This window comes from Oryzias latipes, chromosome 6 (assembly GCF_053564925.1).
Source record: "Oryzias latipes strain Hd-rR chromosome 6, Olatipes_Hd-rR_3.1".
Lineage (NCBI taxonomy): Eukaryota > Metazoa > Chordata > Actinopteri > Beloniformes > Adrianichthyidae > Oryzias > Oryzias latipes.
In genome coordinates, this window is record NC_136242.1 from 2,655,138 (window position 1) to 2,943,495 (window position 288,358).

At 41.0% G+C, this 288,358-nt stretch overlaps 5 protein-coding genes and 1 long non-coding RNA gene across 16 annotated transcripts in view; 4 read left to right on the forward strand and 2 right to left on the reverse strand.

Moving 5' to 3' along the window:
• Window positions 1-22,989: 22,989 nt before the first annotated feature.
• LOC111947502 (uncharacterized) lies at window positions 22,990-23,654 on the forward strand. The gene is made up of 2 exons (XR_002873362.2): window positions 22,990-23,271; window positions 23,349-23,654. It is a non-coding gene; the product is annotated as an uncharacterized LOC111947502 (long non-coding RNA).
• A 13,855-nt stretch (window positions 23,655-37,509) lies between these two features.
• LOC101156719 (alpha-1,3-mannosyl-glycoprotein 4-beta-N-acetylglucosaminyltransferase C) lies at window positions 37,510-220,252 on the forward strand. Of its 9 annotated transcripts, XM_078948216.1 has the most exons (8): window positions 37,702-37,843; window positions 38,328-38,423; window positions 108,528-108,598; window positions 124,505-124,588; window positions 191,985-192,081; window positions 212,328-212,482; window positions 213,040-213,187; window positions 214,319-220,252. In XM_078948216.1, exons 4-8 carry the CDS (start codon window positions 124,541-124,543, stop codon window positions 215,473-215,475), a joined length of 1,605 nt encoding a protein of 534 aa, XP_078804342.1. In that variant the 5' UTR covers window positions 37,702-37,843; window positions 38,328-38,423; window positions 108,528-108,598; window positions 124,505-124,540; the 3' UTR covers window positions 215,476-220,252. The 9 variants fall into 9 exon arrangements, with proteins under 9 accessions (XP_020557240.1, XP_078804347.1, XP_020557241.1 ...); XM_020701581.3 differs by lacking the exon at window positions 38,328-38,423 and having other exon boundaries at window positions 37,510-37,843; XM_078948221.1 differs by lacking the exon at window positions 124,505-124,588 and having other exon boundaries at window positions 37,526-37,843.
• A 23,734-nt stretch (window positions 220,253-243,986) lies between these two features.
• Window positions 243,987-249,017, forward strand: LOC110014692 (uncharacterized). 2 transcript variants are annotated; one of them, XM_023955447.2, is made up of 12 exons: window positions 243,987-244,248; window positions 244,642-244,851; window positions 245,275-245,510; window positions 245,679-245,794; window positions 245,922-246,064; window positions 246,153-246,350; window positions 246,741-246,827; window positions 247,383-247,636; window positions 247,772-247,900; window positions 248,010-248,150; window positions 248,281-248,395; window positions 248,452-249,017. In XM_023955447.2, the coding sequence occupies exons 1-12, from the start codon at window positions 244,101-244,103 to the stop codon at window positions 248,670-248,672; spliced, it is 1,998 nt and encodes a 665-aa protein (XP_023811215.1). In that variant the 5' UTR covers window positions 243,987-244,100; the 3' UTR covers window positions 248,673-249,017. The 2 variants fall into 2 exon arrangements, with proteins under 2 accessions (XP_023811215.1, XP_023811216.1); XM_023955448.2 differs by having other exon boundaries at window positions 247,802-247,900.
• Window positions 248,975-251,838, reverse strand: LOC101162979 (uncharacterized). Of its 2 annotated transcripts, XM_023955449.2 has the most exons (6): window positions 251,390-251,838; window positions 250,915-251,048; window positions 250,513-250,660; window positions 250,181-250,429; window positions 249,610-249,871; window positions 248,975-249,367 (listed from the first exon to the last, which is right to left on the reverse strand). In XM_023955449.2, the coding sequence occupies exons 1-6, from the start codon at window positions 251,740-251,742 to the stop codon at window positions 249,143-249,145; spliced, it is 1,371 nt and encodes a 456-aa protein (XP_023811217.1). In that variant the 5' UTR covers window positions 251,743-251,838; the 3' UTR covers window positions 248,975-249,142. The 2 variants fall into 2 exon arrangements, with proteins under 2 accessions (XP_023811217.1, XP_023811218.1); XM_023955450.2 differs by lacking the exon at window positions 250,181-250,429 and having other exon boundaries at window positions 251,390-251,810.
• Window positions 251,839-272,947: 21,109 nt separating this feature from the next.
• Window positions 272,948-277,017, reverse strand: nts (neurotensin). Its single transcript, XM_023955451.2, has 4 exons — window positions 276,719-277,017; window positions 275,602-275,663; window positions 274,147-274,353; window positions 272,948-273,271 (listed from the first exon to the last, which is right to left on the reverse strand). The coding sequence occupies exons 1-4, from the start codon at window positions 276,780-276,782 to the stop codon at window positions 273,137-273,139; spliced, it is 468 nt and encodes a 155-aa protein (XP_023811219.1). The 5' UTR covers window positions 276,783-277,017; the 3' UTR covers window positions 272,948-273,136.
• A 3,131-nt stretch (window positions 277,018-280,148) lies between these two features.
• The window catches only part of rassf9 (Ras association domain family member 9), a 17,248-nt gene continuing 9,038 nt past the window's right edge, over window positions 280,149-288,358 (forward strand). The window contains exon 1 of the mRNA XM_004086284.5: window positions 280,149-280,451. Coding sequence (XP_004086332.1) covers window positions 280,405-280,451 — 47 coding nt within the window. The 5' untranslated portion in view covers window positions 280,149-280,404. The remainder of the gene's footprint in view (window positions 280,452-288,358) is intronic.

The following is a 288,358-nucleotide window of genomic DNA, read 5'->3' on the forward strand; positions in this document are numbered from 1 at the left end:
TGGTTTTTTTTATTATCAGAGGTTTTTTTTCTTTTTAAAAGCGGACCAAAATTAACCATCCCTGGCAACCCACCAACCCTTTCTGCCGGGCCGCGGTAAAATCCCCAGGGGTTCACTGGTAATGTAGGATGTGACAGTCTCTGTGTACTCCTGGAGATCAGTGATGTCATTGTAGGTAGCTGCTTGTTTGAATATACTCCAGTCAATGGTGGCAAAGCAGTCCTGTAGTGCCTCAGTAGATCCCTCAGGCCACACCCGAACCACCTTTTTAGCTGGTCTGATGCCTTTGACCTTTGCCCCGTATGCTGGCATTAGCACGACAGTGGTGTGGTCTGAGGCGCCCAGGTGGGGGAGGGAGAGGGCTTTGTTTGCTCCATTGTGTGGGGTGTAAACATTGCCCAAGATGTTTTTACCTCTTGTGGTGAAGTTGATGTGTCCATGGAGTTGTGGAAACACGCTCTTGGGGTTTGCATGGTTGAAGTCCCCAGCCAGGATGAGGAAGGCATCGGGGTGTGCTGTCTGCTGCTCACTGATGTGCCGGTGTAGTTCATACAGAGCCTCACTCCTGTTGGTGGTGGAGCTGGGAGGGATGTATGCTGCTACCAGCAGTATGGAGCTAAATTCTCTCGGCAGGTAGAATGGCCGCCATTTAATGATCATAAACTCAGCCAGTGGGGAGCAGTTTTGATTGACCACTCTGGCATTCCGGCAGTAGGCATCCCTGATGTAAACACACAGACCTCCACCGCGGGTCTTACCCCCCTCGACGAGCATCCTGTCGGCCCGGAAGCATGCTAACCCGGCTAGCTGGATGGCACAGTCCGGGACGTTGTCCGTTAGCCACGTTTCCACAAAGACAAAGACGCAGCACTCACTCGCAGTCTTGGACGATGTGCGGAGCAGGCGGATGTAGTCCAGTTTATTGTCCAGAGATCGTACGTTGGCCAGCGTGATTGTTGGGATAGCTGGTCGGTGAGGACTAGCCGCTAGCCTAGCGCGGATGCCTCCCCGCTTCCGCCTCTTTTGCTTCCTCAACCACTGCCTGTGGCGCCTCCTCTCTGTCCAGAGCAGACCGCATTCACGTAGCACTGGTACATTCCTCAGAAAATGGTCCGCAACAGTGGTTCTGGCGATGGCGAGCAGAACCTCGTGGGTGTATGTGCGCATTCGGTTAAAAACAATTAGATCCAGTTGAACCCAAAAACATAAAACCCAAAAACACGGGACAAACAGAAGATTAGGGGAGAGAAGAGCCGTTGCGTGTGCACGTTTTGACAGTCAGTCAAAGACTGACTAGAGTATCTGTAAAGTAAATATTTTAAAATGAAAAGAAACAGCTTTGAACAAGGTGTGGGGAGGGTTAGCCTTGTTTCATCGCAAAGGAAAAATTCTGGAAAGGAAGTTCAAAAAGCAGAGAGAAGAGAGAAGTTGGAAAAAGGATTTCTGTGGTTGAAAATATAATAAAAATAAAATATAACACTAACAAAGGGTTTAACCAAACGAAGCTCCCGATGGTAACTGTTACATTATGAAAAAAAGTTTGTGCAGAGTCTGTGACACCTTTTGTGGATTTTCTGCCTTGTTAATAGGCTTGATTTTAGCATCAAACACAGAGAGGAGGAGCAGAAGCTCCATGATTAGTACATAATGACACGCTTGAATTTTTGAAACTGCTTTGACGTTGGTAATTTAGAGCAGACACCATTAAGTCTGCCTCAAGTACAGACTGGTGAAACCCTTAGGTGAAAGTAATAGAGCAAATTATGACAGTACCTCAAAAGCCCTGGGGGAGTAAGGCATTCTTTCAGTTCCCTTGAAAAAACCACAAAGTCCTCCCTATATGGGCATGCCACTAAAATGCTGAGTAACATGCAGAGAAAACAGGTCAACAGTGCAGGGATAGATAATTGTTAAGAAAGACGGTAGTGAGACCTCCGTGAGAACTTCATTATGTCCAAATAGATGTTTGCTCCAAACACATTTTTCATTTTTTATTGTGTGTTTTGATATGTGTAAAGCTACCTCCACACCAATCTTGGCAACGTGCATTCGAGCGACCACTTTCAATGAAAAGTCTATGCAAACAGGCCTTTTCTGCTTTCCACATGCAAATCTCTCATGTTCATGCATTACTACTCAAGTTTTTAAGTCCATTTTCAGGCTTTACATACGAAACCAACTTTTCCAGGTATGGCTTTAAAACCGAGTTGGCATAGAAGTTCATCTGTTGTGCCGCTGTAATGGCTATTTCTGGACAGACTCTTATGATTCATTAGTGACTGTTTGGAGGTCTGACATGTCAAGATGTGTCAGTCCACAAATTGTCACACTGACTCATCCTAAGCCCTCTGTAGCCTCTAAGCTCTTCTCTGACCAGAGATTATTCACATCCATGCAGAGCGAGGGCTTCACACACCTCAGGAAAGGAGAAGCTGCTTTGGCTCATTGCATAAAGTTAAACTACAAAAGGACTATAAATAGTTCACAGTGTCTATCAACATTGTATTGACAGCGGCCTCTGCAGTCATTTCCAATAGTAAAGTCATTAACACGGTCAACACAGTCATGCAATCGATTCAGTGTTGTTTAAGGCAGTGTTTTTCACTAGTGTGCCGTGAGAGATGGTCAAGTGCGCCGTGGGAAATTGCCCTCATTAACTGATATAAAAACATTTCCCATCTCCAGAAAATCAGCTCTTTGTTCATCCAAATAGGCCCTGATAAAACACTGAGTAGTTAGGAATATAAAAGATTATACAATTAAATTTTCTTTGTGTTTATTTAATTCTATTAAATACATTTTGATAAGAATGACAATACCGCGATTTACCTGCACCTATATGTGTTTGCGGAAAAGTCCCGCCCCTTTAACTGTCTCCGCCAATCATTCTTTAAGGCTTAATCCCATGTCATCAGTCTGACCAATCAGAAGTGCTTAAAGTCTTCACTTCCTTGTTCCAATTTAGCTCAAAAAGTCGCTCAGTTCTAACAAAAATACCAGCTAAAGCTCGTCTTTAGCGGTGTAGCTTTCCACAGAGTCTGGTGTCAGACCGTGGGCCAAATGAACAAAACAATGAAGCTCAGAGACGCGAGTCTTTCTTCCCTCTTTCGGTAGTTTTCACACTACATCTCCCATGATGCACTGGCTTAAAGGGACAGTGTCTCAACGCACAATGAGTCCTCCTTGTTTAACGTCTTGAAACCACAACAAATAGTTTCTAAATTTTCTAACGTAACTTTTATTTCATCTTAGAAAAAAACTGCCGCAACTTCCTGCTTTTTCCACCACAACTATCACAAAAATGCACGTTAGATTGCGGGGGGCGCGGGGGGCGCTGGGGGGGGGGGGGGGGGTGGCTCGATCAATAAAGACCATGAATTTCTGCTTTTTTTTTTTCTTTGGATGCTGGTGTGCCGCGGGATTTTTGGCAAGGTCAAAGTGTGCCGTGGCTCAAAAAAGGTTGAAAAACACTGGTTTAAGGCACCCTAAAGACGAGCTAATAGAGGATGTCCGCCTTGTTCCTGTCATACAGAGATTTCTCCACTTTCTCTAAATTATCTAAGGATGTTTTCCTCTTTAGAGAAGGAGATTTGCAATTTTTTTAATCATTTTTTTTTCTTGATGACCATTTTTTAGATTATCAACATTTTTTTTTTATATGTTTTGACAGATTGGACACCCTCTCCATATTTTAACTCCTGAACGTTACTGCCTCCCTTCTAAGCTATTCATGGACACCAGTGAAGATCACAAATCATTGAGATCAAAAGATGATCCAAGTGGTTCTTTAACTGCAGGTCTTTTTTTTTCAGATTACATGTTGATCCTGCAATGCTATTGGAACCAGTGTCTTTAGTTTTGGAGTCTGTGCTCCAAACAAGGATTTTTTACCCTGTATTTTTATTTTAGCTTCTTGTGCTCAATATTACTGACGTCCCTCCAATCATGACCGTTATATCCTTCACTACTGCTGCTTTCCTCTTCCTGCAGTTCCCCATTGCTCTTCTTACAGAGCACATGTTGCTTTTGGAAGTTCTTTCCTGTGTAAACAACTCAATTTGAGATGCATGTATGACTACTTCACACTCGCCAGAGCTGAATACAACTAACGTTTTCATTTTTATTTGACCTTGAATCTCTGCTGTTCTGAGTTTGTTCTATTCGGCAGATTGTGTTCCTTGAAATTTGAGGGTAAATTGCTTTGTTTGAAGTACACAATAACAGAGCAGAAATGCAGATGGATCTTTCAGATCAATCCGTTAACACAGGCTTGATTGGCTGTGTCTTTGGATTTACAGGCCAAATTTCTACAGTCAAACTGCCAAAAAACCTTTAGAGCCTTTGCACGTGACTTGTCTTTATCCCAAGAAATCATTAAACTGAGACTCTTGAATATGGAGTTGCACACCAAAGTCACTGATTCTACCAGTCGGATGTATCAAAACAAACTGGGGTTGCACGATAATATTGTATGCCGATAATGGACAGTATGACGTCATGCCGATAATTCCGATAAGAAAAAAATTTGCTGATGAAATGGACCGATAGCTAAAAGCTTAAACTGTCTTCGCTTCCTCACTCACCGCTTTGTATTTACTTGTGCCAGCAAAGTGTCTGCTCACCCCCCCATCCTGCAAGCTTCTGTTGCATCTAAGTGACTAGGGGTGTGTATTGGCAAGAGTCTGGCGATACGATACATATCCCGATACGCGTCCCACGATACGATACGTATCCCAATATTGTACCGAAACACTTTTTCTTTCTATTTTTTTTAAATGACTTCGAAAAAACTGAATTTCAATACCTCTTCCATTGTAATAAAATTGTCAAATTCAGTTTATGTAATGATCACAACATTAAGCACTTCAACTGTATCTTATGTCTAAGCTGCTTTTACAAGGGCAAATTCATAGTGCTTTTATTTTAGTAACTTAAAATTAGCGACGTTGGTCACCTTTCAGGCAGATTACTCTAGCAGTGTTTTACTCTGTTACTCCCCTAGGGCGGTTCAGTTAATCAACTCAACTGTTCAGCATCCTATTTAAGTCCAGGTGTGCAGTTGTTCATCCTCTTCCTTTACCGCAAGTGCTACCTTCGTCGCCGGTTCTCCATGCTCGCTGTTCTTCTTCTCGCTTTTTTCAGCGTCATATGTCTTCTCCCCGTTCTATTTCCGACTTGTTGGTCCCCCTTCTGCCCCTCCCTTTTTTCGGCTGTTCAGCAGGCAGTGTGCGGCTCCTGGCGCGTCTTTCGGCGCCGCTGCAGTCACGTCTCCGGCGTGCATCTGCGGGGTTAGCATCCTGCAGTGTTCGGGTTGTCAACGGCGCTCGATCGGGAGATGTCTGGTCCTTCTTGAATGCCATGAACACCGGAATCCTATTGGTGAGCGTGCCATGTTGTCTTTCTCCTGTGTTTTTCTGTGTTTAGGCTTTTCCGAGGCTCCTCCTGGTTCTCTGCTTGACCCGGTCATCGGTGACGTCACACCCCTAAGGACCCTGGAAATTGCAGTTCTTTCTTAAAGTAATGATTATGTGCACCTGGTTTGGTTTCTCCCGTGTAGCTCTGCGTTGTCCGGTTATTGTTTCGGGGATTCTGGGGTCTTTTCCGTGGTTGTGGGGGCTGGCGGTCCTCGTCTGGACGGGTTTCTCACACTGGCTGAATTTGTTGTGGCTTTTGTTGTTTATCTCTGTTGCTGGGTCCATCAACAACTGGGAAGGAAAATCAGAAATCTGGATTTAAAAAAGGAAAACATCATAAATCTACAATATCAGCTCAGGACACAAACTTGCCAAGATGGCTGCTGCTGCCACTGTGTCTGTGTGTCCCTTGACAGCTTCAGAAAATACTGATATACAGATCACTTACCTCAAAAAGGATATCCAGAAACTCTCTGATGAGTTGAGGTCGAAAAATGATCTGTTGAACTCTTTGCTGGACATAGCGCATCAACAGTCCATGCATATTGCCTCACTGAAAGCGGCCCTGGAAGATACAGTTCACTGGGACCCTGACATCTCGCCGCGGCCTTCCTTGAGCTCCACACCTAAACCGCTTTGGACTGAGGTGGTGTGCCGCAGGAAGAAAGCCTTGGACCGCGATGACCTCGTTCTTTCCAACCGTTTCGACTTCCTGTCAGGTCCAACATCTGATGACGTCCTGAAAGCGGCTCCTCCACTCCGCGGGAAAAACCCTCGCCCTGTCGCTTCTCGGACTGAGAAAGAAGGCCACCCGGCATCTGGAGGCCCTTCTTCTGCTAAACGCCGACAGCTCCTGAGAGACGCAGTGAGTCGACGCCCTGACACCCGCCGCGGGCAGAACGAAATCCATGTCACCTCGGGATCCAATAATGCGGGCTCTTCATCTGCGGTTGCGATCGGAGCGTCGGGTCCAGGGTCGGCGGCGTCCCCCCCCTGCGACAGGTGTCGCGGCGCCCACCGTCACCTCTCCTCTTCCTGGTGTCTCACCTGCCTTAGCGGCCGCTACTCCTCGCCCACCAGGTGTACGGGCGACGGGCCCGCTTACTTCGGCGGCCAGATCTGGCGGCAGTGGGGATCGCTCTGCTCCTCCTTCCCAGGAGGTTCCTCGGACACCTGCACGGCGCGGAGCTTGCATGTTGTGGGTGTTTCTGCCGCTGATAGCTCTCCTTCTCCCAGTTTGGCATTGAGCCATCATCCATCCGCCCCGGCCCCAGCCCAGTGTGTTCCCCCATCTTTTGCCTCACCTGCACCTATCTCTCAGCAGCATCCATTTTCCTATCCACAACCTTTGTTTGCCCCAACAACACTCTTGGTAGGAGACACAATTATTAGGCGTTGTAGATTTTTTAATGCAACCACGCATTGCTTTCCTGGTGCTACAGTGCCCACCTTACTGGATAAACTTCCTAGACTCTTACAAACTGCACCCCCTACAATAACCAGAATTATCATCCATATAGGAACCAATGACACTTCACACAGTCAGTCAGAGCTGACAAAGTTGGATTTTTTGGATTTGTTTACATTTTTAGTCTCTTGTGGGAAATCAGTTTTTATTTCCAGCCCTCTCCCCACACCAGGCCATGGAGCAGAGAGGTTTAGCAGGATTTTAGCGCTCACCAAGTGGCTTAAACACTCTTCCCTCTGCTACAATTTTGGTTTTATTGACAATTTCAATCTTTTTTGGGATCGCTGTTACTTCTACCAACGTGATGGTCTCCATATAAACCATCTCGGAAATAAATTTTTAACAGCAAACCTAATTTATGCTGTTCAGTCCTACAAACTTTATGATTGACAATCAACTCCACCTTCCAAATGTGTCAGCAGCTCCCCCCCTTCTGAAAAGATCCCTGTCATCACCAGGCCTCGCTTTCAATACCAGCCTATTTCCAGAGGATCCTCTCCTCCCTGCCTCATCGGCCTCCCCCTGCAAACCATTACTGTGGATAGTACTCAGGATTCGCTATGTGGCACCACTGAACAGCACAAACCTTCAGTCCCTTGCAAAGAACAAACACGGTTTGCTCTTTTGAATGCACGCTCAATCTCGAACAAAGCTCATTACCTGGGTGACTTGTTCACATCTGAAAATCTTGACTTCATGGCCATCACAGAGACTTGGCAGCAGGAACAGGACTACTTCCATTTAAATGAACTATGTCCCCCTGACTGCTCTGTTTTTGGAACACCTCGGGTTAAACGGCGTGGAGGAGGCCTTGCGCTCATCCACCGTAATTCCTTCCATTGCAGGCAAATGAAGCAGGATCATTTCAACTCATTTGAGCTCCAAATGACTAAGGTTGGAAATTTAGACTTTTTTTATTGTATTTTAGTCTATCGTCCCCCTGGTTCTGCTAGAGAATTTTTAAATGAATTTTCTGAATTTTTATCTATTCTTATCAAATTTGAAAAAGTTTTAATTCTTGGTGATTTTAATTTGCATGTTGATGACCCATCTTGTAAAGTAGCTTCTGAATTTTTAACACTCACTGATTCTTTTAGCCTAAAGCAACATGTTTCTAGTCCCACACACAACAAAGGTCACACCTTAGATCTTGTTTTTTCCATTGGCCTAGATATACGGTCTCTGAATGTGGTGGATGTTCTGACCATTTCTGTGTTTATTTTAACATATCCAGTAAAGTGCCCAATAACTCTCATAAAGTGGTATCTCAAAAGCGTATTATAAATCAAACTGTTGTTGAACAGTTTTCAAAACAAAAACTTTTGGATATAGTGACACCCATGAAGCTTAAAACTAAAACATCTTCTAACTCTCCTCATCCCTGGTTAAATGAAGAGATTGCTGCTTTCAGAAGAACATGTCGCCAGGTAGAACGCTTGTGGAAGTCCACTAACCTGGAAGTACATAGATAGCATTTAAAGGAGATGACTGGGACATTAAATAATATGATTAAGCTCGCCAGATCTAAGTATTTTTCTGACCTAGTACATATGAACAAGAGAAATCCCAAAGTTGTCTTTGATACCATTCAAAACATTGTTTCACCCTCAGCTCCACCTGTACCTGTTTACACTACTGACGATTGCAACAGATTTTTACAATATTTTGTAAATAAGGTGAATGAGCTCAAATTAAACCTAAAATCATCCAATGAGAATACCACTATTGTAGCCTCTTTAAACTACTCCTGGACTAACTTTTCTGCCATCTCAATAGACAATATAATGGTTGTATCAAAAAAGATGAAGCCATCCTCATGTCCCCTAGACATATTGCCATCATCTATGTTTTTTAAAGTTATCGACCTTATTGCCCCATTTCTTGTTAAAATGATTAATCTGTCTCTCTCCACTGGGACTGTCCCAAACTTCCTTAAACAGGCAGCGATAAATCCCGTCTTAAAAAAGCCCAACCTGGATCCATCACAACCCTCTAATTATAGGCCAATTTCAAAATTACCTATACTCTCAAAAGTCTTGGAGAAGATAGTGGCAGAACAGTTAACATCTTTTTTAAGCAACTATGAACTCTTCGATAAATACCAATCTGGTTTTAGAAAGATGCATTCCACGGAGACCACTTTACTTAAAGTTTCAAATGGTATACAGATGGCTGCTGACTCTGGAAAGTATACAGTTTTGGTTCTTTTGGACTAATCCTCTGCATTTGACACTGTTGATCATAAAATACTGTTGGGCAGATTAGAAAATGAGTTTGGTATTGCTGGGTTTGTTTTAAAGTGGTTTACCTCCTACCTGACTAATAGAACATTCCTGTATACATAAATGGCATGCTTTCTGACACCGCTCCACTCCTACATGGTGTGCCCCAGGGATCTGTTTTAGGACCTCTTTTGTTTTTAATGTACATCTACCCTCTTGGAAAGCTTTTGAATAACTTTAAAAATGTGTCATACCATTTCTATGCCGATGATATTCAGCTGTACTGCTCTTTCAATGACACAGAACTCCACAAACTTACAGAACTACTAGATTGCCTTGCTTGTGTTAAATCTTGGCTCACAAGTAACAGTCTACAGCTAAATCCAGAAAAGACGGAAACACTAATAGTTGCCCCAGAAACAAAATCCCAATAATTTCCCGGCATCTTGGTTCTTTGAGCTCCTCTGTACAGCCGTGTATCAGAAATCTTGGTGTATGGTTTGACCAGTCAATGTCTTTGGACCATCATTCCAGCCTTTTAATTAGAAACTGTTTTTATCATTTACGTAACATAGCAAAATTGCGGGCGTTCTTATCCAACTCAGTCTTAGAGATGGTTATCCATGCTTTTATTTCTTCTCGTTTAGATTATTGTAATTCTCCTTTTACTTGTTTTAATAAATCTGTTCTTAACCGTCTTCAGTTAGTTCAAAACACTGCTGCAAGGCTTTTAACAGGATCAGACAAAAGGGCACACATTACCCCCATTTTATCCTCCTTGCACTGGCTCCCAATCAAGTGGCGTATTGATTTTAAAATTCTAGTTTCAACCTATAGAGCTTTAAATGGACAGACCCCAAAATACTTATCAGACTTGCTCTGTCCCTACGTTTCCAGCCGTGCCCTCCGATCCTCAGATCAAAATCTTTTAAAGATTTTTAAGACCAAGTATAAAACCAGAGGTGACCGGTCGTTCCAGGGAATAGCCCCCAGACTCTGGAATGCCCTCCCTCTGTCCCTCCGTGTGGCCGACACCGTCGATTCTTTTAAAAGTCAACTGAAGACGCTTTTATTCAAAAATGCTTTTAGCTGACTGGTTTTATTGTTAATTTTATACTACGTTTATTTTTCTTCAATTTAGTTTTGCTTTACATTATATTTAATTGATTGTTTTTCTGCTTTTACTGGGTCGTATATTGTTTATTGTTCAGCGCTTTGTGATTTTATCTGTGAAAGGCGCTATATAAATAAAACTTACTTACTTACTGTGTGTTATTAGGAGCCGGATGTGAATCTTAGCCATCATTCGATGCTGCCTCTGTTATGGTGGCTCTCTGTTTTGTTACTTTTCTGTTGAAGCCTCTGTGGACATTCAATAGTTTAACCAGCATTTTGATTGGTCCTTCGTTGGACCTGTCTCATCTATGGACATTTTACTTATCATTGGTCTCTTTATGCAGCATCTGTGACTCCTTTTCTAATTTTGATTCGCTAGTCCGGTAACAGCGATCCTCGTGTCGTCACCACTGCATGCTCAGCGTCTGGTTCTGCTCCACCCTTCCACCTTTGGGACCAGATGGTGTGTGGACAGCCACCCCGCTCTGTGTTCCCCAGAGAGTCCAGTCCTACCCTACGGGGAACTAACATCAGCACCATTGTGAATGAGTCAGTTTTGTACGCGGCCTCGTCTTCTCAACCTAACAGATATTTTGTTATTGTCTCTCTCTGGTTGGTTTAGGGGTTCTAGCTGTTTGTGGGGGCTATGTGATGGGCTCCTTCCAGGGCCCTATTTTTCCGTTTTTGAGTCAGCCCTAAGGTGTCCAGTAGGAAGTTTTCATGTTTGACGCGATTATGTGTGAACTGTCGGCGCCTCACGGTTCATCCATTTTGGGCATAAGCAGCCTAATTCCTCGTGATCCTTCCGGTTTTGTTTTTGCACTTTGGCTGACCATGCCATCTCCATGATTAATTCCACTGGACGCAATGCATGGCATTGCTGATCTCACTGTTCTGCCTCTCCATTCCTCCCAGTGGCGTCTTCTGGCTTAGGTGGGGGTCGAAGTGTTATGTATCAGTGTTATGTATCAGTCATGTCCTCTTGTTTTCGACTACATTTCTCAGAGGTCCTGTGCTGGACTTTGTGTAATCCTATGGGCTCCCTTTTGTTTTGCATCTTCTTGATGTTTTCTCTGTGTTCTAGTTTCCTCCTTGTCACCGATCTTTTGCAACTCTGTGGTCGCGGCTCGTTTTTCAATCTGGATTTCCGCTTTTTCTAAGTAAGATGTATGGTCCTCGGCCCATCTGGAATTATTTTCTGCCATAGATCTCTGGTTTATTGATGCATGCCTCTCTGCCACTATGTCATCCCTCGCGTTTGTGCAGCACATCGTTTATTCGATCTTTGGTGGTATAAATAAGAATTTGTCATTGTTTGGCCACCTGAATTTTGCTATGTGCATTATTCCCCACGGTCATCCGCTCATCTTATTTTCTAGTTCTGGGTAGTTCAGTCCTGGACCTCCGTGTTCCTGTTGTTCTGGATGATGTCTTGCTTTTCTGGTCTCTAATTCTCGATGCTTGGAGTTGTTTTGTTATGAAGATGTCTCTTTCAGGTCTTCGGTCTCCCTCCACTCGTTTTCTGAGGCTGCACCGTCCGTTGGTTTTGGGGGAAAAAATTTATGAAGACTGGTTTATGAATGTCCATGTGACATTTTGGTGTCAGAAGTGGGATTGAAGGCCTGTAGGAGGGAGCACAAAGATGACCACCAGGCAAAAGAAACCTCCAAATGAGAGCCGCCCAGAAGTTTCCCCGGATGTTGGTGACCAGCCGGGTGCAGCAGGTGGCCAATCTGAAGACGCCGGCAGTGTGGCTGAACCTAATAGTCTCCTTCGTGGCATGCTGCAACAGCAAGCAGTGCGAGATGCCCAGGCTGAGCAAGAGATCAGGCGTCAGGAGGACCGGTGGAGAAGAATCCAACACCAGTTTGTTCAACTCCAGCAGGAGGTTCAGAAGGACTGTCAGGAGCGGCCAGACGTTCTGGCTGGCTCCACATCCCCCCATTCTTCAAGCAGTGGAGAGTGGTTCACCGTCTCAAGACAGGTCAGCGGGACACCGGCACTCCAGTTTTGAGAGGTATCCAGGATGGAAAGGCCCCAAAATGCAGCCCTACAATGATGGTGAGGACATTTAACATAATTTAATCACCTTTAAAAGAATGGCTCAGGCCTGCCAGTGGCCTCAAGATGAGTGGGCCTTACACCTTGCTCCTTTATTGACTGGTAAAGCACGCTCAGTATATGTTGCAATGGATGCTGATGACACAATGGACTATGCTTGTGTCAAGTATGCTCTGTTACAGAAGTTTGAGATCAATTCAGAGACATATCAGATGAGATTTCGTTCCAGTGCCCTGGGTGTAGGAGAAACTCCGAGAGAGCTACAGGTTCGTCTCAAAGACCTGTATGTGAAATGGATGAGTCCTAGTGGAAAGACGAAGGAGCAAATTGGAGACACCATCATCATGGAGCAGTTTCTGAAGGTGGTGAGCCCAGAACTGTGTACGTGGATGAAGGAGCGGAACCCGAAGTCATCAAAGGAAGCAGCGGACCTAGCTGAATCCTTCCTGGCTGCTCGTCGTCAGTTGAAAGAGACTCGCCAAACTCCCCCTCACCCACACACTTCTTGGGGTAAGCCTGCGGGTCAGAAAGACTTCACAACCAGACTTATGAAACCTATGTCTGTTCCACTTAGGATGTATAAATGGGAAGCAAAAGACAAGGCTAAATTAGCATGTCATGTTTGTGGTCAGCTGGGTCACTTTAAAAATGAATGTCCAACTTTACATGCTAAAAACTATATGTGTTGTGCTTCAATATTACCTGTAAGTAAATTAGAGAAACATGTTACAAACACTGGGTTGGAAAAACTTACAGTTGGTGTGCAAATTGAAGACAAACAATATGAAGCCCTCCTTGATTCAGGAAGTAACCGCACCCTGGTTCGACAAGACAGTCTTCCAGGAGGTGTTATGTTTTCTGAGGGTACAATTTATATTTATTGTATTCATGGTGACAGATTTCAATACCCTATTGCTGAAATAGAACTTCAGGTGGAAGGGAAGCCATTTTCTTTAAGAGTTGGTGTGTTGGAAAAACTGCCTTACCCGGTGGTATTAGGTAGTAATCTCCCTATTCTTGCTGAACTGATAGCTAAGCAATCGCAGGAAGTTCTGAACTGTGGAAAAGGTTTTCTGGCTGTTACTAGATCTAGAAGTAAGAAAGAACAGGATATGTCATCAAATGCATGGAGGGAGGTGCCATTTGCTGATGGAGATGCATCCGGGTTTGAGACTTGTTCTAAGTCTAAGGAACGAAAAACTAGATCACAGCGAAGACAGGACAAGGTTAGGGGTACCAAACTCACTAATGCACTTCCTGGTCCAGTAGAAAATGACACTTTTACTCTCCCAAGTAATGTCTCAAAGATGCAGAAGGAAGACCCTTCACTTAAGCATTTATTTTCTGCGTGCATCCCTGACTCAACTCAAGTATCTGGCCCTCGACGGGAGGTATTTGTTGTTAAAGGGATCTGCTCTATCGCCGTAGTCGAATCAGAGACCAGTTAGTTGTTCTGCAGAGTTTAAGGCCTACAATCCTTAAACTAAGTCATTCCATTCCTTAGGCAGGACACTCGGGTCAAATGAAAACGTTCTCACGTATGGTTCCATGGTTTTACTGGCCAAATCAGTATGCAGATACAGTGAAGATGTGTCAGTCTTGTCCTGAATGTCAGTTGACGGTACCTGTTGGAAAGGGGGAAAGAGCTCCACTTGTTCCTATGCCCATCATAGATGTACCTTTTTCTCGCATTGCTATGGACATTGTAGGCCCAGTAGAACGAAGTAGTGCGGGTCATAAATACATCCTAGTAGTGTGCGACTATGCCACAAGGTACCCAGAAGCCTTCCCTTTGAAAATGATCAAAGCCCGCCGAATAGTCAACTGCCTCATCCAGCTGTTTTCCAGAGTTGGAATTCCACGTGAGATCATTACAGATCAGGGCACCAACTTCACCTCAAATCTGTTAAAGGATGTCTACAGGCTGCTCGGAATTCAAGGATTGAAGACCAGTCCTTACCATCCCCAGACGGACGGCCTTGTGGAGCGGTTCAATGAGACTTTGAAGTCTATGTTGAGAAAGTTTGTCAATGACACTGGCTCGGACTGGGATCAATGGCTTCCATTTTTTATGTTTGCCTACAGAGAGGTTCCTCAGGCATCCACAGGTTTTTCGCCCTTCCAACTGATGTATGGACACCCGGAGCGGGGCCCCTTGGATGTTCTGAAGGAAACCTGGGAGGGTCCTGCCTCACAGCAGAAGTGTGGTGAGCTGTCTTATGTTCTGAAAATGAGAGACAAACTTGAAAACTTATGAGCATTAGCAACTGCCCATATGACCCGACCCAAGTTCAACAGAAGCAGAAACATCACTATGACAAAGCTTCCAGGAGGAGAATTTTCCAGGAAGGCCAAAAGGTTCTGTTGCTGTTGCCGACATCTGAAAGCAGCCTTCTGGCAAAGTGGCAAGGTACCTACAAGGTAAAATGGAAAACGGGCCCTGTAACCTATGAACTCTTCCTTCCAGAACTTCGGAAACAACATCAAGTTTTTCACATAAACCTGCTGAAAAAGAGGGTTGAAGAGGAATATTCTACAGCTTTGTGGGCACGTGCTGTGCAAGATGAAGAAGAGGTTGAGGAGCAGTACCTCCCAACGTCAAATGACATTCTGTTTCCTGACTTTAATCATCTTCCAGCAGATCAACGCCAGCAGCTTGAAACGTGCATTCCAAGAGGGGTTTTCAGTTCAAAACCAGGCTGTACGCATCTTGAACATCGTATTCACCTTAAAACAACTGCTCAAAAGCCGGTGAGAGACACTTCCTGTCGTATCCCTGCTCGTCTGGTTCCCCAGCTAAAGGAAGATGTACAAGAGATGCTTGCAAATGGCATTATTGAACCCTCTCGCAGGGAATGGTGCAGTCCTGTGGTCCTGATACCCAAGAAGGATGATCCAAACCTCAGGTATTGTGTTAACTTCTCAAAGTTGAACGCTGTTTCTGCTTTTGACTCCTATCCTATGCCTAGGGTGGATGAACTGATTGAGCGCCTGCGAAATGCCACATTTCTCACAACTTTGGACCTTTGTAAAGGGTACTGGCAAGTCCCTCTATCAGAAGACTCAAAAGATCTGACCACATTCAGAGTTCCTACTGGTCTCTTCAGGTTCAGAGTAATGCCATTTGGTCTGCACGGAGCGCCTGCAACATTCCAGAGGTTGGTGGATGAAGGGTTGAGAGGAGCGGAGGACTATGCAGCGGCCTACATTGATGACATTGTTGTCTTCAGCCGGTGTTGGGATGAACACGTCCAGCACTTATCAGACATATTCCAACGGATTCAGAATGCAGGGCTGGTGATAAATGCAAGAAAATGTAAAATAGCAAAAACTCAGGTTGAGTACTTGGGCTACGTAATAGGAGGGGGTAAGATTCACCCTCAGGTGGGTAAAGTAGACGCGGTTTTAGCTGCGCCTCTACCTAACACAAAGAGAAGGCTTAGATCGTTTTTGGGATTAGTGGGTTGGTACCGCCGACTTATTCCAGACTTTTCATCCAGATCAGCCATTCTCACTGACATGACAAATCCAGCCCAGTGAAAGTCAGATGGAACCCCGAGTCTGAAAAAGCATTCAATGATCTGTCTCTGTCAAGAACCCGTTTGCAAGGTCCAGATTTCACTCTGCCATTTACAGTTCAGACGGATGCATCAGGAGTAGGATTGGGTGCGGTGTTACTGCAAGGGCGAGAGGGGCATCAATTTCCGGTGCAGTATATCAGCAGGAAGCTATTTCCGAGAGAGATGAGGTATTCAACCATTGAAAAAGAAGCATTAGCTATTAAATGGGCTCTTGATTGTTTAAGATATTACCTCATTGGTAAACAGTTTATTCTTGAGACTGACCATCGTGCTTCTCAGTGGATTCATAGGATGAAAGACACCAATGCTAGAATCACCAGATGGTATTTATCTCTCCAGCCATTTTGTTTTCACGTCAAGTACAAGTCGGGACACCAGAATAAAGTGGCAGACTTTTTGTCCCGTGACTCTGACGAGTAACGGCTTTTAAGGGGGGGTGTGTGTGACAAAGTAGTTTATCTACTTGTCACCGGTCTGTCATAACTCATCACCTTTAGACACATAATGCATAATCACCAAATGTTTAAGACTTCTTTGATTTTTGTAATGTTTCTCACCTTCTCTTCCTGTTGCCCAAGGAACAAAATGGTGGCCAAGGCCTTTACTTCCTGTTTAATAGTTGGGCACAGGAAGTGGAAAGAATTTGGATTTTTTTGTATATACATTTTTGTTGTATGGATTTCAGTTGTTTGTTTATGTATGTCTTTATCTGCAGGACTTTAACTGTATTATTTACAAGACATTTCTATCTTTTGTTGTAATTATTTGAAATGTTTTTTTTAAAATGTGGCTTCCTTCCTGGGCGTGGCCAGCCAATTAACTGGAGCCCATAAAATAGAAGGAGCTCAGTGTGAAGGAGGGCATATGTGAGCTGTGTGGCCAAGGTGTGAAACCAGCAAATAAAAACCTGGAGCTGACCTTAAAAGTCATCTGCCTCCTTTGTAAATCAGGCCACTCTTGTCACATCTCATTGCGACAGTCCGGCCGCCAAAAATCTAGGATGTTGAACCCAAATCCAAAGCTCTAATGGTCCATTCACGGATCATGCGGTTCTGAGAGAATTCAGCCGTGGAGATTATTACAAAGGTTGTTTTTAAGAAGTGCGATGATAAATAGTTAATGCGTCATCGGTTGACATGGTTTAGTGTTTAAATAACTTTACATTGCGAGCTAATTTGATCCTGGCTGTAGAAACGATTTCACTGATGCTCTCTAGCTTCAGTTTCAAGAGTAAAAAATTTGTGTCGCAAGCCAATCCTCAGTCATGGCCCTGCTTTTAAGCAGATGACACTCAACTACAAGTACCTCCATTTAAAGATTTGTTGTCATCCGCCTCTAAATGCATGAGGTTCAGCCATTTTAAATTTAGTCAGAACATATGATCCCTCATCAATCTCAATTGTTCTTCATTTGCAGTATCCAGCCACCCCTTTACTAATTATTGTATAAGTTATCTGTGCTCTTGTTGTCCACCTATTTGAAAACCACTGATATCAAATACAAAGCATCTAAACCAGCCGAGCTGCCGTCCATTGCTACGTGACATGTCGACCTTCCTCATCTACGTATTCTCCTTAGTCCTTGGATACTCTTGTATTCGCCTGCTCCTCGATGGCCTTCTAATGGTGCGTCCCTCCGGGAATGACAAAGGTTACTTCTCTCTTACCATTGGTGCATATAACATTTTTGGGGTTAATATTACATGCAGGTTCCATATTTCACTATCGATTCTCTGTGGGAAGCTGTGCTTCTTGAGGTTTTCTATGGTGTGATGAATATACAAATAGGACCTTCTCCTTAAACTCACTACTTGATTTCAATTTCTCAGATTTGTTCTTTAAAAGCACTTTTATTCGCTTTATCTCAAGCATTCAAAAAAACTGATCAGTTTCTAAGGTATTTATATAATCATTGCCAAGAATAATACTGCTTTTGTCTTTATCTATGCATCGACCCCCTACTCCCCGGTCAGGACTTCCATTTCTGGCGGATGATATCGTTGCCCCTGCACTCCTTGTTCTGGTGCCGCAACGACGACTGCACTCCAAGTACCGTATTTTCACGACTATAAGGCGCACTTAAAAGTCATAAATTTTCTTCCGCCAGCAGGGGGCGCCCTATGAGCCGGTGCGCCTATTGTGTAGTTGTGGGTCGTAGAAGAGGATGGAGTGAGGGAGGGAGAGAGACGTGAAGGCCAAGTGGAACCTGACTGCAGTGCAACTATCTACATTTTAAAGCCTTCTATGCTCCTTCTACCTCATAACCTTCAAATATTTCAGTACAGGAGGAGTGAGCAGAGAAGCAGCTGGCCCACTGCTTTAAACTGCTGCTTTCGCTAGCGCAAAGGAGAAATGCAGAGACAGATTGGCGCAGTTCTGTGTGTGTGTCTCTGTGTGTGTGCTGAAAGGAGCAGGTTTTCGCCAGCGCACATGAAGAAAGGAGACCCGCAAGTCTGTGTGTGTGTCTCTGTGTGTGTGCTGAAAGCAGCGCCGTTTTCTAGCGCATAGAAAGGAAGAAAGTAGACGGCACACAGCAGAGTCTGTGTGTGTGTGCTGTGTGTTTAGCGCTTGTAAGGAGGAAGGGAGACAAGAGCGCTGCAAGTGAGCGACCATTCAGTTTGTGATCAGTTAGGGAGAACAGTAACAAGATAATAATATAATATAATCAGAGAATAATATAATATAATCTATAATAATCAGAGACTGGATGTTTTATTAACCCACTGTAGAAGCGCTGAGGTTCTGAACGGGGCGTTAACGTGCCCGCGCCTTAACACCCGGTGCGCCTTTTGTGTGTGTCAAAGACGGAAAAATCCCCAGTGACTGAGACCGCGCCCTAACATCCGGTTCGCCCTATGGTCGTGAAAATACGGTACCTATTTCTGCACTGAAAGTGATGGGGAGGTGGGCCTCTTCTGCATTCCAATGAGACTTCTATATTGAATCAACCAATATGTCAGCAGCAGAATAAATGTAAATTCTTGGATTATAGATGTTTGAAAACTGCATTTGCCAGGTGGAAGCCTCAAATTTAGGACGTCTTAAGTTTGTATTATAGTATGCAATGGAGCTCGAATTTGGAGGTTTCTTAAACTCGTATTATTTGTATGCCAGATGGAGGCATCGAAATTATGGCCGTTAAGCTTGTTCTTAATACTTAGATGGAAGGTACGAATTAATAGATGTTACTTAAGCATGTCATAGTATGCCAGTGGAAGCATCGGATTGGATGTTAAGTTAGGCTACGTTCACACTGCAGGGCTTAATGCTCAATTCAGATTTTTTGAAAAAATCCGAATTGTTTGCTAGACCGTTCACATTTCCAAGTAAACCCGAACTTTTGTGATCTCCAGTGTGACCGTGACACGACCCAAACGAGACCCGCATGCGCAGAAGCCAGAAGAATACTCAACGGTGAACGACGTCACTTGTTGTTTGCGGAGCCAACGTTAACAATGGATGTCATGTCAACAACAGTGTTGTCAAAAGCGGAGCTCTTTTTGTAATATTAAATTTATTTTCACGAAGGAGCAGCATAATTACAATCTTCTCATTTTAAGAAGGCATTGGAGTCGGGATCGTCTGTACCCACTGTAGTGGAAGAGGAATGTGTATGTGTTGGGGCCGCGCCCCCGCGTGTGTGTGTGTGCAAGCGCGTGCCGCGATAGAGAATGGGGGGGGGGGGGGGGGGGGGCAGTGTGGGCGCGCATTCATGTTGTGTGTTACGGAGGACGTTCTGGAGAATCTAAGGATCAGAACAGGGAGGAGGAGGAGGATCGCCTCGGGTCCCCCGCGCTTCTGACCACGTTCGGGAAGGGGAGAAAGAAAAAAAAGTTGTCGCGGGAAAAGTTCAACACCACGCTCTGCCATTTATCTGGAATTTTTTTCAAAAACCGCCCAGTTGCGATAAGAGCCCTGGAATTTGGCCTGAATAGAGCGATCACCCCAAATATCAATCCAATCAGTGACCTCCCTTCTCTTCCACTGACTGGTCTCAGCAGCATCGTCCACCATGGTTGATGTTTACGTTCTCGTTCCCGCCTACTTTAACGCAAAATGATGACGTTTGTTGCGTGTCGATGACGTACAGTTCGGAATCAAGTCGCCTGGCCGGTCAGACGGCGGTCGCAATTGAAAAGAACGGCTACAATTCGGAATCAGGACGGCAAACCCACGGGGCCTGGGTCGCAATTGAAAAGATCGGATCTGTGTCATTCAGACTGTCATGAAAAGATCGGAATTGGGCCGCTTAGGGGCAAAAAATTCGGAATTGGGTCGTTTCAGCCTGCAGTGTGAACGTAGTCTAAGTGCCATCTTACAGTTTGGTTCCCAAATTATAGTTCCCTACAGCGTTTTGCGGACGTGGGCTCCACATTCAATTTTCTTGGCTCTTTTCTCTTCTATCTAGACAGTATGTTCCCTTTGTGGCGCTGTACTCGAACGGGAGCGGCCCAACGGTCAAAAGTGTCGGGTCACACATAGCAGTCATACTTGTAAGTCTGAATGTGGAATGCCTCTGAAACACACTTCATCTTATTACACACTGATTATACATTTAAATTTTCTTTATTCTTGATGATCTTTGGTGTTGGGGGTAGTTATTACCCAAAGGTTTTATGGAAATCTTGTCTCATGGAATTGTACGTAGCCTTATGCCAAACGAAAAGAATATGAATGCCAACTTAAATAATGTAAAAATAGATATTTTTTACTGCATGAGTTGTCTGACTGAAATAAATAAACATTGTCGGATTTCCACAACAAAATATATTTCAGTATAAAAAAAGGAATGAATGTGCCTTAACCAATAACTTTCTAAAGGTATGATTTAGGAAGTAAAGTGCTTTTTATTTTTTTAACATTGATTGATGTAGCTTCTCCAGTACTTTTAACCCTTGTGCTATCCTAGGCACTTTGACATTGGGAGTTGGGTCATCTAGACCCACTAGACAGTGCTCTGAACCTTTTTTCTTCAATGATTTGTGATCTTCACTGGTGTCCATGGATTACATGAAATCTTTCCACCTTTATCCACCTTTGTCATGGTAGGGAGAACACGTCAATGGAAGGGGGGGTCATCTAAGATAGCACAAGGGTTTGATTTGAAATGGTTTATTTCAAGCAATCAAATAAGAATACACAAAACAATACAATCATCAGTCATAAATTCATACAACGACAAATCAAACTTAGGATAATTAGACATATTAATAAATATTGCTTGAAAGGGAGTGGAAGAAAGCGAATTTATATAATCCCACCCCTGTTCTACCGTAACCATTTTATTACATGATTTATGTTTATCCGGTTTTCAATTTTTCTTGAAATTATTTGATTCTTTGATTTATTACTGCATGTTGGTTCAGACGTCCATGATCAAATACTTCTCCAAATCCTTCATGGTGTTAACAACAGGAACCTTGGACCGGTCCGGTGGACCGAGTGGTTTGACGTAAATCCTGCAGCCTTTAACCCAAGTGTTGTCAATCTGCTTCACTTCCTGAGAAGCCTGGCATGTTTGGTGATTTCAGCATTCCTCCTGGTCAGATGGTCGTTTAGATAAACAGTAGATCCTTCCAGATTCTTCCTTTGGTTCATCAGAGCTAGCTAATGTTTTTGATTCACAAACCTGATGAGGATCGCTGGTTTATCCGTCTCCTTTCTCCTGGGGAGCGGGTGGCAGGTCTCCATGGTGTTGAGATCCAGGGAAATCCCTTTTGCACTGGAGCTGCAGCCACACATTCTCACACACATGGAAGTAAACCAGTAACGGTCATCGCCACGATGTTGGCCTTTTTTCAGAGCTTTGTACACATCACTCCGATCCATCAGGTTGCTGAGCTAGAATCCATTGCTGTTAGGTTCTGCAGAACTTTGACCCGCTTTACCGATAGCATTTTAGCCGATGCTACGTACATTAGCCTCTGTAAAAACCACTTAACTCGTTCTTATCTGAGCCAGCTAAAAAGCACTGCAATCCGTGTTTTTATATTGTAACGATCCAGCCGGACCGTCACTTCAGCGGGGTAGCAAACACCAATCGGCTCATGAAGAGGCTTTATTGGAGAGCTGTCCGTGCCCCATACAGCGCACGACCCCGGACAGTCTCAGGTTGGAAGAAACAGTGAGTGAGGCAATATCTGCTTTTAAGCAACAAGCCCGTTTATTCCAGCACACCCAAACAGCCCAAACAGCATGGAGGTCACTTCAGTTCACAACACTCGCACTTCAGGTTTTACCCCAAAACTCCCCACTTCCCATGAGCCTTAGGGGCTGAAGGTGGAGCTAACCCCCAGGTCGCTACAATATGTTGCTGGCAGCAACATGGAATAGAGTTTCTGTTTGGTACCCATCCCAAGTAAAAACTAAGGGTAACGCTTTCTTTTACAGTACAGTACTTACAGTGTACTTAAGTGGTATTTACATGGTACTTATTGAGTAACTACTGGGTACGTTCAGGGTAATTACATGGTACTTTTTATGGAATTTACGGGGTACTTACAGTGTGTTTACATGGTACTTTCTATGGGACTTTACTGGGTACTTTCATGGTACTTTCTGTGTCTACTCTGTACTTACATGGTACTTACTGTGTATTTATATGGTACTATTTGGTTCATACCTATGTGGTACATACTGGGTATTTATAATATTCTTACTGGGTATTTACATGTTGTGCAAAGGTGTCTTTTATGGTACTTACCACATGTAAGAACAAGGTAAGTACAAATAAAGTACCTTGACCGTTAGGTCTGCACTCGCTGCATGTTTCATGGTATTTACCATGAATTTACCACAGAAACTACCCCTTAAGTACACTGAAACTGTACTGTAAAAGAAAGTCAGCCCTATTTCCACTCAACTACATGGTATTTTCATTACTAAATACTGGGTATGTTCACTTGAATATTACTTGGTACTTACCCCTTAAGTACAATGAAACTGTACTGTAAAAGAAAGTCAGTCCTATTTCCACTCTATTACATGGTTCTTTCAGTCGTAAATGCTGGGTATGTACACGTGTTACCTTCCTGTCCAGTGTACATACACACTTGGTCTTCTGACCTCACCAAATGAGACAATGCTAACTTGTTGGTAAAGGTCAAACAACTGCATTGTAAAAACATATTCCTACTTCTTGTAACATGAGGCAAATGTAAAGAGAAACAAGACAGCAGTGAAAACAACAATCTTTAATATGATTCATGTCTGCAGCATACAGTGTCACCACAATGAAACATGTTTTAAGTACAAAACTGTCACGGTGCCTGTCAGTTCACCTCCCCCCCTCCTACAGCTCTCACCACCTTGCTGATTGGAACCAGCTGATCCTCATCTTCTCATCATCCTGCCGGTCTTCATAAGGGAGCTCTCACCAGAATTCTACGCCAGTTTGTTATACTCACTCCGGTGCTTATGCCTGGCCTCTTAGTCTCAGCTAAGTTTATCTTGTCTCCATACTTACCACATCTTGTGCTCACCTTCAGGTTCCTACCTTGGTCACGCTGGTTCCTCCCCTCCACGCTGGTCCTGCCGTCCTCGGCATCCACGCCTCGTTCCAAGCTGGTTTCCGCCGTCCTCGGCGTCCACGCCTTACCTCAAGCCGGTCCCGCTGTCCTCAGCGCCCAAGCCTCGCTCCCTCTGGATCCACAGTTCGACGCGTCCTCGTGTCGCCCCCTCCCCTTCATCTGCATCAGCTCAAAGGAAACACCAAGTTCAATCCACGGAGGAAATACGTCCACATCCCCTCAGAAACTTATTTACCTCTGGTAAAATAAATCCATTTAAAGTCATCCTTGCTGTGAGTTTTCTTCCGGGTTCCAGCATCTGGGTCTGCTACGTCTACGACGCCATGACAGAACAAACTGGCCAATACCCAGACCCAGCTGACCCGGAAGATCTACGTCAGACCGTCATCCAGCACGGACTGTTTCTGGACCTCCTCTACAGTACCATCACCCGGGTCACCGCTATTCAGGAGGACCTTTCTCGTCGCCTGAGAATAATTTCTCAAGCCCAGATGAATTCAATCGGACAATATCCAGCTAATGCTAATATCAACATTGCAGCCCCTACAGCCGGGAGCTTGGACATATCCGCTGCCTCTGGGATTCCTGAAAATTTCCGGCTTCAACCGGAGTTTTTTCAGGGGGACGTTGAATCATGTGGGGGTTTCCTTCTTCAATGCAGACTTATTTTTCAGCAGGCTCCGCGATATTACCAAGCTGACCACAGCAAGATCACCCTCATAGTTAACTCCCTCAGAGGCAAAGCGCTCAAATGGGCTCAGGCCTTTCTAACTGCTAACCCCATTTCTCAGATTTCTTTCGAGCGTTTCTTAGGTGAATTTCAGCTGGTCTTTGATCAACCCCGCAAGACAGAGGAGGCGACGCGCCACCTTCTAGGATTAAGGCAACACAGCCGATCTGTAAGTGAACATTTAATTGACTTTCGAATACTAGCTGTGGAAGCTGGATGGCCGGACGTTGCCCTAAAAGGGGTTTTCTATCGATCACTTAACAACCAGATCAAAGACCATCTCTGTTCTCAGTCTGAAGCCAGAACGTTCGAGGAGCTCGTTACTGCAGCTCTTCGCTCTGACGTACGACTCCGCGAGCGTCAGGTAGAAAGAGCACATACTGAGAGGAAAACTGTAAATAACCCCGTGTCTAAAACCCCCATGCCAGAATCTCCTTCCGTCTCTCGTGAACACGTCACCTGCTCCTCTGAGGAACCCATGCAGATCGGACATTCTAAACTCACACCGGCGGAACGCCGCAGACGCCAGGTAGAAGGTACCTGTTTCTATTGTGGACATTCTGGGCACCATGTGCAGCAGTGCTCCTTACGTTTAAACTCCAAAGCCCCCCGCTAGAAGACAGGCCGCGGGAGGGTTCCTCCACTGTTATTCAGGAAAATAACTTTCTTTATTTACCTGTCAAGCTATGTCACCAGTCTCATGTTCATGTATGCCAAGCCCTCATAGACTCCGGAGCTGAACAAAGTTTTATTGACAGTCACTTAGTGTCCAAACTCAGTCTCCCCACAGAACCGCTGGATCATCCTGTCAAGGCAGCTGGACTAGGTGGTCAGCTGCTCACTCGAATCACTCACCGCACCAGACCCGTGCAACTTGTCACCTCTGGTAACCATCATGAAGTCATGCAATTCTATATTACTCAAACGCTTCAATCTCCTGTTATCTTAGGCTTCCCATGGCTCCGCAGTCACAATCCCCAGTTCGATTGGGTGAATCTTCACATAACTAACTGGAGCACCCATTGCCTTGCCAACTGCCTCCGCTCCGCAGTACCATCAGTTTCTCCCAATCTGGAGCCAGCACCTGATGATATTGACCTCTCCAAGGTACCCTCATGTTATCATGATCTCAGGACTGTTTTCAGTAAAAGCAAGGCAGGAGCTCTACCTCCGCACCGACCTTATGATTGCTCCATCGAGCTATTAAACGGGGCCACTCTCCCCAAGGGACGATTATTCAATCTGTCAGGTCCTGAAAAACTCTCCATGGAAAAGTACATCCATGAATCTCTTTCCTCGGGTCACATTCGTCCTTCTTCGTCCCCCGTTGGTGCAGGTTTTTTCTTTGTCCAGAAGAAAGATAAGACCCTTCGGCCATGCATCGACTACCGAGAATTAAACCAGATCACAGTTAAGAATAAATATTCTTTGCCTCTCATCAGCTCCGCCTTGGACACCGTTCAGGAAGCGCGTGTATTCACTAAATTGGATCTCCGTAATGCGTACCATCTAGTCCGTATGAAGGAGGGGGACGAATGGAAGACTGCTTTCAACACCCCCCTTGGTCATTTTGAATACCCGGTGATGCCCTTTGGGCTCACCAATGCCCCTGCAGTCTTCCAACACCTAGTTAATGACGTCCTCCGAGACTTCCTTAATAGGTTTGTCTTCGTCTATCTTGACGATATTCTCATTTATTCACCCAATCACGATCTCCACATCCACCATGTTCGTCAGGTCCTTGAGCGTCTTCTTGAAAATCGACTCTTTGTAAAGGCTGAAAAGTGCGACTTTCACGTATCTACCGTGTCTTTTCTTGGGTTCATTATTGAGGCTGGCAACATCCGCCCCGATCCAGCCAAGGTTTCCGCTGTCGCCAACTGGGAACCTCCCGATTCACGTAAACAGTTACAACGTTTTCTCGGATTTGCCAATTTTTACCGTAGATTCATACGCAACTACAGCAGTCTCGCCGCCCCACTCACTCAACTTACGTCTGTTAATACACCTTTTGTTTGGAACCCAGAGGCCCAGGCCGCCTTCGATAAACTCAAGGGGATGTTCATCTCAGCTCCCATCCTGATCCAACCTGACCCCCAACGTCAGTTTATCGTAGAGGTTGACGCCTCCGATACCGGAGTAGGAGCCGTTCTTTCCCAACGTGAGGTTTCCTCAGGGAAACTCAAACCCTGCGCTTTCTTTTCACGTAAACTGTCACCTGCGGAACGGAACTATGACGTTGGGAACCGCGAACTCCTTGCCATAAAGTTAGCTCTGGAGGAATGGCGTCATTGGCTCGAGGGGGCGGAGCACCCTTTCATAGTTTGGACGGATCATAAAAATCTCGCTTACCTCCGTTCTGCCAAACGCCTAAACTCCCGTCAGGCCCGCTGGTGCCTCTTTTTTGATCGGTTTTCATTCATCATTACTTATCGACCCGGAAGTAGGAACGTCAAACCCGATGCGTTATCTCGCATCCACAGTAATCATGACCTTGAGGAGGCCACTCCCATTATTCCACCCACCTGCGTGGTCGGTAATCTCACGTGGGATATCGAAACGCGGGTCCTGCAGGCTCAGGATGAGGAACCCGATCATCCTCCTCCCCCCGCTAACACTCTATACGTGCCTTCCTCTCTGCGTTCGGACGTTCTGGTTTGGGGTCACACTTCTCGTGTTTCTTGTCATGGGGGTGTCCAAAGAACGCTCAGTCTCATTAAGCGCAGGTTTTTCTGGCCCACCCTAGAACGGGATGTCAGGGAGTTTATCGCCGCTTGTGATATTTGCGCCAGATCCAAATCTTCCAATTTGCCTCCGGCTGGTTTACTTCACCCTTTGCCCATCGCTACTCGCCCTTGGTCCCATATTGCCCTAGATTTCGTCACAGGGTTGCCTCCGTCACAAGGCAACACTGTCATCCTTACAGTCGTTGATCGCTTCTCTAAAGCGGCTCAGTTCATTCCATTACCTAAACTCCCCACCGCCGCTGAAATGGCGGACATCCTGGTCCATCAGGTTTTCAGAAACCACGGGATCCCCAAGGACATAGTTTCAGACCGGGGACCTCAATTTGTGTCCCAGGTCTGGAGAACCTTTTGCTCCGCCCTGGGTGCTACCGTTAGCCTCTCCTCAGGTTATCACCCCCAGTCTAACGGCCAAGCGGAGCGTGCTAATCAGGAGCTGGAAGCTGCCCTCCGTTGCCTGGCTGCCCAGAATCCCTCCACCTGGTCCAAGTTCCTAGTATGGATTGAATACGCTCACAATAACCATCCCTCCTCTGCCACCGGTTTATCACCATTCGAAATATCCCTTGGTTATTCACCTCCGCTGTTCCCCTCACAGGAGTTAGATTTGGCCGTTCCCTCTGTGCAGCATCATCTGCAACGTATCCAGCGTATCTGGCGCCAAGCTAAAGCTGCCCTTCTGCGCACTCGGGAGAGCAACTGCCGTCTGGCTAACCGTCGTAGGAGAGCGGCCCCAAATTACCAACCTGGGCAAAAGGTTTGGCTTTCCTCCAGGAACATACCCCTTCAGGTCACCTCACGCAAGCTAGCACCCCGTTACATTGGTCCTTACATCATTGACGAAATCATCAATCCTTCCTGTGTTAAACTACGGCTCCCGGCTGCTTTAAAGATTCATCCCTCGTTCCATGTTTCCCAGATCAAGCCCTTTCAGGAAAGCTCCTTGTGCCCGCCGTCCGCTTCCCCACCACCCGCCCGGCTCATTGACGGCGCGCCTGCCTTTACGGTCTCTCGTATTCTGGACATTCGCCGCCGGGGCCGTGGTCACCAGTACTTGGTGGACTGGGAGGGTTACGGTCCGGAGGAGCGCTCCTGGATCTCCCGCTCCATGATCCTGGACCGTTCCCTCCTGGACGACTTTTTCAGGGCCCACCCTGACCGCCGTCCTGGACCGCCTGGAGGCGGTCGTTGAGGGGGGGGTACTGTCACGGTGCCTGTCAGTTCACCTCCCCCCCTCCTACAGCTCTCACCACCTTGCTGATTGGAACCAGCTGATCCTCATCTTCTCATCATCCTGCCGGTCTTCATAAGGGAGCTCTCACCAGAATTCTACGCCAGTTTGTTATACTCACTCCGGTGCTTATGCCTGGCCTCTTAGTCTCAGCTAAGTTTATCTTGTCTCCATACACACATCTTGTGCTCACCTTCAGGTTCCTACCTTGGTCACGCTGGTTCCTCCCCTCCACGCTGGTCCTGCCGTCCTCGGCATCCACGCCTCGTTCCAAGCTGGTTTCCGCCGTCCTCGGCGTCCACGCCTTACCTCAAGCCGGTCCCGCTGTCCTCAGCGCCCAAGCCTCGCTCCCTCTGGATCCACAGTTCGACGCGTCCTCGTGTCGCCCCCTCCCCTTCATCTGCATCAGCTCAAAGGAAACACCAAGTTCAATCCACGGAGGAAATACGTCCACATCCCCTCAGAAACTTATTTACCTCTGGTAAAATAAATCCATTTAAAGTCATCCTTGCTGTGAGTTTTCTTCCGGGTTTCAGCATCTGGGTCTGCTACGTCTACGACGCCATGACACAAAACAGTACAAAGGAGCATTCCAAAAAACAAATTATTGGCCTGAGGGTCGTGCTTTTTGTCCATCCAAATTCTTTCAGCAGAGTTTGGTAACAGTGCAGGACTTCTTCAGGGTTTGTAACTGCAAGAAAATTCACAATAAAAGCTCAAATGAACATAAAAAGCATAACGACTTTGATGAAATACAAAATAAATTGTACTTATTTAATCATTTCTATTATGAGTTTGATAAATCTCTGTGTATTCTTTATCGCTTTGAATGTAATGCTTGAAATTAATCAATTATCCTCATTTATAAACATGATAGATTATTCACAACTTTAAATTTTAGTTATATAAACAAGAACAAAAAAGAAATCAAAGAAAAAAAGTCAAAATTGCCATAAAAAAATCTAATTTGTTTAGACAAAGAATGACAAAAGTAATGTTTTAATTGCCAATTGCTGTATGTATTTCTTCTTTATAAATATTATTCGCACCTACAATTTGCATTAGCATGAATAACATGGCAGTGTAAAAGAAAAGGAAAAAGAAATAAATAGGCAATTTCAAATTCAAACGCAGTTATTCACAAAAATATGTTTTAATTTTCAAACAGTTACATTCACTTTTGGGTGGTATTGTTGTCTCTATCATATTTGAAAATAAATAAATAAATAAAAATAAAATAAAAACGGAGAAAGAAAAGAAAATGCAGTTAAACTCTTCATTAATGTAAATAATATGTCCACTTGGAGGAATTAACTTACTTTTGCTTACTCTCCTGTCGGATTCGCGGATTCGTCTGGGACGTCTTCTTCACCATAGCTGATCTAAAGCGGTAAAAAGACGGAAGTACGTCATCATTCTTTTAAATAAACGCCTTTCTTTGATTTTCCCAGAAAGACGTGCGCTCAGTCAAAAGAGCACAGAACAACAGACTTTATCATTTAGGCTACGTGCTTGTTTTACAGGTGCCTCTCTCCTGGTAAGTAACAACGTTTGTAGATTTTCATTACAAACTTTGAAAATTTAAACATTTTGAAATAACTGAAATTATTGCAGTAACGTAGACATGCTCTTACGACATGTTTCAAACACAGAGATAGCGGCTTGAAATCAAGTGGTGAGCTTCTTTATAAAGTTTGATCAGTTTAAATATTTACATATACGGTAATTTCTCCAATATTTAAAATAACAAAAACACTGGCTTACCTGTCAGATGAAGAGAAATTCAAACTGTTGCGCGCCCTCGAGGCTCTCCGGATTAATGCACGTTCACTTTGGGGGTAGTTGTGCTGCATTCAAGTGCGCTGGGAATTTGCAACTTTACTCGCCCCGACCTACTTAACAAAAACACACACTCGGGGTGTTTTTAGTATTAAAAGTAAATATTTAGCCTTGTTGTTTCACATATTTTCCTGACATTATATATTAAAACAAGTTCATTTTTAGAACAATATTTAAAAAAAGTTAAGTTTTGAATAATTTATTATCATGTTTATAAAAGAGGATAATTGATCAATTTCAAGCATTACAGTCAAAGCGATAAAGAATACACAGAGATTTATCAAACTCATTACAGAAATGATTAAATAAGTACAATTTATTTTGTATTTCACCAAAGTCGTCATGCTTGTTATTTTCATTTGAGCTTTTATTGTGAATTTTCTTGCAGTTACAAACCCTGAAGAAGTCCTGCACCGTTACCAAACTCTGCTGAAAGAATTTGGACGGACAAAAAACACGACCCTCAGGCCAATAATGTGTTTTTTGGAATGCTCCTTTGTACTGTTTTGTACTTAAAACATGTTTCATTGTGATGACACTTTGTATGCTGCAGACATGTATCATATTAAAGATTGTTGTTTTCACTGCTGTCTTGTTTCTCTTTACATTTGCCTCATGTTACAAGAAGTAATCAGGCCAGAATATGTTTTTACAATGCAGTTACTTTACCCTTACCAACAAGTTAGCATTGTCTCATGTGGTGAGGTCAGAAGACCAAGTGTGTATGTACACTGGACAGGAAGGTAATACGTGTACATACCCAGCATTTACGACTGAAAGTACCATATGTAATAGAGTGGAAATAGGGCTGACTTTCTTTTACAGTTACAGTTTCAGTGTACTTAAGGGGTAGTTTCTGTGGTAAATTCATGGTAAATACCATGAAACATGCAGCGAGTGCAGACCTAAAGGTCAAGGTACTTTATTTGTACTTACCTTGTTCTTACATGTGGTAAGTACCATAAAAGACACCTTTGCACAACATGTAAATACCCAGTAAGAATATTATAAATACCCAGTATGTACCACATAGGTATGAACCAAATAGTACCATATAAATACACAGTAAGTACCATGTAAGTACAGAGTATACACAAAAAGTACCATGTAAGTACCCAGTAAAGTCCCATAGATTTAAAAATATTCAGAGGAATGAGTTCCTTTAAAAGAAGATTTACCATGTACCTGTAACTCCCAACCTTGTTTGCAACACGTGAAAAAGGCTTTTGAGAAACCTTATACTGCTGAGAAAACGGTAAGTTGAATCAGGAAGATACTTGAACACTGCCACTAAGAGGTCAGATAGCTCGAAAGAAAAAAGCACAAAAATAAATTAAAAGGAAAAATGTTATTATTAATTTAGACAATGTTTTCCACAACTTTAGGGTTACACAGTTACATTTTTGTGCGTTTTGTTATCAGAAAAAGTTTGTCTACTGCTTCAGATTGTTAAACTCCATATATGCGATAATTCCTTCACACCAAAACAGGTAATCCCTAAACTTCCATTTATATATTTTTTTTACATTTTTTGTTTGTATTTTCATTGAATCAAATGTTTTCTTTGTCGATTTTATTTGTTTCATAGATTTTCAGCTTTTAAGAGCCACCATTGTCCCTAACCTGACGGTTAACGTAGGCCCTTCACAAATTATCTTCTTTCTTTTTTTGTAAATTAGAAGAACTGGCATTTGTTAAAGTAGAGGCAAATAAATGTATCCTGTGTTCCAGCAGAAGTCTGCAGGGGAAAAAAAAGAAATATGCAGAACCTAAATATTCAAACCTGTGCTGTTATCAGCCTGAAGCACCCCACACTCGCCTTCACCACTCATGACTCTCATGTGATTTATTTCAAGAAATTATTGGAATACAGTGAACAATGCCCAGGTGAGGTTGTATTTCATCCCCACCACAGATATGATTACATCAGCAGTGGCACACTGCTTATTGTAATGATGTGGCCATTTTTATGCATATTTACACCCCTATATTATTCAGGTGGCACAGCCTTTTCATTTGGGACATGAAAACAGTGTTCCATATGGGATAAGCTCCCATCATGATTATGTGCAGGGATATGCTAATTTTTCCCAGAATCCTGCTTAATGTTATTTTGCGGTCACATTAAGTTTCCTTTTTATAATAACACACTAAGTACTCCACTTAATTATGCATGCCAGGGTATTTGTGATTAAGATTTGAATATGCATTGAAAGAGCTTAGCCCAAATATGACCTCAGCTGGAGTGTAAGCTGCCATCAAAGGAGCCTCTTTAAGTGTCTGTGCCCACTATGGAAGTTTCCTTTCCAAAGATCTTTCAAAGAATACAAGACTTATGGGGGCCCAGTGATTTTGAGACAGTTGGTTATCACAGTACAGTTTTCCTTCGTCATATGACGGTTCACCTTTCGTGGTCTCGCTGTTTCGCGGATTTTTTTTCAATGCAATACAGTTTTTTTTTAAGCACATTGTGTTCTGAGTCCTGATTGGCTGTTGACCTTGTCAACCAATCTCCTTGCCACATTTTCATAAATCTTCTATCACTATCAGATCGTTGTTTTCATTCTTTAATACTGGACTTATCAGAGAGAGAGATACATGTAAAAATGTCTAGGTCTGTCTGAGAAAAGTATATAAAGTGTATAGTAAGGGTTTTTGCTGCCTTAAAACATCTGTATACTATACATCTGTACCTACTTTTTGGTTTTCACCTATCATAGGTTATTTTTAGAACAAATACTTGTAATGAACGAGAGACCACTGTACATCTTTAAGTCTTTACCATTGACTGTATCTGATCTGGAATCTGGATCTGAACTGGATGACTGTATAGCTTCAATACTACTCATGATTTTTAATGCACTAGTAATGTTATGTTGGGGATAGGAGGGGCAGTAAGCTAGTGGGAGTGCATGTAAACAGTTACCTCAGTTCTGGGTGACAGGTGGGGGGGCGTTGTTGCTCTGTGCCAACGGTGCTGACCACAACTCAAAGATGAGTTTCTAATGAACTCCTGCCGCTCTGCAGAAACTATGTCCTAGAAAGCGACGCAGGTTTTCAATTCGGGCAAAATTGAAAAAACCACTGGGAATGCTTTGATAATAGATCAAAAGACGATCAGAATGGGAGTTTAACATTTGTCAATTCTCAAATACGCTGATTCTACTCATTAACACCAAGATGTTCCATCTGTTTTCTGGAAATAGACCTAACAAACGTATTGTCGCTGTTGTAGTAAACTGTGAAATGACTCAGTTCAGATGTTATTTAATAAATTGTCTGGTGATGAGTTTTGGGATTAAGATTTCTGTTACTACTAATAATCTAAGCTTGAAACCTTTGAAGCACAGCTCAGCAAGAACCCTTTACTGACCGAACACAGTTGTAGTTTGTAGCATAAACTGACCTGGTTGATCTATCTGCAGCTAAACGTTTTAAACTCCAGCAAGCATGTCTCAGATATGCTTCTTGCCATTTTTGGGTGTTCATTTAGGTATTTACCCAAAGATAACTAACTGACTCTCTTTATCGCTCCTTCCTGCCTGCTTAGGTTGACAGTGGTGGTGCTGCTTTTGAGATGCCTTGAGATTCCACAAAGCCTGTTTGGTGAAACCCAGAAAATGTTCTGCCGCACAAAACACGACTGTTATTGCAGATCTGTATTGTTGAAGTATTTTAGACTGAAATCCCTTTTCGTTTACACAAAGATGCATTCTGCTAGTGTTTTTCAACTTTTTTTTAAGCCAAGGTACACTCTTTTCTTCACAGAAATCCTGTGGCACATCAGCAACCAAAAATGAAAAAAAGTGAAACTTTGTGGTCTGTATTGATCTACAGTCCTTCCACGATCTCACAAGCATTTTGTAATAATTGAGGCAAATAAAATTTGAAGTTGCAGCTGTTTTTCCTAAAAATTGCAATAGTTTTCAATAGAAGTTTCTAACTAAATTAGTTGAATATTTGAACAAGAATATTGTTTTTCCCGTCAGTTTATTAAAATGTAGTTTCACGTAAACCTCCCAAAAACCAAATATAATTCCTTTTAAATGTTAATTCATCTTTTAAACCAGTTTTGTCCCTTTCTGGGTCACGGGGCCCCTGGAGCAGGGCCACATTCACACACCCATGCACTCTAACATTCACACCTAGGGACAATTTAGAGAAACCACTTAACCTAAGAAGCATTTTTTTGGATGGTGGAGATGCTGTCACATTACTCCAATGCATCATGGGAGTTGTAGTGAATGCAGTGGTGCTGATGCCGGACAGACTCTCGTCTCTGAGCTTCATTATTTTATTCACCTTTTACACAGTCTGACACTGGATCCCGCCTAGAAGCTAGGGGTGCACGGATGATCCGTGATTCTTACGGATAACCAGCCCCGCTTCTGCACAGACGTGTGCCATGGATTGACCCCCCCCCCCCCCCCCTTCCTCTGCATGCTTCATTTAAACAATTGTCTGTTTACATTGAACGCGATTGACGCATCAGATTTTTGTCCTTTAACTCATCAAATTCGCTGCTCGACCCTTGTACCAAGTGTGTTTAGAAACATGACAATTCCGCTGCCGCGTGTGGGAGGAGCAACTGTCAAAAGTTTTCTCGCCCTCCTTGTGAAAGACAGAGAAGATGCTGAGAGACCCGGTGCATTTATATTGAAGAACTCAACAAAGCTGATGGCCAACTACTCAGTGTGAAACCTGAGTCTATTTTGATTAACACAGAGCTGATATTATGGTGATGATAAATGTTTTTAGATCAGTGGAAATTAGTAATTTTCCATGGCACACTGGTTGAAAAACACTGCACTATGTAATTTGAAGTTTACACCTATTATAAAAAGGCTTTTCACGTATGCAATCGATGCAAAATGTAACTTCTAAGCATTTTAGAAAAACCACAATATTATTAATGACATTGACGTAACATAGAAGTGCCTTCAAATCTCTGAATCAAATCAAATCAAATCAAACTTTATTTATAAAATAGCGCTTCTCATGCACTTTGTGCAGCTCGAAGCGCTTTAACACTAAAAACAGTAAACACACAACATTACAATAAAAACCCCAACCCACCCTTCACCCTTCCCACTCCCCTCCATTAAACCACATGACCCATGGCTCCCACGTACAATGAAATATGACTATGTAACTGTAAAAGAATAAATAAATAAATAAATAAATAAATAAACAAGTATGGCTTAGCTCTGCTGTGAGGAAACAGTATCTGGGAATCCTTTCATACCAGGAGCCAGCCCGGCCACCGGAACATCGCCACAGTGCCCACCCAGACCGGAACAACACCGGGAGATTCCTCAAAAGTACTACATCCACTTCTCTTGCCTTCAGATTTGAATTATATCGTCACGGGTCTCTCTGGGACTTTGTATGTTCACTTTTTTCTTTGTGTTTAAATCGGTTGAAGGTAAGCTTTTACAAAAAACAAACAAACATTAAAATACAGAAAAAGAGGATGTATACAATTGAAAAGAGTTAGCTATCAATAAAATGTTCATTTCTTTTATTTTCTTATTCTGAAAAATCCTTTTTTTGCTTCATTTTTCCGTGATGTGAAACAAAACATATATTACCTTTTACACTTCTTAAATGTAGCTGAATTAGGAGCCAAATCTGTTTTGGTAATTTCTGTCTTTCATCAGAAGTCTTTTTTAAAGCTTATATTTTGTGATCTGTCAGGACCTAGAGGTGTACGACCCAAAATGCAGGAGACCAGACTTGGTGGCAGAAACCTAAACATTTAATAAATGAATAAACTTAAACATGACTAAACCCATAAAGAAGCTAAAATAGGACAAAGGAAATAACAGAAAAACAGACTCATAAAAAAACTTTAACAGATATGAAAACATCTGTAAATATCAATAAAGTTTATTTTCAAAAAGTGTTTGTCATGGTTAACGCTAGCGCCTCCTTTGATAAACTTTTTTTTCTTTCGCGGTAGTACAAGAAACAATTTACAAAGGACTTGTCTGACGACTTTGGCAAAATTTGAAAAGCGCCAAGATCTAACGACACGACATGGGGAAACGACTTAGCTAACAACACTAGCAACAGTTGCTAAGGACTTTTCTGACGTTGTAATGAGACGACATGGGGAAACGACAATAACAAAGACAAATGCAAAGTTTTAAACATAACGCATGAACCAATGTTTAATGAACTCGTTCAGTAGACATAGACAGTGGACCAAAGACATAGACAGTGGACACAAAAACATATTTTTGGCACAAACAGAACCTCATAAAAGACCAGCATCTACTAAACACCTAAAGCTTGCCGCTGCGTGTGAGGATTGTGCACTCTAGTCTTGTGTTTTTGGTCATGTTCTGTTGTCTCTTGCAGTCACTTCAGGTCCATGTTAATCCTCCACAGCTGTTTTCATTTCTGTTCATTGTCCTTTGTCAGGTCATCTGCTTTGTCTCTCTTTTTTTAATTTTTTTTTTTACTTAAGAAAGTGACTACATGTAATTTTCTAAGTGCTGAACTTATTTCTTAGCCGTACTGACCCTGAGAAAGGGTTATGGTCAGGTTTGATATACACAAAATGGTTCCTGAGTGCAGCTGTGTCTGTACCCCACTGCAGAAAACAAATCTAAGGTGCATCACAGCTAATGGGACTTTAACTTTAAATACCAACAATCAAGATCAACATTTAGCTTCATAGGTGCACTCAAATATGTGCAGCCAATGAAGCAATGTGGATCTTGGCTGCACGTATTACGTGTGGGTAACGTGAATTTACGTCAGTTTTTGTGTTTGGTTACACGTAAATATCTGTGAATAACATCAGCCTAAACTAACTAAACTTCTGACATTTTTTGGATTCAACTGACAGCTTCTCTGTCTCAAATGAATGTGTTTCAGAGCTGGAATCAAAATGTTCCTCATGTGATGCAGAGCCTCTCAAAAACACTTCAACAAAGCCACTGTTAAAATGAAAGCTGGTTGAGTTTCACTCCCTGTTATCTCCCCGTCAACATACAAAAGGGCTTTGAACGACTTGGCAGGATAAAACCCTCCAACTTCTTATTGGTCTGTAATTTTGCACATACACGTTTGGACAGAATGAATTGGGAGACTAACACACTAAAAACTCCACAATAAAAATATTCCAAGTTTGGTTGTTTTTAATCCAACTACAAGCTCAAAATAGACAAACGTTTTTCTGGTTTATATAAACTGAATGAAAAAAACACAAATTTGGTTAAAATGAAACCAATTTAATCCCCCCAAAATTTATATTGCTCCAAAAAGTGACCCAATAATATATTCCAACATGAATGACCCAAGAATGGGGTTAGGAAATAACCCACGTGTTTTGAGAGTGTACTAACAGAAACAAAAATAAAGTGTTCATCCCGAATAAGTAGAGGTTTGTAGGCTGGAGCAGAGATAGGGTTCCTATATGAAAGTCTGTGGGGTTGGGGGTCACAGCCTTTAAACCCTCTCTAGTATCTGCCCTAACAGGGATGCGCCTTGACTTGTGATGACAGGTGAATCCGTGGCGCTCCGTGCCACGCATGCACCACTGGAGCGCACCAACCCGATCGCACCGCCCTCCTGCCCGTCTGCTGCCGGGAGGAGCAGAGCAGAGGAGAGACTGTGGCGCACAGCCGCGCTACCTTCGCGAGCGAGCAGATGCGACTCGTGCGGATGGAAATGCTCCGCGTCCTTCCAAAAGTTTGCCGTCAGTGAGAGCCCACAGGAACAAGGCGAGCCGGAGCGCGAGGCGGGAGGAGGAGGAGAAGGAGGTCTCCTGCGCGAAGACGCAGAGCGCCCGAGCCGATGCCTCCGTGAGCGGAGGAGACGGAGAACCAGACCAGAGCTGCACGAAAACGCGCCTCCCTGCGCAGCTTTCCCCCTGAGCGCGCACGCGGCTGACGCAGAGGTGAGTGCTGATGACATGCGTCGCGGGGGGGCTGGGGGGAGGGGGTGTGAAGTGATGCTCGGACTCAAAAAGTGAGACCACGTGGTTAGACTGATGAGCTGTCCCGGCCAGCGGCTCTAATCCAGCCGCGCACAGCCCGCCGGAGACACGGTGGAGTTCCAACTTTCTGCGCATCAGGCTCCAGCCTCCTGCCTGCACCGACCGAGCGCGGTGCTTCCCGTCTGATAAACATCGAAAACCAAGTGGGACTGAATCAGACTGACAGCATGCATATTAGTTTTGTCCCATTCTGCAACCTGGTAAAAGCAACAACAAGAGGGGGAAAAAAAACTTCATTTTTTTACTGTATTGTCTGAATAATCTGAAACTGCTTTGTAAATGTGGGATATTTGGTTTCAGCTCAACAAAAACAACGTTTATACTTTTATTTAGCAGAATATTTTTATTTTATTTGTATTTTTTGTGTTTATCTGCTGTTTTATAGTCAACTTCCCTGGCATATGCGCGATCAATGGAGTTTTGTTCTGAAGTGAAAGAATCACCAGATGGATTAGAATCTGCCTCTGAAACTCGTTTAAAGGTTGGAATATTTTCTGAACTTTTATCCTTTAGCTTGTCAGATTAAATTAAATTAAAAGAATTTCAATTCTACAGTTCTTTACTGTTGGTTGGATGCCAACAAAAAAGTAAACAAACCTCGCTGTCAGTAAAGAGCAGCTGCAGCACAATGACAGAGGCGTATCGGTGTTCAACTTCAATTATTTTCCTCCAAAAACTGCTTTTCTCACAGCACGAGAAACATGGGAAATAAACATGTCAAGTCATGCACGCTGGAGTCAAACTGTAACAGCGAGGCATCACCAACGGCAGGCATTGTCCTTAAAACCGCCACAGAATTGCATGGTGAGCTGGAGCCGCTCGTGTCCTGCGGTGCGAATGACAGCTCCATGGCTCATCTGAAGGGCCTGTAGCAAAACAGCAGCTCATTACAAGTGAGGCAGCTCGGCCTGCCTCTGGCAGCAGGCTGCTGGCTCATTAGGGGTCACTGAGGGGCGAGTCCCACACTGTGAGCCGCGGCTTGTTAATGCACGCTTTTCTGAAACCACTGTTCACTGAAATTAATTCATTTTGGGTGACAGTTCAACAAACAAGTCGGTACAAAACTAGTTCTGTGCACAATGTTGCTTCTAATTACATACTTAGATTTTCCCATCATTTCCATAAAAGCGGCACGGCCTCCAATTAGTGCAGTCACAGATGTGTGTTGGTTCTGGACAAAAGAAAAAGGGCAGCAGCTTGAGACGTTTCAGCAGAAGAAGCCAACCGCTTTGCTGCTTTGATCTTCCTCAGGATATAGGCTGGATTTACTTCCAATTGTGAAAATGTGTGTTTTCCTTTCAAGTTGATGCAAAATTATAATCGTTCATTGAAGGAGTTTGATGTGCACTCGCAAAAGACTGCGGAAAGATAAAATGAACATCTGTCCCTTCACAAACACACATCCATCCGAAATAGTTCCCAGAATGCTTTTGTCACATCCATGTCTTTTGGTCTGTTCGGCGGTTAAACACACTTTAGACACTTTGGTTAGCTTTGTGGAGCCAAGTCTCACCTCCAGCTTCTCGCACACTGCTGCTGTGTCAGGGTGTTTTGACATCAGACTGAAATGCACCGCCAACCCTTTTGGTATTTTTCTCTAGCTCGCAGTTCCTTTTTTTGCAACATTAACCATGTAGGTTTGCTTTTCTCAAAAATCCTTTTGAGTCCCTTCAACCATCTAAACATGATCAAATGCTTGTCCTGGTTCAGCCTCTCAGAACAGATGTCCACACGCTCTTCCATAGCCAGCGAAGATTTCCCATTTCTCCTACTTTCCTGCGATCTGCTTCCTCCCAGCTGCCTGTAAGACCTCACTAGGAGTGGCATTCTCAGCAGATGTCCAGACCACCTGAACTGGCTCCTCTCTGCGTGGAGGAGTAGCGGTTTTACTCTCCAGGTTGCTGCCAGATGGCTGAGCTCTGTATCGATCTCTAAAGGGAGACCCCAGCCCTCCTGTAAAGTAAGCTTGTTTCTGCCGCTTGTACTTTTGAACCCTTCCATTCAGTTTGTGGACATTGGTGAGCGCAGGATTGACTGGAGACTGAGAATAACTCAGCTCCCTTCACCGTAATGCAGCAATCCAAAATAAACATTGCTCAGATACCTCACCAATCTGCTGGTCATCCCCCCATCCTTCTATAACTTGTGAACAGAAGGCCCAGACAAAGTGGCTTAAATGTGTGTTACGACCTTTGACTTTAACCCTTAGTACTTTTGGGGCATTTGAAACTTTTACTTTTTTTCATTTACAGTATGCGCCATTAATTTATCTTTAAAACTGATTTTTGTAGTAATGCTTGACATCCATCTTTTTAGTACAACCCCTACTTTTATTTATACAGATGCATTTTTTATGAAATTACACAATGATTTGACAACAAACCTAAAACTCTTAAAAAAACTCAATTCTGAGTAGGCTGCACGATATAAGGAATAGAATAGAAAACAATAGAATAGAATGCCTTTATTGTCACTATACACATGTAAGATTCACATCTTACAGTGAAATGAGAGCTGATCACTGTTCAGTGCAGACATGCATAAGAAAAGTAATTTCACAAAGAAATGTACAATTTACAAAAGTACTAAAATGTACGATTTAAAATGTAGCTGAAAAGTTTTACTTCCACAGTGAGGTAGGTATTACACTGCTGTGGCCATGATAGCAGAGATATATAGCACATAATATATTGCACGTAATGAGAGAGAGGAGAAAGAGAGAGAGAGAGACGTGTGTGTGTGTGTGTGTGTGTGAGTTCAGGATGGTTATGGCTTTAGGGAAAAAACTTTTTTTAAGGCGGTTTGTCGTTGCTCTGATGCACCTATAGCGCCTTCCCGAGGGCAACAGGTCCAACAGTCTAGAGCCAGGTGGGAACTGTCTTCTGTGATCTTTCCAGCTCTGCTAAGACAGAAAACTTGCAATTTGCGATATTAGTGATCAATATTGTGATGAAGATATAACTTGCGATACATGAACAACCAAAAAAATTATTTTTCCTTTTCACTGCAACAGTTTAATTTAAATAAGAGTCAACATAACTTAAATTACACTCCAAATGACCGTCGTCTACATAGGAGACAAAAATCTAACATAAAAGGGCTCCATCTGATTGGTCAATGATGTAAAGGAGTCCATCCGATTGGTCAATGATGTAAAGGAGTCCATCTGATTGGTCAATGATGTAAAGGAGTCCATCTGATTGGTCAATGATGTAAAGGAGTCCATCTGATTGGTCAAATGCATAAATGGATTTATTTGGTTTGTATAATACTTCAAGCTGCCATAAGATTGTTTTAGCAGGTTTAAGGTAACCATTTATATCTTTTGCGTATTGCACAGGTTGATATCACGATAACGATAAATTTGCGATATGTTGTGGTCAAAGCTCGGATCAATCACAAGATCACATCTATTCCATTTGTAAGAAACGTTGCAAGAGACTGTAGGTTCTACTCTTGGCATTGAATGCTGTTGAATGTTTTAGATCGTAACGTCTTAAGATCCTGGATTTAAACGTTTCTGGAACATCAGATGAGAACTACTCACTGAGAGGAGCTGGCCATTTCTTTAGTGATGCATCAAGATTGCTTTCATGTGTGTGCTGATCTTTTTTTAGTGGTGACAGAAAACAACACAACTCTCACTGATATTCACACTTTCAAAGCCACTTTTGGTGTGAACACTTGCCAACTCATCATTTTTTAACGTCTTGGCCACCTGTTTACTTGCTCACACTTTAATTTCATACATTTTCCTCTCCGTGTTGCACATTAGACACGCTTATACTAATTAGCTTGGATTTTGGGGTTAGATGTCACATGCTTTTAAAAGTACGCATATTCCGTTGTTACATTTGTGCCCAACACAAAGCTCTGTAACAGCTATTTCCAAGTGGACTGTTTGCTCTTGCCGGACATAAAGGTTACGGTGCTCTGTGCAGCAGATCCCACATCTGAGTGTGTGAATGAGACAGAGTCTGGCTTCAATCGGCAAAGCCACACAGACAGTTCTCTTTATGACAAGTGACAAACTCTCTGGTGAAATGAGTCGTGCACTGAGATTTATTTCTACTGTTCAGGTTGTTTGAATAAAATAGTTTTTCTGTGAAGGATTGGGGGGATGTATGCTCAGGCAGAACGCAAAGCCAAAAGAGCTGTAATCCTCTGCTTTTTCTGAATGGAATTACATCCTGGCTTATTTCAGTCGCCCCGCAGCATTTAATACAGATGTTAAGTGTTGACAAGATGAAAATGCTTGTCTTAAGCAGACATTTATGTTCATCCTTCATCCTGCAATTTAATTTACCTTACGGGCTAGGTGATAGGGCTTCTGCCTATAAATCCATATTTTTTAACATTATCCTGATACAAATTATAATATTAGTATATATTATCAAGACAATGCCAAGAGTGTGCAAAGCAGTAACCAAATTAAAAGGTGGCTACTATGAAAAACCTAGAAAATGACACATTTTCAGTTGTATATAATTCCATATGTGTTAATTCACAGTTTTGATGCCTTCAGTGTGAATCTACAATTTTCATAGTCATGAAATCGATGGAGTCCTTTTATGTTAGATGCTCGCTTCCTATGTAGACGAGGGTCATTTGGAGTGTAAGTTAAGTTATGTTGACGCTTGTTTAAATTAAAATGTTGCAGTGACATGGAAATGATGTTTATGGTTGTTTTACTATATTTATGTTTCGCATGTTATATCGTCATCGCAATATTGATCATTAATATCGCAAATCGTAGGCTTATGCCTTTTTTTAAATCAAAAACCTGTGTTGTTTTCTAGGACATAGTATCTGCAGAGCGGCAGAAGTTCATTAGAAATTCACCTCTGAGCTGTGGGCGGGACTGTTGACTTGGAGCAACCCGCTCAGCGTTGTAAAAAATTAAAGGAAATGCAATTTTAAAGTCTGTACATGTTCTCCATTGTGAGAAACATGCCACAAAAACCTGTTAAAAACACCCAAAAGACAATTTTCATCGGAGTAGGTCTTTAAACTAAAAACAGCAGAGCCAGCCCACTTCATGTGACCTCTGTAAAAAAGAACCAGTCAACTTGGGTCTGCTAAAACACATTTCAAAACCATGCAAAGTACATGGAAGGCTTAAAAAGATAAAAAAGACGCAGACCTTAGAAGCATAACTAACCTAAAGATAGAGAAATTAAAAAGAAACTCTGAGAACGATGTTTCAAAACATGCAGGTCAAAGTTGACTTTTGTCTTTGATAGATTAAGGAAAAAGGAATCAAAAAACAAAACAAATGAAAAATACCTTAAACCTTAAATATGAATGCCAGGGGCGCTGGTTTCGCAGGCAAAGCTGTCAGTTTTGTGGTTGGCTTGGTTTTATTGTTTTCATCTGTCGGTGGAGATTTGGCTCCACAGTTTGAAACATTCCTTGTGTTGTAGAAGAGGAAATGTGTTTTTACCACAAACCTTGCAGATTTTGTTGAACGTCCTCTTTGCGAAACCCAAACCACCAGCACATAATGGATCCTGCAAAATGTTTCTTGAAAATCAAATGAGCCATCTCATCAATCGCTTCCATCTTGTAGGCTTTCACTCACTGAAAACGTATTCCCCTCAGCCTCTTGATGGAACTGCACCCATGTGCAGAGTTTTAAGGATGGGTGGAGAAGTGCTCGTCTGCTACAGGAGGAGAGCAAATGAAATGACACCGTTCACATGTCCATGGTTCAAGCCCTTCCATGACAGTTTTAGGAAATTGTGTTTGTAGTGTTTAAAAATGTTTTTGTGGCTTTTTTCTGAGGATGGATGACATTTATATAAAGTAAATTATGATTAAAATATCATTTCTTAGTATTTCCACAACTCAGAAGCAAAGGTCTGGGCAGCTGGGCAGACAGGTGAGAACTGAGGGCCTCTTGTGTTGGACATATTTTACTTTAACAAGAGGGGTTATTAATCTTCAGACAAACCAGAGGTATGTCTGAATAAACCCCTTTTGGAATTGAGGTCAAACTTTATTCATTTCAATCATGTCTGAAAATCTTTGGTGTTGGACCGGACGGAAAAGGAAATGAGGGAAGAAGAGAGAGGGATGGTAGAGAGGGGGGGATAGGAGGGTGATAATAGGAGGGGGGTAAAACCATGAAGCAGCATACAGCAACAAGTTGCTGGATGGTTATACTCAATCCAGTGAGGTTCAGATGTAATATCCGTCTATAAGGGCGGGGCCTGTCCACACACACACTCATATGCCACAAACATACCTGTTGGCTCCAAAAACGTTCACCTGTCAACATGAACACAATACAAATAGTGTTCACACACGCATACTTATGCCTTCAGACCAACTAGTGTGAGACATTTCATTCAATCACGCAAGGTATTTGTGCAAAGGTGAGCTAACACCTGTGCTCAGGTGAGTGTTTATGTTCTTCTAAAATGGGTGGTGGAATGTGAAAAGAAGGAGGGAGAGCGCCCAGCCACCCCCACACCCAGACCCCCGCCGCAGCAGCAGCAACAACCCCCAACACCCGCACGGCAGCAGATAGAGAACAAATGCCACCTGGGTGATCACATCCGCCACCCAGGCCAGGGCCAGCAGGACCACCACGGGGGCCCCCAAATCCAGACAGCAGGGAGGCATGGGAGTGCAAGCTCCAGCCCAACCAGGATAGCAGCCCCCCCACCGCACCGGGAGGGCCCAACGCAGGGCCCCGCCCCAGAAGAGCGCCCCACCACCACCCAGGAGTTCTGGGCATCCCCCCACACCAACCCTAGGGGGGTCCTGACTCGTACCTGTCAAGCAATTCTCAGCTAAAAGAAAATATCTAGTTTTCTTATTTTTTGTTTTGAAAACTGGTAAAGCATGTTCATATCAAACTAGGATTTCTTTTTAGATAAGGAGCATTTATTTTACTGACACTGATGCAAACAGCATCAGCTCAGGTTTTCATGGCAGCTTCTCACCTAATGTATCTGTGACGGTTAGACAAATGCCACAAAGCATTGTTGACCATTTCCTCCCTCTCTTGGTGTCTGTACCCAATGGTTTCCTAAGAAGGAGCAGGTCACCAGGGGCCACAAGCTGTTTTCCTTTGAGAGTGAAAATTGGATCTGAGCTTGTTTTCTTTTTCAGAGAAATGTTAGTTTGGTGGAACCACTGAGTTTCCAACTTCCTTCCTGCAAGGCTGAATGAGTCAATAAAAATGGACTATACAATAGTTGCAACAAGTTTAGCCTTCCGTGCCAAGTTTAGAGGAAGGAGCTGAGATGCTTGAGTCGTGAGAGCGTACATTTGTACACTCAGAGATGCATTGATGCCGCTGTCAAGTGCTTAATCGCTTCAGTGAGCACCACGATGGAAGGCCGGAATATCATGTTTATTAGGAGAGCAGGGAGAAAGGGTCTCAGACTGCTGGTGTGATACTCAGCCCCATATGTTCAACATGCGGTACTTCATGAAAGCAGAATCAGTTGTAGCCGACACTCAGTTTGCGCTTTAATTGAGTTCATCTTGAGTGCAGACAGCTGTTGTTTAAGTTTCTGTTGTTGCCTGCAAACGCATCAGGAACAGCGTGCCTTGCTTTATTACATAAAAAAGAAAAGTGCAGACTTTGAAAAGCTTTAACACAGATTTTGTGTGTATGTTACAATTAAAAGAAGCCAGCATTATTAGTGAAATCAAGTGTGAACATAACAGAGGGTATTTAACAGCCTGAAATCTTAAAAAGCTGAGAGTCACTTTGGTTGTTGTTGTCTTGGTTTAAATTGTCATCCAACTAGATTTTTAGAATTTAAGTCCCACTTGGATCAACCCCGCCGCCCTTTCCATCACCCATAAGTGGACGTTCTGTTTACACTTTTACAGCCCCTCACATTCCCAACTTAACATTAGTGGTGCAATTAAAAAGGGCAAGAAATATCTGAGCTGTTCACTTTTAGCCAGATGCCAGCTCAAACGACCTCTGAGACACTTCTGACTCATTGGAAGGTTATAAAGGAATTCTTTTCTGCTCAAGTTTGTGCATTTGACGAACTGTATTAGATTTACTCAGCTTTGATGATGAAGTACATTTATAAGGACAAGTGCAACAAAATACTCTCTTCAAATAACTACTGAAAAGACAGGCGTTAATGTAAAGGATTGAAAGAGTGACTCGTAAAAAGGCCAGGAAAGGCAGTTTTCTTTGTATAGGACCATTCAAACATGGATGTAATTCAAAGGGCTTTACAAAAGCTTTACAAAAGCTTTGCAGCATACAGGAAAATTAAATGAAAATTAAATGATATAAATATGTTTAGGGGGAGGAAGTCAAATAGCTGGTTCCATCTGTGTGTAGCATGGTAGTTGCAGTAGCTTCACACTGTTTGATTGTCTGTAAGTCCCCGTCTTACCCTGAAGTCTGAGATGATGTTTCAGATGAAGAGTCCTCTCTGTGGTGGGAGTTTTTCACTGATCATCATGTTTGCCACGGTTTTCAGGGGTTTGAGGAGTTTAATGAGTTCATCTGCCAGCTTTGGTTCATCGTTTGTCAACATTCTTGTCACCAGATTTTAAATCCTTATCAGGGGATGGAGTCCATGGCAGCTTGTTGCTCAACATATCGTCCAGCATGCCATGCATGGTGTTCCTCCTTGTTGTGACATCATGGATCAGTTTCTGTGAAAACATGGTGGGCTCTGATGCTTCTATGAAAACACAGCTCTCTTCACTGCAAGGCTAACAATGTAAGGGAAGCAGCCAACCTCCCAAACTGCTGAAACATCAGTGGTTGTTTTATCTGTGCTGATGTCTAGGTGTACCTAGAAGAGCATAACATAAAAGTCAAGTTTTATAAATACCAAACAACAATAACTTAAAAGTGAAGCCAAAAGGCTTCTGGGTGAACCAAGGCCAAAATAACAACCCCCCCCCCCCCCCTCCCCCAACTGAAATCTGAAATGTAAATTAAAGGAAAGGGAAAACATAACAAGACTAACAAGACTAACATAAAGACTAACATAAAGAGGAGAAAACATATGTGAAAGAAAAAAATGGCAGTTCAGCCCTACAGCTTCACTTTAACATAACTACAAACAAAAGACTACTAGTAGCCTGAACACAAAACTAAAAAAAACTACAAAGTGCAACACAAACTACAAAACAGGGGGAGAAGTGTGCTAATCTGCAGTGGAGACTGGCTGAAGCAAAACTCCCTTCTCCCATGCTGGAAGTCCACATGGTGATTATAACCCTTGTGCTATCTTAGATGACCCCCCCCCTTACATTGACGTGTTCTCCCTACCATGACAAAGGTGGATAAAGGTGGAAAGATTTCATATAATCCATGGACACCAGTGAAGATCACAAATCATTAAAGAAAAAAGGTTCAGAGCACTGTCTAGTGCACGTGTCAAACTCAAGGCCCGCGGGCCAAATGTGGCCCTCCATGTCATTTTATCCTCAGTACAGACAACAATGACCCCCGATTCCTACGTTATGGAGTTTCTGGTGGATTTACAACACAAAGGCCTCTGAGTGGACAACCCACGGAGGTAAGAAGGAAGTCTCCACACAGCCAAAGCAACAAAAGCGAGGAAGACACGGAGTACTTAAGGCTCTGGATAAGGGGACACAAACCACCGCTCTTCTCCATCATCCTCAGCAATGTGCAATCCCTACCCTGAGAAGTGGATGAGCTACGCTTAAACAAATGCCATTGTCATGAATACGGATGTATTGAATAAGGATGTACCTATCTTCAGAACCTGCTGACTCCCTTTTGGGGTAGTGGGGTTGCTGAGGCCAATGCTACCGGACAGCCTTTTCTGAATTGAAGGATTCTCATGCATGAGATCGGACTGGACACAGTCATTGGGGGTGGGATTTATATTCATATCAAAAAAGGATGGTGCAACCTAGCGACAGAATAGTCACATGACCAGAGTATGGAACTGTCAAGTTTTCCTATGTGACCTTCTACTTACCTTGAGAATTTGGGAATTTAATAATCTGCCCTTGCTATTGCCGCCGCCCCCCCCCCCCCCCCCAAATGGCAATGCCAGGACAGCAACAAATCAATTGGTTGCGTTTGTCTACCATAGACTTCAGTGTACGATGGGGGCTGCCGTTTTCATAATGAGGGATTTTAACCATTGTCATTCTGATCTGGATTCTATCAGCAAATCAAATGCAGCATGAGAAAGGAGAAGGTACTAGACAAGTGCTTTGGCAGCATTTTTGATTTGATTTGAATTTGATTTGAAATGGTTTATTTCAAGCAATCAAAATAGAAATAATACACAAAAACAATATAATCATCAGTTATACATTCATACAGTAACTAATCAAACTTAGGATAATTAGACATATTAATAAATATTGCTTGAAAGGGAGTGGAAGGAAGCAAACTTATATAATCCCACCCCGTTATACTATAACCATTTTATTACATGATTTATCAATATCCGGTTCCTAGGTTTTATCAGACAGAATTAACAATCATAAGGTATCAATAAAGTAGATGCCAAAGATGAATTACTTAAGTACTACGTCAAAAATAACTATTTTAGAAATCAACATGGCAAATGCAGCATCTGAAATATATGCAAATTATGTTAAAACATAATATTATATCAGTAAAATAGACACAACACTGTTTCAGGAATTTTCATAGCAAAATTTCATCAAGTATCAAAAGTTAAAAACATGTGCAAAGTTATGCTACATTAGGAAAGATTTTTGAATCAATTTATCAATTTTAGGAGCTAGTGAAGTACTATCATCAAAAGTCAATCAATTTAACAATTTTCAAAAGTGATTAATCATTTGTTTTACTGTTTTTATATTTTTTTGTATTTTTATTTTATTTTTTTTATAATAAAGTAATGCTGTAGGGGAAAAATAAAAAGGGTCCATAAACTGTCGAATTGTCCAAGGTTGGCATTTCTTCTTTTACTGATAACAGCCGATTTTTTTGGTTTAAACAGTTAATAGTTTTCTTCCATGTTATGTCTGCAGACATTAGATTCAGGTCCATATCCTTCTTCAGCTGATATCAGCTGCGGTGAAAGTTGAGGTCAAGTTGTCTGCAGGTCAGAACTCTGCTGTTATTCAGGTTACGTAAAGTGATGATTCCAGGTGTCATATTTCTTGAAATTATTTGGCTCTTTGATTTATTACTCCACGTTGTTTCAGACAACCGTAATCAAGCACTTCTCAAAGTCCTTCATGGTGTTCACGACCAGAACCTTGGACCGGTCCTCTGGACCGAGCGGTTTGACGTAAATCCTGCAGCCTTTAACCCAAGTGTTCTCAATCTGCTTACGCTTCCTGAGAAGCCGTGCATGTTTTGAGATTTCAGCATTCCTTCTGGTCAGATGGTCGTTCAGATAAACAGCAGATCCTCTGAGATTTTTGCGTTGATTCATCAAAGCTAGCTTGTGTTTGAGATTCACAAACCTGATGAGGATCGCTGGTTTATCCGTCTCCTTTCTCCTGGGGAGCAGGTGGCAGGTCTCCATGGTATTGAGATCCAGGGAAATCCCTTTAGATGTGAGAAATGAAAGTATTTGCTGTTCCAGAGACTCTCCACCGCTCTCCGTATTAGAACTGCTAGCTACGCTTGCGCTAGCATTAGCAGTGCTAGCTCCAGCTGCATTCAGCTTCGCTCGAGGCTTGATTGGTACTCCAGTGAGAATGACATTATTCATCCTTACTTGCTGTTCCACATCGTCCAGTCTTTTCTCCAGAATCTCGACCCGGTTTTCTCGCTGCTCGTTTTGAGCCCGAAATCTTCGGAACTCTTCCATCATCTCCCAGAGCGGTGTTAGCTTAGCCGACACTTGATCCATAAAACTTTTCAGCGTTTCTTGAATAATGTCAAGAGACTTTTTGAGATCTTCATATTCCTGGGGTTTCTTCGGGGGCATGGTCAGCTCTCTTTTTTGGAGAAAAACTAACTTTTTAAGTAATTTGAAGATAGTTGTATTCGCAGAGAGGCACGCCACGCGTCCTGCTGTATAACCCGGAACCGGAAAACGTTCAGAATGATGAAATATGGATACAGAGCATAGGCTCTCCCCCCATTTACAAACTCAGACCATCCCATTGTTCAACTCGTTTCCACATATAGAACTCTACTGAAACCATGGGGGCTGTGGATTTTTTGGTTGTCTGAGCCCATGGTGCAGGGTGGACTTACCACTAGGCAAGGATAGGCGATCGCCTTGGGCTCCCAACTCTGTAGGGGCCCTGAGTGTCTAAAATGAATTTTACACCCATCATTATTTAAACACCCCAAATCACTGAACTGGTATATAATTGATCGTGTAAAAGTGTTTCGTCCTCCTCGTCCTTGTGTAGCAATGGTATATCCCATTCAACGGAAAGGCCAAAGACTCGCAAGTTAGAGGCAGCATTGGCAGACTGGGCGGTTTCTAGCTCAGTAGGGCGGTTTTCATTCTGACTTTGAGGGCGAAGATTGCTTTAGTTGGATGGACATAATTTAGGCGGGTTTGGGATCAGTTCTGTAGTTTTTAGTTCCTGGTTAAAATACGTTTCAAGCTGGAATGTGTGGTCAGGCCAGACAGGTGCTTCCTCACCTGCAGTCGTGAGATGTATAGCCTACTAATAATTAATAAATATGTGTCCGTGTATCAACCTGTTCCATTAATGTCATGTATGTGTTTAATTCTAATTATTTTAATAATTTCTATCCTCAAAATCACATTATTTTGCGTAATTCCCGTTTGATTTCAGCGCGAGGCTGCAAGCTCTGCTGCACAAGAGATAACGCAATCCTGGGTGAAGTTGGGTTGATTGTCCCTTTAGCTTACTCAGCGTATACTAATAATGTAAAGCTTATTATTATTATTTTCATATTCCAGACATTTCCTGCTTTTCTATTTGATAGGTCAAGTATTTTGTTTATTTTATGTTCAGATTTTAGGTGAAGCTGCGCTGAATAGACAGAATGAGGCGGGAAAACAACAGAACTATTTGTTTCATCAATTTAAAAACAATAGATTGTTTGTTTTATGAATGCATACGTCCGTTTTTTGGAGGATTTTTACTGTTGGTGTTGGAAAAAATATGCTACTTTTTGGAGTCATCTCAGCATCAGATGTGGCTCTTAATGTTTTCCTAACATTTGTTTATCCACCAGAATAGGTTTTTGAAAATCTAATCCTTTTTTATTATGTTTCACAAGGATGTTTTTTTTTTTTTAATGTCACCTGAATTCATAAATAGTAAAAATACTACAACAATTTCCACTTTTGTTCATGATAAGTTAAACTAAAACTACCAGTGTTGAATCATTTGTGTTTTTTTCACTTTCCTTTTTTTGTTGTTGTAAATATTTAAGCATAACATCAGTGGTTGTCAGTAAAGTTCAATAGGAGTCCATATTTCGTGTTTTGCTCTGACTGCAGTAATGGTGGATGTAATTTCATTAATAATGTGTCAAAGTTGGACTTTTAATCAAATCAGGAAGTAATAAATAATGGATGATTAATTACGGCTAATAAATCAGTGATAATATTGTGGGTATTTTTTGTTGGGTCTCCTGTTTTTTTGATGGCTTTTGGGCTGGAAAAACAGGACTCAGCACCGGCGGAGATTAAATGATAATTCAAAGCGATTCTTAAAAATTTGTTAAGTAAAGCAGAGTGATCCAAGGGGCTGTAAAAAAAGAAAAGGGCAAAGAAGAAGCAACAAATGTGTTGCCAAAGTTACAAAAGTGCTAGTAGACGGATAACATAAGAAGGTAAATAAAGTAAAGGATGGGAAAATTGGAAGAAAATCAGAGGAAAGGTAAAGGCAGGGGAAGAAAATGGGAATCTTATAAATATTTCTTTATTTTTGTTATTGATGCCACAATGTACTTTTTATTCCATCATTTAAGTATTTTGTTTTTTCCTCTTAAGTAAAACCTGACAAGTTAAAGAAAGTACAGACAGTTGTCATTGGTTTCTACAAGGAAGAGAGGGATTAGCAAAATAATTAATAAATATTAATAAATTCCTCTTCCTCTTATATAAAAACAATGTTCAAAATTTAAAATATATTTCTTTAACATTTAAATTTGATTTCAGTTTTGAAATTCTTATCCAAAAATTTGAATTTTTGACATTGACAGAGGGCCCCATGTTGCCCTCTAAGCAGAGACTTGCTCATTGTTTAAGTCTTTGCTACAACCTGACAACCACAACAGGCCTGTAGAAAAAATGTGCATGAACCCTTTAGCCTTACAGGCTCACCAGGTTTTCTATGATCTTAAAGTTTTGTGTGTGCTCCGGACAGATTTGCCCGTCTTCTGCCCACAGACAGTATCCTGTATCCACCCATAAGGGAGATTGGAACGCAATAGGAAACCCTATCCTATTGCGTTTTTATTAGTTTTTTTTTTTTTTTACATTTCATAGTTTTTCCATAGTTAAGTGAATGAGAACAAGTGCACTGCTGCTAAATCTTAACCATGTTTCAGATAAACTCATAAATCCAGAAAATTTGCAGTGATTTAATAGATCAAAAATAGAGGCTATCGGTCTTTAGCAAGGCTAAGTAGTCATAGATTATGTTTTACACAATGTTAAAGATTACTTAGTAAATGATCTGGATCAGCTGAACAAAAAGAGCAGTCAGACTTTGTTGTCTTAGCTAAATAAGGAAAATAAGGTTCTGGTTTGTCCTGGAAGCATTTGACTGGTCACCCTTGTAACCCAAACCCAGCACACATCAGGGCAGCAAAACTGCTTTATGAGAGCCGTCTTTGGTGATGACAGGACGTTTTCTGATTAGAAGGGGGGGGGGGGGGGGGGGTCTTTTCTTGTTGAGGGATTTTTGCTGAACTTAACAGACTCTAGATCAACCTTGATCAACCTTGGAGGTGGAGAGCGGGGAGTTGAGGATGGAAGTGCAAAGTGAAAAGTGAGGTTGGGATCAGGGTGTCAGACTTGTGTCCTTGGCAAAACGGCAGTGCGTTTGCTGTTCAGGCTCACATATTAAATATTGTATAAAAGAGTACGTAAACAGTAGTGCTTTCCCAATAATTTATCAATCAGTTTAATAGGGAAATGCATCATCCTTTTGAAAAATCCATCATATTTAAGTTTACATCATTACTATTGTAGAAAAGGCTTGCAGAACAAAAATAGAACCTTAAAAATAAACTTTAAATTGAATTGAATGGGAATCAAGGTGCTTTAGCAGTGATGCCTACCTCCAGCTGTGAGTAGAAGTGTACATGTACATTTTTACATACACAGTTTTTTTTTTTACAGTTTTCCCTCTGATTTGGCTGAAAGGAAAGTACTTCTATGTGGCGAACAAAGCAGCAGTTTCCAGGTTGCATTGTCTTTTTTCAGCAACTCAAGCCTTTACAAATTCGTCCTGTTCTCCATGTATATCATAACCTTTTTTTCTAAGTTTTAAATAAATGAATCAATCAAAGCTGTTTTACGTCTCAGTTAGCCTTTTATCTCAATCATTTTAAATAACATTACTTCCTATTAATTGAACACATTTAAATGGCTTAGTTTGGAGTATTTTAGGGGGGATTAAAATAAAACAAACTTTCACAGGAGATTAAAATGTAGCTGTTAGATTTGAGTGCTATGTAATTTTTTGATTTCCTTTTACTCTTTGTGTTTGATTCGAATTCCCAGTTTGACTTTTTCCTGAGAGATTCAAAACAATATACCTTTTTATTTCTGTCCAATGAAACCTTTGAATCAAAATAAAAAAGGTAAACCTTCATGCTGTGCGTCCGTACATGTGGATCTTTGGAAGGTTTGAATTCCATCTGTGAGGGAGAGCAGGATGTAGACGGTTGGGACAAAGCTAGGTACTCAGCATGCTTATCACCTAAAAGAGACTGCTGTGAGGAGTTTAGCCAATTTTGATACTTTTTCATTATTAAGAACAGCTACATTTGGTTTTTGCTTGTTGAACTGCTGTGTCTCATTAATTAAATATGCCCAGATTAAAGATTAATGTGACACCATGACGGCATTCCAATACATGCACTTGTATTTCTTTTTGTTTTCGTCCTTTTAAGTAAATCAGTGCAGTCAAATAAAAATCTTCAGCCTTGTTGGCTTAAATAATGCATGCAAGTAAACAGACCATAATAAACACAGCGAACAAACTGAGCAGTTTCCTGCTGTGATAAAAAGCTTTAACGTGTTTGAAAATTACAAGAAGTTCCATGGAAACAGCAAGAGGAGATGTTACTGCTGCAGTCCATTCACAGTGTGGACTGTGCATGGAAAGCTTCTCACAAGGACAGGTTTTTACTTTGATAGAATTGTATGTTCAGAGTGGTTTTGTTGCTTGGTTCCGATGCGCTTTCTCAGTTGTTCATAGCTCAGGCTACTTTAGCTTTTCTTTCGTTTTTTATTTTATTTTTGTTGCACAGGTAATGTTAGGTTGGGGTTGTTAGGGGCTGTAAGCTAGCGGGAAAGCTGATAACCAACGGGATGATGGGATATCAGTGGAGGGTTACTTCCGCGCAGACAGTCCTGCCCTCAACTCGGAGGGAATTTCTGAGCTGCCATGCTGCACAATCTATGTCCAAGAAAATAGCCCGTTTATTTAGAAAACATTTTTGGCTAAAATCGGCATAAGCCTACAGAGAAGACCACTGGGGACACTTTTACAAGAGATCAAAAGCTGATCGGAGTGGGACTTTACTTTTATCATTTCCAGTTTTCACAGTTTAAAGTAAATCTAAAAGTTTATGTTCTTCTCTTATAAAACAAACGTTAAAATCAATTGTAAAAAGGCATGCATTAACACAACAGACTGCCTTTTTTGCAATTAGGCTCATAAGATTTTATGTTTATATTAAAGGATAACATTTTTTATCACGGGTATTAAGTGTCTCGAAAAAAGGCTAAGATGTTGCATATAGCATGAGAATAATAAGAGCCCCTTTGTTATATTTAGAGATGATAATGGAAGCTAATGCCATGCTACACAGCATTACCAGAGTGGCAAACATCAAAGGAAGACGGCGTATTCCCTTATGAAATATGCATCAATGACAATAAAATAGAGACCAAAGGCAATCTGTGTTTGAAGCAGGGCTGGAGGGACAGTAAAATAGGTTGCATAACTATGCCATATTGTCATTCTTTTTTTATCATCGCACCAGCTATTCACATGAAGGCTTAATGCTGCCTTGATCAATGGAAGTTGATGTTACAAATGGACCTAAAAGGGATGTAACTTTCCCGCCTGCTGGATTTGCTCATACATTTTTAAGACCCCCCCCCCATGAAATCTGATTTTAAATCAAGAAAAAAAGAAAGCTTAGCAGGAACTTTATCACCTCGACTTAAATGTGCAAACTCTTTCTGCTACAACTGCAGCTTGACTAAAACCTTCGTTTTCACGGTAGGTGGTAGTTGGCACACCCCTGCAGCCCGCTGAGATTGAATTCATCCTTCATAGATCCACCCCTGTGATATTTCACTGCAGGAATTACAGAGGGAGAGTGATCAGCTTGTGATTGGGGGATTCCAGGTTTGATTCCCACTTTGCTCGCCCGTGCGTCGGAGTGTCCTTGGGCCCCCCATGTTCAATTCAATTCAATTTTATTTATATCCCAATATTACAACAATAGTCGTCTCAATGGGCTTCGTAATTGTATAATAAACATGAAATCATAGAATTCAAAAGGTAATTGCTAAACTAAACTAAACAGACTAAGCTAAACTGGACATCCCCGCCCTTAGAACCTCCTTCTCGGTAAGGAAAAACTCCAAAAAACAGATTCTGAAAGAAAAAAAGAAGTACCTCAGGGGTGTCCACATGAAGGAGGGAATGTTGTTCTTGGTGGTTTAGGTAGGTGCCAGCAATGGGAAGCGGAGCTGCCATCAGTGTGTGAATGGGACTGGGAGGTAGAAAAGTGCTCTATACTGTAATAAATGCCATTTACCACTAACCTACAGGCATCTTCATGTGTCAGTGTAGCATTGTTGCCACACTCAGTGTTAAAGTCGAACATTTCCTTTCATTTCTCCTGATTGATTTGATTTCTCTTGTTAGAAATTATTCAGGTCTCACAACTCTGTGGGCTGTTAACCCTCCAACACTGGAGATGCCACCCATGATAACGCACAGACCGTTTACGCAATCACCGGGACTGAGCTGATTCTGACATGGAGAAAAGCATTTTTCCATGCCAGAGAGCTGATTTACATGGATTGTGTGAACACTTCAATACTGTGAAGTGTAGCACAGTAACATGAGGCTGCTTTATCTGATTCCAAATCGGCTGGAATTAGGTTCATTACGTTAATAAGTGAAGACGTACTGAAGTCGAATGCTGCGGTGTGAAAGGGTTAAACTTTAAAACAGTTTTCCAAAAAGTAAACTTCTGAAGTCAGCGTTTGCACCAGCGCCCTGGGAAGTAGAGAAAATGTTGGAGGTGATGCACCTGCATCTGAAGCTGTTTATGGCTGCAGCTCATTTATCAGGAAGCACAGGTGCTCCACAGATTGTTTCTGGACAAACTGGTTTTTGGAAAGTTTTGGCGCTCGTTCACAGAAAACAGCTGAGAATAGTTCTAGAAGAGAATAACTGTTTCTAATGAAACGGCTCGTATAACTACAGCGTGATCAATTTCTTAGTGAAATGGTCGTTGCCGGCTTGCAGAGGTGCGAGAGTTGAGCGTCTGTGATGGTGTTGATAAATCTGCATGGTGCAGATTTCAATTATGCATCACACCATGTTGGATGTTTATAGTTCAACACTTAAATCAAACTGTCAAGTGTTATTCTTCACAAACACAATGGAAACTGTAAAATACTCTTAATTACCTTTTTTTCTATGCACTAAAAGACATTTCTTCGACCCATTATTTGGTTAACCAGCATAAAAAAGTCCATCGTGTCCCCTTTTGTGTATTGATGCATATCAGGTGTGGATATGCAGCAGTGCAGAGTGAGAGTTTTGCTTCTGCATTACTACACTGGGATGCCTAATCGACTGCTGAGAGACAACAATAGCAAACAATCTTGCACGACTAATGTGCATTTTAAAGCCATATTGAATACTGCATTATCTGTGTGATATTGGACCAAGACAACCAATCATGGTGTCACCTATTTGAAGATCTGCATATGAGGAGGCTGCATGGCTTGCCTCAACTCATTGCTGCAGTATCAGGCAGGTTAAAGGGAGAGGGAAAAGCCCCGAGAAGTGATAACATTGAAAAATGACCTGTTTGTTTTTCATGGGATTGAAAGCACTGAAAGATTCACATTTGAGAGCAGATTTGTTTTAATATGCTATGGTTTATTATTCATAGCGTAAAGAATACTGTTAGGCTCAAGTGACTCTTGCTAGATAAGCAAACAGCAAGACAGACACTTAAGAAAGGAGAGCGTTTAATGTGATGCTCATAAAGACAAAATTGCCTTGAGTTAGAAAAATTATCCATCCTCATTAAAAACTCATAACAGCATATATTTTGTTTTGTTATATTTGTTGTTGTTGTTCATACTTTTTATGGGATCCTTACTATGAACTGAATTAAAAAAATCTTTTACCCGAAATTTACTTCTTATTTTCAAGTCACTTACTCACTAAAATTGGCCAAATTAAACTGACATAATCCTAATTCTATGTCCATTTGTGCCTGCATAATCACTGCATATAATCCAAAACATTTATTTTATGTTGGTTCATACTATTTTCTCATAGTTTATTGTGAGTTGACAAAATACGTTGTTCGTCCCGCTCTAAATCTAAAAACCTGCATCATTTTCTTAGACATAGTTTCTGCAGAGCAGCAGGAGTTCACTAGAAATTTGGATCTGAGTTGTGGGCGGAACAATCTCAATGCCCCTTCCTCTCTTTGCTGTCGAAGGTTCAGAGCTTGTGGCCCGCCCAGCGTATTCTCTACGTCTCAAATAAACTCTTTTTAAAATGAAATATTCGTCTGCTCCTGATTCACAATAGTTTAATAAAGAAATACTCAGAAAGCAATTTTAATCTTAATTTTCTTTATATATATGTCCTCCATCATTAGACAAATACCACAAGAACATGTTAAAAACAGCAAAAACACTTTTCATCGCAGGGGGGCTTGAAGCTTTGTGGCTAATACTCTAATGAATTTCCACAGCTATGGCATCGACATATCTCGGTTTCTCCAACAGTGGGCAGAGAAAGATAACATGATGGTCAGTCATAAATGTCCACTACAGTCACTTTAGATCTGAAGATTCAATGATAACCCTTTTGGAATTGGAACCTCAAATGTAAAGTAAGTAATGGAGTAAATAATTATTTGTACATTTGTCCCGGATATTAAATGCCCTCCACTCTAAAGCACTAAATGAATGTTAATTTTGGGTTGTAAAGTTGTCCTGTTTTGTAGGAGGTTTTGAGGGAAAACTTACAAGTGTAATATAAGGAAGGGATAGAGACAGATGAAGTGTGCATTATCAGAAATGAACGCGTGCGGTTATCACTTTTTAATCCACATCCAGCAGCCAATCAGAATCAAGTATTCACCCGTACCATGTCTGTGATTTGATTGTACTACAGCTGTGTCATTGTCAAAAGACAAACAGATCATCAAATCATATAGAAAATGTTGAGTATGTTCAAATCTGAAGACGGATTCCTCCTCTTCCTTGTTTTCTTTACAACTTTATTTTTCTAAAGAGATGAGTCTTTCTTTGGAAAAATCCAGGACCACTGACTCACTGGTCTTCAAATGTTTTGATCCAAACTTCAGCACGAACACAAACCATTACTTATGTCCCTATATAAGTGCTAATGCCAGACCTGTTCTCATTTGTCAGCATGTCAGGTTATGAAATTCTCCCTTTTTGTTGACTACTGTTCAGACATGGGACCTATTGTTGACTCGATAAAAAAAAGGTTTACTTGTCATTTTATCCAGGAAAAATAAACTGCATCCACTGCTGCCAGGAAAAAATGATCTTAAACAAGAAAACAACTGTAATACCTTTACAGCCACAAACACACTTTTCAGTATCTTTAAAAGTCCAAAAAACGACAGAGTCTTGGTCAGGGGAATGAGGAGAGGATCAGCTCTACTAAATTCCACCCCCCCTTCCTTTCCCCACATTCCTACGCTCTGATAATGGTTCAAGTGCACAGGCTGTGGGAGGTACTGAAAGTTCTCTAGGGAGAAATGTGCCAAATATAAACGAGATCAACTGCTGCAAAGTTGTTTTGAAAAATGTGTCAAACTCAGATTTTAACGTTGACATTGTTTGAAGACCATACACAACGTCATAGTAACCATTTTAATAAAATAAAAAAAAGAAAGATCTTTTAAGGCTTTACTTCTATGTGTTATTTATTTTATTTTCCAGAATGACTCTTTGGCCCTGCATGTCACATCTGTTGAATTAGTCTTTGCACTAATGGCTTTAACTTAGCAGTTCCATCAAAAGCATTTATTGCCCCTGTGTATATGTTCAAAAGTCTTGCATGCGTTCTTCCTGAAAGATAGCCTCTGACTGATGCCCTATTCTCAGCAGCACACTGTGCAGAGGCTGTATAATGTTATCCGTTTTATTTAAACTGAATTATTTATGAACTCATGACCACAAAAGTATCTCTGACCCAAATTTCCAAATACTTGTATGCAAACTTTCTCACCATAACAAATGCTCAGGACAGGCGAGAAATGAGGAAAGGTAGGTCGGGGCGAAGAGGGGATGAAGGTGTTGCTCCTTTGGGGAAAATGGTGAAAAGGATGGATAAAAGAAATACAGTAGGATTTGCCAAAGCTGCTGTTACTTTGGCAGGAATGATTATCCTCTGTGAATATTGTATAAGGTGGTGCTTGGAGAATGGACAGATGATGGAGAGTGAAGCTAGAGGTCAAGCAAAAACAAAGAGCATCCATAGCAAGAGGTTTAAGAACAGAAGGAGGTACTATCATACTGCTTGGCTACATGCTACTACAAGAAGGATTTTTTTACACATTTCTGAGAACTAATTATCTTTGTGATCTCTTGGAGATCATGTAGGCTGTAGGTGGAATAATAGGAGATCTCAAAAAGCATATACAAAAGGTAAACAGGACTGCAAGCGGGAATGTGCATTAGAAGAGCTGATGTTTGCAGCAGAATACTGAGCCGTTGGATTTGTGTACTACGCATCCTGCTGCTATTTGTAACCAGACTGAATGAAAAACATCTCAATGGTACTTCCTCCATCTTCCACTCCGGACAGTGTTGCCTTTTAATGTTCTGTGTCATAGCTAACACCGTGAAACAATTCATACGAAACTACGTTTTCATCACCCTCAGTAACTGACTACTTGTGAAGTGAAGTCTGTGTAAATGCAGGTGTCAGGCTTTTCCATTTCAAACTGTTGTGTTCACACGACTATACACAGGTTTCTACCACCGTTTTTGGCCTCTATGTAGAAAACGTGCTCCCACTGAAAGTGCGTTGAAACTTATACCAGGTCATACTTTGACCAATCAGGAACTCTGATTTGATATTGACATACCGATGTCGTCTATTTTAATTCAAAGAAGTGCCAATCGATTGAAAATTGATAATGAAGGACGTATTTGTAATATCAAAATAAAGCAAAAGAATTGATGAGATTTGTACCACTTGGACATTTTGCACCAAACTTCTTCCAACTGTAGGTGGCAGACATGTGCTAGTAAACAGTAGAAAAGCCCCTCCCCGGTTCTCCAATGTGAACACTATGGGAGAAAATCCCATTCAAGAATGTGCGTGTGACATGCCAGATGTGTCCCCACTCCAAACATCTTTAGATCTATTTTTAAAGCTTTCCCAGTGGTCTTTTAATTAGGAAATATTCCATATTAAGCCAGAGTTATAAAACAAACAAAAGACAGTTTTGTTTTCTAAGGCATAGATTCTGCACAGCGGCAGGAGCTCCTTGGAAATTATCCTCTGAGTGGGCGGGAGTGTTGGCGTGGAGTAAGCCTTCCCTCCCTGTTGCTGAGAGCTCTCTGTTTACACGCTCTCCTGCTAGCGATGAAGCCCCTCCCACACACACACATCCCTAGCAAGCACTAGACAGTACCACAAAATCCTCTTACAGAAAGTAATCCAATGTTTATTAACCCTTGTGCTATCCTAGGCACTTAAACATTGGGAGTTGGGTCATCTAGACCCACTAGGCAGTGCTCTGAACCTTTTTTCTTCAATGATTTGTGATCTTCACTGGTGTCCATGGATTACATGAAATCTTTCCACCTTTATCCACCTTTGTCATGGTAGGGAGAACACGTCAATGTAAGTAAGGGTGGGGTCATCTAAGATAGTACCAGGGTTACAGAAGTAAATGAAAAGGAAATTGTCAAGAAGTGCAAAAATACACTGATTGTTATGGAATTGATATGGAAATAGTTAAAAACTTTAATTCTTGTGATTAGCAAACCACTCACATAGATTTGCAATACATCACAACAGAGCAGCTTCACTTCTCAACAAATATGAAAACAGCTAAAGTCATATCAATATATTCATTCATCCATCTTCTATTCCGTTTTGTCCCTTTAAGGGTCACGGGGCTGCTGGAGCCTATCCCGGCCACTTGTGGGTGAAGGCAGGGGACACCCTGGACAGGTCACCAGTCTGTTGCAGGGCCACATATCACACATCCATTCACACTCACACCTATGGACAATTTAAAATTGCCAATTGACCTATGAAGCATGTTTTTGGATGGTGGGAGGAAGCCGGAGACCCCGGAGAAAACCCCCACATACACAGGGAGAACATGCAAACTCCACACAGAAAGGTCCCCCATTGGTGTTCTGGTTCAGGTCCCCCAGCCAGGACTTGAACTGGGGGCCTTGCTGTGAGGCAAGAGCGCTGACCACTGCACCACCATGCAGCCCATATGAATATACAAAAAAGAAAATGTTTATTTCAAAAGCCATACAAACAGTCAGGTAAAAATGGATTATTTTCCAGGAAAAAAAAATATTTTTATTTATATTTCATATCAATATACAAATCTGAAAATAAACATCAGTTCATGAACTACAGAGCAGTTTCACTTCTCCCTCAATTTTCCAAAATCATGGATAAAATCTATTTTAAACTAATGCAAGATTTTCTGGAAAAGAATAAATTTTTACGTGACTGTCAGTATGGCTTTAGAAAAAAACATTCAACCAGGTAAGCTTCAGCAGATCTCAAAGAGGAAATTACAAATATAAAAAAGACAACTGCAAACAGGATATTTGTGAAATGTGGACAAGCCTTTTGATACAATAAATTATTAGGTTGGGACTAAAATGCAGGAATTATATCCACGACTTATGTAAAATATCTCAATTTCTGAAATTCACACTTTCACACACCCACTTTCTCCACTGAGCTAGCAGTGTTTAGCAAAACCTCACTCCTTTTCTATGCATAATTTGCACATCCATCTTTGCAAAAGTTTGGATGTAGTTTGTTTTGGTGGAAGAAACACTGCAGAGGCTGACTCTAGGTTGCCATCTTGAAATGGACCGCCCCCTCAAGAAGCAAAAGGCGGAGCCTCAGAGATTGGGTCAACTTACTTCCGGGTCGGAAAATGAGCTGCAAAAATAACTATTTCATTAAAAAATCGTTCTTTAGAGTGCCAAACGTAATATATGATCATATATATATGAATATAGTTTCTCTGAAAGGCTTAAGAATAGCATGGCACAGGCCTGTTAACACAAATGTATAATCTCCTTTGTTTGCATTTTCAGTGAGTTTTCAACATTACTCTAAGCATAAATAGCCATGTATAAAATGGATAATAATGGATAATATGCTGTATAAATGAAATGAATGCAGACATATTTTGCGCAGGAACAACTCCATTTTGCTTTAGATTAAGGTAGCCGCCTGCTGTGCTCGGCGCAGAGGTTACTGAGCAGGTAAGTCTCTCCTGTCCCATTTGAGTGCTTAGATGATGGCGATGAATGGCTCTCCCGGCCTGCCCGGCTCTATTTCATACTATTGTCTGCTCGTGGTGATTAACTGCCAGCACTCACGGCTCCGGTGATTTCTGCTTCTGCGTTCAGAGATCAACTCTAGCCGGCAGACAGGACTGCATGAAAAGGGGGGGGGGGGGGTGGTGGAATTGGGGGGTCAGCTGATCGGCTCTGAGGTGCAGGAGATTTATGACCCCCCCAGAACAAAGCTGTGTCTGCGGAGGGACCTTAAGCCATAAATCAGGCAGAAGTGGGTCAGACCGGGTCAGTCCTCATCTGCTCTCTGCGGGCCTGCTCTCTCTTTTCCTGACAGTGCTCTCTTTTTCTTGGGTGACACACTAAATGACTTTTCTCATCCGTTGCTGATGGACACGCACACCCACCATAATGATTTCCCAAGTGAAATTTTGAAGCTGCCAATCACAGCTCCTAATGAATTTAGGATTTAAAAAAAACAAAACACCAGCCCCTCTAAGTGAATGGCTCCTAATCCGACCATTATCTCCAGCTATGTTAACACTGTTGGCCTTTAGATTCCGCTCATCTGTTTCATGCTAATTACGTGATATTTATCTTTTTCAGAGGCTGATGAGAAGAAGGCAGTAATATTCTTGTTCTGGCAGTGACTTGTTAGTGATTAAAACACAGCGCATTACACTCACCTCCGTGGGATTCCAGCCTGTTTGATTCTCGTTTGACAGCTTTTGTGATTTGTCTTCCTGAGGGCGGCTAAAGCTCATGTGAAAAATTGATTTTTCAGCTGAAGGATTAGCATTGGTGTGATAGCTATAGGCATGAGCTACATAGCAATGATTCATGCTGCATCTAAACATCAAAGTAGGCTAAGCAAATGCTTTATTAGTAGATGTATAAGGCTGATATTATACAACCGCATGCAGGGAGTTGCCGGCGGTCTTTATTGTCAAAGTAGTGGGCGCCCAGTATGGAAATGGCGCTGAATAACTTGAAGCCGTGTTGTCGAAGTTCAGACAGCTTGAGTAAGGAGATAAATAATCTCTGCTCGGAAGGACGGATCTTAATTTGTTTGCGTCTGTATTGTTACACATGGGGGCAATGCAGACGGCTGCTGGGAATCAAACAAATGCAAATTCAGCCCATGGAATGGAAATGACTGCGAAACATCAGAGGCCTCTCGGTGTGACTGCCTCGGTGGCGGGGATTTGTTCTTGTGTTTACCACAACGGTGATATTAAGCAGAAAAGTGATGAATGTGGTGCTGGTACTTTTTTCTATTACAAAAATACCTGTCAGGCTTACAGTGAATTAGCTTTGTGGGGAGACTGCAAAATTCAAGTATTTTTTTAGTAAGTGGAGAAAAATACACCAAGTTCTTAACTAAGGCTGAAGTACATTTACAACTTCAAGTTTTTGGAATGTTTTATGGCCCTTTGGCTGGAAATATGAAGCAGCAGCAGGCATAAAAATGTCTGGTAGTTAAAATGTTGGCTTGCAGATCTGCAAAAACAACCAGATGGATGGCATTTTTTTCCGATAATGTATAATTCCTATTATGTTGAAATTTGACATTCTGAAGACTATACCTGTCAGCTCTGTAAAGACTTACACAAACAGTGAAATCAAGACACTCAGGGAAGGCTAATGCCGTCTTAGTGGTTTAATATTCACAATTTTAAAAATCACACCAACATTGTCTAGGGACTGAAGAGGAAAATGTTGCCTTTTCTGCCATAGTGGGTTGGAAACAATATATAATAGTTCTGCTAGCATTTCTATACAAGAAAAGAAAATATATGAGAAATAAAGTAAAAAAAAATGAAGTAGAATAATTATGAGAAGAAAGTCTAAATTTCAGAAGAATGACATCATAAAATCAAGAGGAAAATGTAAAAGATTTACAAGAATGAAGTTGTAAAATTATTTGTAAAAAGTCTAAATTTCACGAGGATAAGTTTGTGATGTTAAAAAATGTCTAAATTGTATGACATTATAGTTGTAAAATTATGAAAAAATTGTCAAAATTGTATGTGAATAAAGTCATAAAAAATGAGAAAATGTCAAAATTACAGGATAATAAAGTTGTCAAATGATGAGGAAAAAAGTCCAAACTATTGAAATTAATCATTTTGGAGGTGAAATGTCTCAATTGCTCAGCAGAACTGTCAAACTTAAAAGCACCTCCTCAATGCTGGGGCATTTCAGAGCGAGACATGGGAATGAGGAAGGCACAACTACAATGACTAACAGTGGCGGTTTTTGATATGGGCGAGGTGGGCGCTCGCCCAGGGTGGCACATAACAGGGGGCGGCATTTTCCAAGGTGCACATTTCCAAAAGTACGTCCGCAGTGTAATACATAATGAAGTAGCTCAGCGATGGAGGAGACATTCGGCTTTTATTTTGACATGCCTACCACAGACGGAACTTTGTGCTTTTATTTTGACACATCTAACACTGAACATTGCACCCATGTCATCATCCTCTCCCCCCTCCACATTTATGGTGCAAAAAAAAAAAACAGAAGTAAACACGACAGGATGAAATAACTAAGAGTGAAAAAACGTCAAACAGCCACATGAAAAGGCACTTAGGCAAAAGAAAAACCCATGCTCAACCCAATTTTGACCAGAGCAGGCAATGGGGATTATTTCCCACAATTCCCCACTCCGACACAGCAGACCCGACGTGCACGTGACCACCACTACGTCTGAAGGTTTCATTTTGAATGTTACACGGCACCCTCTGCTGCAAGACACTCGTGCCCACACCTCTTTGCGGTAGTCTTTGGAACAGAAGTAAAAAATTCGAGAAGGGGGCGCAACTCACCGGTGGCTGGGTGAAGCACACAAACACAGATAATTGGGAATCTTTTTCAGTCTAACAATCATCTCTAGGCCGCAGCTGCGCGCTCCCGTCGTAGAGATGGAGCCGCTCATGTCAGAGGGGAGGGGTAGTGGGCACTGCTATTACGCAACTCCTGGATCATCACGTGCTGTTGGATCACTCAGCTCATGTTAATAATGTCATTATTTACTAACTATTGTAAATATTTTTATTACATGTTCTTTCTGTCGTTTAGTTGGTGTCAGTATTTGACATAAAGACAGCAGGTAATGCAGGAAAACAGCTGAAATTTATGATATCATAAATAAACTATAGATCATTTTTTATGAATGTATTTATGAATGTATTGGAGGATTTTTCCTGTTGGTGTTGCACAAAATGCCAAATATTTTTGGAGGAATCCCACTGAAGAGTTCTATGATTTAGTTTGTGATGTTTTATAAGACCTAAAAATGATATTCACAATACGTTTTTTTTTTGTTGGATCCAATCCCTCTGATCTGTTTCACAAAGACACAGACAGGACGTCACCAGGACGGCTGGTGGGGTTACTCGCCCAGTGAGTAATTTAGTGTAGAACCGCCACTGATGACAAATATTGTGTTTTCACTAGTTTATGGGGATGTCCGAATTCCCACCCTAGCCCGTATAGTGCACTTTGTAGTGCACTATGTAGTGCACTACATAGTGCACTATGTAGTGCACTATGTAGTGCACTACATAGTGCACTACATAGTGCACTATGTAGTGCACTATGTAGTGCACTACATAGTGCTACATTCGTTATTTTGTAGTGCTGTCCGAATCTATAATTCCAAAATCGAGTGCCCTGCATATTTCCCAAAAGTCTCTGCGACAAACCAGTGTGCATCGATGCTCAGTAGATCGGCAAATATAGACCACAATGCATTGCGTCTGCACATTTTTTGCCCAAAAAATGTATTTTTTTAATAAACCATCGTTTTTATCTTCAGAAGACAGTGGACTCATACATAATAGTCGCAAAATGCTCATATCAATTAGATTTTAACTTCGTGAAATCATTTACCTCATATCCACCGTTAAAGAAAAAAAAAGGAGTGAACATGGCGTTCGAATTTCTTTTAAAATTCACGGCCGCACTTTTTTAGTTGTTAGGTGTTAAGGTGGGAATTCGGAAACAACCTATCAGTGGAGTTGCCTGCAATGATGTTTTCGGTCCAGCAGGAGTCAGTATTGAGTGACAGTATCAACACAGTATCAATACAGTTTGGGCAATGTGTTGAAACGCTTCACGAGGCTTCATCTGCCCATAACTAGGTTTAGTATTGAAATCACATTGGAACTTTATAAATCTATAGCAAAGAAGACACATAAATGTCCTTTTTTTAAGACATTGGACTCTCTTCTGAATATGTATATGTTTGAACTGATTTAAAATCTGTTTGTTGTTTTTTAAAGGTGCAGAAAATTCCCATAGCCTGGATTAGTTTTGTCTCCACAGTGAGAGCTTTCCTTCAGTGTAAGCAGTTTCATTCTGCTTTTATTTCACCATGAGTCATTAATTCTCACTGATATCATCAAAATGATCTATTAAAACAGGTGTGAATGATTAGTAAAGTCATTTGTTCTGACCTAGTTCTAGTAAATAAATCAATGTGGTGTAAAGGATCTGATTTTTTAGCTTAATCTCTAAGATCACCCTGCGTTTTTTTTTTTAAATTATACTATAGGTTGCTGCTGAAAAAGATAAATAAAAAAACAGCCAAGTTAAAAAAAAGGGTCTGGCTTGAGATACTGATGAGCAGCCAATGGCTTGAAGTCATATTAATCACAATTTGCACGCAGCTGGGAGTGTCAGATCAACAAGTCAGATATTTTGCAGAGCAGTGGGCTTTAATAGCCCATGCAGGAGCAGAGAGATAAGAAAAATGACCATCAAAGCCTCATTTCTGTGCATCATTTGACAGTCAAGCTCAGTCCTAGTGGTGGGGGTTTATTACTTTAAGCATTTACTTTAAGCAGAAAAGAATGAGCCAAAAAAAATGGGAGCAAATATTAAAAATAAAGTCTTTCAACCTCATGCCAGTTGGTTAACTGATTTATGCTAAAACGTTTACAGTGAATATAAAGGAGCAGTCAGAGCTTAACCACAGACTTTTCTGTCTTCAGGCATGAGACTGCTATATGTTAAAGGCCTTTAACCATTTTATGTGGAGCTTACATTCTTTTGACTGCCATAACCCTTCAACCGTTTACGCAAATCAACATGATTCCAGCTGATTCTGAAGTGGAGAAAAGCAGCCCTGCGCCGATATGCAACACTTTACTTGTTCACACAATCCTTTTGGAGAAAAGTAGTGTCATGTATTCAGTTCAAAGCCAATATAAGAAGCTGCATTTTGCCTCAGAATCAGCGAATTCACGAAGCGCGTTTTGTTTAGGTGTCACATCTCCGGTGTTAAAGTGTTAAACAACTTTGTACACTGATAAATACAACTGATGCTTTTAAAACATACAACAACAACAAACACACTTACTTGTTCTCAATTTTTTCTCAATTCTAAGATTTTGAGAAAACCTCTTGGAGACGAGGTGCAATATCTTCTAAAATAGGAGGTAAAGACAGTCGAGTTTGACCAACTTTTTACCTACTACTGCAATGGAATCAACATGGATCAATGACAATCTACACAGAGATAACAAAGATGAGGTTGATTACATAAAGAAACAACTAAAAGATGTGAAGGATTTATGAAATATTAAAACAATTCCTAAACATAAGAATAAACTAAGAGAGATTTCTCAGTACCCTATTTTTTGTAGTACAAGTCGCAGTTTATAAGTCGCATATTTGGGCAGGGGGTTCGACTTATCTATAGTTTTTAAAACAGAAACAGAAACAAAAGCTCGAGGGCACTGTGTGCGTATTAGTATCTAAGAGCCACACAGAAGAAGAAGAAGAAGAAGCGCCGCTCAGTTTTAAGCCGGGATCGGTGGTATTGTTTCAAAGCAACAAAGAGGAAGAAGAATTCAAGGGATTTAGTGATTTGAAGTGATAGAAAGAGTTTAGTTGACTTGTGAGCATGTTGTTGATGGTTATCTGAGTAATTGTTCAATGTTGCATTAATATGTTAGATTCCTCTTATGAAGCTAAATATGGTACGGTAGTGAAGCATGCAGATATTCAGTCCATTTTTGCTCTCTATTCCGTTATGATTTGCCTTTCAAGATGAAACGTCTGTTCTTGCTTCCATATTTTGTTGAACACATTTCTCCTAAAAGTGCAACTTATACTCCAACGCAGCTTATATTTGATTCTTCGTCTTTCTTTTGGTTTTTTTTGGCTGCTGCCACGTATACTCTGGAGCGACTTATATATGTTTTTTTCTTCTTAATTATGCTTTTTTTTGGCTACTGTGACTCATATTCCAGAAAATTTGGTAATTGTAAGATGTGCAGAAAATGTCAGAATATCTAGATGTGAAAGAAAATGCAAAAGGTTTTGTTCAAATTCTTTTCAATTTAAAAAGGTCCTTTGTTGGTTAGACTACAGCTGTGTGTTCCTGAGTCCAAAGAGCTGAGATAGGAAAGCATCACGTCCAAATGTGCTGAGCTGACAGTGGGAAAAACAGGACACTTGATTAATAATCCATTATGGATGAGCCATCGTTTTTACAAGGATGCTTTAACTGATTCTGAAACTTTTGTTTTTGTTGTGTGGCCAGCATCTATCTGGGATTTCTTTTCGACACACTGGAGCTGGGTTAAACACATGTAATTCAAGTTTCTGTGGAGGTTTATTGAATACAGCCAGATGAATTAGCAAGGTGAGACTGATGGACCGCACACAAGAATCCCATTTTTTCTCTGTGAGCACAGGCCTGGCACTGGTCCAAAGCAAACGCCGCTTTATTCTGCTGCTTGCCAAATTAGATTTGCTCAGCCACACCACAAACCTCCATGTTTAATCACTGTGGAAAATCCACAGAGGCCAAGAGAGCTTAATGCTCGGAGACTTGGAAAAACAAATGTGAGCATAGAAAACTTGGGCAAATTGGAAAAACATCTTCATTAGATTGTCAGATTGGTGCAAACACACACATAACTTTCCACAAGGGCCACAATCAACTCAATTATGCCATTCTTTTGATTGGGTTTCCTTTACACAAATGCATAATGATTTGTGTTGCTTTTTTGTGAATTTTGCACAATATGAAAATATCACTTTTGCAGTTTGATTCATTTCCATGCACAACGCCTATTCTAAACTTCTAAATTCTATCATTTTGCATGTGAAGATGGAGTGAATTGACTTCCATATGCTGTCAACTGTTGCTTCAGCGAAATAAAGTTTTCATCTGTTCTTAAAACAAAAAGTTCCTCCTGGTTGTTCCTTTGAAGCACCAGATAATGTTAACAGGAATTCTGGCTATTTCCAAGGTTAATAGGATCCCAGTGGAGCTGATTAAAAAGATCCAATATTTCAGATACTTTATCTAAAGTATGGAAGAAGCTTTAAAGATGCTTTATGTTCTCAGGCTCATATTGGTCAGGGTCAGTAACTGTTTGATATCGTTTTTTTTTTTCTCAAGTGCACCAACATAACTACTTTATGTTCAGAAAGCATGTTTTTGGGCCATTTCCTGTCGGTTATTGGCTGTTGTCTTCCCTTCAAAGTTCCTCCAAGTATTGAAGTTAACATCTGATTCTAAGCAAAAAAGAGAAAAGTTTACAGTATTTTTTCTGCAAGGTGCACTTAAAATCCTTATTTATTTATTTCTTTTTCAAAAAATCAACCACGTCCTATAATCCGAAGTGTCAGATATGGATTCATTCTGATTGTACTTGTTGGTGTCAAAGGGATTTTGATCGGCGCTCTGTCAGAATGTCAGTGTTATGTTGAATACACCAACCCGGCTGATGTGTAGCGGTGTCAGATTTTTTTTTTTTTTTTACCTCTTACTTAAAGGAGTTGGAAGTTAGCGTAGTCACAACAAAGTTGGAAGTTACAGGTATTGTGATTGTAGAGTGTTAAAAACAAGGATTTGAATTATTGTTACTCTCTGACTCTTTTATTCCCTCTTAATATACCTTATAGTTTGGTGTGCCTTATTTATGACAAAGATTTGAAAATGTTAATTCCAACATTTAGCACCCAAACTGCCATGATCCCCCCACTGCTTGAAACACGACCAAGCGCTGGAATCTCTGTGACTGTTGTAATACAACAGCTCATCTAATACACCAGGAAAAAAGAACAATATTTTAGTATCCATGTAATGACTAATAATATTGGTAATTAATCAATCTTCAAAAACAGTGGCCTCTACATGAATGTGTAGACACACACACGGACACACACAAACAGGTACCGGTAGTTCTTCAAGGCATTGTCGACTCAAAAGTAGCTCACATGCCAAAAAAGTGTGAGTACCCCTGGATTATAAGAATGTCTTTAACACAGCTGGGCATACTGAACATCCATGTTCTGTGAGGGTTATAGTTTATGCTTTTGAGCTTCTATCAGTTGTTCTGGTTACACAAGGTGTCAATGTCCTTTGAAGATGTTAAGCAACACCTGCAAAGCATCTGCTATTCACCTCACTCTTTTCTTTTGCAAATATATGCATTAGGTTTACACATTTCTTCTATCTCATACCCTCCACTCATGCGTAAGAAAAGTAAAAAATCTAGGAGAGGTAATGATGGATTCTGGAACAAACCTGCATGTTTGGACATTTTGTGGAGCATTTAATGGATTGTCTTAATTTTAGCTACACACCCTGAACTTTCATGACTGAAAATTTGTCATGATACATAGATTTCATGTTTTCTGTCGTGTCTATAGGACTGATCTTGGTAATCGACTGCATGATGCTTTCCGTCCTGTTTTCCGCTCACCGCACAACAATGTGGTTGTCAGGTCCAGGTATCTGTGCTTTGGCGGTGTCTGCTCTGGAAGCAGAGCAATCACAGCAACCACACTGGAAAACATGTCCAAAATGTTTTTCCCTTGATATAAGTGAACTCGTGTCGTTTTCTAGGACATAGTTTCTGCCGAGCGGCAGGAGTTCATTAGAAATTCACCTCTGAATTGTTGGCGCAGAGTAAGCCCACGCCTGCTCTCCAACATATTCACAGCCCTCACCTAACATTGGTGCCATTCATTTATACAGTTTTGAGTCAAATACCAGCTCAGACGGGGAAAACAGAGACGTTCATAGATCTATTTGCAAGTGGATCCATCAGAACGGAGCATTTCTTCATCTGCTCCTAAATCACACAATTTGAATAAGAAAAATACTCAGAAATTCAATTTTAGGCTTGATTAGAAAACCCAAAAACATGATTTTCATTGAAGTGGGTCTTTAAAGTAGCCAGCCTTGTACTTATCCTTGAAACAACTCCTTTGCTTTCCCATGCAGGGTCACACCATGCCTTTGCAGAACACAGATGTATTTCCTGTCCCTGTGCTTCATGTTGCCTTTACATCCTAAGCTGGAAGGTGTGAGCAGCTAGATCAGCGGCAGAATGAATGGGCAGCATAGACAGCAGCGAGGTGGACCAGAGAGATTAACTGGGAAATTGACACTGACAAATTTCATACATTAAGACTTCCTGGGAGGCAGCTATCGGCAGAATAGGCAGCAGGTACCACATCCTATAAAGGGCATTGAGTTTCTTCAATACTCTGCCAGCAGCTCGTTGGAAAGTGAAACCACCCCGTCATTGAAAGCCCAGGCGATAAGAAAGCCAGGTGTTCTAAGAGACATTTGACTAATGTGTTTACAGCCAGAATAATGAATAGCGTGAAAAAGATGAGAGTAATTAGTTTGAGCTGTACTAGCTAAATAACAAAGCAAATACGGGCAAAACTGTTACTATTCCCTTGGAACCTGGGCTTTTTCCTCCTCTCTGCGTTAATGAGATAAAGCCATACTCCCTTGATAAGGAGACCTACTTACTGTTGTTAGTAGCCTTTTGATCTGTTTTCAGGGTGTTTGCTTGCATTCTTTCTTTTTGAAATGAGCCACACAAACAGCATTTACATAAAGATCCCAGCATCTACAGCCCTAAAATGTTGACTCTCTCCTGGTTATTTAAAAAAGCAAGTTTTTCTTCACTAACTAAAGAAATTAAAAATGCATTAAAAACATAATTTTATGTCTACCGAAAAGGATTTTGTCCATACGCTGTTCTTTTCCTGAAAGAAAGAAAAAATAAAATAAAACGAATCCTTCGACCAAACACAAGCTCCTCTTTTGCTCCTGCAACCGCTGAACTTGTTGACTCAGTGTTATTCCTTGCGATTTAACCCCACTCAAGAGGTTCATGTGTGTTCTCTATCTTTATTTGTTTTGGTCTGAGAAGTTGTTTTTCAGAAAAAGGACTGCTGCCCTTGCGGTTGCCTAGCAACCATGTGAATCCATGGAACTATTCACACTGCAGAAGATTCCCAACTAACTAGAAACTGTCCTGTACAGATGTGCAAGTGACATTTTAGAACACGTCGCTGGTAAACGGTAAATGACACATATATAGCGCACAAACATTCACACACTGACAGCGTCTCCACTGTCTAATGCTGTGTTTGCACATAATTTAGTTGCTGGACGCTTGTCCAAGAATGTGTTCATTAACTTGACGCTCCTGATGCGTGTGGGAGGAGCTACAGTGAGAGCTAAGTTTTCATTGTTACATGGAAGCATCAACTGTATATTTCACTCCCAATGCATGGATGATGTTGAGAGATCTGGTTGAGTGATGGGACGATCAACCCTGGTGTGTCAGCACATTGTTGAGCACACGATAGTGAAACCCCCGCTCATTGCGTGTTTCGCTTTAAGAAAAGGTCATGTAGCCGAAACAGGAGGTGTATCGTTTGGATGTGATGCACCAAATTGTGTTTGCAAGGAAACAAACTGAAATGTAGCCCAGTGTTGTGGATCTGTTAAATGGAGATGCAACTGTGTTCAACTTCTGACTTCATGGATCGTCCCAAAAAGAAGTTTTCCTCAGTCTGGAAGAGGGATGCGGTACCGAAACAGGTATCGTTTGGTACCGGTGCCACATCATGTTATTGTTAACTGTGCCGGCGTAGAGGCGTGGCAACAGCTCTGCCACGACTTGCACTTCTTTGTTTTGACGTGGCTAAAAAAGACCTCCATGTCTCTCCTCACTGCTTTTCCTTTGCCGCTGCTGTGCGAAGGGGAGGGTCTCCTCACGCTGACGCAGGCAGATGGCATAACAACCGAGAGCAAAAAGGTCCAGAGTGTGGCTGTGTTTTTCCAAAGTCGATGCAGGCAGCGTGCGCTGTCTCCGGAGAAGGTAAACATTTGTCTCTTTTTGGCATTGTTTCCCTTTAGTTTTTGAATGAAATCTGAATATTCTTTTCTGTAAAAAGTTTGACTTGTTTTCAGATGAATGAACTTTATTTGATGGTAGACTTAATGTATGTGAAGTGTCAATTCGTCAGAGCCATCTGACATCAATAAGGGCACTTCATCAACGGTGACGCATTAAAGAGCATGGCATAGCAGGAAGAAAGCTCGCATCTGTACATTGACTTAACATTGAAAAATGGATTCCACTGATGCGCCAATCACGTTTGGTGTGAACACAGCTTCAAACTGGCTCCAAACTAGAACTAGTAAGGACACTTTGAAACATAAGTTGGCAAGACGGGAAACAAACCTGTGATCCTCCAACCAGAGGTTATGCACTCTACCTCTGCACTACAGTCGCCATGGTAAAACGGATTAAACAGTTTCTTTTGTTTAAAATGAAAAAATAAACCAAAGAAATGATGTTGCATTAAATGTGAAGGTGAAAACATTAACTTTGACATTTATAGAATTTATATTTAATTATATTAAATATTTATATAGTCAATGTTTTAAGATCATTACTAAAGTAAAGAGTTAAATAAAAGTGTTTTTCTTGCAGTGGCTTCTGATTTTTCACTCGGGGTGAATTTTTTCGACTTCTTACTGTTAGCTGTTAAATATTCATGGAGGTGGTGTGTTGTTAAAATAAGCCTCATTAGCACTTCCAGCCTCTTTTCAAGTTTTCCTTTTCTCTTGTCACTCTCAAAAGAGCAACACAAACATGTTATTCATCTCTTCCAATCTCTGCACTGAAACTGGGTTACAACGTCCCATCAAACCACAAATTCCCTCTAAAATTCCAGTCAAATCAGATCTTGATATCTGTTTGATTGCTGACATACACTATAACTGGCTCATTTCTCTTAATGAAGGGAACCATTTTAACAGGAATTTGAGCATTTGAAAGCCAAAGCAGTAGAGCATTAGAGGGCAGTGTTAGAAATAGATTAAGTGTTGATTTGGGCCATTTCTCTTTTTTGGTGACAATACATTCAGGATTTTTCACCACATTTCTCTTAAGGATGCATTCATATATAACTCACAGACATTTGTGAAAGAGTGTAGTTTTGTCTGACTTAGATGGGTCAATATAATGTGGATAAGGCATCAAGGCATCTAACTGAAATACGTATCCACTTGGGTTAATTCCTGCATCCGTGGTGCAGTGATAGGGCGGTTGACCTCTGATCGGAAGATTGTGGATTTGATTCCCGCCTTGCCCACCCATGTGTCAAAGTGTCCTTGGGCAAGACACTGAACCCCACCTTGCCTCTGGTGGAAGGTTGGGGCCAGTGTTCGGCAGCCACCAGTGTGTGAATGTGTGTGTGAATGTAAAAGAGCTTTGGGCCTTCAAGGAGGGTAGAAAGGCGCTATACAGTATGAGCCATTTAACAATTAAAACAAGATAGAGGATTAATACCATAAACGTTTGTGCTTCAAAAATGTTTAATTGCATTCTAAATTATAACACCCACAGATGCAATATCTGCTTGGAGGATGCTTCTGGAGAAGAACGGAGTAGGTCAGAAGGATTTGGTCTTTGTAGATCTGCAGAAAGTCTATGATTGAGCGCAAAGAGAGGAGCTGTGGTTTGCATGAAGAAGGCTGGAGTGGCAGAGAAGTCCATGACAGCTGTAAGATAATGATGTTGTGACAGAGGAATTCAAGGGGGAGGGGGGACTTGATCAAGAATCAGCTTTGTTTGATGTGTTTATGGATAAAGTATCTGTATAAAGGAGAGGAACTCAAAAGGAACAGGGAGGTTACAGGGCGCAGAGGTGAAGAAGGTGGAGGACTTTAAGAATTTACGGACAGAGCGACAAGGATTCTAAAGATAATGATACATTTTCTTTCAATAGTGCCGTTTGAAACATTCAAGGTTTACAATAAGTAAAACAAAACACATTAAAAACAAACAGATAATTTATTAAGAACGAAAAGTTATTTTAAATAGGTGAGTGTTTGGATTTGATTAAAGGGATTGAATGTTACAGATGTCTGCTGGATGTGACTTCCAGAGTTGAAGGCGGGGGAAAAGAAAAGCTCTGCTCCTGATGGTGCTGAGTTGGACAGAAGGCACAGTGAGGTGGATGGAGGACAATGATCTGAGAGCGCGGGTGGAGATGAGGACAGAGGAGGTCAGAGGGAAGAGGTTCTGAATGACTTTGTGCAGAAAGTGCATAGGAGTCACTTTGGGTGTGAGGAGAATAAAATCAGGAAGGAAAACGTCTGACTGCTCATGTTAGACGTTTTAGAAATAAATTGAGGGAAAGCAGATTGAGATGGTTTGGATGTGTTGACAAAGCACTTTAACACCGGAGATGTCGCCGGCAGCATCTGAATAACCCACTCTTTGAGATAATGTACCTCCTCAACCAATAATGTGATCAACGTGAATCAGCTGATTCTGAGGGGAGAAAAGTGACTTTTCATATCAGCTTACATTGCTTCAAGCTGCTTTTCTCCTCGACAGAATCTGCTGATTTATGTTGATTGATTGCTTAAGAATTTTACTTCTGTGAAGTTTTAAACATTAGTGCAAGGTTGCTTTTCTCCGCTGGAAATTCTGTTTGTTGCGTAAACGTTTGAAGAGTTAGCCTAGTTGAAAGAATGTCAATACTGGAGCTAAAGCTCCGGTGTTAAAGGGTTAAAGCAGCCAAATTTGTCTCTGGTGGAGAGTCGTTTCTGCAATGGTTAAAACTACTCATGTCTGAGGAAATTATGCCCCACAGCCTTATGAAACCAAGGTATTCGACACTTTCACATGCACACACTCCAAATACCCTGGCGTGAATTAATGCATAGGCAAAGACTTTGGTAGTGGTGCAGAATGATTTCACAGAGCCAAAAAGCTGGAGAAGCCGACCAATGTGCCAGACTTCTGGGGTTTCTCTCTCTGTGGACTTGGCATTCAGGCTGCTGTGGAACACTATGGCATGTCTGGGGTAATGTGCTGCCCCCAGACTGCTGGAACCACACTAAAGCCTGTGAGATGCACGATTAGTGTGTGCTCACACCTGATATCCACCAGAAGGGCAAGCACCAAAGCTGAATATAGAGAGGCAAAAGACAAAAACAGGAGAAATTCCAGATTCTTTCATCTGCAGGAGGGGATGTTTGGTTGGAGAGGAAATGAGCTCAATTAGAGTGCTTTTTGCCTTTTGAAGTATTGCAACCATACATTCATCCACAACAAGTGGATAAACAGAATGTGTACATAAAGGTGTATGAATGAAGTGTGGAAAAACATGTACTTTGACACAAAGCTTTTATGGTTTTCTTTTTTTTTATTTTATTAAAATATGTCTATTTATATTTGCTGTTGCTTATTGACTTGTGGTGAGACCCACTCCAATGAAAAGTGTGTTTTTTAACATGTTCTTGTGGCATTTTTCTGATGATAGAGGACACATATAAAGAAAATTAAGATTAAAACTGTATTTCTGAGAATTTCTTGATACAAGTTGTTAAGACATCTGCTTGTAGACAACTTTGTTTTCCCCATCCACGTTCTAGATAACAATTTTGAGTTGGGCTAAAAACGGCATAATTGTAATTAAAAGACCACTTGGAACACTTTGACAATAGATCAAACAATGATTGAAATGGGACTTTAACGGGTTGATTGAAACATCACCTAGCTGGCATTAGTACATTTTATGCAGCATTTGTTAGCTTTGTAAGCAAATCGACAGATATTAGGCTGTCAGAAACAAAGAGATTTACCAACTGAGAAAAGAGACAGTTGAGCGATGGGGTCTCCTCCAGGACAACATAGTGATCAATCCCTGCAGACAGTCCAACCCAGTGGAATACACACATATTGCTTTATTGAGGGAATAAAAGGTGAAATTCATAGAAGTTCAAGAGCCAATTCAATGCCGTTCCCACAAAGCCACTGTCATCAGTTAATTATCAACATGAATTTATGAGACGGGTGGTTACTGCTTTAAATTGCTTTGAAGTCCCATTCCAACTATATTTGGATCAATTTTCAGTGTTCCTAGTGGTCTTTTAAATTCTGATTATGCTGTTTATAGCCAAAACACCAGTGTCGTTTTCTAGGACATAGTTTCTGCAGAGCGGCAGGAGTTCATCAGAAAATTCCCCTCTAAGTTGTGGGCGCGGGACTGTTGGTGTGGAAGTAACCCTCCGTTGATATCCCATCATCCCCTTGTTTACACTCTCTCCCACAAGTTTACAGACCCAACCTGGTGTAACCAAACCGTCGAGCAATATTGGAGCTATCCAGCCGTTCAGTTTGGATCCAGATACCAGCTCAGACGAGAAAAATGGAGAAATTAATAGATCTGTTTGTAGGTAAGTGCTTATCTGCTCCTGAACATTGCGATGTGAATAAAGAAATACTCAGAAATGCAGTTTTAATCTTAAATCATCTTGTAAACGTCCTCTATTGCGAGAGATGCTAAAAGCAAGTAAAAAACACCCAAAGCGCTGATGTGAATCTGCAGTCGTTATCACACAGAAATTATGAACTCACTGAAAAGTATGACAGTCATGACAATTGATAAAGTTTGTATTTGAGTCCATCTCACCACCAGTGGTACGGTTACTGTGTGTGTAGAGTGTAGTGAGTGTGATGGCTGCAGTTGCTCTTTTTTGTCTGTGTTAAATGGAAGCTCATACATGAACATGTAACATAATCTCCCATTGTGATGCATTTGTTTAGCAGGAATCCTCTTTGACGCTGTCTTTTTCCCTCCTCAGTCTCTGCATGTTTCCTCATGCCTCATTGCCCTCTGGTGGTCCATGACATGGTGACTGAGTAGCTTCTTCTCATCCCCGGATCCACCTGTGGGGTGATTGAAACAAGAGCAAGCTCTTGTCAGAGCTCCGGCCACCATGTAATTGAATTTTTTCCCAGTTTCTAAAAGTGCAACAACGCATAGTACTAAAGTCAAGGCAAATATACTCCGTGCTTTGAGATCAATCCCGGCCATGACTGTAAAACTAGAAGACACAACATGGAATATTATTTCTCATTTATGTGCACATTGCTACCAGTCAAAAGACTGCTGGAGCTTCTGTCTGGGTTCTAACTAGAGAGAGAGAGGGCTTTCAGTATCAAGTATAGTCATCACAAGTTCTTTTACATCTTAATATTTTATTGTGTTTTGTTGAACAAATAAGTTACAGACATTCTGGGCGTTTGACGCACTTTTAGCCAGCTGTGTTCACGTTGGACAAGCTGGGAGGAAGTTTGAAGGCTTAGCCTAGTGTGAAGTGTCAAAGTGATGCAAATCTGGTGAATCTTGCTTTAGCCTATTTGTTTCACAGTTTTATACTGATGTATATGTAGGACTTGGTGTCATGGAATTCTGGCTGGGTATAAACTGAAATGATTAATTTCTCCTCCATTATCAATCTTTAAAAAGTTGGCACTTCCAGGAACAACAGGAGACGCCATCCTAACGTTATTACATAATCGGAGTCCCTGACTGGTCAAAGTTCGAACTGGTTTAAATTTCGAGGGAAGTTCAGTGGCCAGGTGTTTTGTACGTATAGCCTGCCTGAAATGGTTGCAGAAACCTGTTTAGCTTCATCCGAAGGCAAGTTTTGAGCACGGAAGCCTGAAATGCATGTTTATATAGACTTTTTATTGGAAATAGCCACTTCAACGTGCGTTGCTGAGGGCGCTGAGAATGTAGCTTGACAGTGAAACATCATCAATAGCAGTCTTAGCTGACAAAACTTTACTGCTTCACTCAACTCAATAGCTTTGCATCCTCAGTTCTTCTTATACACCTTAACCCTTGTGCTATCTTAGATCAGTGTTTTTCAACCAGTGTGCCGCGGCACACTAGTGTGCCGTGGGAGATGGTCAAGTGTGCCGTGGAGAAATTGCCCTCATTAATCATTCACTGATCTAAAAACATTTCCCATCTCCAGGATATCAGCTCTTTGTTCATCCAAACAGGCCCTGATAAAACACTGAGTAGTTAGGAATATAAAAGATCTTAAAATTACTTTTTCTTTGTGTTTATTTAATTCTATTAAAGAAATTTTGATAAGAATGACGGTACTGCGAGTTAGCTGCAGCTATGACAGTTTGCGGAAAAGTCCCGTCCCTTTAACTGTCTCCACCAATCATTCTTGAAGGCTTAATCACATGTCATCAGTCTGACCAATCAGAAGTGCTTAAAGTCTTCACTTCCTTGTTCTTAATTCTGCTGATAAAGTCGCTCAGTTCTAACAAAAATACCAGCTAAAGCTCTTCTTTAGCGGTGTAGCTTTCCACAGAGTCCGGTGTCAGACCGTGAAACAAGTGGACAATACAATGAAGCTCAGAGACGCAAGTCTTTCTGCAAGTTTTCGGCAGTTTTCACACTACATCTCCCATGATGCATTGGCTTAAAGGGCCAGTGCACAATGAGTTGTCCTTGCGAAACGCCTTGAAACCCGAACAAACAAACAGTTTCTAAATTTTCTAATTTAACTTTCATTTCATCTCTTAGAAAAAAACAGCCGCAACTTCCTGCTTTTCCGGCCACAATTATCACAAAAATGCACGTGAGATTGCGGGCGGGGCTGTCGATCAATACAGACCATGAATTTCTGTTTTTTTTTTTTTTTTTGGATGCTGGTGTGCCGCGGATTTTTGTCAAGGTTAAAGTGTGCCGTGGCTCAAAAAAGGTTGAAAAACACTGTCTTAGATGACCCCCTCCCTTCCATTGACGTGTTCTCCTTACCATGACAAAGGTGGATAAAGGTGGAAAGATTTCATGTAATCCATGGACACCAGTGAAGATCACAAATCATTGAAGAAAAAAGGTTCAGAGCTCTGTCTAGTGGGTCTAGATGACCCCACTCCCAATGGTAAAGTGCCTAGGATAGCACAAGGGATACAGTGTCATCTTCTGATCTATTTTCAAAGTGTTCCCATTGGTCTTTTAATTATGATAATACCGTTTTCAACCCAAATCCATAAACCTGTGTTGTTTTATAGGGCATAGTTTACAGAGAGCGGCAGTAGTTCATTAGAATCTCACCTCTCAGTTGTGGGCGGGCCCATTGCCGCAGAACACCCCGCCCTCATTTCCCTCCCTGTTGTTCGGAGCAAAGAGTTTGTGGCCCACCCAGTGTATTTTCTACCTAACAAATAAGCTCTTTTTTATTTATTTATTTTTAAATCGTCATTGCTTGTTATTATACTTTGTTGTGTTTTAATGTAAAGCACTTTGTGTTATATTTTATATGAAAAGTGCTTTATAAATAAAGTTTGATTTGATTTGATTTTTCAAACAGCATTTGCTCGTCTTCTCCTGATTCACAACAATTTGACCAAAGAAACACAGAGAAATGTAATTTAAACTTAATTTTCTCTATATATGTAATTTATCAACAGAAAATTGCTGCAACAAAATGTTAAAAACACAGAAAACAATTTTCAGTGAAGTGGGTCTCTAAGAAATGCAGGTGGAGTGCTTTTCTAAAACTCTGCCGGGTTCCTGATGACAATTATTAACTGCTTCCTGCCATGTTGTAGTTTCATGTCACCTTTAAGGTGACAGGTGGCTCATCAGACCTGTGACAAAGCTCTTGCAGAGTCTGCTTGCCTGCTCTCATTTATCTAAGGGATTTCTTGTGGCGCATATATTTTGTTCTTTAAGCAATGAAGCATTAAATTGCTTTCCATTGGGAGTAACTGGTGTGCCGGGGTTGCTAAAGCTGTGGCTGGTTTCCAATGAGAAGGTTTAGCAGCGAGGCCAACATTGTAATTAGGGTCAGCCAGCTCTGGAGCGGTTGGAGGGCCGAGGGGTCGTCACGGTTGCACATTGTGTTTGAAACTCAGCACTTAGCTGGAGAAGGGTATTGCGTGGTGGGAACACATTTCAAAGGTCATTAATCAACCAAAATGGCATAAAACCAAGCTAATGATTTTTCTTTTTTTATACAATGTGTGTGTGTTTATTAGATTAAATCTTTAGTGTTTTTCAAGGAATAAAAAGTATATATCTGTAAAATTAACGTCAGCATGTCAAACTACTTTAAGTGGAAAAAATATTTGTGTCAACGCCAATCATTTGATCCTATAGAGCCATAGAACAAGCAAATCTTTAAGGCACATGAACAAGTATACAGCAATGTCGTTCAAAATAAACAAATAATAATAAACTGAGGGGCCTCAATAACTGCAAACTCAAAGAAATGAATGAACCTGTAAAGTAGGGTCTGCGTAACTTTTTCCAAGATAATATGAGAAATTGAGGCAGAGGTGAAGCGTTTGACCTGTGATTGCAGGGCAGGTTTGATTCCTGCTCTGCTTACCTGTGTGTGTCCTTGGGCAAGTCACTCAACCTGTCATTGCTCCCCGCGGTCTGGTTAGTGGCGGCGCATGGCAGCTTTGATGTCATCCATGTATAAATGGTTGAAGGCAGTCGTTGGGTCCAAGAAGTGATGCATAAGTACGTACTATATTTCATAAATATTTGGCAAAAGAGTTGCAAATACATGACAGTCCGCTGAAGGGCATTGAGCAGGGGTCTTATTTAGAAAGATTTCTTTGCTCAAAAGTTGTGAAAATAAAGCTTTAAAAGTCAATTCTCAAACTAATGTAAATACCTGGATTTAAAAGGAGAAATGTAATGAAAACGGTGCAGTCAGCACTATTTGTTGTCAGCAATAACCACCAAAGTGGTGAAGGATGACAAAAACAATCAGAATATCGAACGTTCAGTGTGTCATTCTTCCCAGCATTGGTGTTACCCAAAGTGACACAGTTTTCTCCAATGATGTAACAGTTCTCCCATCAGTCACTGATGTGTAAAAAAACATTCTAGTCTGAAAATAAGCACAATTTTAAACAAATGTGCATTATTTTTGGTCTATATTGCATTTTCAGATACTTCTACGTACAAACCATAATTTCATTACTATATGGTGCACCCAAAATAAAAGCCTTGATTTATGTCCCCAAAGCAACGGCGTGTCTTATATATGGATTCATTCTGGTTGTGCTCACTGATGTCGAAGCAATTTTGAGACGTAAACGGCACTCTGTCAAAATGTCAGCCTGGTTTTTTGGTGTTGGTAAGGATTGGGTGTTATTTATTGTAAACAGGCTAACGGGGCTAACATGTGGCGATGTCGGACTGTGGGTTTTTTTCACGTTAATAACAAGGTTGGGAATAAGTGTAGTCACATTTTTGTTTCTACACATATATAATTCATACTTGATTATCTTAAAGAAATCCAAGCAATATGGAAAACTTCACCTGATCTGTTCAGTACCAGGTATTTATGTCTGAGTCACACTGGTTGAAGTTTGGGCTAAAGATGTCCTGGATCCAATTAAGGTAAATGAATCGCAGCAACCACAAATGATGATATGAGTCGAATTGTTATTAAAATGAATAGTTACACCCCTAGAATGTAGAACAGAACATGCTGTCGGTTTGTTTGTTTTAAGCACGGTTAACCTTTTGCTGCTCATACAGACTGTGTGGTTTCATACCGGTTGCCATGATGAAGCAAAAATGAGCTTGAACTGAACATTTTCAAATGCTCTCTTTTCCTCTGAACTTTTTTTGAACTCCATTTGATCCCGGTCACCTTACAGCCAAAACCGTTGTTAACCTTAATGGTGCTTTTGTGTCAGGTCATTGGTGTGATTGGTGGTACACATTTTTAGGTTCAGCTGATGATAGGTTTCATGGCAGGAAATGGACAATGAACCCTTGTAATGTCTTTTCTTTGTGTGTGTGAGGGGGTATAAAGAAAGACGTTGCAGAGTGAGAGGAAAAACAAGTCAGGTATTTGACAAAAGGAGGTTGAAGCAATGGGTGGATTCAAACAGAGCTGTAGTCTACGATACATGAGTGACTGTGAGCTGCTCTGAACTAAATCCAGTCGTCACACCTGCTGTGTGACGACTGGATTTAAGAGGAGACAATTCAAATCATATAAGACATGTTTTCACTTCTTATGCTATTCATTTGCACAAGATAGTTAGGTTTGTACAAGGACATCCTTTGTGACTTCCTGTCTTAGTATTGATGAGCAATACCACAATAAGATTTGATACAATATCAATAGTTTTTGCTTAAAATATTCAACACCAATTACCGATACAGATTAATGGTAATTTGTTAGCCAAGTTCCAGTGGACCAGCTCAACACCCTCTTTAGTGTGCTGGAGGGTTCGTGGGAGTTCGCTCATTTAGTCCATACACTGTTTGTGTTTTGTGGATTTGGAGAAGGCATTCAACTACATTCCCTGTGGTATCCTTTGGAGAGTGCTCTGGGGGTTTTGGAACCGGAAGCCTTACTGATGGCTGTCCGGTCTCTGTATGACCGGAGCAAGAGCTTGGTTCGCATAGCCTGCAGAAAGCCAGACCTGTTTCTGGTGCACGTTGGACTCCGGCAGGGCTGCCCTTTATCACCAGTTCTCTTCATAGTTTTTATTGACAGAATATCTAGGCACAGCCACGGACCGGAGGGGGTTTGGGGACCACAGGATTTCTTCCCTGCTCTTTGCAGATGATGTTGTCCTGTTGGTTTCATCAAGCCAGGACCTCTGGCGTGCATTAGAGTGGTTTGTGTTCAATGTGATGCGCCTGGGAGGAGGGTCAGCACAGCTAAATCTGAGGCCATGGTTCTCGACCAGAGAAATGTAGTTTGCCCTCTCTTGGTGGGTGGAGTGTCCCTGCCCCAGGTGTAGGAGTTTTAATATCTTGGGGTCTTGTTAATGAGTGAGGAAAGATCGGAGCGTGAGATCGACAGGTGAATTCACAAAGCGTCAACTGTTATGAGGCTGCTGTACCTGTCTGTTGTTGTGAACAGAGCCCTGAGCCAGAAAGCAAAGCTCTCAATTTACTGGTCGATCTTCGTTCCAATACTCACCTATGGTCATGAACTCTGGGTCACAACCAAAACAACGTAGGGGAACGTAGAGAAAGCAGTTGAGGTGCCTCGGGCATCTGTCCGGTTGCCTCCTGGACACCTTCCTGGGGAGATGTTCCGGAAATGTCCCACTGGGCAGAGGCCCCAGGGAAGACCCAGGACACGCTGGAGAGACTATGTCTGTTGTCTGGCCTGGGAACGACTCATGGTCCCCCACCAGATTAACTGGAGGAAGTGGACAGGGAAAGGGAAGTCTGGGCATATTTGCTCAGGCTGCTTTCCCCACGACTCGGTTCTGGATGAATGGAAGAAGATGGATGGATAGATTAAAAAAAAAAAAAAATACCAAATACCATCACAAACTTGCCAGTTAACAACTATAATGTGCAAATACAAAACTGGTCTTTCTAAAATCACCCACTAGCAGCACGCAGAACTAGGGCTGTGACGATAACCGCATCACCGCACTTTTTTTACGCACTTTTTTTTTTTTTTTTTTTTTTTTTTACGTTTTGCATATGGTGCGTGTTTGGAACTAAAATAAACACATTCATCTTTGCTGATAATTTCCTTTTTCTGCTAGTCCTGTGTTCAGACTTTCTTTCTTTCTCTCAGACTGTTCTCTTACTTTTCTCCCACCGCGCGTGCTCTCAGTGTCTGCCTTCGCGCTGCACGTGGCACGCGGCTCCGTTTACACAAACAGGCGCGCGCTTTAAGAAGCACACATCCTTATTCTACAACAGAAGTTTCCGTCTCGTGAGGAAATACGACAAATTTACTGCTTTCTAATTATTAATTTCTATTGTTTTCATTCCATTACAAGCTGCGTGCGTTCCTAAGTGCGCGACACGGCCGCCCACCGGAGGATTTTGTGTTGGGGGGGGGGGGGGGGGGGTGTGTGTTACTGTCCTCCTTCAATCCATAACACCAAACATGAACGCGCGCTGTTAGATTTCCATGAAAATCACTACATGTTTTGTTTGGGAACTATTTTTTACAGCGTAACCTTACGTGTCTGTATAAACAAAAGCGGAGCCTCCTGCCCCGCCTTCTTCATGGGTGTCAGGCTTCATGGCAACCGGAGAGGTGACAAAGTGTCTGCAGTCTGTTTATTACTGGACAATAAATAATATTCTGAGAAGATGTCTGTACCAGAGAGCACTGGTGAAACTTGCGTGCAGCTGGAGAGTGGTCCGCTGCAGAAGAATCAACACCCCCCCAACACACGTGTGCCCACCTTCCTCCTATTCCTACACAAGACGCTCCGCGCTCACACACACAGTCAATCTACAACTCCTATAGTTAGTTCACAAGTTAGATATGTAGTTGTTAGTTGTTGTCATTTGTTGTCATTGTTAACAAAGAATAGTACGTTGTAACTGTATTTATTTATTTCCGATGCGGCCGCCGGGGGATTTTGTGTTGCTTTTTTTTTTTGGGGGGGGGGGGGGGGGGGGGGGATTGCGGTTAACCGCGACACCGCGCCCCCTGGTGGTTCATCACCGCGGTGATGAAAAATTCGACACCGTCACAGCTCTACGCAGAACGTGAGTTTACAGAAAGATTTTTGTATGTTTATTCTTTTTTAATGTTATAAAGTTCTTTTTACAAGCGTTATGCTTTGTTGTTGTTTGAGGTAAAAGCATTGCTCACTTTAGATGAGGTGCTGCAAAACATTTAATAAACTGTTAACAAAGTTAATTAATACTTTTGTTTAGCTTATAAGCAGTTTAGTAATATGGTTTTTGAGGACAATCGTCTGATTTTAGATGTTAATGAATCTTATTAACACTTTCAGGTATTTACAAGACATCTATAATGCTAATAAATATCTTACTAGCATCTTACACATTAATAAAGCCTATTAATTTGTTCAGTGAGTTCATAAAGCTTAAAAGCACAAAATCACTTAGGCTTGTGTGAGACATCTATAATGCTAATAAATGTCTTACTAGAACCCCAAACAATAATAATACTTCTTAATTTTTTAACAAAGGTTGTCAATAGATCTTATTAAGCTTATCAACACTGGCACATTTGTTAGGCATCTATAATACCAATAAATGTATCATTAGCATTTTGAAAACATCCTAATAATAATGCTTGTAAATGTGTTAACTAAGTCCTTTAATACACCTTATTATTGTTATTAATGTACTAATAAATGTCTTACTAACACCCTAATAATTATATTATAATGCTTGTTAATGCGTTAACAAAGCTTGTTAAGGAATCGTAATTACCAAATACACAAATAAAAACCAGTAAGCAATAGGTCAAACAATAAAATAAACTTATTAAACAAAACGCATAAAGATGAAACGAGAGGAAAGAGACTTTTCTTGGATATTTCTGCAAATTTCTATGCTGTCACTTTCACTTCATTTGTGCCTAGGATTTTTGAGTATTGCAACATTATTGCTAACACCAAACAGTAAAAGAGATTTTTTGGTCTGCGCAATGTCAATGTGACAGTCTGAGGGTTTACCTTGTTCCTCCAAGCTTTTATGTGACTGGAAGGATGTAAACCGTCATGGTAATGGTGTAACGTGTTCCCTGGGTGGGAAAACTAAGCAAGTTGCATCATTCTGTTTTTGCTGTGAAGCTGTTTGAGTCCTAAACAAATCAGGTAAGAATAAAAACACAATGATTAGGCTCTTGACTTGTAGATCAGCGCTTTCCAACCTTTTTCGAGCCGTGGACAGGTTTAATGTCCAGAGAATATTTTCATGGAGCGGTCTGTATGAGGCTATATTTTTTTTAACTTTCATTTTCAGTTAACTTTTGAGGGTAAGGTTTATCTTCATTCTCTGCAGCTGCTGTAAACTTTATTTGTTCTCTAGATTATATAGAAACATATTAAAATTTGAAACAGATTTTCCTTTAACCTATTAATGTCAAAATGGAAACTAAAAAATCAGACATTGACTTCAGCCTCATCCAACTTTTAAAGAAATTGGTCACTTAAATTGATATTTTCTAAATATAATGTTTGGACATGTTCAGAGGAGGGATAGTGGATATATTGGTAGAAGGATGTTGGAGATGGAGCTGCCTGGCAGGAGGGCAAGAGGACGGCCAAAGAGGAGATATATGGATGTCTTAACAGAGGACATGAAGTTGGCTAATGTTAGGGTAGAAGATGTCCATGATAGAGTGAGGTGGAAAAGGATGATTCGCTGTGGCGACCCCTGATGGGAAAAGCCGAAAGAGAAAGAAGAAGAATGATAAACGTGAATGTACCATTTGAACAACTTTGTTAGCAGCATGTTAATATTAGACAGCCGGTTGCTAAATATTCTGCAATATTATTCTGGTGTGTGGGAACAACTGTCACAATAAATCCATAATTAGAGTAAAGACTCCTGGCTTTACTCTGTTAAATGTCTTTTTTTTTATTTTGAAGTCAAAGGTTTTTCTGTTTCCTCTCTAGGTCTGTTTGCATAAACAAACTTTCCAAATACCTTTTTTTGTTAACTATGCTGGCTTGGTGCTTTCAATTTAGCGGTCGGTGTGTTCGCTTTAAGAAAGTAGCAAATGGATTTTTGACACCTGACTGAGCGACTCGGATGTGGTGGACAACAGTGGTTTTCCAAAATAAAACTTCCTTCAGAATCAGACTGTAAAGAAATCTGAAAAAAAATGTAGTTTTTTTTTCTCTGTGTCCCGGTACCAACTGTCCTATGGATTGGTAATGGTGCGTGGCCAAGGGGCTGGGGACCATTGCCCTAGAACCATAAGTGAAACAATCTTAATTGGATTTTGTTCTAATCAGTAGTCGTCCCTTTCTCTTGTCTAAGATCTGTTCTACAGCCACCGCTCATGTTCTTTGCGGCCCTCTAGCAACTGTCCCACAACTTGGTACCTGTCCACGTTGTGGGGGTTGGGAACCACGCTTATAGAGGATTCCCTTTAACTGCTGTCTTTTCCTGTAATATTTGAAAAGTGAAATGATGACAGAAGCGCTCGATCACTTTCAATACATTTCAATAGGTTTATTTTAGACAAGAACGGCAAACAGATGCTTACGAAAACCGCCTCATTCTGAATGACTGCCCTAAATGAAGCAGCTCAGAGGAAGTAGCTATTTATTTTGCTTTTATTCTCACACACCCACACACATATGTCCCTGTAATATGTGCTTACAATAATGGAGCGTTCGATGCTCTGGGGTTCACACATTGCCTTTGCATTATAGACACGTTTATGACGTGGTCATTTGCGTTTCCACAGGCCCCACAGGTCAGGACACTCTGTCAATTGTAATATGAGTCTTTCTATGATAAGACACCAGAAGGAAAGGGCTGTTGGCTATCTAGTTTTTTCACCTTAATGCTGTGCCGGAAAAAGCAGAGCTTGATATGTACAAGACAGGCTTGAAATGATTGAATCTTAGCTCAGAGCATGAAAGTGACAGGCACCCTGGGGTAACTTTAGATTAACATTTTTCCAGTGGAGCATCATCATTTTGAGGATTGTCACATGCTGGATGTGACAAAGGCTGCCTAGTAGCAGAGGAAGTGGTCCCATAAAGGGCTGAGCGCTGCAAATGAGAGACATGTTATTTATTTCCTACATTTTTAATGAAGAGTCACCTTGGTAAGTGACAGTACATCAGCTGCAATAAACCAGGGCTGACTTCAGTGGTTTTTGTGGGGGAATATGGAGCAGAGCTGCTACAGGGCTTCACTATTTCAAACCCACATTGTTAAGAAGGTAAAAGGTACCTCCTTTGTGTTTGCTCACTTCATACAAACAAATCCTTTTATAACTCTGGACAGGTTCTTATTGCCCCCCGTGAGGCGTCCTGTATCGATGTGGGGAGAACAAAAATGACTGGAAGCTCTGACCCTTTGGTTCGCAGAGCCAGCATTAAAGTTGCTGAGTGAGCCTTTCACATTCAGCTGGGTTTTATCGTTGCTCTCAGCAGAAGTAATTCAAGAGCGTGCTTACATGAAACCCACTGGCTGAACACCCAAACACAGACTTCCTTTGAGATTTCGGATTTGGAAGTCACGAGTGTTACAAGTAAGGAATAGTAAGGAAGAGTCGTTTATTTTCAACTGGCTTACAAATATGTGTTGTTAAACTGTGGCTCCGATGGGGGAGTCAGCTGCTGGCTGGATAAAGAAAGCCCAGCCAAGTCCTGGAAAGTGCGTCTGGGACCCCTGAGGTTGCCTCTGAACTCTTTAATTTTTCTGACTGCTTACTCCACAGCTGGAGGTTCATGGCTACCTGTGATGTTTCAGCACATTTAATGTCTATGAGTCCTCGTTTCAGAGAAAGACCTGAGACAAGTGGCAGGGAAGTGGGAGCCTCTGTGCTCCTTTTGCCTGTGGCCGATGCTTATAACAAGGGGGAGCTTATTAAATCGGGGCGCAGCGATGCTGCTTTCAGCCCTGCTGAGTCACGGGGCGCCTCAGAGGTAAACTCAAGTAGATAAACAAGGCAGAAGTCAAGAGCTTGAGGGTGGGTACGAGATTTCTTTGTCACTGGTATTTTGAAGACCCTCTCCAATGTTTTTAACAGGTTGTTGCTTTTGTTGGATGATGAAGGGAGGACAAATACAAAGAAAATTAAGCTCAAAATTGGATTGTTTAAGTAGTTAATCCACTCATTGTGAATCAGGAGCAGAAGAAAAACTGTTGTTTGATAAACATCGTATTTGTGACGTAGAAAATACACTGGGCGGGGCCACGGGCTTCCTGCTCCGCTCCATTCTTATCCATCCACTTGCAGACAAATAGATCCATGAACGTCTTTGTTTTCCTCGTCTGAGCTGGAATCTGGATCAAATCTGTACAGTTGGATAGCTCGGATATTGCTCGCCATCTTTGTAGCACCTCTAATGTTAGGTTAGGGTTGTGAGGGACTGTAAGCTAGCGGGGGAACGTGTAAACAAAGGCATGATGGGAAGTTTGGGCATGCTTACTCCATGTCAACAATCCTGCCCACAACTATGAGACAGTTCTTTTTAATGGACTCCTGCTGCTCTGCAGAAACTATGTCCTAGAAAACAACACAGGTTTTTAGATATGGATTCATAATTAAAGGTCCGCTGGGAACACTTGTACGATAGATTAAAATATGATCAAAGTCGTACTTAGAAAAAAAAAGGTGCTTGTGTGCATATTTGGGTAGATGTGGCAAAGACAAGTCACAGCACGGGATGAAATGTGTAAAGTTGTCTTTTTATAGAAAAAAAAAATGTTTGGGCTAACGAAAAAGGGGATTTTTGTTGGAAAAGTTGGAGCTTTTTGCTTGAGAGCGCAGGACGCAGTGTGTGGAGCTCTCAGTCTTATTCTCAGACAACATAGTCGAGGGAGGGGTATACGACAATCGAAGGGAATCTTTTCAGAGATGACAAAGAATGGTGGAAAACTCATTGAAAAAGTAGAATTATTGAAAAGGGACAAAATTCCAGGGGATCTTCAAGTCACTGATTTCCAGAGAGTAAAGTGATTTTGATTGTGTTCAGGGATCCAGGCTCCTTTTGTCTTTCCTTTTCTTTGTCACACAGCTTTCTGCTTCCAAAAGCATCTGTGACGCCTCCAGCAGGTGCGTTTGAAATTTAGCTGTGCCGGTGTAGCTGCTGGAACAATAAGCTCTTGTCTCGATGGACAGCGGAGACACACCTCAACCATCTGTTCTCCTCTGACAAATGCTGTGAAGCAACTCTGGTTTTTTTTTGAAGCAGTCAAAGAGTCATTTATCTGCATGGATGCTGGCTGAGAATCACAGTGAAGATGGCAATCTGTGTCCCTGTTTTGGGGGAAAACTAAATGGAGTCCGTTATTGCTTCTTGCTCCATTTTAAAGTTTATTTTAAAGGCAAATATGCATCCTGAGGTTAAACATTTATCAAACCCAAGTTTGCATATGAAACCTGTGATTGTGGCTTTGAGGCTATATTCTTTGCTACAGTGTTGCTTCTTTGACAATAAACTGAAGTAAAGACGGTTACCATTTCTTCATTTTAAGGCTGACACAGTAAAAAAAATCCAAGGTGAGGGAAGATTAAAAATCATATCAAAGCCAGCTAGCAGGTATAGTGAGTCAGGAAAGATGGCCAAGATAAAAGAGGAATGGTGATATGGAGTTCAGCCCTGTGGTAATCATATAGAGAACAGATTACAGCAATCAAGTAGACGGTGCTTCAGAGAACCGTCTGTGGAAACCAAAGCCAAAGTTTCTCCTACATACCATCAAACTCTACATGGAGAGAAATGAGTTTGAATCAAAATGTTGTGCGGATATTAGTATGGGGGACGTTTCTATCAGGACTTTGTGTCCAAATTACAAAGCAGCTCATTCTCATGACAAAAAAATCAAACACTAATGCTAATACATCTGTTTTATAAGTTCTGGTGTGTTTTGACGAAAGCATTATTCTGATTTAGGCTTTATTTTTTATTTTTTTCTTCTGTTAACTTTCTGTGTGTTTTATTTTGAAACGAAAGGATGCAGATCCTTGATGTCATGTTCGCTTCGTGGACAAACGTTACCCTTGTACTATCCTATGGGGTCAAGATGACCATTGACGTGTTCTCCCTACCATGCCAAAGGTGGATAAAGGTGGAAAGATTTCATGTAATCCATGGACACCAGTGAAGATCACAAATAATTGAAGAAGAAAGGTTCAGAGCACTGTCTAGTGGGTCGAGATGACCCACGTCCCAGTGTTAAAGTGCCTAGGATAGCACAAGGGCTACACCATGGCGGCTGATCGTGAGTGTGTACTTTAGCAACAACATTTTCTCGCCATGGTCCCAGACACGCTCATCATTCAGAGCTTTGCTGCGCTCATTTAAAGACCCGCTAGTTGACATGCAGACTCGCAATAACTACAATGTGTGGGGCCAGGTGAAAGATTTAAAGCAGGGGTTTTTGTAGCGGAGGGCCAAATTAGGAACTTGACATTAGGCTGGGGGCCAACTTTGGTGAAATAAAAGTAAATAATAAGTTTAATGACCAAGTGTCATTTATATAATTAACCAGGGCCTCCAGATGTTTTCCCAGTTGTGGTCGGAGGTTTCTGCCCAGATCTTCTAATCGTTTAGTATTTGTATCATTTGACAGACTTAATTCTTCAAACTTTTTCTTTTGCTCTAGTCTAATCAAACATTGTCAGCTACTTCCAGCATACATTCTTGTTACAAACTCCCCGTTGCTTAAGGACTTGCTACACCGGGCCATTTTGTCTCGCTTAATGCACCTTATAGTTCGGTGAGTCTTATATCTACATTGGTTCCAAAATAGATCATTCATTGACGGTGCACCCAATAACCTGGTCAGCCCTATAGTACGGAATAAACTTTATTTATTTTTGACAGAACGCAATTTTGAAAGACTTTTTTTTCATAACCACTAACAAAGATCTGTGTAGCTCTTTCACAAAACCCAAACCAACAGAAATATCATATTTTGCTTTTAAATGGCAGCCTGGCAGCTTGGCCACTGTTATTTTAACCCTAGTGCTATCCTAGGCACTTTACCATTGGGAGTTGGGTCATCTAGACCCACTAGACCAGGGGTGGGCAATTCCAGGCCTCGAGGGCCGGTGTGTCTGCATGATTTCAAGATAGCCTTTCCCTACTCATGGCTGATTACCTGGTTCAGGTGTGTCCAGCCAATTAGAACATGCCAGAGCAGGGTATGCTGGAAAACATGCAGGAATGCGGCCCTCAGTGCCCACCTCTGCACTAGACAGTGCTCTGAACCTTTTTTCTTCAATGATTTGTGATCTTCACTGGTGTCCATGGATTACATGAAATCTTTCCACCTTTATCCACCTTTGGCATGGTAGGGAGAACACGTCAATGGAAGGGGGGGGTCATCTAAGATAGCACAAGGGTTAACCATTTGTCACAAATAGTAAAAAGAAGTCAACATCTTGTTATCCACTCTGTGATGTAGAACAAGCATTTTCTAATTAAAGGCTGACATATGGATGATGCGCAGAAGTAACAAATCTGTACATCTTTATAGAAAATGTGACTATTTTGTTTTTGTTTCTAAAATGACCTCTCACTCTGCTGTTCTACATTTGTACTATTTCACCTCGCCCATTGCCTATTTATAGACAGTTTGTGTTTTACCATAAAACAGACAAAAGTTGTTCCTGTATCACACGACCATAGCAGAGCAGAGGACACTGGGCAACAATAAAACTTCCTTGTGTGAAACCGAAAATTCATGGGAGTGTTAAGCATGGAAAACTACCACTGGAAACTGTTGTTGTCTTTTTTACATTGCACTGTGTTCATAAAGATTCTTCCTTTTGGCAATTTGTGAGAGCGTCAGTGGAGTCACCTATTTTTCTTCATAACAATAATAAAAATAAGGAAACAGAAAATAAAACCTCTTGGAACCCTTAGAACAACAAAATGATAAAACATAAATCCTTCAGCCGTTTGGAAATCTGTATGAATCCTTTTTCTTCATCTTAGATTGGCAAGGTGGGAGCATTTTTCCCTTTAAACCCCTCTTCCTTTCATATCTAAGAATCGCTTTGCAAAGAGAAGATTAACTGCACGCATTAATCCAGGAGTCAGAGCAATCTTGTAATCCACTCAGTATGCTAATTGCCTGTTCTTTCTCCAGCAAAGGGGTTTACCGGCCATTAAATGGCAGTGAGCAGTTGACAAAGGATAGCCAGCATGCTCCCCACCCACTCTCCCCTCTTCATATTTCTTTCTTTGACAGGCTGCTCCACACCCACACACCACTCCTCTGAAGAAGTAAGCATAATTAAAAAAGTATGCCTCATAAAAGTTATTTATAAAGCAGCAAGAATGCAGGAGGAGTAAGAGCAGCGTAATAATATAGTGCTTACGAACGAATGACACGTATGAACGTGTGAAACAGATATGTTTATGAACACAGTGGGGTGTGTTTTTTTGACCCAGTCAGGGTTGTTTAATAAGGGTGTTGGAAAGGATTAATTCTGTGAAATACCTCGATATTCCATTTGGCAATAGTTATAGCGATTTCAAATTCGGCCAAAAAAAAAGTTATTCATTATTTATGTGGTCCATTTAAACCCAGACCATAGTTGGCATGAACAGCACACCAAGCCTCTTTCAGCAGCTCTGCACCAAAACAACGAGATTTCACGAGAACAATCTCGTGGTAGATGTTCGCTCACTAGTCTCGCCGTTGTTGTTGTTACAGAGCTCATTGAGACATAAATAACTCAGTAGGGATGGGTACCAAAGTTACCGTTGCATTTGGAATTCTTAGTAGCATATAAAAGCATGAACATTGGTGTTGGTTTCAGAAATGTCAATAACTCGTGTTCTATTAAATTTTCCTGTATCATTTCTAGTCATTCATATTAATCTTTCCAGCAATTGTGGGTGGCTCATATAAGAACAGGTGAAGCAGTGAAGAGCTTCATTTAAAATGCTGATTGCGAAGCTCAAGCTCATGTTTGACTGTTCTGCACAGCTACAGATTCTAATTCATCGACTTAATGGATCAGAGTGACGTCTTCAGTGCTCCAAAAAAGGACCATCGTCGTGGCGATGAGCGTTGGAATCCGTGTCTACTTCAACGTGTGTAAAAACAGAAATGCAGTTTTTTCAAAGACATACTCCTAAAGGAATGTAGTATATTGTTTTTGGTACAGATTTGGGATGTATCCCATCATGCATCGTGATACGCATTCTATTGCCAAACTCTTGCCAATACAGAGCTCTATTGTTTAAGATGTTCAGTACTGTTTTCTTGAAGTTGTTTTTCCCCATCTGATGGTGGTACAAGTATAAGTAATGAAAGATGGCCGAATGCTCGGGTCTGTGTCTCAATCGTACTTAAGCAAAACCCTCAGTTTTGTCCACACATTGGAGGCCTCCAGCAAGGTAAAGTGCAATTCTGCACACTTTCCCAAGTGGCCTTTGCGGCTCTAGCATGATGGATGTCGTTTCACATCCAGTCTCTCACTGCAGTGATAAAACAACCGTGCCAAAAGAAGGCACTGGCAATGCAAGCAGATAAAGGTAGTTGCTGATAATTAGAAGATTTGCGCTTTGCTTCATTTATGGTGCCAACTGCCAAGGAACAGGGCTTTGACGGATGACTCAGACAAGAGAATTCGGCATGAAGCCTGACTGCAAATGTTGCTGGTAATGGCCAGTGTGTTTTTTTAGATGCAGCTAATGAGCATGGCCATTAGGCATAAATGACATTTTAAAAACCAGGGGAGTAAGAAAATGAAGAAGTATCCCACATAGACTGCCTGTCAGCAGCAAATATGGCAAGAGCATCTGGAGGTTGCAGCCGCCCGTTCCCTGGTTGACCTCCCCTCAGACTGCGGAGGCTGTCAGTCTGCTGCTAACTGTGAGGATAAAGGAGAGGATCACAAAACTGTCTGAATCATTTAGCTCAACATCCCTTTGGCAACTCAATGCGTGTTTGACAGATAATCACTTTTTAGAGAATTAGTTTAGTTTTCTAAAGTCTGTTTACCAATATGGATGCAGAAAGACAGAGACAAATCATTTCATTCTTGAACTGGATGACGGTTGCGTTGCGGACTAGCTGCACTCTCAGGAGCGTCGGGAATCGAAATCCCACCATACGCCCATACAGACTTTTTTTTTTTGCAATAAAACATCTGATGTGTCAGGTTAACACAGACTTCTGGAGTGCAGCTACTGACTGTTTATGACAGGGGTCGGGAACCTTTTTGGCCGAGACAGCCATCAACACAACATATTTTTTAATGTAATTTCATGAGAGCCATACAATAATGTAGTGTCCCTTTCCCACACTGAAGCACTGAGACTTAACCTCTTTTAAGGTTCTTTATTCTGGTTACTGCAGACCGTAACCAACGCTAAACAACTAAATCAGGAACTCCTCAATCTCTCCCGCCGAGAGCCAGTGTTGCCAGATAGAGTCACAGTTTTCCAGCCCAAAAGTCATCTGAAAACCGCCAGACCCCGCAAAAACCCGCCCAACGGGGGGGGGGGGATAAGATCAAGTCAAATGAATTACACATTCACAAATCACAGATGTAGAAAGGGGATATTACTCGACTGGCTTTTTCACAGCTACCTGTCCAGTTTAAAAGCACAATCATATCTATCTATGATTGGGAGAAACAACAATATACAGCTTTTGTAGATTCTTTTCCCCTACTGGACTGATTAAGTACCCGATGCAGTGATTTTACAAAATAAAACATTTCTCAAAATCAAAGATAGTTCAGACTATTAATAAAAGGAGTACAGTATTGAATATTTCTTCAGCGGACCGGCCTTCTTCCATTCATTTTCTTAACCCGCTATAGCCTATGTATAACCTCTTCCATCCTTGTGCTGCGCTTGCGCCAAAGCGCCCCGACTACTACCGTGTCAACCTGCTGCTATGATGACCGTATTTAGCGCTCTCTGTGTTGGACACACTGGAGGAGCGCGGGGGAAAAAACTCTGAGCTAAAGAGGATATGAACAGGTAGAGAGGAAAAGCAGGTAGAGAGGCGAAGGAGGGGCGTTGGCTTCAAACTGTCAGAGAGATGGAAACACGGGCGTCAGATTCACATGCAGCTTTCCCTGCGGGAGTTGAAGCAGAGACTTTCTGGGACGATCTCATGAACTCAAACATGGAAACATGATTACCAAGTAGAACTCTCCAAAATATTAAACCTGATCTCTCCACATTCTCCGTGTCTACCATGCATTGATACACACAGACATGCAGCGATCAGACAATAACGTTAGCTCGTAGCTCCGCCCACACGCGACGGCGGTGTCAGCTTTAAACAACGCAACTTCTAAGAGGAGGGGCGGGTTTAGCAAACCCCCAACAACAGGTTAGATGACAGAACCCATTAAGCGTCTCTGCCTGGTGCGTTCACGGAGCTTCAGAACATAAGACTTCAACAGCCACCCAGCCTAAAGTAGTCCGTTATTATGTATTCATGAGTGGAAAAAACCCGCCGAACCGACACTAAAACCGCCCAAATTATGCAAACCCGCCCAAAGCCATTTTTACCTGCAAATTTAGAACCAAAACCGCCCAATCTGGCAACACTGCCGAGAGCGCTTCTCCCAACCTTTTATTCCACCACTCCTTCACCAGTCCTCCCATTTCCCTTATTCGGCCCATTGCTGAACCCCATTGGTCCAAACTCCCTAACAACAGGCTGAGCGACAGAACTGAGGACCAATCAGATCTCTGCTTGATGCGTTCAATGAACTCCGGAACTTTTAACGCGACCCAACAGCCACCCAGTCCGCTACAATATCTTTAAAACTAAAAATACAAGTGAATGTGCATTTTATGTAATTTCAACATTTAAAGTACAATAAATCTGTGGATTCTTTTTAATAACATTGTTATGCTGTTGCTAATAAATGAAGATTATTTCTTAGCATTAATGTGACTTCTGGTGCTGCGTGGTGGTTTTGCTGATGGTCTAGTCTGGTTGATCCATGGTGAGTTTAAGCTTCATGCAGCCGTTGAGACGTCCATCCGTTAAACGCAGAGCTCCAGACTAACTTTTTTCACTAGGAGCACTGTGGCCCCCCACCGAAAATTTTAGGGGCACAACCAGAAAATTTAGGGGCCCATACCGTAAATCAACATTCTAACCAAATCTACTCATTTCCACTGTATTGCTAATAAATACTTTAATAATAGATGCAGAAATTACAATGCGCTGTTTCAAATTCAGAGTCACATTTTGTTCTGCACTTTTGAAGATGCAACAACAAGGTAAACTGACAGCACCATCGGTGTCATGACAGTACAAATAATAAACAAAATACCATACATTCTGAATTAAAAAAAAGTGTTTAGTAACAAAGTGATTACCGTAGTAACCTTTCGGTCATTTGACAGTTACAAACAATACTTAAATGTATGTAAACATTAGGGGCACTGGCCAATAACATTCCACTAGAACATGTAGGTCTAAACAACTTGAGCCTTTACTCACTCCCCCTTAGAGCAAATCCTCCTGTGTTCCACTAGGAGGCTGTAATTTGGCTCCTAGACCTTTTACCCTGGCTGAATGTCTGCACAGCTTCCTTGGCATCAAACTCTTGTAAGCTAGGTCCCTCCATGCTAATTCCCCCAATGTGTCCCCATCGATCATAATTGATAAATACGAAGCATCCTTGATTTTCGTGTAAGTCTTTACCTTCAAAGTATCCGCAATTACTCCAACGAATTGTGCGCATGCTGTATCGTTGTTGTATGTTGGTTACGTTTTAAACCATTCTTCCTTTGAAGGTCGAGCTGGCTTTTGTATTTGGTGAAGGGTAGTTCCTCTTTAGCAACGAAGTAGGCCGTGTTAAATTTCAACATCACCTTTGCCTCATCTGCGCTCTGATTTACAGTCATTTGTCTTTTAAAAGCAACCGGCAGTGGCGTTGATTTCTGATTTATATACATGTCACGACATACTCAATGTTTCAGGCTGAGGTTGTGTTTAATCAGTGTATTGTGTTTAAACTGCAAAGTGCTTGAACTATTGGCAAACTTTGTGTTCCCGCAGTTCTGGGGTAGCAGCTGCAGTGTTCGCAATTCATATAGTTCGACTGCTTATAGTACCTCAGCCAGCTGAATTCTTTCAGCCAGTCTTCTCGAAAATGGTGGGTGTGGGCTTTTTTCACTACACCAACCTCTGACTCTGCATCATCATCCGATGGTGAGACTGTCGACTCTGGCACTGGTACATAGGGATGGGTATCATTAAGGTTTTAACGGTACTACAACTCTTATTGGTACTGCTTATCGATCCGGTATTTTAACGATACTCTTATCGATACTTTGAGGACGAAAAATAAATAATTTAATAACAAATTAGGAACATAAAGTGCTTTATTTGCTCATTATGGAACAGCATTGTTTTTTAACAAAACATTTTACTTTATACAAGATAATGTTACAATCCAAACCTGGAATGCATGTGGATGTGTCAGACCAGGGGTCAGCAACCTGAACCTCTCAAACAGCCATTTGGATCAGTTTCCCACTGAGATGAAAGCATGGGGAGCTGCAACAGTAAATGTGTTAGAAAAAATGTTTTGGCCAAGACATAGCAATAGTTCATTTAATTCCAAAAACTGACAGGATATTAATTTAATTTAATATTTTTTATTGTATGTGAGCGTTGTGTCTATGCCCCGCCCCCGCCTTGGATAGTAGGGGTGCCCTGATGCAAATTTGTTTAATTTTACGCGGACATTGGGGGTCTTGGTCTAGGGGGATAAAAAGGATTTTTTTTCTCTTTTTTGGGCTTACATGTCCCCTACGAGATCGCCACTGACTGTCTTTCCAGAAAAACTTTCCATCCCATGACAGACTCTGGTCGGCGTTCACAGCTGCAGACACGCCCCCTCTGCGTGCTCACGCTGCTCTCTTCCTCCTGTCTGCTCTGACGGTGTTAAAAGCACCACGACACTCTGAGAACATGATCATTATTTTACAAAAACACAGAGAGCCGCAGCATTTTGGACCGTTTAGCTCGTTACACCATCGTATATCTTTGGTAGCGTTCCTGTGTGCGCGCGCCACGTGCTGTCTGAACAACAGCCCCGCTCCCCGTGCACACAAATAGCCAGGCAGACCTTTCCTCTTCAGCGAGAAAAGCGAAATTAATATAATCATTAATGTATGGCACACATAAAATGCGACTTCTCCAGTACCGATAGCAGAACCGTTAAGGTCATATCTTAACAATACTGCGGTCTTGAAGAATGTTGCCCCGGGGCTCGTTCAATACCGGGGCTCAGTACCCATCCCTACTGACACACTAGCCGCAGGTCGGAAGAACGAATCAATAGTTCGCTTACTCATAGCTCAGACACACGCACATCTCAGGTTGTGATTATATTTGTCTCTGTTTCCTTCCCACAGATGTTTACGTGCGCTCGATTATCTCTAGCCCCCCCCCCCCCCACGCATTCCCTATTCTTCTCACACGTATTTGCCGCTTCACAGACAGGCAAAACTCAATGAAACTCGAGTGTGTGCTCACGTTTCATGAGTATGTGTGCGAGTGTGTGTCTGTCTGCGTGCGTGTGCGCTCGCGTCTCATTGATTATTTCATTGATCATTGATGTGCCCCTTCCACGTTTAATGTATAAAAAATACGGAGGGTGGGGGAGGCAAATTTACTGGTCGCACACTCTCAAATTTTGGTTGCAAAATGCGACCATTTGGTCGCAGTCTGGAGCCCTGAAACGTGATCGTAGGTTTGTCTGAATGTTCTTTAGATGTGAGAAAGACTGCTCACATGCAGACGTGGAGCCAAACATTGTCGGTAGCAATACTCACGGGCTGCAGTGTGTGGTATATGACCGGCAGCGTGTTCTAAGTTTTGATAATCAGTGCGCAGTTTCCCCTCGCTGCCTGCACCCACTACCCCTCCCCTTTTCCTTTTGGTAGGGAAAGCTATTCGCAGGATTCAGGCTGGCACAAGATAATAGTAAACTAAAAGTGGCGCAGATTTCTTTTCTCGGGGCACCGCTACTACTGCGCCCCCCCCGGCATCGCATCACGCCTGAGAAGGACTGGTCTAATGAAACTTTTTTTTTTTATAATTAAAGATTTGTCTGCGAGCCAGATGTGACCATCAAAAGAGCCAGATTTGTGAGAACTGGACCAAGTGAGACTGACATCACCCATAGAAAAGGACTTACTTCCTGCTCCAATGAAATGAAGTCAATTTGGTGGCCTGTTTTTGCGATACAGACGCCCCAATTTTTAAAGCAGAAATTGTCAGTAAGCAGAGATTGGTCCAAGTTGAGTCAACGTTTCAATGGCAACCATTCCCGCCAATCAAGAGTGAGCTTGTTGGAAGGCCACAAAATCTGTCAGTCAAATATTCTGAATGTTCGGTGTGAGACTGCATGCTTTTATGAAGAGCATCTGACTGCTCAGCTCAAAACTTGAATAACTTTTGCGACACAAAAAATGTGAAAAACAAAATTAGGATTATCAAGAACATGTTATAAAAAAAAAAAGGTAGCAGCGCAAGAATAGTTATTTTGACAAACTGAATGATTTAGTAATAGCTGTTTACAGTACAGTGTTTCCCTGTTCATCGTGCAGGATGTGTTCCAGAAATAACTGATGGGTGAAACAGGTGAAATCCGCAAAGTAGAATTACAAATGTATAAAGGCTGTACAACTCCTGAACACACTTTCTACACTTTACTCAAACATTTTCACATTTTTATTCTCTTGCTTAAAATCTCAATGTCCAAATAAGTCCAATTTGAAAGAATGACAAAGATCTGCTTTTGAAAAAAAGTTAATCTAACTAAAAACCACCAAAACTGAACCCAAATTATCCCCACTCGCACAAAGACATTTTTGCAGGTAAATTCAAAATCAAAACCGCCCAACTAAGCAGGAAACTGCCCAATCTGGCAACACATCAGCTGAGGAGGGGACTGACTGACAAGATGAACAGCCAATCAGGGAGCAGAGCACAGTCTGCTGAACAGAGAAAAAGAAAATAGGCACGCAAACCCGCCCTGCGAAACAGCGAGAACGCAAGAGGTCAACTGTGATATGGTGAGGAACTATTGCGAGGAAGACAATAGGATTTTGGATTTTTGGAGCCAGCAGGTACTTCCTGTTTGGAACGTTTGGGGGGAGGGGTCACTCAGTCCAGTTCTCATGAACAGTCAATGAGTGTGATGCAAACAAACAGCATGCTCAGAGACAGATGACTGTTTCTTATTTTGCCTAAACTGGCAAATCAAGATGCTGTTAAGTTTGGCTGGAGGCTATAATTATAAAGAAAGCGGTAAACAAAAATAAACTGTCCTTTTTGTTGCCTTTGGTAAATGACAGAACTTAAAAAGTACATTTTTCAGATTGAAATGCATAAAATGTGAGCAGCAACATGAACGTAGGAACATTTGGGCAGTCAGGCCCAAGTTTAATACCATCTTTTTAGTTTAATTATCTCCCTGCCAGCATTTGTCAGGATAAAATTTGGCGTTGCTTGCTTTACAAACATTAGGTAAATGATTGCATATGTAAATGTTGGTGAGCTCATTTTTGAATATCTAAGTGGGAGGTTTGCTGCATGGCTTCTGTGTGTTAGATTTGTTTGCTCAAGTGCTTGGAAATTAATCAGCAAAATAAATAAGCTGTGGACATGACAGGACTGAACACTCCAAGTGCTGTGTTTGAAGAAAGGTTTCTTATTCCTGATGTTTCATTTTGACACCTTGGTAAATGAATCCTTTCCAGGAAGGGATGACCTGCAGAGAACCTCAGAAAGAGTGATACCTGCCTGTTCTTCTGAATGTGTGGGAGGGAGTCCCTGATGAAGGCAGGCGAGATGTTCAGATGAGGATTTGAGTGGGTGGATGTTTTCCCGCTTTAGAGTTTTCCTGGGACTACTGAAGGTCGCAGCCCAACAGGCTCAGCGCCTCAGTGCTGGGAGTGAGGCAACACCTAATCCCACAGCAAAGCAAATTTAATGTTTCGGTGGCATTTAAATCTGTTAGTTAAACAAGAAAACAACAAATATGAATTCATAAATATTCATTAGTCATTGTAAAACACCAGAGCTTCATTGTGCGGGCACAACTGAAGTCACTTTGTTTTAGTCATCTTTCCAAAAACTTTCTCAAAAAGTTTAAAAAAGGTCAAATTTATGTTGAATATGAAATATCGTTTTATTCCCCGAGTGAACAGAGACTAATTTTCTGCAATTCAGATGATGAAGAAAATTTGTGGAGTAACATTTGGACAATGTGAAGCTTTTTTCAGATTTATAACTAAAAGGGTTATAAGAAAAGAGTAAATTGATGTATTTCTCAGACTTTGAATGAACTGCCTTTTGCAAACTCAACAGTAGATTCTATGCGTTTTTCTGACAAAGAAGTTTTGGCTTTTTGTCCTGATGTCTTTAAACTAAGCTTCTCATGTATTTCCTTGTTTTGAGAGTCAGGCCACACAAAAGGACTTTTTTGAGATGCATGGAATATCCAAGATTTGATTCCAAAATAAGACAGAGTGTCACAAGTGCTCACACATCACAGCAGAGTGTCCGCCCTGAAACTGGAAAGTCAAAATCCAGGCCGAGTCATTCCAAAGACTACAAGTGGGACCCAATGACTCCCTGCTTGACACTCAAGAGCCTATATCCTGCTTTCTAAAGCTTTGCAGACTAAACTATATCCATATTTATTATAATATATTACCTTTGGCACAATAAAGAACAAATTATTTATGAAATATGAATTATTTTCGTGAACTCTTTTCTTACTCTGAAGTAAAACAACTCGATCTCTGAGGCTCCGCCTTTCTCTCCTCGTGGGTGCCGTCGATTTCATGACATCAAGCTTGAGTCGCTTTCTTTGCACTAAAATATAGTTTGCTCCTTTTTCTGCAGCTGTCTTCTAATTATCATCCATCTGCTTCCGCCATTCTCTGAAATATTTAGGCTCCACCCCTAAATGTGTTGCAGATTCCTCACTAACATGTTTTTTTGACGCTTGGCACCACAGAAAGTACAAACGCTAAATTGAATGATGGTTTCTGGGACACGGCTACATTGGCTCACAACACAAATGCCACAGACAGTCTGTGGGTGTGTGTGTTAACCTGGGGGCAGCGCCTGAAAGGGGCTGTTCTCACTGGTCTACGTCACAATGTGAGAACCCACTTGGAGGGCCTGATGGGAAATCTTTTGGGGGAATACTAAGAAATGTGTGAATGAATTAAAATATCACTTTGGGGTTAGTACTTACATTTACATGTTTGGTACTAACAACTAACTGTTTTTGGAATTTAATACAACTCGTTAATAGTAAGTTACTTGCACTATGGCACTTAAAGCTGATGGTAATAATAATGAAAATAACAGAAAATCTAAATTTTGTTTTGTCTTGTGGGTGGGGGGATGCCCAGAACTCCTGGGTGGTGGTGGGGTGCTCGTCTGGGGCTGTGGGCGTCCCTCTCCGGTGGTGCCCTGCGTTGGGCTCTTCCGGCGCGGCGGGGGGGCTGCTTTCCTGGTCGGGCTGGGGCGGCGCTCTCTTTCCCTCCGCGCCTCCCTGCTCTCTGGCTCTGGGGGCCTCGCGGCGGTCCTGCTGGCCCTGGCCTGGGTGGCGGTCTTGGTTGCCCGGGGGGCGGTTGTTCCCTGCCTGTTCCCGTGTGGCGTTGGGGGAATTCCGGCTGCCGCTGCTGCTGCGGCTGGGGTCTGGGTGTGGGGGTGGCTGGGCGCTCCTCCTCCTTCTTTTCACATTCCACCATCCATTTTAGAAGAACATAAACACTCACCTGAGCACAGGTGTTAGCTCACCTTTGCACTAATAGTTTGCATGATTGAATGAATGAAAGATTTCACACTAGTTGGTTTAAAGGCATAGGTATGCGTTTGTGAACACTATCTGTTTTGTGTACATGTTGACATGTGGACATTTTTTGCAGCTAGCAGGTGTGTTGATAACATTTGAGTGTGTGTGAACAGGCCCCGCCCTTTTTGTACTACATTTGAACCTTACCGTAACGATAAACAACCAGTAAACCTGTCTGCTCTATGCTGCTTCATGGTCTTACCCCCCCCTCTCACTATCACCCCCCCCCCCCCCCCTCTCTAACATCCCTCTCTCTTCTTCCCTTCTTTCCTTTTCCGTCCGGTCCAACACCAAAGATTTTCAAACATGATTGAAATTAATAAAGTTTGGCCTCAATTACAAAAGGGGTTTATTCAGTCACACCTATGGTTTGTCTGAAGATTAATAACCCCTCTTGTTAAAGTAAAATATGTCCAACACAAGAGGCCCTCAGCTCTCATCTGCCTGCCCAGCTGTTGGACAGGACAAGTTAAAAAAAAAAAAAGAAAATCTAAATTTTTAGCTTATTAATATTGATACAATATGAAAGTGTTTGTTAACCTTTTTTGAGCCAAGGCACACTTTATCCTTGACAAAAATCTACACCAGCATCCAAAAATTAAAAAAGGAGAAACTCATAGTCTGTATTGATATACCTCCACAATCTCACATTATGTGATAATTGAGGCAGAAAAAGCTGGAAGTTGCAGCTGTTTTTTCTAAAAGTCGTAATAAAAGATAGTTAGTTTTCATTAATGATTTTCAACTAAATTTTTTGACATTTTACCCTGGTAGTTGTTTTTCCCTCTAGTTTATTAACAGGCAATTCTATGTAACCTCACAAAAAAACAAATATATTCTTTCTAAATTGTGATTTATTTTTTGAAATTTTTTCAAGTTTACTGCACAGGCAACTGTAACTTGTGAACAATATGACACAATATGTTTGATAAATTTTACACAAAAAGACTAACATTATATTGATGTTTTCTGCAGCTACACAAAAAGTGAACATGTTGAGGTTTTATTAGTTTTTCTTTTGTCTTAATCAAAAATGAAGTCTTTGAAAACTTTAACAAAAATGTTTTATTTCTTTTAAGATGAATAAATTGTTTAAATTTAGTTTAAATGTGTCTGTTGGCCACTTCACCTTAATCCTGTTTCTTAAATGTTGTTATTACTTCTTCTAAAGTTTAACATATAAAATAATCCAGACGTTATTAGTAAAGTGTTTCAGTTAGAAAGATGACTTGGACCAAACTCTGGGATGTTTGGCTGTTAATAAACACAAACCTTGAAGGAGAACTAAACTGTTGACCTCTGATTTCATCAAGAAGATTGAAAAACTGTTTGATGTGTGTTTGTTGTGGTTTCAAGACGTTTAACAGGGAAGACTCTTAGTAGCACAGATGCTGTCACTTTAACCCTATGGATCATGGGAGATGTAGTGCAAACTGCTGCCGATGTTCACTTGTTCCACGGTCTGAAAATCGGGTTCTGTGGAAAGCTACACCGCTAAAGACGAGCTTTAGCTGGCATTTCTGTTGGAACTGAGAGACTTTATGAGCAGAATCAGAACAAGGAAGTGAAGACTTTAACCACTTCTGATTGGTCAGACTGATGACGTGTGATTAAGCCTCCAAGACTGATTGGTGGAGACAGTTGGAGGGGTGGGACTTTTCCCTAAAACAGTTGAAGCTGCAGCTAAATCGCGGTACCGTCATTCTTATCAAAATGTCTTTAATTGAATCAAATAAACACAAAGAAAAAAGTATTTTATGATCTTTGATATTCCTAACTACTCAGTGTTTTATCAGGGCCTGGAGATGGTAAATGTTTTTAGATCAGTGAATGGGTCATTTCCCACGGCACACCTGACCATCTCTCACGGCACACTGGTTGAAAAAGGCTGCAATATGGTATTAATGTAAGCAGGGGCAATGGGCCGCTCTGTGTCGGTATTTAAAACCATGTTCTCCATGTTTAGATCAGCGTAGAAATACCTATAATGAATGTTTTACAAAAATAACATTTTTCCCCATAGATAATGTAGGGGAGCAGGAAATTAAATATTCTCTGACTACTAGCTAGCCTGGCAAAAAGCCTGTCCAAAGAGGAATGTTTTAAGCCTAACTTTGAAAGTAGAAACTGTGTCGGCCTCTTTCAAGCTCTATATGGTGGCCTCCTCCCGAGGTCAAAGGTCAACAAAACTTTGGTTGTCTGTGAAATTTCGTGAAGATTGGTAACTAGTTTTCTTTTCTCATCTTGTGGTGAAAGTCCCCAAATTTTAACGTTTTGGTACAAAATGTCCACCAAGCTGTAGTTTCTGTGGAAATTCAGTTTTGAACTCAAAATGACCTTTAGGTATCCTCAACACATTCTAAAATAAGCCCTAAATGAGATATCCAGAGAAACTTCCTTTTCACAGAGTACTAGGTGGGTTCAGATCTCGGTGAGTTTTTGAGTATGTTTCATTGAAAGGCACAGCAAGGCAGAGGAATTGTAAAAGCAATCTGGTCCTTGTAGTCCAGTGTATGCAGACTTGGTTGTCATGTTTGAACCGCAGCATTTATAGGAGTAAAATTTAGGTTACATTTGACAGGGTTTTTGCAGCAAAGAGCATTTTTTATTGTCATTCCAGAGGTTTTGAGTTAAGCCCACATTTGGCAGCTCTCTGTGTTGGCCTGGCTCCCAATTGCAGCAGGAGGTAATCTGTTGCAGAGTGAACTGCAGGTGGAATAGAATGATCAGCGCGTGGACTACCCTTCGTTCATCTCATTGTCTGTCTTCCTAAAAGGACCAAGTGTGAACCTGCAAATGTAAACATACAGAATTGATAAAAGTGTAATGAGGCTGGAGGACGGAAAGAAGGCTGGAACTTTGAGTGAATAGCAATCTGCTCCTGTAAAAGCTCTTATTGGAACTAGGGCCACAAAAACCAACCGAGTGCGAGGAGCCTTGTTCAATGAGTTCATCTCCTCACAGCTTTTGATCCTCCTTTCTTCATCTCTGAGGCAAGTGGCATATAAGAGGACCCATCTTTGAACAGTTTTGAGCCCCCCAAATTACAAACAAACTAAAGGCAGGGGATCGATCGAGTGCGTCTCACAGAATGATGAACTGGCACTTCAGAGAGGGAAAATCAATAGGGTCTTCTCTTCCCTTTCTCTGGCTCTCAGTGGCTCTGAACTCTCCTCACAGCCTTTCTACTGCCGTGTTAAAGTGTGCACATTGCTCGGAGCAGGGCTTCATTCTGTGATTTAACGCTCCTTTGTTTCTTTTTTCTTTTTAGCCCAGAAGACCCTTGCCAATATGATGTGTAAGCATACCCAACAATAATGGCCCACAAGACACACAGTGGACGTAAGTGCTTCTCGTCTGATTTACTGTCCTTGCGGTCCTCTGCCCCTTTGAGCTCGGCCTCTTGATCAGCACAACAGCATCCTTTAAATCACAGCAGTGAGCTTAAGTGTAGCTGCCAACATGAAAAAATCCTCTTCATCTATGGGCCATAATGTAGTGTGTGATGTTGCTGTTTTCTATTTCTGTTTATACTCTTTGTGTAAATCATCAAGGAGGCAAAATGAAACATTATATTTCATATTATAATAATAATTTTAACAAATGGAACAGGCAGGGGCAACTTCAGGCCTCGCAGGCCGGTGTATCTGCATCATTTCCAGATATATAAGCTCTAATCATGACTGGCATGTTCTAATTGGCTGGACACACCATCATCAGAGTAGGATATGTTAGAAAACATGCAGGAATGCGGCCCTTGAGGCCTGAAGTTGCCCATCCCCGAAAGGGGTTGACATCTGAACTCACTAGGACTCTCATCCAAACACGCTTGCCTTGGCATGTATGGGACTGATCGCCTCACTCTTGACAGACTTCCTCTTACTCTCATCTCTGTAGCTGAAGGATGTGGTTCAAACGGGAGCCACACCGGAAGCAAGGAGGGAGAAGGGTCTTGCCCCAAGACACAATAGCTGTTGGTTGAGGGGAGCAGGGATCGAACATCCAATCATTAGCCGACCCGCTCAACCACATGAGCCACTGCCGCCCAATCATATCCAGTCACTGCACGAAAGAAACTGAGGATGTGAGGAGATCAAACGTATTAGTTGTGAAGAGCTTTACAAAGGTGATGATGATCACATTGCCATGCCTGGGATTTGATATCATTCAGAGACGCCATCTACTGCAGGGGTGGGAAAACTACGGCCCGCGGGCTGGATCCGGCCCGCCTCCATGTTTGGTCCGGCCCACTGAACAATATCAGAGACCCATGTTTATTCATTTTTTTTATCTGGCCACATGATGAAGACGTGACATTTTCTTCCCCCCTTCTGCAGTCTGTGCTCCGACCTGAAACCCTCTAAAGTCTCTGTCAAACAGACCAGAAGACAGTCGTTCCTTTCTATAGAGCAGTTCATCTTTCCAGGTTTAGCTCGTTCTTTAAGGGCAATTATGCAGCTTTTTTAAACAGTGCATCCTGTTCTGTGTCCTGATTGGCTGGAGACCCTGTCAATCGATCTCAGTCCGTGCCGTGTCTCCTGTGCAGAAAAGCGGAGCTCTTCAAATCAGAAATCTGTGATCGATCAGATCTTTGTTTTCATTCTAAGATCCTGAAACTAATTTCTATGAAGGTTTGAGAATTTAAACAAGAAAAAAGTGTGAAAATGTTCATGTCTGTGTGAGAAAAGTATATTTAAGCAGTGAGGAGTTTTACTGCCATAAACATCTGTAACCATTCTCCTTGGATTTCATCGATCACGGTTATTTTTAGAATGTAACTCCTGCAATAAACGAGGGAACTCTGTGCTGGTGAAGAGGTAACACAGAAATATGATTAGCTGCAGCAGAAGACATAGAAATGAGGTTTTTTATGACGGGAGAGGATCCACCATTTCTTGTTTTTTTTTTAAATTTTCTTCAATTTTTTTATGCATCAGTACATTTTTCCTGAATTTTAGTCTTTGAAAATCATAAAGTGTTATTTGGTCATTGTTTTATTTCATAAATAATGTTATTTATTTTATTAAAAGGATCATGAATGAATGAAACTTTATTCAAATAGCACTTTACAACTCCTTGAAGGTACCAAAGGGCTTCACAATAAAAAATGATCTAAAATGGGAACAAAAGCTTTAAACCAAAAACTCTAGAATATTCTTTTTTAGAATATAATTTTACATCCAAATGTTTTCATCTACATTCCATGTTATATCATTCTCACTCCACACATCTGCTTGTGGTCCGGCCCTTCTATCCAATTTTAGAACCCAATGTGGCCCAATGTGAGTTAAAATAATCGCCCACCCCTGATCTACTGCATCATCAACATGTCATGGGTCAAAACTGAGTCCCTGATTGTGTCTCACGGTCTGTAACTTTATCAAATTCTTTGTCAAAGTTCCAATATTTGAACTCTGGAACCATCTATGCCTGAAATGGGCTGCCATGTTTCCCTTTAAAGTCTGCATTGGAGCTTCAATCCGAATTGTTTCTGTCTTTTGGCTTACAAAATACAAATAGTTCCCCATGAAATCATGACTTAAAAGCTTACTTTAGAAGACAGCCACTCACTGCCAGAGGCCATCAACTTCACAAAATTGTAAACAGGTAAGATTCACTTTACTTTAAAATTGTATTCCTCAAGAAATGGAAAAAAAGTTGTCATCCAAATTATGTCTTGAGTAACAGTAAAGGAGTAACAGGTGAAAAATACTACCCAATTACTAAGAAACTGTCTTGACTTATAGTCTAAACCTTTTAAAACCAGGAAAAAATATATATATCCTTGTGTAATGGTATTCCCAAATTATAGTTATTTAAAAACAGAAACATAACATCCTCTTATTTTAAATCTATTTTTTAACAAAAAAGATTTTATTGATGAACTATGAACACACAATATTTGAGTCCAAGTTGGGTAAAAACTGCTAACCAATATACCCATACAGAACTTTTACTTCCTTTACTAAATGAATGTATTACATCTGATTTATTCTGTTGTCAGTGATTCATTTTTTACATAAAAGAATCCTGCTAACACTAATGTGTTCATTCTAGTATTCAAAGCTAAAGTTTGGTGCTTAGATGTGGAATTCTTTCTGTTTGATCCTGACACATAACTTTTTATACAACTATTGCTCATCCCTGGGGAAAAGAGTAACTAAATGGACTCAGCTGAGTAAAAGTATTGGCTTGTCATCATCCATCTGTCGGCTAAAGTAAACAATTTGTTGCTCATGTAACCCTTGTGCTATCTTAGATGACCCCACCCTCACATTGAGGTGTTCTCCCTACCATGACAAAGGTGGATAAAGGTGGAAAGATTTCATGTAATCCATGGACACCAGAGAAGATCACAAATCATTGAAGAAAAAAGGTTCAGAGCACTGTCTAGTGGGTCTAGATGACCCAACTCCCAATGGTAAAGTGCCTAGGATAGAACAAGGGTTACATGTAACAAAGTAACTCATCTGCTGCAAAAGAGCAGAATCTATAGATTTTGTTTTTGTTGATTTTGTCTGTGACAACCAGTGCATTTGGGATTTCAAAAAACCTTAAGAGAAAGGTGTCAAATCAAAATCTGCTTGTTGTCATTTCTGCATGAAAAACATTCATTTGGAACTTGAGGAATGCACACATACTACAATAATTCTTTTCTTTTGTTTGCTGTCAAGATGAAGATTTATGCTCAGTTCATGGTCTGCCAGCCAAGCCTGTGCTTTTCTTTGCCAACTGTTTCTCGCGTGAAAGAGGATAAAATGAGAAAACGACAAATGTTTCAAGCAAAATTAAAATAACAAACATTAAAAAAGAAATTTGAAGAAAATTTGTCAACCATGAAAAAAAAACTACTGCACTCCTTAAAAGGTCCTTTTCTTTTTACGCTGTTGGCCTTTTTAGTGTTTTTAACGTGTTCTTGTGGCATTTTTCTGATGATGGAGGACGCATGTAAAGAAAATCACACCAAAAACTGCATTTCTGTGTATTTCTTTGTTCAAAAGTGACAAAGAGATGAAAAAAGCCAATTCAGAAAGAGCTTATTTGTGAAAAAAAAGATGCAGTTATGCATCCACTTGCAGGCAAATAGATCCACGCATGTCTCTGTTTTTCTTGTCTGAGGTGAAATCTGGATCAAAACAAAACGGCTGTTTCATGCAATATTGCTCAGTGTTTTGTTGCACTGGTAAAGATAGGATGGGGGGTGTTAGGGACTGTGAGGTAGCGGTAGAGAGCCTAAACGCTTAGTTAAGGGTGATGGGAAGTTGTGGGCGGGGTTGTCCTAAAGAAGGAAACAGGTTTTTTGAGTTTGGCTAAAAACTGCATAATCATAATTAGATGACTACTGGGAACACTTTGGGAAAAGATAAATAGATGATCGGACTTCAAATGTAGTTAGATCTGCAAGGAACATATGCAGCAGTCTTTAGACAACATTTGCTGAACCTTCCCTTCAATGCTAAACACCTGATGTTTTTTGGCTATCGATTCATTGATGTTACCTGTTTGCAGATAATGGTGTGAAAATGTCTAAATTGGTTACGGCTAAGTTCTTTTAGGGATCGTGACCCTGGTAAAATAATTTGCGGTCTATAAACAACACTTTCTTTCAGATCTTGCATTTAGGTTATTTGTAATTTGTGTGTCTTTTTATTCAGTTAAAATAAAAATTGCTGGTTCTGGCAAGGCAAGTTGAATTGCATCACACAACTCGATTGCAGGTTAATGTAAAGTGCCTGCAAATCTAGTTTTTCTAACTCTAATCCTACCTCCCACTTTTCTTTGCACCTTTTATCAGCCTGTCACTCCACTAATGAGGAAATGAAGCTGTGGATTTGCTCGGATATGAAAAAAACAAAACAAAAACTGTGCTATAGGAAAAAAAGGGGCTTAGCTTACTTCAGAAACTGTAAGACGCTCTGCAAACAGATGGCTGCAGACAAAAAGTTAGCGGACACGTTTTTTTGTTTCGTTTTTGGAAAACATCTCAGATCCTGAAACTGGACATGCATCTGAGCTTGAAAAAAAGTTTTGTTTTCTTAAACTTTGTGAAAATACATCACAGCTTTATCATCCCATAATGATAAAGCACATGTGAGAGTCCTGACCCAATTTAAGAACAACTCATTAGTTCATCTGCTGCCCCCCCTCACAGATTCAAAGGTTGAACTTAATGTAAACATGTATTTCTGCCTGACATTAGCAAAAGGTTAGACTTTTTAGTTTTCCACCATCATATCAACTACCCCCAGAGGGATTGCCACTGGGCATTATATGCCCTCCACGTGTTATATATAAACTTGTTCCCAAGGACATCTCCTGTGCTCGTACACTTGGCGTCACATTTCCTCCACATGCACAGGTTGCATGTAATCTGCACGCGTTTGTGTGTTTAAATGCCGCCTGTGTGCAAATCGGCCGGCCTGTCCTAAACGTTACCTGCTTGCATGATGTGGGGGGCCGCAGACAGCCCTGCTGGTGCCGGAAGGCAGCTCTGTCAGGTGTGGAGAACTCTCTCTGTCATGCCTGCCTCCTGAAATTTAGGGGTGGAAGATGACGCCTGCGGCAGCTATCCTGGTGGGGTGAAAGGGAAGAAAGGAAAAAAAAGCTCTACCCATAGAGTTTTCTACCTGCTGTATATCCATACGATCTATTTCTCTCCTTTTCTTTGTCTTTGTTTGTCTCTGGGGTACATTTCGGCTGCTGTGTGTCAGAAGTGAGATATTCACAGTGCGTGCCGGGAGTTTGACGAGCCTCTCTGACACCTCCATCCTCTCCACCCTCATTTTCATTTCCTCTCCAGCTCGGGCGCGCTTCCTCCCAGCTCCTGCAGTCTGCTTTTGAGCAATGTGCTGTGCGCTCGGCACAGTCATGATGAAATGAAACTCACCCCGCTCCGCCTTTACGTTTAAAACTGAAAATGTAAGTCAGAAATAGAGAAAAACGGCACATCCACAGCAGCACGCTGGCTGAAAGGCTTTTATTTGAGCTTTAATCACTCGTCTATGAAGGCTTTCATTCTAAAATTAGCACCTAAGACCATTCTGTTGGGTTTCTCCATCTACTGTTTAATAGAAACACTTTGAATCTAAATTTGAAATCAGCTGGAAATGAAATGCTGGACCTACTTTCAGCACGTCCCCGTGCGTCTCATCAATCCCTTAGCAGCAGCTACACTCAATTACCCACTTTAAATTTTAATTAGAGAATATTGAGATTAAAATGATAAAGACATTGAGCCCAATTGTTGAATTTATCTCATTCATTCCCTTATGTAACTAAATTTATGTCTGGTGCAACAAAAATTACATGAATTAGCATCCAGTATAGATTTTTAAAAATTTTTTCAATTCCTAATCTATAACAAGAGTCATAATTTCATCTTTATCTGAGAGCCGCTGCCTTACAGAAGTAAAGACGAGCGTTGAATGAACTCATTTATCACAGTATGGACACCACCAGTGTCAGTCTGTGAGTCTGCTGACACAGAACTTCAGAAAGACACGGACGCCGCTCCTCCTCCTGCTTTCAGCCAGGGTCTGCACACAAGTCGATCCTAGTGGATACATCACTGAAGTGTTTTTGAGGGAAAAACATTTCAGGGATACATTTTATTAACAGACATAGAAATTCATACAAAGGGAAATATGCTATAGAGCAGGGGTCGGGAACCTATGGCTCGCGAGCCATATATGGCTCTTTTGATGGTCACATGTGGCTCGCAGACAAATCTTTAATTATAGTAATTTTTTTTTCATTAGACCAGTCCTTCTCGGGCGCGATGCAATGCCAGAGGCGCGCAGTAGTAGCGGTGCTTGGAGAAAAAACTATCAGTTTACTGTTATCTATTATTTCACAGAGTTTGTACCAGCCGGAAACCTTTGAATTGCCTCCCTGAGGAAGAGCGCGCAGTTTTGGGGACGGGATGTGTGAGGAAGAAAGCAGAGGGGGTGGGGGGTGGGGGGGGACCGGCAGCAGGTGAATCGCGCAGAGATGGTAAAAACGTAAACCTGCTGCCCGTCACTCCTGCAGTGTGGTTGTGTGTGTTTGGTTCCATGTCTGTCTCACATCTAAAGAACATTCAGACCTACGATCACGTTTAAAGTCTCAACACCTGCTTGAAGCAGAAACTCACCACGGATCAACCAGACTAGACCATCAGCAAACCACCACGAGAAATCCTCATCATTTATTAGCAACAGTATAACAATGTTATTAAAAAGAATCCACAGACTTATTGGACTTTAAAAATGTTGAAATTACATCAAATGCACACATTCATTTGTATATTTAGTTTTAAACATATTGTCGCGGACTGAGTTTAACTTGGCTGTTGGGCCGCGTTAAAAGTTCTGGAGTTCATGGAACGCATCGTTCAAGCAGAGATCTGATTGGCCCTCAGTTCTGTCGCTCAGCCTGTTGTTAGGGAGTTTGGACCAATGGGGTTCAGCCATGGGCCGAATAAGGAAATGGGAGGGCTGGAGCAGGACGGGGGAATATAAAGTTGGGAGAAGTGCTCTCGTCTCGGCGGGAGAGATTCAGGAGTTGCTGAATTAATTGTACGGCGTTTGTTGCGGTCTACAGTAACCAGAATAAAGAACCCTAAAAGAGGTTAAGTCTCCGTGCCTTAGTGTGGGAAAGGGACACTACATTATTGTATGGCTCTTTCGAAATTACATTTAAAAATATGTGGCGTTTATGGCTCTCCTGGCCAAAAAGGTTCCCGACCCCTGCTATAGAGGCTACTTTCCATCCTCTGCAAAATAAAATTTCATTTACTAGTACAAAGAATAAAAACCAATACAACTTCTCTTCCCTTTTTAGGCCTTAGTGACAACTGTCCCAAAACTTGTGCGGGGTACGCAGGGGCCCCGCAGGAAACGTTAAAATCGTAGACAACTCAGTGATCCCGTAAGGCAAAAATCTTCATATGCATTTTTTTCTATGGGCATTCTGCAGGCAACAGGTTGTAGTTAACGCTTAAAACAACTCAGCGCACTCTCTTGTGGGGTCTAGATGACCCCACTCCCAATGTTAAAGTGCCTTGGACAGCACAAGTGTCACAATGCAGCTGCTTCCTTTACGACCCTCACAGGCCTGGAAAACCCGAAAACACCACTCGACACCCGTACAGGTCATCTCTTGTACAAGTGCATGTGTCTAATGCACACACAAATGTAATGAAGCTGGATGGGTTCATGTCCCATTGTAGTTTTAATTGTTCTCCAACTCTGTCTTTATGTAATAGGAGAATGATAGCTGTTAAATAGACATTGTAGGCTAAAGAAGCACAGAATGAGAAAACAAACACTATAGACTAAATTACCCAATCATCTCTTGAAATCGCACTTGTTGTTTGGCTCAAGATTGTTTTCCTTTTTATTCTTTTTACACTAATTCCTGCACTGGCATTAGGACTTGAAAGCACAAGGCTTTAAGTTATATTTGTCCAACTCCACCTTTTTCTTTTGCAACCTATGAAGCATGTTTTTGGACTGTGGGAGGGAACCAGAGAAAACCCACACATGCATGAGGAGAACATGCAATCACAGAAAGGAAGGACCCAGCTGGGATTTGAACCTGTGAGGCAAAAGTGCTAATCACCACAACACCATGCAGATCTAATGGTTTTTCATGTACGTTTAACTATATATACTTTGCTTACATTCCTTTATATCCAATTATAGAAACATCTGATTGCTCAACAAATATTTTCTAGTAATAAGTTAAGCTATATGTCCCATGCAAATACAGTTATGGCCCTATGAGTCCCTGCCTAAAGTTAAACTCTAATGTATGTGACATGTTTCTCGTATTTTTGTACTTGTTAGTTTTGTCGCGAACAAACAAACATGAAAAAAGGGGACAGTAAGAAAGCAGTCTTCTGCCAGCCTGTACTGAAAATACTGCAAACTTTGCCCCAGTTCTGTCATACTTCAAAAGTGCCTCTGTTATACATACATCACAAATCAAAATCTACAAAAGACAATTGAATAGAATATCACTGACAATCTTCATGCACACTGCTAGAATAATGAGTTCCTTCCAATCCTTTGACATAAAATAAAGCGTATGGGTTGTGTGATGACAATCTGACTCAAGCGGCAGAATAACATTCAGATGTGGCATCTCGGAAGAGCACGACATTATGCTCGAATGATCCATTGTCTTGAAAGATGAGGGACTTTTATGACTTTCCCTGAGACACTTGCCTTTGTCACGACGCTCCTCTAACTCCTATTACAAAGCTCACTTTACAGTAAACTTGGATGAAACATAAAATAGCTGCTTTCCTTGGCATCGTATTGTGCTTAATGTTTCCCCCTCTCAACCTCTCAGTGGGAGCTGAGTGTTGTTTGAGGCCAAAGAGCTGTGAGAGGTCTGACTGGATGGCAGGAAACCTCTGTGCGTTTTGAGGATAAGGAGCTCTGACCCAATTAGTTGGCTTTGTTGGGAAAAAAACAGATTAACTGGCCCTCCTTTTTACTACCCAGGCCCTCTTATCTACCTTCTTTTGCTGTGTTTTTACAGTACAAAATAATTACAGATTTAATTAGCTGTGGACTTTTCTTCAGGGAGATTCCGAAATCCATATTGATATTTCTGCAGAGTTCAGAGATGAAGGCCTTGGCTCTCCGATTATGACTTATGAGGGCTTGGTGTGAGTGCAAAACAAAAGAAAAGGATTTGTAGCTTTTACATGGAGCCCCTAACCTTTTCCTTGGAGCCAATAACTATTTTACAAAAGGATGCAAGATATCAAGCAGAGGTGAGATCAGTGTGGATTCACAAGTTTCCAACTGATCCTACGCCACAGGAGTTATTTGGTGTTTTTCAATAAGATAGGAATAACTGTTCAGGCAACTTGAATCTTTGTTTATCAAAAAACTGTGGAAGGTGGTAAAGACATCCTAAAATCAAATAAAGTGACCACGGTAACAGAACGTATTAAAAAATATGACCAGAAAGAAAATCTGTTATAAATTTGTTTTCCCGGAAGAGTCTGCAACAACAAAAAAAATCACTTCATTTTGATCAATTTATTTTTATAATGGTGAATAAAAATGATAAATGACAGTAATGCCTAAATCCTCACAACAGCTATCGAAGAACAGCAGTTTCCAAAGACAAAGAAAATGTCAAAAAATAATGCTTAAGATGGCCATGGTGCTGGTTTAAGAAAAAAAAAAGCCATTTTCTTCTTTTTGCAAAGTTGTGCACAAAGTTTTACATACCGTAACCGAACAGGGACTACACAGAATACAGAGATTTAGAGTATATGTAGATTTAAATTGATTAGAATCCTAGATTTAAATTGCACTTATACAACAGATTAGGGGACAAATATTTTTAACTGTTAGACTACATCTCATGATGGCAGGTGAGGATGATTAAAAGGTGAAGCACCAAAATACAGACACATCCACACATGCATACTAAAAACCTGTAAGCCTTGTGCTATCCTATGGGGTCAAGATGACCATTGACGTGTTCTCCCTACCATGACAAAGGTGGATAAAGGTGGAAAGATTTCATGTAATCCATGGACACCAGTGAAGATCACAAATCATTGAAGAAAAAAGGTTCAGAGCTCTGTCTAGTGGGTCTAGATGACCCAACTCCCCATGTTAAAGTGCCAAGGATAGCACAAGGGTTAAAGAAGTAAATGTAGAATGTTGTGCCAAAGATGCACGCACAGAGAGACATGGACCGCAGCCAATGACACACTGCTTATGTCAACATACTTTTTAAATCTTAGATTCTGGGGAAAATAGCAAGTCTTTCCAAGTCAGAGGGCTAAAGTCCGAGTCAACTCTGCTGTTGAAGTCTGAGCCAAGTCTAAAGTCGTCAAATTCATGAGTTAAGGCTGACTCGAGTTCAAGTCATGTGACTCAAGTCCACACCTCTGCTTTTTAATGAACCCACTGTGTTCAGAAAATGAAAACTTGCATTGTGGTCTTTATTTGCCAATCTATTGAGCATTGATGCTCACAGATTCTTTGCTGAGACTTCTAGGAAGATTCTAAGGTACTGGATTTTGGTATTGAAGATTCAGATACAACCATCGTGTTACCCCTCCCCCAAGGACCGGAGGGGAGGGGCTACTGCTTCTGCCAAATGCTAAAACAACAGAGAAAGCCCTGGAGAGCGGAGATAAAAACAATAGCTTTGTGGCCAAGAGGCAAATGTTCAAAGATGATCCACCGATATTCATATAGATCTCCAGTGTGGAGATATTTGGAGTTTGCTGTTAAATACAATGACCAGGAAAAAACCCAAACTAAAGAAAAAGTGTTCTGTCTGCAGCTTTGCTACATGTCCAACATGAACACCATCTCCAGCTGAGATTCTATGTAAAAGTGGGACAGTTGAGCAGAGAACATCAGCAGTCTAGAGGCCAACACTATAGAGACTTTATTGCTAGAGTTGAATTGTTTTCTTCATCATGTTTTATGAAGTCTGAAACACTTCTACATGAAAGTCACAAAGTCAGTGTTTACAGGACAAATATTCTGTTTAGATTCTTACACACATGATTTTTTATGTTATTTTTTTTTTTTGTTAAGGGGCAAACCCTTAGCAAAATGAAAAAAATGTAATTTGTGAAACAGACATGTTTTTTGTTCTTCTTCTTCGGTACAATACATATATTGAAGTACAACCCAAGTACAGAGGTAGGAATCCAACAGTGAGTTCATTGCACACTGCGCACCTAGTAAATAGCTAAAAAGTAAAGTGGCCGCTTCAGCTATTATAAATATTTCACTATATCTACACACTGTACAGGAAGAAAAGACGGGGATGTTTTTTTTATATACAGTGACTGTGATTTCGATATTGATACCATGCTTGTTAACATTGTGACAACACATTTTCCATCCATCCAGCCATCCATCAATTTTCCATCCAGCATTTTTATTGGATCCGTCTTGGACAGATTTGCTTGAATAACTGCCTCAGCAAAGATTCCTTCACACTACTTCTCACTAGGTGCCTGTTCTCCGACAAAAAAAGAAGCTTTTATTTGACTTGCTCCTAGTTTCGTCCCAAAGCTTTTATGTGGGACGTGTTCAAACCACCTCCACTAGGAGAGTTTTGGAAAGTATCTTGACCAAAATTCCATTAACAGAATCGGTCTAATATGACAGGATGCTCATTTGTTCTCAGCTATTAAAGAGTCCAGCCTTTTTTCTGGGAAAAAACTAGGCTTCTCTTCTTAGTTCATGAGTCACTAGTATACATCAGAGTTTCAATGTCAATGGATCGTTTCATTTTCTCTAAAGCTATGTTCACTCCACCCTCGGCAACGCACGTTTGTAAAGTCTTTGTAAACATTCTTACACATGCTCATCAGGATTTTGCGTCAAAACTCTTGCATTCAGCGGTCCTTACGCTCATTTTTGAGATTGTTTTTTTGCTCTACGTACAAAACATTGAACATGTGTTGAACAGTAAACCAGGTCAAACTTTGACCAAACAGGAACTCGGATTTAGCTGTGACGGTGTTCCCTTTAATTTAAGGAAGTGAACGACCCTGGAAGTATTTCGGGCAGGCAACTCGAGCAGTGCGTTTACCTGGTTACTCCTCCCTGTGGGCGGTTCAGTCTAATCGACTCACCTGTTCAGCGTCCTACTTAAGTTCCAGGTGCGGTCCAATCCTCTTCTTCCATTTCCACGAGCTCTGCGTTCGTCACCCCACCCTCCTCCCCAGCTTCCACCTGTGAGCTCCGTTAGGGGTAGTCCAAAGTTTTCTATGGAGATCTTTGTTTTATGTATCTGAACGGAGCCTTATGCCATGCTAAAAGAAATATGGAATAAATCTTCTTTACTGCATGAGTTGTCTGACTGAAATACCAACGGTTTGTAAATTTAGACACTAAAAACTGCGGTTTGTGACTGGACAGAATTCTATGACACTAAGTCTTTCTTACATGGAAATAGAGCTGTGAAAAAAAAAGCCTGGAGCAAGATTTGCGAGATCTGGAAACACCGCACCACGCTTCTTTTAACTGTAGGTATCTAAGAGGTAGCGATAGCCCCCAATTGAACTCCATATGCTGAACACACGGTCAAGAACGCGGTAAAAGAATGTTTTTGGACGCGAGTCACACATGCCTGTGTGAACGTAGCATTTGTGTGCAGCACAGTCCTACCTTCATTCAAATAAGACATTAATATGAAAGTTTCTTTTTCATATTTTATCAGTGAAAAAGCTGCACACTGTGTTCATTATGAGTCTCTCAGTAAATTAACAGGGCTTGAACAAATTAAATGAAGCACACAAGTTAAGGAGCAGTGTGTTTGATACGACCAGTAAGTAACAAACAAGTGTTTACCCTGAAAATGGAACAAATACAAGTGTAAAGGAGGCTTATTGACTCTCATTATTTAATTTTACATTTTTGAGACAGAAGTGTGTGTTTGTATGTGTGTTTGTATGCGACTCTGAAAGTTTTGCCTTTGAGTTAGCAACTCTGTTGCTTCCATTTTTAGTGATGCTCACATTTGCTTCTGTCCCCGGGGTTTCCCGATCTAAAGAGCTCGGACTGAAGAGGCAGGCGGGCCAAGCGCAGTATGGCGGCTCAGCCCTGCCCTGGAGAAATCTCCACTGTGACCTGATTTTTCTTTCACACATTCCCCAGATTGTGTGTTCATGCTCACCTGGTCTCCTGTCAGAGCCGTTTCGTGGGGAAAAAAACTACTTCAACAACTGAAACTAGAACAAAAATTGAAAGTTTAGGTGAGGCAGATGCACACCGGCCGTCAGCATTGACTGCTGACTTCTCTGACACATTTAGTTTTATGTCTCAAAAGAGGATCAATTATCACAAATTAAGAACTATGTTTGGGTGATCGCATCGCAATCAAGATCACAAAACTGTACATCTTGAATATAATGCAATCCATTAAGGAATATCTTTCATCGCAGCTTGTCATGCTCCTCTCGGTGGGTTCTGAATTAATCCCAGCGATTGGTCTCCCAGTCACGTTCAGCTTCGTCTTTTCATACCAGCATCTGGACTTAATTGGTGCTGCGTTGTAAAGCTACAGCTGCTCTGCCTGTTAGGACAATAAATTATCCCAATTAGGAGTTGAACAAAAGGGGCTGTCTGACACTGCAGCCTACTGCCATGCCCTGAGATTGAAATGCAGTGGAATGAGGCTGTGGGCTGACATTAAACCGTATGGAAACACCTGCCCCCATCATTTGTTCCATCATCAAAAGGCCACTTTACTGCAGCAGACATATCGAAGGAAAGGTTCTGCTATTGCTGGTGCGTGATTTGAACAAAAAACAAAGCTGGGGTTGAAATCAGAGCAAGGTATGCTGAGTGTTGGATGATTAATTGACGTTTGCATCATGAGTTGTGGATACATCGAGGTTTTTTGGCAGCCGACTGCCGTATTGATGGCACCGCTAATGAAGGCATTAATGAGGGCCTGTTTGGGAGGATGCAGTATGGGGAGGAACAATAGCAACATCTGTGCCGCTCTGTAGTTGGAGGGTAATTTAGTCCATATTTCATTTTGTACGGTGAAAGCTAACGCTACTGTACTCGCTGTCTGCCTCCTGAAAGATGAGGCTTTTATTTGCAGCTGTAACACTCTCAGCTGCTTACGCCACTCGGGGGGTCTTTCACGGAAAACAATGGAGTCTAGCTGCCACTATCATGATCAACTCTCATTTTACGTCTTAGCCTGGCCACGCCATCCATTTGTTTCACCCCTCGCTGCAAGTACGCCATTAAGCCAGCCTAAGTTTGACAAGAAAAACGAAGTGAGCCGTTTCCTGTGGCCTCTGGTGCCTTTCTGAGTAATGAGAGCACCTCCTGGATCCCCCCGTGTCTCTCAGCCTCCCTGCCATCACTTTTACTCTTCCCCTTGAAGTTTCTGTCTGCTGGGAGAGTGGACAGGATTGCATGCTACCAATTTTCTCAGAAATCCACATTAAAAAAAAAGAAACAGGATCAGATGACAGAAATGGATTCTATTGATGAAATCTCATCTTGGTACTAAAGCATCAGAGAGAAGGACATCCAATATTTTGTAATAATTAGTCTATATTATTCTCTGAGAGCAACTTGAGATGTTCCAAAACAGTTGCCAAAATGACTGGAAACGTACTTTAAAGTTAGAATGATCCCAAAGCTTGAATAGAAAAGACAAAAAAAGGGTCTTCATACGTAAAGCTAGGGAAAAGAGAAAGAATTCTCTGGTATCTGTGGGGTTTCTTTTTTTCTTTTTTTGGAAGAAACCGCCTGACCCGACTGCCCTCCTCTCAGAGAGCTGCGGTCATGACTGGAAGGATCTCTCGCCTATTATGACAGAAGTGGTATGGTAATGGAAGGGAAGTCTGCACCGCTGCGATAGCACCACAGGAGTGGATAGGCTAGAACCCACCACTCTGAGCCGGTAGTAATGGTGAGACAGAGGGCATCCAATCTGTTATGGTGATGATGCATTTCCAATGAGCAGAGCTATTATACATCACTGGACAATAATGGTTGAGGAGAGGCTTCGTCTGCTGGTCTCGATGCCACAAAAACAGTGAATAGGTCCTGGAAGGATTGTGTGTACGGTTTGCCAGTGTGCATTTGAGGTGATGAATTCAAAGGAGGGGCTGGGTTTATTCCTCTCTGTTGTCATAGTGGTGGGCCAGCCCTTGTGCTCAGAGAGCGTGAATATCCAAGGGAAAGGAAGACAATGAGAGTGTGTGCGTCTGTATGACAAACAAGCGGCGCGCGGCAGAGAGAGCCTTAGTTAGCTCTCCGCTCGGTGCTTCGCTGCCCCTCTGATGTATGTTTATGGCCCATCATCTCGAGCCAATTACCCTGCCTCTATGTAGGAGCGCGGCGCTCTCCCATCTCAGCCGTCAGTGTGTGAAAACGAAGAGAGGGGCGGCGACAGTTTGGACATCCTTGGAAAAATGCTGCTTTCCTCAGGGGGTTCTTCAGATTCATCCAGAAAAAGTAAGCCGTCTGCTGACTATACAGCTGTTTGGAAAACTGATTGTTTTTTGTTTTTTTTTGTGTGAAATGTGCCACGAGTGGAAGGTTGGTTTTGCAACTTGAAGCAATGTCTGCAGAAACTTTCTCCGATTCGTGATTCCCAAACTATCTAGTGTGAGCGACACAGATCTCTGCAGGGTTCACAAACCCAGGCGTGCTATCAGTTAGACGCTGTAACTGGCATTTGATTTAAAAGCTGCTGTGATATAACCTAGGTGTGTCGGGTTCTTATGTTTGCCAGGTACAGCTGAAGCAGACATGTCTGTGCATCTCATCCATGCCAACCTGCAGATTCTCTCCCACAAAAACATCTGTACTTTACAAGGTAATCTTTTTTTCTTCCTTGTTTGCTTTTGATGCGTCAAAGAGTGTTTCCTGTTGCTTCAGGAAAGATGCCTGGCTAGCCTTTTCCAAAGAAACTTGCAGACAAGTGCAATTTTGAAATGTAAAGTATGGTTCAACAAAAAAGAAGTAATTTGCTCTAAGCAAAAAACTGTACTCTACAGTGAATGGCATGGAGACTATGTGAGGTGATGCTGCATATGTTTGACATTTGAATTGTTTTCTGTGTTAAGTAAAAATGCAGCTTAGTCAAAACAACCCCCTATTGTCAGGGTGAACGAGGCTGGACCCAGAAGCAGGACAGAGACAGAAAGTGGATGAATTAATAGTGTTTTATTGAGTCCCAGTGGTGGTGGAGAGTTCTGGCGTGGATGGTTCGTGGCTTGGACAGCTGACTGAATGGAGAACCGCCGGTCTGGTGGGAGAATGGACGACTGAAGAGTAGCGCTTGGTGTTCAGATGAATGGCGATGGGTGACCAAGGGTGAAGGTGGAGCTGGTGGTTATCCCTAAAGAGGCAGAATAAAAGTGGATTAGCTTGCGAAAAGTATGAGGCACTTAGCATGGAGCTTGACTTAAGACTCGGCTTCAGGAGTCAGTACTCAACCGCATGAAGCAGCTGAAGGGCGATGGGTCCTTATACAGGCTGCAGGCTGATTAGTAGATATGTGGCAGGTGTGAGGATGAGACCAGGATTCTAGCACTATTGGTGGATACAGGCTGTCAGAAAATTTTAAGATCTTTAACCACTCAGTGAGCGTGTACAGCAAACATTTTTTATGCGCATTTTTGTCTAACCATTGCGGTCCAGATGACCCCTCCCTTCCATTGACGTGTTCTTCCTACCATGACAAAGGTGGATAAAGGTGGAAAGATTTCATGTAATCCATGGACACCAGTGAAGATCACAAATCATTGAAGAAAAAAGGTTCAGAGCACTGTCTAGTGGGTCTAGATGACCCAACTCCCAATGTTAACGTGCCTTGGAGGACCCCACAAGATAGCACAAGGGCTAAGGGCATGCTACAGGTGACAGGTCATAGTGAACACTTATACAACATGCAGGGGTAATTAAGGGGGAAGTAGGTGCCACACAGGCATGTTTCATTTTTTCATCTGCTTAAACCCTGTGCACTGCACAAGGGCTGTTTATGAGAAACAAATGTGCTCCGTTTGTGTAAACTGGCTGCTAGATATACGGTCTTACCAGAGTCTAGTTTGTATGGGTGTCCTACTGGCACACCCATGTTTACAGTATTTGCATACAGTCGGTAAGGAGCCAGCACTCGCACCTCACCAATGACTAGAGTGCAGCATGAGGGAATTGTACGACAGCATCATCCATACATCATAAGTGCATGTAACTTACATTATCATTTCAAATACTTCACCATTAACAATTTATTTCTGTAATGGTTCAGTTCATATCATAATTTGTGGTTGGCAATATTATTCTTAGTCAATAATGGTTCATTTTGAATGATCCGATGGGATCCCATCAGATTTATTTCATTTTAAGACAATTATATAATGCTATACCTCGATTTAATGAACAACTTGCCTCAGAAAGATTGATCTAGTCGGATTGTAGGAATATAAATCGATTCATTGATTAAGTCAATTCATCTTTGCACCCCTATTCATGACACATTTATCACACACAGCATGGGCCTTTCCATTTTCATGACATCCTTTAAGTCAGTGTTCCCAAACCTTTATGTGGCTGCGGACCGGTCAACCCCTGGGGATTTTACCGCCGCCCGGCGGAAAGGCTTGGTGGGTTGCCGGGGATGGTTAATTTTTGTCCGCTTTTAAACCTTGTGCTATCTTAGATGACCCCCCCCTTCCATTGACGTGTTCTCCCTACCATGACAAAGGTGGATAAAGGTGGAAAGATTTCATGTAATCCATGGACACCAGTGAAGATCACAAATAAGTGAAGAAAAAAGGTTCAGAGCACTGTCTAGTGGGTCTAGATGACCCAACTCCCAATGTTACAGGGCCTAGGATAGCACAAGGGTTACAAAGAAAGAAAAAATTCTGATCATCAAAAAAGAAACAACACACACAAGTGACTGAAATGGGATCAACAGATTCCTGAAGATTTTCAAAACCGTTTGTCAGAATAAAAGATCGTTCAAATGTAGTTATTTTTCCTACCCTGACCAATTTTACAGCTCAAGTGATGTAGCTGAGAGAATCCATCCATCCATCCATCCATCCATCCATCCATCCATCCATCCATCCATCCATCTTATTCCACTCATGTCAGGTTTTGAATAAGCTGGACCCAAATGCAGACAGGAAACAGATTTATTGAGAAGAGGAGTGAGTCTTTGAGAGAGTTAACTGGCAGAAGATCCAGAAGACGAGGCTGAAAAGTGGTGGGCTTGGCTCGTGTTTGAGCTGCTTGGTTTGGTTTGCTTTGGTTCGGCTTGGCTTGGTTTGACTTGGTGTTGTGCAGCTTAGCTTGGCTGGACCTTGCTTGGTTCGGGGCTGCTTGGCTCAGCTTGGTTGGGTCTTGAGCTGCTTGGCGTGGCGTGGCGTGGCGTGGCGTGGCTTAGTCTTGAGCTGCTCAACTTGGCTTTGCTTAGCTCTTGCTTCAACCAGCGGGGATCAGTGGTCTCTTCCATAGAGGAGAACAGACGAACCGACGATGGCCGGAGGAAGAGAAGGACTTATAAAGGCCGACTAATCAGATGTAGAACAGGTGCGGGAACCAGCGGCAGGTGTGCGGGGACGGCCTCGACACCTGACAGTACCCCCTCCACAAGGGACGCCACCCGGCGTCCGAAATCGGTCAGGGTGCAGACGGCGAAAGTCCCGCACCAAGGCATCATCCAAAATGAACGAACGGGGCACCCAACACCGCTCCTCAGGGCCATAGCCCTCCCAGTCAACCAAATACTGGAAACCACGGCCCCGGCGGCGAACATCCAGGAGGCGACGGACAGAAAAGGCAGGATGGTCATCCACAAGCCGGGCGGGCGGAGGGGGCTCGGCCGGAGGGCACAGCGGACTGGACGCCACAGGCTTAAGACGGGAGACGTGGAAGACAGGGTGGACTCTCATGGAACGGGGAAGACGAAGCTTGACGGAAGCAGGATTAATAACCGAGTCAATCACAAAAGGGCCAACGTAACGGGGCGACAGCTTCCTTGATTCAGTGAGCAGGGGCAAATCCTTAGTAGAAAGCCAAACCTTTTGGCCAACGGAATAGGCTGGGGCTGTGGTACGAGAACGGTCTGCAGCAGTCTTAGTGCGTTGAGAAGCACGGAGTAAAGACCGTCTGGTAGCAGTCCAGACCTTACGACACCGGCGGATATGGGCTGCAACAGATGGAACCGCCAAATCCTGCTCCTCAGATGGGAAGAGGGGAGGCTGATATCCCAAGGAGGCCTCAAATGGAGAACGGCCTGTGGCGGAAGAAACCAGAGAATTATGTGAATACTCCACCCAGACGAGAAAATCAGACCAAGTCGTGGGATTCTGAGAGCAAACACAACGAAGAGCGGACTCCAAGTCCTGGTTAGTGCGTTCTGTCTGACCATTGGTTTGTGGATGGAAGCCAGAAGATAAACTAGCTGTAGCCCCTAAAGCTTGACAGAAACATCTCCACACCTGGGAGGTGAATTGGGGCCCTCGGTCAGAGACGATGTCAGATGGGATGCCGTGGAGACGGAACACATGGTGAGAGAGAGCACTGGCCGTCTCAGCAGCGGTGGGGAGTTTAGACATGGCAACAAAGTGTGCTGCTTTGGAAAAGCGGTCGACGATGGTGAGTATGACCGTGTTTCCTTTAGAAGCGGGGAGACCAGTTACAAAGTCGACAGCGATGTGAGACCAAGGCCGAGAGGGAATAGGTAGGGGCTGGAGAAGACCAGCGGGTGCTCGATGCGTGGACTTGTTGGTGGCACAAACTGTACAGGCGGCCACAAAAGCCCTAGTGTCCGCAGCCATGGTGGGCCACCAGAAACGGCGTTGAATCTGGGAGAGGGTGCGGTGAAAGCCTGGGTGACAAGAGAAACGAGACGCATGAATCCAAGTCAACACCTGGGGCCGAACTGCTGCAGGGATGTATTGGCGGTTGGGCGGTCCGCCTCCCGGGTCGGGGTCAGAGACCAGAGCATCTCGAATGGCCGCTTCGATTTCCCAAGTGAGACTGGCCACCACACATGAGGAAGGAAGAATGGAATCTGCCGGGAAGTCAGGGTCGTTGGAGGTATGTAAACGAGAGAGGGCGTCAGGCTTCTGATTACGTGATCCAGGACGGAAAGAAACGGTAAAGTTAAATCGACTGAAAAACAAGGCCCAACGAGCCTGACGTGGATTGAGTCTCTTAGCAGCACTGAGATATTCTAAGTTTTTGTGGTCTGTCCACACCAGAAATGGATGTTCAGCCCCCTCCAACCAGTGCCGCCACTCCTCCAAGGCCAATTTAATGGCCAACAGCTCCCGATTTCCCACATCATAATTCCGTTCAGAGGCTGAAAGCTTACGGGAGAAAAAGGCACAAGGGTGGAGTTTTCCATCATCGGTCCGTTGAGAGAGAACAGCTCCCACCCCAGTATCGGAAGCGTCGACCTCGACCACAAACTGCCGGGTGGGATCAGCGTGAGCTAAAACAGGAGCAGTGGTAAACAAGTCCTTGAGATGGTTAAAGGCATCCTCTGCCTCCTGGTTCCACCGGAATGAGGTCTTACTTGATGTCAAACTGGTCAGAGGATTAGCGATGCCGCTATAGTTGCGCACGAAGCGCCGGTAAAAGTTGGCAAAACCAAGAAAGCGTTGCAGATCTTTGCGGGAAGTCGGTCGGGGCCAGTCTCTTATTGCAGCGACTTTGGTTGGGTCCATATTCATACTCCCCTTCTCGATGATGAAGCCCAGGAAGGACACTCTGGGGACGTGAAACTCACATTTCTCTGCTTTTACGAAAAGTTTGTTTTCGAGAAGTCTGTGAAGGACTAGGCGTACATGCTGACAGTGTGACTCAAGAGAAGGGGAATAAATGAGAATGTCGTCCAAGTAGACGAATACAAATCGGTTCAGGAAGTCTCTTAAGATGTCATTAACGAGAGCCTGGAACACCGCTGGAGCATTAGTCAAGCCAAAGGGCATGACCAGGTACTCAAAATGACCCAAGGGGGTGTTAAATGCCGTCTTCCACTCGTCCCCTTCCCGTACCCGCACCAGATGATAAGCATTCCGGAGGTCCAACTTACTGAATACCGCAGCACCCTGGAGGTATTCAAATGCAGAGTTTAATAAAGGTAGAGGGTATTTATTTTTGACAGTGATTTTATTGAGTTGCCGGTAATCAATACAAGGGCGGAGAGTCTTGTCCTTCTTTTCAACAAAGAAAAAACCTGCAGCCAGTGGAGAGGAAGATGGTCGGATTATGCCAGCTGCCAGGGATTCTTTGATGTACAACTCCATGGCCTGGAGCTCCGGTTTCGAGAGGCTATAGAGGTGGGATTTCGGCAAAGTGGCACCTGGGATAAGCTCAATAGGGCAATCATACGGTCTATGGGGAGGAAGAGCTGAAGCCTTCTGTTTACTAAAGACCGCTGAAAGGTCATGGTAGATGGAGGGGACGCCAGACAGATCTGGGGAGTCAAGAGAGGGCGAAGACCTGGGCTGATCAGGGTAAGCAGAGCGAAGGCAAGTGGCGTGACAATAGGGGCTCCAACTCATGATGTTGTTAGACTGCCAATCAATGTGTGGGTTGTGGAGACAAAGCCAAGGGCGTCCCAATATTATTTGACTGGAAGTAGCCTGAAAGACATAAAACTGCAGGGTTTCGACATGGTTGCCAGAAACAAATAGGAGAACAGGAGCCGTTTGGTGTTGGATGACTGCAAGGGGTTGCCCATTAGCAGCACTAACCCTCAAAGGAGGGTCCAAAGGGATGAGTTTTAATCCCCCCTCGAGGGCCAGGCCCTCATTGAGAAAATTCCCCTCAGCCCCCGAGTCAATGAGAGCAGACACCGAACGAGACCATGAACCAGACGACAGGGAGACCATAAATTCAGTCTTGGGTGGGGTGTGATTTAGAAACCCTGCGCCCTTCAGTGTCCCCATATTCACTGAAGGGCTCTGTCTTTTGGTTTCACAGGACAGACAGCCACCTGATGAGCATTGCTGCCACAATAGAAACATTCACCTCGTGTCCATCGTTCCTGCCTTTCCTTTGGCGTTAAACGTGTCCTCCCCAACTGCATTGGCTCTTCAGTGGATGCAGATGAAACCGCGGGCTGATACGTCGAAAAACTCGAGGAGGGCGTTTCCTGGCGTGACGTAGTTCTCGGAAAGGACGGCTGGGACTTGTAGTTCCGGGTAGGGCGGCGCTCTCGAAGGCGGTTGTCGATTCTGATAGAAAGAGAAATGAGAGCTTCCAGGGAGACAGGTTTGTCATAATGCAACAGTTCATCTTTTATGGCGTCATTCAACCCGTTGAAAAATACTTCCTGAAGTGCTCTACAGTCCCATCCCGCTTCCGTGGCCAAAATGCGGAAGTCCACAGAGTAATCAGCCACGGACCGTTTGTCTTGACGTAAAGCCAGCAGCTTCCGGGACACATCGTGATGTTTCTCTGGTGTCTCGAATATTAGTTTAAACTGGCTCATGAAGTCCTGGAAAGATAACACAGCTGAGCTCTGGTTCGCTAAAAATGCTTCGGCCCACTCCAGAGCACGGCCACGTAACAGCCCGGTCACGTAGGCGATCTTGGCTTCATCAGATGAGTACATGCTGGATTGCTGTGAAAACACCATGGTGCACTGGAGGAGGAAACCTCTGCAATGGTCGGAGGTTCCAGAAAAAGGATCCGGATTAGGAATTCTGGCTTCCTGGACCTGGGATGAAAGACTTGGAGGAGCCGGAGGCGGCGGAGCAGCGGAGGCAGGTGAGCGTGATGAATCAGCAATAGTCTGGAGCAGAGTCTGGAGCTGGGTTAACTGTTGTGTGATGGCCTGTTGATTTTCTGAAAGGCTGTGGAGCATATGCTCATGTCGATCCATGGTGGTGGCGTGGGATGACAGAGTCTGATTCACAGGGTCCGTGCCTGCTGGGTCCATGATGGTCGGTTCGTTCTGTCAGGTTTTGAATAAGCTGGACCCAAATGCAGACAGGAAACAGATTTATTGAGAAGAGGAGTGAGTCTTTGAGAGAGTTAACTGGCAGAAGATCCAGAAGACGAGGCTGAAAAGTGGTGGGCTTGGCTCGTGTTTGAGCTGCTTGGTTTGGTTTGCTTTGGTTCGGCTTGGCTTGGTTTGACTTGGTGTTGTGCAGCTTAGCTTGGCTGGACCTTGCTTGGTTCGGGGCTGCTTGGCTCAGCTTGGTTGGGTCTTGAGCTGCTTGGCGTGGCGTGGCGTGGCGTGGCGTGGCTTAGTCTTGAGCTGCTCAACTTGGCTTTGCTTAGCTCTTGCTTCAACCAGCGGGGATCAGTGGTCTCTTCCATAGAGGAGAACAGACGAACCGACGATGGCCGGAGGAAGAGAAGGACTTATAAAGGCCGACTAATCAGATGTAGAACAGGTGCGGGAACCAGCGGCAGGTGTGCGGGGACGGCCTCGACACCTGACAACTCATCCTGGAGCGGGTCACGAGGGCAGCTGTCTCAAAAAAGATGTCCAGACTTCCATCTCCGCCTCCGCCCAGAATCTGGTTATTTTTCAAAACAAAAGATCGTTTCAAATAAAAGATTGTTAAAACTTAAAAGAAAATAAAAAAAGAACAAGCCATAACTAATTATTTCTTCTGCGGCCCGGGGCCAATTGATCCACGGACCGGTACCGGTGTGGTGGTTGGAGACCACTGCTATTGGGTGGTCGCATGATCCTCAAGTGAAGTGGAAGACACATCTGCGGTACCCTGAAGGTTCAGCCACTCCTCTCTACGACCCTTCATGGGCCCAGAAAAGCCACAACACCCGTACAGGTGCATATGACTAAGGCATTAGCAAGTAAAGGGTTTATAAGTAAATACGATTATGTATTTATTGATTTATTTTTTTCTCTTGATTTTATTTATACTTTGCCCATATTCACAAAGGGACAGTGCAGAAGTGCCGAATAGTGTTTTTCTTCCAATTTAACTGAGAAGGGAAAACAATGAACCCTAACAGATGCACAACAGAAGTGTCTTTGCTTTTAACACACACACACTCAGATGACAGTCGCCAAGCACAACTGTAAACCGGCAGCTGTTCTGACAGATGGATGGCTCTGATGTGTGAGGCCAAACTCTTCGCTCTCACAACTTTCAGAAAAAAACAATAACAGACTGGAGCCTCGTGAGAGGAAAAGAATTTTCTTCAGCTAAACCAGTCTAACTGGTTTTTCCTGGTTTAGCTCTCAACATGCGTTCAACGGTCGCGCATTTTGTGCGTAGAGCCAGAAAATCTTCCAAGAACTTGCGTAGCAAAACGTGAATGCCAGAGTTTTGAACGTGGAAGCCCGAATTGTGCATTTCCGCTTATTTACACACCTTGCTGAGGCCGGTGTGAACGTGGCTTTACTGTTGAAGAAAATCCAAATGCGAAGAGTGGAGTGGCCAGGTTTACGTAGGAGGCAGATGACTTTTGAGTTCAGGTCCAGGTTTTTATTTGCTGATCTCACACCTTGGCTGCACAGCTCACACATGCTCTCCCCTTTACACTAAGCTCCTTCTCTTCGATGGGCTCCAGTTCACTGGCTGGCCACGCCCAGGAAGGAAGCCACTTTTAAACAAACAATAAAGAAATATTACAACAAAGGATAGAAATGTTTCGTAAATCATACAGTTAAAGTCCTGCAAATAAAGACAAACAAACAACTCAAATCATGACAACAAAAGGTATACAAAGAAATCCAAATTCTTTCCACTTCCTGTGCCCAACTATTAAACAGGAAGTAAAGGCCTTGGCCACCATTTTGTTCCTTGTGCACCAGGAAGAGAAGGTGAGAAACATGACAAAATCAAACCAGTCTTAAACATTTGGTGGTTGTGCATGAATTTTCTAAAGGCGATGAGCTATGACAGACAGGTAACAAGTAGATACAACTACTTTGTCACAGCACATGTGACATCATGGGCCACACGTGTAGTCCCTGAGATCCTCAAGTAAACCAATTTGAGTTAGAAAAATGTCTAAAATGGCTATTCTATAGTCATTTAAAGTCACACTTCAATCATTATTTGAAATTTTGTAAAAGCGTTCCCAGGGGTCTTTTAATTATGATTATGCCATTTTCAGCCAAAATAAAAAAAACTGTCATTTTCTAGGACTTTCTTTTGGCAAAGCAGCTGGAGTTCATTAGGAATTTCCCTCTGAGTTGTGGGTGCGCCCCCCCATTACAGAGATTTACATGCTATCCCACTAGCTTACAGGCCCTCACAACCCCCAATGTGCAATGCAAAAAAATATGACGTGCAATATTGGAGCCATCCAGTTTGAAGAACAGTTTGGAGCCAGATGCCAGGATCTCATCGTTTGCATCAGAATAGACTGGAGCTTGGAGCTTGTGGACCTGCAGCGTATTTTTCATCTGTTCTTGATTCACGAGGATTTGAATAAATACTCTAAAATGCAATTTTCAGCTTAATTTTCTTTATACATGTCCTGCATGATCAGAAAAAAATGCCAAAAGAACATGATAAAAACACCAAAAATACCATTTTTATCGGGGTGGAGCTTTAAGCTTGAACAGCTGTGTGATTTGATGACAATGTGACTTCTTTAAATACATTTTTTGTGAGAATCTGCTGAAAAGAAAGCCCTAAAACACAACAAGCAATAAAAAAAAAGATTGTTGGACTAACAGGAGAGAAAAACATGTAAACTTTTTTTGGCTCATTCTCTGTGATTGTCAACCACACAATGAAGCCAACACTGTTACTGTTTTCCTTTGCTAGTTAATGCACAGTTCTAAATGGTGCACTTAACCATAGGACACAGTTGATGCACTGAAACAGCAGGGACCTAAAGCAGCTTAAATATAATGATCTTGCTCATATGCTGGAATGTTACGCTGGGGTGAAACATCATTTAAGATTCATTTCAACAGCTGTTTCTTCTGCATTACAACATGACTTTGGGATTAGATTTCAAATCAGGAAAGCTTTAAAGTACTGAGATTTTAAATTTAAAGGATGTTAAAAAATACTTTTACCTTTAGATGTGTCGGGTTATGTCAACAACCAGCAAATTCAGATAGAACACATTTGGTTAGGATCAGCCCGATCTAAAAGTCTGTCATTCAGTCAGACTATTGCATGGAGTTTTGCATCATTTTGCAGCTCGTTGCATGTGTATCCATCTTTGTCTTTACCCAACAAGGTGCAGCATTCGCTGTGTATCACAACAGGGAAGTTACTATCTGACCATTCTCCCTAAAGAGACGTTGCAATGATGTTATCGGTAATCGGCCAACCGCCATGCTGGAGGGCGAAGCTGAAGGGCAATGGCAGAACTAAGTGCAAATGAACATGAAATTGGATAAAAAACCAACAGCAGTTATGGCCCGGAGATCTTGAAACCTATCAGTAAAATTTCGATAGATCCTTACTGCTTAAAGAAAGGCTAAATTACGGTGCAACCAGCTGCTTTGCAAGAAATAACGGATCTTGACCTAGTAAATTATCTTCTGTTACTGAACCCAAAATGCAAAATGCAGGAGATGCGTGCATACAAGGGAGTAGAGGTGCATAATCATTTCACATCAGGATGGGTTTGTGTGTCGCTACGGCATTTCCCAACCGGGCATTGCAGTAGTCACTGCCCGGGTGAGTGGTCTTTGCAGATTTGCACGCCGAAAGGGACACAAAAAATTAGTGCTGCTGCTCAGCATACATGTGCTCACAACACTAAGCACTCCAGTACACCGCACATGCACACACATGCATCGCCCATTCTAATATGACTAAGGCCAATCAGATTAACATGTAAGCAACCAATACTTGGCAATAATACCATTAATAACATAAGCTAAAGTTTACAAATATTAACTGACCTTTGACAAAATCATCAGAGCAAATTGGTAGATTCGCCAGAATCTTCTTATGATAGTCTCCAGGTATTCCACCCATTGCTGTAGACAACTTTTTGGTTGTTTTTCCCTGATGATTGCAGATAATTTTATAATATCCACAATCAAAATTTACAATTTTTCCAGCTGTGGCAACCATAATCCCTATAGGTTTTGACCATTGTTGAGCCTTATATTTAAATCAATGAGCTCATCCTACAGCGTTGATGTGTTGTTAGAGGTTGTCAAAGTTGGCTTCCAGTCCAGCATGGTGGACAGGAAGTTGTGTGACATCATTTGTAACCCCTCTATTGCTTTGTGCCCTGCTATTAAAATAGCCATGCCTTATCACAGAATTAATTTTACTTTATAAGAAAGCTAGAAAAAACTTATAGGTCCTTCTAAATTGTGTTTGTTCCTAAGTTTTGTAATTTTTTGGCTTCTTTTTCCAGTCTTTCCCAGTCAGATGATGAAAATTCAAATAATAAAAATTCCGATCTTCTCCGATCTCTATTTGTGTCAAAAGGAACTATCAGTAACAACAGCTGCTCTTTCATGATGAACTTTGCTACAACACACAAGTAGAGCTCCATACACTGTAAAAAAGGTCTTTTATTTGACCCTAAGTATCTGACTGTAAAACGTATGTAGCAAGCATAAAGAACAAGAAATGTATTTACAGTAATTCACCAGATGACCTAAAGGGCTAAAGCAGGAGATGGAGCCATCAGCTGTCTGCATCGAAGAAGGCAGGCGATGAAAATATTACAGCAGTTTGGTCTGGAAGAGAAGTTCTCAGAATAGATGCTACGTTCTGTCTCACAAGGTAAAAGAAAGCTTATAAAATGATTAGGGACTTTTTTTTTTTTACTGAGAGCTGTAAAACAAACTTCAACAAAGAAAACCTCACTAAAATACGTTTCTACTGGATGAAGGCAGATAACTGCTGTAAAGGACGTAAAAGATAAATGGAGCCTCAACAGGGCAGAAACCAGTGTCCTTGTGCCAGTCCCAAGCCCGGTAAAAGCACAGGGTAGTGTCAGGAAGAGCATTGACCATGAAACTTATAAAACATATTAGCTGAATATAAATATATAAATTGATGAACTGGTATGATAATAGCATGGTTAGGGGGTTGGAGGGATGTGACACCGCAAACACTCAGCACACCCAGATCTGTCCCCCCTTCTAATCGGCCCGCTCCACATAGTGGGGCTGGTTAAAACCGGGCCTTGATTTGTGATGAAGCCGGGCCTTCTTGTGCCCCATGTGTAACATTATTCCTCCAAGTGATGCTATTTCAAAGCCATTAAACACTAGAAAAGGACAATCATTGAAGGAAACCCTGAAGGCCATTGGCAGCATGATCCCAGAGGATTTATGTCTCAAAAAAGGTTCCCTAAATCGTCTACATCTGATCCAAATGAAAAGAAATCAACCAAGAAAAGAACATTAGGAAGCAACTTATTACGTTTAATGTACATTTTTTAAAGTAAACTTTAAGAAGTAATGTAGGACACTGTTTCTTTAAGTGTATCAGATGTTAAATAGTAAAGGACCACACATGTAGGAAGCTTTCATGTATTTCCTTTAGACATTTTAGGAGAATTCAGTGATGCAGTGATAACATGGGCTGTATGTAGGCGAACGTGGAGCTACTGGATGCATTGTTTGTTTAGTATTATGTGTGAGCTGCATTTATGTCCACCATCATTCACTCTTTTGCCTTTGCGCTCTCAGACTCTCCAGTTTACTCCCACATTTGTTTTCTCTTGTTTGCACTCTCTCTCTTGTGCATCCTGATGCACTTTGACCTCTGTTAGCCAAGCGTTGCGTGAGACTGAGGCACCATTGCAAAAAGGGGCTCTGGGACTCTAACATGCAGCACTGACAAGTCTGCCCAAGTGTGTCTCTGAGGCACGAAGATACATTTGAGGACCAATAGGATAACAGCATTCTCCTCTAAACGGAGATGGGACACGGACTTCTCACTGGAGGATTGTAATCACCATTTGAATGGAAGTGCTGGGTGATTGGCAATTAAAAGCTCACACATAAGCTTTGCCACAGTGAACAGAGACACCCTACAGTGACAAACAGATGCAGTCCAGGGCTTGATATGGGGGGAAGTATGATGCTTTACGGTGTGAATCTATGCTCTGCTACACAAACGTGTAACTGTAGTTCTAGAATCCAAAGTCACATGTGTCATTTGTGTTATTTAAGTCTCACAAAGCAAAAAACGGAGGAACTTGCAAACAGAAAGCATGTTGACGTGCAAGGACAACTAGGGGAAGTCATATTATCACCTTATTAGTGATTAATTACAGACAAAGTTGTGCTTCTTTTTTTGTAACTGTTAATCTCAATTTTAATTTGTCACAATTATCTATTATGGAAGGGAACATTCTGCGTTATCAGAAATTATAAGACAACGCAAAGGGCCCGATCGCTTGGAATGGCTTCTTTTACTCCGCAAAGTCCAAAGCTTATACAAAAAAAATAATGTATTAAATAAAAATCCTGTATTTGGACGATGGGAGGAAGCTGGAGTGCCTGGAGAAAACCCATACACCAACAAGGAGAACATGCAAACAAGAAAGAACCCAGCCGGGTCTTTGAGTAAAATTTGTAGCAAACTTTCTTTTTCCAGGGGTAGAAAAATGTTTTCACCTGCAGGAGGCTAACTTTTGCATGTGACACGAGTACGTTATTTGATGCTAATTGTCTGTTTGCTTTGTGAGTGTGAACCAAGAATCATTGGCTGTTTATGAGAACTGGAGCGACTTAGTGTGACATCACCCATAGAAAAGGACTTCCTTCCAGGCCCAACCAAATGACGTCAATTCGGTCGTCATTTTTTCATGAAATGGCTGCCGCCATCCTCAGTGAGCAGTGATTAGTCTAAGTCGATCTGAGTCATCATTTCTATGGCAACCACTCTCACCAATCAGGAGTGAGCTTGTCAGAAGCCCACACCCATACTACTTGAAAGCAGGTTACAAAGAATCTACTTTCATTTAGGCTTTTGATTGGCCAGTTTGTAAGTTGAATAACCTGCACTACTTAAAAGATATTATGGAAAAAACAAAAATAGGATCATCAAAGACATGCATTAAAAGATTTATCAGAACAAGAATGGTTATTTTTGACAAATAGGGTGACTAATTAACAGCTTTTTAATTCTCAGTAAAGGTTTATGACATTTTGGCTTCTTACTTCCTATTTGAAATGCCAGGGAGGGAGGGGCCACTCACTCCAGTTCCCATATACAGTGAATGCTAAAAACACCTGTGTAATTTTGTGTTTTTTTTATTCTCTTAACCCTTGTGCTATCCTATGGGGTCCAGATGACCCCAATCTTACATTGTCGTGTTCTCCCTACCATGACAAAGGTGGATAAAGGTGGAAAGATTTCATGTAATCCATGGACACCAGTGAAGATCACAAATCATTGAAGAAAAAAGCTTCAGAGCACTGTCTAGTGGGTCTAGATCAGTGTTTTTCAACCAGTGTGCCGCGGCACACTAGTGTGCCGTGGGAGATGGTCAAGTGCGCCGTGGAGAAATTGCCCTCATTAACTGATCTAAAAACATTTTCCATCTCCAGGAAATCGGCTCTTTGTTCATCCAAACAGGCCCTGATAAAACACTGAGGAGTTAGGAATATAAAAGATCTTAAAATTACTTTTTCTTTGTGTTTATTTAATTCTATTAAAGACATTTTGATAAGAATCACGGTACCGCGATTTAGCTGCAGCCATAACTGTGTCAGGAAAAGTCCCGCCCCTTTAACTGTCTCCGCCAATCATTCTTGAAGACTTGATCACATGTCATCAGTCTGACCAATCAGAAGTGGTTAAAGTCTTCACTTCCTTGTTCTTAATTCTGCTGATAAAGTCGCTCAGTTCTAACAAAAATACCAGCTAGAGCTCGTCTTTAGCTGGTGGTTCATCTCTTAGAAAAAACAGCCGCAACTTCCTGCTTTTTCTGCCACAATTATCACAAAAATCCACGTGAGATTGCGCGCGGGGGGGGGGGGGGGAGGGATCTGTCGATCAATACAAACCATGAATTTCTGCTTTTTTTTTTTTTTGGGATGCTGGTGTGCCGCGGGATTTTTGTCAGGGTTAAAGTGCGCCGTGGCTCAAAAAAGGTTGAAAAACACTGGTCTAGATGACCCAACTCCCAATGTTAAAGTGCCAAGGATAGCACAAGGGTTAAAGGCATTTTTATAAGAATGATTGTGCCACTTATAATTGTTCAAAATTTACAATTGCTTTGGCATAAACAAAATCATTTCAATAAATAAAACATTATTTGTTGAAAAACATTTCAATAAATAAAACATTATTTGTACTATACTATCACAACTTTTGGGAAAAATAGCTGGAACTTTAAGCTCTTGGGGCCTCAGTTATTACAAAAAAGATGCATGTGAGATTGTGGAATGACTGTTCATCAATACAGACGACAGAGTTTCTCATTTTTTACATTTTTGGTTGTTGGTGTACCTTGGAGAAACTGTACTCAGGCCCAAATAAAGGGTAAAAAAATAATAAAAATATCAAGCTACACATGTGACTTTTACAATTCACATGACTTACACATTGTGTTTAAGTGACACAGTGTCTTCATGCAGACTTTAAAGCAACATATTTACTTCCATCATCATGACTCGTACTTTACTTTGGTTAAAAAAAAACAGTCTGCCCCTCTCTCTCCTCCCTCTGTAGAAAAAATAAATTTATATTTAAAACAAAAAAATGTATGCATAAATGAAAAACAGTAAAAAAACAAAAAGGGGTGTTTACAGATATACACCTTGGCTGTCAGAAGATGCATAACCCCTCATTGGAACAGTAAAACCCGTCCAACACAAAAGGCCTTCAGCTCTCATCCTTCTGCTCAGATGTTGGACAGGACAAGGAAAAAAAACAGTCTGTCCGCACCATAAAACAAGTTTGTTTTCAGGAGAGAAAAAGACTCACAACTGTCACTAACCCAGTAAACATGGTTCCCCAAGTTTTTTAATGATTAATGTTTAAAAACGAAAAGCAGATTGTCCCTTACAGATAACAACTGTTGGTCTTTGAAGGGGCAAGGCTCCATGGCTGCCCGTCACTCCTCGCTCATCAGCAGCTGTTAGGCATCACTCTCAGTCTGCTAAAGTCCTCTCCTTTTCAGCATCCATCAGCTGGATAAATGCATCATAATCAAAACTGTAAAATATGCCGTGACGAGTTTACTACTCAATTTAAATGGCACTTTAAAAATATCAAAGTAAAACGGAGTAGTAAAGTAAACCATAAAACCGATTAGTGTTATTTTACGGCATTGCAATGAATGGATTAATTTGTGGTGTGATGCTGCTGAGGCAATGTTACTGTTAATGTTGAACTGAAACTACACATTAAACAATATGCTGCTGCACAGCCACCCCACAGCTTTGTGATTAACAGTCTAACATTGAGTTGATCCTAAAAGTAAAACAGATCTGTCCAGGCATGAACTCCCCCTGACCCCTGACCCCTGCTGCTGCCCATATACTTTCCAAATCTGGTCTTGTCTTATTTTCTCACACTTTATTTTCCTGTATCAAACATTTGGCCAGAATGATCACTGTACTTCCAGCACATCAGTGTTTTCACCATTCTTTTCTTGTCAGAATTGTTAAGAAAATATTAGGAGTTGAATCTGTTCACTCCGTTGAAAATGGTGTCTTTGGTGTTTTTAACACATTCTTGTAGCATTTATCTCCTGATGGAGGACATGGAAAAGAATTTAAGATTAAAACTGCATTCCTGAGTGTTTCTTTATTCAAATCGTAATGAATCAGGAGCAGATGAAAAAAGCTCTCAGTTATGGCGTTGAACCTGCATTGGTGGGCCACAAGCTCCCTGCTCTGCTCCATTCTGATGCTTTCACTTGTAGACAAACAGATCCATGTACGTCTTTGTTATCCTGGTCTGAGCTGGAATCTGGATCCAAACTGTACGGCTGGATAGCTCCATATTGGTTGATTATTTTAGTGCACTGCTACTGTTAGCATGGGACTGTGAGGGGCTGTAAGCCAGCAGGAGGGATGATGGGATCAGTGAAGGCTTAAGGGGATTTTTTTCCGGTATAAACAGCATATTCATAATTAAAAGACCAGTGGGAACATTTTTACAACCGATCAAAAGAGGATCATAACAATCAGCAGCTGCTGCAGTCTGAGACTGCCCCTTTACGGTGGGTCCAGACTTCTGCTGTGTTCACACTGAGAATTAAAGTCTTCCCGCATCTGTTTTGATGCCCAGACAGGAGTGGGAGGAGCTGCTGTCCATAGTTTTCAGCCTCATCGCACAGAAGACACGCATCATATTGATAAATCAGTTTTATTTATTTTGAAGAGCTCTAAAAAAGAAAGCTCTGGTAACGTCGTCTCCATGTCTGGGTTCATGAGATCATTCAGAGATTCTGTCAGAACGGTGAGGTCCGCCATCGACTGCAGGAGCTGCGTCAGAACGACGGAGGGTTTGAGCGCTCCTTCTGTCTCTCTGTGACCCAGTTTGATGACCTGTTGTCCTGCATTAGTTTGAGGGGGGGGCATGAAAATAAGAATACAATTAGAGGACCTTCCTTCTTGTTGCAATGCAAAAAAGGCCCATATCTAAAAGTTCAGAGGGAGAGCAATCAGTTATTCCTCCAAGCCTGAGGATGCTGTGAAAAAACGAGTATAGTACTGTCTCCTCTCTACATCTGTGATTAGTGAATGTCTAATTCCTTTGTCTCGATCTTATTTGTTTGGTTTTTAAATGGTGTTATGTTATGTTGTTATGTAAGTGAAACTGCTTTTCTTTGTGTTTTGATTTTTCCTATATAATCCCTTAATATGGGAAAAATCACTCCGCAAACCAACAGAAACAAGTTTTACAAATAGATGTTTTGGAAATGATTTTTATTTCTTTTTAAATAATATAATATCTTTGCATATTTATCATCTGCTTTAAACAATTTAGCGGAGACAAATAAGAGAAAGCTCCAAAAATGTAAATATTCTCCTTGATAAACATTAAGACGGCAACACTGCTCAAATGGGGGTTCTCCTCTGGGAAAATATACATCACTCTAAAGACAAAGTACATTTCCCACAGTTTTCCACCTGTTGATTAGATCATCATCACATCAGGAGGTAATGCTGGATTACCTCCAGCATGTACATAAAGACATTCACAATAGATCGCCGCGAAAAATAGAGCGCTACACTTCAGTGAGACGGAGTCGGAGATTTAAATGACGGTGTATGAAGATTATACGTCCATCAAAAAAGTAACACGGCTGCATCATCATCATCAGAAGAAAGAGTTTCTGCTTGGAGAAAAGGAACAGACAAAGTAAACGCAGGAGTTTCTGATCTTATTTCTATTTTCATTGTGACGCACATATAAATGATCTTATGTCTATCTGATTCAATAATTAATTATACAACTCACATTTACACATTTATCTAACTAAATGTCTCATTACTCCAATTCAATTACATTTTTTTCCATCTTCATTTATTGTACTCGTATTAAACTCTCATATGTCTAAGTTTGAGCCTGCAGATATGCTCATGTTTATAACAATAAAATGAATGAAACAAAATTGATCCCCTCCATGAAGTCTGTTACTATTTCTCTGACTTCAACATTACACAGCTGTGCAGTAATGGTGCTAGATAAACTCATCATCCTCTCCCTCCCTCTCACTCATGGTGCAGAAAGAATCAAACATAACAGGACAAATAACTAGACAAACACAGTAAAACAGCTAAACAACTAAACACATTTGGTCAAAAACCCACACTTTAACCCAAATCCGTCGAGACAGGCAAAAGGAATGGTATTCCACAATTCCTTGCAGTGCCGTTCTAACAGCAGCACCAAAGTTACACCTACTTAACTGAATTAATTTTAATGAAAGTAAAATAACTGTCTGAAAACTACGTGTTATTTTTAAACTGACTTAACTAAAAAGAATTGATTTATCTTAACTGAAGCCAATAATTAAGTTAGATCAAAGTAAAAAGTTTATCTTTCCAACATCCATATGTGGTCCTATCACCCTCTCATGGTGGAAAAAGTATTATCTGAGCTTCTTCATCCACTAAATCATCTTCAAATGGACACACCATGCTGCTTCACCTCTCTGTAAACAAACTAACCTTCAACTAAACCTGCTCCAGACCAGGTTATGTTCAGAGCATTAGTTGCCATGGCAACTTGACATACCCTGAAACATACCTCCATTTCTGGAACAGAAAGCTGAGGTTATCCACTTCCTTAGCCTCAAACTTGGGAGCTAGCATAACCTGCTTTCTGGAATACCCCCCAGCACTCAAATCAGATGGCATCTGTTCATTGGCTTAACACTGAAATGGACGCCCCAACACACAAATTGTGTTTGGTGTGAACCAGTGGCGGTTCTACACTGACTTACTCCCTGGGCGAGTAACCCCACCAGCGCCCCCCCCCGCACACATACAAAATTTGACAACAACATCCTGTTGTGTTCCTTATATTCTATTTAGCCATTTTACACAAAAAATGCATGACTTTTCTAGACTCGTATTACAGCAGGGGTCAAACTCAGTCACACAGGGGGCCTAAGTTAAAAACACGCTTAAGGTTTTGGGCCGAAGAAAATAAACATTTACTGAACACACTAAAGCTAAACTTTTAAACCTTTTAAACTGAACTTTTTGAACATAAATATGAATAAAAACAGTAACTCAAGTTAAACCTTAAATAACTTGTAATATTTTGCTCTCCATAGAAATATATTCTGTCAAAATTATACAAATATGAACATGCTGCAGGACAAAACAAAGAAAGCCTGGAAATATTAATAAGAAATTACAAATCAAATAATTCCGTTTTTTTTTTTTTGCTCTTTTATCATCTTTTAGAGCTGGACTCCTGCTTCATTTTTAGCAATAATTTCTTAATGTGTGACGTCCTGTGTGTGTCTTTGTGAAATATATCAGAGGGATTAGATCTAAAAAAAACTTATTGTGATTAATATGTTTAGGTCTTCTAAAACATTAAAGACTAAATCATAGAACTCATCAGTGGGATTATTCAAAAAATATTTGGCATTTCCCTAATTTTGTGCAACACCAACAGTAGAAATCCTCCAAAAAACCTCAATCCATAAAAAATGCTCTGCGCCCACCACCCCTCCCCTTCCCTCTGACACGCGGCTCCGTCTCTATGACGACAGCGCGCAGCTGCGGCCCAGAGTTGATTGTCAGATAGAAAAAGACTCCCAATCACCTGTTAGTGTGATTCAGCCAGCCACCGGTGAGTTGCGCCCCCCTCTCGAGTTTTTTGACTTATGTTCCAAAGACCGCCGCAAAGAGGTGTGGCCGCAAGCGTCTTGCAGCAGAGGGCGGTGGTCACATGCGTGTCGGGTCTGCCGTGTCAGAGCAAGGAATTGTGGGAAATAATCCCCATTGCCTGCTTTTGTCAAAATTTGGTTGAGCATGGGTGTTTGTTCTGCCCAATTCCTTGTCATGTGCCTGTTTTACGTTGTTTCACTCTGAGTTATTTCATCTTTTTTTTTTTTTTTTTTTGCACCATAAGTGTGAAGAGCAAATAGGATGAAGACATTCTTAATAGTCTGATGTATTAAAATAAAAGTGTTGAGTGTCGGCAGCTGAAGCAATTTCAAATTAAAAGCTGAATATCGTAGACATCTATCGTAGCACAGGACTATATGTGCGTAACGCACGCATCGGGCACGGCAAATGCCGCCCCCCACGAAGTGCCGCCCTGGGCGACCGCCCACATCGCCCATATCAAAAACCACTGGTGTGAACGCAGCTCATCAATTCCAATATGAGTCATGCATAGATTTCACTCGGGAGAGGGAAGGTGTACTTCCAACTTTTACATTTTTTCACTAATGCAATTTAACACAATGCAACAAATAAATCAAATCAAATCAAATCAAACTTTATTTATAAAATAGCGCTTATCATGCATTTCATGCAGCTCGAAGCGCTTTAACATTAAAAACAAAAAACACACAACATTACAGTAAAAACCCAACCCACCCTACACCCTTCCCACTCCCCTCCATGAAAGCACATGACCCACGACAATGAATGTTGACTACCAATGCAAGTTAAAATAAATAAATAAATAAATAAATGAATAAATAAATAAATAAAAAAGCAAGCAAGCAAGCAAACAAGCAAGCAAGCAAACAAACAAACAAAATAATGTTTACATGTGACAACCAACTCCACATTCAGCATGGCACCTTCCCTTGAACTACCCCAACTATTTGCCCTCTTCCCATAATGCATCTTGGTGCCACATGCTCCTCAAATGAGTGATGCAAATGTATCAATCCATGCACCTGATGAAAAAAAAAACAGTAAGTCTTTAAATCAGGACACTTCTTCCTTTGCTGTCTGTTCTAGTTTTGGTCTGTTTAGCCTTTTGGCAGTAGTGGTTGCTATGCAACAAAATGCAATGCAGTGTTCCCTGACACCTCTGAAACCAGCATTAACTTCTTCAGGTGCCACGCAAGGCAACCTTTAGGGAAATGCTTTGGTGAACCACAATATTCTTCACACACACACCCCTCCCTAGCTTTAGTGGACACTGACCCCTGCAGAGCAGCACGACCCTACAAAAGCTGCAGTTTTGGAAAGGCTTTCACCAAGAGTTATAGTTTGGCTTAAAAGCTTTTCCGCTTTATGCACTTCTTTTTATAAAACGTACTGCTTGTAGGTGTTTATTTGACCCCTCTCCTGACCACAATCATTTATTTCTCAATTCACTCAAATGCATGTATTTGCATTTGCCTTTGGCTAATCATTCTAGAAAAGTGATCTGCAGCAGATTTTAAACCCCCTTTTTTTACTGTCGCAAAAAGAAGCCATGCCTGCAGTCAAATTGTGTTCTCATGGTAAGGTTTGCTGTAGCGTGCTTGGTGTCATCATCAAATGTCAAATCAATCCTGCCCGAAAATCCTGCAAAAACAAGACTGTTACAGTTTTCCTGTCACAGCCATATTTTTACACTATAGGGCAGACAGGAGTATAGGGCGCAGTCATTTGGACAAAAGAATCAGAGCTTTGTACGTCAGTCAGACTTTATTAACTGCGTCTACAGTAACTCTAGAACTTGTGTGGAACTCGCTACATGTTAGCCACCTCAGAGTGTTACCAATACTTGTAACTCCCAACCTTCTTTGTAACAGGAAAGAAACACAGATAAAACAAACATCACTCTGCTCATGCTAACTCTCTTCCTTATCATTAACATGGAAATAAAAAAAATAAAAACACCGTCCGACACTGCTACATGTTAGCCATGTTAGCGCATCCACAAAAACACCTAACCTTTTCTGGAAGCTGTGAAGGAATAAAAAAAATGAACAGACTGATTCTGCAAGACAAGCCTTACTGTGACTATGCCAACTCCCAACATTGAGTAGCATGGATAAGAAAAAAAAAACAGTCCAACACCGCTACATGCTAACCGTATGTACAATAACAGCCAACCAAACATTTTGACAGAGCAACATATGTCTCCACACTGCACAACCAAAATGAATAAGATGCTCAGAATATAAAGGTGCACTGTTGCTTATTGAAAAGAATGAAGCCTTTGAAGTGCATCTTATAGTGCAGAGATACAGTAAATATTTAACTGCTGTAAATTTGTGATTTGATTTGAAATGGTTTATTTCAAGCAATCAAATAAGAATAATGCACAAAAACATTACAATCAGCAGAATTGACAAAGCCTCTTGGATAAGAGGTGAAACGTCTTCTAACTTTAAAAACCAAGTCCAGGTGACAACCCCTACTACAATATGCAATATATTTAATGTTGCTCAGTTAAGTCTGAGGCATTATTTGAGTCCATATTCAACATCCTTCATGGCTAGTCCTATAGTCATATGCACTTTGTGAGCGGTTTAACGGTGGACTTGCTTGTTAATCAGGTAAATAATTGAAATTGAAGTTGTAAAGCAATTTTCCGTCAACACGTTGCAAAATAGAAAGAAATAAAAAAAAATGAGGAGAATTTTTTAAGAGGTTCACCTCAGAACTCCTTGGATTTTTGGTGTGAAACTATCTTTGGTTTACGCCCACATGGTGTTTTTCTGTATTCTGGAAGCCCACTCAGCATTCTGTCTTTCTCTGTTAGTGGTAAGAAGAGAATCTCAGTGCCGACCTCAAGGGAATGTCGATTCCCACCAAACGCTCCCGGACTTGCTGTAGCATCTTGCCCCCGTGTCAGAATAGAGGAGAGGAGAAGCAGAGTGAATTCAGGGAAGACTATAAGCTTAATGTAGATCTGTCATCAGTTGGCTGCAGATCAAAAGAGCAGAGCTGGCAGGTGGAGCACAGAATACACCGGAGCCTCCACGCCATGCCAAGCTCCAACTTCTCTTTGGTAGACGAGCACAAGAAAAGCCTGACTACAGGAGAGGAGTGTGTGAATATATGAGGGTGTGTGTGGGGGGCGAATCCATGTGACATAACAAAAATAAACAAAATGAAAATTGAGAAAAAAACAGAAACATTGAAGGTACAGCAAATGATGGGTGCACACATAGGATGTGGGAGGTTTGGGGTTCAGAGTTTAGAAAGCAGCTATTGTACCAGCATGGTGGGTTGGGATAAGTAGAAGCTATGGCACGCACACACACACATACACACACAGACTGGGAGGAGCAGGAAAATCACCTGTCAACCAATCAAATTATATTGAGTTAGAAAATCAGGCATTATACCACGGATCCGATTTGCTACAAACAATTAGGGTTTGGTGTGCAACAATTATGGTGGCACACACAGTTGCAGCAGCCTGGTTCTTGTATGGTCGGGGCTGTTTCTTCTTTTTCTTCGTTCTTATATTTCCCTGTATTGTGGTCATCTGAGGAAAAATCCAATGGGCCCGGGTGTGATGCCAAAAATGTAGTTCAATCTTAAATCTTGAAGAGCTGAATTAAAGGCTCTACGTCTTTGGTAAACTCACCACACTCACTCTTTGGTGCGAGTGTGTGGCTGTCTTTGCGAAGGCCTGCGTTGCACAGGTTAACTGTTCAGGGCGTACCCTGCTGTCAACTGACAGTATCGTGGTAGGATCCAGCAACCCCATGACCCTGAGCAGGAATGGGCAGGTTTTAGAGATGAATAAATGGATGTCTCTTTGACAGACAGCAGCAGCTAAAGATTAACACTTCAGTTTTTCCAACAACATTTAAAGAAATTTCAAAATTGTATTGGTAGAGATCCTATCAGACCCTATGACAGAAATCATTAAAACTTGTCTTTTTTATTTTTGTGGAATAGCTGGATTAAAATATGCATCAGTGAAGTGTCATTTGACATAAACATTATGATAAATTTCACTACAACAAAATACCCCTCAACTTATTCCACTCTTATCTCTCAGGCCTTACTCAGTTCATTTGGCTTAAAATATGTATTTACCCCACAGTTTCTATCACTACAGGTGTGTCTCAGGGCACTGTCCCAGTCCCCCTGCACTTCACCTTTTGTAAACACAATGTTTTCTTCTGCTGTTACGCGGATGACACCCAGCTCTATATTTTCACCTAATCTGCACCTATTTCCATTATTGACTTCCCCTTTAAACTTGGTTTACCTCAGATTTCCTCAGAACTTCAGAACTACTCCATTCCACTTGACCACACCTCCATTTTATCCTTGCCTCAGATAAAAGAGTTTGAGTTTCATCTGCGACAGTTCCCCCTCTCCTTCACCTCGAATGTCAAAAACATCACCTGATCCGCCTATCTCCACCTTTGCAGCATCCACCGTCTTCATCTTTCCCTCAGTCCCCACTCCACTGCTGTCCTGGTCCGCAGCCTCGTCACGTCCCGCCTGAATTATTGCAAATCCCTTTAGTTTGGACTTCTCCACAGAACCCTTTTAAACTATGGTTCAAAACTCAGCTGTCCTTATTATCACACAAACTCCATCCATCCATCGCGTCATACCTGCCCTACAGCAGCTCCATTGTTTCTCCATCGCACACCAGATGATGAACAAAATGCTTTTACTAGTCTATAAATCCATCCATAAGGCCTTTCAGACCTCGTTATCGAAGATCCTCATCTCTCTTGGTTCACATTGAACATTGGTTCACTCCGCCATTTCACGAGCGAGCTTAAAACTTAACTTTTCCAACTTGCATACTCTCCCCAACCTTAAATGTATAGACCTATTTTAAAATTATATGTTTTTACCTATGTCCATTTTTATTATGGCGGCTTTGAGTTTCAAGAAAGGTACCAGACACATAGAAGTGTTTATTATTATTGTATAGATGTAGTGTCCTTAAATACATTTTATGCTAGAGAGTGTACATTTGTGTCTGTGTACGGACACGTCTAACGATATGTGTTATCAGGTTTAGCCAAAGCCAATGTCAAACCTTTTTCTAAATCACTGATTCAGTTACTAGCGGAGACATGCGGCGGCGGTGCCTGCGCTAACCTTTAGAGATTACACTGACATTAAAGGCTGCATATGGTGAGTAGGGAGACGCAACCCCCCAGCTCTTCATCTGATGCAAATGTCCTCCCTCACCTCTATCAGCAAAAGTAATTATGGCAAACCACTGTGACATGCCTGGCTGTGGAACACAGAGCCAGAGGATCAAGTTCAGGTCCTGGAAATACACCAGTCTGTCTTCGCGTAAAAAGGAGACAATTATCTTTTCTTGTGAGGAGGTGCCGATTTGGGAGGATCCATCGACCCTCTTCCTCTTCCTCCCTACTCATCAAAGTGAAAATATTCAGTGCCAGCAGTCTTGAGAGACTCCATCAAGTCCTTCAAATGTCTGCTAACATGCTCGGGGCCTCTGAGCTGCACAGTTGTCTCTCCGGGCAACAGAGTTTTATTAACATAACTGTAAATGTGTTTGGACCCAATTTTATAATTTACTTTTCACGTCAGAGCACAAATAGGAATCTGCTGTGCTCATTAGCCATGTCATTGCTGCAGAAGTCAAAGGAGGTCAGTTAATTTGGTGCCTGATCAAAAAATAAAAAATAAAAAGGTGTTGGAACTCAAACACAATGATTTCATTTAAATATTAATGAAGTTTAAGATGGATTTGGATATGGGTGCATATGATTAAAGTGCCAATATTTCTGATTCTATTGCCTCTCACTGTAGGGAATACTGAAACAAAGACTACTATTACTATGACGTTCCCAGTGGTGTTTTGATTATGTAGTTTTTAACCAAACCCTATAGCCTAAATGTCTTAAAAATGCATATTTCATGTTTATCTGAAGCCTCTGTTTCTAAAATCTCCTCTACATGGGCGTGTCTGTTGGTGCTGAGCGGAGTAGCTCCGCCCTCAATCCCTCCTGTCTGATGATGATAGCTGTGTCTTGCATGAGAACTTGACACAAAGGGGGGGCACAAACGACACCGACGGATAGTATTTATTCTCCAGGTTCTCTTTAGCGATAAAGAAACGGTGAAAAGTGACATATTTTCGCACTTTTTGAACAATGAGGTGGGATGACAAAATGAATGTGTGTACCAGACCCTGCTGTTAATAAAATTACACACCAAAAAGAAGTTTGATAAGATCATGAAAAATGATTTGAATGACATTATAATTTAGGCTACATTGCAGCAACAAGCAGCACTGGCTGTGGCTCAGAACTGATTTGATGCTAGCTCATGCAGACTGTTGAATTACCTTACACAGCAAATAAAATAAAATACCAGAAAGAAAGGGACTATTTACACGTAGTTTTCCAGACACACACGGCCAGTGCTGAACTTATTTCTTGGCTGCATGGACAGATGAAGGGTTATGTTCAGGATTAGGGGTTATGGTTAAGCTGCGTTCACACCGAATGCGATTTGCGCGGCAGAGGCGCCGGTTTTAAGTCAATGGTGCAGACGCCATCTGATGTCCAGAGGCGTGATTTGAGCGCTGTGCTCAAATCGCTTACATGTTGTGTAAAGAGGAACAGAATACTTTCCAATGTGGCTGCACAGGTGCCCGTCACAAAAAGCATGGTATTGGATTTTTCTAAAGCTTTAATGGATTAAAAAGTATTGCTCTTTAACACCATGTCGTCTCCATCATCTAAATAACACACACTCTTTGACATACCATGACTCTTTGATTGTTTACGTGTGGCTTTTCATATTGGCTTTGGGCAGATATACAACACATTACAAACACAAAGTTTTAATGGCACAAAGCTGCTTTTCTCTGCAACAGAATCAGATGATTTGGGTTGAATTTATATGCACTAAACTACTGTAAAGGGTTGTATATCAGTGCAAGGTTGCTTTTCTCCACTTCAGAAACTGCTGGAATTTCATTATTTGCATAAACGATTGAAGAGTTTAGGTCGTCAAAAACAAAATGTAAACACAGAAGCTAAAGCTCCATTGTTAAAATTTTGACACATATTGAAGAACTTTTTATGTAGTTTTATTTTGTTATCTATTATTTTAGTAGTTAGTTTTTTATTTTTTTAATTGTATGAATGTTGCACTGACCAGAAGGCACTTTTAATTTCATGTATGACAATGACAATAATGATCTATCTATCTATCTATCTATCCATCTATCCATCTATTCATCCATCCATCCATCCATCCATCCATCCATCCATCCATCCATCCATCCATCCATCCATCCATCCATCCATCTCTAATGTTTAAAAAACTCTCAGAAAAGGCCCAAATATAATATTATTGCAATAACAACATCAAATCACATGAACATTTGTTTTAGCAACGAAAAAATAAAAACAATTAAAATGTGGATCTCTAAAGACTAAAGATACATTTAATGAGCTACTAATCAAAAGTAACAATGTCTACATTTGCACGGTAACAGCTATTTTTGGTTTTGCTCCAAACTCTTTCAAGTCAACCATGTAAACATTTACCCAGATGACCTTTCTTCTCTGGTTAACTGGTATGAGAGCCCTTATGAGCAGGATGCACACAGTGTGGAAGTGGTTAGCACTCTCACCTCACAGCTAGAATGTCCTGGTTCAAATCCCAGCTGGGTCCTTTCTAAGTGGAGCTTGCATGCTCTCCCTCTTTATGTTTTTTCCAGTCACTCCAGCTTCATCCCACAGTCCCACAGTCCAAAAACATGCTTTGTAGGTTCATTTGCTATTCTAAAATGTCCCTTAGGTGTGAATGTGAAGTTGTGTTGTTGCGTGGCCCTGTGGTGGACCACAGTACTGTTCAAACTGTAGCTGGGTAGGTTACATAATATACATAATCTCTCTCAGCTCTTTTTTGTGTGCTCTCCTCCACTTTATGCTCTATAATTGTAATTTTAATTTTATTGTAAAAACATAAAAGTTGGATTTTTTTCCCCCAAAGTTTAGCAATGTTATCCAGGTCATTTGAAGGTGGGTGGAGGTCATGTGGATCCATGTGATGTCTGTGTAATAGTGCTGCTTTACTCTTTCAATATTCCCAATAACTCTGGTAGTCTTCATCTGATGTCAACTGAATATCAAGAAATTTTCAAAAGCAAAAAAAAAATATACCTCTAAATTAGTCAAAGATGCAATGTTGTTTTTAATTAACTACAGAATAAATCATTTCCTTTCCAACCACCAGGTCTCTTCAGCCATATGGTGTTTTATGAGGCTCTACAAACTAGAGCATTTTTTATATATCAAGATCATTCGCTTGAAGCCTCTGGTCTACATTTAGCTGGCTGAGGTGAGAGATTTGGCAGGAAGTAATCTTAGCGTGTGTGCAGACAGCTAAAAGTGCAACATGACCAAATTTGGATAACCTCGATCAAGTTTGCTCTGATTTGTGTTCACAGATCCAAGCTTTCTGCACTGAGACTCCAAGACATAGAATTTGAAAACTTTGGGATGACTGTTCAGCTTCAATTGCAAATTGGTTTATGATTGACAACTCAGTAAGCCAGAAATTGATTTTAAAGTCACCGATCAAGTACAATAAATGAGCCTTTAACAGAAAGGCTTCCTCCCTCAGAATGATGGTAACTCTTTTTCCTTGTAACACCTTTTGTAAAATCCACTGTGATTAAAATAGTGGTTTTAGTTTATATAAAATGTTTTTGTCGCATTTTTCTCATGATGAAGGGCATATATATGAAAAAAATTCGATTCAAACTGCATTTTTGAATATTTCTTTCTCCAAATCATGAATCAAGAGCGAAGTAGAAGTAGACTGGGTGGGCTACAAGCTCCAAGCTTCACTGCTCCATTCTGATGCATCTACTTGCAGACAAATAGATCCATCAACGTCTTTGTTTTCCTCGTCTGAGCTGGAATCCGGATCTAAACTGTACGGCTGGATAGCTCCAACATTGCACGCCATTTTTGTTGCACCACTAATGTTAGGCTGGGGTTGTGAGGGGCTGTAAGCTAGCGGGAGAGAGTGTAAACGGAGACCTCTCAGGAATAGGAAGAGGGGGAAAGTTACTCCACGCCAAGAGTCCCGCCCACAACTCAGAGGAATTTCTGATAAACTCTTGCTGATCGGAGTGGGACTTTAAAGTCTCTCTGCTTCTTTTTGGAAGCAAGAACTGGCTCTGTCTTTGTCAAATGATGTGTTTTTTTCTAGTCACAATTCAAAAAGACTTAATGGTGTATTTGAACTTCTATCCTGGACAGAGTTTTCCTTTCATGCTTTGTACTGTTTTTCCTCCCTCAGTTGTTCTTTTGGTTGTGTTGTGAGTGTTTCTGTTTGACGGCTTTACCTGACAGTGCAGAGCTGCTGAGCTTCGGTGCAGATAACCTCTGACCTCCTGGCAGCCACTGCTGCCTTTGTCATACAATTCAACTGGGCTTTATGCCCAAAACAGTTAACCTGCATGAGTGTCAGCTGCTCCACAGCGAGATCCCCTTCACCTCGGGGTGAGCCCCACTCCATTATCCTCCATGCTCATGAGACAGCAGGTCATTGCTGTTTCCATTGTTGGGTTTTCTTTTTTACCCTTCAGCCGCATGCTTTAGATTCATTACGATTTGCAATTATGTTCGTGCTATGTTACTTTCTGGCTTTACAACTTTCTAAATATCCCAATCCAAAGACCATGTCTGCAGTGTTATTGTGTGCATCTCAATATGCTAACTCATATAACTGGCATTAACATGGTGATTTGCCTTGACTGCATCAAAAGCTCACTTTATTGCTTCAAAGAAAAGTCTAGATCCTGCTGGGATTTTGTTCAGCTGATTGTTACCTTGTTTTAATTCCTATAATCTTTTCCTCAAATAGTTTCTTTCTTCTTGCCGTATTCAAACATTATCAGCAACAACAAACACAAAACCAATAAGGCTCTTGTAGCTTATTTGTTTGTGAAAAAAAGAGTTTAAAATTAGTTTTGCACTTCATTTCCACATCAGATGTGTGTATGCTTGTGTGTTTATGAGTGTGTGTAGCATCCTTGAGCGGGCTGGGGTTTACGCTTCCCTTTTCCAATGATGAAAGATTAGATAGCTTTGAGATTTTTGAAATGCTGAAAACAGAACACAAGTATAAAAAACAGAGAAATATATAACAACTCCTTTATAAGCCAATCTTAAGGTTCGTTTTCTTGTTCTTTAGAAAATGTTTTAACTGATATTTAGCCAAAATAAACAAAAGCTAAAAGGCAACAAGGCCAGTTCAATCCTAGTACGTAGCATCCTCAATTATAATGCACAGCGTCAATGAATGGTCTATTTTTGAACTTGTGTCATATATAAGGTTCACTGTACTATGAGGCGCATTAACCCTTGTGCTTTCCTAGGCACTTTACCATTGGGAGTTGGGTCATCTAGACCCACTAGACAGTGCTCTGAACCTTTTTTCTTCAATGATTTGTGATCTTCACTGGTGTCCATGGATTACATGAAATCTTTCCACCTTTATCCACCTTTGTCATGGTAGGGAGAACACGTCAATGGAAGGGGGGGGGTCATCTAAGATAGCACAAGGGTTAAGTGAGACAACAGTCAGAGGTTAGTCTGTCAGTCAGTCAGACTTTAATAACTGCGTTCACAGTAACTCTATAACTTGTTTGTAACTTGCTACACATTATTTGCATTAGCATACGCATAATATCTGTAACTCCCAATCTTGTTTGCAAAATGTGGAAAAGAAAAACCAAGAGACTAAATGCCAGACCACTAAAACAAAAGTTACTTTGACTACGCCGACTCCTGACTTTGTTAGCAACAAAAAAAAATAAAAAAACAGTTTGACGCCACTGCTAATTAGCGTATTTATAGACACCAGCACCCAACCAAACATTTTGCCAGAGTGTAGCTGGAAATCTGGAAGCGTTTGACTTTCATTGATAATACAAAGGAAGAGTGTAGAGTCTGCAGGAAAATAATTCCACCTAGAGCCAGCTCCACAACCAACCTGTACAGACTCCTGAGAAATCTTAACCAGAACAGAACAGATCAATTCTGACGGAGAGACCAAATCAACTCATTACAGCTGAGACACGTGGTTTTCTTTATGCAAACCCTTTACTGTGAATAAAGGTCTTTTTGTGTTGTTGTTGTTTATTTTGTTTTACACATTTGAATCTGTGTTTTGTGTTGTGGTTACAGTGTTTTGTGTTGTATTGCTTCAAATTAGTTTTAAAAGGAAAAACCTAAAATGTTGAATACCAATGGTTAAAAGCTGAATTGTAATATAACTGTATTTTTATTTGATTTATTTATTTTGAAAGTTTATAATAGTATATACAGTACATATGCATAGGCACATCATACACGTTTGATTTGTTGTCTGGGTCACTCATTTCATTCACAATCCTATTTTTATGGAAGTTGGAGGTTGGTTTGTTTGCAACGTGACAATAAAGACGATAAATGATTCCTACAGTTTTCTGAACTCTGTTGTGATTGACAGTTCAAGATCAAACCAAATGCAATAGTAGAAATGAAACATTAACTTATATTTGAAAAAGTCTCTGAAAAAAGAAAAATGTAGGAAAGATTATTCAGGAGGAAGACTGCAAGTGAGGATGAAGATGTGCAAGCTGGAATTAGTAGAGGAGAAGAAGAAAATGAGAAAGGAGGGGCATTTTCTGCATTTATCAAGTTCTTTAGTAAAATAATCAATTCAAATATTTTTCCCACAAAGCCTCGTCTACATTTTTATTTACAATCAAGATTTATTCTCAAATACATTTATCTGTGTTAGTGATGTAACGATTTATTTTAACAACAATTCATGTCATCATTTGTGGTTGTCGATACGATTCATAGTCGATATTTGTTCATTATGATCGATCCAATTCGTTGACTTAAAATCAATCCAGATCTCTTTACACATCAAATATTCAACCAGTGGAATTTAGATGTTTTTCAGTGTAAATAAACATGTGTACAAACAAACAAGGAAACAAGAATGAATGTGTCAGAAGTCCGAGCTCTGTCTCTCCCTCTGGTCACCAGCGGGAACCATCTCCAGAATTCTAGCCACACTTCCTGGATGCTGCACACCTGACTCTCATTTCACTCAATCAACCACAACATTCTGAAGCTTTGCACTAAGTGAAGCTCATTACGAAGTATTGTTTGTGCCACTCTGCCTTTGTTACCGAGTGTTATATCTGGATCTTCTGTCTTCTGTCCTCTGACCATGTTTGCCTGCTGCCTGCCCCGACTATTGCCTGGATTTTGACCATCCTGTCTCTTCTCTGATGATCTAACGCCTGTTATCGACTCCTGACCCTGATTTAGCTTTGTGGACTGTTAGCTGCATTTGGGTCTAGCTGTCTGCCTGTTCTGGTGACAGAATGTCATATCCATTCACATTAGTTTCCTAATGTTCAGCCCACTGACATCACACGCGTTTTGTCCGATTTGATGCACTTGCTAATTTTTACGTTATATTAAAATAAACCTACTTTGTCTGAATCCAAATTTTATTTTCAAGATTGATTGTTATCTTTTTATTTTTCATTTTGAAATGATTTTGTAATTGGATAGTTCGATTTGATTTAATGAACCACTTGAACAAGACAGATCAATTTGGTTGGATAAATCAATTCATCAATGAATCATTACACGCCAATCTACATTTACTGCTGTTAAAAAGATTATGTTGATGACACTAGTTATAATACAGACATAAACAAAAATCTCCTTCTACAGGATTAACTGACATGTTGTAAAGTTTTGTAGTTTTGGCATCACACATTTTAAGTATTCATCCATAGAACCCGTTGTATCCCTTTAGGGATTATGGGGTTTCTGGAGCCCCATAATCCCCCTTAACAGGTCACCAGTCTGTTGCAGGGTCACACACCTACGGACAATTAAGAGATACCAACTAATCTACGATGCATGTTTTCAAACTGTGTGAGAACGCCGGATGCCTGGACCAAACCCACACATGCACGAGGAACACATGCACACTCCACACAGAAAGGACCCTGCTGGGATTGGAACCAGGACCTTCTTGCTGTTAGGTGGGAGTGCTAACGGTGAAGCCTGAAATATTTCTCACTTGTAAAAACTTGTAAAAAAAAAATTTGGTTTCAATTAGCATTCCAAACTGAAGTATGATATTCATTTTGTGAACATGTGGCCAGCACGAAGGAGCCTCTTGATTTATAATGAAAAAGGCGTCCTTGATAAGCATGAAATCGTCAATTAAGGTTCTCATATAACATAATCATATGCATGTTAATTATTAGTTTTTGCCGCTTAAACACCAGCATTTTTCTTTGAGTTGAATGAGTTTTTGTAATTGAAGGAGTAATTAAGACCATTAAAGATTTCAACTTTCCACTTGTCATTTGAAAGAGCGCTGTAGAGAAAATAGGGAAAAGTTTTAATGAATTTGAAGGCGGACCCTTCCTCTTTTCTCACTGCTGGAGATTAATAGAGGAAAAAAAACTGGCAGCTTAAGTTGCCAGAGTTGGCAGCTTTGCTGTTCTCACAGTAGCTTTGCAGCCTTTGAAAATACGTCTGTAAATTCCTGTATTAAGGTTTTAAGGAGAGTGTGTGACCACAGCAGGAAGGGTCCAGCCATGCAAAGGATACATATGATAACTTTGGACCAGTGTCTACGCTTTTATTCACATTTATTCTTAATGCCACGGCCTCATTTCCATTTTGACAAAAGACTTGGAAACATGACAGCTACTTTAAAGCCAGTACTAATATCTTCTGGAGATGAACTGATTGCATGTGCCTGCATTATGTATGAAGTGTGGATGAGAAAGAAAAAGAGACGATGAAAAGGGACATGTGATCTCTCTGGCTGTGTTTTTATCATCCTTAAATGGATCGCAATGAATCATGGGAAAAGGAAGCTGCTTACTTTTGAGGAATTAATAAGGCTGTCTCATTTGAATTTGCCGTGCATCTCGGACTGCGAGCCCAAGTTCTGCTCTCTCCTGACAGGGTCTTTAGCATTGCTGATAACGAACGACGACTCCCCGGGATCCAACGACGAGCACGGCCTCCCCGAGTCTGACTCAGCTTTGCAATATCTGGCATCTCTCCAGAGGAGCAGAGCATTAGTTATTCCTGAAACAAAGCTTTTGGGACAGACTGTGCCTGTTTTCTGCTCCAAATAAAAGAAATCTCATCCGATGACAAAGGTCACAGATTTACTCACCACTACGTTTCATCCTCAGCATGTCCAGATTAAGACTTTATTAAAAGCCGTTAGTTTTTTGGTAGAATTTAAAGTTGGAATTGGGGAGCTGCCTCCCATCAGGGGGTCACCATTGCAAATGAAACCACAAGGGAGATTTGACAGGGACTTAGAGGCTTTTCTAATCCAACCATCTGTGATCTAACTTCAAAATGACAACTTCCTGATGTCAGCACAGCTGGAAGACAAATGTAAAAACACAGGATTATTATAACAATAAACAGAACGTGTGAGAAATTTCTGAACAACTGAAGTTATGCAATTTTTGGCTTTTTTTTAACTGTTTTTTATTTCAGTGTTAATGCAGCGAGAAAGCATGTCACCTCTGTCGTAACACTGCTTTGAAAATGAAAGTAACTGGATTCAGGTCAGGTTTACAAGCACCTGTGTTCCTACTTATTCTGATTAAAAATGGCCCAACTTTTTTTTTTTTTTTAATGAAATTTGTTTCAAACATGTTGATAATTAAAATACAAACATAGACAGTTACTGGTCACTTAATAAGGTCCACCTGTTGGACCCCCTTTTTCCTGTCTTAATCCTTGTCAGCATAGATTCAACAAGGTTCTGGAAACATTCCTCAGAGACTTTGGTCCATATTGACATGACAGCATCATACAGTTGCTGCAGATTTGTCGGCTGAACATCCATGATGCCGATCTCCTGTTCCACCACATCCCAAAGGTGATCTATTGGGTTGAGATCTGGGGAATGTGGAGGCCATTTGAGTCCAGTGAACTCATTGTCATTTTTAAGAAAGCAGTCTGAGATTCCGATTCCAGCTTTATGACACGGCCTTATCCTGCTGGAAGTAGACAGTTGTAGTCAATAGATCAGCAGTTTCTGAAATAGTCAAACTATCCCATCTGGCACCAAAAAACCATGCCACGCTCAGAGTCACTTCAATCACCTTTCTTCTATATGCCGTAATAACTGCATTGAGTTGCTGCCATTGTCTAATTACAAATGTGTGTTAACGAGCAGTTGGACAGGTATGCCGAATAAAGTGGCTTCTGAGTGAAGATAATAGTAATAATAACAACAGCAACAATAATAATATCAATGCAAAAGTAGAGTAGGCATTTTATCATTTTGAAGCCTGGCTTCTTTGTTTTTTTCCTCAGTATGCAATAAAAATAACTGTAAAAATAACATTTCTGAATAAAGGTGACTATCCAAATTTACTGTTAAAATCTTTTTTATCCCTTGTGCTATCCCGGGCACTTTACCATTGGGAGTGGGGTCATCTAGACCCACTAGACAGTGCTCTGAACCTTTTTTCTTTCTAGTTTTTTTTCCAAAATAAAATTCCTTAGAATGAGAGTGAAAGTTATGTTTACAAACAAAATAAGCTATGCCTGTGCTATGAGGTTAAAATATTTTATATCCCAAAGAGACGTGCCTCAAAGTATCTGCTGATACCAAAAGGACTTCAATGTTTTTAGGATAGAAAATTCCCTCCTCTTGCAGTCCAAATGCTGCATGGATGTTGTTTTGTCACCGTGTGGCCCTGGATTGGGCTGGGGACCTGTATGGGTTAATGACTGCAAGGATAGGTTTCAGAGAGCACCCCCTTCCTCTAACCTGCGACCCTGACGAAAGTGTGGAAAATGAGAAAATGGATGGATGAGTTTCCAGCCATTGAATCAATTTTTCCATCCAGTTTTATCAGCTGTCCTTGCAGGTCCTTGTAAAGTCTCCAGGGAAGTGTATCCAAATGCAGTTTGGAAGGTTCGCACTCTAAAAGAAACTCTGATTTTGTCAAGGGCAAAAAGAAATCAAAGTTTTACCTCTAACTTTTAAAAGTTTCTACCCTTTCCTAGGGCATTGATGCTCGTTTTTATTTCAAACAGTGCTTTTTGAAGGTATTTTTATTCTAAGACTTCCTGCTACCTATTTTGCATCCACTTTGGGTTTTTCCAAGTCATGTCTGTTCTTTTTAGCCCCCGTTACTGTACCTTGAGAAAATATGAGTGATTAGTGCTATTGTGATAAAAGCCACTATTCAGAAAATTTGATGAAAGCCAGTGAGTCAGAGTATCAAAAAAGGGCTTGGATAAACAAAATTATGGGGCAGAGGTACTAAAAGAGCAGGTACGTTCCTGGGAGCTTGTGCCAGGCAATTTTCTACTCTGCTACTCATAACCTACAGGAAATGACAAAGAAGCTTTTGCTACTTTTGCTGAGGACAATTTTGTGATTATGGGGTTGATGGGTATGTTCTGCCATTTGATAGTAGACTTCTTTTGATAGCAGTTTTTAGGGCTACAGTGCATCTAGGTTCTTTGCTTCACTTCCACAGCCCCACATCCATCCTTTCATCCTGCTCAGTGTTTATAGTAATTGCATATTTCTCTGTTGGGAGCAGAGCGAGGTAGCCAGAGGATGAGGTGTAGCATTAGGAGCTCTTGAAAGTCACCACATCTTTGATAGAAGAGTGCTCTTAGCCAGGCTTTTAATCTCATTCCCTGTGTTTTTATTTGTGTTACAGCTACATTTTGTTTGGCGGTTTCATTGTCACGCTTCATCCATCGCCCGTGTACAGTAATCGCAGGCCTGTTGCAAAAAAAACAAAAACAAAAGAAATGTGGGAAAGAGCAACAATCTGATGTACTCTGAAGAGGAAAAAATATCTCAACAATTCCCACAGTTAGTAAAAAAAAATCTTCAGGGTGTGGGGGGAGAGGGATAGATTTCAATGCACCTTGGGGGTTGGGCTATTTGGCAGTGACTCCTCCCTCTCAGTTTTCACTCTACCTACCAATTGTGGGTAGAGATTGGATACAAACACGTTCCACATCGACACAGTGAACACAGACACAGATGGAGGGTGGTAGTCATCCCTTGTGGGGGGAGACCGGGCTTCAGATATGGTGGTTGTGTCCCTTGGGTATTGGCTTCCTGGACCTGGAGATCCCTTCTCTGCATGGGGAGGGGGATCTCTGAGATCTCTGGGTATAACATGATCCAGGTATCACATCACATTTGGGGGTGTCCGTGTCCCTGGGGTCCTGGTTTGGCTCCCTGCCTTCCTGCTCCGGCCTGCTTATCCTTTCCATCACCAAGGAGCCTGGTTGGTCCACACTCACCGTTCTTGTCAGGGATCCCTGGTGTCCTCCTCAGGGACAGGAGGGATTTGCCCCTGACTGGCTTTCTGCTGGACTCCCATTGGGGAAGGAGGATGGTTGACTGGGTGATGATGCAGGACTTTCATGTCTGGGCCGGCAGTTGGGGGGTGCTAAGGACAATTTGGCAATGGTGGATCGCTCCTCTTTCTCTTGTGTGGTTAGGGTCTTGAGCTTGGCTGGGGCTTGCTTGTGGTGGCCCTTCTGACTCTGGTCTTGGTGACTGGTATGGGGTTGCCTGGGGGATGAACTCCTTCAATTTTCTTCTCTGCGCTGCTGCAACTGCCATCTCGCCTGTTGGGGGCTTGGTGTGGGGGTGTCAGGGTACGTCTTCTTTTTTTGTTTTATTCTCTACATTCCATTATGTCATCGTCTACAGAAAAACAGAGAACTGAGCGCTTGCTCACCTCTACACAAACAGAAAGTTTGTCAGCGCACAGGATTGATTTTCTTCACGTGTGCATGTGTATGCATAAAAGTATGTGTCATTATGCATGCACGTCAAGGTTTTTGCATCAAACAGGTATATTTGAGTATGTGGACAGGCCCGGCTCTCTGGACTAACATCCACATGTTGTGCTATGTTCACAATGTGCTTGAAAATGAGTTTAAGCGACCGGTTCCAATGAAAAGTCAATGTAAATACATCAGTACTCAACATTTTATATCAGTTTTCGGGTTTTATGTGCAGCAATTGAATACCTCTGAAAGTCAAAGCAGTTAAAACTTTGACCAACCAGGGACTCAGGTTTGGTAATGATGGTTGGGTGGCATTCTGTTCATTCATGTCTAGGTTATCACTTTTTTCATGGAAGTGCCAACCATTTGAAAATTGATCATGATGGAGCAATTAACAATCCCGGCTTGACTTGTATAACAACAAGTCTTTCATAAATCGTAATAGAGTGGGGAAAAAGCAAAGATCTAGAGCAAGATTCACTAAATTGGGACCACTTTGACATTTCGAACCAAGCCTCTTCCGAATGTACATATACTAGTATCGGGTAGCGACAGTGTACACCATGTGTTAAAAGCGTGTTAAAAACCCACATTTTGTACATTCTTGAATGTGCCACATATGCCCAGTGTGAACATAGCATTAAAGTTATGATAATAAACTTTGATTATACCATGATCGTGGTGAATATTTGATTCTAATTGGCTGCTTGATGTGCATGAAAAAGTGATAATCCACAGTAATAACTGCACGCCTAAAAAGGAAGCTCCGGTCACCTAGCTTAAATGTTCGATATCACTGCGCTTGGTTCTTTAAAACAACCTTTAGCTTCATCATCTGGACAAAAACAAGTGGTAAGAGGAGAACTTTCTCTCTGAACTGATGCTTTATTTAACCCATCATGACGATCAGCATATATATCACTTTCTTTTGCCACTGGAGTCGAGATCTGTGCCAACTCAGCGGGTTGTCATGTTACCGTGACAATGCGCTGCATCACGAAACAAATAGTCCGCTTTTTGTGAAAAAAGCGATCCAAACCGAAAAAATAACTAGAATAAAGTACCAAAAACTGATAGAATATGTGTTTCTTTTGTGGGGGACCATGGTATAAGCGGGATAATGCCTTTTGATGTTTGCATTATTAGAAATGAATGCACTCCGCTTTGTGTCGGATTAAACCACCCGTTTTGATAAGGCACACTTCATCAGCCATTACCCCTATACAACTTGTTGCCTCTTCTTGTTCGTACCCTCTCCTATGTGTTTGTGTAACCCTTGTGCTATCCTAGGGACTTTAACATTGGGAGTTGGGTCATCTAGACCCACTAGACCGTGCTCTGAACCTTTTTTCTTCAATGATTTGTGATCTTCACTGGTGTCCATGGATTACATGAAATCTTTCCACCTTTATCCACCTTTGTCATGGTAGGGAGAACACGTCAATGGAAGGGGGGGGTCATCTAAGATAGCACAAGGTTTAATCATCCTCCAACTTCTTTACAGCCTTTTTCCCCTTTTTGTGTCCTTATCTCCCATCTCTAATTTAAGAAATGTAAACAAAATGTAATATAAATGAAGTTTAACCTCAAATACAAGAGGAGTTAATGCAAATATACACCTCATGTGTCCGAAGTAACAATTCAAATTGTCCAGCACAAGAGGCCTTCAGCTCTTATTTTTTTGTTCAGCTGCTGGACAGGACAAGTTAGAAAAATAAATAAAACAGTTATCAGCTCATCTTTTAATCTCTCCAAGTTCAATGAGAAATACTTAAAGGAAACTCCAGCTGTTTTTTTGGAGGTTAATTAAAACATCTGCGGGCATTTTATTGATGCACCAGACTCTGGAGAGACGGATCTTTGCAAAATCAAGTGAAACATATTTGTTACTTCAAAGCCTGAATTTGACAAGATTCCTTGGGGAAAACTAGCCTGTGACCCCGTTTTAATATGTTGCCTCAAGCAATTTCTGTGCTGCAATAACATGCCCTCACATTGGTAACCTGACAACTGAAGTGAAGGCCGAGAAAAATGCAATACACCAACAGATTGCTGCTGGCAATCCAGAGGAGGACAGGAGGCAAAAAAGCCTGGAGGGACTTTTTTAATGAAGCAAACTTTTTCCATAACTTTAGGAATATTCTTTCATAGCACGTGTGGCTAAACCTGAGAAGAGTGACAGTCAGATATTTTAGGAGCTGTCTCTTGGCTTTTGTTTTCCTGCTACTTTAAAGTCTGAAAGATGTTATGAAGTTAACAAAAGTAACAACGTTAAAAGAGTGAATGATTGGAAACAGCAAATCAGGCTAAACGAAAGAGAGCCGTGAGCAGGATATCGACACGGAGAGCAAAATTAGAATTGATTTGCAGGATAAAGGGGTTTGCTGTCCTGCAGAAACACAGGCTCCTGTGAATACCTAATCCAGGAGCCTTTGAGAAAATCTCTGCGGCAGAACGGTTCTCTCATTACGCTCAGACAGGCGCACAGTCTACAGCATATTGGGAGCAAGGCAAGCATCAGCCTGTATTAAGGTTCAACCCCTCCGTGGTGCTGGCAGACCACAGGCCTAACAGGATTGTTGTAAAAAAGGCAGTTTACTGGGGGACATCTTAAAAAGAGTGTAAATAAATCTAAAGAAAAGTGTTCAATATCGATCTTTTGGTCTATTTTCAAAGCGTTCCCAGTGGTCTTTTAATTATGATGGTGACGTTTTAAGGCTAAATCCAAAAACTTCTTGTTTTCTAGGATGTGGTTTCTGGTAGGAGGTCCTACATCACAGCTACAAGCTTTTTCAAGCAGCATTTACTTAACTGCTCCTGATTCACAATAATTTCAATGAACAAATACTTAGAAAGGCAGTTTGAATCTTAACTTTGTTTAGATTTGTCTTTCATCATCAGAAAAATGCCACAAGAACATGAGAAAAAAAAACGTTTTCCTTGGAGTGGATCTTAAACCATTCGAACTTAGACCCATTTTTCTTAAAAATAAAATGTGTGTGGACAACGGAATGCATTTCTGATATTTTTCTGTTACACTGATGTCATCATGGGTTAAGAAAATTCCAACAAAGGACAATTCCTGCCTATTTTTTTATTGTTTTCCTGCCATGTTTGATTACTGCATGGATAAAATAAATTTGAGTTTGCAAGGACAGTCAACTCAGCATAGAGTTGTTTTTAATAATGTCCCCGATAGCTTTAATTCAACTGCAGGTGTGCGAGTCCCTCCACAGGAGCCTCAGTGCAAGGCTGCAGGATGCAGTGAAATCCAAACAGTAGTGACACAGACTTGACAGGGCTAAGGGGAGAGCAAAATGAGCTCTTCCTGGGAAACCAGGGGACCTCTGAATAGTCAGATTGACAGTTTGAGCAGTCTGACGAGAAGGAAAGCACTTGTCGGCACTCGGACGTCTGCAGAGGTCAGGCGACAGGGCCTGCAGCTTTGTATGAGTGGCAGCAGGGTTCTGTGTGACATTCTTGTCAAATGTTTGGCAGCAGGATCTCTCACAACAACCGCAGCAGGAAGTTGATGGTTAATCTACTTTCAGCCGCCTCAATCATCCGCGTGGCCTCGGGGGGTTGTTTTGCTTCGATAACATGTTTAAGGCTATGTAGACAGAAGTCTCTGCTTCACTGCCTGCTTGCTGGGGGTTTGTTTGAGTAGAAACCTCTCCATTCAGACAGAGAAGTCGACAGTAAAATGAAAGAGTGAAAAAAACCTCCTGTTATCACTCTTTGTATGTCAGACTGTTTTTGATATTGAGAAGGAAATTGCTTTTTATCATCGAAACCCCAAAAGCAATTTAACACAGACGACAAAAGAAAAACAATGACATGTGTTACTTAAAAGCAGAGTGGAGAAAATTACTGTCAGTGCTAGTGGCAGGCTCTGCTTTTAGATGGGTCAGGTCAGGTGCATGTAACACTGATAACTTTTAAAACTGAAGAAAAAACATCACTAATTATTAGGGGTGAAACAGTTAATCAATTGATCACTGAATTCTATTCTTAGAATCTAACCAGATTGATCTGTCTGGGGAAGAATCGAATCGACTATTTTTAAAACCATTTAAAAATCATTTCAACATTAAATCAATTATTGTCAGAAGTCAGAGCTCTGAGCAGTCTCCATATCTAGACGCACTACATCTCCCAGCAACCCCAGCATGCAGTTTCTGAGTGCTGCAGACCTGACTCTCATTCATTGTGAACTTTTAGCTGAGCCATTTGGATCCAGCCGTCTGCCTGTTGTTGGGACAATTATAGTAATATTGAAAAATATGTTTTGAATTGAGGTACAGTAGGTTTATTTCACTGTAATGTAAAAAAGACCAAGTGGATCACAGCGAACAACAGACATGTGATGTCAGCAAACTCTAATTAGTCCACCATTCCAGTCCAATGTACGGAAACACTTTGAATTTAGCAAAGACGTGACCATACAGTGTGTGAGAATGTTCTAAAAAAGGTTTCTTTTGGATTCGTTGGATGTGGAAAAACAACATTTGACATTGATTCTTGTTGACTTTTTTGTAAATATTTAATTTACACTTGATTATCTTGCAAGAAATACAAGAAATGTGGAAAACATGAATTTATCTCCGAGTCAAACTGGTTAAAGTTTTTGGTTAAAGATGTTCTGGATCGATTTTAGGTCAGTAATTTGATCTTTTAAAATGAACCAAAATTAAAATGAGTTTAAAATCACCGACCACAAACATGGAGGCATTGTTAAAATGAATCGTTAGACCCCTGCGTATTATACATTTCTTGTGTGGTAACTATTTTCACATTTCCTTAAGGGAAATTCACAAGGTTGGCGAGGAGCAACCCCGACGCCCCCTTCCCTCACATTGCTGGGAGCCCGGAGCGGGGATCTTATGTCCAAGTCCAGCACGTTTGCCACATCAGCTCTTTTTAAACTGCATTTAAAAACAAAGTAATCTGCTCCTGATTCACAACAATTTGAATAAAGAAATCCTCAGAAATACTACCTAATTTTGATTTTTTTATACAAGTCCTCCATCTTTGGAAAAATGCCACAAGAACATGTTAAAAACACCATTTTCCTTAGAGTGGAAGTTTGAGTTCCCACAAATGATCCGTGAGCTTCATTCTCTCCTGCATTGTCTCTCTTCTTATTTCCTGGATTTTTATCTCTTAGTATTTTGTTACCTCTACTTTCACTTCATAGTTCCCATTTTAGGCAACCAACCAGCAAGATGCAATACTTGAAAAACATGTAAATGTAATTTCTTTTCAGTGAAATGTGAAACCAGACTAAGGAGAAAACCAAGAGTTTTGGGTGTCTTTTCTGGATGGTGAGCAGAATGACAGGGAATGCAGCCCAGCAGAAGCAGCAAGACGCAACACACATCTCTTTAAAATAAGTACAATAAAGAATAAAATTATAAGACATTGTTATTGTTGTCTCAGTCCAGACAAAAAAACTATCGTTGCGTTCTCCTCCATGCTGCTTTTGGACTCCACCTGCTGATCGCATCGTCACATTACAGACCAAAGCTGGGTCCCTAGTTGACTCGTCTTCGCCAAAGTGCAGATATTTGAACTGTGGACCTGCTGCGACGCCCGAATTGTGACTCAATGCCAGAGACGTGCTACAAGACCTCTGATCACATTTGTAGATTGACTTAACTTTAAAACTTGTGTTCGGTGTGAACGCAGCTCATTGTGGTTCCCATTAGTCCCCTGAAGTCTAGCCCTTTAATTTCTTATAAAGTTACAAAACAAAAGAAGAAAACAAAAATCCCTGAAATCAAAGTGTGCACTAAAATACCAAAAATGATACTTTCTGGAGCATAACAATATATAAACTCACTGGTTTCAGATTCCATCCCAGTAGGAAGACATGAATTTATCAACGGGACTTTTTACATTTCCTAGACCATGTGTTCACCAGTTTTCCCTCAGCTGTCATAGTTGGGTCTCTTGTGCCCTTAGAGGCTGGCAGAGGAGAACATGATGTTTTGGTTGAGTCAGTAGTTCCAATTCTGGCAAACCTGCCAGAGAATGTTTGATAAGCAGAAAGACGTCTGCAACAGGATCACTTGATCCTTAAAATGAGCTGAAAGCAGGAAAGGATGCTGTTCTTAAAATGTATTAAAGCCCCAAATGGTGTAATGTGGGTGGTATGGACCCTGAAATTCCTCCCTTACCACCCTCAGAAACATTTTGTTTCAGAAATGAAACTTTATCTTGTGTTGTTCACAGAGCGGTGTTGAGGAACTAATTTAATTATAACTGACGGAACATTCTCCACTCTCAAAGTGAGTTATTGACCCACTGATGCATGTATGAAGGGCACTAAAGAGAAGAGCACAGTGTCACCAAAAATACATTAAGATGAATTATTTGTACTTGATGTGGAAACACCAAAGGAAGAATAGCTCCATGATAGACTTTCAATTGAGGGAAACAATTGCAGAGATCACATTTTCCATCTACCACACAACCCATAGTGTTGAGGAATATAAGAATTAATATGCATGACTGATGTGCTCACAAAATCCCAGATTGGCATTTTAATGCGCCCATTATCTGCAGAGGGAGCGGCAGCTCCCTCCTGCATCTGATCTTGCTGACTCGCATGTATCTACCAGGGCTAAGGCTGGATAAAAAGTTGCAGGGCTCGAAAGCAAAGCATGAGAAGTGCCTAATTTGTAAAGGAGAGGCAGTCATTTCTTTAGGACGAATTAGGGAATCAGCCACTGGCCAAAATGGGACTGGTCTCTGAAACAGTTTGCACTTGCAGGAATGACATAGGATCAATAATTTTATAATCTTTGTACGTCAAGGGAGCCATTATTTAATAATGGGCTGCAACTACGGTGTTTAACAGCACAACAATTATACATCCAACAGTTAACTTCTGGCAATGCAATTACTATTGAATTCTGAAGAACAAGTGTCAGGTCCTAAAGGAGCCACGTATTGTTTTAAAAGATCAGTTCAGGTCATGAAAAGGTAGAAATGTTTGTTCTGTGTTTCTGGACCATCTCATTGGATGATTTGCTGGAAAGGACAAGAATAAAAGAAGCAAGAATTCAATCGAAAAGTTGGGGTGGGTTGGGTTGTCGGGCCCATGGAGGGTCATAGACAGACATTTTAAGGGGAGCACAAGTGTGTGGTTCATTGAAGGCCATGTGGTCACCTCATAACAATATATAGTACCATTTTTGTGTATGATAAGTGTATTGTAAAGTATTTTTAAGTATAATGTAATTTACATGCACTTATAAGGTACGGGTGATGCTGTCGTAAGGTGCTATAAGTAGTTGGTAAAGTGCGAGAAATAACCTCTTCCTGACTGCACTCAAATGCTGGGGAGGTGATACGCAAGTGCACGTTGTTTGCCCACACAAACTGTGCTCTGATTGTCTAATTTCCTAAATTCAAAGAGTTATGCTGGACGCAAGGAGCGCACACTTATCACTTAATCTGCACTAATGCTGACTTAGAAATTTACGTTCAAGTGACCATTCCCAATAAAATGTCTATAGCCGCGGTTCCATGTGCAAAATGTCTTGATCGGATCAAAGATCGGATTAGAATTCAACTGTGTACATGGGCCCTGAAAAACATTTTCAGATTTTAACAAACGTCTACATGCGCCACACTTTCGGTCAGAATAAATCATTTGGACATGTGCAGTAGTGTTTGAAATACCGGAAGAGGAAATGAGTACTGTAAACACTGTAAACAAGCCAAATATTCGAGATGATATTCTAAATGTGCTTTTATTATTGTTACGGTTATTGTGAAGCGCCTGTTTTTAATAATTTTATTTTTAATCCGTGTGGTCAGTGCTTTTGTTGTGGCGGAATGGAGCCGGAAGAAGGGTTAGAGGAAGGCTAACATGCGCTAACAACATTTAGCCTTGGATGAACATAAAATCCGTGCGGGAAATGCCGCAATCTGCATCTTGGCTGCACGTGAATACTGTATGTGGGACTAACATCAGCCTTTATTTTGTCAGGACACGACTGGAAACACAAATCCACGTGATTGCTTGAACGGTTTCTAAGGCATTTCTGCTTTGAAAAGCTCACACACCGCCCCAAAGCCGCTGTGTGAGCTGGCAGTCCTCTGGAGCACAGCACCGTCTATGCGTGACGTAAAACCAGAGTAGTGGTGACACACGACCAATCAGGGACTAGGATTTGTTTGTATCTGTCATGAATAGTATGACATTACAGACCCAGATGCTGGAACCCGGAAGAAAACTCAGACGTAGTAGAGATAACAAACTGGATTTATTTTTCCAGATGGGGAAAGGTAACAGAGTCTTTAGAGTTCATAACGTGGATGATGGCTAGTAATGACAGCAGTCTTGCTGTAGTCGGAGTTTCATCGTGGCTGGATACGAAACGAAGCGAGAGTCGTGGTTGGAGTAATGCGTGGTGGCTCTGGGCGAGGATTGTTCCAGATTGTGGAAATGGACCTGGGAGCGAGACGACAAACGAGGTAAGTATCATGAAAAAACTTGACGACAAGATTAAACATGACAACCAGACTAAGCACCGTTAGAAGCAACAAACTGGCGATGAATACTGGGGCTGGATCTCGTTAAGTAGGCTGGTAGTAGATGAGGTGAGTGTCCACAGTTGGTTCCAATGATGAGAGCAGAGCAGAGAGGGGAGGGGGAGGAAAGACTGCCAGAGGCACCATGACAGTAACATATGGGCAGCTTACTTTGTAAAACGTGGAAATGCGAACCCTCTTGAAAATTGATCATGAAAGATATATAAATACTAATGTGCCCGGCTGGCATTATATGACACTTAGTCTTTCATATATAGAAATAGGTCCCTCTTGTTTTCATGGACTGGGAGGGGCTGGTGCTCAGAGCGCAGAGTTGTAGAGGAATGCTCAGAGATGCGTGAATAAATCAAAATTCTGCTTTGGGGTTGTTTTTCACGAGGAATTAACATTATAAAATACTTAAAAGCTCATAAAAGTTAATTTTTCATAATATAGGCCATTTAAAATCTCGTTCAGAACCCCTGCACGCCCATTTTCCCTCCACATACAGCCCGTATCCACCCATAAGGGTAGTTGTGACTAAATGGGTGCAGTAAAAACTACCCGCTTCAGGATATAGATGGCCCTTACCTTTCCCCCAGTGTTTTACCCAGTATTATCCTGTTTCTAGCATGTCATAGGTTTCCATGACAGCTCATATCAAGACACCTGAATCAGATCCGCTCTTGTCTGTCATCTCTTTCCTGCAGGCATTCTGAACTCCTGATGTCGGACCGTAGAGGCCGTCAGCTCATACTGGTCTGTGTAAATACAATCTTTTGAGTGCCATTAAAGCCCACTCAGTCATTTGGATGGCATTGTAAATGATGCTGTTGATTTCTCACTTGAGGGGGGTCATCTGTCATTTTAGTTGTGACTCGCAAGATCTGGACAATTCCCAGCCCGTTTTAAACTCTCACAAGCATGCAGCAGTTCAGCCATAAATTTATCACTGGCAATGCCATTACCTTTAGCTTGACGGCCCTCGAGCAGCGCAGCGCAATAATAGAAAATAGATTTTATCCCGTGTGGAACTGAGGCTTTGGTTTGTGTCTTATTTCCTCCTTCCAGCCTCCAAAGATAGAGGAGAAAATAAGGTATTCAGTCAAGTGTTATACCTAACTTAATGAAAGGTTTTAACCTGATACTGGTATTGACTCAGAAGCCTCGGGAGGATCACTGTATATCAGATGCCGTGTCATAAATGAAGATGAAGTTTTCCTTATACTAACCTAAAGTAAAACCAAATCAAGCGTTGCACCAATGAATCTCCTAATTACATTTTCTGGCGCGATACAACGATTCTCCTGTGGGATCACAAGAAAGGTGATGAAATGCCTTTGCAAATATAAAAATGTTTGCTCTTGTCATGGTTTGCTTGCCAAGTATGGTGGAGTCACCATTTCTAACACGACAGCCCCTAAACAGTGGCGAGATCTGAGCCTCTGATTTGGCTTTTCGGCGGGTAACGATGAAAGTTGATCAACTGTTTTTTCAGAGGAACCACAGGAATCGGGCTCTACTTAGGATGCACTGTGTGTGCGATGTCAGTGAGAATATAATTTCCTGTGTACCAGCAATACTTGGAGATGATATGAGCTGTTAATGAAAAAAAGTCATTGGAGCTTGTCAGCTGTAATCACATCCAAATGAGGCAGAAACGGGGATAGGGGAAGGGGACTTAATAAAACACATATCTGTAATCAAATCCAAATATTTTAGTAAGATATGAGCTGTGTTGTTTGTTTACTGTTTTTATTCCTTTTTTAATATTTTAAAAGGGCGCTGCCAGCACTTTTGGAGGATCTTTTTAGCATTTTAATATAAAAAAGATTCTCAAGCAACAGAGCTAAATGAGTTGACATTATTTCTTTACTCTGACTAATCAGGGCCTGTGCAGGGTCATAGAGAGGAGCTGCTCCATCTTAATAGGAGTACAGGTGTGTCTTGCAGTTCTCTTGAGGTTCATGTGGCCATCTCAAGGCACGTAATGAAAAGGGAACATGGAATTATCATGCGTGTGGTAAGTGTATTCTAAAGTATTTGTAAGGACAATGGAAGTTGCACGCGCCTATCACGTACAGGTGATGCTGTTGAGTGGTGTCCTTATGCCAAATTTTATAATCATGACCGAGGTCCGAGTGCTGGCTCTTCACTGAAGGTATAAACCAATATTAACTTTGAATTGTATCGAAACCACAAATGATGAAAACAAATAGAAATCATTGGTAAAATGAATCTTTACAGCCCTATTTTTAATGAAAACGTTTTTGTTGTGTTTCTTTTTTTGCCATCAAAAGGCTGTCTGAAATTGTAGAAAACTCTGACAGGAAAAGGTCTTATGGACCAATGAGTCATCTTGAATTCTTTGGTTCACTACGCAGAATCTTTATTGGTGAAAAGATGGCTCTGACTGCAACTACGAAACAGAGAAGAAAGTGTGAGAGCATAGGGTTGTTTAACTGGCTCCAGGAACGGTTCACTTGGAAAGCATGAAAGGCACCCTGAAAATAAAAGAATGATAGGTGAACTTGTTGTGTTTCTATTCTGCTGTTTCCTTCTCTCACGTCTTTTCTTACTGACTGCTTCTGACTCAAGTGCAGGGTCTTTGCTTTGAAGCCCTAACCAGCATGAATCCTGCCCTCCATACACCTCTACACTCTCATTAATGGCCACCATCTGCTTTTCCAACGTTTCCCTGTACATCAAGCAAGCCCATCAGCACACTTCCCTCTTACCATTCACCAGAACCTTGAAGTTGCAGCTGCAGTTTCTTTGTAAAGGCTTGCACACACTTGATGTGCATTAGTCCCATTTAATAATGGAACGATATTAAATAGAGGCATCCACATCGAAGGAAGAAATGGACCTGGATGAACATTACTGGAGATGTTTCCACTACCGGCATAGTTATACCTGAACCAGAAACCCTGGCTTAAGGAAGAGAGAAGACATGCACTAAAAGTAATGGAGACACCATTTGGGAGCAATAAACAGCTCTTAGAGACCAGGAATAGACTGACAGCAGGTATCAAGAAGGCAAAAAAAAAAAAAACACACACACACACACACACAAACTCTGATCATTTTTCCCCCAGCGACCCTCTGAGTTGATGAAAAGGCATTAAGTGTATCCCTGACTACACCAGCATAAGTACATAACACCCCAAAGACCCTGCCCTTCCAGATGCAATAAAGTTAGCATTTATTCTTTAGAAATTGGTAACTCATAATCTGCTATTTTGTTGCCAATGTGTGTTCCTCCATGATAAAATGTTCCGGTTCCGGGTTAACGAGCAGACACGTTTTTTTCCTGCCGGCTGCTCTCTCAAAAGATTTTCAAGCGACTTAAAAGTTGTTACAGTGATCGTCAAGCGACTTAAAAGCTGATTATCTCTAAGAAAGACAGCCGACCATGGCCCCGAAGAAAAACCAAGAAACAAGTAACAGTGATGACATTAAAGCTGCACTCGACGAAATCCATGCTAAGCTAGCTCTTCTCATGGAGCTAATGGAAGAGTTCCTAAGATTCCATTCTCAAAACGAGCAACAAGATAACCGGGTCGACATTCTGGAGAAAAGACTGGACGATGTGGAACAACAACTGATGTTGTTATTTTTGATCATAAACATGATTTTTCTAACGAAAATAATCTGAATATATTTTAGATAACTGATCTGTATGTGGTATGTTATTATACAAAATAGTTATTGCTACTTTACATAATTATGAAGTAATTCATCATTGCCATGTGATTCATTGATAGCTAAGCATTCGGAATGACCTGAAACTGTGTTGGTAAGGCATTGATATCAGATGAAAAGTTATGAACCAGACAATGATAAATCATATAGTAAAATGGTTACGGTAGAACAGGGATAGCATTATATAAATTTGCTTCCTTCTACTCCCTTTTTCAAGCAATCGTTAATTTAATGTCTAATTATCCTAAGTTCGATACGCCTTTGAATGAATGTATGAATGCTTATTGTATTGTTTTGTGCATTATTCCTTGATTGCTTGATCAAAATCGAATCAAATCAAAAAATATAGTGTGCAAGTGTTTTTAAAAGTCTGCGTGACCCTTAAACTTCATAGTTGTCCTTTAGCCTGTCCATGTGTTGTTGTTTTTTTAAACTTCTTTTCTTTGGGATAATTTTTAGATTTTAAGATTTGTTTCTTTTGTGTACAGCTGTGCAGAGGTAAAGTGTCAAAGTTCTGATTGGAATATTGCAAGTTCAATTCCCACCTAGTTCACCCATGTATCTTTGGCCAAAACATGGAACCCCACTTTGCTCCTGGTGGTTATGGGTTGGTACCAGGGCTGTGGCTGTAAAGCGTTTTGGTCCTTCAGGAAGGTAGAAAAGTCCTAAATGAGTATACGCCGTTTACCAAATTTTACCATACTAGGAAATAAAAAATGTAATAAGTTGCATTTGGAACTCAAAGTCAAATCTTTAATACTCATTTTGTTGTTGTAATCAAAGAAAAGCCATTCACATGTGAATATGCAGATTTCTTAGAGTTGTTTAAAACCTCTGTATTACCCAACATTCCTCCAAAGCTTTTCCTTCCACATCTTGTTAAAGGCAAATCTATGGAGAGAAATTAGACTCAGTCGGATTTGTGCGTGCGTAATTCTTGATTTGTGCGTAAATTAGGATTTGTGTATGCATATTCTTGCTTTGTGCGTGCGTAAATTAGGATTTGTGCATAAATTTGGATTTGTGCGTGATTTGTTACTCACATAATACGTTTTGTGTATAAGTTAAAAAAATATAAAATGAAAAAAATACAAAATGCAATTTACGTATGCACAAATTAAGATTACAACAGCTTGAAACTACTTACACACACACATCTTTAAAAAACACGCACGAATCCCTTGTTACGCACACACAAAGCCAAAGTTATGCACGGATCTACCGTGAGACTGTTTTCACGTCTCACAAATTCGTCCGTAAGTGCTCCGTTTAAATACCAGTGGAATGCTCGGTCATTAGAATTTTACCATCAGCCTTCCCTTCTAAACGTATCCAGACAATGACTCAATCAATACATGAAGAAAGTAGATGTTAGTGTTGAACATAGAGGCTACTTACTTCGGGGCGCTGACCACCGAGATGGGCCGCCATTCTTCCCGTGACTCTCTCAGTCTGACTGCCTTTGATTTTTCCGGAAGAAAAAAACAGTGCCCCCTACTGGTCTTTCCTGTTACGCACTTTGTATCAATTCGGTGTCTCTGAGAATAATATACTTTTAATATATATATTAGCGTTTAAAAGTGAACGTCATATTCTCAGATAATAATTTTTATTTTCCTTTAAAGTTTTTTAAGCCCTGCTACACCCACTGAAGGAAATACGTTTAGAAGGGAAGGCTGATAGGAAAATTCTAATGACCGAGCATTCCACTGGTATTTAAACGCAGCACTTACGGACGAATTTGTGAGACGTGAAAACAGTCTCACGGTAGATCCGTGCGTAACTTTGGCTTTGTGTGTGCGTAACAAGGGATTCGTGCGTGTTTTTTAAAGATGTGTGTGTGTAAGTAGTTTCAAGCTGCTGTAATCTTAATTTGTGCATACGTAAATTGCATTTTGTATTTTTTTCATTTTATATTTTTTTAACTTATACACAAAACGTATTATGTGAGTAACAAATTACGCACAAATCCAAATTTATGCACAAATCCTAATTTACGCACGCACAAAGCAAGAATATGCAAACACAAATCCTAATTTACGCACAAATCAAGAATTACGCACGCACAAATCCGACTGAGTCTAATTTCTCTCCATACAAATCTAAAGTAACTCAGGTTTGTGAGGTTCTAGTTAAGCCACAACCAACCAGGCTTCTAGGTGTCAGGTGTTGTGATGACATGGAACTCTAGGCTTGATAATGAAGCTGGCCGTCTTCATTTTGTCTGAAACACTGTCTGCCATGAGAGTTTTCCAGGCTGGGAAAGAGTGGTGGGCTACAGCTGCTCGCCTTGACAGATAAACAGGATTTTGTGCCTGGAACGCTGACGATTGTCAGCTTCAATCTCTTGAGAGAATTACAACCAGCAGTCGATGCTGGGACACTGGCTCACCAGACAGAGCATCAGACCTTGTGTACGGACGAGGGGGAGATGCTGACTCCCTAGTCACGATAGTGCTGCATGTTTTATTCATGGATGATTGAACCAAGGGTACAGTTCAAGGTGCCAGCAGCTCTGCTTTCCCAGCACTGAAAAGCTTTTTTTTCTGAACAATTTCTTAAAAGGCAGAATGTAAATGTCACCAGTAATTTACGAAAGTACTTGATTGTGGATTGGGTTCAGGGGAACAGAGGAAGGAGAACGCATCTGAGATTATGCTTCATGACGTTTTAAGCTTTTTATGATTTCTGACGTTTATATCTATCTACTTTCGTCTGTGCATCTACCAGTGACTCTCCTGTTGGCACTTCTTGTGTTGTGGCAGAGAGGGAAAAGCCTTTTAATTGCATGAATTTGTCTATTAAACATTAAGCCCTGGCATTCTTCTTTTTTAGCTTTTGAAAACTCCAATTCAGTGTTTGACCTTTTTGATTTGAGAATAGCCACATCTATCTCTTTGTTAAATGTCAGTGGATGTCTGAAAAGCAGTGCCCACAGTTTATGCCATGTGGGATGGATATAGGCCCCTTTGGTCACTGTGTATTTCCATGAAGTTTGTGTTTCCTCTCATAAAAGATGCTGCTTTTTAAAGATCTCTTCACTGACTTGGACAAGTACACTTCAGGGCCTCTTTGGATTTGAGCCACATTATTGAAAGACAATGGGAGCTGAAATCTGACAGGTTACATGAACTCAAAACCTCTTCATCGGACCTTCAAGAGGAAGCAAAAAGGGATTTAGCTGTCTACCTTTTTTTGACAAGACCTTAAATTCAACAGGTCTTCAAGATTGTCTTTGATGTTCTGGTAATGTGAAGTAGTTAAGCCCCATCCAGCTGACCTATAGTAGCGCTACAAGGTTTTTGGGTTGTCTGGAGCCTGTGCAGAGTTGTAGAGAGGAGTGGCTGCATCTTAAATGTAGTACAGATGTGTTCCTTTACGGCTCATACACCCTCAAGGGACGTTATGAAAATGGAACAAGCCATTGTCGTGCACGTCGCAAGTGTATCATGAATTATTTACACAGTGCACATAATTTTCTTTTTTTAGGGTGGGTAAAGGAATGAAGAAACCATACAGCACACCTGCGCCTTACCTACTTCACCCTTACTGACCCTAGCATGTTGTATAAGTGTTCACTACAACCTGTCACCCACTACATGCCCTTAGAAAAATGTCCATGTACTGTACATTTTTACCCTACGGGCTCACCAATCATTCTACGACTTTGCTATTTTGTGGGTTCCACCTGTGTGCCCCGCACAGGATTCCCCATTTTCTACCCTCAGACTGCCTGTATCCACACATAAGGGCACACGTGGCTAAGGCTTTCCTTTTTGAAGACATTCTTTGTAGGGTTGTGCCGATGGACGATACCATCGTCCATCGGCACAACCCATCGTAATGGTTGACTGACATCCCGATGGAGAGACACCATCGTGATGCCACGCCCCCGCCACGCTGCGAGTCGACACCAAGACGCGGTTACATGTGCAAAATATCTTGATGGGATCAATGGTCGGATTAGAATCCAACCATGTACATGGGCCCAGAAAAACTTTTTCAGATTATAAAAAACATTCACATGGGTCACACTTTCGGTCGGAATAAGTCATTCGCACATGCGCAGCAGTGTTTTTAAAAACCGGAAGCTAATTAGTTCCGCCGAGCGGCTACATACATAGATACGTCAGCTCTGTTATTTTATTATTATTATACAAGATGATCTCCTAAACGTGCTTTTATTAATGTTACGGTTATGATGAAGCGCCTGTTCGCTCATCATTTTAATCCGTGTGGTCAGTGCTTTTTCTGTTGAAAAACGGAGCCGGAAGCCAGGATTAGAAGTATGCTAACACGGGCTAACAACATTAGCATGAACATAAATCCATGGGTGAAACGCTACAATCTGCATTTTGGCTGCACGTAAATATGTGGGAATAACATCAGCCTTAAATTTTGTCGGGACACGACTGGAAACACAAATGTTTGAACGGTTTCTAAGGACTGAGCGGCCTTTCTGCTTCGAAGCTTACACACTGCGTTAGCTAGCGCTCCGAGCTCTGCCCCGACACACACCTTTACCGGGAGACCCGCTTCTCCTAAATTCCGGTTGCTCGTTCACGCAGAGCTGCGGGACGGATCACATTCCTAAATCTCCCACACGTAACAATGCATCCTTACTTCCCCTAAAATACAAAACTTTAAGTCCGTCTGCTCTGCTAGAGACACGGTCGCTCGCTCCACCGGTCTAATCAAACGCAGGACCGGACCACTTCTTTTCTATTTTGTTTATTTGATTTTTTTTTAAAGTCACTTCCCTCAGTTTAGACTGGATCAGTCATTATTTGGGAAATAAAATAAATAAAGTAAATAAAGTAAAATGACGAATGGCAATTATATATATATATATATATATATATATATATATATATATATATATATATATATATATATATATATATATGTATATATATATATATATATATATATATATATATATATATATATAGGAACGAAAAATTAAAAATAACCCCCCCCCCACACTCACAGAATGAGTGATTGGGTTTATTTTTAAGTCACCTTCAAAGTCTGTCATAAGATCATATTCACAGGATGGGTTCACTGTTTTGCAGGGGAGCATCTTAGTAATCATCTGAAAGTATCCAGCAGTGTGTGATAGCCAAGCTCCTTGCTTCTTTTCAAATTTGACATCATTCTGCACCCAAAGAGCACCCTGCTGTTTTGACTTTGTTAAATGTATGTTACAGCACCGTAATACTTTGTCATGTCCCCCACTCACACTCTTTGTTCACTGTTGAGTTTACAAAAGGGAATCATGCCGCTCAACAGTCTCCTCAGAGGCTTTCTTTAAACCTCTGATGTTTTAGTTTAATGTGACTGTGTGTGCGAAACGCACACACAGTCACATTAAACTAAAACATCAATGAATGAATGAATGATAAGAAATATGGAATCAATTTAGACGTTTTTAACGAATTTCGGATATTGAAGATGTCAGAATCTGGAATGAAGGCTTGGAGTAGCTTCAGACAACTATGTCTGATAAAATGATTCATTCCTTTGCAAGCTGCCGCTTCCATATGGTGCATTACGATTCCTCCTCAAAGACCCCACCATGCATGTTATTGTCTTCTATTTTGAGAGGCTGCCCACCATGCAGCGTGTAGAAGTGATATGTTGGGAGTTCAAGCATCTGTGCCCACCGGGGCCCGTCCCCCAGCAGCTGTGACTGATAAAGCGAATCGTGCTCACAATGGGGGGAAAAGGAAGACGAAAACGTGTTCTCTGTTCCCAACTTCTGTCCCGTCCCTGAGGCGCGAGCGTCTAACTTCCAAATGCCAGCTGGGGCTGGAGTTATAGCTGCGATTTCCCAAGTGAGGAAAGTCAGATGGACAGTGATTTTCTGCTTTGTGACTTCACAGGAGTGTTGACCGTGTCGTGTCAGGGAGATGATCTGTCCCAGTTTCAGAAGCTGGGCATAATATTAAAATCAGAAAAAAGGCCTTTCAGCTAACTAGAAGCAAATTCTGGTTCAGTCTAGTCAGCCAAAACTGTAAAAATGAATGTTAGCCCATGGTTTTGTTTCTTTGTTGCCTACACTGTAATTCTGCAGTTAATAATGTCAAGCGTGTCTGTTCATATGATGAAACACCTCTCATAATATACTTCAAAATCCAATTCTCAGCCAGTGACAGACACATTTAAGTCTAAGCAGACCATTTTCCCAGAAATCATTTTTTCTGAAAACAGAACATTAATGAAAGAGTACCTTCTAGTATATTTTTCAACACTTGAATGGCATCTTTGCTGTAGTTAAATGATTGACAGCTGTCATGCTAGCTTACAGCCCCTCACACCCTTAACCTAAAGGCCATGTCACACAGAAACTATGTACATTTTGTGCATTTTCCACGTATGAAATTCCTGTCTTTTGTGATACATACATGATACATGTACGCAAATGTGTGGTCTCCCACCACTGTTCCACATATGTCTAACAGACCTTTCATGCTTGTACCACCAATGTATAACTTTTATATATGGCGCACATATCACGTCCAAATTACAGAATTGGTGGACGAATCACTAATGAATTGCATATAAACAGCGCAATCACACGCGTTGATTTACATGTTATTTGCGTGGTTTATTCATACTTACGTGATTTTGACGTGCTTCATTCGTGATGCATTTGTGAAATTTAACATAAAGACAACAACTTTTAGCACTTTTTCCATGAATATTGTTGGAAAATATAATCTGTCGCTTTGAGATTACTTTCCTTTGTTGCATGTTCAATAAAGTCGAGAAGAAGAAAACCACGGGATTCGTCCGGATTAAAGATTAACAAATTTATTCCCTAACAATATTTCTAAAAAACAGAGTAAAAACAGAGTAAAATAAAAACAGATCGATCTGGGTGTCCAAAATCAAGGCCTGCAATACGCAAGAGGTTACATTCCGAATTCACATGCAGCTTGTCTGGAGACACAGGAAAATTCCTTGAGTTCAGACTTTTAAGCATGTGGGCAGAACATCCTCCCCCGGGAGCAAGATGGCCGCCGAATCTCCGCCTCTGGTCGCTAGAGATTGGCTGGCAGGGAGCCTGCCCACTTCTGTCAGTCCATGTTAGGAGTCAGCATCCGTTTTCCCGCGTCTGAAGTCACCTCCCAGACTGACATGGTCCCGCAACCAAATGGCTCCCTAGGTGGCCCCCACGTGTGGCCGGATCTTCTTAACATACAGTAGACAATACACCTTTGTTCCCCACACGGGAGCAGATGCCTGTGGCGGTTCCCAGGGATTGAGATGATTGATTTATGATCCAAGTCAGACCTACAACCAAATGGCCCCAGAAGATCAAAGACCGTTTTCTCCTGAAGGGGTTGGAGGTTGGAGCTGCATTCCTGAAACCTCTTTACATATGCAATTATCAGGAAGTCCCTTTTAATTGAAATGACTGAAACCCACACACAGTAAACCTGAAAGAAAACCATCAAAGAAATAAAGATAAGATAAAAACCTAGGAGAAATAAGAACCACAAAAATAAATTCCTTCAATATTTACTTATGACTAATTTTCATCTGTGCAATATGTGCAAAATGTACGTCTTGGCTGTGTGACATGACCTTTACATGATGGTGAGGAATATTGAAGCAACAGTTTAGATCCAGATTCCAGCTTAAACGAGAAGAAAAAAACGTAACTGGATCTATTTTTCTGCAACTAGATGGATCAGAATGGAGCAGAGAAGCTTGTGGCTTGCTGTAGTAACCTGTACATCACACTAACAAGCTTTTTAAATGTTGCCTCTGCTCCTTGTTCACAACGATTTGAATAAAAAAAATACTAAGAAATGCAACTTTAAGCTTAATTTTTTTTTATTCATCATTATTTAATAAACGCTTCAAATACTTTGAGCAACTCGTAGCGCTTTATCATTTAAAAAAAATAAAACAGAAACACAATATTACAATGAAGTCGTCATGGTTTATGAAAGAGTTGTTTAGGAAAGGCTGTTACTTTTTAATATTTCTCTATACCCCACCAACCAAGCAGTGAACACCCCAAAAACAAAAAGGGAAGCAGATGGCAGGTATACAAGAGGTTTTGTGAATATTTCTATGGGTTCACAGCAGTGCATCAGCAGATCATTCATTTTTCCAATTTATTTTATAAAGCCATTGCACCAGGACACTAATCATTGCAGGAAGCACAAAACAGTTTTATTTGACAGAAGTTGAGATTGAAAAAAGCAATAAGAAAATATTTACCCAGCAGGTATTTCGGAAAGCCAAGCTTAAGTCAGAATTGTGTCCTCAGGTTCTATCTTGTAAACATACAACAGACTCACTAAATTGTGTTCAAAGCTTTATGTTGGAGTGAAGTCTCATTTTAAAACCAAAAGTTTGGTAATACTTACTGAGACAGTTTGAAATAGGAATACAACAAGCAACTTTAACCCTTTAACACCAGGGCTTTAGCTCCAGTGTTCACATTCTTTCAACCACCGTGACTCTTCAGTGTTTTCGCCGCTAACGTCATTCCAGGGGCTTTTCCTTGTGTCACAGACACAGACTCGGGTCGGATACGGCCAGCCTCAATGATGTAACCCAGAAATTGTACCGTGAAAACATGAAATTCACATTTGTCAAACTTGACAAATAGTTGGTTCTCCAAAAGTCTCTCTAGTACCAGAAGGACATGGTTCTCGTGTTGCATAAGGTTCTGGGAGTAAATACGGATATCGTCTAGATAAAACAAAATGGTTGAGGAAGTCTCTGAGAAGGTCGTTAATCCGCGTTGGTTTAACCGAAGGGCATCACCATGTATTCAAAATGTCCAAGGGGTGTGTTGAAGGCCGTTTTCCACTCGTCACCTTCCTTTATGCGTACGAGATGGTAGGCATTACATAGGTCCAGTTTAGAGAAGATGCGAGCCTCCTGGACAGAATCGAACACAGAAGTTATGAGAGGGAGAGAACACTTGTCCTTAGTGGTTATTTGATTTAACTCACGGTAGTTGATACATGGGCGTAGGGATTTGTCTTTCTTATCCACAAAAAAAAAGCCGGCTCCAACCAGTGAGGAGGACGGACGAATGTGTCCCATGGATAAGGCCTCCTGAATGTAGGTCCCCATGGCAGCTTTCTCTGGGCCCGATACATTTAATAATTTACAGCCACAGCCCTGGTACCAACCCATAACCACCAGGAGCAAAGTGGGGTTCCATGTTTCGGCCAAAGATACATGGGAGAACTAGGTGGGAATTGGACTTGCAATATTCCAATCAAAACTTTGACACTTTACCTCTGCACCACAGCTGCCCACAAAAGAAACAAATCTTAAAATCTTAGAATTATCCCAAAGAAAAGAAGTTTAAAAAACAACAACGCATGGACAGGCTAAAGGACAACTATGAAGTTTAAGGGTCACGCAGACTTTTAAAAACACTTGCACACTAAATTTTTTTGATTTGATTCGATTTTGATCAAGCAATCAAGGAATAATGCACAAAACAATACAATAAGCATTCATACATTCATTCAAAGGCGTATCGAACTTAGGATAATTAGACATTAAATTAACGATTGCTTGAAAAAGGGAGTAGAAGGAAGCAAATTTATATAATCCTACCCCTGTTCTACCGTAACCATTTTACTATATGATTTATCATTGTCTGGTTCATAACTTTTCATCTGATATCAATGCCTTACCAACACAGTTTCAGGTCATTCCGAATGCTTAGCTATCAATGAATCACATGACGATGATGAATTACTTCATAGTTAAAGGGTTATTACAGCTTTTGTGTTTTAGGATTTAAAATGTAGAATAGAAAATAAAAAAACATTTCAGTCTCTCTCATGTTTTCATTTTGTGATTTTTTTCTCTGTTTTGGCCAAACGTCTGTGATTGTTCATACATATGTAAGTAGTGCAGGTCAGCTTATAGACAACATGAGATCCCCAGCCAGGACCTCTGAATGAAGTGCTTGGAGATAATCAGAAAACACCTCTGTATCTAAGCACATACCTTCCTTTTTCTGGGAAGGAGAGGAGGTGAGGATGTTGCACCTTGACACATTTTCCCATCCAGGCCACACAGAAACAGAGACGGAGCCATAAATATGTAACAAGTGAAGCACAAAGCCAGGAGAACTTTAATCTAATTCAGTGGTCACCATCCATTTTTAACGGAGTCTGCTCCTTTTCTCGGACAGCAGAGTAACTGCTGGGACTTTAAGTTTGAGGACCATATCTGGCCCGCTCCCTCCTGTGATGAATAAGTAAACGCATCCAAACAGGCAGGGAAGCAGATGGCGGGATTTGAGTCAATAGCAAGAAGATTTGTTTTTCTTCTGAAAGCTGCATTGTTTACAAGAGTTGTATTACCCTTCAAGTTTGATCCATCTCTTAACAATTTCCTCTTGGCTTTGACTTTTGTTCTTCTGCCGTGTCTAAGCAGCAGCGTGGGAAGGATGAATTTCACTGAGCAATAAAACAGGAATTAGCTTGTTCCTGCAACCAGCTTGTTTTTACGAGACTCCATAAAGCACTTCTTTTTCCTCCACATTTGTGTCCATTTCAGAGAAGCTTCCTGCCGTCATCACACTCACACAAAACGTACTCAGTGTTCAAAGATTATTGGTGAGGATTTATACTTGTTCCAAACAACGCACACCTAAAGTCATTTCACAAAAATCCTGAAGTCACATGCATTCCTCTGACCACACAAAACAGAAGCAGCAAAACTGTAATCCTAACTTCATATGGATTCTTTTAAAAAGTTGATGAACACACAGACTATTACATTTATGCAGAGACAGCAGCAGGGGCGGAGCTACAGGGGAACAAGGCGGGCAGCTGCCGCCACTACTGCCCACCAATTTTTGAGTCAATTTCAGCATCATTATTGACAAAAATAAAAAATATTAAAAATCAAGCCTTTAAGCTTTGTAAAAATGACAACAGCTATACTTTGAAATCTTGAGCCCCTTAGCAAAATTTGCTTCACCCCTGCATTGTGTTTGCTGGCCCGTCTAGGCTTTAAAAAATCTTTCTTTTTTCAAAAATGTTTTGCTATTGCTTTACATTATTAATAGCACCTCAGCTAAAATAACTGCTGTTTTAATATTCATAATTATAACAATTATAAAAATGCATGTTTTGATAATTTTATTTGTAATGACATTCCACTCTGCTATTCTCATTTGCCACCCTTCCAAAGTCTTTTGCGTCTCAAATAGAATGTTCAAGTTCTGCCACTGGATGGACAGGCACCTTAAAATTATTCAAAAATTCTTTGCCTGTTGGCAGATTGTTTATACGGTGGGGCAAAAAAGTATTTAGTCATCCTTAAAAAGGTGAGAGAGGCCTGTAATTTCAGCATAGGTTAACTTCAACTATGAGAGACAAAATAAAGAGAAAAAAAGTCCAGAGAATCACATTGTCTGATTTTTAAAGAATTTATTTGTAAATTGTGGTGAAAAAAGTCTGTGGTCAAACAAACAAGCAAGACTTCATGCTCTGACAGACCTGTAACTTCTTCTGTAAGAAGATCTTCTGTCTTCTACTGGTTACCTGTATTAATGACAGGTGTTTAAACTGGTTATCTATAGAAATATACCTGTTCACAACCTCAAACAGTCACACTCCAAACTCCACTATGGCCAACACCAAAGGTGATGAACAGGAAGAGGCTTTTCTCTTCTGATCCTTAACACGGCAGTTATTAACAAAGAGGAATTTTGAACAACCTAGAAGTCCAAGTTACATCCATGAAATGTGGTTGAATCCTGACATGACATGATATGAAGGCAAAACTGCCTAAAGACTCACCTTTTCTGTGATTTAGACACAGTAGAGTGTTTTAGTCTTCACAACATTCAATCCATATGCCTGCATGTATGAGATCTGCATGGAGAAATGAGCCATCAACAGCTTGTGAAAACCTTATGAGACTTACAGAAAATGTTGACTGCAGTCATTGCCAAGAAAAGGGAATATAAGTTATTAAGTATTAAGTTGAACTTTTGTTTTTGACCAAAGATTTATTTTCCACCATAATTTACAATTAAATTCTTTAAAAATCAGACAGTGTGATTTTCTGGATAATATTTTCTCCATTTTCATCTTATAGTTAAGGTATACCGATGATGAAAATTACAGCCCCCATCTTTTTATGTGGGAGAACTTGCACAATTTGTGATTGACTAAATACTTTTTTGCCCCACTGTAAATAAGCAAAAAAATGCCAATAGGGTAAGAAAAATGGTCCCACTAAAGATTCTTATTTTAGGAAATTAATTTTAGTCACTAAAACGTGTTTTATCAAACTAAGATTATTTTGCTATTGAAAAACTATTATGATAGTTTTCTTGTATGACACAAAATAAGACATTTTTCTTGAAACAAGTCTTTTTACTTTCTTGAAATCTGTCACCTCTCAGCCACTTCATCAGACGGTGGCGGCGCTGAACAGCAGCAGACTGGTACATTTGCTGTGTAAGAAGGAGCAGTGTACAGTTCAACTGCCGTTAGACTGTACAACTTATCAGTCTAACTATACAAATAATGGTTTATTGATGACAAACTTGAATGCACTACTGCTTTTCCGGTTCTGGAGGAGGTTATTTTTCTAGCAATCCATGTACAGTGTATGTCAAGTTGTATTTTGATGCGTTGTATAACTTTATTTTGCTTTATTTGTCATCACCTTGGCTTTTTTTTTCACCTGTCTTTGCACAATGTGCTTGATCTCCAGAGCTGCTGTAACAATTTAATGTCCCCACAGCTGGATCAATAAAGTTTATCTCATCTCATCTCATCTCATCTCATCTCATCACTATTCTAGAGAACTTTGTAGACTCATTGGAGTTGTGAAACTTGTCTTTTACAATAGTGATGTATGGATAGCTTTTATGCTGTAACTACCTACCAATCGAGCTGATATGCCACAGCATCACCAGGCTAAGCAAGAAAAAAAACATATTCTTTGCCATACTATATAGTAATATAATTATAAAAATGTTAATGGTGCTATACTGGGTTTTCTCTGGGTGTTTCATTTTCTTCCCACAGTCCAAAAATATGCTTCATAGGTTGATAGGTGATTCAAAAGTGTCGTTAGTTGTGCAGCTGTGAGTGTGTGTTGCCCTGCAACAGAGTGGTGATCTGTTCAGTGTGTACCCCATCTCCATATCTGGGTTGGTTTCAGCAACACTGTGACCATGAAAGGGATTCAGAAAATGAATGAATGAATCTTTAATATTTCATGGTCATTTGCCTAGAGCCACTCTCCTGAGTGGGGGTTCGCTCATTGCAGTAAATCGCAGTAGCAGGTTTAAAATTTATCTGGACTTGGTTTTCAAAGTTAAAGACGTTTCAGCTCTTATCCAAAAGGCGTTGTCAATTCGGAAACAGCTGGTAAAAGAGCTGGTTTATATGTGCTCATGGGGGAGGAGTCAGACCTGAAACTGATAGTGTTATTTGCGTAGACTAAATGGTTTCAGGTCATTAGGAGTCCTTGTCCTCAGCTGGCGTTAAGGAGACAGTGGCAACCCTCCCCAACCTGGTCATCTCTTTCAGCTGATAATGACCGGGAAACTGGTCCAGTTTGTCTGGGCTTCAGAACACTGCTGTAGAGGGATATAAGATCAAACCTGAGACCACCGTTATTATTAAGGGGAAGGTTTCTCTTTCTTGAAAAAGATGGCTTCTTTCTCTCCTCGCTCAAACCATCCTTTCTCTCTGGCTAAAATTCGGACCTCACGATCCTCGAAGGGGTGGTCTGTGGCCTTCAGGTGGAGGTGTACTGCAGACTCGGGTCCACTCGAGTTGGCTCTGTGATGTTTGCAGAGCCAACTCAAGTACAGTGCACTAGATTGAGTAACATTGATCACATTTGCATATGAACAAAAATGTGTTTAAATGTAATTTTTGAATAAACCATGAATCAGCATTTTTACTATTAGAACAAAGTGGATTCATAAATCGTCATAGTAAAATACTTGTTTTGATTAGGTTTTCCCTTCGAGAAATTGGTGACGTGAAATTTTACATTTAAAAACAGATTAAAAAGAAGTGTGGATTGTGTCAAAATTGCTTTTAATATCCAAAGCACTAGGTAGTACCACACCATTAGCTTATTTTAGTATTTATGGAGTAGGGAAGGAATTTGGACATTGTCTAAAACTTCTTGGTAACACGCTACACGTTAGCATATTTACCGCTAAAACAACCTTTATTTAACTTGTCCTGTCCAACAGCTGAGCAATCAGATGAGAGCTGAAGGCCTCTTGTGTTGGACAGATTTTACTGTTACAACAGGGGGTTATGAATCATTAGCCGCGGTTACATGGGCGAAATATCTTGATCGGATCAATGGTCGGGTTAAAATTCAACCGTGCACATGGGATCAGAAAACCTTTTTCCGATTAGAACAAACGTTCACATGGGCCACACTCTCGGTCGGAATAAATCATTTGGGCATGCCCAGTAGTGTTAATAATACCGGAACTGCACCCCCTTAGTACACACACCCTTTACTCCTCCAAATATACAATCCCACATATACACACATACATGCACACACACACCCTCACAAACACACACGCATTTCGCAATGAAGGTGGGACCTTTGACCATCTGTCCCCTACCCCATCCCTGGTAGGGGGTACTGGGCCCTTATAAACGGTGGCCGCGTCCCCTGGGTGCTGGTTTCCTGGGCCCGGCACTGCTCTCTCCACGCAGGGAGAGGGATCCCTGAGCTCTCTGGCAAGGCCAAGAGCCGGGGATCACATCACACCTGAGCCGGGGGTGTCCGTGTCCCTATGGTGTGGGTTCTGGTCCTTGCCCCTGAGTGCTGGGCCTCGCCAAATTTCCAACTGTGGGTGGGCCTGGTCGGGCCAAGTTTACAACATCTCTTGTGGACCCCCTCTTCTCCTAGTGCCCTCCTCCTGGGCGGGGGCGGCTGGCCCCTGCCTTACTCCTTCCTGGACCCACCGTGGTCCGAGCGCGGAGCGGGTCTCCCTTGGGGGTTCCTGGCCCGTACCTGTAGTGAGTAGTGTTACTACAGTAGCAGTAGTGACACACGATCAGAATGACCGTTTACATGAACAACGATCGGATGAACAATCGGCATAACCCACCTATCTGGATCGGAAAGAAATTTTGATCCGAACGAGTCTGACCGGGGCAGAGTATTCCGAACGGCGTGTTTACATGACGCATTTTTCTTCCCATCAGGCGTTCTTTCCGATTACTTTTGTCCATGTAAACGCAGCTATTGACACACAAGGTGTATATTTGAATAAACCCCTTTTGTAATTTAGGCCAAACTTTATTTTTATTAATTATATTTGTAACCGTTTTTTTGTTGGACTGGACGAAAACGAAAAACTCCCAATGTTCTTAGTTACATGAGAATCTCCAATTCCAACCAAAAATTTGCATGTCAAAAAAACTGTCTGACACCGCTATATGTTATCCGCGCTAGCATATTCACAATAACTCCCAACCGAACATTTTGACAGAGCGCTGTGTACCTCTCAAAAACCATATATATGGCACTCCGGATTATGAGGCACACTGTTGTTTTCTGAACAAATGTAAGGCTTTTATTTGGGCCCTATATAGTGCAGAAAGAAAGTAGATTAAAAGCAATACTTACTAAAACCAGAGTATTCAGGTATTTAAAAAAAAACTGTAATCTTCTTCTCCACTTTAATACACTCTAAAAAGAGTATTTGGGATGTAGTTGTAAAGATAAACTTTTTTTAATGATCTAACGTAATTATTTAGTTTGGGGAAAATAAATCATTTTTTTTAGTTCATTCAACTTAAAAATAACACGTAGTTGTCTGACATAGTTATTTTACTTTCAGTCAACTTAATTCAATTAAGTTGGTGTAACTTTGGTGTGAAGCAGTCAATGCGTCATGACGTCATAACGTAAGGCAGCGCAAGGAATTGTGGGATACCATTTTCTTTGCCTATCTGGCCAGATTGGGGTTTAAGTGTGAGTTTTTGTCCATGGGTTTTGTTGTCTAGCTGTTTTACTCTGTTTTAACTTGTAATTTAAACTGTTGTGTTTATTTCTTTCTGCATTATTAGTGAGAGTTTGGGAGAGGATGATGACCAACCCCCTTGAGCGTTACAACACTGTACATCCCAATATTAAAGACAAAGTTTGCGACTCATGCGTTCCTGCCTTGTAATGCAAGACATTGCTGGGTCATTCATGTCTTTGATATGGAAATTACAATGCCCATTGGTTGAAACTTTGGAAAAATGTGTCAATTTAGTTTGTATATACAAAAAAAACAAAAATTTAAGGCAGATCAACATGTAAAATTAATTTGGATTAACATAAAAAATTAAGTTGAATAAACTGAATTCAATTACGTGTTACCAATTGAATTGATTCAATTAAGTTGGATCAACTTTTTCCTTTTTAGAGTGCATTTGTCTCCTTGCCATGAATTTACACCACTTTTAAACGTAAAGGGGGCTTTTCTCTTTCTTATCCATAACAGGGCAGTTATTTGCAATTAGGAATTTTGAACAACATCCATGTACAGCAGTTGAATCTGTCTGACATGGAAGATTTGAAGGAAAAACTTCCTAAAAATGCACATTTTCTGCAATTTAGCCACAGCGAAGTGTTTTAGTTTTCACATCCAATCTGTCTTTGCCTGCATGTCATCAAATAAATAATCATGTTTACCAAACAGCTTTATTGTACTACATATCAGCTTATTAAAACGGCATCTCATTATGGGCACTGAGCAGCAGTTTTACACAAGAGCAATTGGATTTTTTTTTCAACCACTTTCTCTTCATTATCATTCTGTCTTGTAAATGGATTCACTGCAAAGCCAATGCATATTCATTTTACAGGAAGCTTGGAAATTGTCGGGAAATGAGCCAAAGGTGGAGCCGGGCTGGTGTGCTGAGTTGCGGGGAATAATAAACCACAAGAGCGTCTACTCTGGAGGTGAGAACAGCTGTGTCTGTGCAAAGCATGCTGAAAACACATCTCCCACCTGCAAGAAAAGATACTGCACTCAATGTGTTGACGGCTCCAAAATGAATTTGTTTGAAGTCTGACACAATTTCCAGTCTCATGAATAGCTTTGAAAACACAACCATGAAGATGTTTATGGGCGCAAGAAGATGAACATGATTTTATAGCTACTTTTCCTGCATCTCCGGGTGAAGATTTGGATTCAAGGCATACTCTTGGCTACGCTTTTTACTCTAAAGGCATTAATAATGCAGACAGACAAGCTTTTAGTGGATTCTGATTTGATTTTTCAAAAGGTAGGAGGAAATGTGCAACATGCTCTCCTGATAGAGTGGTCTAGTTGCTCTTTGATGAAATGAGTGTGGATGTTTGTCTCTTTTCTTCCTTTGACGGACTCTTTTGGATGTGTAATGTGTATATTTCAACATCCGAAAAGCTTGCTTGGATTGAAAGGCTGCCTGAGGCGGAGAACTAAACAAAAAGTTTTCCTTTTTGCCAAGTTATGGACTCTTTTACCTGAGGCAAGATGAAGCACTTCAAAGGCAAAGGACATTCATTGTCAGCATCTCAAACTGACAGCAACAGATCCCCCTCAAGTGTAATTGCAGAGCCAAAAGAAAGAAGCCCAAATCTCATTGGGTCTCCAAAAGCTGCAGATAGAGCTTCACCAACTCCTGTGCAGATAACATGAGAACTTTTAAACACGAATTAGCAGAAAATACTGCTATTTCTAATAGAATAAAAAAAGAAGATAGCATATTAACTAATTTCTTTCGAGCTGAATATCCCATTCAGAGGAGGAGGTGCTCTGTTGAAGCAGGTCTGGTCCCCGCCTGAGTTTTTCTTCAGAGAAAAAGAGGTAATCTCATCTGGAAAATTAGCCAATAGGGAGCCATTCACTGATGGCTGATTTAGCTCTGAGCAAAAATGTCACAGAAGAGTTAAATGCTTGCTAATTAAAGTGTAATTGTTTTACAGTTGGTCCAGTGCCTCGTTTGTTTCATCTGATTATAAAAATAAATTGCCTCCACAGTTCCAAAAACAAGTGAGCGCAGGGAGATAGACAGACAAGTACTGAAGGCATTTTTTATTAATTAACGGTTATTAATTAGCTGAAAATTTTGCTTAACTTCACGCTTCTTAAGACGGAAGGTTTCTGGCAGTTTCACAGCTAAACTTAAAGGTAAAAGAAGTAATTACAGATGGCTTCCTGCACTGTCGCATGACATGATCAGTTTCACCATCAGAAGGGAATTGACGATATTAAACACAGTTACTTCCCATTTCCAGGCTCTACAAAAGGGGTATATGTTGCTGCTGTGCTGCTGCTGATCATCATTTGATCTATTGTTAAAGGGTTCCCAGTGGTCTTTTAATAATGATTATGCTGTTTTTAGCCAAAATCAAAAAATCCTTTGTCATTTTTTGGGACAGTTTCTCCAGAGCGACAAAAGTTCATTAGCAACACCGCCCCCCCTTCCCCTCCCCATTGCAGAGAGAAGCAGAGAGCTTGCTGCCTGCGCAATATATTTTCACGTCACAAATAACGTCTTCTTCCACTCCTGATTCAGAACAATAAAAACTTTCTCAGAAATATAAATTGGAAGACTAATTTTCTTTATTTATGTCCTCCATCATCAGTAAAATGCCACAAAAATGTGTTAAAAACACCCAAAACACCATTTTCATTGCAGTGGGTTTCTAAAGCAGAAGCTTCACTGGTGTGAGCACAAACTGCTGCAGCAAAATGCTATTCTGCTGCATTACTGAAAGGTTACAGGAGAGAAATGGGGTTTCGTGAAGACCTGCGTGTTCACTCCCGCCTTCAAAAATGCCACACTGTTTTGCATAACCAAGGTTATAAAATATTAGGCTGATGATGGAGAACTACAGGTCTGGGTGGTGACCCCAGGATCTACTTCACACTTCACTGTTGCCGCTGTGCAAACACAGTGGTTAAGGTTGAATAACTAGAAACACAAGTCTCTGAATAAGTCATTAATATATGTTGCGGCACGTGCTGCTGGAGACTCAGGGGAGGCCGAATGCTATCTAATCACACACTCTTGAGTGTGTAAACAAAAGACCATACTTTTTCATTTTGGGTCTGGCAGATGAAAATGTATGATCTTTAAAACATGTCTGTGTAAGGAAAAAAAAAAAAAGTCTGCATTGTCAGCGTAAGGATCTAGTGCATTTACCTCATCAGTTGTTGTTCTGAAGGCCTTTTTCTTCCTAAAAGATGTTTTCGATCATCACCAGATGAGCAGGGCAGTGCTATTGACGATAAATGTCTTCTAGTGAATGACCTAATCACACATTCTCCATCATATAACACTAATGATGAAAAATTCTAAGGAAGCATAATACTACATTCACACCTCCCTGCATGTAAACGACCACTTCAAATGAAAAGTCGGTAATGCTTTCTTTTACAGGACAGTACTTACAGTGTGCTTAAGTGGTATTTACATGGTACTTATAGTGTAACTACTGGGTACTTACTGGGTAGTTACATGGTACTTTTTATGGGACTCGCTGGGTACTTCTTTGTGTCTTCTCGGTACTTACATGGTACTTACTGTGTATTTATGTGGTACTATTTGGTTCATACCTATGTGGTACATACTGGGTATTTATAATATACTTACTGGGTATTTACATGTTGTGCCACAGTGTCTTTTGTGGTGAATGTTCACTTGAATATTACTTGGTACTTACCCCTTAAGTACAATGAAACTGTACTGTAAAAGAAAGTCAGCCCTATTTCCACTCAACTACATGGTACTTTCAGTAGTAAATGCTGGGTATGTTCACGTGTTACCTTCCCGTACAGTGTATATCCACACTTGGTCTTCTGACCTTACCAAACGAGACAATGCAAACTTGTTGGTAAGGGTGAAGTAACTGCATTGTAAAAACATATTCTGGCCCGATTACTTCCAGTAACATGAGGCAAATTTAAAGAGAAAAAACACAGCAGTGAAAACAACAATATTTAATATGATACACTTCTGCAGAAAGTGTCATCACAATGAAATTTCGTTTTAAGTTCTCAACAAAACAGTAAAAAGGAGGATTCCAAAGAACAGATTTTTTTCATATTAATTATCTTTTCTTCCAGAGTTTTGTGTTGTTCCAGGAATGATTCACACTACTTTGCATACCTCATGAGTTTGTCACCCACCGTGAAAACAGGAAACGGCCCCAGATCCTCACCTTTTCCAGCCAAAGTAAATTCTGCAATAGTTGCAGTCAAATCTGTTTTATTTGTGTCTATATTACACTGGCGACATGTGAGGGTCGAGCTTTACACCTTTACACCAAAAGACTGTTTACCGCTAAAACCACCTTCTTCTTTTGTTTTTTTAACTCGTCCTGTCTAACAGATCAGAGCTGAAGGCCTCTCGTGTTGGACATATTTTACTTTAACAACAGGGGTTATGAATCTTCTGACACACCAGAGGTATGTCTGAATAAACCTCTTTCGTAATCTAGGCCAAACATTTTTCATCTTAATCATATTTGTAACATTTTTGTGTTGGACCGGGCGGAAAAGGAAAGGAGGGAAGAAGAGAGAGGGATATTAGAGAGGGGGGATATGATGGAATGCAAAAAGAAAGAGAGAGAGTGCCCAGTCATTCCCACACCAAGACTCCCTCCGCAGCGGCAGCCATGAACCCCCCCCCCAACACCCGCATGGTAGCAAATAGATAACAACCGCCCGTCAGGCAATCAAATCCGTCAACCAGGCCAGGGCCAGTAGGACCGCTACAGGGGCCCCAAAGCCAGAGAGGAGTGAGGCATTGGGGGACAGAGAGTGCAAGCTCCAGCCCAACCAAAAGAGCAGCCCCCCTGCCGCGCCGGGAGGGCCCAACGCGGCGCCCCACCCCAGCAGAGCACGCCCAGCCCCAGACGAGCAACCCACCACCACCCAGGAGTTCTGAGCATCCCCCCACCCCAGCCCCAGGCATGGGCCAGGGACCCCCAAGGGAGACCCACACTCCAGGCAGTCACCCACCAAGCCCACGGTTGGTCCAGAAGACAGCAAGGCAGGCGCCGGCCACTCCTACCAGGAGGAAGACACCCAAGTGATTTTCTACGTAGTTTGATTTAAGGCCCAAAGCGCTTTACAGTCACAGCCCCATTCACACACTAGCAGTGTCTCCATTGACTATGAAATTGCCCAAATTGGATTTGCGGTAATAAATTCACTTAAAGCGTGACAATTTTTGAAATACTTGAATTTATCGAGAAAAGAAATTGTGCATGGAGGAGGTGGTTTTTGAAGGGGATCAAAATTGACATATTGTGCATAACTGCGATAGAAACACTTTTTTCAATTGTCATGTGACCAACAACCAGATGGCAATGGTAGGAACTGGCTGCCTTGGGCACTGCATAACAGGAGGTCCCACAGCTTCACACGGCTCATCAAAAGTTGAGCATGTCATGTGGAATTGTAGGATCCACAGCTCCTCTGTAAAATCACCAACCACGGTTTCCCAAAATCTCTTCATCCGTAGCCGCTCCCACGTGTAAGGAGCTTGCTGCTCCACCACCTGAATAACACGTTGACGTCTCCTTTAATAGATAATGATGAGCGCTAGTGCTGTGGCAGAAATTTGAATGTATCTGCTGTAAATCAAAGTATTGTTCACATCCGTCGCCATGTTTTTAAATGACTTATTGCATGAGTTGGTTTCCATTAAATCATAATAGCATGATTATGATTTAATGGAAACTGTGTAATTGTAAAGGTTTTGATAAAGTTTTGTGCATTTGTGTAATGGGAACACAGCTAATGATGGTGGCTCCACTGCCGAACACTGGTGCCAGCCTATTACTACAAGTAGCTATGTGGGGTTCAGTGTCTTGCCCAAGGAATGTTTAACAGATGGACAGGCAAGGTGCAAACCAAATCTGCAATCTTCATTTCCAAATAAATCTTCAATCAAAGGTTGACTGCTCCACCTCTGCACCACAGCCTCCATATGTTTGTGTTTTGCCTTCATTTCATTCAATATCTGGTTTGTATGTGTTTTGTTTCTACTGGTCTCTTTCTGATCAAGCCTGCTGCTTTTCCGCCTCATTCTACTATAGTTACTTTTGCTCTCTTCACCACCCGCAATCCTTTAAAAAATGTGTAAATGCTTTGCATTTGCCAAGTACTAAAAACCTAGTGGAAAAAATGAGCTTCTGGATGACCTCCATTATTGTTGGTATTAGCTTCATCCCACATGGTCCAACTTTGTAGATAAAACACTCATCTGAATTTTATGGACCATTCTAAACCAGACCGGACCACACTGCACAGTGGAAACTAGACAGCTGGCCTCGACGCTATCAGTCATACGCTCACTTCACTGAAGTACTTCCAATGTCCCAGTTGGCGACCTCCTGTTAACCCTACCCGGGCTTTGAATTGAAACCCAAAAGCCTCTTCAAGTCTTCAAGTCCAGTTTGTCAAGATCATCTGGAGAGGAGGACGTATTGTTTCTGTGATCTTTCTTCAGTATTTTCCGCTGCCTCCCTCTCTGACGTACCGGCGCTAGCCCCAAATAACAAGCTTGGGAGGGCGTGGTCGTCTCTCGCCAGGTGAACAATTCAAACAGTTCAGACAACGTAACCTATCAGACCACAATCTACACCTTCAGAACAATTATAATTATTTTTCACAGAAACCCATGTCTTTATTCTCGCAGATTTTATGTTCAGCAGGTCTATTGACTTCATTTTCTTCTTGTATATTTAAATACTCAGACACCATATAAACAAGGTAACTATGTAAACCACTTAAAATGAGCGTAATAATTGCATATAAACTACGTATAATATGCATAAACTGCGTAATTCTCAATCAACCAAGAGTTCAAAACTGAATTCACGTGAAGTGAAGACCTGTCGACCCCTTGACGGACATCTGCGGACATCGATAAATTACAAACGCAAGAAACACTTGTGAATTACATCTATCACACATGTATCAGGAAAGACCAAAATTTAATTCCTGGAAAATGCGCAAAATATACAGGGCCTTTACTTACTCTTACATAAGTGTTCGCTACAACTTGTCGCCCAGAGTATACCCGTAGAATAATGTGCATGAAAATATCTGCTTTACGGGTTCAACAAGCTGTGATCTTGATACTTCATGCGGACCACCTGTATATCTTGTACAGGTTTGTCTATTTCTATTTCTAAGTACACCCTGTATCAGACACTGCTTGGCATAATCTACCCCTCACTTCAATTGGTACATGAAGCAGGGTCGCTGGAAGGATCTTTCTTCCACCTGGATGATGTTAATTACGTCTGGGTTCCTATGAGGTCCCTTATCATAAGGTCGTCTCTGGCCCTCTCCTTGGCTTAATGCTGGCCTACCTTACCCCAGTATTCTCTGGAGGAAGTGTAGTCCTTTTCCACCAGGGTACCTATCCTCACCAACTGATCCACTGTTGTAACTGTACCTCTCAAACAACCAGCTATCTCAGGATTGCAATTAAGATTTTCCTGACCAACTCTGACTCTGTCATCTCAAGTTTCCAACTAAGGCTTTAGCTAACCAGCATCATGTTTGTATTGTAATAACAAAAAATATATATCAAATAGGCTTCACTGAATTTTGATTCTACAAACAAAAGCAAGTTACAGAAAGTTAAACTATCCAGTGATGACAAAGATACTAGCAGCTCTCATTTTTAAATGTGATTTCCATCATTGAATAAACGGCATCAGAAATGGATCGATCAAACACTTCACAGAATACTCAACAAGCCGTCTGCCCTCTACTTGATTACATTACGTCATGTTTTGCTAGTCGAGTTTTGCACCCGTGGAAAGTAACGGGTTTGGTTTTTTTTAATGCTGACCAAGCATAAATCCCCGTTCAGCTCAAAGATTCATTTTTATAATGATGCTAACGACTTTTGACTTCCTTGCTTGAAATTCACCTGAGTAATTGAATCTGAAACCCATCCGTGGAGGCGGACACTTGGCTCTTAGGCTGTGTTCGCTCAGCTCCACCAAAAACCTCATTCCCTAAGAGCACTTCGATGTATGCGCCGTCATACTTGGTGAAACTGGGCCATCTTATTGTGTCCCCGGTCCTCATTTCAACGGGAAGCCCTCTGAAAAGTGTGCCAATGCCTCGTCCTCCCGTCACTAAATGTGGAGGGGGGAGATAGTGCATTCTGGTGTTATCTGCCACCAGCCTTTTGCCCCTTCAGCCATTTTCTCATTCTGCTGATTTGACCATGGGGTGACCTTGGCTTTTTAAGTGCTTTTAAGGAAAAGGCAAGTCTCTTCAGCCCTTTTCTTGACTCCATAATGGAGATGGAGCGAAAAGCAGTGAGAATTCTTGTCAGGCATATTCTTCACTGGTCATTTTTTTCCCTTTTATGTCCATTATCCTCCTTGCCTCCAGCAGCTTCTTTTTTTATTTTTACAGAGAGGATGATGACAGGATGCTGTCAGCTAATTCACAGAGGTCTTTGTTTCTAATGCAGGAAATGGCCCCAGGTGAACGAGGCAACAGCATATGTTTATGACGTGACAAGGAGCATTGAGGGAATTACTGCTCTGAAAGCACAGAGGACACATCAGACTGTTTTGACTCTAAAAGAAACTAATTCATTGTCTTTGCCCTGGAGAATTGCCTTCAACACTCAGATACTAATCATCTGGTGTCTCAGACACAGGTAATACCTTTTTATTGCCAGCTATGTCTTCACAATATCACACGCGAGGGATGAGGAAGAAACGAAGACCTTGTGTCTGCATGTTTGGAGGCTGTGTACACACGGCGAGTGTGATTTTCACTGGAATTATGCAGGCATTATCTGAGCCCTCCATCAGCAGCCCTCCCGAGTGTACCCTTGGCAAGGCGCTTATCTGGGTCAAAGTGCTAACTGCTTAGAAGGGCCTAGGAGAGGCCCCTTCAAATCCTGTCTCACGTCCCGTCGTCCTCATTATGAACATCACAGCTGGAACGGCTGCGAGCTTTCACATGCCTCTTTGGCTTAAAACACTATTATGTTCCAGACGTGCAGCGGTCAACACAGCATAAGCTCTACAGCATGTCGCCTCTCAGAGGACGACTGAGGCTCTGAACAACAGAGCATCTCTTCTATGAAGGTGGTTTTTTCGCCCCACTGTTGTCCAGCCATTGACTGTTAATGAGAACTGGACTGAGTGACCCCTCCCCCCATCATTACAAACAGGAAGGATTCAAAATCCCGTAGACTTCATAGAGAAATAAACAGCTGATGCTTTTATTTAACATGTTCCTGATTATCCTTGATAATCATAAACGAACCAATCAGATGCCTCAATAAAAGAATGTCTTACGTTGAACGTTCGACAGGTTTAACAGATGTCATGTAGCATGTTTTCAAGTATCAAGGGTGTGGACTTCCAACAAGCTCACTCCTGATTGGCGGCATTGGTCGCCATAAAAGACTGACACTAGCTTGGACAAATCACTGCTTACTGACGACTTCTGGCTCCAACATGGCGACGTCCTCATCGTTTATTGAATTGCGTTTATTTTGTTGGAACCGGACACAACAGAATGAACAGCAGGAGGTGCTGTAGTCAATCCTTTTTTTTGGTGATGTCACTCTCAGTCCAGTTCCCATCCAATCAATGTGTCCAAATTAAAGCTATCAGCCCTGAAATGCTAATCACACTACCTGATCATTCAACACAAAAACATATTAGCAATCACAATGAAAATTTAAAAAAATAAAATAAAACAAATAAAAAAATACAACATTGCATTTTAGAAATCCCCCCCAAAAAACTTAAGAAAGAAATCAAAACAGAGTCCTAAAAAATTAAACAAAAGAATGAAACGTTTTGAAAAACAAAAGTAATTTCCAAAAGTAAGAAAAAATGAATTTAAAGAAGAAACTGGAAAAGGGATGCCGCTGATCGGATGAGGACATTTGTCCACCATTTCAGTCAAATGGTATTTGGAGATACTAGATATGCTCCGCACAAAACATTCAACTATTTTTAGCATACAAACATTGAAGAAAAAAAATGTCAAAAATCAGACGTCGTCATCAAATCAGTGAAGTCCCATAGTATCTACCTTCGCTGGTTACTTATTGTTAAGGCTTTTTTTTCTTTTCTTTTTTCATTTTGTTTCGATTTTTGAAATTTTCTTTTGTTTTCTGAAACAATTTTTTTTTTTTCCGTTTTAATTTTCTGGTTTTTGGCGTTTTGTTTTGATTTGTTTTGCTTTTTTCATTGTAATCTTTGACATGTTTTTGCATTGATTGTTTTGTTGGTGTGATTTCTACGTCCGTATATCAGTGTCATCAGGGTTCGTCTCTCCATAAGTAGGACGTAACCAGTCTGAGCTGGTCTTTGGAACTTCTTCACAATCACGATTGGTTTTAGCTGCAGCACAGCACAGAGCTCTGTCTGCTTTGTGTTTTTTGACGCACCTTTGCGCTGTTAGATGCATCAGCGCCTCATGCTGGCTTAATCTTTTCTGAGGGAATGTTTTTGTTGCACCTGTGCCAGTCCTGATGAATTCAAAGGGCTTGTTGGTGTCTCCAACACATCCTGGAACAAGAACAAGGCACTGTCCTCACGGTGTGAGGGACTGAGGGCGAGGACATAAGCTCCTTCCAGGATTAAAAACAGCTGCTGGATTGTTCTTTTATGGCGGTGTCTGACATCACTGGGGCGTTTGAAGCTCCAAGCTTTGTCAACAGTTCCTTTTGGGAGAACAGCTGGAGGTGCTGTTGTCACTGCCTGTTTTTCCCACAGGGGCCGCAGAGAAGGTAACTGTGGCAGTCGGTTGTGAGAAGGGGAAGTGGCGAACTTGGACGGTATGTCCGTGGGGAGAGCATCACATTCAGCACGTGTGCAACTCGCCTAGTGCTTCACCTCCACAACACCTCCTCCTCCTCCTCCTCCCCCTATTAAGGGATGTGAGCTGAAGCTGTTGACAGCAGTGATGGGCCCAGCACAGAGACAACCGAGGGGAGGGCACTGCTGCTGCCACCGCCGGGCCGTACATCTGTTTGGATCCTCGCACAGCCGTCTGGCCTCGGGAGATTATTGCTGGTAACGAACGCCACGTCTGGGAGTTTTTCGCTATCTGAAAAGTGCTTGACAGCTCGCAGCAGGAGCGAAAGGTCTACGCTGTTGCCTCGAGAGATGACGACTTCATTTGGAAGATTACCTTTGTGGAGCTGACAGGCCATCTTCTTCAAACATGACTGTCTGATGAGGCACGCCGGCTTTACAGGCATTACATGGTGGATCCATCGCTAACAGCTTTCAGGCTTTAACGCTGTTTGTTGATAAGGCCAACGCCGTCGATTCCTAATTGCATTTTGATCATTAGGATCACTTTTGTTTTTCAAAGCCTGTGCAAGTCTGAAAAAACTTGCAGAGTTTTGCAGGTAATGGATTTGTCTTGCACATTATAAAAAGAAAGTCGTAGTTAACAAACAGCTTGACCAATCCTAATAATTAGCAAAACAACTATTTCAAATAAAGGGATTCATTATCTAACCCCACGTTGCAATACTGTTATCAACAAAAGCCCCGTTACCCTCAGCTTTTTATCAAGAAGGAAAATCCATTCAAAGTGGCTGAAGACCTGATGTAAAGCAACTGCTGAATCCCTGCAAATCTGCAGGCTTAATTGATTATTTGAGCAAAGCTGTATATCTGCAAGGTGCAGGATACCCTGGGGAAATAATGCAAAAAAGATAACAAAATGAAACGTGGGAGAATTGCTTTCTGCTGCCCATTTTATTAATCTTTTCTCCCTTTTTATTATTCTCAATGAGTTTTCCGTTTAGGCTTTCCCATTACAGACAAGTGACTTCACTATCCAAAACAGCGGCCCCAAAAGACGGTTGATTCAAGCAGGCAAGAAAAGAAAAGTGTTTTTTAAAGAGGGTCTTTTGATTCTTGAATGTGACTCATGGCTGTTTGTACCTGAGAAGCGTTTTTATTCTCAAATCTCATCTTCATTACTCTGCCTCTCTGTGACATTTAGTTAAATTAACCTAATAGGCTGACTCCACAGAGGCATTTCACATTCAGAAGTGTTATTTCTATTTTTATTTCAGGGTAAATTATTTTCAAACATTTCTTAGGACTGTAGCAGATTCAAAGTCAGGCTTTGAGCATGAAAGTGTTGCTAATTTCTCATTTTTACTGATTGGTTTTAGTGAAGAAAAGTTGCCTCTTTGGGGGAACGGAAGTTTGCTGGTCTCTAATAAAATACATGAAACATTTGGCTTTAGGTTACATATCAGGCCAGAACTCATAAATATGCTCTTTTGCTTTGGTCATTAAATATTTATTAGTGGAGGAATATTAAATGAAATCCAGAGATAGAATATTACTTCTTGGAGCAATTTTATTTTAGTTTAACTAAAACCAAGCCATGACCACTTAAAGATGGATGGTAGATCATTCTACAAAAGATTTATCACTGACTCCCTTCCATCTTAATTCGGTTCTGCGGCCTGCATGAAATGGGTTAATAAAAGCTGTTCCTTAAAGTAGAAACTTTAATAATTATCCTGTATACCAGTCCTCCAGGTTACAGAGGAAGACATTCTAGCATGTTATTCATCAACTCCGATGGTATGGGGAGGGACTTAAGTACATACAGAAGGAGTAGCTTGCATGTTTAAGAAAGGAAACATGGATTTTATTTCTTTTTTTTTATTACTGGAAATTACTTTTGTTTTAAAAAACACTAGGGAATAAAAGGAAACGTGAATTTTAAAGTATAAAGGTTTTGGAGGAACATGTTCTCCCCCCTGACAACACATGTGAAAGCCAGATAATGCACAAGAATGCAAAACCACAAATTGCCATTTCTAGTCTTGATACCAATGCCTCAGTCACAACTGTCCTTACAGGTAGATGTAGGCTGTCTGCTGACAAACATGGGGAGCTCTGTATGGTGAGCCCATAGAGCAGGTAAATAGCCTTTTTCTACGGGCTCGTTCAGCAACACCTAAGGATAAGTGAGGGTGGAGTAAGTGAGACGCAGGCACGACATATCAATTTTTCAATTTTTCAACGCATTCAAACCCTGTGCACCATCCGAGGGGCCAGTTGGGCTGTTCAAGTGATAAGTGTTTGCTCCTCATGTGCAGCCTGAGTGTTAGAATATAGGAAATCCGACAATCAGAGTGGTGTTTGTGTGGTTATCTTACAGAAGTCCTGTGGGCCCTTACGTCTCACCTGCATGCCCCGTGTGTACAGCATTTTCATGTGGAGCCAGTACGTGCACCTTACTACAGTTTTTCTCAGTCGCTTTAGTACAATTCTCAGATCAGAATTGAAGATTGCAAATACGTGTGTGCATTTCTCAAAACAATTTGTACAAACAGCAAAACACTATGGATTTCTTGCAAAAGCCTGTAACTTGCTCAAAATCTTTAGTTCATCTCTCCAAACTTAAGTCTTTATGTCATTGAACATGTCAGTGCCATCAGAATGTCAAGTCCTTGTGTCATTGTCTACGAACAAGACAGTCAAATGACTCAGTCATGTTGTCAATATAACTGTGTACTTTAGAGGGAGGTTCTGATGTAAACTATGGCTAAAGTTTGGATGACAATTATTGTAAAATGGAAGTTACACCTTTTTTGTTTGATTGCAAGAGACTGGACAAGATTCACATTTACACTTTTATTGTTCATATTGTAATTTGTTGACAGACCATGTCATACCAACATAGAAAAAACCCACTGCAAACAGTAACACAAAGGGGAAAAAAAGATAGGACAATATTCTGTCCAACAGTCCAGGCAGTGCAGTAGGAATTGGTGTGGTCTTCCTACACCTCTTATCGTTTCTGTATGTTAGGCCACAAATTCTCATCCACATCACAGCGAATATCCTCTCTTGCAATGCAGCGAAATATGTTTGTCACATTATGACAACTTGGTCAACCATTTTGCAGTTAATGACTTATATGATGAACTAATGACTAGGTGTTTTGAGGAGTAAGACTATTGCACACTGAACTATATAATACATTTTGATCAACATGACATAAACAATTGATAATGTAGCAAAGAGCAGAGAATTGTACATAATCATTTGCATGGATGTACCAAAGCAATTCCAACTTGTTCAAAGAAGTGAGAAACTGCTTATATGATGTGCACAAGTGACATCATGATGTGAAGATTGAACAAATCGTTTTGGGAATTTCATTCTGATCTGAGAATTGTACTAAAGCGACTGAGAAAAACTGTAATGACTGAAGTGAGCTGTAAGGGCACCGTACAACAGCATCACCCTAAAGATTCATAAGTGTGTGTAACTTACATTATCCTTAAAACACCCGTAATGATACACTTACCACATGCACAGCATTGGTAAGGTGGCCGCACGAGTCTCAAAGAAACTGTAAGACACTCCTCCACTCCCTTTAAGGTGCAATCGTTCTTGTCTATGCCCTTCCACGGCCCAGACAATCCAAAAACCTGCAGCACCTTTATCGATCAACCCCCCTGTACCGGTGTACGTGACTAAGACTTTAAGACTGTAGGTGCTGAACTGGCCTGCCTGCCGACCAATTTATTAGTATTTCTACCAATAAGAAACAATTAGAGCATCATTTAACAAAACGCATCCAATGCAGCCACTAACTCTTTAGCAGTTGTAAAAAAAACAACATCTGGCAAGAAATACCCGCACAGTGTTTGCAGAAATATTTAACCCTAGTTTAAACTGTAAACAGTTTTGAACTTTAATTGCTCTAGCTAAAGAAAAAAACCTCTACAACCAATGTTGTGTTATTTGTGTTGGATTGTAGTTTATTTTTAAAAATTTGATTCAAATTCCAAAACCTCTCAACAGCAATAACAACCCATTGAAAGCCGGAAGATGGTAAGGATGGTGTTCATGACCTTTGTTGCCACAAAGCTCCTTCATGACGTTCTGAGGGGATTTAACCTGGGAGGAAAAAAGAGGAAAAAAGCAAACCATGTTGTGGTTTATTTGGTCCACTTCACACATTCACACACTCAGTGCATAATGGATATTTAACAGCTCCAGTCTGCTGGAAGTGTGCTGTGCACTGAGATGATGCTGGGGACGCGTGAGAGCCTGTGTGACTGCCAGGATGACACACCCATTAAAACACACACAGTCCATTTCACTGCAGCTCCACTCCACACCCAGCCAACAAGAATGAACACAGCACAAGCCAGTCCTAATGGATTCTGACAGTGAACTCCAACCATCATCCACTGATCTGTGTACTGTATACCTTTTCTGGGTTCTGGACTCAGAATAGAAAGTGGACTGCAGATCAGTGTCATACGGCTGAAGGTGTTCTGTGGTGCGCCTCAGCCACAGTTAAATGTAGCATGTTTCCCAGCTGTGCCTCTGGCAGTATGAGCATCTCATCCTCTTCCTGCCTGCAGTCCGTGCTAAATTATTCAAGTAGACGAGAGCATTTTTTGTTATTTTTCCATAAAAAAACATCCAAAACTCCAAGGCTCAATCAAACAAAAAGCACAGAACCTGCGTAATGGTAGGTTTCCAATAGGACAATCTAAAAACAGTCCCTATTTGTTATCTTAAAATGAGATCTGAAGCTAAATGGGTTTTTTCTCCAAAAAAAGAAAAATGACAAACACTCTAGAAATGCTTCAATTACTGTATTTTCTGCACCATAAGACGCATCATCAATGAATGGTCAATTTTTTCAACTTTTGTCATATACAGGGTGCACCTCATTAAAAGGCGCATTAAGCAGGACGAGTTTGTCTTAACCCTCCTGTTATGTTCGTTTGTGAGGAACAGAGATGATGTTCCTGGGTCAATTTGACCCAGTGAAGGTTTTATTAATTAAAAGATGTCTGAAACCCAAAAAATCCTACAAGCAGTGTGAATATATCATCACTAACTCCATTACTAATCCTTCTTTCAATAACTTACTGAAATGGTGTTCCTTACCTCTAACAGGAAGTGGTTCAATTATTAGATGATTCACTCGTTTTTCTTAAAAATTTACATGTTCAAACTTTTTTTTAATTAATCACTACCTTATTACTTTCGAAAGACCATCATATAAGATACAATAGTTTTACGTAACATTGAAACATAATCTTGAAATTTTGTTTTACATACATGCACTGTGAACCAGAAAAAAACAAAACCACAATACAACAGACAAGCAATTGTAATATGAAGTTGTGTGTGTGTCTGTACATATACACAGCACAAGAGTTTGTGCAAATAAATTTAGCACATTTCGCACAGGTCATGCTTGTCTTGACCTGGATCCTGTCTCCGGCTCGACTCGCGTCCCTGGCCGTCCCCCCAACTCCATCTGGATGAAGCTCGTCTGCTGGACTTTAAATATGTAGTTGTAGGGTTAGATAAATTAATTCTTCTCTATGAGTACTGGTACATCGCCTGTCCATCCTGGGTGAGGATCCCTCCTTCATGTGGACACCCCTGAGGTTTCTTTGTTTTTTCGGAATCTGTTTTCTTTAAGAAAACAGATTTAGTTTAGTCTGTTTAGTTAGTTCAGTTTAGTATTTTCCTATTGAATTCTATGTATTCGTGATCCCTCTGAATTTATGTTTTACTTTTTCAATTACCGATATGAAGCCCATTGAGACGACTGTTGTTGTGAATTTGGGCTATACAAATAAAACTGAACTGAATTAAATTGAATTGACATGGTCACATGAGTCACTGCCGTCCTAGTGGGCCCTGGCACTGTATTTATTCTGTTTTCTGCAGACAGGTTTGTCTGATGCATATTTGGGGATAAAGACCAATGTACTTCACCATTCTTTGATATGAAAGTCTTGCTTGGAGGAACAGGAATAACATTTCCCTCATCTGGTTCAAAATCAGAATCATTAGAATCAGAATTTAGCTCCAGATAGTCTTCTTCTGATCATGATCAGTGATGACTTCCAGAGCCTCCTGGACTGTCATCTTTCTGCTTCTGCTGTTCATTTTGGAAAGGTCTGCCTGACAGAGTGTAATGTTGGAAGGACTCACATGCAGAGAATCTTTTATATGTTTAGCCCCTCCCCTGTGGAGTGTCCACTGAATGTGGGTTGAGTTTTACCGCAAGAACATAAATGGTTCCTGCCAAAGATCATAACACCTATGCACCTGTGTGTGTGTGTGGATGTGAGTGTGTGCGTGTCTATGTGTGTGATTGGGGTGAAATATGTCTCACAGCTGCAAAGTAAGCAATACTACTAATAATGAGACATCCTTGTACCTCCAGTTTGACTGCCGGGTCAAATTGACCCGAACAGTATCTATGTGATATAAACATGCAGGGGGGGGGGGGTTTGCAAATATGTGAGATGAACCAAATTCATAATATATGTTGATTACACTAATTAAGGCAAGCAGAAGAAGTCTTCATGCAGAAAAAGTCTTTTGACTATTTTTCCTAGATGTTCAAACTTTAAAACGGGTCAATTATCCCGCAACATAACAGGAGGGTTAAGTCAGTCAGATTGTATGAACTGGTTTCACACAAATTCCAGAACTTGTTTGTAACACGCTACTCGTTAGCCGTGTCAGAAGTGTTAGCCTTGTTAGCCTGTTTACAATACCTGGAAATCCCAAATTTGTTTGCAACACATAATAAACAGATTGATATCCTAAAATAAGCATTACTGTCACTATGCTAACTCCCAAACTTGTTAGTGTTGGAAAAAAACCCAGCTCTGTCGAATTCCTTCTCTACTCACGACATAGTGCATTCACCCTTTTGTAGTGCTGTCCATATCTATGGCTGTGTATGAATTCCCACCCTAACCCCGAACTACAAAAGAACTATCTAGTGCGGTACTATGCAGTGCCCAAAATTTTAAAAGTAATTTGGATGCCATACTCACTACTTTTTTTCTTGTTTTTTTAACTGTGGATATGACGTCATTGAATTCACGAAGTCAAATTCTAATTAATATGAGCGTTTTGCGATGAATATTTATGAGTCAGCTGTCCTCTGTAGATGAAAACGTTGATGGTTTACTAAAAGAAATACCTTTAAATAAATTTTTTTGGCAAAAATCGTTACGACGCAATGCATTGTGGTCTTTTTATATTAAATTGTTTCATAAACATTTTCATCATCAAAACGCAGTGGATTCATAAAACGTTGTCAAAAAATGTTCATATCGTATAAATTTTCCCTTTGTGAAATCGCTGATGTCATACTTGCCATATTAAAAAAAAAAAAAGAAGTAGTGAGCATGGCGTCTTAATTTCTTTTAAATTCCAGGGAACTAGAATGTCTCCCACTATATCGTTTTTTTTTTTTTTTTTGTAGTTCTAGTAGTGGTTTTTAGTAATTTAATAGCTTGGTAGCCACAGTCTAACACATTTGGAATCGTTAGCCACGTTATCATATTTAAAATACCAGTAATTCCCAACCTTGTTTACAATAAATAAAAAACAGACTGAAACAGTTAACACAAACGTAACTGTGACTATGCTAACTCCTGACCTGGTTAGTAACACGTAAATAAGGCACAGTCCGACACGCTACATGTTAGCTGCGTTATGTAACTATGTATACAATACAAAATCCTTATATATGAATTCATAAGTAGGGTACACTCTCGTTGTGAAAAAAAATTAAGGCTTTTAAGTGCATCTGATGGTGCGGAAAATGCGATAAACAACCCACTAAATGCAACATCTTGTCTTAGACAACAGCATTTCTTTCATACTATTTTCCTGAAAGAAGAAGAAATGCAGTGTATCGCTAAATGAGCCTTGTTTCAAATACAGTGGAGTGCGTAATGAATGACTGTCCTTGTTATGTTTTTCAAGCAGAGCACGGAATGTGCACAGTGTCAGTCCAGAGTGTAGTGGCAACTGCTCAGAATACGCTGGATTGCATGGATATGTTAAATTCAGTTTTGTGCACAAAGCAGTATTGACGGGCGAAATCCCTGGTGGAGCAGAACTCGCGATGCGAGTGATCGATGTGTGTGTGGTCATTGAACTGAGCTCTGAGCTAGTTTGGATTCTATTAGGCGTCTCCGGGGCTTTTCGGCTGCAGAACAAAAGCACACGCTGATGCTTAATTGTTGGCACAGAAAAGACCAGTGCCATTGTTCCCGTTGGATGGCTGCTACATCTGCTGCTGCTGTTTGTGTGCTTTGTTTTGTCCTTCAGACCCCCTCAATTGTAAAGTTTTCTCCTGCAGTTTGGCAGTGCTGCTGCGGCCGAGGCTCAAATCCAGCTCATTACTGCTTATTACCCGTCTCTAACATACATATTTAACTGTACTCATCAGATGTTTGAAACCTTTTATTTATTTTGTCCATTAAAAACATTGCCATCCTAATTGTATTTGCTCAAATGATTCTTGAAAGTAAGTACAGTCTTCATCATTAAAGTGTTATTCCACCAGTGTAGAGCTGGTACCCACACAGACCCCACTCCTCTATTCACACCGCTCTCTGCTGTCTGGAACTCTTGTTTGCTGCAACTGTCAATTATTCCTGACCTTGAGAAGATGCACAGCAAATTCAGCAGAAACCTTTGTAAAAAATAGTCTTCCTCTTTTAATATTGATGTGAGGGATTCATTCCTCTAAAAAATATGAACAAGATAACACTGTAACCTTTTATACCTTTAATTTCACTTCCTAATTCCTTTGTCGCAGCTGACCAAAAATGGTGTCTCGCAGGTGTCTCAAAGGAAATTGTAAGATCACGGACCGCCTGGTTAAACTATAGAGTGAAAATGTTTATGCATGTGAGCATGCTGTAGGTGACAGGTTGTGGCCAAACAGCAGGGGTGGTGTAGGTGAGATGCAGGCGTATTGTAGGTATTTTTCATTTTTTAAACCCCCCTCTCCATTTACCACTTGGACAGCCCCGTGTGAAGTACGTTCCCCTTGCGCGCTCCATGCTTGCAGCTTGGCTGTTAAAACTGAGGAAATTTGACCATCAGAGTGTAGTTTGTGTGAGCATCCTACGGGAGCTTACAGTAGGTATTACCTCCACACCCCGTGCCTACCGCTGTTGCACGAGGTCAGTAAGGAGCCATTACGAACCTTACTGACGACTAGAGTGCAGCGTAAGGACACCGTACTACAGCATCACCTGTATGTCATAAATGCTTGGAACCTCCATTATGCTTACAAGTAATTCACAACACACTTACCGCATGCACGACAATGGTTCGTTCTATTTTCATGAATTCACTTAACCCTTGTGCTATCTTGTGGGGTCCAGATGACCCCACTCCCATCTGTGTCATCTGGACCTCACAATACAGTGCGCTGAACCTTTTTTCTTCAATGATTTGTTATCGGGGTGCCTGTGGTGCAGCGGTAGGGCGGTTAACCCATGATCGTAATATTGCAGGTTCGATTCCCACCTGAACCCCACCTTGCCTCTGGTGGCACCAGTGTTCGACAGCGGAGCGGCCACCAGTGTGTGAATGTGTGTGTGCGTGGGTGAATGGGTCGTGACTGTAAAGCACTTTGGGCCTTGTAGGTAGAAAAGCGCTATATAAGTATACGCCATCTTCACTGGTGTCCATGGATTACATGAAACCCTCTCCATCTTTATCCCCCTTTATCATGGAAGGGATAACATGTCAATGTAAAGGGGGGGGGGGGGGTCATCTGGACCTCACAAGATAGCTCAAGGATTATGGTGGCTGCACGAGCCCCAACCAATTGCCAAACACATCTCTTCTTAAGATGCAACCTGTCCTCTCTATGAAGCCTGGACCTGGGCCTGGACAACCCAAAAACCTGCAGCATCCGTACGGGGCCACCCCCTGTAAAAAAAGGTTTTTGCTTCTTCCAACATTTAAACCTGTAAAACAAACGGAATAGAAAAGTGTCTTCCACCGTTTTCCAGAATAACACTTACTTTTTTTTGCTGAAGTTTACTCCTGAATTAAAAAACTAGTTTTTAAATGCTGACCAGCAGCTGCACATGTAAATGTTGCTGCATTCATTATTTCTGGTGGGAAAAGTCAACCTTGGCCTGCCTTACACTTTGATCTGTACGTCAATATCTCTCACATCCTCCTCTGCTTTCCCTTCAGGTTTTATGAAGAAAAGCAGTTTCCTGGTCTACATTTTTCCCACGCTCTCCAGCCTCCCCCCTTTTCCGTCTCTTTCTAACCCTCATCCTCAGACGTTAGTTTATGGATCTTTAAGCTTTAAGTTACTTTTCCCCTCTTGTCCCTTGCAGGTCTTGGCTCCCACTGTGTGCACAGAATGAGGCTGGTGTGGAAATCCTTGGACAAAATGAGGTGTCTGAGGAAACGCGCCACCATCCCCTTCCTTGGCTTCCTCATCACCTTCCTCCTCTTCCTGAACCTTTACATGGAAGACGGCTATGTGCTGGTCCGTGGTGCAACTTTTAAAAAAAAACAAAAAGGACCTTTTTACTATTAACATTCCAACTTCATTTTGAACAGGAAATGTGCTCAAACTCCCGTCTGAATCTGAATATGTTTGTTTACTTTGTCCCTTTTTATAATTACTTGTTTTGGAAGGCAGAATGTTTAAATTTTCATTCTGAGGGACTTGAGTCGGAATCATCCACTACATGTATCTTTTATTCATGGCGCCGTAAAATGTGGTGATCAGCGTACATTATCTGTGTTTGGAGCTTAAATTATTGAGCGGTGGGTGGCGTCTTCTGTGGTTTTTCTCTGGTCCATTTGCTCAGTTTTGCAAACTGTCTGGAGGTGTTTGAAGACTTCCTCGCTCCTTAGACGTTTCAGACTCGCTCAACCACATGCATGAAAACACACATTTACACTCAGTTAGACACAATGTTGGCAGCAGGGCACCAAAAAAGTGAAATATAAATATATTATTGCCTTTTTACATTTTTAGAATATTCTCCTCTATTTTCCTTCTTCTGCTTCTGATCTGTCCTCATGCTTTTGTTCCAGGAAGGGAATAAACGGCAGCTCAGGGAAGCTTCAGCCCATCCTCCCAGCTCAGAGCGATACGTTCACACCTTTAGAGACCTCAGCAATTTCTCGGGAACCATCAACGTCACGTACCGTTATCTCGCCGGAACGCCGCTGAACCGCAAGAGTGAGTTCAGTCTTTTTTTTAAAGCTGTTTTGATTAATCTGCTTATTATTTGGGATCAGGAGCTAAAACCAAGAAAATTACATTTACAGTCTGATGCAAAGATGTTGGAAAAATAGGCAATAGCAATTCCACAGAGAGTTGTAGTTTTGACATCAATGCTATAAACAGATTTACTTTTAGTCATGCTCTCTTCATTTATATTTTAATTGACTCTTGAACTACAGTCAGCAGTTTTTAAGAGCTGCAGTCTTAGTTCTTTTCAACAAGAAAATCCTAAACAGTAAAGAGGATTTTTTTAAAGGGTGCTTATAAGAAAATAAACTTAGCACTTCTTTTTCACTTCTTATTTGTAAGCTGTTGTTATTGCTACTCTATAACGTAGCGCTTTGAGATTTTTGTCAAAATGTAAAGCGCATTCTTTCTAAATATAATGTATTATTATTAATAGAAGGATTTTCTAACTGTAGAAGAAAGGATCCTGTGGTCCACCTTTCATCATTTCCCTTCAGGGCTCGCCACAGCAAATCAGCTTTCACAAACTGATATGTGGTTTGGCAGAGACTCTAACAGCAGATGCCCTTCTGAAACATTGTCTGGGCTGGGGACGGACACAGGGAGACCCTGACTCGTGTCCCCTTTTGGGCCACGTAGTTAGGAGGTGTTCCCAGGGTCCCTTGGAATTGAACCCAGGTTTCCTATGCACCAGTCCTCCACACTGCCAACTGAGCTATCCAGCCTTAAATAAATGCAGCTAAATAAATGTATTTCAAATTTGTCTTGTCTGAAATATTACTTGTTGGTTCCACTCATGCACTTACCTAGAAACAAAGGTGGGTGACGAGGGCGGGTAGTGGTGGAAGGTGAGGATGGGAGCGTGTAGCAGCTGCTTAGCTAGTAAGGCCAAGTGAAAGGCTGGCGGCGGGGGTGGGTAACGCTTTACATTCTACAAAAACTCTATACAATAACACTATACTAAAACCCGCGGCTTTGATTGTTTTTTAGAATTATAGGAACAGTAACGCTTCAGGCAGATAAAAAAGTCTAGAACTGCAGCAGTGTTCTTTATTTTATTCAGAAAATTTGAACTCCCTACTTTTGACCTAAAGTTTAAAATATCTTTTTTCTTTTCAGAATATCTCACCATTGGTTTGGCGTCTGTCAAGAGAAAAAGAGGAAACTACCTGCTGGAGACGATCAAATCCATATTTGATCAGTCCAGTTATGAGGAGTTGAAAGAGATCGTGGTCGTGGTCCACCTGGCAGACTTTGACCTGGTCTGGTGTGAGAACCAGGTCCAGGAAATCACCAGGAAGTTTGCTCACCATATCATAGCTGGACGCCTGCTGGTCATCCAGGCTCCAGAGGAATACTATCCTTCTCTGGATGGGCTGAAAAGAAACTACAACGACCCAGAAGACCGGGTTCGTTTTCGTTCGAAGCAGAACGTGGACTACGCTTTCCTCCTCAACTTCTGCACAAACCTGTCCCACTTCTACATGATGCTGGAGGACGATGTGCGCTGTTCCAGAAACTTTCTGACAGCGCTGAAGAAGGTGATCACCTCCAGAGAGGGCACCTACTGGGTGATGCTGGAGTTCTCCAAGCTGGGCTACATCGGGAAGCTGTACCACTCCAGAGACCTGCCACGTTTGGCTCATTTCCTCCTCATGTTCTACCAGGAAATGCCTTGTGACTGGCTCCTCATCCATTTCAGGGGTCTGCTGGCCCAGAAGGACGTGATCCGCTTTAAGCCCTCACTGTTCCAGCACATGGGCTACTACTCCTCCTATAAGGGAGCAGAGAACAAGCTGAAGGACGACGATTTTGAGGAAGACTCCATTGACATCCCTGACAACCCTCCTGCCAGCCTTTACACAAACATCAACGTCTTTGAAAACTACGATGCCACCAAGGCTTACAGTACAGTGGATGAGTACTTTTGGGGCAAACCTCCTTCAACTGGGGATTTCTTTGTTATAGTCTTTAACAAGCCAATCAAGATCAGCAAAATTCGGATTGCTACCGGCTCTGATGACCGGCAGAATGACCTTCTTCACCATGGAGTGCTGGAAGTCGGGGAAAAGCTAGTAGGGACAAAAAAAGGGAAACAGTGTTCTTCATTCATCACACTGGGGGAGTTTAAAAAAGGAAAAATAGAGGTTCAAGATGTTGACCACAAGATTGCATTTGATATTGAGTGTGTGCGCATTGTGGTGACAGGAAATCAAAAAGAATGGCTTATTATTAGAAGCATAAGTTTATGGACTACACAGCCCCCCAGTCAGTGAAGACTTTCCAAAAACACCCTTATTACATCATATACAATGGTGTTTTTATTTATTATTGTATGTTTTTTCAGGTTTAGTTTTGTTAATTTTGTATCGATTTGTTATTCTCTTTTGATTAGTTCAATATTTATTTTTTTATACCTAAGAGCTGTAACATTTTTTGTCCATTTTTTAGATTACGGTATTCTCAAAGATGATGTAGCTTCAGTGACATGACCTGATTGCTGGTCTTGAGCCCAAACAAGATGGTGGATGCTGCAGAACATAAAGTTTTCTCATGGTTTCTTTTATTAAGAAAAAAGAATTTGGTTTGTGCACCTGCCAAACTTTTAACATCTTTAATTAGTAAAGCTTATTCTACAGCTGGACTTTGGTGATATATTTGTATAAATGTATCACCCTTTCTTTTTCATATTCAAATCCTTACTTTACACTGGAGAGAAAATTCATGTATATGTATAGTTTTTAAAATCAGAATATGTCACAAAAGTTGTACTTTAGAGAGGCAATGAGCAAAAACCTGTTCCTAAAGGCTAAATTCTATCCCAACAATGTCTTGCAGCCTAAACATTAACTGTAGGACCGTAGAGGTACCACATCTCATGAAATGGTTTGAATGGTGGACCCAAATGCAGGAGAGGGACTTTACAATACAACATGACAAAATCAACTAAATCCCAGCATTATGAACTTTGAGATAAGAGAAAAGAAAAAGGCTGATAAACAAGAAAACCGAAAAAGGACAAACTAAATGCCAGACTAACTGAATAACAGAAAGCAGTTTTAATCATTTAAAACGGAAATCTGCTGTGACAGTGAGAGTGGAGGTAACAAAATGTGATGACAGAATGTAACTGGAACCAACCTCCTACATTCCAACCCCAAACTGGAAACCAACCTTAAACTACTGGATGTGGCAGTTCCCCGAGTAGCTACTACAGAACCATTGTCTTCCATGTTAAAAAAAATGTCATTCCAAAATTGGCAATTATAATTTAATAAATAAAAGTAACAAATAAGTATTTCAATGTAAGCATCATTCCACCCAGATACCAATTTATTTGTTACCATCATATGTCAACTTGTTTCTCTGAAGGGTTTTAGGATTTTGTACTTTTCCTCAAATTAGTGTCAAGATCAATGACCTGATATCTGTAGGAGTTTTGGAAGAATAGTAGAAAGGATCATGAACCAAGTGATGCACATGGAGGCAGAAATATGATCTGGGCTTATTCAGTTTGCAAAGACTATCCACTGGTGTCTGAATCACAAAGGGTCACACAACAAAATAAATATACAGAGTGATTGGCTTCGGCCATCAATGTAACAATGAGAATGCCATAAATGTGTCAGAGAGCAGTAAGAATTATTTTCTGATTATTATTGCGGAGTGCAGGGTAAGGCTTTCGAATCCTAAAAACAAAATGGAGTTTCAAATGGAAATAAAAGTTCAGGCATTTGATAAGATTTTAGGATTCGAGGCTGTTGTAGAATATAAAGGTTTTATTGATTTTGTTGTCTTCTTTTGGACAGCTTGTTTATGCCTTTTTACAGATTGACACACTGAGGCATGGTAGACCTGGTTTTAAAGGCTACCCAACTTTAGTCAGATAACATATGAATGGTCATTTGTCTTTGGTTTGTGTTCCCACTTGTGATCACACCTGTTTTCCATTGTCAATCAGCTGTACTGCTTGTTGCTTGAGTATCCTCAGAGCTTGGGTGCCCAAAGGAGGGCCTGCGGGCGCCAACAAAAAGGTTGTCTTTTTGGCCAACCAAGTCATGCCTGAAGAGGCCGTGGAGTGTTTAGTTAAAACCCCTTAACCTTCCCCATTCACTCATGGAGCGACAACAGCACTAGCAAATGGATAAGAGGCATTTTAAACAAATATGGGAGGAAGATTATTTTTTTTACAGAAAAATCTCTTCTCAGGCTGTTAGTCCTTTTTGTCAACAGTCCGTGGCTGTACTTAAAGAGTACAATATACGCCGCCACTACTGGACTAAACACACAGTTTTGTCCAAACACAAAGGTGAGGCGCAAAAGACAAATTCTAGGGAGTTCCAATCTAAACTTTTGTTACACCAAGCCACCCTGCCCTCGGCAGCACTGGATAGCGCCACATTGGCTAGCTACAAAAGTTTGGCGTTAATTGCCGAGAGTGGGAGATCGAGAGAGATTCAAAGAAAAATGTTACTAACTTTTTAGTCTCACTAATGTGTGTTACCTTGAAAAGTACCAAATACAAATAAATAAACTAAACTATATTCTTTATTCTCTGCTTTTATTTCATGACATGCAAAAAATTATTGTATTTGGCCCACGGACTGGGAGTACATTTAGATTTTGGCCCTTTGAGTGAAAAAGTTTGGTTTAAAAGAGTGCATGACGCCAATAGCATGGGGTTGGGGAGGGGTTACCAATTAGTCCTTTTTCCCTTTTATAGTCCTTATAATAAAAAAATGAATTGTACAAAGTTCAGCAACCTGAAACATCACAGCACACAGAAAAACAAATCATGCACTAAATTTTGGATAAAGGTAAACCACCTTCCAACACACATCTGATCTAGTTAATCAGCAGCAGATAGGCAAGGCAAGGTTTCTTGAAAACCAGCATAAGACTCGCCCTCGAGGCCCGCATTTGGGCACCCCTAGTCTATCAGTTTCTCTACCAAGTTTCATCCTAACTCAAATGGACACACAGAATGATTTAGCAGTTGGATATCAACCTCTACTTTTGCATGTGCTTCTATCCCATTTGCTGTAAGATCCTTCCACCACTGTAAAAGAGTCTAGAGGAGGGCTTGTCAGGTACTTCTGGGGCCTGTTTATCTGTACAAAGAGCAGTTTATCAAGAAGCGCCCTCCCACCCTGTCAATATGTTCTTGGACAGAGACTTTGGTCAACTGCTGATTTCCGTCTTTGTACGTTTTGTGGTTCCTATCCCAATGGCCAAAGTGGTCAATCCTGTGGGGGTCAAGTTGCAGCTCAACAGACCACTGAGGGTTTATCCTACTGTCCATGTGGCCTGGGTCCAGCCTGTAATGCAAAGCTCACTTGCTCATTTCGTCCAGGCCTTCTCCTACTACTTGGTACATCAATGGGACCCGGTTTTTACGGTTCTGCAGCTTTTGAGCTTTCACCACCACAATCAGGATGTCCAGTACCTGGTTGATTTGGAAGGTAATGGTCCCAAGAAGAAATGGATAGAAGAAGTGGATTCCAAGAACTTTGTTTACTTGCTCTTGCCTGCACCAAAAACAGACTTTTTGGGGAGACTGTTTACCTTTTTTGATAGATTCGATTTTTTTGGTAGACTGGATTGGAAGCTTCCTGATTTTGGAGTTAAGGCTGACTTTATAAATCACAATCAATATGTATTTTCATGCCAGGTAGTGATGGTCGATACCACACTTATAAGATTTGATGCAATACTGATTACTTTTTGCATAAAATATTTGACACCAAACAAAAACTGGCCAGGCAACAATCTTAATGTAGAAGATTCAAAATGCAAAACTCTTCTCTCTAAAAACACATAGTCGTGCCATGCTTTTGCTAAGGGTAACATGCACAACTCACGGCTCCTCCTCTGGTCATGTGACTGATGGAACAGTTGTGTATGCTGTGGTCTCAGCTGGACTAACTCACCTAATAACCAAATAGTAATGACACATGCACTTTAATTTTCTAATTTATTAATTAGTAATTAATACTTTGATAGAGCAGTCAATACCAAAATTGGTGATGATATTTTGGTTTTGAAACTTTGATTTTAAAATCACTATCGCGAGAACTTTCTCCCTCCCTGTCATTTATCAGGGCACATTTCCTGGGTAAAAAGAAATCCAGCTTCACTGAGGAGAGCGTCAAAAGTACCAAGGACATTGTTGCCCTGCAACTCCTCCCAACTCAGATCATGGTTGAGAGTTTCTGCTGTGGGGGTTGACACTTCCTACTGGGGAAAAGACTCACTAAATTGGACGCACCAATCTGTTTATACATCCAGTTCCATTCAGTTTTTTTTTAAGACATTCCTAACATTATTTGAATAAATTGCTTTTTTTGCATCAGCCACCGCTGTTCTCTTGTATTGGGTTCCTCCAAAAACCACCGTTTGATGAAATTATCCGTGCCTCACATCTGCTGTAAAATTTTCTTTACATCCCAAATGCATCAAAGCTCCTAACAACATTTGGAATAATGCATTATTCATTGGAGAGGAGCGATTAGCCTAAAGAAAGAGGACAGGCAGGTGGGGGGGAAGTCACAGAATTAAAAGGCTGATTGGGGAATGGTGGCTTTGTTTGTGGGAATTGCTGACAAGAACAAAGTGAAAAGATGTATTCCCCCATAAAAAAGAACCAAACATACATTCTGTTTTTTAAACTCATTATGGCACTAGTAAAGAAGTTTGTTGATGTACATTATGCACTTGTTAAATGATCAGCTGGTCAAAGTTGGAATACCTTAAAGTCCCACTCCGATCATCTTTTGATCTATTGTAAAATCGTTCCCAGTTGTCTTTTAATTATGATTGTGCCGTTTTTAGCCAAAACTAAAAATCCTGTGTCATTTTAGAAGACACAGTTTCTGCAGAGCGGCAGGAGTTTATCAGAAATTCACCTCTGGGTTGTGGGCGGGACTGTTGGCACAGAGCAAACCCCGCCTCCCCTCCCCATTGTTGATAGCTCTCTGTTCACGCACTCTCCAGCTAGCTTACAGCTAGAATTTTTTCATCTGCTCCAGATTCCCAACAATTCCAAAAAAGAAATAGTCAGAAATACCATTTTATGCTTAATTGTTTTATACATATATTTTTAAATTTCTTTATATGTGTCCTCCATCTTTAGAAAAAGGCCACAATTACCTGATAAAAAACACCAAACACACCTTTTTTTTTTATTAACCCTTGTGCTATCTTAGATGACCCCCCCCCCTTCCATTGACGTGTTCTCCCTACCATGACAAAGGTGGATAAAGGTGGAAAGATTTCATGTAATCCATGGACACCAGTGAAGATCACAAATCATTGAAGAAAAAAGGTTCAGAGCACTGTCTAGTGGGTCTAGATGACCCAACTCCCAATGTTAAAGTGCCTAGGATAGCACAAGGGTTAAGGTGGGTTTTTAATATCTTCCCGTTGGTCATGCAGCCCTGCTAAGATGAAAGAAATCCAAGACAACATAAACTTTTATTCATAAATGCAAACTCTTCAAGTAGGAGCATCAAAAACAAATTCTTTTAACAAATACTTTTAAGTTTTAAAAAAATATTTCTAACCTTTTTTCATTTAAATAAATTGTTTTTTAGGTTGACTCGTACTGAAAACTCATTTATTAGTAAACCAATTTTTCAGCTCATTTTCAGGCTGATTTTGACCTGACTTAAGTCAGGTGTTTTCTCAAGGCCTGAAGTTTTTTCTCTGAGAAGCCTTAATTATGTTTTAATTATCCTCAGAAGGATCATGTGTAATATGTGTCCTATCACAGCAAACATTCCTGGTGTTAAATACTCCTGACATGGTATTCCACACTCCACTGAGCTCCTTTTCTTGACAGTGTGTCCTCCCAGGTCTGTTAGACAGAAAAAACAATGTTTGTCTATAGAGATTCTTGAGATTTGACGACACTGTGAAGAATGAGCCAGATCTGCTCTCTGTCTTCCACTTTCTTTTTTTGGTTGAACACAATTTTCCCCTGAGTAAATTGGTCTGTGTTTGCCTCACTCTCTACACCAGCAAAACAACATCTCCCTGGAGCTATGGGATCTCAATTCCAGCTCTCCCTGATGTTGCGCTCTCACAGCTTCATTGTTGTTGCTCCTACATGGTTGCCCCAGTGTGATCTTTGTTCTCGCTTCACATACTCTGCAGCTGCTATGGGGAACTTGCCTGGCTTTTCTCTGAAGATGCTTTTTTATTTAATTTTAATCTCCACCTGCTTCTGCTGTGTGCTGTAAGAATGAATCACACAACACCCTGACTGACAGGGATTCTCCGAGCAAACACTTCCTCTGCCCTTGTAATTAGAACAGCTTAATGAGCAATGTTTAATAACACGTAACTACATTGAAAGGTCTCAGCGATGCAATAAAGAGGTTAATGTTTACATGACCCTGACGTTCTTTAGGAGTCAAAGAGGTTTCAGTTTCAGTTTTAATATCACGCATGCAGAGACTGTTCTGTAGTGCTTTGTTCCACTTCTGTGATGACCACCTGCTCCATGTTTTCCCTCAAGGTCTTGCTTGTAGTATTAGCTTGTAGCTCCGCCCATAAAGTGCCATCGAGAACAAAATTAAAATGCTCACCACCTCTCACACAGCCTTTTTTTCCCCCACTTCAGTGCCATCCCCTGAAAATCTGCCACTCAGAAAAGCTGATGACTCCTCGGCCTGCATAAATCAGCTGGTGGGAAGCCATTTGAATGGATGACACACCCTAGACTGTGCACAGTGTGGTGCCACATCTGTCTATTATTACCCGCTTATTAGCTGTAAACCCAGGAGGACCCCACAAGGCAATTAAAGTAGCTGTCGTGCATGAAGATTGGTTGGTTTTGATGCACTCCGTGTCCAAGCTGACCCTCTGTGCAGACAAGGGGGCTGTTTCTCGAAGGAAAAGTGCTGTCTGATCTCTATTTCAAATCAGATGCCAGTCAAAAGTAGCTGCATGCTGCAGATTTATTGCTAGATTTTCATCTCAAGGATAACAAAAAAGCTGCATAAGTCTCTCAAGTGGATCTGGGTAAAGTGCTGCGCGTAGCATTTTCTGCTGCCGGTAGCACGCCGAGAAGACCGCCAAAAGTCTACAAAGACAAATATGTGCCGGATTTACATTTCAGTAAAAAAAACTCTGTTTTCTCCATGTGTTGCTGTCAAAAATTAAACTGCACCAACAAGCCTCTGCAAGAGAAGGAGGATGTTTGTGGAACACATTGCTCAGTGTTTAGTGTGAAGGTGTGAAGATGCAGCCTTCAAAGCTTGGGGCGAGTGATGAATATAAATGTGATGCGTAGGTCAGTTATCTGAAACAAAAGCTGTCTTCCAGTCCAGCATGTACAAAGTGCATGAACAAAAGCATTTTCAGTGGATTAAGCAACTCTTTCTGTGTCAGGATCTATGATTTGCTGTTCTAGCTCATACTAAAGACATGATACTGAGTTTGTACCTGAAAGCCGACCTATGATACCTTACAGCAGGTCCATGTGCCATGTAATGTTCAGTGGAGAGAATGTGTCAAGATGTTGTTTTTGTGTCTCTTTTTCTTCCCATCGTTCTCTAACCAGTACTGTATTGTAAGATGACATATATTTTTTTACATGTATCAGTTGACAATGTTGTATTGTAATTGTATCTGAAATGAAATTAGATTAAACAGACAAACAAAACAACTTTGTGGCCTCTTGACTGCTTAGACAGACCAAGAGAGTGCATTCACACTGGACATGTCTCGCATGTTCAAGAACCCGCTCAGCGTGGGTACTTCAGCCCGCTTTTAGCATGTAGTGTTTACACTGGACTGTCGCTACCTGATTATTGCGCATCTCCCGTATTTTCACGACCATGGGGCGCACTGGGTTATAGGGCACAGTTTAGTTGTGGGTGCTTTTTCTGTATTTCACACATACAAAAGGCGCAGCAGGTTTAAAGGGACGTTAAAACACGCCGGTAAAACATGCATGCTAGTGGAGTTTGACAGTTCCTACTGGAGAAAAGACTCACTATACTGGAGTCAGTCTTCCAACCCGGGCCACCTCGCCTTGTTTACGCGGAAACCCAGCTGCGTCTTCTTGACTTGACAGAGTTTGTTTTCCAGCTTCCTCCACTTGCAAACCATGGACTCGTTAATCTTGAATTCTTACACAGCTGCTTGATTTCCATGTTCTTCCACGCAGCTGATAGCTTACAGTTTAAACTGTGCTTCATAAGCATGTCTTGCCATTTTCAGGGTTACCAAAACAAGGTTTTTCTGCATAATGCACATACCTGCACTTCTGTAATATTCGGGGGGGGGGGGGTCTTCTTTTACATCCACACTTCCTCCCTTACTGTTGTCATGCTGTCCTCTCCTACATCCTCCTTACTGAAGTCACACAACAACACATTCGGCTCATAGGGCAGCCCCTGCATCTGGAGAAATTGAAGACTTTTAAGTGCGCCTCATGGTTGTGAAAGTACGGTACCTACAATTATAACTGGTTTGTTGCGAAATGTCACAATTATTATAAGTTATAACCGCACGCCCCAAAAAAAAGTTCCGGTCATTTGTCTCAAATCTTCTGTATTACTGCGCTGGCTTCTTTAAAACGACCTTTAGCTTCATCATTTGGACAAAAACAACCGGTAAGAGGAGAACTTTCTCTCTGAACTGATGCTTCATTTAACCCATTGGGATGATCAGCAAATATATATGTATATATATATCACTTTATATAGGCGAATCCTTACTGCAGCGGTGCAGCGCCTTGTCACGTTACCATGACAAGACGCCGTACCACCGTAACCGTAACAAATAGTCTGCTTTTCATGAAAAAAGTGATCCACATTGGCAAAAAACAAGAATCAAGGACTAAAAACTGGTTAATATTTATTTCTCTTGTAAGTGACCATGGTATAAGCGGGTTAATGGGCTTTGAAGTCTGCATTATCACTTTTTACTCACTTTGCGGAAGCAACCTCGCATCGGACAGTTCAGGCTTCCACAGCGTGCGTTTAAAAGTGAGAATGCACACTTCAAAGGCCATTAACCTTTACTTAATCCATGATCAATTTTCAAACGGGTGGTGCTTTGGTGATTTAAAAAGGATGCCACCCAATACATCACTACCAAATCCAAATCCCTGATTGGTCAAAGTTAAACTGATTAAACCTTCAAAGCGTGTTCAATAGTCCATGTTTTGTACGTAGAGCCTGAAACTGGACCTAAAAACTTGCGTTGTGACGGGTAAATGAAAGAGTTTTGAACGCGGAAGACCAAAACATCCATATACCTCCATTTAGGTAGACTTTTTTTATTGGAAGTGGTAGCTTGAACGCACATTGCCGATCTGAACGTGGCATCACGCTTTAAACGTGTCGATGCCGTCGGTGTTGGAGTGTTGACTTGAACGCCTCAATTCCTACATGACCCTGAATCCTAAACGCTGTCTGTCTGTTTCAGCCTGCAGCTGCTTTCTTTGGAGGTTTATAAGATGAGAACAGCCGCTCCGGAAGTTATGGTGTGCTTTTAGAGACAGAGAAATAGCTATCGCTGCATTTGAAGTTCTGGCAAATTTTCCAGGGAGGGCGAGCTCAGTTGATTCCGATTGGGTTGTAGCCAAAAGCAAAAAGCATGCATTATTTATTTCACTTTTATTTGCCTCCTGAGTTTTTTAAGTGGGTGTGGGTCGGGGATGAGCAGTTGAGCTGCTTAAAGCCTTATATTCTGAATTTGTTTTTGTTTTTTAATTACTGATGTGGTTCTTATGAACCTAAATAGGAAAAACTAACCCTCTGGTGACATTTGACATTTTAAAGGAATTAAATATAAAACCATATTGGAAAAATAAATGGTTAGAGCCACATTTTTTTTTTTTTTTTTGCTGCTGGTGCTGCTAAACTACACCCCATTACTGAAAAACATACAGGACGATCTAACACGCTGGACCAACCTGCCTTTGTCCCTTATGGGCAAGGTAGCCACGGTAAAAATGAAAATCTTACCCAAAGTTAATTATCTCTTCTCAATGATTCCCACACAACCGCCATTAAAATGGTTCAAAACATTAGACTCATCCATATCAAGCTTTCTATGGAACAATAAACCTGCAAGAATTAGTCTAAAAACTTTAAAATCTGCAAAAAGCTGTGGAGGATTAGAATTACCTAACTTCCACAATTACTTTCTTGCAAATAGATTACAATACATCTTAAAATGGTTAAAAAATAATCCAGAAACCAACTCATGGTTAGACTTGGAACAGGCGTTATGTGGGAAGATCAACCTGTCAGATCTTCCATTTATTAGTCAAATAGTTAAAAGACAGGATTGTTTCAAAAGTATTAATATAAATGCCACTTTAACAGCCTGGTGGGAATTTCTCAAAATATCAAAATCATCAATTCAACCGTGCAAAATGACACCCATCTGGAACAACCCAGACATCCTCATAAACAAAAAAATTATCCACTTCCCAGCTTGGCAAACAGGGGGCATAAAACAACTAGAGCACATAATTATTAATAGAAGATTCATAACTCCCCAGGAACTTCAAGACAAACACGGAATATATAACTTCTTGGAATATCAGCAACTTAAATCAATTATTACTAAAAAGTTTAAATACAGAGACAACGATTTAAAGCTACCAGATGTAGTTACCACTCTGATCAATTTCTCAATGAATAAAACTCTCTCCAAAATATACAAACTTTTATGTAATTTAGATAACAATATTTCACTTCCGACAACAAAATGGGATGCGGATTTGAGCATCAGCACAGATGAAAGTTTTTGGTCAGAACTTTGTCTAAACACCTTTAAAATGACAAAAAATCCAAATCTGCAGCTAATCCATTTCAAAACTCTTCACAGAATTTACTACACTGGACAGAGGATGTTCAAGATGGGTCTCAGTAACTCAGACATTTGTCAGCACTGTGACAGTAATCTACCCGACAATTACATGCATGCACTATGGTTCTGCACGCCTGTTATGTGCCGATCTATCAGTCTGGCTTAAGGTTTCAATCACAGCTTCACCGTCACTTTGTGTGCTTGGTGACATGAGTGCCATCGATGTAGAAGGAGGATTAGCATCTATCATTTTCATAACTCTTTGCATTGCTAAAAAAACTATTTTAATAAATTGGAAAAGCAAAAAAAATATAAATATAAGTCAACACAGAAATCTGCTGCTTGATCATATCAGCTTGGAAAAAATGTCAGCCCAAAGTTCAAGTAACTTTGAAAGAATTCGGTCTCTCTGGTCTCCCATAGCTAACTCCGTGACTTAGGGGGTGGGGGGGGCATGGTCGTCGCTGCTCCTTGCCCTTCTGCCGTGGGCCGGGGTGGGGGTCGGGGCCTCCGGTGCCTGGCCGGGGGTGGTGGGGGCTCCGTTGGTCGGGGGGTCGGGTCCGGCGCCTGGGTGGGGCGGCCTGGGGCGCTGCGTGGTCCTCTGGGCTTGGGTGTGGGGGTGCGTGGTGGGGGGTGGGGTGGTGGTCTGGCTTGGCTTGGGGGGGTGGTCCCTTTGCCTGTGCTGGGGGGGGTTGGCGGGGGGCGCTGCTCGGGGGGGGGGGGGCCCAGCGGCGCTGGATGGGCTTCCCGTCTACACCTGGGGCTGGGATCGGCCCTTCCCTGGCTCTGGGGCGGGACGGGACAACCCTCTTGGGGCCCCCGGTCGCTCTGGGTGTCATCCGCTTCGGCTGCGGGGTCTGGGGGTGGGGTGGGGTGGGGGTCTTGTCGGCCCTGTCCTGTGGGGGGGCATTCTGGGGGAGGGGGGGGGGGCACTATTGGTACGGGGCAGGGGGGGTTGACGGGTCGGGGTCTCCGCTGAGGCTATCGGCGGTTTCCCCGGCCGGTTGGCTGCCTCGGTCCCGTCGAGGCCTGACCAGAGCTCTTCTAGGGCCGGCGTTTGGGGGTGGGGGCCTGGGCTTGCTCCGGGGGGGGGCGGCGCTTTCTGGCTCCCCTCTCTCTGTGTGGGGGTGGTGGTGCTGGGCCTGGGGTGTCTGCGCCTCCGGGGGTGGGGCCCCGGGGCTGGGTGGGCCTGGCCCCCTTGCTGGGGGGGGGGGGCGGGGGACGGCTGTTTGACCACCGGGGGACAGTCTATCATCTGTCCCCAACTTACCCCCTTCCTCATATAACCTCATAATAGGGTGAGGGGGTGGGGGGCTTAGCCTGCGATGAGCCTTGGGGGGGGGGTTTACTAGGCAGTGACCCCCCTCCTGTGGTTGCCGTATGGAGTGGGCCCCCCCTCTTTCGGTTTTATTTGCACCTTAGACATGTAGGGCCCTTGGTAGGGGGGGTGCTTGGACATCACTGCCAGCAAGCAGCGGATGTCCTCCTAGCACCCTACCCGCCAATTTTAACCGCACCTTAGACATTTAGGGCCCCTTGGTGGGGAGGGTGAGGGGACGTCACTGTGAGTAATCAGGAGACGTCCCCTTAGTGCCCTACCCGCCAATTTTAACCGCACCCCCCTTAGTACACACACCCCTCCCCCCTCAATATATACATCCCAACATAAACACACACACATGCACACACACACTCTCTCAAACACACATACACGCACACACATTTTGCAAGGAAGGTGGGACCTAGGACCATCTGTCCCCTGCCTCTTCCCTGGTGGGGGGTACGGGCCCCTTTGCAACGGCGGCTGTGTCCCCGGGGTGCTGGCCTCCTGGGCCCGGCGGTGCTCTCTCCGCGCGGTGGGGGGGTTCACATTACATCTGAGCCGGGGGTGTTCGTGTCCCTGGGGGGTGGGTTCTGGTCCTTGCTCCTGAGTGCTGGGCCCTGCCAAATTTCCAACTGTGGCCGAGCCTGGTCGGGCCATATTTACAACACCCCTTGTGGGCCCTCTTTTTTCCCCGGGGTTCCCCCCTTCTGGGCGGGGGCGGCGGGCCCCTGCCTCGCTCCTCCCTGGACCAACCGTGGGCCGGGCGGATGGCTGCCTGGAGTGCGGAGTGGGTCTCCCTTGGGGGGTCCTGGCTCGTACCTGGGGTTGGGGCGGGGGGATGCCCGGAACTCCTGGGTGGTGGTGGGGTGCTCGTCTGGGGCTGTGGGCGTCCTTCTCCGGTGGGGCCCTGCGTTGGGTTCTCCCGGCGCGGCGGGGGGGCTGCTCTCCTGGTTGGGCTGGGGCGGCGCCCTCTTTCCCTCCGTGCCTCCCTGCTCTCTGGCTCTGGGGGCCTTGCGGCGGCCCTGCTGGCCCTGGCCTGGGTGGCGGGCTTGGTCGCCCGGGCGGCGGTTGTTCCCTGCCGGTTCCCGTGTGGCGTTGGGGGGATTCCGGCTGCCGCTGCTGGTGCGGTGGGGGTCTTGGGGTGGGGATGGCTGGGCACTCTCCCTCCTTCTTTTCACGTTCCACCATCCATTTTAGAAGAACATAAACACTCACCTGAGCACAGGTGTTAGCTCAACAGACTGAATGACTGAAATATTTCACACTAGTTGGTTTTAAGGCATAAGTATGCGTGTGAACACTATCTGTTTTGTGTACATGTCGACAGGTGGACATTTTTGCAACTAACAGGTGTGTTTATAACATTTGAGTGTGTGTGTGGACAGGCTCCGCCCTTTTTTTTTTTTTGTTTTGTTTTTCATTTGAACCTTACCATAATGATTAACAACCAGTAAACTTGCTGCTTTATGCTGCTTCATGGTCTTATCCCCCTTCCCCTCCTATTATCACCCCCTACCCCCCCCCCTCTCTCTAACGTCCCTCTCTCTTCTTCCCCTCTTTCCTTTTCCGTCCGGTCCAACACCAAAGATTTTCAGACATGTTTGAAATTAATAAAGTTTGGCCTCAATTACAAAAGGGGTTTATTCAGACATACCTTTGGTTTGTCTGAAGATTAATAACCCCTCTTGTTAAAGTAAAATATGTCCAACCCAAGAGGCCCTCAGCTCTCATCTGTCTGCCTAGCTGTTGGACAGGACAAGTTAGAAAAAAAAAAAAAAAAAAAAAAGAGCCACATTTTTTTTTTATTGAAGCAAGACTTTGGCTGTGAAGGGAACAATAACAGCACTGTAAAAAATATAAACCCATAGAAATAATTCAAAAATTCCTATAATTTGAAAGCCTTTCTTTATTTATTTATTTTTAATCTGCCAATGGGGTAGAAAAAAGGTAGAACTAAGAAGTTAAAGAAAAGCATTCTAGTCTGTAAGTTATTTTTTTATGAAGCTAAGATTAATTTGCTGTTGAAAAAACTATATTAGCTAGAGCATTTTCTTCCAATAAATTGTTTCTTGAAACAAGAGTCTTCATACTTTCTTGAGTTTCTGTTTTTGCAGTTTTGACCTGCAAGTCTAACAAGCCACCTAGTGGTTATATAGTGAACTAGCCTGGATTCATTTACTATCGTTTTTGAATTACCCTTAAGAAGTAAGTGAAAGTGTTTTTCTTGAACTGCTCAGTCAAATATTGTGGCTAATAAAGCTGATGGTTCAATATTATTTCCTGTTTGTCACATCCCTTTTTACTAAAGTTTATATACCCAACAAAGTCAAGCTATCCCCAAGAGAATAGTGTCGTTTTCTTTGCTTTTTGGGTTTGAAAGTTTTCAGAATCCAAACCATCTATTTTTTTTTAGAAAACTACTGGATTTTCTGCGCCACATCCAAATCCTTCTCGACACATGTCACGTCATTCGGTCGCATGATAAAAATCTAACTGGCACTTTCTTAAAACAGCTGCGCCAACAGCAGAATTGAAACCACCAAGCTAGCAACGTTAATGAAAAACAAACGTATTTGGAAAGTTTCCTTTCTCAGAAAAGAACCAGTGAGGAAACAGAAGAAGAGCCTTCGACTTCAAACTAAAAGAAATGCATTTGACAAACAAAAACCAGGAGTCTTTCCTCCAAATATGGATTTATTGGGACAGTTTGCAGAATAATCAGCAACCGGCTTTCTCATGTTGTTAGGATGCTGCTAATAAAATTGTTCAAACCATGGATTCAGGTTTATTGTTATATCTAGAAAAAAGAAAGTTTAGTGACCGTTTTTTTTTTTGTTTGTTTGTTTGTTTTTATCCATCACACCTGAAAAGTGTGAAAAGGCTGAAGTTAGCATCTGAATATTACTGTCAAAGCTTCCACTTTGACGGTAATGGGTTAAGGGAAAATTCATATCACATTTCAATATTCCTACACAAAATCAAGTGAAAAGTTAATAGAAACTAGAGAAAAACAATCAGATGCTCGCTGTAGCCATGTTCAAGTCGGTCCATGACAATAAAGACATCAAAGCGGTATGTGGCCTGAAAAGGTTTGGAGACCACTGCCTCACATCATCTGTCAATCATAAATGCATGAATGGTATGGTGTCTGTCATAGAGGACTTTGTCTTTTAAAGTGTAAATTTTGTGTAGGTTAATGCAATAACGTGTTACAGCAACAGCCTTATTCATTTCATAGCAAAGAGACACGATTATAGACATGGAGGGAGAAAAAGAGAAAAGAATGCTCACAGATTGCCACTGTTGAAGACTGGGCCAAAAAAAACCTGAAGGTCAATTCTGCACAGCTTTAATGGTGGGATGAAATGACAGTGAATTATGATGGAACAAATGGACCATCCTCTGGCTGCACCACTAATGGAGCCAGGGCACCACTTCATGCTAAACTCCACCAGAGTGGAGGAAGGCCTCTGGTGTGCTGCAACGTGACTTTTATTTAGGTGAGATCATCTGCTCCGCCAGAAAAAGGGATCTTTTCACAGCATGCTTTAACACAACCTCACAGGAAAAAGGTCAAACAGTAAACAGCAGAAATGTCATCAGCAAGAACCGGTATTTATAATTGTTCTGGTTTATAGGTTAGAAAAAGGAATTTAAAGTTATATACTTGTCTTGACGTTGAATCATGGTCTCTAGACTATTTCTTGAACTGTTTCAATACTCATCCAAGTGGCTTCAACCGTCTTAAGGCCCGTACACACCGGGACGAATATTCGCCAGGCGTTATTCGCCAGCGTTTTTCGCCACGTCTTTTGTGTTCACACCCAGGCGATTTTCGCTGACGATGAGCCGAGCGAACATGCAATTTCCTTCCCTGACATTAGATGGCGCTTAATGTAAACAGAAATACTCCTGTACACAAGGTGGCGCTGCGCAACTTTACGCTTCTTAAACTCGCTTTTCACTCAGAAGAAGAGAGCAAGTATTTACACGCTTGTCAGAATAATACAAAGAAAACATGAATATTTCAAGCACCAGTAGCTCCAACTGGTACTTGGTAAGGGGATATTTAAGAATGTCCGTCATTATTTCTTCGCGGCTGTGTAGACGCTACTTGGCGTCTATCTTCTTCGCTGGTATGTGTGCTCAGCAAGGCAGTTTTGTGTTTGAGCGCCCCCAAGTTGTGTTTTGTTGTAACTTCAGAAGCTCCAGACACGTGTGCAAAAGCGCCATTCTCATTGGTCGAATAGATTTTGACGCAACGCGTCAAAAAAAAAAAAAAACGAACCCGAGGCGTTTTTTTTTTTTGACGCTTTGGCGCTTGGCGTTTTTTCGCCTCGGTGTGCACACTCACATTGGTGCCCTTTGTTTAGTCACGAGGCGTTAAACGTCGGCGAAAATCGCCGGCGAAATTCGTCCCGGTGTGAACAGGCCTTTAGTGGTGCTGGTTTCGAGTCCTAAATGTCCTCCAGGTGGGTGGGTACCCACATTTCTGCAGTTGAATGGGTCATTAAGGGAAACGAAGAGAAACCGGAGTGAAGAGCCTCTCTTTATCCCCCACAACATGATGGGAGGGTGTGGTTGCACTGTCCCACCCACGGCTGGGTGAAGGTGTGGTACACCCTGGTCAGGTCGGCTGTTAGTTGCAGGGTCACACAACTTATTCAGGACTGCAATTCCACACAGAAAGGCCCAAACTGGACTCAAACCAGGGCCTTTTGGCTGTCACGCGAGAGCACTGGCCCACACGCCACCGTGCAGAGCTTGATAAGATCAGTAAGTCTAAAATTCTGTTCTTCCTTGGAGACATATATATGGTGGATATGTGCGACACTAATGCAAAAATGGATGTATATGAGATGAGTGAGAGCTCCATTTCTGACAAAGTGTGTCAATTATGACTTACAAGCCTCATGACGAGAAACTCTGCATGACTGTTTAAAGTTGTTTCTCTCTGGAGAATTTTCAGCCGAGTAGAACATTTCTGTTTTTAAAGACGCCGGTTTGCTTGTCACCAGCTCCCACACACTTTCAGACTTTACTATGAGACGCCCTGCAAATGAAAGGCTGAATTACCTCGCAAAGCTCTGCCTCAAAGTTCTAATTCTTCTACAGTTTCCAAGTGCAGTTCATTTAATAAAACTAGATTTTGTGTTTTTTTTAAGCTTATAGCACAAAACAGGCAACACGAGTAATGCATTTTATAATAATTGATAAAAAACAGTATTTGATCTACAGTATTCATAACATATACTACTACTAATCATTATTGTTATTTAGAGTAGAATATTTAAAATTTGTCTTTACTCGGACCTTAAAAAAGATTAGAAGATACAAGGCCTAAATTATTTTAAACAGGACACATTCTTTTTACTAAGTCTACCAGTGAAGAGATGTTTAAAGTTAATGTTACTAAGGACTGTGGTTTTATGGAGCCCTGGACATGACATTGTAATAAATGCTCCCTTGACTTAATATTTTGTGGCGACAATATTGGTGTTTGTGCAAAGATTTGCTTTTTGTGCGCAAAAATTAGTATTTTTTTACCTTCAATTCCTACGACTGATTTGTGTCCAGAAAAAGGAAAATTCTAATAAAGTGCTAATATATGTACACAAAATACCAAACTGTCTCCAAAAAATACTATTTTATGAGCACAAAATACCAAACTGTCTCTACAAGATACTCAAAATACTAATTTCTGCCCAAAAAGTATTGATTTGAGAAAGCCTATTTTTTTAAGTCATGTCCAGGAATCTATTTGTTTTCAGGTTTTTTGAGCTTGTGGATTTTTTTGTTTAAATTAAAGCAAACTGACAAAAAAAGTGAAAGCAAAACATTGAAAGTAAATTGAAAAAAAGAAGAAATAAAAATAATCTATGCATAGTGGAAGACATCATTCATTACTCACCAAGTGCATCATGGGAAAAGCTTGTATTAAACTGCTGTCTGACACAGTGTGACTTGCTGGCTTGAATCCTTCTGCTTGTTTGATTTGTGTCTTCATCTTTCCTGCTGCACTGTTTCACTGGTAAAGGATTTTCCACTGCCAAAACTTTTAGCATGTACGACCATGAACAAGAGATATGCACCACATCTCTTGTACTCTTAGATGTTGCTACTGCAGTCCCCTGTAAGACCCTTACCAGAGCAGCATGAAAGCTGCAGCCTTTGATGGAGTCTGTCTAGGGCTGTGGTTTGGATGGAGCGTTTGGATCTCATGCATGTGTAAAGCAGGCACATAGGCTGAGACAAGGGTCAAACTGCTACTGGAAAAGGTCAAAACCCAAGAACTTAATGAACATGTGGAAGATGCTAAAGCCAAACGCAGTGGTTAGACAAAATCTCTGCATTTGGAAATTAAATGTATAGACGTTGAAGAGAAGCTGAAGGCAGGGGCACATGAAGCAGGCACAGAAGATGAATGTCTTATAATAACCAAGCCTGCAAGCTGTGATTATGTGTCTACCAGTGATTGAGAGGCCGCTCCATGTTCAGGTGCTCCTAGCTTGATGAGAAGCCAGTCACAGTGGATACCAGAACGCCTGAGCTAGCCCGCGCCACCGGGTATTGAACCAGCTTTGTGATGAAAAAGGATGCATTCCTGACTGCCATTGCGCAATGAAAATGGCCGAGGGTGAAGATGAATGCACATCAAGCATTCAATCATCATTTGTTTCCTTATGACAAAAAAAAAGGGTGTGCACGGTGGGTTGTGCACATTTGCAGAGCAGAGGCTGGAGATGTTTCACATGATGAAAACAAATTTATTACAACTGCCACAGCGTGATGGGGAGGCATCAGCTGAATCTTCAAGAATTTTTTGAATATTGTGGACATGTGGTGGCCCCCTCCAGGCATCGGTTAGTCAGGTGGGGACATCACACTATTACGAAATCGGGCAACGCTCTTTAAAATCTCTGCAGCCTCCGTGTGGTGTGTAAAAATGTGACTACAACCTCCTGATTACATGTATTTGCTGACAAATTTGCATTAGGTCGCTGCTGTGTGGCATTTTGGGATGTGACTGTAGTCTTCGTCACAACTGCTCTTATGGGTGGTGTGATGGCAGCATACCCTGCCACACCCACAAACAAAGTGGTGGGAACCTCCCCCCAGCATTGCACACTTTCTTTTTAATTTTAGTATTTCAGATTCATTATTCATAAATAAATGCACAAATTTCTTTGAGTTAAGATATACATATATTATCTATTTTCAATCATTTGTAGCACATGTACATTTGTTTAGTTTACTCATTTTTGGTTAGTTTAATTAATGTCACCTGTTTTTGAGTTGCCAGTACTGAGGGGGCTACTGGTCTCTACGGGTGTGGCTGAGGTTCTGCTCCTAGAGCTGTGCTGTGAGGACTGGCAAAGGAGGAGCTCAAGTCTTCACAGCCTTTAAATACTCCAGCCAGGCAATTAGGAAGGCACCATCTACTGAAGCCTCCAGGGGAGACACTAACAGACTTATTTAATGTTTATTTGCTTTGCTTCTGTTGGTCATTATTCATTTTTTTCCACTTTTGATGATTTTTCTTTTACACTAAAGACCAAGTTTTGTGTTTAGTCTTGTCTTTATAGTCTTTGTTAAATGTTTGTGTAGTCATGTTAGGTCCCCCATGGTTCTCAAGTGGTCTGATCAGCCACTATATATGTTGTGTCTTTGGTTAGGTCAGTTTGTTTCTGTTACTTGGTCTGTTCAGTTGCTAAAGTTAAAGTTATTGCCTGAGTTAATTATGTTTCTGTTGACCTCTTTTAAGGGCCCAGTTTCTTCATCTTTGTACATTTTTTGAGAAAGATGAAAACTTTCATGTTTGATAAACGTCTGTTATCCTCTTTGGCCGCTCGATCCCTCACAGGTGGTAACGGGCTAGCTGTTGGGGGGGAAATGGGCAAACCTATACGGGGCAGCCAGGTGACCCATATAGTCATACGCCGCTCCGTGGAACCGTAGACCAAAAATGTTCATGCACATTTCTTTTTACGGGCATTTTGTCGTAGTGAACGCTTAAACAACACGTAAGGCTAAGTAAAAGTGAAGTATGTCAGATTTGGGTTTCTGATTTTTCAACCGCCCCAAATCCAGTGCACTGTGCATGCAACCTTAACCGTAACCCCTGAGTGCTTTTCAGGTGATAAGTCCAACTTGACTGTTAGAAAATAGAAAATTAGACAATCACAGCATAGTTGTGTGGACGTCCTGCAGACCCTTATGTATTAAGTGCAAGATAATACACACCTCACAGATGACTAGATTGTGACATAAGGGCATCGTATGACAGCATCATCTAATTCTTCTACAGTTTCCAAGTGCAGTTCATTTAATAAAACTAGATTTTGTGTTTTTTTTAAGCTTATAGCACAAAACAGGCAACACGAGTAATGCATTTTATAATAATTGATAAAAAACAGTATTTGATCTACAGTATTCATAACATATACTACTACTAATCATTATTGTTATTTAGAGTAGAATATTTAAAATTTGTCTTTACTCGGACCTTAAAAAAGATTAGAAGATACAAGGCCTAAATTATTTTAAACAGGACACATTCTTTTTACTAAGTCTACCAGTGAAGAGATGTTTAAAGTTAATGTTACTAAGGCCTGTGGTTTTATGGAGCCCTGGACATGACATTGTAATAAATGCTCCCTTGACTTAATATTTTGTGGCGACAATATTGGTGTTTGTGCAAAGATTTGCTTTTTGTGCGCAAAAATTAGTATTTTTGTACCTTCAATTCCTACGACTGATTTGTGTCCAGAAAAAGGAAAATTCTAATAAAGTGCTAATATATGTACACAAAATACCAAACTGTCTCCAAAAAATACTATTTTATGAGCACAAAATACCAAACTGTCTCTACAAAATACTCAAAATACTAATTTCTGCCCAAAAATTATTGATTTGAGAAAGCCTATTTTTTTAAGTCATGTCCAGGAATCTATTTGTTTTCAGGTTTTTTGAGCTTGTGGATTTTTTTGTTTAAATTAAAGCAAACTGACAAAAAAAGTGAAAGCAAAACATTGAAAGTAAATTGAAAAAAAGAAGAAATAAAAATAATCTATGCATAGTGGAAGGCATCATTCATTACTCACCATAGGCCTTAAAAGTGTGTAACTTACATTATCCTTACAAATACTTCATGATGCACTTAACACAAGGACAACAATGGTACGTACCGTTTTTAAGACGTCCCTCGTCTTAAGTTGCCACAAGGCAACTTCAAGACACACCAACGCTCCCATTGAAGACCAAGTCCAATGACAATAATGTTTTGGGAGTTTTACCAAGTTCTTGTTGCATTGGTAACACTTTATATTAAGATCCCTTAACAAGCTTTGTTAACGCATTAACAAGCATTATAATAGAATTTATAGGGTGTTAGTAAGACAATTATTAGTACAATAGGTCTCTCCTTCTTTCTCTTTCGGCTTTTCCCATCAGGGGTCGCCACAGCGAATCATCGTCCTCCACCTCACTCTATCATGGACGTCTTCTACCCTAACATTAGCCAACTTCATGTCCTCTGTTAAGACATCCATGTATCTCCTCTTTGGCCGTCCTCTTGCCCTCCTGCCAGGCAGCTCCTTCTCCAACATCCTTCTACCAATATATCCACTATCCCTCCTCTGAACATGTCCAAACCATCTCAGTCTGGCTTCTCTGACTTTGTCCCTAACACAGGCAACGTTAGCCGTCCCTCTGATGTACTCGTTCCTTATCCTGTCTAACCTGGTCACTCCTAAGGAGAACCTCAACATCTTCATCTCCGCTACCTCCATCTCAGCCTCTTGTCTCTGTCTCACTGCTACCGTCTCTAACCCATAGAGCAGAGCTGGTCTCACCACTGTCTTGTACGCCTTTCCTTTGAGTCTTGCTGGCACTCTTCTGTCACACAACACTCCTGACACTTTCCTCCAACCGCTCCAACCTGCCTGCACTCGCCTCTTCACCTCTTTTCCACACTCCCCATCACACTGAACTGCTGACCCCAAGTACTTAAACTCCTGCACCTTCTTCACCTCAGTCCCCTGTAACCTAACGCTTCTACCTTGATCCCTCTCGTTCAGACACATGTATTCTGTCTTACTACGACTGACCTTCATGCCTCTTCTTTCCAGAGCAAACCTCCACCTCTCTAGCTGTTCCTCCACCTGCTCTCTACTCTCACTGCAAATTACAATGTCATCTGCAAACATCATTGTCCAGGGAGATTCCTGTCTTACCTCGTCTGTCAGCCTGTCCATCAGCATAGCAAACAAAAAAGGACTCAAAGCTGATCCTTGGTGTAGTCCCACCTCCACCTTGAACTCCTCTGTCTGACCTACAGCACATCTCACCACCGTCATACTTCTCTCATACATGTCCTGAACTACTCTGACATACTTCTCTGCCACTCCAGACAATCTCATACAGTACCACAGCTCCTCCCTCGGCACCCTGTCATACGCCTTCTCTAAATCTACGAACACACAATGCAGCTCCTTCTGACCATCTCTGTACTTTTCCATCAACATTCTCAAAGCAAAAATGGCATCAGTGGTGCTCTTACGGGGCATGAAACCATACTGCTGCTCACAAATCTCCACCTCTTTCCTAAGCCTGGCTTCCACTACTCTTTCCCACAGCTTCATTGTGTGGCTCATCAACTTTATTCCTCTATAGTTGCTGCAGTTCTGCGTGTCACCCTTGTTCTTAAAGATCGGAACCAGAACGCTTCTCCTCCATTCCTCGGGCATCTTCTCACTCTCTAAAATCCTATTGAACAACCTTGTTAGAAATTCCACTGCTGTCTCTCCTAAGCACTTCCATACCTCCACAGGTAGGTCATCAGGACCAACGGCCTTTCCGCTCTTCATCCTTTTCAGAGCCTTCCTGACCTCATCATTTCCAATCTCTGCTACTTCCTGCTCCACAACAACCACATCTTCCTCCCTTCTTTCCCTGTCATTTTCCTCATTCATCAGCTCCTCAAAATACTCCTTCCATCTTTTCTGTACACTCTCCTGGGTTGTTAGCACCTTTCTGTCTCTGTCCTTTATCACTCTTACCTGTTGCACGTCCTTCCCATCTCTGTATCTCTGTCTGGCTAGTCTGTACAAGTCCTTCTCTCCTTCCTTTGTGTCTAACCTGTCATATAGCTCATCATAAGCTTTCTGTTTGGCCTTTGCCACCTCTCTCTTCACTCTACGCTGCGCTTCCTTGTACTCCTGTCTACCTTCCTCAGTCCTTTCTACATCCCACTTCTTTTTAGCCAACCTCTTCCTCTGGACGCATTCCTGTACTTCCTCATTCCACCACCAAGTCTCTTTACCGTCTTTCCTCTTTCCAGATGACACACCAAGCACCTTCCTACCTGTTTCCCTGATAATATCTGCTGTAGTTTCCCAGTCATCTGGAAGCTCATCCTGACCACCCAGGACCTGTCTCAACTTCTGCCTAAATTCCTCACAAGTTTCTTCATTCTGTAGCTTCCACCACTTGGTCTTCTTTTCTGTTTTCCCTCTCTTCTTCTTCCTGACCTCCAGAGTCATCTTACACACCACCATGCGGTGCTGTCTGGCTACACTCTCTCCTACTACCACTTTGCAGTCATTAACCTCTCTCAAATGACCTCGTCTGCATAGGATGTAGTCCACCTGAGTACTCCTACCTCCACTTCTGTATGTCACTCTATGTTCCTCTCTCTTCTGGAAGTAAGTGTTGACTACAGCCATTTCCATCCTCTTCGCAAAATCCACCACCATCTGTCCTTCCAGATTCCTTTCCTTCACACCAAACCTGCCCATCACCTCCTCATCACCTCTGTTGCCCTCACCAACATGCCCATTAAAGTCTGCTCCAATAACAACTCTCTCTCCTCTGGGGAAACTCTCTATGACCTCATCCAACTCACTCCAGAATCTCTCCTTCACTTCTAACTCACAGCCAACCTGTGGCGCATACCCACTGACTACATTCACCATCACCCCTTCAATTTCCAACTTTAGGCTCATCATCCTGTCTGAGACTCTTTTCACCTCTAGAACCCTGTTTACAAACTCCCCCTTTTAGAATCACTCCTACCCCGTTTCTCTTCCTATCAGCACCATGATAGAACAGTTTGTATCCTCCTCCAATACTACGTGCCTTGCTGCCCTTCCACCTTGTCTCCTGCACACACAGTACATCTACCTTCCTTCTCTCCATCATGTCTGCCAGCTCTCTGCCTTTCCCTGTCATTGTGCCAACGTTAAGAGTCCCTATTCTCAAACCTATGTTCCTGCCTTTTCCCTTCTCTCTCTGGCCACGGACCCTTCTGCCTCCCCTCTTTCTTCGACCAACAGTAGTCAAATTTCCACCGACACCCTGTAGGTTAACAGCATCGGTGGCGGTCGTTGTTAACCCGGGCCTCGACCGATCCGGTATGTCTAAAGTGGTGTGGATGATTCGCATAGTTATTTTGGCAATTTTTACGCCGGATGCCCTTCCTGACGCAACCCTCTCTATTTATCCGGGCTTGGGACCGGCACAGAGGCAACTGGCTTGCAACCCCTGTGGCTAGATTACAATAGGTCTAATAAGGTTTATTAAATTACTTAGTTAACACATTTACAAGCATTATTATTAGGATGTTTTTAAGATGCTAATGATACATTTATTGGAATTATTGATGCCTAACAAATGTGTCAGTGTTAATAAGTTTAACAAGATTAATTAACAACCTTTATTAACAAATTAAGAATTATTATTATTGTTTGGGGTTCTAGTAAGACATTTATTAGCATTATAGATGTCTCACACAAGCCTAAGTATTCATAAGCTTGATAAGTTTTATTAAATAACTTGTGTCACCGTTGCATTTTTAGGATGATGGACGACAAATAAAAAGGAAATTAAGCTCAAAATTGGATTTCTGAAATGTTCTTTATTGAAATAGTTGTGAATCAGGAACAGATGAAAAACTGCCGTTAGAAAAGCTTTTAGCAGTGACATACTGTAGGAGAATTATGTCCATTATTCATTCACTCCTCATTCATACTTGGTGATGGTAGCTACTGTTGTAGCCACAGCTGCCCTGGGGCAGACTGACAGAGGCGTGGCTGCCATTTCGCGCCTACGGCCCCTCTGATCATCACCGGGATCATTCATACACCAGTGGAGCCACACTGGAGGCAAGGAGGGTGAAGTGTCTTGCCCAAGGACACAACGACATTTTGGCTGGTGGGAGCGGGGAATCGAACCGCCAACCCTTCGATCATTGGACGACCCGCTCAACCACCTGAGCCACTGTCGCCTGATGCATCCACTTGCAGACAAAAAGATCCACGAACGTCTTTGTTTTCCTCGTCTGAGCTGGAATCTGGATCTAAACCGAACGACTGCATGGCTGCAATATTGCTCAACATTTCTGTTGCACCGCTAATGGTCGTTTGGGGTTTTGAGGGGCTGTAAGCTAGTGGGACAGAAACAAAGGGGGGATGGGAAATCAATGCATGCTTCCTCAGTGCCAAATGCCCCGCCTACAACTAATAGGTGAGAAACTTTGTCCTAAAAACAACACAGGTTTTGGGTTTTGGCTAAACAGCATAATCATAAATAAAAAAAGACCACTGGAAACACTTTTAAACAGACCAAAAATGATCAGAGTTGGTTTTCATACAATCGCTCTTCCACGGGCACGAGCAACCCAAAGACCTGCAGCACCCCTATGGGTCAACCCCTGCACAGGTGCATGTGACAAAGGCTAGAACTGTTTACTTCATGGACTGCTTCTGAGCTCGGCTGGGACCTAGCTCCCCGCTCCTCCAGGGGGCGGGTCAAATACAAATTTTGCACATCAATGTGTGAATACCAGTGGGACTTCCATTTGAATACAGGGTGAGAAGGACAGTTCTTTGCCTGTGATCTTCTGAACCAGAGCTGAAGGCCCCAGGATGTCATTTTGTTTTGTTTTTAATCACAAAGTGAAACCGTCACTGAGTAGCAGCCCTACTGAACACTGTGCTTCACTTTAACAGCTCCCTGTGGAATTTGCTGGGTCTTCATGAAAAAGGAAGATAAAAGAGACGATGCTACAAGCAAAGTTGGAGCCAACTTCTGCCTCTAAGTGGATCATCCCTGCAGCGAACGAGAGCTTAATCGCTCCCAATTGCTTTGCTCCTCAAAGGTGGGACCCTTCCCGCTTCCTCCAGCACCCCCCCATCTGCCTCTTATTGTTGCCAACCAACAAATCCAGCTGCAGGGAGCTCCGCTGCTAATTTCCCTCTATTTTTTTGTCCCCGCTGGGAGAAGGGAAAGGAGTAATTAAACAATTACCTAAATCCCATTTTCTTTTACTGGAGAATTGTTTTTCATTTTTCCCTAAATCTTTCAGTGGAATAAAATTGGATGTGTATAGGACTTTTGGCCTGTTGGACTTTTAGCAGCTGTCAAAAAGAGGGAAAACACTGATAGTTACTCAGTTATTAATGTTGCCTTTTTCACTGAAGAAGAGCAAATCATGCTTTGCTCTAAAATATGAAACATGTTTATCTATAACTGCTGTCAGAAGAGGATTGTACAGTGGTGTAGTGGTTAGCATGCTTGCCCCACCGTGAGAAGGTCCTGGTCTAAATCTCTGCTGGGTTCTTTCAGTGTGGACTTTGCTTGTTCTTTTAGTGCAGCTGTGGGTTTTCTCCAGTCCCTCCAGTTTTATCCTACAATCCAAACATACACAACTGTCTACATTTGGTGAATCTTTATTGTCCCTATAGGTGTGTGTAGGTGTGTGTGTGTGACCGTGTGTGTGACTGTGTGTGTGACTGTGTGTGTGTGTGTGTGTGGGTGTGGGTGTGCGTGTGTGTGTGTGGTGGTGTGGCTCTGTGATGAACGGCTAAAACCATTCAGGGTGCACCTTCACCCAGCAGTGTTTTTTATTAGTTTCAGATTTAAATCTTTACTAGTATCTCAGTAAACCATTTTTTATGTTACTTCCTAAATATAACAAACTGAAAGCCATACTAAGATGTTTGCACCTGAAACGTTTGTGCTTCATCCCGTATTTGGAGCATACATTTTATGTAAATAAAAACATTACCAGTGGTCCCTCGCTATAAAGCATAGCTTTTGCTATGTTGATTTGCTCGAGTCGTGACAACAACCAGGAAGTATGATCACATTAGTCCTGTGCTCAGGTCTCTGCACTGGCTTCATGTAGCTCAAAGAATAGACTTTACAGCAGCTCTGCCTGTTTCCAAGTCTCTCCATGGCCTTGCACCAGAGTACATCTCTGACATGTTAGCGCCATATGAACCATTTCGGACTCTGAGGACCTCAGGGACCGGCCTCCTGCGGGTGCCCAGAGTCAGGACTAAACAAGGGGAATCAGCGTTTCAGTCTTAACAGGAAACCCTGAGGTTGTGAGAAAGGCCTCTACCGTGCTAAGGTTCAAATCAAGACTCAAAACATTCCTGTTCAGACGTGTATATAACTGAAGGGTCCTTATCCACACCTCTTTTCTTTTTATTTTCTTATTTTAAAGTAAATTTTATTATGATTATGTTTTTTTTAATCTTTGCACTGTTAGGAAAATGCATTAAAATCACAATACATGTTTTGTGAAGAACTTTGAATTGCTTTCTGTACGAATTGTGCAATACAAATAAACTTTTCTTGCCTTTGTAGATTTTTTGTGCCATTTTGCTTACTTTGTATTTTTTACAGTGTTCTGTAATCCGCCCTGATTGGCTGCAGGGTATGACCTAAAACCCCCTCTGTGCTGTCTCCTCTACAGATACGTGCAGCTCTCCAAATTTTGCATCTCTGATTGTGATCGGATCTTTGTTGTCATTCCTTAATCCTGGACTATGTAGGTTTGAACTTTGGGAATTTGAACAAGGGAGAAAAGTGTAGAAAGTGCGTAATGAGCAGTTATACTATGGAAGCGATTCTGTAGCATAAATAAAAAGCAAAGTCAAAACCAGAAATGCTTTTTCTTTTTCAAAATGAACCTGCATTTTTTGGCTCAAAATTAAAATGAAAAAGCAATCCACCAAAATGCTTTTTATTTTTCTACTTCAACACCGCTTATTCTGTCACATAATTAAAATTATAATGAAAATGGTATTTGACATTTCATTTTCAAAATGTTCTCTGTTAAATGTGTAGCAAAATTCATTTTGAAATGTCTAAAATGACCGTTAAAATGCATTAACAGAAATGCTTATTCGTATTCAAAATGTAGCTGCATTTTGTGACTCAAAATTAAAATGAAAAAGCAATACTTCAAAATGCTTTTTCTTTTTAGTCTTCAACTCCGCTTATTCTGTCACTTAATTAAAATGATAATGAAAATGGTATTTGACATTTCATTTTCAAAATGTTCTCTGTTAAATGTGTAGCAAAATTCATTTAGAAATGTCTAATATGACCGTTAAAATGCATTAACAGAAATGCTTTTTCTTTTTCAAAGTGTAACTGCATCAAATGACTCAAAAATAAAACGAAAAATCAATACTTCAAAATGCTTTTTCATTTTGTACTTAAAAACCGCTAATTTTGTTGCATAAACAAAGCGAAAATGCAAAGAGGGGATTGCATTTTCGATTTCACCTCCCCCCCGCGAAAAATGTCGCATAAATCATTCTCAGTTCGCAATACCACTGGGAGGCGGGGCGATGACGTCATTGTTCACTCTTCTTCTGTGGTGGCGGTGGCATTCTCCACTGCCTTTCTTCTTCTGCTTTGGCGGTAATACCACAGGCAAACGGCAGCATGGCAAAATCTGTGCTTGAACTGTTGAGGGAGGCTGCTGCTGCCCTCGAACGGCAAAACCAGCGGGAAGTAACAGCGGGTGTAGACAACAATCCCACCACATCTTCATCAACAACACCGTCTGCTCCTGAGGGTCGCACCGCTCGAGGTAAGATCAAATTAGCAAAACATGCGTTGGGGTTATCCCGATTGGCCGATTTATTGAAATAAAACACAGTTTGTCCGCTCGTTGTGGGGTTACACAGCAGTTATTTGCCTGTAAATGGCCAGTAGACTTGTAGTCCCTCCCCCTGTTGACATAACATATTTGCCCTAATCCTGTTAACTTGCTCCCCCCGCCAGTAGTAAACGAGTTCCATACGTTTTGCTATTTTGTACTAGTTGTAGTAGTTTTCTACTAAGAAAAGATAAGAGGTGTTTAAGCTCACTATTTGTAAGTGGTTGAGTAACTATCATGTTTGTTATATTTCCATTTAATATATTTTTTAACCAAGTTCTAAATGAAATTTGATTTCTCATGCCATTTTCATATTTCTTCCAGCCGAAGTCTTGAGGTTGTTCAGCCCTTACCCTCCACGAGGTGTACCACGGAGGTCAATCCCACCAGCCAATACCAAGAAACCAAAAAAAACCACATACACACACATTTTTTTCTGTTTGGCAAAAAGAAAGGACTGTAATATCCCAAATCCAAAAATGAAAAAATTGCTTCAACAGGCAGGATTAGGAGAGAGGAGAATTACATTCCCAGGTAGGTTTATAGTATGTATTGTATGTGTTAGTGTTGGTTGTGCTATTTAAAATGTCAAAGATTGGTCAGCTACCTTACTTCAGGGCACCAGTCGAGGTTTGTCTAGGTGCAATGACTTGACAAGCTGCTAATAACCTGTCTCTTGGCCAGTCATATAAATTAACAGCATGAAAATGTCACAGTGCTTACACCCAGTGCTACGTGAACTATGGGTAGCTAGTATTTGTGTGTAGACTTTGAGACCAAAAAATATGTGGCTTGTCTGTATCAATCACTAATTAAACAAGATCTTTAAGTTGCTATTCACAAAATATGCACCTGTTCCTGTACGCATAAATTTTGTTTGTATTTATAAATATACATATTGCTTGGTTGACACTCTCTATTTAATTGTTTATAATGCTGTTTTGTTGTCTCCCTCAGATCGATCTTGTAGTGCAACTGAGTTTTCAGATCACCTGCAGTTGTCCTTTCCTCAATTGAAGCACTGTGGTGGGTTTCAACTGTTGAGGAGCCGTGGTTCCACAAGGTCCAGGGTTTTGGATGTCCTTCCATGCTCAAAGGATGGATATACTCCAGAGTTCTTGTGTAACAAAGAACTTGGAGTTGGGGCAGCTGTGATCTACATTAGACCACTCCAAAAAGATATTGTTCTGGAGGTAATTATTAAAGATGTAATATTTAATTTTTTGGTGTATGATAGAAAACAAACAAGGATGTTCCCAGCCAGAAACCCTCTAAATGAAAATGTGTTTGAACAAAATTGACTTTGCTGTCTTGTATTTTTTATTTATTTATGTATGTTATTGTCTTTTAATCAATGCTAGAACACTCCCAGTGCAACCACCTCTGTTCAGAGTACTGGACCTACGGTGGAATGTGTCTACTGCACAGATACATTCACGCACTCTGAGATCGAAGGCCACATCGACTCTTGTGAGAAGTGAGACAAATTTCTTCTTTTCTTTACTCATCTACATATTGTGAATTTTTTGAGTTTTTACCTATGCTGGATTGTATTTCTTGCTTTTTACCCAAGTTATTAACATTTTTCCTGTTAACATTCCAAGAAAACATAACTCTGATTTGAACGCTGAGGAAACCTCAGAGAGTACCGCGTCAGGGAGCTCTGGAATGAGCCAACCAGGAACCTCTGATGCTACCTCATTAAGCAGCCACAGTCAGAGCGAAGCAAATTACAGTAGCTTTGAAGGTGCCACCGTGTCATTGCTTATAAATTTGAATAATTGACTATCTTTAATTTTTGTCCGGTCTATACTGATAATTCCTTTTTTTAACAGACTGGACAACAGAGCCAAATATTTACAAAGCAGCCAACCTGTTTCGACAGCACTTGATTCACAATGCTGAACTCAAGCCAGAGTTGGTTGCAAGGCTTGATCTCAGAACTACTGAGGAAGATCGGGAAAGGGAGATTCTTACCTTCTACAAGAAGCAAGGAATTGACTGGGCAAGCCCATTTTCTGTAGTACTGGGTGGTAGGTATTTATTGTTTATAGCATTGTAGTATAAGAAATTGAATAAAAACAGTGATTTCAATTGAAAATTAAAATATTTTCTCAATACTAGCCTGTATTCTGCCACATTAGATCTTTCAAATATATTAATGTAAGGATCCACTACTTCCTTTAATTAGAACAAATCTTTTTCCGTCCTGCATTATATGCCAAAGTGATGAATTCAGGTGTGTCTTACTCTAGCAGTTACAACAGCTATAATCAGCCAGAATTGTAGTATAAATTAAGGAAAGCATGTAGGAAATTCCTTCATAGATTGAAATTATTTCGCTTTAATAGATGAGTGGGTAATATTTATGCCCTTTCATGTACACATCCAGCCTAAGTCTTAAGAGTAAGTCTTTTTTTCAGGTGATGCTGCTGTTGGGGACGGGGTGAAACGTCATTTTCTTTCGATGGTCATAGAAAAAATTCAGTTTGGATTTGACCTCAATCTTGGTGAGTTTTTATTGATATTCCTAATGTTTGTAAAGATATATAAAATGTTGCCTCAAACACCAGAAGTGTGGTTGTGTTAACTGGTTATGACTAGTTCTATCCATGTACCTGATTGATTTTGAAAGGTTTGCAATAAAAATGTAATTATAATTGACATCAAAAGACACATTATGACGTAGCATAAACTGTGATTATTAGTTTCATTAATCTCTCAAATTTTCATGAACTGAAAACGAAATTTCATACAGTTGAGTCCAGAAGTTTACAAACACCCTATTAAAACACACATTCTCTTATTTGTTGCTGTTAGACATGGAATAAAAAAACTTTGGCTGTTTTAGGCCAATTACAGTAATGATTTTTTTTTGTTATTTCACAAAGAAGCAGTATTTCTCAAAAGTGCTGTAGTATGCATCCACAAGTATGCCTATAATTGACTTCAATTTTGTCATTAAATTTATATGAATCTTCCAAAGAGATGGCATCGTCATGCACAGTGATCTTTGTTTATGTAAACTTTGGACTGTCATAGTTTTGTCTTGTTGTTTCACTCAGAGAACACTGGCAGAACTCTTCTGTTCAATGGGGCTGATGATCACAAGGTCCCATCTACATCCAGAGCCCTGATAGATGGAGATCTTTTCAGAGTAGCTGGTCGTGCCATAGGACATTCCTTTATTCACGGAGGTCCCTCCTTCACAGGACTGAGCCCAGCAATGCAGCATTTAATTGTTGGAAGTAATGAGGAGTCTGCTGTATTTGAGCTTTCAGACTGCCCAGATACAGATGTTGTTGAAGTGGTGTCTGTAGTAAGTGTTACTTTGAGTTATTGTTCATTTTTATCATAACACAACTTTTTGATTTGCTATAATGCAAATGTTTGAACGTAGCCAGCAAAGACTGTGTGTAACTGATGTAACATTGCCTTTCTCTATTAATTGTAGCTTGAGAGTAAAAGAGAACTGACTCCACAGGAGGAATGTGAGGTGAACAACCTGGCCTTCAGCTGGGATCTTCCACCCATAAATAAGAACAACAGGAGGTGGTTGTCTGAAAAAATCCTACGTCATGCGGTATGAATAATTCAAAATGAAATCAAGTAAATGTGAAAATATTTATTTTTATAACCACTCATTTTTTATAAACAAACTTAAACTTGGCAAACTTTGATCATTCTTGCAGGTCATTGAACGGCGTCAAACACAAATAAAACAAATACGCAAGGGGCTTAAAGACAGTGGTGTTTTCAACATGATTAAACAGCGCCCCGCCCTAGCCACAGTGCTTTTCCCAAGAACTGCAGAGCAAATTATGGACTCGCAGGTAATTGGCTTCTTATGTAAAACTGCTTAGTAAACACTGAAAAGGTATTTTGAATAATGTGAAAAACCACAAATTGGCAAAATGTGTATTTTCAGTCTTTGTTCTTTGAGAGAGGTTTCTTATTTCTCAGACAATCTTGAAAAGGATCATCTGGCCAATGCCAGATAGTGAGGATGAGGATGATCACGGCAGCATGGAGGAGGCATGCCTTGTCACAGGCTTTCTGAGAGACTACATTGAAAATGGTAAGTTTGTAAATGTTTGTCTTAATTTTGTTTTATACTCATGACTGTCTTTGTAGGGTCTTCTCAGGAACTACACCAACTCCTGAAATTTTGGACAGGTTGGAGTATACCTCCCCAGCAGCTGTATGTTGAAGTGTCTTCTGACATTTGCATGCCTGTGGCCTCAACCTGCATGACCACGCTGAAACTGCCTCAGAAGTGCCCAAGTTACCAGACATTCAAAGAGAACCTTGCGGCAGCTGTTAGAAGTACAGAATTTGGATTTGGAATGATCTGATTGGAATGGAGTGAGAAAATGAAAGTTCAACATTTCAATGCTTCAAATTTTGCTTTGAAATGTCAATTTCTCCAGTTGTTTAAAGCATATTGTTCAAACTAATTTAAAATGTTAATGGCTACATTGATGTTAGCAAGATTAAGGCTTTTTTTTAAAGTTTCTATTTAGTGTTTTAAAATTTTGAAATTGCTAAGGTTAGCAAGTAAAAACAACGTTTGATACATTTATGTTTTAATAAATGTTACATTTTTGGAAAAACTTGAATTTGTAAAAGTTAGGAAGTGAAAACAAATTTTGATACATTTATGTTTTAATGTTTTAATAAATGTTACATTTTCTGATTTACATGTTGAATTCTGTTATTTTTGCAAGCCTTGGAAAAAAAACATGTGAAATATTGGTGTGTTGTCTGAAAAGATGCAATAACAGTCTTGGGCATGAGTATATAAATGCATCTCTGTGCTGAAGATTCACTCATCCAGTTCTGGTTGTGGCTGCATCAACTGTTGTAAAGTGGCTGTGTAAATGTCCAGGGCATCCATAAAGGGAACATTTGGGTCAGGTAGGCCAGCCATGTCATCCTCTGTCAGGTGTCGCTGCAGTTGCACTTGTGGTACTTCCACTTGACCTGCTTGATGTTCAAGGTCATCAAAGCCGTATGGTCCATCCCAATCAATACCATAGTCTGCCTCCACCTGACCACATAAAAGATGCATATTTATAAAAAAAGAATTATGCAAGCTTTATTGATACTCATGCAAAGCCTATGCCAGCTTCAAATTTTTAACTTTAGCCTTCTCAATTCATTCTAAAATGTTAAGCTAAGAATTCAGTTCAAACTTTTAATGTTTGAGTAATGAAATATGGAAATATCTGAAGCTTTAAGTGCATAATTACAATTGTTCCTGATATGATGCCTTCAACTGTTTTAACATACCTGATCAGGATCATCATGGTGTCTGATTGATGCCCAAAGTTGATAGGGAGACTTGCTACCTGCTGTTCTTAGGCCATGAAGGTTCCAAGCATCCATGAAGAAGGCTAGTTGCTTACGTAACTGAGGCAGGAAAGCCCAGTGGAGAGCAAAAAGATGACTTTCATCATCGGGGTTCAACATCCCTTCCCTCTCCAGATTACAAAAAAGAATATGGAAGGGTTCAAGGACTTGGATGTACACATCTCTCCACAGGCGTTCAATTCTGGAAGAACAGGATCATTATGAAAATGTAAGAAAAAAACTACAATTACAAATGGAAAGAAACATTTCTTCTTTGAACAAGGATTTAAACTGGGTATATTTTATTACAATCAGATGCTCAGTAAAATGTCTAAAAAATGAACTTTAGCCTAATGTGCTCTTGGTGGTATGTTTGCCTTAAAGTATGAAAAGGTTTGTCTATGAAGTTTAATGTACCATGCTTTATCTTGGTGGGCAGAGGACAGAAGACCAAAACATTTGATAAATAAATAGTAAAGAAATACACTGGTTGTGCAATGGTTACCCTCACCGTTGGTTATGAACACTTCTTCCAGTAATGTGCGAGTTTCGGTTAATCCCTCTGCGTTCCACCATGAAATGGGCAACCTCGATATTTTCCCCACCCTTGTCAGAGCGCACACGTGACGGCAAACCTAATTTGTTGACGGCACCAATGAAGGCCTCTAAAACTGTAGCTGCTCGATTGTTTGTTGCAGCACTCAGATAAACAATTAAACGGCTGAAGCCATCTATGCCACCATGCACAACAAATCTCCATCTGTTGTAAAAATAGACACCACAAGTCTTAGGAGAAAGAAATGATGACAGACTTATACAAACTGTCAAAATTGGAAAAAATACCGTATTAATTTGTGGTTTCCATCAATGTGCCACATTGCATTTGGTGCCGGAACAGAGTATTGTCTCCGTCTTAATGTGCGATTGGCCACAGCTCGAACTTCAGTCCCAATCGGATCCACTCTTCTTAAGGAATCACGTACTCTTGTTACTACCACAAAGAAAAAAGAAAAAGTGTTAAGTCTTAAAGACGAAATACATTCAATGTGAAGAGCCTTTCCAAAAAATTAGTGTTCATGCAAAATACAATCCATTTAATGGTTTTCAGTCTTTTTTAAATGTTATCTGTTAATGATCCTAATAAACACTATTTGTGTTTGAAGAGCAACATACAACATTTCAGGATCATTTAGGTCCAACAGAGCGACTGCATTTGCTACATAATTCACTTTATATTAAACATACTCTGCACCAGCATTCCTTGGGCTTGAAGGAATGATTTCATCATTCTGTATCCTGTATTTGGGTGACTTTGTTGGATTTCTGCAACGATGGCATCCAGCTCTGCATCCGTCAGTTGTGAATACATGTCTGACTTCCTGAAAAAGAAAAATGGACGAAAAAAAGTTCTGATAATAAACACAGATGGTTTATTCTGAATTCTACATTGTTGTCGAATTGTTTCCTCCATCCATCTTCTAATCCTTGGCAAGGGCCTTGCTGGAGCCCATCCCAGCTAGTCGCAGGAGTTGTGTAACCCTGGACATTACTTCCTCCGCCACCTGTATTGTTCTTACTACTTGGGTTTGTAACATAGGGATCTATATGATAGGACATTATTATTACAGTAGCGCTAGCTCAACTACTAATCGATACCCTCCTCTATCAACTTCTGCAAAAATCGAGATAATAAAAAAGTGATACGAACTTAAAAGTTTACCTCAATCCATTTTCGTTCATCCTCCGATGTATGGTATGGCGACAAACGCCAAACATCTCCGCTATTTCCCGAACTTTGATGCCATGCAACAAATATCTTTCGATCGCATGGAAAGGGATGTTGATGACTGGTCGTCCTCTTCCATGTTCGAAGCTGTCCAGTTGCTGGAGGACTGAGAGCAAGTTGACCACGACAACTTCGTCGACATTGGTGTCTGTGACTGCAGCGTGTTCAGCGAAGCTCTCCAAAACCTGCTCAACTCTGTCACGGGCATCACAGTTTGACACTAAACGTAACTCCAACTGCGAGGCTAATTCCAACAAGAATTGTGAACAAATGTTTGAGAACGCCATTTGTTTTGCCTGTGGTATTACCGCTAAAGCAGAAGAAGAAAGGCAGTGGAGAATGCCACCACAGAAGAAGAGTGAACAATGACGTCATCGCCCCGCCTCCCAGTGGTATTGCGAACTGAGAATGATTTATGCGACATTTTTCGCGGGGGGGAGGTGAAATCGAAAATGCAATCCCCTCTTTGCATTTTCGCTTTGTTTATGCAACAAAATTAGCGGTTTTTAAGTACAAAATGAAAAAGCATTTTGAAGTATTGATTTTTCGTTTTATTTTTGAGTCATTTGATGCAGTTACACTTTGAAAAAGAAAAAGCATTTCTGTTAATGCATTTTAACGGTCATATTAGACATTTCTAAATGAATTTTGCTACACATTTAACAGAGAACATTTTGAAAATGAAATGTCAAATACCATTTTCATTATCATTTTAATTAAGTGACAGAATAAGCGGAGTTGAAGACTAAAAAGAAAAAGCATTTTGAAGTATTGCTTTTTCATTTTAATTTTGAGTCACAAAATGCAGCTACATTTTGAATACGAATAAGCATTTCTGTTAATGCATTTTAACGGTCATTTTAGACATTTCAAAATGAATTTTGCTACACATTTAACAGAGAACATTTTGAAAATGAAATGTCAAATACCATTTTCATTATAATTTTAATTATGTGACAGAATAAGCGGTGTTGAAGTAGAAAAATAAAAAGCATTTTGGTGGATTGCTTTTTCATTTTAATTTTGAGCCAAAAAATGCAGGTTCATTTTGAAAAAGAAAAAGCATTTCTGGTTTTGACTTTGCTTTTTATTTATGCTACAGAATCGCTTCCATATTATACAGCCTTAAAACATCTAGTTCTGCTTTGTGGATATTCCATATTGTGAGTTATTTTTAGAAAGTAACTCAACAATGGAAAACTGTACTCTTTTTAACTATTTGTTTTATTTGCATTGCTGTTACAAACAGTGCCGCAATCTGAAATGAATGAAGGAGATTCACAGAACAAAATGGATTTTTTTACTTGTTAACATGGTAGCAAACAATAAAACAGTTGTTTGATGCCACCTGAGAGTGTTTCCCATCATCATCATCATCATCATCATCAAATAGCAGAGTAAAAGGCCAGACTTCATCTTGGCAAATCAACAGAGCCAGGTTTTGGACCAGAGCTCACCAAAATATGTGGTAATGTTCAAATACACCCTTTTATTCATCCATTTCCAAAGCCAGTGGTCTTTTAATTATGATGACGCTGTTTTTAGCCAAAATCAAGAAACCTGTGTTGTTTTCTAGGACATAGTTTCTGCAGAGCAGCAGGAATTAATTAGAAATTCCCCTCTGAGTTGTGGGCGGGACTGTTGGTGCTGAGTAAGCCTTCCCCCCTTCCCATCACCCATAACTGAGAGTTCTTGGAGCAGGGAGCTTGTGGCCAACCCAGCATGTTTTCTAAGTCCCACATACGTTAATCTTTCAACTGAATTTTTTCCATCTGCTTCTGATTCACAACAATTTGACATCAGAGATGAAAAAAAAGAGTTAATTTTCCTCACATATGTCCTGCATCATCAGGAAAAGGCAGCAGAAAAATGTTAAAAACGTCATTTTTATCGCAGTGGGTTTTTCAACTTTCGAAGATGCCAATTATAATTAAATGTTTATTATTTACAAATAAATGTCAGGGTTTCTTGCATGCACATGGGCATATTATTTAAAATAGCCAGTCAGCATGTTTTTCGGCCTTCACAACTAAACCTCACCCTGAGCTGATCGACATGCAACACCTTTCTTTTTGTCTGTATGCAGTTCCAGCGGTGAGGCTACAGATGCAGAGAGGGTCTGGCTAAAACTACTGACTGTATCACGGCTGTTCCACCACCTCCAGCAGCAATTACTGATTTCTTGTGTTATACATACAGCTGACTGGAGCAAACTGTGTGGAAATCAGCCTTGCTTTGTGTGCAGCAGAGTCGCTCAGCCATGTGCCTGTATGTTTGCCAATGTTTAAAAAAAGGAGCAGACTTGAGCGGCTCCAGACAGCTCGGAGCTGCTTTAATGGGACTTTGTTCTTGTCCATCAGCACACAGCAAGTTCTTCCTCCATCAAGTCAGCAAGTTCTCCTCCTATGGAATACATCCCTGGAAAGTGACACACAGCTTCCACATGGCCATTGTCTGTGCCGTAAGCTGCACGATGCAGAGCGCTGTGGAGGTGGGAAGAAGTACACTTAATTGTCTGAAAGCCTTGCAGTGCACCACGGCATACACACCCCCGCGATGGCATTTTTACTCCTGAGAGGAAAAATAATTACAATAGTCAGAGACAACATCTCAGAAAGAAAAAAAAATGACTCTGGAACAGTAGCGGACTTAGCAGTTTGGGGACACCAGGCAAACAATAACATGGGGACCTCTGCAGCAACTGCAGTCATAAAGATATGTATGTATGTATATATATATATATATATATATATATATATATATATATATAGATATAGATATAGATATAGATATAGATATATAGATAGATATATAGATATGTATGTATATATATATATATATATATATATATATATATATATATATATGTATGTATGTATGTATGTATGTATGTATGTATGTATGTATGTATGTATGTATGTATGTATGTATGTATATATATATATATATATATATATATACATACATATCTATATATCTATCTATATATCTAAACCTATATATATATATATATAGATATAGATATATAGATAGATATATAGATATGTATGTATATATATATATATATATATATATATATATATATATATGTATGTATGTATGTATGTATGTATGTATGTATATATATATATATATATATATATATATATATATATATATATATATATATATATATATATATATATATATATATATATATATTAAAAAAACGCCCCTCTCACCCTCCATGGGTGGTTTCTCCTCCAAGCTTGGGTCCTCTACCAGAGGCCTGGGAGCTTGAGGGTCCTGCAGTATCTTAGCTGTTCCTAGCACTGTGCTTTTCTGGACTGAGAGGTCTGAGGTCTTTCCAGGTATCTGTTGTAGCCACTCCTCCAGCTTGGGGGTTACTGCCCCGAGTGCTCCAATTACAACAGGCACCACTGTCACCTTCACTTTCCAGGCTTTCTCCAGTTCTTCTCTGAGTCCCTGGTATTTCTCCAGTTTCTCATGTTCCTTCTTCCTGATGTTCCCATCACTTGGCACTGCCACATCCACCACAACGGCTTTCCTCTGTTCTTTATCCACCACTACAATGTCTGGTTGGTTCTCCATTACCATCCTATCAGTCTGGATCTGGAAGTCCCACAGGATCTTTGCCCTCTCATTCTCTACCACCTTTGGAGGTGTTTCCCATTTTGACCTTGGGGTTTCCAGTTCATATTCTGCACACATGTTCCTGTATATATATATATATATATATATATATATATATATATATATATATATATATATATATATATATATATATATATATATATATATATATATATATATATATAATATATATAAATTGAATGTGTGAATGTTAATTACTCACTTTCTAGTTGGAACAAATAATTTTTTTTCTTTCATTTATCAGGTTTTACTCAAAAAGACAAAAGAATCAAAAATACTTGAATCAAAGAACAAAACAGTAGGCTACCCATCTGGCGTGGTATCCATAAAAAAATAAAGTTTTTTCAAAGTTGCCCCTTTCTGACCCTCCCTTTGCTTTTCCTCTCTTCTCCTACTGTCACTTTTGTCATTCATGACTTTCTTTATCTTCTTTTTGAGTTCTTTTGATTCTGTTCTTCTTTTTTCCAATTGTACCTGTCTTTAAGCACTTTTGGAAGTATGGCAACAAACGTCTTGCTTTCTCTGCCTTTCCCTCTTGTTAATAGCTTGCTTCATTTGATCACTTTTTACAAATTGCTTTGAAGCCTTATTTAATCTCTGCCAGTGTTGCCAGATAGAGTTATGGTTTTCCAGCCCAAAAGTCATCTAAAACCCACCAGACCCAACAAAAAGCACTCAAGATATTTATCAGTGATTAATTAGTAGTATTTAATCATCCATTTTTTTACTTCCTGATTTAATTGAAAGTCCAACTTTGACACATTTTTTTCAAATAATGGACACCTATTGAACTTTATTAGCAACCACTGATGTTTCACTTAAATTTTAAGAGAAATCCAAAACATAAAAAAAGAAGGAAAGCGGAAAAAAGCCCAAGAATTTAAACTAAAAAAGTTTAACTTTTTTAGCCTATCACAAACAAAAGTGGAAAATGTTTTGTTTTTTACTTTTTATGAATTTAGGTGAGGTAAAAATAACCAAAACGTATTGCAAAACATAAGAAGAGCTTGATTTTTAAAAATCTGTTCTTGTGAATATCCAATTTTCAAAGTATGAATAAATCATCAAGAACTAAATTAAATATCCCCTGAGATGACTCCAAAAAGTATTTGTTTTTTTCTAGAAATTTAGTGAAGCACCAAGAGTAAAAATAAAATCCTCTCAAAAAGTATATATATATATATATATATATATATATATATATATATATATATATATATATATATATATATATATATATATATATGCATTCATAAAACAAATGATCTGCTGCTTTTATTATTATATCAAAAAGCTCAATTGTTTTCCTGCCATCATAATTCTGTCTTTTCGGTCCAGCTTCACCTCTGATTTCAACACTAAATAAGCGACAGACAAATGTGAAATACATTACTTATCAAATAAAAAAAGAGGACATGGAATAAAAATGTCAAGAATGTATCAAAAATTAATAAAGTACTACATTGCCAAAAAAAATACAGATGGTTGTGTCAGGAAGGGCATCCGGCGTAGAAATCTCTGCCGAACCACCTGTGTAGATCAGTGTAAGGTGATTCTCTGTAAGGACCCCTGAAGGGCTATGTCCAAAGATGAACAACATTATTAGCGTGACTAAACTACAGGGACAGTCAAACCACGTGGGGTTGCACAATGTGAGGTAAACCGCAGCCTGCACTGAAATGAAACAGGAAATAAGCGAAACGACAGGTGAGGCACTGCTTCACCTGCCTCCCCTGGCCGCTCGTCCCCTGCTTGAAATGTAAATCAATAAGGAACTAGGAACCATTGAATTGATCTTAAACTCGCCCAAATTATGTCCACCTGCCTAGAGCAATTTTTCCCTGCAAAGTCAGAATAAAAATTGCCCAACCGGGCTGGAAATCACCCAATCTGGCAACACTGGCTGGGCTCAGAAGAACAGTGGAGGCCGAAACACTTCCACATGTCTTATGCCATTTCAGTGTTTTTGGGTGTGTTTTTTTATGACAATTTAATAATGATGGGCTTAAAATTTTTATTAGACACTTTATTAAGTGTTCAGCTCGGTGGCCCAAGAAATCACCTACCTTTGCGTAATGGTAAGTCTGCCCTTGTCCTGAAAAAGTAAACAGGTTGTGAAAGCTGGGAGAATGAGGATTCACAAAACCTAAATGAATGACTGATTACAGGTGAAGCTTGAGTGAAATCCAGTTTAAAACAAAAGAAAATTAGCTTTATTATGTACCGTTATTGGCTGTATTAAGTCATGGGATCAGTCCATCTTCTGCAATTACTAAAGTGTTTGTCACAAAGCACTGACTGACACAGTTCCTGCTCCGTTTTAACCCTTGTGCTATCCTATGGGGTCCAGATGACCCGATCCTTACCCTACCATGACAAAGGTGGATAAAGGTGAAGAGGATTTCACGTAATCCTTAATTTAGTGTCACATTGAATAAAAAAAAAAAGTAAGAAGATTTTCAATATACCGGTAATTGTAAAGAGAGGCTTTGGGCCTTTAAAGTTATTTTGATAATTGTTTTTGTTTGTTTGTTCAATTAAGGTAGCAACAATTAAATGTGGGCAAACAAAAAATTTAACTTAATGGAAAAAGGTAAATAAAACAAGCAAAAGAACAAAAAAAAAACATTGGCCAAATTTGACCCTGTGTACTCCCAACAGTTTAACTATTAGAACTAGTTCATTTGTAACCCGGAACAACAGAGACGGGTATCATTCTTTAACTCTGCAAAACCCACTACATCAAAGAACTGAAACTAAATTCAATTTATTGGATTTAATACGTTTTTCTCTCTTCACTCTTTGAAGAAATCCACAGTCATAATTTAGGAATATCATTTCTTAATGAAATATAGATAGTATCAATTAAGATATTTTGAATGATTTTTGCTTGATGTTAGTTTATAATATTGACATGAATGTTCAGGGAAAAATGCCTGTCTTAAATCTGATCCCCACATTTTTAACATGGTGTAACTGTATTATCAATAATTAACTGTAAACAAATTGAGCATTTCTCAACACAGCAAGTAGACATTTTAAAAAATGAATATCAATAGATGAGTTAATCTCATCATAACGTTTTTAAACTTTGCAAAAATTTATGGGCAAAAGTGATATTTTGAGATTAAATGACTGAATGAACAGGTTAAAATAAATTAAAAAGCCTCTGTAAATGCAACAGAGGTGGCCAAAAGGCTTTTTTTCATCTGTAGTCCCTGGAAAGATGTGAAATTAACAACAAAAAGGGAACATAAATGAGATTTATATGTATAGATTGACTTTGTAAAAGGATAAGAAACTATATAATATGTAATATAAACGAGCTTTAGAAACGATATTAACGGGTAAAAACATAACAGTAGTAATTGATGAACATTCTAGGAGAATGAAAATACAATAGAAACCTCAAAGCAGCAGAGAGATATCGAGTCTTTACAGAGGTAACCATTGATTAAAAGCTGTCGACAATGTTATGGACAATTTTTGAACCATTTGCTGATTAGCTAGAAGTTCAGTCCAAAAATATTTAAGAATAACTGTGCACCCCAGGAAGGAAAACAGAAAGTTCTGCAGCAGATGGCGTGTCCCCCACGGAGCCCTGATCTCAGCATCAACTGTGGATAGTGGGAGTGAGTTCTGCTTCAGTCACACAAGAAAGGATGCCGGGGAAAGAGCGTGCCATTTTTAAGTCAAGCATCAACATTGTTTTGTTTTTTTCTGTTCTTGTTTTCTGTAAAATGTTCCAAAAACGTTTTAGAAGAATCTTTCACTAAGTGTCGCTCAAACAAACTTTTTTTTGAAGACGCATCATGGAATTTGATTGAAAAAACACACTGATTTACAGATTTGATCATTAATTGGACTTATTAACTCCTCCCACCTTGGCGTTCCAAACAGGAAGTACCTACCGGCTGCTTCCAGGAAGCCAAAATCCCAAAGACTTCTATACAGAAATAAACAGCTGTCACTCAGTCATTCTATTGGTCCGAAGAACCATTCTTGATCTGATAACTTTCTTACCAGGTTCTTGATAGTCCTAATTTTTTTCATGATTCTTATTCTTTATTGCAAATCATTTAAGTTATAAACTGACCAATCAGACGCCTCAGGAAGAGTATGTGGTGGATCTTCTAAACGTTTGTATAATAGATTTCCTGTGACCCGTTTTCATGGGGAAGGGTGTGGACTTCCAACAAGCTCACTCCTGATTGGCGAAAGTTGTCATCCAAACTGCAATCACAATCATTGCTAAGCGGCAATTTCTAGTTCCAACAAGATGGCGTCGAGCAAAAAAATGGCAACTGAATTTGGTCAAAGCTGGACGTAAACCATGATTTTATGCGCGACGTCACACTCACACGCTCTAACTCTCTCAGGCTACGTTCACACCCATTTCGGTAACACGCGTTCAATTGACCACTTCAATGAAAAGTCTATGTCAACGGGCATTTCAGGCCTCTGCTGTCAAAACTCTTGCTTTCCCACATTGCTACGCAAGTTTTTTTAATCTGTTTTTAGGCTCCATGTGTCTTAAAAGTTAAACCAGCAACTTCGAGCTTTGACCAATCAGGCACTCTGATTGTACAATGACGTATGGGTAGTGTCCTTTTTTAATGCATGAAAGCACAAGAAATTTGATCATGGAGGAAAAAATAGTAATTGCTGTTTGTGCCCGGCTGGAATTATTAAACACCACATCTTTCATACAGTTAATCGGAATGGAGCTGTGAAAGTTAAGCCTGGAGCAAGATTCACCAGATTCACCCGGCTTTGACATTTCGCATTAAGCCTCTTTCAACTGTAAGTCCAGTGTGATCACCATACGCTAAAAGCGCGTTCAAGAACCCGCTACACATGTGAATGGGACATTATACAGTCACTGAGTTTAATTTAAAGTCAGCCCTTTGGCTTTTCTTTAACCCAGGAGGTAAAAAACAACCTTAGTCAGAGTGTAAATATGGGTCCACAACAAGTGTCTCTTGGTAGGAAAGCAATTCATCATCCTCCCAGCATCACAACAGATCTGTCAATTTCTGCTAATTTGTTGGACGCTTCAGCAGATGTCTATCAATGGAAGGACTTCTGTGACCCTCAAAAAGTTCAGTACGCCTCTCAGATCCACAGGACAAATTAGACCCTGGGTGAATTAATTCAACTCCATTAAAATCTTTCATCGACATCTGCCACAGCCGCAGCGCTCCGGCCCGCTTGTCTTGGCCTTTCTCCAGCCGGACGCCTCTTCAATTTAACTCCAATTTGGAGCTGGTGGATGTTGGCTGACAGTTTGAAGCTTCTCGGTGAGACGCTGACGAGTGTGTTCACTCCTGCTCCAGTAAAGTCATTGTCTCATCTGAACAGCACCACCAATCACATGAAAAGCCGCTCTGATCAAGATAATAGCTTGTGAAGGAACGAGATTAGATCCCTTTGAGGGGAAATGTGATCGTGTGGATTCGACTGGAGCGACCTTCTTGCAGGTGTAAGAAGAAAGTAATTAGGCCGTACATGTGGGCAGCATCACCACGGTCCAGCGAAAGGAAGGCAGTGTCGGAGCTGTTTACCATCACATGTATGGCTATTGAAGGGTCCCTGCATTCAGAGCTCAGATGGAGAACAGACACTGGTCTTTTAGAAATCCAAAATGGAGAGTAAATGCCTCACAGCTCAGAATCTGACTTAGATTCCTTCTGTCTCATGAGGATCCCCTATTCACTGACCAGTTCCGTCATAAATCTGCTCATAAGTTCACCCAAACTGGTTTTCATGTCACCTTCTCTGTGAAGAAACCTACGACTCAACAAAGATCAATGAGGATGTTGTCTTTTTGTGTTTGATGTGGGCAAAAGGAGACTCTGAGACCACTTGTAACACAGAAATGAAATATATTGACTTTAGTTCCTTAATTTTGAAACGTCAAGGATTATCCACCACTAAGGCTCAATTTCCTTACTATGTTAAACAACCGTGTTTATGATATTTAAAGATTTTTAAGACCCCTTTTTATTAATGATCCAAACTTTCTTTAAAACACTGTATAAAACTTGGTCCATGTTTTGTGCTGTGTAGTTCACCACCACTCCACTAGGGGCAGTAGAAGGGCTTCTTCAGGATTCTTCTGGTCATTTCACAATGACTGCTTCCATGAATTTATTTAATTTCTTTCAGAGGCTTTTTCTTTTTTTATGTATTTATTTGTTTGTTTATTTATTCATTCATTTATGTATTTATTTCCCTTACAGAGGCTTTTTAATGTGCAATGTCACTGTTAAATAGACTACTACATTAAAACAATACATCTCACTTAATAAAAACATACATCTCATGTTTTCACAAAAAAAAACAAAATGTTAAACTTTTTTTTTTTGACAGATTCAGTTAGAATTTTTTTCCTCCAAATTCCAGTGTAAGATGAGATCAACAACCGATTATTCCTTTCTGTTGCAGAGGAAACTTCAAGTTCTCAGCAGATTTGCAGCAACCGTCTCCAGAAGATGCGTCACTTTCTGTTGGCCTCATTCTCATGACCCCTTTAACGGCACCGATTCATTTGACTGAAAACAAGCAGCTATTTATCTCCAAAAATGCTGATATTAACCCTGGAGTTTTATGTTCTGCAGCTTTTTTTCTTCACTTTACCTTACATTTAACTGAACTGTATTTTTTAAGGACATGAAATGATTAATTAAAAGCACAAGCCTGGTTGTACATTGTTTATCATAAGAGCAGCTTTATTTCGTTATTTATTTTTTGTACAAAACACTCTCTTAACAAATATGTATAAATGTAAAAGCTTTCAGTTGAAGGAGGTTTAGCAGCTGATTTAGTCCAAGTCCAAGTGCCAGAGCTGAAAGTCGTGAAAAATGAAAGAAATGTAGCATCAAAAAAAAAAATGTTACCCGGATAGAGGAAGAAAAAACTATTGAATTATTTTTCTTTTTTAAACAAAAGAACAAAAAACTTGAACTCCAGGCCAGTTTCATTTTTTTTGTATTTAAAAAATGTTTTTTTTTTTAAACTCGATAATTGATTACAGTCTAAAGTAAAACTTAAAGGTATGGTGCACAGGCTGCTGTCTCGAGAACAAGGACAATGGTTTGATTTCTTATTCATTTACTTGTTTATTTTAAACAATTTGCTGAAGAAAATGTGTTCAAGTACATTTTTTACCATTCATCCATTTCTGTCTGACTGCCCGGGAGTCTCTGCCTCCATCATACAAACGTGCCTGAAGCTGTTTATTAACAGCCTGGTGTCAAATCTGCCAGTACACTTTAGTGAGAGTCACCTCACAGTTCTAATGACAAAAATGACTTATTTTGCTAAAGTCAAATTGAGTAATACTCTACTGCCCCCTGCTGGTTCTGCCCCAAAGAGGAATGTGGGATCAACCCAAAGATTTCTTTCTCAAGTGATTTCCTTTCAAAGTACAAACACTAATGTTCTAATATTTATTTTCGTATAACTTCTTATAAAGTCAAGGCTTCATATCTGAATGCCTAATTTTACTTTGAATATTTTTATTAATGATTTTATTTACAGGAAATGAGACAAAGCACTTGTCTGCAGAGGTAGTACTGTAGTGGTGGCATACTGTTTTCCTAGAATACCATTGGTTTATTGCTGACCAGAAGAACAATAGTATTTTTTATGTTATATTTGCAATTTTTTAGAAAGTCATAAAGAAAAATGTTACAGTTTGTGGTAGTCGAATAGTAGAAGTGGTTTTACAAGAGGCCACATTTCAGCATCAGATTCCCATTTATTGACCAAGTATGAGTGCACATATAAGGATTCTGACTTTATGCTCTCATGTAGAAAGACAAAGCAAACAAAGATGGAGCAGAAATATGTGAAAAAATACAAATAAGTCAAAAATAAAGATACGTATGCGACATTTGAGCTGCTTTGAAAATGTTCATGTGTGTGGTTTTGTACTCTGTGGCTGTTCAGAGTTCATCTGAGCAACGAGTCGTGGGATGAAGCGGTCTTTTTGGCTTTGACGAACAAAGCTCAGGACTAAAAAGATCCAGAACCTGAGGGGTTTATGGAGATTTCAGCAGCTGGAAGCGGGCTGGGTTCTGGATGGAAGAGAGGTTGGGATGTTTCTGCAGACCTGATGGCTCTCTGCAGTCTGTTCCTGTCGTGTCTGGTGGCAGAACCAAACCAGGTGGATGTGGTCAGGAGAGATTGGATTTCTGCAGAGTGGAAGATGCAGCTCCTGAAGCTGGTTGAACTTCTTCAGTCGACGCAGGAAGTACAACTTTTGCTGGGCCTTCTTCTGGATGGAGTCTATGTGGGAGGTCCACTTCAGGTCCTGTGAGATGGTGATCCCCAGGACCCTGTGTGAGTCCATCTACTTCCAACATTTCCACAAATCCAGACGATAAAAGTCTACAAATAGGAACAGTAGTAGCGTCACTCTAAACAAAAAAAAGGAAAGTTTGTTTTTAGATTCTTTATATAATTCTTTCTTACTATTGTTTCTGAAGTAGTTTAGAGATGTTCCCTCTAAATTGAACCTCGTTAGGGGAAAAGATGTCTGAGCAATTTGAGATCTTTTTTGAGAAAAAGATAATCTGGTAACAATAATGAAATTTGCAGGATCAGAAAGCCCAAAGTCTCACTCCAGTCATCTGTTGATCTATTTTCAAAGTTTTCCCAGCTGTATTTTAATTTGAATTATGCCCTTTTTAGGCAAAATCAAAGAACCTGTGTGGTTTTCTAGGACACGTCAACATGGTAAAAACATCATTTTTATTAGAGTGGATCTTTAATGAGACGAATTAAACAAACAATTCTAAAGTTTAAACATTCTTCTTGCGGCTTTTTGTTACAAACATGGCAACTTGGTGAACAAATCCATCAGTAAAGTACAAAGCACCAGAAAGATTCCATATGAAAATGTTATGGAAAATAGTTTTTTCAAATTAACAAAACATAAAATATTTAATTTGCCTGCAGTTATGTCACCACCAAACAATCCCCTTGAAACGCTGGTGAAATATCAGGACTTTTAATCATTGAGTTAGTTATGCAGAAGAAAAAAGCAATAACACCGAAAAGGAAACCTTTCCCTACAGACAGAAGTTCTTCCAGAAACATATTCAGTCAAATCCATCCCCAGTGTCTCTGCAAATGTGGACATGTTGAACAACAGTACCCTCTGCTGCCTGTTGGGACCACATACACTGAGGTCTGATGGTGGCTTTTTGGTTTGTCTCACTTTGACCATCTAAAATGTTTTGTGCTATCAGGCAGTGGCGGTTCTACACTAACTTACTCCCAGGGAGAGTAACCCCATCAGACCCCCCCCCCACACACACACACACACACACACACACACACATACAAAATTTGACAACATCCTGTTGTGTTCCCTATCTTCTATTTAGCCATTTTACACAAAAAATACATGAATCTTCTAGACTCGTATTACAGGGGGGTCAAACTCAGTCACACAGGGGGCCTAAATTAACCCTTGTGCTATCTTAGGCACTTTAACATTGGGAGTTGGGTCATCTAGACCCACTAGACAGTCCTCTGAACCTTTTTTCTTCAATGATTTGTGATCTTCACTGGTGTCCATGGATTACATGAAATCTTTCCACCTTTATCCACCTTTGTCATGGTAGGAAGAACACCTCAATGGAAGGGGGGGGGGTCATCTACGATAGCACAAGGGTTAAAAACGCGCTTAAGGTTTTGGGCCTAAGAAGATAAACATTAACTGAACACACGAAAGATAAACTTTTAAACCTTTTAAACTGAACTTTTTGAACATAAATATGAATAAAAACAGGAACATTAATCCAGTATAACTCAAGTTAAACCTTAAATAACTTCTAATATTTTGCTCTCCATAGAAATATATTCTGTCAAAATTATACAAATATGAACATGCTGCAGAACAAAACAAAGAAAGCCTGGAAATAATAATAATAAGAAATAACAAATCAAACTAGAAGGAGCTGCATTTCCAGAAGAAAATGCAGGGTTGAATGCTGTATTGCTGAATGAAAGCTGAATTTGCTGAAGAAATGTCTGAACTGTACTGGAAAAACCTTGAAAAGTTAAATGATCAAAAGTCCTAGTAGGAATAAGCTGAAAAAGGTGAACATTGTAATAGTAGAATGTCTAAAATAGGTCAAAATTTGTAGAAGGAGTTAAGCATTAAAGCTGAAATTGTTGAAAAAATGGCTGAACTGTTGAAAATTTGAAGATGTTGCTAAAATGGCTAAAAGTGCTAGCATTGGAATCAGCATCATCAACCGACTCAAAAAAACACATTGTTTGAGAGTATCATATTGGTAAAAGCTACATGTTCTAAGTTGATAGAAAATCCACTCTTTTCAAAATGGCGGCTTTTCTATTGATTCTATCTCCATAGCAACCATTTTATGTTTGGGTCGCCTGGGGATGACGAACCAATCGACGTCAGTTTCAGACAAATCAGAAAAAGTAAACCTTTGGACGTCCTAGCAACGAAGTTTGTTTGCTAACCACGCCCACATTCCTTATATGTCCAGATCCAGTGAATTTCAATATGTTCAGTTCCAGCCATGGATGAAGTTAAATGCAATATTTGCTTCAGATTTGGTCAAAAAATGGCCACCAAACAGTAGGTTGTGTCGACATCCCATAATGATTTCTAAACCTATTTTATAGTCCAAAGCCTTGTGATCAATTTAACGTTTGAACGGTATCTCTAGCTAAAGGCATGTTGAAGTTACAATGGTTGAAAGAACCAAAGGTTTTCAAGGATTCTCAATGTATTTAAATTGAGCGAAAATCTTGGAAAATCCTGGAAAACCTTGAAAAGTTCAAAGATTTGAAGGACCAAAAGTAATAGCTGAAAGGAATAAGCTGAAGGAGTTGAACATTGAAATAGTAGAATGATTGAAATAGGCGAAAGTTTGAAGAAGTTTAAAATTGCCTCACATTTTGGCAAAAAATGGCCGCCAAACTGTAGGTGGTGTTGCCATCCCATAATAATTTTGAGCCTTATATTGAAGTCCAAAACCTTGTGAACATTTCAATGTTTGAACGGTGTCTCTAGCCAAAAGAATGTTAAAGTTACAATTGTTTAAAGAAGCAAAGGTGTGGCCAATGGAGCAAAAATATTGGAAAATCCGGGAATAACCGGGACTATCTGGAAAATTTCAAGGATTTGAAGGACAAAATGTCATAGCTGGAATAAGATGAAAGAGCTGAACATTTTAATAGTTGAATGGTTAAAATAGGTGAAAAATTGCAGAAGAAGTTTAACTGTGAACTTCTGCACGAAAAATTCTCCATGTATTTCAATGGAGAAAAAATCATGGAAAATCCTGGAATATCTTTAAAAGTTCAAGGATTTGAAAAACCAAAAGTCATAGCAGTAATAAGCTGAAAGAGCTGAACAGTTTAATAGTTGAATGGTTAAAATAGGTTGAAAATTGTAGAAGGAGTTAAGTGCCGAAAAACGGCGGAAGATAGCGTAAGAGGAAAACAAAGGGTTGAATGCTATACAGCATTCAACCAATAATTCCGTTTTCTTTGCTCTTTTATCATTTTTTAGAGCTGGACTCCTGCTTCATTTTTAGCAATAATTTCATAACATGTGACGTCCTGTGTGGGTCTTTGTGAAACATATCAGAGGGATTAGATCTAAAAAAAACTTATTGTGAATACTATTTTCTTATAAAACATTAAAAACTAGAAGGAGCTGCATTTCCAGAAGAAAATGCAGGGTTGAATGCTGTATTGCTGAATGAAAGCAGAAATATGATGAAAAAGCTGAACATTGTAAAAGTAGAATGTCTAAAATAGGTCAAACATTGTAGAAGGAGTTAAGCATGAAAGCTGAAATTGTTGAAAAATAGCTGAACTGTCCTGGAAAATCCTGGAATATTTTGAAAAATTAAAGGACCAAAAGTCAAAGGTGAACATTGTAAAAGTAGAATGACCAAAACAGGTCAAAATTTGTAGACGGAGTTAAGCATGAAAGCTGAAATTGTTGATAAAAATGGATGTACTGTTGAAAATTTGAAGATGATGCTAAAATGGCTAAAAGTGCTAGCATCAGCATCATCAACTGACTCAAAAAACCACATTGTTTGAGAGTATCATATTGGCAAAAGCTACATGTTCTAAGTTGACAGAAAATCCACTTTTTTCAAAATGGCGGCTTTTCTATTAATTTTATCTCCATAGCAACCATTTTATGTTTGGGTCGCCTGGAGATGAGGAACAAATCAACGTCGGTTTCAGATGAATCGGAAAAAGTAAACTTTTGGACGTCCTTAGCAACGAGCTTTGTTTGCTAACCACGCCCACATTCCTTATATGTCCAGATCCAGTGAATTTCAATATGTTCAGTTCCAGCCATGGATGAAGTTTATTGCAACATTTGCTTCAGATTTTGTCAAAAAATGCCCACCAAACAGTAGGTTGTGTTGCCATCCCATAATAATTTCAAAACGTATGTTGAAGTCCAAAGCCTTGTGAGCATTTCAATGTTTGAACGGTGCCTCTAGCTGAAAGCATGTTAAAGTTATAATGCTTGAAAGCAACAAAGGTTTTCAAGGATTCTCCAAGTATTTAAATGAAGCAAATCTTGGAAATCTTGGAAAATCCTGGAAAATCTTGGAATATCTTGAAAAGTTCAAAGATTTGAAAGACTAAAAGTCGTAGCTGAAAGGAATAAGCTGAAAAGGTTGAACATTGTAATAGTAGAATGGTAAAAATAGGTGAAAGTTTGAAGAAGTTTAAAATTGCCTCACATTTTGGCACAAAATGGCCGCCAAACTGTAGGTGGTGTTGCCATCCCATAATAATTTTTAAACCTTATGTTGAAGTCCAAAACCTTGTGAACATTTCAATATTTGAACGGTGTCTCTAGCCAAAAGAATGTTAAAGTTACAATTGTTTAAAGAAGCAAAGGTGTGGCCAATGGAGAAAAAAGATTGGAAAATCTGGGAATATCCAGGAATATCTGGAAAAGTTCAAGGATTTGAAGGACCAAAAGTCATAGCTGAAAGGAATAAGCTGAAAGGGTTGAACATTGTAATAGTAGAATGGTAAAAATAGGTGAAAGTTTGAAGAAGTTTAAAATTGCCTCACATTTTGGCACAAAATGGCCGCCAAACTGTAGGTGGTGTTGCCATCCCATAATAATTTTGAACCTTATGTTGAAGTCCAAAACCTTGTGAACATTTCAATATTTGAACGGTGTCTCTAGCCAAAAGAATGTTAAAGTTACAATTGTTTAAAGAAGCAAGGGTGTGGCCAATGGAGCAAAAACATTGGAAAATCTGGGAATATCCGGGAATATCTGGAAAAGTTCAAAGATTTGAAGGACCAAAATGTCATAGCTAGAATAAGATGAAAGAGCTGAACATTTTCATAGTCGAACGGTTAAAATAGGTGAAAAATTGTAGAAGGAGTTTAACTGTGAACTTCTGAACGAAAAATTCTCCATGTATTTCAATGGAGCAAAAATTCCCGGAAAACCTGGAATATCTTAAAAAGTAAAAGGATTTGAAAAACCAAAAGTCATAGCAGAAATAAGATGAAAGAGATGAACATTTTAATAGTAGAATGGTTAAAATAGGTTAAAAATTGTAGAAGTAGTTAAACGCCAAAAAACGGCGGAAGATACTATAATAATAATAAATAAAGAGAAACAGGAAAACAAAGGGTTGAATGCTTTACAGCATTCAACCAACTAAATCATGGAACTCATCAGTGGGATTATTCCAAAAATATTTGGCATTTCCCTAAATTTGTGCAACACCATCAGCAGAAATCCTCCAAAAAACCTCAATCCATGAAAAATGCTCTGCGCCCACCACCCCTCCCCTTCCCTCTGACACACGCAGCTGCGTCTCTATGACAGGAGGCGCAGCTGCGGCCCAGAGTTGATTGTTAGATAGAAAAAGACTCCCAATCACCTGTTAGTGTGATTCAGCCAGCCACCGGCGAGTTGCGCTCCCCTCTCGAGTTTTTTGACTTATGTTCCAAAGACTACCGCAAAGAGGTGTGGGCGCAAGCGTCTTGCAGCAGAGGGCGGTGGTCACGTGCACGTCGGGTCTGCTGTGTCGGAGCAAGTAATTGTGGGAAATAATCCCCATTGCCTGCTTTGGTCGAAATTGGGTTGAGCTCGGGTGTTTCTTCTGCCTAATTCCTTTTCGTGTGGCTGTTTTACGTTGTTTCACTCTGAGTTATTTCATCCTTTTTTGTTATTTTTTTCCCCACCATAAGTGTGGAAAGGGAAGAGGATGAAGACATGGGTGCAATGTTAAGAGTCTGATGTATCAAAAGAGCACAAAGTGCCGGCTGCAGCAGGCATGTCAAAATAAAAGCTCAAAGTTCCCTCTTTGAATTTCGTAATACATTGTGTGTAACTGGCTGCACAGTGGCGCAGTGGTTAGTGCTCTTGCCTCACAGCAAGAAGGCAAGAAGGCCCCCGGTTCAAGTCCCAGCTGGGGGACCTGAAAAACACATCAACAGGGGACCTTTCTGCGTGGAGTTTGCATGTTCTCCCCGTGCATGCGTGGGTTTTCTCCGGGATCTCCGGCTTCCTCCCACCGCTTCATAGGTTGATTGGCAACTCTTAATTGTCCGTGAGTGTGAGAGTGAATGGATGTGTGATTGAGGATATTCTACCCTGCGACAGACTGGCGACCAGTCCAGGGCATCCCTTGCCTACACCCAAGTGGCCGGGATAGGCTCCGGCAACCCCGTGACCCCGTGACCCGAAAGGGAATAAACGGTAAAGAAGATGAATGAATTGTGTGTAACTCAACGGGCATGGAAAATGCCGCCCCCTATGAAGTGCCGCCCTGGGCCACCACCCACCTCGCCCATATCAAAAACCACCATGGTGAAATCAAATTCTACTGAGTCTTTTAAGTCTTATCAGCTGCAGACAGCAATAAAGGTTCATGTAAAAATGACGCTTTATGTTTTTGACTTCTGACATTGGTTGAGTCCAAACGCCTTCACTACTCACTATTTATATGGTCGCCAACACTTTTTGGGGGTATCTGAATCTGTAATTCCAAATTCCAGTGGCCTGGAAATATCCCAGAAGTCTCTGCGCAAAATGAGTCTGCATCGATGGCCGCTATATAGACCGGCAAATATAGACCACAACGCATTGCATTTAAATGATTTGTCATTTGAAACAAATGTATTTAAATTCATTGCTTTTTAGTTGTCTTCAATAGAACACAGTGGATTCATTATTAGTCTTTGTAAAATGTTCATCTTTATTTTTTTTTTAATTATTTTATGGTTTTTACTTCAGCAAGTGGGTGACGTTATATCTGCAATAAAAAAAAAGTTGTGGTCGCTTCTTGGAACGCCCATGGAGAAGATGTTTTTTCACAGAGCTCGCCACTCTTTCCGAACATTTTGATGACTTTTAGATTTTTTTTTTTTACTAAATTTTTACAGCTGCAGTGGTGAGGTTTTTACTTTCTTTGTTAAAATGACAAAACCTAAAAACGAAAAAAGAAAAAAAGTCAAACCTGCAGGAGTGGACGCTAACCCGCCTGAGCTAGCCGACCACGCCGAGCTAGTTTCTGACTCAGCTAGCGGACTGGACTGCCCGGACTCAGAGCCTGCAGACGTCCTCTCAGTAATTCGGAGCATGAATAAAACAATGAATGAGAGATGTAACCCTTGTGCTATCCTAGGCACTTTAACATTGGGAGTTGGGTCATCTAGACCCACTAGACAGGGCTCTGAACCTTTTTCTTCAATGATTTGTGATCTTCTCTGGTGTCCATGGATTACATGAAATCTTTCCACCTTTATCCACCTTTGTCATGGTAGGTAGAACATGTCAATGTAAGGGTGGGGTCAAATAAGATAGCACAAGGGTTTTAAGCAGCTCGAGGCATCATTTGCTGCAACCCTAGCATCTCTTGCGAATCTTGGGACTCGAATACAGGAGGTTCATTCTCCTACATGGCGTAATCATGCTTTCCCTCCCTCTTTTCTAGATTCTTCGTTTGAAATATGGCGGCAGAAGGGAAATATTACTCTTGAGCATCAGTATATCAATAGAAAATTTGCATCATTTACTCAACTAAAAGATACGTTTTCTCTCCCTACAACAAATCTTTTTCTATATTTACAGATTAGAAATTATGTTCAACAAAATATTCCTAATTTTGAGTCCCTCCCAGAAGATGAGGACATTTCTAAGCTTCTTTTGAGCCCACCTGACTCTAAATAACTAATTTCTAGGAATGTAAATATTTTTTTATACATTGTTTTTGAAAAATGCTTGGGAGGAAGAACTGGGATTACTGATTGGTGATGGGCATTGGGAGAAGAGCCTGCAAAATATCCACACTTGTTCCATGAATGCAAGACTTCAATTGATTCAATTTAAAGTGTTGCACAGGCTCCATTACTCAAAGGTTAAATTACACAAATGTTTTCCTACCATTTCCCTCCTATGCGACCGCTGCAAATCTGCGGAGGGCTCTTTGACCCACAGGTTCTGGACCTGCCCTAAATTGCACCACTTTTGGCAGGAAATGTTTCACTGGTTTTCAGATTTAAGATGTGGCTTTCTGAACTCACCAGTGTTTTACATATGGAAAGGATTCGATATGTTCTGGACAATAAGCTAAAAGTATTTTTTGATGTGTGGCAGCCCTTTTTGGATCATTTGACCAAGTATAAAAAAGATACAACCCGCCCACAACAGATTTAATTGTGCCACTTTTTATTTTTATTTTTCTTTATTGCTTAGAAAGGATTTTCTCAAATTACAGTGCAATATTAAGTTTCCTTTGTAGTCTCTCATTTCTTGCCCTGGTTTTTGTGTTTTCCTTTCAGTTGATGTTCAAATGTATGTTGTTGTGAGGATGGTGTCAGACTTATGCTAAAATCCAGGGTTTGGGAGTACTGAGGGAATTGGGACATAGTCATACTTTGATCTCTTCATTTACATTAAATAAACTGAGTGGTTTTGCAAAAGGAAAGGCCCGGCATCACTCCAACTATTGGATCTAAATGTGTCCAACCTTGAACTATTACTTTTGTGCAGATGGCATGAGGCTATATGGCACTTTGTGTTGTGCTTTTATATGAAAAGTGCTTTATAAATAAGGTTTGATTGATTGATTGATTGTTTGATTGATTGATTGAAAACATCTCTTTGTCAAAGATGAAGATCTCATCTTAAGCGAAACTGGATAAAACACTTTATTAACAAAATGAGTGTTGAGGAAAACAAACAGGAGTGAGAGGGATTTCATCTGTGCTCAATCACTTCATCTACATATGATGCTAAATAAATGTCCATACAGGTCATTGGAGACCATCGACAGTATATAAGAACTGGACTGAGTGACCCCTCCACTCTTTTGTTCCAAACAGGAAGTACCTGCCGGTTCCAAGAAGCCAAAATCCCATAGACTTTTATAGAGAAATGAACAGCTAATACTCAGTCATTCTATTTCTCAGAATAAGCATTTGAAACGTTTCATTGACAAATTCTCCCGAGCCGGTTTCAGGTGGTAGGGGTGTGGACTTCCAACAAGCTCACTCCTGATTGGTGAGAATGGTCACTATAGAAACGATGACTCAGACCAATCACTGCTAACTGTCGTTGACTGGTTCCAACATGGCGATGACCGTATCGCAAAGAAATGGCGACTGATTTGATTTTGTTTCGTTGGAGCTGAATGTAAGTCATTTCTATGAATGACATCATGACGTTAGTGACTGGAGGGAGGGGTTAGACTAAAGCAGAAGAGAGCATTTACCACTTTAGCTTTGTTTTACGAACATTTAATCTCAAAGATCGAATGTTGTGAAGGAATAGAATTACAGTTTCTTTCAGATCCAGGAGTTGTACAATGCTTAGGGTTTTATTCTGAGCAGCAGATTGAAGACAGACTTCTGACAGCAGAAAATGACTTTAGGAAACAAGAAAAAAACTGCAACAGGTGATAAAATGACATACACATATTCCCAGAAGGTCTGGCTCCCCACAACTGGTTGCTGTGTCTGGGATGGCTGTCAGTAAACTGTTCTTCGTTTCAAGATGTACGGCCTCCGGGACTTGGCTTTGGGCCCGGCTTGCCTCTTCAGAATGTAGGGGGACTTTCGTTTCAGGGGAACATCGCTGTTATCCTCCAGAGAGTCGTAGAGCAGCTGTGGGGGACAGAGACATGCGTAAGCGTCACCCAGGTGATGGGACCCCGCTCCAGAAAAATCTCCATAGGTCAAGAATAGAAAAAGCTAAAACGCTGAGGTGTTCCGAGAGCGTCAAAAGAAAATGTACACGAGGATGAGGAAGAGGCGAGGAGGATGAAGACAGAAGCAGACTCTTAGTGAGGTGTGTTTACAGCACAGCTCATGGGCTGCTGTGAGCCTGTGAAGTGTGTGTCAGTGTGAGATATTAGTGTTGCATAAGTCCTGAAGTGTGTTTTTGTGGGTCTTTCTCTGCTGTTCCGCACACAGAGGGAAGGCGAATTAAAAGAAAATCTTTAAATGTTTTCCAGAGACCCAGGATGTGGATGAAAACATTTCTGCATGTTTACTCTGGTTCACGTCAATGATGCTCAGACAAATCTGTCCTCTGCAATCAAACACAGAAATTCCCTTTTGCTCCCACTCTGCACTGGTTTTGCAGAGTCAAGGAGAAATACATAAAACATTAATGCTGTTTGGTGAAAACTTCAGATAAAAGCAAAACCTTATAATTTTAAAGATTTTTTAACGACATTCATTTTTTTCATACGCAGCAGAAATAAATAAACCAAGTATTTTTTTAAAATGTTGTTGAATTTTGAGAGGAAAAACACTTTAGTGAGACCTTATTCCTGATTTTTTCTCCTGCTTTATATTTATGTACTCATAATATAGAAATATCTAGAGCTAATTTAAATGTGCTTCTACAAACATCCCCTCAGAGGTCATTAGAGGTCAAGGCAGTTTCAGCTGAGCCGTCATCTGAGGTGCATTAAAAAAGACACAAAGGAGTGTTTTTTCCTTCTCCGTGGTGTTTGCTGGTGTAAGCGCCTCACCCGCTCCTCCCGGCTCTGCAGGGCTCGGCAAACGTGTTGCAGGCTGAACAGCTCCTCCAGCAGCTGCAGACTCCCCTCCCTCACCTCCCCTTCCTCCCCTTCCTCCTCCTCTCTGCTCCATGTGCCCTCCTGAAGGCCACTCACTAATTTGCACAAACTGGAGAGCTGTGAATGCCAGTAGGGGGCGCTCTGCCATTCGTGTCTAATCTAGAAGGGAAAAAGGAGAAACATTGTCGTCAAAAAAACAGGACTTTCATGTGACCACATTTTCATTTTGGACACTTTTAATAGCCTCTTTGATTAAACATCCTTCAGTTCTCCTCCTCATCTCTGGATTTTACAGCAGAGAAAGTGTGAAAGCTGACATAAAACGTTCCCCAGAACTCAGGACATTCACAGATGTTTTTAGAGATGCTAACATCTTGCAAATGTTTAGTAAAACATAGTTGGTCATTATAAAGTGTTTCTCATTGCAACCTTTAAGATACATTAAATAAATCTGAGCTCCATCCATTCGTTTAAACTGAATTCATGAGGACTTTTTCCTGTCTGCCTCTAAATGTGCCCAGAAGAAGAGGGTCAGACTATGTGACGTGGTTAACCCCTTTATATGTCACTGACTTACCATTACATCCAGGACTTTAATTCATTTGGCAGCATCTCAAATTTACAATATTGTTTGTATACAATTGGAAATAAAGTCAGGCGGGAAGAGATTAAATGAAGATCTGAGTGGATGAGTCCGCAAACATCACATCCCTTATTTAAGAGCAGCGAGTGACATAGAGGTTCATGGAAAAAAATGGAAATAGTGTATTGAATATAAGCTCAAGCCCCTCTAAACCCCTCAAATTTCAAGTGAAAAAGACTATTTAAAGGCAGCAGTCGTACAGGTGTGTTTCAACAGAAGAGTGGCAGAGCTCTTTTACTTGGCCTCAAACTTTGTAGGGAGGGACAGTCGTGTTTTCAGTTTGACAATAAAAAAGGTTCAGCAATGTAAAGGTCTGTGCTGTATAGTAAAGAAGGTCTTGAAGTCGGCGTCATTTTCCCGTAAACTTCCTCTCCTGGATGTGAGACACCAACAGATGTGTGAGTTGATGTGCTGCTGTCCTCTGTGATCCTCCTCTCCAGAGTCTGCAGCACCTTTTGTTGCAATCGTGCTCATTACTTCTGACCAAACATTAGCAGCGATGAGGCACGGTTTGACACCATCATGCTTCATTTTTCATTCCTTAGTAAGGAAAGGAGGTTCAGCTGGAACCCAACACTAGCAACCGTCTCCCTGCCTTTTAGTGCTCCGATGGCAGAGAAAGTCTGGAAATGGTTCCTCTGTCTCCTCAAAGAGGACATCAGCGATTGGAGTGATCATTTTTGTTGTATAAGAAATAGACCACGGTCATTTTAAGCCTACATATGTTCATATTTTCCTGATGTAGTTGCAGACAGAACCTGTACCTTAGAGGTGAGGAGACTGCTGATGAGCTCCTGCGCAAGGGCTTCCTGGTTCTGTTCAGCAACTGCAAAACCAAAAAAGAAAAAAGACGGGCGAACGTTCGGGTTAGATGTGACACAAATAACTCTATCAGTTTGAATCTGCCGTGTGCTGCCAGGTGGTTAAATGAGAACTGTAGCATGTCTCTACGTGTTTAACAAGGGGAAAGCCCACATTTGTTATCGGTGGCAAGTTATGAGTGACAAACTTTTTCTATTTGAGTCTCTATTAATTCTAAAGTTGACACTCATGTAACTGAGAAACCGAAAGGACTTGAAGTTGAAAATTCCAAAAACAGCTGGAGTTAAGTTCAAAGACAAATATTCTTTAAACCATAATTTTCCATATTCATTTTATTGCTTATAACATTTAAAATGCAAAAAGTAATGCCACAAAGCTTCTGTTCCAAGTTACAGTCTATAATGACGATTTAAGATTTACATGAACTAAAACATTAAAAAAAGCTTCTTTTTTATCCTTGATTATTTCCAGCTATGCAAAAAAAAGTAATTAATGTTTTGTATGTTCATGTAGATGCTAAATTAAGGTAATCTGAAGTGGTTATTGTGTTTGCATCAACAAGCGTCAAATGGAAAAGCCTTCATTGGTCTAAAGCGTAAAAACAAAACGACCCATCTGTTGGATTTTGGTGGTTATCGGTCTTGGTATTTTTACATGGAAGCATAAAGTTAATTGATGTCATGAACTAAAATTTGCAAAAAAAGGAAAAAGCAAACATCCCTCACTGCATCTTTGTAGTTGAGTTATTAAAGTCTTGAGTCTAACTTGTTGCTTTAAAGAGCAGTTGTGTTTAAATGGGTGAGCCCTCCTTCCGTCCTCACATCAACCCTGACCCATCTGAAACTACATTTTCTAGATTTAAATTTTACTTTTATTATATTACATTCTTGTTGGCTTGCATTAATGCATATTTCAGCAGATCTAAGATCCTCCTGGATTAGAACAGACATGGGAACAAAGGCAGGGGAAACACCTGTTGCATGCAGCAAGTAAAAAAGTCTACCTTTTTTTTTTTGGGGGGGGGGGGGGGGGGGGGGGATAAAAGATCTCTGTACTTACCCGTGCAGAGTGTGCCGCATGTGAAACAGAGAAGGAGCATGCATGCCACCTGCAGCTGCATCATCGAGGGAAATAAAAGAAAGCCAACAAAAAGAAAAACGTTTTGCACTGAAGAGTTGTAAGAATTTAGGCCATAAGGTTCAGAATTTGGGAGCTGAAAAGGTTGGAGGCATGCAGATTCCAGTTGCCGAGCCTCCTTTTTGGTATTTTCTTTCTTCTTGTCCAAGAAGGTTGTTGTGGTTTCCAGGTTGGATGTGAAGTGCGGTGGGCTCCATTCCCTGGGTTTATAAGAGCCAATGTGATGTCAGAGGATCGTTCTCCTCACCCCCACACGCTCCCGTCTCCTCTCTCATCTCCATCTCCACCTTCCCACCCACCTCCATGCCCCCCCCTCCTTTCCTTGCCTCAGTCTCTATCATCTTTTCCATCCCATCATGGTGTCACCGTCCCATCAGACGTCACTCTGGCATCATGAAACCAAGGGTTTTTGCGTCATGGTTTGGTACATTTGGTTATCTCCCCGTGAAAGCATGGAGCGTGAGGTTTGCAGTGCATTTGTGTCCAATTGTTGTGTAGCATGGAGGATGTGGGAGGCTGCACAAATCCCACTTAGTGTTTCTGTTTCTGTTTGGGGGAAGAAAAATACTGTTGGTTTTTTTTTTGCAAATGATGTGTCTGCAGCTCAGCTAGTAGTTTGGTGATCTGGAAGACTAAATCAATGTTTGTGAGAGATTTTAGTGCAACAGGACAAAGAATTCTGTTCAGATGTGTTATTCCAAAAACAGTGTTTTTAAAACCAAGCCAAATTTGTGGTTATTCCACTTTAAGGAAAAGAAATTCATCATGTTTGATATCAACTTGTTTAATAAAAGCTTTTGCTGTCAAGTTTGATTTCTGCAATAAGAGGCAACATTTCCTATTCTACCATTTAGAAACATACAAAATAGTAAGAACAATCCCCAAAAATGATCTTTTTTATTTTGTTGGGCTAAAACTTGCCTTAAAGTGACTATAACATGGTGTCATGTTGTTTACTTTTTGCTAAATAAGTGACTGAAAAGGCACTTTCTGGAATATCTTTGTGCATGTAATGACAATTAAAGCTACGTTACGTTGATTTTGAAAGACGTCACACAATACTGAAGGTGGAAGTGATTCAACCGAAACATGTTAGCTATGTTGACAAACAAACTATCTAAGAAAAAAGAACATAAGAACTCAGTTCAATTTGTAGACACAATGAACTTTACTGAATGAATACATTTGGTAGTTCATTGTATTTTATTTAAAAAATAAATGTAAGAGAAATGTCAGAAAACAGCTTGAGTCAAAGCAGAAAATCAAATGTAAGCAAATCTATTGATAATATTTTTTTATGTTACAAATGATCATTTTTGTCCTGAAAAAAACACTGATTTTATTTAGGTAAATTAAAATATAAAGAAAAGTTTTTTGTTCTTTTGTACCTTATTTTTTAAAACCTTCATGTGTCGTAAAGATAAATGATAAACCATTTATTTATCTTTATTTTGACATTTCCAGAAATAAATATGTAAATCAGAAGGAACAGCAGCCCCTTAAACCCAAAAACAGATATTTTTTAACATTTTTATAATCATTGATTTTTCCATATTTGTCATCATTTGGCTGTTTTTGTTGCCCATAAGCACTTAGTTTGGGTTTTTGATTCTAACTATTTAGGCATCAATTAAAATACCAAAAACCTACAAAAAAAGACGATACATTTGAGTAGTTTATTGTATTTTTGATTTAAAAGGTATTCCAGGAAACTGGTTAACTAATAAAGGAAACAATGAAGTTTCTGTTTACTATGTTCTGATTTAATACAGGAAATTATGAGAAAAAAGATCCGTTATTGTGTTTTCATATTATTCTTATTCATGATGACATTGCACAAGCTAGAGGGCTGCATTGGGATCGGGTCCCGCCGGGTCCCGCGGGACCCAACCCAAATCTCGCGGGATTGGGCGGTTTGGATTGGGCTGCGGGCGGGAGCGGGCGGCAAAAAATAAACCCCGCGGGATCAGTGCTGGCATGAATATCTCATGAATATATATTAGCCGACTACGTTAGGCTGTGCAGCTGTTGGTTTCTTATGTACTGAAGCTCCTTGAAGGCACCAGGTAGAGACGCCCAATGGGCTCTGTCATGTAACCTGATGTTGGGGGTGCGCCCCGCCCCGCCTCTTACTAAGAGCGCGCTTCAGGCCGTCTGTCTGCGCGCGCACACACGCACACTTTTAACCGAACAGGAGTCTTAAATGTACATTTAAGTTGTACATTACACAAGAGGAATGCATCAAAAGATGAGGCTGGAGGAGGTCATGAATCTCTTTAATAATATCAATAAAAATACGTGTTTTTTTCCTGCGGGACGGGGGACGATACAAAATCAATGCATCTCTATTACTGTGCGGGACTAAATTCTCTGAGTTTTGCGGGTGCGGGCGGGATTGGTCAAAAATTCAGCGGGCGCGGGCGGGAGCGGGATCAAGAAAATAGTCCCGCGCAGGGCTCTAGCACAAGCAGCCATACAACAAGCAGCGTTGTATGGCCCTCAAGTTTTGACCTTTTGACCCGCCCCCACTGGACCATCTTCAAACTCCCCCTCTGCCTCCCTGATCAGAGCTGCATCTGATGAACTCATGAAAATGTCCTTCTTTTTTTTAATAGAAGGCTTTTCTGTTGATTTGATCTCAATAGCAACCTTTTTTTACAATGCAAATTGTAGTGTGTCAAGTCATGTCAAGCTTCGTTAACTCCGCCCTCAGCAACGCTCGTTCAAGCAACCACTTTTAATGAAAAGTCTGTGTGTTTCAGGTTCTCATGTTCAAAACTCCTGCATTCGTGCATAACTACACCGGTTTCTACAATCGTTTTCAGGCTCTACATTCAACGGGCATTGAAAGTTAAATCAGGGACCAGTGAGGGACTCGGGTTTGGTAATAAATGGTCTCTTATTGCCAGCTGTTAACAAGCGGTTTGTGCCCCCGCTAGAATAATATGACAGACATGTGCTGGTAAACAGAGGATTAAAAAATAAGTGATGAAGAAGTCCCTCCCTGCTTGTCCAGTGTGAACACCATGGGCCAAACCACACATGTGTGTTCCTATGAACCATCAAACTAATAATACGTTTTTTGGAGTAATTGGCTCCGATCATTTTTTGCTAGACTAGAAGGTTTACCATGAAAATCTTCAAACTCTTTATGTTTATGGAATGACTTATTTTGGAGACCAAACCCTGCATTCCTCTGTGAATTCCCTAATTGGTTTCCAGCTTCACCTCAGTGGCTTCTTCGTTTCACTGTTGTGTTTTGAGTCAACCCTCCAGTTTGTCCTCCTGTCACCTCTTGTTTTTGCAAACGTGTCTGAACTTATTGAAAACTTTTCTTCCTCCACCTTTTCCCGTTCATTTCAAGTTCAAGAGTTTCCCGTCCCCCTGCATGTGCTGCAGCTCCCGCAGGTGGAACTTAAGGGGGCAGACTTTCCCCGGATTTGGGTTTTGAACGCGCCTCCCTCCGCCCGTCGGACGGGGCGGACAGAGTTGCGGCGTCCCGCTTCCAAACTTTCCAGAAACGCTGCAGTGGAGTGAAGTGCGGGACGGCCTGCCATGCGGGGACTGTAGCGCGCTCCGGATCGCGTGTCTTTTCGGGTATACGAGCCATGGCTCCGTTTGGCAAAAACTTCCTGAAGGCTCGAATGAAAAACAGGTAACCCGATGAGGATTGTGTTGGGTTTCTGTGCGCATGTGTGCGTCTCTACTTTGGAGTGTTGGAAAACACTGCGCCAAGCTGCAGCAGGCGGGTAATTACGCACGACGCACCAAATGACGCGTAAATTGAGTTTAGTTGTTGATTAAATTTTGAAATAGCTGCTGCGTGTCTGGTTTGAGAGGAACTCAGTTTTCAGTAACTATACAGTGTTGCGCCTTCAAAATTGATTTAGGAATCATTTAGACTTTCCAAAGAAGGTTAAAAACGAGGTTACTGGTGTTAGAATAATTCATTACACCTGTATTAGAGTTTAACCAGTTTCTCATTGGCTAAAAACCCTTGTGCTCTGTATATTGATAGTAATTCTCTGTATAAGATGTAGACAAAGAGCATTTTGTGTGTTATGTAAAGTGGTGTGCACACTGATGGGAGGTGGAGCTCTGTTTATGCGACATAATATGTCCTTAGTAGGGTTTCCTCTTTCTAATAAACGTCTCTTTTTTAACAACAAAGATGGGCATTTTCTCTACGATCTAAGTCTACTGTCATTTAAATTCTTCCCTTGGTTTGATAGATCTTACCTGGGATGACTGAGCTCTTTTGCTGTAGCAATTTTCTTAAGTGCCTTAGTTGGCCTGTAGATGTGCAGCTGTGGTCATGCCAAGCTTTCATAAGGTGGCAAAAAGAGCTGGCCACAAGTCCATTTCTGTTATTCCTGGAGAAGTTTGATCTTTTACTGCAGACTTTTAGCTCTGCATAGGCGGTAAACAGGTTTTTTTTTAGCTTATCTGGGTCACAATCTAATCCCTCGCAGGATTTATAATGGCAGCAGAAGGATCAAGAAAAGTATTTTTCATTAGCTAGAGTTATTAAGCCTCACGTTTTCTAACAAACTCAGCAAAAAGGGTTTGGATCATGTTCAGATAAAACAGGCTTTTAAGCTTAATTAGTGTAAAACCTCTGAGCAGTGGCACCATGAACAGACTGTTCGCTCATAGACGAGGTGAAGCTTTGATAAAACTTCAAACTGAAGTTGTCTCAAGTGGATGTTTTATGTTTGTGTGTACACTGCAGAAGTAATTACCGTGGGGGCACCCATAATTATCTGAAGCGTTTAGATCTGCAGACAAGTCAAATGTTTGATTTTGCAGACTGGCTCCGTCTCACACCGAAACACTGCAGAGGAAGGTTGCAGTGGAGTCATCCACGTCAATGTTCTGACTTGAATCAAGTCTTTCAAGAGTCCCCACACAACACTCAGGGCTTTGGCAACACATCATGTCGAAAACGTGTAACCCAAGTGCTTCAGGTTTTGACTCAAATGCGTCGCCAATGTTTACATATTACCAGAGCAAAGAAGTCCCCTTCAGTCCTGTGCCACCATTTCAACCACCAGATTATTATGGGATGGCCACAGGACCTACAGCTTGGCGACCATTTTGTGACCAAGTGTTAAATTTGGCGCATTTACTGCGCAATATAGGAAAAAAAACACGTTTATTTGTACGATATTGGCGGGGTGTGTGTGAAAGCCAGGTTAAGTCTACAACCTCAACCAAGGTTTCATTGATCTTTTACCTCGGGAAGACATCTTGAATCTTCAAAAAAGAAAAGACTTTTTAGTGGCATCTAAAAAATTTTAACTCCTCTTAGGGATTTCGATCTTTTGCCACAAGCATTTTTTAAAAGTTACTTTGGAAAAATGTTGGTTTTTAAAGAATATTGCGAATATGTAAAGCATAAATCCTTTGCTCAAGCTAAACAAATAAACATACAATATGACTATATTAGACATGTGGGTAACAAAAAAGCTCCGTCGCTAAGGAAATTTAACAATTTACTGTGGATGAGTCTCTTAAAAATTAGAACGACCCGTTCGTCACTCCCAGGCTACCAAATCATAAAATGGTTGCTATGGAAAAAAAGACAACAGAAAAGCCGCCATTTTGAAAACATGTTTTTGTTATTTATTTGTCATGAGCTGCTCTGACCAGGTATGCAGAGACGGAAGGGGATTTTAAAGGACTTGAAGCAGCTGCTCAGATAGTGAGTATGGGGGTAAGGTAGCACCTATGGCCCTTACAACACTGCTCCCAGCTTTAATTTAGAGTACAATTGAAGTTATGATGACTTTTAGTTAAAAACTGTTGCAGTGAAGTGGAAACGATTTACTGGTTGTAATTGTTTTGCTATTTGTTCATGGCAATATCCCAGATTGCAAGTATTCCTCATATTGTGCAGCCCTAATCAGGCAGGAGAAAAACAAGGGATTTCTTTTTTTACTTCAAGCACAAACGTATTTTGGCGACCTGCTGAGTGAGGGGTGGGATAATAGGGGTGGGTAGATTCACAGCGGAAAGGGGTGTGTTGTGTCTTTGCTCACAGATTCCTATCCGAGGCAGAGTCATCCCAGAGATGAACATTTCCAGATAGAACAATGTTATTTCCTCAACAATTGCTCATCTTCTGTGAGATAAGGGCAACAGGAAGAGGCCTCTGCTCTGTCCAGCTCTGCAGATTCTCTGCAATGTCTCTATCTACCCTTTTGCCACTGTAAACATCAACCAGATCAGTATGTTGCTTAACTCTTATCTTTTCAAGATAAGTCCAGTCCTGGCCACCCCTGTATTGTTGGGTTTTAAAAGACCAGCTGTTTGGAGTCTCTAGTCAAATGTATCTGCTTTCTGGAAGCCTCATCATTTCAAAGTTTGGTTTACTCATTTTTCACATAAAAAAACGGAGGTTTCTTAGATAAGTTTTTGTTTAATTTGATCTGTGTAGCATTTTTCCTCACCATCATTGTAGGAAAAGGTTGCTGAGTCATGTCTGTCTTACTTTTCCTTGCTTAAGCATGACCTATGACATTTAGACATAACATAAATGTCTACAACTAAACACATGGCATTTGTAGAGGGCATTTCCCCCCCAACCACAACGAGTGTCAACACATTTGTTGGTCTCTTTGCTTCACTTCCAGCATCATTAACCCTTGTGCTATCTTACAAGACCCCCCCCTTACATTGACGTGTTCTCCCTACCATGACAAAGGTGGATAAAGGTGGAAAGATTTCATGTAATCCATGGACACCAGTGAAGATCACAAATCATTGAAGAAAAAAGGTTCAGCGCACTGTCTAGTGGGTCTAGATGACCCAACTCCAAATGTTAAAGTGCCTAGGATAGAACAAGGGTTACGCCAGATGTCGACACCCAACCGTCCACTTTTAACCCCTCTTCTGCTTTGTGAGCATCAATAGTACAATACTAAAGGACGCATAGAGACAGATAGCCTGTGTTAGATGGTGAACGGGCAGATGTTGCATGAGAAACAACTTCAATATCTATTTTTCATGCAGATAACTTTGGTCAGTCGATGTTCATGTCACAACAAAAATGCAAAGCTGGTTTGAACATTTTGTCATTTTCTTCACATTACCTCCTTGAAATGTGTGAAAACACTTATCAGATTAGCAAATTTGACAAAAAGGGAAAAAGTGTCATGGATGTAACAGGTCGATTTTTCTAGTTAACTGTAAACCCTTGTAACTACTTCTCATCAGAAATCTTGCTCCATTTATGTGCATCCTGCCAATAATGAATTAAGTCCAACATTGTTTTGAACCTGGACTTTGATCAATCAGCTCCCAAAGTAACCTCAAAGACTACAAGACCATGGTTACATGTGAGGTCTGAAAATGTTGGGTGGAATTTTGTCTTGTTTTAATCGTAGTGTGAGAGTTTTGCTTTCTATCTCATCTAGTTTTATCTTAAAGACCCACGCCAATGAAAAAGGTGTTTTGGGTGTTTTTGACTTGTTCTTGCAGCAATTTTCTCATGATGTAGGACATATATAGATAAAATGAAGCTTAAAATTCCATATCTGAGTATTTCTTTAGTCAAATCGTGAATCTGGAGCAGACAAAAAAATGTCACTGAAGATCGAGATCAGACAAATAGATCCATGAACGTCTTAGTTTCCCTCGTCTGAGCTGGAATCTGGATCTAAAGTGTACGACTGGATAACTCCAACATTGCTCAACATTATTGATGTAATGTTAGGTTGGGGATGTGAAGGGCTGTAAGCAATAAGGAGAGCATGTAAACCGCCACCAACCGTCCTGCCCACAACTCAGAGGTAAATTTCTAATGAACTCCTGTTGCTTTGCAGAAACTATGTCCAAGAAAATGAGACAAGTGTTTTATTTTGGTTAAAAACGCCATAATCATAATTAAAACACCACTGGGAACACTTATACAATAGATCAAAAGAGGATCAAAAGCTTGTCCCCTTGAGTGACCAGCTGTTTTGCAAAGGCCCTGCAAGTCCACACCTGAGAGACGGATTTTCTGTATTCAAAATCTAGATGTTCTCTTTTATAGTTGTAATAATCTCCACGTTTAAGAAAATATGCTGAACAGATAAAAATTCCATGTCTACCTCAGTTTTTGTTCAAATCTGGACGTATGTCCCAAAAGAAAGCAGAGGAACTTGACTGTTTGCTTTGACTTGTTCAACAGCATCTGTCTCCTGTGTAGTAAGCTGGAGCAATGTTAAAATTTACCACACCAGAAGGAATTACATGAGGATTACAATTAAGAAGGGTATGTCACCACTGCAGAGCTGTAACAAGTATTCCACACAATAACTGAAACTGAAATTCCTATAATTCAGGAATGGTTTCTTCGGGCACGACTGGCGCCTGCCAGGGTGTCTCCGTCTCTTAGTTCAACCTGAGGTCAACCAACCTTTCCAGGGTTTCTTAGGGTCAGTTCAGTTTGAAATCTTCATCTGCATGAATTCTTCTTTGTCGTAACATCAAGCCCCCAGATTTCATTCTGACCATGGTTCAAATATCACCACAGCATCATTGACAGCTTTATTTTCATAGCAACCAAAGCTGCTTCAGATGCCGGATTACTTTATTTTAAAAACTGGAGCTGCTTTTGCACTGAAACTGAGAGCCGTCATTTGTGATCTTATCATTTTAGTGATGCGTGGCACTTCTTTGTGTTCCTCCATGGATGACTGTGGGATTTACTGCTCTCAGAGCTGTGATACATGCAACTTCTTTTGATAAAGGTTGATATTGGAGAAGAAGACCTGAATCATTGGATGTTTTTGCATTGTGTTAGAGGTTATCAGTGTTCAGAATTTTTTTTTCTTGCTTGCTTTGGGACATAAAGCCAACTGGTTTTGCTTTTTCAGGCGTACATTGACAGAGGTGATGTGAAAACGGGTTCTGGAGCTTATCAGTCACAGCAGATTGGAAGTTCTGGGAAGGAGGAAGTAGTCTTTGCCTGAGTTCTAACAGGAAATACCTTATAAATGTCCAGAAACAGGAGCAGCTAGCTAGCAGCTTGTTGTCGCTGAAAGCAGGCGACTATAACCAACATTTTAGCTGAATGCATTTGAAAAATCCTCTTTAAAATTAGTTACTTTTTTTTTTAATCAAAAACTTTTCAGATTTCATCAAATAAAATTACTAATTAACGGTTTTGAAGCTAAATTCTAACTCAAACCAGGTAGTTTAAATTACAAAAAGTTATATAAGGGGCAGTTCAAGAGTTGATATGCTTTAATTCACAATTTTATTAAAATAAACTATTAAATAATGAAGATGACTTGAGATATATATATATATATATATATATATATATATATATATATATATATATATATATATATATATATATATATATATATATATATATATATATATATATATTGCTAGTAGCACAAACCTTGCTTGATTAGCTTTTATAAAATAATTTAATGAAATTTTTGGTCCATTCTTTAAATGGTGGCAGTATGTATCGAAGTGTTCCCACTGGTTTAGACAAGTTAAAAAATCTGTGTTGTTTTCTAGGACATAGTTTCTGCAGAGCAGCAGGAGTTCATCAGAAATTCTCCTCTCAGTTGTGGGCGAGACTGTGTTGGTGTGGAGGAGTACTCTCTGAATGGAACAGAGCAGGCAGCTTGTGGGCTGCTGACTGTAGCACCCATGTCACAGCTACAATCTTTTTCCAAAGGCATTTTTTAATCTGCTTCTTCAAAATTTAAATAGAGAAATACTCAGAAATGCAGTTTTAATCCTTATTTTCTTTATAAAAGTGTCCTCCATCATGAGAAAAAAGCCACAAAAACATGTTAAAAACACCAAAGACACTATTTTGATTGTAGTGAGTCTTTAACTCTATACAAAGTAAGAAAAGAATCAATAGAAATGTAAAAACTTTGCAATTGTTAAGATTTTGGCCACATTTAATGGAGGCTGAAAACAGGCCTGCAGTGACTGATATGGAATCCATTATTAGTCTTCCGGCTTCTGTTCCTTTACTGTGGCCGTAGGATGTTGCCTGGGAGTTGTTGATTGTGGTGCAGGACAAACGCAGGTGTTTCCCTGCTTTGCTGTAGCCTTTTCCTGTACAGCTGAAAGCTGGAGTTACCAAAATACACATAATCGCTCTATTGCATGTTTTATCAGTCTCTGTGTACATTGATAAGCACCAAAACATGCTTTCATATTCTTCAGTAAAGCACTTTGGCTGAACTCTGCTTTAGATTTCTGACACCAACAAATGCCAAAAGTTATGCAGCTGTTTTAGGTTAGGCTGCACAGACAGGGTTAGTTGTGTGTTCTCCCTTTGCTTTCTTTGGAGCACAGCATTGGCTACATCTAGCAGGTACTGCTTCTTCCGAACTTCTCATGCATGTTGTCTTGAAACGCCACAGGCATCCGGGACTCCTGTGATCTGCACACAACTCAGGTATTTGCTGTGCTTTGCTCGTTTTCAAGGCTGTGATTAACCGTTAACCAGTACAAAACAGTACACATCGCATTTTCAACACCTTAGTCAGCCGCAGAATACACAGGTTTCTGGCAGAATCTTTTTTCGTGGAGTGGGAACTGAAACTTTGTCTTTTCCTCCTGTAAAGGCCTGTTCACACCGGGACGAATTTCGCCGGCGATTTTCGCCGACGTTTAACGCCTCGTGACTAAACAAAGGGCCCCAATGAGAGTGTGCACACCGACGCGAAAAAACGCCAGGCGTTAAAGCGTCAAAAAAAAAAAACGCCTCGGGTTCTTTTTTTTTTTTCGACGCGTCGCGTCGAAATCTACTCGACCAATGAGAACGGCGCTTTTGCTCACGTGTCTGGAGCTTCTGAAGTTACAGTAAAACACAACTTGGGGGCGCTCAAACACAAAACTGCCTTGCTGAGCACACATACCAGCGAAGAAGATAGACGCCAAGTAGCGTCTACACAGCCGCGAAGCAATAATGACGGACATTCTAAAACATCCCCGAACCAAGCACCAGTTGGAGCTACTGATGCTTGAAATATTCATGTTTTCTTTGTTTGATTCTGACAAGCGTGTAAAAACTTGCTCTCTTCTTCTGAGTGAAAAGCGACTTTAAGAAGCGTAAAGTTGCGCAGCGCCACCTTGTGTACAGGAGTATTTCTGTTTTACATTAAGCGCCATCTAATGTCAGGGAATGAAATTGCATGTTCACTCCACTCATCGTCAGCGAAAATCGCCTGGGTGTGAACACAAAAAACGTGGCGAAAAACGCTGGCGAATAACGCCTGGCGAATATTCGTCCCGGTGTGTACGGGCCATAAGAATCGGCACACAGTGTGCTAATGCACTTTTGATAATCCTTTTTGACTAATCCTGCTCTAATGCATCTTGTCTACAAGTCTGTGCCTAAAGGGACATTTGTATCGTCTTGGTAAAGTGTGGATTTTTTTTTTTCTAGCGCTCGTTCCTCTGATGATCACTGGTTTAAAATGAGCTGCAGTCAAGCAAAATTATCAGAGCAGATAAAGACACAAACCTACAAATCTACTAAAATGTTCTGATACCAATGAATAGTATACATATTTGTTTTCCACATTAAAT

What these genes read in the sequence shown, in the direction of transcription:
- LOC101162979 (XM_023955449.2), bottom strand. Translation starts at nt 251,742, where the DNA reads ATGGCGTTCTCAAACATTTGTTCACAATTCTTGTTGGAATTAGCCTCG. An exon ending in ATGAACGAAAATGGATTGAG is followed by an intron (nt 251,049 to 251,389) that starts GTAAACTTTTAA and finishes TTTCTTTTTCAG; the next exon opens with GAAGTCAGACATGTATTCAC. An exon ending in AGAAGTGTTCATAACCAACG is followed by an intron (nt 249,872 to 250,180) that starts GTGAGGGTAACC and finishes CTGTTCTTCCAG; the next exon opens with AATTGAACGCCTGTGGAGAG.
- nts (XM_023955451.2), bottom strand. Translation starts at nt 276,782, where the DNA reads ATGATGCAGCTGCAGGTGGCATGCATGCTCCTTCTCTGTTTCACATGC. An exon ending in ATGCGGCACACTCTGCACGG is followed by an intron (nt 275,664 to 276,718) that starts GTAAGTACAGAG and finishes TTGGTTTTGCAG; the next exon opens with TTGCTGAACAGAACCAGGAA. An exon ending in GCAGTCTCCTCACCTCTAAG is followed by an intron (nt 274,354 to 275,601) that starts GTACAGGTTCTG and finishes TTTCCCTTCTAG; the next exon opens with ATTAGACACGAATGGCAGAG.
- LOC110014692 (XM_023955447.2), top strand. Translation starts at nt 244,101, where the DNA reads ATGGCAAAATCTGTGCTTGAACTGTTGAGGGAGGCTGCTGCTGCCCTC. An exon ending in ATTTTCTGTAGTACTGGGTG is followed by an intron (nt 246,351 to 246,740) that starts GTAGGTATTTAT and finishes TCTTTTTTTCAG; the next exon opens with GTGATGCTGCTGTTGGGGAC. An exon ending in AAAAAATCCTACGTCATGCG is followed by an intron (nt 247,901 to 248,009) that starts GTATGAATAATT and finishes TCATTCTTGCAG; the next exon opens with GTCATTGAACGGCGTCAAAC.
- LOC101156719 (XM_078948215.1), top strand. Translation starts at nt 124,054, where the DNA reads ATGTTTATGGCCCATCATCTCGAGCCAATTACCCTGCCTCTATGTAGG. An exon ending in TGGAAGACGGCTATGTGCTG is followed by an intron (nt 212,483 to 213,039) that starts GTCCGTGGTGCA and finishes CTTTTGTTCCAG; the next exon opens with GAAGGGAATAAACGGCAGCT. An exon ending in AACGCCGCTGAACCGCAAGA is followed by an intron (nt 213,188 to 214,318) that starts GTGAGTTCAGTC and finishes TTTTCTTTTCAG; the next exon opens with AATATCTCACCATTGGTTTG.